Source organism: Strongylocentrotus purpuratus, unplaced genomic scaffold, assembly GCF_000002235.5.
Source record: "Strongylocentrotus purpuratus isolate Spur 01 unplaced genomic scaffold, Spur_5.0 spur5_scaffold_1, whole genome shotgun sequence".
NCBI classification, from domain to species: domain Eukaryota; kingdom Metazoa; phylum Echinodermata; class Echinoidea; order Camarodonta; family Strongylocentrotidae; genus Strongylocentrotus; species Strongylocentrotus purpuratus.
This window is the reverse complement of record NW_022145594.1, coordinates 4,969,662-5,241,089: the sequence shown is the minus strand read 5'-3', so window position 1 is coordinate 5,241,089 and position 271,428 is coordinate 4,969,662. Positions and strand designations below refer to the sequence as shown.

At 38.5% G+C, this 271,428-nt stretch overlaps 5 protein-coding genes across 5 annotated transcripts; 2 read left to right on the top strand and 3 right to left on the bottom strand.

Annotated features, from left to right (window-relative positions):
* Window positions 1-31,374: 31,374 nt before the first annotated feature.
* LOC574563 (paired box protein Pax-6) lies at window positions 31,375-38,361 on the bottom strand. The gene is made up of 8 exons (XM_030978950.1): window positions 38,253-38,361; window positions 36,882-37,046; window positions 35,887-36,042; window positions 35,153-35,310; window positions 34,074-34,236; window positions 33,493-33,737; window positions 32,719-32,892; window positions 31,375-31,916 (listed from the first exon to the last, which is right to left on the bottom strand). The coding sequence occupies exons 1-8, from the start codon at window positions 38,263-38,265 to the stop codon at window positions 31,611-31,613; spliced, it is 1,380 nt and encodes a 459-aa protein (XP_030834810.1). The 5' UTR covers window positions 38,266-38,361; the 3' UTR covers window positions 31,375-31,610.
* Window positions 38,362-56,964: 18,603 nt separating this feature from the next.
* Window positions 56,965-64,334, top strand: LOC105445713. The gene is made up of 3 exons (XM_030978247.1): window positions 56,965-57,371; window positions 58,358-58,457; window positions 64,235-64,334. Exons 1-3 carry the CDS (start codon window positions 57,230-57,232, stop codon window positions 64,332-64,334), a joined length of 342 nt encoding a protein of 113 aa, XP_030834107.1. The 5' UTR covers window positions 56,965-57,229.
* Window positions 64,335-64,984: 650 nt separating this feature from the next.
* LOC585963 lies at window positions 64,985-205,178 on the top strand. The gene is given in 156 exon segments (XM_030978245.1): window positions 64,985-65,091; window positions 66,048-66,297; window positions 70,268-70,590; window positions 71,316-71,426; window positions 71,922-72,134; window positions 72,741-72,890; window positions 75,106-75,274; window positions 75,918-76,196; window positions 77,421-77,549; window positions 78,016-78,206; window positions 78,530-78,760; window positions 79,447-79,554; window positions 80,174-80,354; window positions 80,699-80,925; window positions 81,936-82,073; window positions 82,571-82,735; window positions 83,318-83,467; window positions 84,233-84,607; window positions 85,448-85,665; window positions 86,291-86,483; window positions 86,807-86,989; window positions 87,571-87,690; window positions 88,484-88,711; window positions 89,215-89,439; window positions 90,293-90,499; window positions 92,028-92,258; window positions 93,243-93,359; window positions 94,141-94,333; window positions 94,801-94,976; window positions 95,462-95,723; window positions 96,315-96,595; window positions 96,971-97,066; window positions 97,449-97,754; window positions 99,052-99,220; window positions 99,727-99,983; window positions 100,644-100,799; window positions 101,421-101,534; window positions 102,158-102,385; window positions 103,015-103,386; window positions 103,839-104,003; window positions 104,744-105,016; window positions 105,591-105,830; window positions 106,548-106,709; window positions 107,291-107,458; window positions 108,018-108,251; window positions 108,874-109,032; window positions 109,700-109,996; window positions 110,572-110,718; window positions 112,061-112,162; window positions 112,799-112,975; window positions 113,310-113,561; window positions 114,107-114,409; window positions 114,760-114,943; window positions 115,367-115,518; window positions 116,542-116,670; window positions 117,850-117,996; window positions 118,699-118,896; window positions 119,258-119,453; window positions 120,237-120,442; window positions 121,152-121,391; window positions 121,787-121,990; window positions 122,496-122,663; window positions 123,089-123,371; window positions 123,688-123,935; window positions 124,533-124,670; window positions 125,046-125,235; window positions 125,804-125,985; window positions 126,421-126,645; window positions 127,254-127,397; window positions 127,808-127,936; window positions 128,483-128,651; window positions 129,400-129,494; window positions 129,944-130,108; window positions 130,848-131,000; window positions 132,002-132,181; window positions 132,754-132,975; window positions 133,760-134,107; window positions 134,589-134,876; window positions 135,365-135,500; window positions 136,174-136,330; window positions 136,709-137,012; window positions 137,422-137,638; window positions 138,038-138,216; window positions 138,522-138,701; window positions 139,834-140,184; window positions 140,924-141,061; window positions 142,783-142,938; window positions 143,720-143,935; window positions 144,464-144,649; window positions 145,534-145,713; window positions 146,406-146,603; window positions 147,190-147,306; window positions 147,993-148,195; window positions 148,742-149,090; window positions 149,742-149,900; window positions 150,745-150,976; window positions 151,471-151,664; window positions 152,675-152,869; window positions 153,262-153,363; window positions 154,499-154,699; window positions 159,522-159,779; window positions 160,279-160,491; window positions 161,033-161,173; window positions 161,750-161,887; window positions 162,491-162,616; window positions 163,206-163,319; window positions 164,466-164,597; window positions 164,999-165,145; window positions 167,574-168,043; window positions 168,402-168,569; window positions 169,059-169,241; window positions 169,835-169,952; window positions 170,449-170,728; window positions 171,034-171,196; window positions 171,722-171,910; window positions 172,347-172,530; window positions 173,176-173,321; window positions 174,163-174,300; window positions 174,876-174,986; window positions 175,765-175,880; window positions 176,712-176,926; window positions 177,250-177,477; window positions 177,957-178,292; window positions 178,806-179,057; window positions 179,469-179,636; window positions 180,086-180,256; window positions 182,494-182,648; window positions 183,192-183,332; window positions 183,940-184,081; window positions 184,483-184,616; window positions 185,228-185,404; window positions 185,938-186,147; window positions 186,691-186,853; window positions 187,324-187,502; window positions 188,093-188,212; window positions 188,672-188,778; window positions 189,161-189,326; window positions 190,065-190,175; window positions 190,751-190,898; window positions 192,134-192,246; window positions 192,816-193,040; window positions 193,814-193,909; window positions 194,383-194,625; window positions 195,135-195,314; window positions 195,760-195,879; window positions 196,481-196,675; window positions 198,090-198,254; window positions 198,713-198,876; window positions 199,005-199,167; window positions 199,570-199,786; window positions 200,599-200,820; window positions 201,901-202,289; window positions 202,679-202,754; window positions 202,757-202,890; window positions 203,341-203,501; window positions 203,792-205,178. Coding segments are annotated over 156 exon segments (29,805 nt in total). The 5' UTR covers window positions 64,985-65,078; the 3' UTR covers window positions 204,129-205,178.
* Window positions 205,179-210,529: 5,351 nt separating this feature from the next.
* Window positions 210,530-218,619, bottom strand: LOC105445795 (adhesion G-protein coupled receptor G2-like). The gene is made up of 9 exons (XM_030978242.1): window positions 218,545-218,619; window positions 217,861-218,046; window positions 216,946-217,365; window positions 216,474-216,638; window positions 215,748-215,863; window positions 214,559-214,842; window positions 212,625-212,691; window positions 211,793-212,051; window positions 210,530-211,619 (listed from the first exon to the last, which is right to left on the bottom strand). Exons 2-9 carry the CDS (start codon window positions 217,894-217,896, stop codon window positions 211,296-211,298), a joined length of 1,671 nt encoding a protein of 556 aa, XP_030834102.1. The 5' UTR covers window positions 217,897-218,046; window positions 218,545-218,619; the 3' UTR covers window positions 210,530-211,295.
* Window positions 218,620-223,305: 4,686 nt separating this feature from the next.
* Window positions 223,306-238,699, bottom strand: LOC592324. Its single transcript, XM_030978239.1, has 9 exons — window positions 238,570-238,699; window positions 233,537-233,721; window positions 231,902-232,057; window positions 231,238-231,379; window positions 229,532-229,642; window positions 227,811-227,936; window positions 224,678-224,932; window positions 223,886-223,998; window positions 223,306-223,311 (listed from the first exon to the last, which is right to left on the bottom strand). The coding sequence occupies exons 1-9, from the start codon at window positions 238,697-238,699 to the stop codon at window positions 223,306-223,308; spliced, it is 1,224 nt and encodes a 407-aa protein (XP_030834099.1).
* Between the last annotated feature and the right edge of the window lie 32,729 nt (window positions 238,700-271,428).

Genomic DNA, 271,428 nt, shown 5'->3' with positions numbered 1-271,428 from the left:
AGTCTGCATTTATCATGTATTATTATTGAATGTATGAAACCGAAACATTTTTATGTTTTCTCTTTTTTGAAACTTCATGAAAAGAAAAGAAAAGGTGTCATTTATAAACGTTTATAATTTACACAAAATGAAGAACTTAAATTGTGAAACCGACCTACAAAAAGTTCGCATAATTAATGATAGCATAATTACATGTATATGTATTTTTGTTTGTGCTAAAGGTGATGATAATGGTATCAGGATATCACTAGAGGCTGTGATAGGGGGTGTGATAGTACCCCTCGTTATCATCGTAATAATAATAGTTATTGTGGTGATGTATAGAAGGTAAGTTAGCTCAACAACAGTAGACAATTCATAATGAATTCCATGCCACTGTCTGATAAAATTGTTAAAAATAAAGATTATTTATTGTACATTTGACGTTGAAAAAAGTTAGAATACTTGACTATCTATAGTGAGACAATACGCCAATGGATAAAACATTGCAACATTTTCGTATTCTAGATGCCATTAAATAAATATATATCTGCAATGAATTGTATATAATGTTTTAAAACTTTTTGTATGACAAGGGGCATCCATAATCACACTCACGCAGCTTTTATGCTCATACGGACCATTCCTACTTCAATTTTATCGAAACTTTGATTGTATGTGTGGGTGTAGAGGATGTGGGTGTGTGTATGTGAATTCAATGACGTTACAAAGGTGAAGGAAATAAATGTTGTTTTGAATTGAATTTCACTTCCAGGAACAAACAAAGGCGTTTAAACGCTGAATCAGCCACGTCGCCACCATCTACTGCACATGTGACGTCCTCGAAGTATGGAAACCCTGCATATGATGACTCGGACACAAATACATACCAAGATCTTCAAAGAGACACACCAAACTACCAGAATTGTACCGACCCCCGTAGCTATCAAGATCGCACCAACGTTACCTATCAAGAAATTATCACAAAATCAGATCCAGGAGACACTTACGAAGAAATATAGATTTAACCCAAGCGTGGCTGAGGGGTGTGATGCCAGCATTGATACATGCTGGATCAACAATTATGAACATGTTATGCAATACACAGAGTTTGCAAAACATGTATTTATCTGAATGCTCATGCTAATCCATTTTTATACGTGCTTTTTATTTGGTACTAATCTATTTCAATGGTTACAAGAATTATAACGAAACTTAAACATGCATTTTCGAAGTTTTATAGAAACAGCATATATGTTATGTGAATCTTAAATCATAACTCGCTAACCAATAAAGGGAGGAAAGGGTAAATGTATGTCTAAGTTCTTCAAATTTACTTTTATTTACAATGCACGGATGCCACTTATAAAATATTAACTACTGTTGTACAGGAAATGCTATTTTATATGCTTTTTGTTTTTTTAACTTAAGGATGTGTAACGTTCCTCATTGTCAAGCAATAGATCTCTTTTTAGATTCTTTTCACGCGTAGATTATAAATAATCTTGTGTTGTAAGAAAACACACTGCTGGTAGTAATGATGGAAATTTTTTGTTTACCCCAATTTATGGATTTATTTTGACAATGATTTATTCCTAATAGATTTAGATAATAGTATACATTCTCAGATTTTATTGGATAATAATTTGCGAGTGTTTGTTTTGCGTGTCTGCTAAAGCATGTGTGTGCTACTATGCTTATCATCTAGGGGACCTACGTCATTAAGTCATAACTGACAGTAATGAGGATTTAATGCCTCACAAAAGGGCACTAATATAGCACCTCGACACGGTTTTTAACCCTGGAGCATAACAGATACGAGGCCATTGCTTTGCCTCTGAATTATGACTGTACGCAGCGGGGGCTAGGGTAGGGGGCCGCCCCCACAAATACAAAAAAACGACGAAAATGCGATAAATTATTAAAAATTCATTGCATCTCCCCCCCCCCCTCCCCACGGTCCCGAACAGGAAAATTCCTCTGTGCGACCATGCCTTAAAACCATAATGCCTATAAATGACTATTTCAGGCATTAGAGTACAAGGGTTGGATTGCACTGTAAGTGAGTCTTCATTTACTCAACATAATATGCAATACTATAAAGTGTAGGCCTGAAAAAGCATATGCACTGTACTATAATTTTAGTAAATTTAGAGCTATTTGTAGTTTCGTATACATGCATTGCTAGTTAAGTGTAGGCCTGAATTATATGCACTGTAATATATGTCTTTTATCTATTATTGAAACTTTGAAAAGAAACAAGTTTTCGGCGTATGAATAATGTCAATAAAGTACATTATTTGTGAAGTTATTGGCGATTTATTATTAAGCAATTAAAGCAAATTTTGAGAACTAGAGTCTATTTAGATTTCTGTATCCCATTATGTTAACGGCATTTGTGCGTGGTCACCATTTGTATTGGATGGGGTAGTTCCTGGATTCTGTTTGCATCCTATAACATTAAACTATGTGACCTATGTATTTCAGGAGGTTTCCGGAGTTGAGGAAAAAAATTGCTTGGTTAGTGTATGTATGTGAGTGTGTGTGTGCGTGTGTGTGTATGTAAAAAATAATATTGATAATTAATAACATAACCTCCAGATTTGTTTTTAAAGATTGTTAAAGAGTGAATAACATGTACAATTGATTTATAAATGATGTTTATGTACTTTAAGTTCACTTTGTTGCTCAGTTATATAGGCCTATACTGCAAATGAGTTTTTGTTTAATAATGTTTATGTATAAGTAATTGATATTGAAAACGTTTACTTAAATTTATTCAATTGTATGTTGTTCTTGTTTGTATTACAAATAACAAAATTTACTAAAAATAAAAGTGCATGGGTGAGTGTCTGTGTGTGTGCGTGTGTGTGTGTGTGCGTGTGTGTGTGTGTGTGTGTTTGTGTGAGTGTAAGTTTCAATGTCACTCAATGTTTGCTTGGATGGGGTAATATGTTTTATGTTACAACTGATTTCATTTTTTTTCTTCATCAATCGTACAATCTATGTAATGGAAAATGTTTTGAATTCATGGCAAGATGAAAAACAACTGTATTTTATTTCTAAGATTGATTTGTATTGTTTGGAAAATATAAAACAAACTATTGAAAAAAAACACACTTTCAGCTTTTCCTTAAAGCAATACCTCATTAAATTAAGATAGGAAGAGAGAGAGAAAGAGAGAGAGATAGGGAGACAAAAAAGAGATAGGGAGAAGGAGAAGGGGAGAGAGAGGGGGATAAGGAGAGAGAAAGAGAGAAGGAGACGGGGAGGCATAGAGAGAAAGAGAGGGAGAGAGAGGGGAGAGAGAGAGAGAAGTCGAATGGGAGACATAGAAATAAGGATAAAGAGAGAAAGAGGGGGAGAGAGAAAGAGAGAAAGAAGAGGAGACAGAGAGGTAAGGAGAAAGAGAGGGGAGGGGTGTAAGCGAGTGAATGGACTACAATGAAAGAAGGGGTGAATGAAGGAAAGCGTCACCAAATCATCATGATAAGGTGTTAAACTATGCTGCTAATTATGGACCTAGTATGAAGGATGTTTTGTGCATTTCGTCAATTCCCTATACCCTCTCAATTTGTCTTACCAAATACTGGGGCCCGTTTCATAAAACGTGTTATCTATAACAACTGCTAAATTTCTATGACAAATTTGCTCTCAGCCAATCAGATGCCATGATTTCAGTAGTTTATAACTACAGTAGCTTGTAACTTGTTATTGATATCAAGTTTTATGAAACAGGGCCCAGCATGATAAAATGGGTGGGACTAAGTGCAGTGAACTGATAAAAAAAAAAACTTGTTATTGATATCAAGTTTTATGAAACAGGGCCCAGCATGATAAAATGGGTGGGACTAAGTGCAGTGAACTGATAAAAAAAAAAACACTTTAATATATTCTCCTGATGTACTGACCCACTTGGCACCATGTGTTTATTGAGAGCACTCAAGATTAATGTTGAACTGCGCGCACATTTTATATTAAACACTCGCCATACATTATCAACGCCATGTTCTAGATTGCGCTCGAAAACTCGGTAGGTCGAATCTCTTTTATATCTTCTCCTGATGTAATGACCCACTTGGCACCCTGTGTTTATTGAGAGCATTCCAAATTAATGTTGAACTGCGTCCACATTTTATATTAAACACTCGCCATGCATATCAACGCCATGTTCTAGATTGCGCTCGAAATCTCGGTAGGTCAAATCTCTTTAATATCTTTTCCTGATTTAATGACCCATATGGCACCATGTGTTTATTGAGAGCATTCCAAATTCATGTTGAACTGCGTCCACATTTTATACTAAACACTCGGTAGGTCAAATCTCCTCATTGTATACATGCTACTCTTCTTACTCATCATTGTAAACTAAAATGATTATGCACACGGGGTACTTGGTGATGGGGTGATGGAGGAGAGGGAGGGGGAAGCGATGGGGAAGGGGAGAAAAGCAAAGTGTAGAGACGTCAGAAAGAAAGACAAGGAGGGATCAAGAGGGAAATGCAACTCTTCCCTCTCTATTTCCATTTCTTATTTTCTCTGTCTCTCTGTCTCTGTCTCTGTCTCTCTGTCTCTGTCTCTCTCTCACTCTCTCTCTCTCTCTCTCTCTTTCATTTTTGTTGTTGCTTATGTTCAATCGCTTTTCTATTAGGAATTGTTTACATATTACGTATATATATTGTATAAACATGTCCATCGTCAGTTCAAGCTCTGCTTATGACGATCCTTGTACTACTATGTATGATTTTATCTGACCACGTTAGAAATTCATATATTTGTGATGATTTGGAAAATAAATGAATAATCAATCAATCACCATTATGTAAAATTCACCCTAAATTAATGTTAATGATGATAACGCTTCTAATTTTGCACTGATTTTAGTTTGTGTTAGCAGTGTTCTGGGGCTTTAATTGTGACTTACAAGTATGTAAACCCAGAGTGACGGGGTCATGTCAATTAGCTTCCGGGGTATCGCGGGGTTGGAAACTAATCTGCTCCCGCTGAATATTTCGAATGCTTCGCTGTCTGATGCCACAGGCACTTCATTCATGACAGACAGAGTAATATCGATTTCAGTGACACACGTATGCTTTAAGTGTACCGATCTACCCCCTCCCTTGAAATAAATAAATAGATAAATAATTAATTAAAAAGAATAATACAAAATTACTCTCCCCTAAACCTAGATATTTTAATGGTTAATGATTCCAAATTAATATTAAAGGGAGTTGGTAACATTGTTCAGATGAAAGTAAATGGTGCTAAGGTAGTATTAGATGTACAATTACAGATAATATGAAAGTTTGAGTGAAAAAGAACCATTATTATGATACCAATTGGGAAAAACTGATCGGATCGATTCCTTAATTCTCCTAACTATATTATTACAATTTCATTACATGTTAGGGTAATGTGAATCGTCAAAAAGCAATGAATTGGCTCTATATACCGTTTCAGACAATGAATTAGTGTTAAAGGATTTTTAAAAGCCTGTCTTATGTCTTATTTTCATGGAAAACGGTCGGGGAAATTCTAAAGTGGTTGGGAGAATTTACTGTTAGAGGGTGTAGCACAGTGACGCCTTCAAAGAAAACCATAAATATATTTGTGGTTTGGGAATTTTTTCATAATTATTAGCATGTTAGAGGGTTAGTACAGTAGAAAGAATATAATAAGTCAAATTGCATAAACAAATTCAAAGTTTTTTCATCAACCTTCAACAATGTTACCGAGTCACTTTAAAGACCATCACCACTACTGGGCAAGAAGGGATTAGTCCACACAGCGAGCCATCGAGGTCACTGTGACAGGTGGCTATCTCATTAACTCAGCTCTCATTTAACATAAGAAAAAGAGGATCATGGGGGACCAACAGGCACCGATTGGGGAAGTTTTCAATATATAGGGAGCAAGTAGCTACAAGTATGGCAGTGTGCCTTTAAGATTTGATTTGGTATCAACAATGAAGATGAAGACATGTAGTCTACTCACAAACTGCATTTACCTTTCTTTGGAGTTCGGCAATTTAAGTAATTAAATATCCTTTCGACTTTCTTGTTGATGAGAAGATGAGTGAATCTCATGTGGATGATGAGGGACTTTTAGATTTGCGTGGACTGATACGTGTGACGTCCATTCAAGGCAGTGCATTAAAAGGACGTCGATCGTAGCAATCACCATTGTCTTCGTACGAATCTAAAAGTCCCTATTAACTCATTCTAAGGACGTGAGTTGAAAGCGTACCTATTTTGTACTAGCATGATTGAGTTGATTTCTTAATGTCGTTATAAAGACAATAATAGTAACAAAAAGTGATGAATTAAGATAATCATCATTATCCTCAAAACGTCGATGTGACGATAAAAATGATTTGAGGATGACAGTGATAATGTTAATATCATGGTTAATGTTATGTGACATATGATCGGAATATGAAGACCAAAATAAAATCGACATTATATATGGTAGGCTTATAACCAGTCGCAGTTATCCTTCTTAGCAAGAGGTCGATCTCTATTCAAAAGGAGATCGACCCCATACTTTGGTTGTTGTTAAAAATAGATATGTTCTTGATTCAGTAAACTTTTTACAAGAAATATGTGACACATCATATGATTTATAGAGTTTCATACAAATTTATTATTCTAGAATATTATTTAACAGTCATTTATAAAATATATAGGCCTATACATCCATTTTATTTCATTGTTCGTTGCATTTGCATCATCATAATCATAATAATTACATTTACAGGGCGCTTTGTGCAGGTGTTTCTAAGCGCACAGGTAGTACTGTCTAACTCGGTATAATTATACAACATGTTCAATAGCATAAAAGCAACAAAATAAAGTAAAATATTACTAATACAACACAATCGTGTGCGCCTCTAGTATACTATAACTGATTAAAAAGGTTTGTTTTGAGAAGGGTCTTGAATGTTTCAACGGAAAGGACATTTTGAAAATGGGGTGGGAGTTTGTTCCAGAGGGTAGGGGCGATCGATGAAAAGGCATTATAATAGGATATGACTCATTTCGAAATAAATTTAAATAGAAATGATTATCTGGGGTAAAAAAAATATATTTAAAGGGAAATAATAGTAGTGACAATTCCAATAATCGTCTGATCATTGCGAAGCTAACATTACATGATCGCAGAGACTTTTAAAAAATCTACGTAAGGTGATTTCAATAGCTAGTGCATGCCTATAGGGCTAAGGCGATGAGCCATGCTTAACTAATGCAAACTTAAGCCAATGTGAATATACGTACTCCACATATAGAGATGATGTCATCAAGTGGAAAGCTAGTTTTTAGGTCGACGACTTCTGATTTTCAAAGCTTCAGATTTAGAATTTTCAGAGAGTTAGTTGTTACCCCTCTGACAGACACTTAAATAGCATACAATTGTATGGGTTCTAAGCTTTTCGTTGATATATAATTAATCTACTTCATTTCTTTTCTTCCGACAGATGAATAATTTTGCTTTTGATTTCTTACAGGAATGGAGAAGTTTTAGAGATTGCCCCATCTTCAGGGGAATTCGTGTTTTATCTGTCTACAGTAAGAGTGACTGTAGAGTCACGTAAGAATTGGGCTTCAACTTCAACAAGACCCTTTGGGAAATAAAGAAATGAAATAAATGAATTATATATCAACGGAAAGCTAAGAAGCACGGCTCATCGCCTTAACTATATAGGAAAGCTGATCAAGTCCACATGTTACGTCATCACTGACTGCAGGGAGTTTGACCCCTGTTGATCTGTAGTTTGGAGACGTGCAGAAAATGAGGTTTTGTATTTGCCTTTGTGCAACAATGAAAGGGAAAATGTTTCTTTATTCCTTAATATTTGTATTTTTATGTTCATTCAGCTTTCCATTGATATAAAGTTGTATTTTCATTAGATGGGGTCTTTTAAATAGACAGAATTTTTAAATGCAAAACATAAGAATGGACTTTAAATTGCATAACTTGCTTTAGTATAGATATCGAGAAGTATATTTGCACAAAATAGTAGTTCTCTTAATCCGCATTTCCACCAATAGTAACAAAAATAACAGTTTATGAAATACACCAAAGTACATGAACATGTAATTCACAAACCTAATAGTAACTGAACATAGCTACACATTATTTGTCTAAAAGCTTTGTGTAAAATGTTGTAGCACTTGCCTCTACTTGCACTAAGAATGGAAAGTGATTTATGCATGCTTCATTATATGACAGTGGCGTATAATGTCAAAGGGTGCCATGATAATGCATAGAGTAGCATTATATGATGTCACATTGTCACAGTAATGAGCGATTTTGGTATGACATGCATGTAAGTATTGCACCTAATTAGTTCATTCAACGATGAAAATTTCTTGAAATGACAATTATATATTTTTTTAAATTCTGGTTTCACCATTTTTTTTTTTGTTGTTGAAGTAAAGGGATAACAAAAAAATCCTGTCATGCATCCTCATGGGGCTTATGGTGCTAAAGAGAGACAAAGAGTTGTAGAACTTAAACGATTTCATGCAGCTTGCATAACAATGATCAGTGAATTGGCAGTAGTGAAAACTGAGGAATGTGAGGTTAATAAGTAGACAGTATGTATCCAAGTAAACTAAATTTCGTATTTTATGTCTCTTAAAGTAAGTGCGTTTTCAGGTCCAGTTTGCTATATTTCATACCCAACACATATCATATACTAATCTGTTAGAGGAAAAAATTGAGTCATTAGCAAACAGATCGGATGACAGTTTACAAGAACAGATGTAAACGTAATTTATCTAATGTATGACTGAATATGGGGCCAGGAATGACCCTTGTGGTACACCACCTGATGCTGTTTTCATAGTGAATAGTAAACCTGTAATATATTGGGTTCAAACAGGTACAGGGTACATGCAGTTTGTTGTTTATAATAACTCTGTATTCACATAATAAAGTTCTATGTTTCAGGGATAGGGGGTACTTTTATGAAGTAGAGCCTTTTGTCCAGATTAGCAAATGCTAGCAGCTTTGGAGTAATAGATACTATGTAGCACCAGGACTGTCTCGATGGGGACAAATAAAGCTCGCTGAGGAAATGCTGGTGTTTGATATGTAACCCTTTAAGCGTACAGGCAGACAGTGTCAGAGTGCCAAGGTTAGGAGAAAAATACCCGATGATCACTCTGTCCAGGGCGTCCACTGTGGCACACAGGACTTCACTGTCACCTCTTGCAGTAACGATGCCCCCCATGTTACCTTCGTTGTCAAAGAATGCCCACCTTGTTGTGGACAGCCTGATGACCAGTACTTCAGTTTGCGTTACGCAGATCTGCGTGCCCCCTGCTGTTCCAGTGGTGATCACTCGGGAATGATGTGTTATTCCCTTGCCATGAACTCTGACGTACTGGATTTTGTTGGTGCCGTTGACGATGTAGACATTGTCTTGACTGTCTTTGTACAGAGTACAGAAAGCAGCCCGGGTTTTCTTCTTTGCCAATTGATGAAATGGGATTACCCACGTTGTACCTTCTGAATCGTAAGCCTTTATTTCCTCTGAACCGTGTGATACAACAGCTCGTCCGTCATTCAGGATGACGATGTCTCGCACAGAGCCAATGTCACTCCTCAAGTACGGCTTTCTCTCTCCTGAGACCTTGATGGCTTCAGCTCCAGGAAAACTGCTTCCATACCCTACGACAACGGTGTCCTGCGCCATGCCTGTCATACCCCTTATCCCGCCAGGTAGGGCTACCTCCTTGATGATTGTAGGTGGCCGGACAGGTACCTTGACAGGCAGCTTATGCTTCACTACTTTGGGCTGTGCGGGGCTTGCTGTCTCAGGCTGCGCCAATCCTTTCTCCAGAAGCATATTAGCCTGGATATCATTCACTAGAGCATTCACAGTAACATTCAGCGGAAGCCCTTGCACACGATTTTCCCAAAGCAGGGTATTCTGTCGGCATAGCGGGCAGATCATGTGATTCATGTCTTGATGACCCATGTCATATCCCATGAGGCACTTCTGACAAAAGGTGTGTCCACAGGTCAAGAGGGTTGCTTTCTCAAAGATGGTAAAACAGAGAGGGCATTTCAGATTGGCATGTATAGGATCATTGACGGTTCGTTCAGCCATAGCTTTCATTCAGATAAATTTCTGGAAGAATGGAAGAATAATTCAAAGTCAAAGTTGAGAATCATTGTGATCTCATTTAGAAGAATCATTTTCAGTCAAGGTTGAGAACAATTTTATTGTGTCCTCGATAAATTAGAATAAAAAGGAGTGAAGGTTGCAAATCATTGTGATGTCCTCGATTGGTTTGAAGGAGAATTTGTATTTAAGGTAATGTAACTAAGACATTTAATTTGACATTTCTGAATCCCTGATTTCTGTTACAAGAATCTTTAATTAAGAAGTGTGTAATTTCACCCTATTCTATAAAACATATGAACAATTTTATACCATGACTTGACTGTAGATGTGCATACACATTTGTGAATATGTTATTGGGTTTATACATGTACATGTACATACTTTTGACAGTCACGTGAATTTGATTACCATAGTACATGCTTGACTGCTTGTCTACATCTATGTAGTACATTATTATAATGTTAATAATCTTTTAAAGTCCACTCCAAATTTAATTAAGTTAAACCGAAAATGGAAATTCTTTTTGCCCAATTGATCGTGAGCCCGGCAGCCACTGAGCAGCGCCAGATCGACGTTGCTCTATCCCTTATTGTTGAACGCCAAGCAAGGTAGCAGCAACTCCCGTCTTTTAACGTCTTTTGGTATGATGCGGCCGGGGTTCGAACCCATGACCTCCCGGTTGTGAGGCGGACGCTCTACTGACTGAGCCAACACACCGGTAGTACATTATGATGATGCATGCAATATCTGTTTTTCTGTTGTTAGATTCATGAAAATGGTCCAATGAATATGAAAACATTAAAAGAATTAGCGTTAGTTTAATGTTTAATTCATGACTTATTTAAAACATCACAATATATGATTATTATTATGCACTACACAATAAACCCATATCAATAGCTTCTAGTATTGTTCTCACAATACAATCATAATTATGGTAAGTATGAATATGATCAGCACTTAACTTTATGAGCAAACAAGATCTGTTACGTAGTATGGAGCCCTTCATTTTACAAATGCTAAATTAAAGGAACTGCAACTTACACTGTACCACTAGTGTTGAAAATGTATTGTAGTGTTCATATATTACACTCCGTTTCTGGAAGATCCACATGTACACCACTTTATTAGATCAGTGTTCGATGTAAAAAGACAAAAGAGAGCAATCCGTCCAAGATGGTACAAAATATTCACCACTATTCTTTGTCCGCCCAGCAATCACTAAATGTACAATGTATATGCGGAAATTGCCTGATAGGAATTATTACAAAATGGCATAAATTGTGTAAATGCCATTGTGTGTTTGTCACTAATTGTGGCTTTATAAGGCGATTGATACAGTTCTGGTTGGGTGGTTTCATTATTAATAATGGCGGAATAATGGAGACAAGGTAATTGAACAACATAAGTTGAACAATAGGATTCGTATCAGGATATGACCAAAGTATGTTTATGGTATGATTTAATGACATGTTGGAATGCAAGTAAGTGGACCGTAAAAAATGTTGATGACACTTTGCACAAAAAAGGCCATTTCAACTGCTATTTCCTACAACGCAGAGACTAAGACCATCTGTTAACATGCGTGTACCGCAATATGAAATTTTAAAGTAATATATTATAATCTCCATAAGAAAATCTTGTTTTAACCATTTTAGGTGCTCAAGAAAATCGCTTCACTTACATTGAAATCATTTTATTAAGAACTCAGTTAATTAACAGATTATTTATCATAGACAAAAATATAAGGAAATGCTAGAGAGGTTTCTTCAAAGATGTCAAACAATTCTGTCTGTTTCTTGATCTGATTCTTGACATTCTAAGCAAAAGAGCTTTTAGTAGTTCTCGTTCTGTTCTACATTCGGACACACTATATTGACATATTGTCATAAACAGGTTTCCTTCAGAATTTCAGACAAACTTGTCTGATTCTGAATATTATAACTTCTATAAGTAAATAATTTATAGTCATTTTCACTCATCTTAATATTTATTATATTTAATTGCTCTCTTCTGTTTACAATGTAGACCGTCTTATGAAATTCTGAGGGAATTTATTCAAAACAAAAATCGCATAAAAAAAATGAAAGAAGACACAAATTCATTTGTCCTTATTCAACAACAACAAAATCTGTTATTACTCATATTTATAGTCAATCCTTTTAGTTGTTCCTGCTTTGTGTCTATATTTAGACAGACTGTAATAAAGATTTTGTTTGAAAACTATATTGACATATTATCATAGACAAAAAATATAATGACATGCAATTAAGGTTTCCTACATAATTTCAAATAAGTTTGTGTGAATCTGAATGTTGTAAGTAAATAAATCATTGTAATTTAACTCATCTTAATATGCATTCTATTTAGTTCCTCTTTTATTTTAGCACTGTAGACCGCTTCAGAGATAGCCCCAAATATTAACAGATCTATCTTTTACACAGTCATGGAGTCGTCCCACTTTGTGCATTGTAGAATTATCACTGCCAACGTGATGGAGTTGCTTCATTAATACGTTTTGTTTTCCCTCTTGAAAAGAATACATTTATATCATAGAATGAATCCCCGGTGTATAAATGAATAATAATAACATTACTTTTACGTATTCAGCTATCGTCTTGATGGGTTTTAAAGTTTTGTACAAATGACCTTAATCTGTCCATGTCCAGATTGTACCTCCGAAGTGACTTACTGCCGCAGTTTACCTCCCTCTATATGAACGAAGAATAATATCGTATGGACAGTGTAAATGTTACAAAAAGATTCGATTTTTTTTTGGTATTTATTTAATACATGTATCCGTGATTTGAGGTACATTCAACCTCAGCATAGTGGCCACCTCTGTGTAAAGGTTAGCTAAATGTTTTAGGAAGACAGGTTTGATTATACATGTACAGTCATTGTAATTATCTCCATTCTTCTTCTAATTCTTCTCTGAAATTATCTCTGCGTGGTTTTTCTAATTTTTCTGCTTCTATTGAAAGTAATTTATTTTTGGAGTGGACTTGCCCTTTAAATTAAAGACAATGTAAAGAACACCACTGTTTTTAGATTTCAGATTAGAGATCTCGCACTCTTTTTCTCTTGACAGGCGTTCTGCCCAAATCTCGTGCTTTCTCTCTCTCTCTCTCTCTCTCTCTCTCTTAACCCGAATGGGCCCAACCCCTTTCTTTCTCTCTCGATCTATCTTTGTTTCTCTTACTAAATACCTATCAACATGTATTCATCTCTTATCCTCTCTCCTGATCACCACTAAATAGGTGCATTGTTTGCTTTGGATGTTGTTAAAAGTAGATATATTCTTGATTCAGTAAATTTTTCACAAGAAATATGTGACACATGATATCATTTATAGAGTTTCATACACATTTATTATTCTAGAATATCATTTAACAGTCATTTATAAAAATATATATACATCCATTTGATCTGAATGTTTGTTGCATTTGCATCATAATATAGGATATGACTCATTTCGGAATAACTTTAAATAGAATATTATTATCTAGGGTAAAAAGATATTTAAAGGGAAATAATAGTAGTGACAATTCCAATAATCGTCTGATTATTGTGATGCTAACATAACATGATCGCAGAGACTTACGAAAAATCTACGTAAGGTGATTTCAATAGCCTAGTGCATCACCCTCTAAGACACCTACCCCCGAGGACAACTACCCCCAGAAAACTACTCCCAGAAAACTACCCCCAGAAATATATTGTTTTCCTAGAGGGTGGTTATCCTAGGGGTGGTTATCCGGATTGTGGTTAGGGGGTGGGTGTCCTAGAACACGTACATGGACAGGCATAATGACATGCATTACGTAATCCGAAGATTTGTTTGTGTTATAAAAACGATAACGGTTTTGAAATGCCGCTAGGATGATTTTTTTTCAAAATCTTTGCGATCATGTTACAAGAACATCTTAAAAATTAAAAACAACGGATTCACGTCTAATGTTCACACGTCAACAAGTATTAGCTTGTACTTGTAATGGCGTAGCTACAGAGGGTACGTGGAACCTACGCCCCCCCCCCCCCTCCCCAATGGGGAAGAGAAAAAGGAAGCTAACATTGAGATGAAATGAAAGGAAGAGAAAAGGGCGAAACAAGAATACGTTTGGACTACCTCCAGCACCCTCCTTATAGTGCGCCCTCAATGGACGGATTCACGCTTACACCATGCACTCTACCATTGGACTGTAGTTTATCGATATGTTAACAAAAAGTTAAAGTTACTTGGTATACAGAGGCAGATAAATGAAGTATAATCCGTTCATAAAATGTTTGACCACATAACTGAAAATACTTTTAAAGAGTTTCCAAGTAGAAACAATGTTCACCAACGTCAGTGCAGCCCCTTTTCTCGAGTGCTTCCTTTTTCACTTTTAAGATTACATTTATATGAAGTTATCAAAGGTTCGAACTAGGTATAGTACATCTAGCAGAGTGTTCTACTGGCGGGGTGGTGAAGGAGGGGGTCGAAACGAAGTGACGGGACGGGAGCAATTATTAGGAGCCCTTTAAGATCCCCGGTATCGTAGAAGATTGATGTGGTTTAGTTGATACTTCACCAAAATGTATGAGGTATACCGGGTTCGAATCCCTGCCAGGCACTAACGTATGATTTAATCTTCATTTGCCACACTCAACCTTGGTGAGGTAAATGGGTATGGGAAAGAGTTCATTCCTCGAAGCTTCAGCGCCTTCAATCATTAGGGCAGAGGCTGAATAAGGGTGATGATCCAAAGCTCTTTGAAGCGCATAGAGACGTCGATAATAATAATAATAATAATAATATCGAATATTTAGGAGCGCTAAAAACAAAATGTACCATAGCGCTTACAAATACAAATTAAAAGTACAGTACAGGAAGTAATATGCGCTTTACAAGAACAGACCTTTATAACTATTCTTAATATTAAAGTCTTTATTTCCTTGCGACCAGCGGGCGATTTTACTTTCTATCCTGGCTTTGTTTTCGTCGCCCAGTTGGTGTCGTGGATTTGGCCCCTGTTCGACCGCGTTGTGAATCGCGCCCTCTATCGCTGTTTCTCTTCTTTTTGCCCGTCGTCTTGCCACTTGTCAAGTCCACATTCTCTTTCGTTGAAAGTCGAGCTGTAAAAGATAACAATGATAAACATAAATGATGATGAATAAATAAAGTTATTTGTTAAGTGAAAATCTTCGGAGTGGTACGTTCCTTTGAAAAATTGGTATGTCATAAAACTGAAATATACACTATAATAAAATATCACTATTCATAAAAGTGATACTGAAAATTATAGGATTTATTGCGCTGGCCCTTAGTCAAAGGACAAAATATGAAGTATCGTAAAGGAATTGAGTCCTTTCAAGTCTGAAGCCAAAAAGTAAGTAACGATTGACGTACTAAAATCAACGAGCAACCAGCTAAACGCTGTATGACATAAATACATTATAAATAATTTACATTTTTCACCTCTTCAAATATGCCTTCAATGTTAAAAAAATGCATTCTACTAGGAAATCTATAGTGCAACAATTTCAGACAGCAGAATCCAAGTGTTCAAATACCTTTAACGATCTCATCTCTCTGAATAAATCATACGCTCCCTAAAATATGGTCATCTGCAAGTTTTAAGTGTCGTGCACTAATGTTTCAATTACTGTCTTCATAAACGAACAAGATACCGCTATTGAATAATCATTGAGGCAATAGATAATGATAACTCGGTCTTTTTAGCAGTCATGATTATACTGAAGATTCAATCCAATCAAAATTCACTGATGGGGAAAGGAGAGGGTGATTTTTCTTACCTAAGAAAGCAGCGTTGATAGCCTCGATGTCATTCAGTAGAGGTATATAGTGAGGTTTGGAAGATTCGTCGTTTTCTAGGGAGAAAATCAAGAACACTTAAGTGTTAATGAATACCTCGTACCAGCGTACTTTGAGTGGTAAACAAATAAATGCAAGAAACAAACATCGCACGAAATGTAGGAATGTTTTACAACTTTGAAAATCAAGAACGCTAGTGATAAGTATAACCTCAGATTGGCTTGGCAATTCGGTCATGATGTAGGTTAGAAACCTTTACGTTGAGTTAATATGTTTAATTTATATGTATATTATATCATATTCAGAGTAGGATATGTCAACAAATAATTACATTAGGGAAAATAAGTGTATTTTATTATAAAAATGTAATGTATATGTAGGCCGTTATACCTAATTTATGTAGACTTCGAGATGTGAGGTAAACCATGTTAAACATCAAATTTCATGAATTATCACGATTTGCAATTTTTATCATTATTGACAACAATGTGGAAGCATCGATTGTATTAAATGAAACAAATTATTGTTTACCCTACTCGTTTTTCCTGTACATAATATATCCTTTCCCAAAATAAATCAATCAAATCTTCCTAGAAACGATTCATAAAAAAAAAAGATTGGTTAGAATCGAACTTACTTTCGACTTTTATTAGAACGAACGATTCCCTTTCTTTGAGTACCTCATTAGCATATCTCTGAGGTGATTCGATGAGATGTTTAATGTTCCCTTCTTGGTCTGATAAATCCACTTCAACTGTTGGTAAAAGAAATCAAAGACAAAAATACGACGAATCAAAATCAAAATGAAAATTAAATTGGATGTGAAATCATGAGAGGCAAGTGAGATGGAAATCTGGTGCAGGAATAAAGCACTCAAGTTTGATGACAGGAGGTAAAATGTGATGAACAAATTCTTAAGGCATTACGAAGTTGGAGGGGTATTTGTCCCTAGTCCCCCCCCCCCCTCCCACCCATTTAGCTACGCTGCATGATGCCCATCCAAGGGCAACGTTGCAAGGGGAAGGGGGGGGCATTACCTCCCCATGATTTGACAAAACCATAATCCTTACAGAGGGTGGCTGAATTAAACGGCGTATATACAAGTAGCCACCCCCCCCCCCCCCCACTCAGTGTTATTTAGGGTACGCATATGCTCGTTCCCTCTTTTTGAAATCACCCCCTATCTGAGGACTGCCAACATTTCCGAACCCCCCTATCGCGGGCTTTTCGCGGGCTTTTCCAGCATTAGAGGCCCCCTAAATACGGAAAAATGCTCAATGTACCCCCCTAAATTCGGAATAATTTCTCAGGAGTCCAAAGAGATGAGAGAAAAAAAAGAAAAACACCCCCTTTTTAAAGAAATCTCCGGGTGAAAAGTCAAATGCACCCCTTTTTCTACAATTCTCGGGCCGGACTTTGTCGCACGAAAAGTACCCCTTTACCGGACATTTTGGTAACACGCATGCGGTCATTTCGACCACGGAGTGGGGGGCCGGAAGTAGCCATCAACACGGTCAACTCAAATATTGGTTTCGCCTCCTTGCTAGGTACCCAGGTGCTGCCACACATAACATTTAATAAACATTCTTAATATTTATATCAGATAAGATATGACCATTTAAATTCTGACAGAGGCAGACGTGTGTTTGTGGTGCTCCGTAAATTCCCATATTTTGTGCGTTTATTGTGCACTTTCTTTTGACTGTTATACATCTACGTCTTGGAAATTTTCCTGTGATTGTGGACATTTCACTCTTTTCGACGGTATGTGAACATTTTCCGAGATATATTCGTTTTTCGTCAATTTTAATCCAGTTTTTTGGCGAATTTATATTTCAAATTTGAACATTCTGCGTAGCATCAAAACAATTGTGCGCAGAAATATTGCGCCATACTAGTTAAGTTACGCAAAGGACCAGCAGATACCAACCCAGCAACGCTTCATGTGACGTAACCATGGAAACTTTGCCAACAAATTTACGTGGACTCCGCGTGAAGCAACTACGTGCTGAGTTACAGAAAAGAGGTATGCATACAAACGGAGTAAAGGCGATCCTTCTTGCAAGACTAGAAAATGCAGTAGGCCTAGACGAAATAAGGAACACGAATGCCGCTGGTGATGTAGATGAAGATAAACATGAAAAGCCTGATGATGTCTTCAATGATGACGCAGACTGCCGACAACTACTGCATAATGTACTGAGTGAAATGAAAGGCTTGAATAGTAGGCTCGATACTATCGAGAAGAAGTTCAACAATCTATTCGAACAGCATACTTCTACTTCTACTTCTACGACGATACTCAGCAGGATCCATAAGTCAGGATGTATTGCAAGTGAGAAGGAGAAGGAGACAGAGAAGGAGAAGGAGAAGGAGCAAGGGAATCTGAAGGCACAACAACAAGTATCTAGGCCTACCACCAAATATTTCCCGACAATTGCTACGCATAACCGGTTTGAAATATTATCCGATAACACGAAATCAGACAACAGTGCCAAGAGTGTATCAATGCCAATGAAAGATCAACTTAATGAATACAAGGCCAAGCACCTGAAGTTTTTCTCCAAAACCAACATCACCCATCCTGAAGTTCTCTCTGATGACGCAACTGATGACAGCGACGCAACTGTTGACAGCGACGCAACTGATGACAGCTCAGGCCGATCTTTGTCAACACCTACTAGTATTACTTCTACTTCACCACCATACCATGAGCAGATAGAGGGATACCGCCACCGACATAGTGTGATCCGCAACAAACGAGATGTAATTGTGGTCGGTGATTCCATGATTAAACACATTGACGGAAGACATCTCTCCCGCAGCAAGAATGTGAAGTGCGTCTCTTTTCCCGGTGCAAAAGTGAGAGACATCTTCACCTCTTCACCTTGCGAGTTTCTCAAGCCAGGGGGAGAACTGATCATCCACGCTGGCACCAACAACATCACTGAGGGTGCTGGTGAAGTTTGCCACCAAATCACAGACCTCGGCAAGTCTGTTGCTGCCGAGGGGTTTAACGTCTCAGTCTCTACGATCATCCATCGTAGAGGGGAGAGTGAAGCGGACAAGAAGCGGGTTGATGAGATCAACTATCTGATGGAGTTGGCAGCCAGCGAGAACAGATGGGGCCTCATCATCAACAATGATATCAGCGAGCAGCATCTCGGGCGTGATGGCGTTCACCTCAACAGAGCCGGTCAACGAATCTTGGCAGGCAACCTGAAACACCTCATCAACAGTGCTGACCAATCGACAACACGAGGCCATGGCTGGACTCAACGGTCGTCCGATCAAGTTACAGGCAGTGAACCTGGAGCAAGGCGGCATCAAGCCATCTACCGAGAAAACCAGAGTCTTCATTCTGATGAGGAAAAAAGCAGCCCCGTAAAGTCCTACGCCGAAGCTGTTTCTGGGAGATCTTTGGATTTCAGTGCAGTCAAACAGAGGTCACGACTGAAACCAGCCTTCAGACCATCCAAGGTGGACATGAAAGACTGGGCGAATTATCTTCAATTTGTAAGAAGGGTATTGAATTAAGTGAAAGTTTGACAAAATCTAGTGATGATCCGAAAATTATAGTTGACGGTCGAAAATATAAGTTCCCTTGTGGGAACTGTGATAAGCCAGTCAAATGTAATCAACACGGCCTTCTGTGTTCTTATTGTAAAAAATGGTTTCACACTAATTGTCAAGCTATCAGTTTTTCAGAGTACCGCAGGTTATATTATGAATGCCCTGATGAGAAGTGGAATTGTTTAACATGTTGTCTGCCATCTTTTTGTGAATCAATATTTACTGACGATTGTTTAGAGAAAGAAAGCCAAAACGAGGATAGACTAAAAGAAAACTATTTTAAGGTAACGCGCGTTACACCTGAAAAGCAAGCGATAGCAAGAATAATTCAGCCAAACCTCAAAGATGAAAACACTTCTCTTTTTCAAGAATTTGAAGAAAAGTTTAAAATTAAAGGTCTTCATTTTTTACACCTCAATGTGAGGTCTATTCTAAACAAGATATCGGAACTTAGAATTCTTTTTAAAAGAAAAAGGCTGTCTATTATTGCTTTCACTGAAACATGGTTAAACAATTCCATAAATGATGAAGAAATTGAAATAGACGGATATAAAATCATACGCCATGATCGATCCTCTGGCTCTGGAGGTGGTGTATGTTTCTATATCAAAAATGATATTGCATTTAATATTATGGATGCTATAAGTACTGGAGATACGGAATCCCTGTGGATAAATTTGCTTATACCAAGATCAAAACCAATTGTTGTTGGCGTTCTGTATCGACCTCCGAAAAACAATTTGTTTATCGAGAAATTGTCCAATATTCTTGATACATTAAAAAAGGATGACGAAATAATTCTTTTAGGAGACATGAATATTTGTCTTCTTCGCAAATCGCCACTGGCTAAAAAATATATTGACTTGTTGAGTCTTCATGGGTTTAGTCAACTCATTAAAGAGGCAACACGCGTTACACCTACATGTTCTTCTCTATTGGATCATATTGGTTGTACCAAAGAAAATAAAATAAGTCAAAGTGGTGTCATTGATCTAGGTATTAGCGACCATTATTTTACTTTCTGTACACGGAAAAATGTTAGACTGGCTATAGGTCATCACAGGACTAATGATATCAGATCCATGAAAAAATATACAGAAGAGTCTTTCAATCTTCAACTATCTGTTGTTGATTGGTCACGAATAACTGACTGTACAGATGTAAATGAGGCATGGTCAATATTTCAACATGTTTTTATCTCAAATTTGAATATGATAGCGCCACTGAAACGGATAAGAATAAAACAAAGATCAGAAACTTGGGTGACTAAAGATATTCTTTCCCTAATTCAAGAGAGAAATATAGTATACAAAAAATGGAGGAAAAGAGCAAAAGATGAGAAGCTCTATAAAAGATACAGAGTATTAAGAAATATGGTCCAAAGAGAGGTGAAAAGGGCTAAACTCGTTTACTTACAAAACAAGATAGAAGAAAATAAACAAGATTCGAAAAAACTTTGGCAGAATCTAAAAAGCTTAGGATTGAAAAATAAGAAGCGAAAAGAACAAGAATCTGTCATTAAAATTGATGGGGAATTATGTCATGATAAGATGGCCATCGCTGATGAATTCAATTCTCATTTCACAAATGTGGCTGCCAAATTAGTAGACAAACTCCCCCCTTCCAAAGACTTTTTCAGCGCAGACAATGATTGTATTCGTGACTTTTACGAAAGAAAAGGTGTACGTGAAAACAGCTTCGAGTTATTACCAATCAGTGAACAATTTGTTTTCAAAGAGTTACGTAAGTTGAATGTATCAAAAAGTACTGGGTTAGACTTGATTCCAGCTAAATTTCTAAAAGATGGTGCGAAGGTTTTATTTAAGCCTCTAAGTTACTTAATGAACCTATCTATCTTGACGAGTACTTTTCCAGAGGATATGAAAATAGCAAAAGTGACTCCACTTTATAAAAAGAAAGATAAAACTGATGTTAGCAACTATAGACCTATTAGTGTTTTAAGCGTAGCATCAAAGATTCTAGAAAAATCGGTCTGTGTTCAAATTGAAAGATACTTCAAAGAAAATGATATAATTTATGAATTTCAATCTGGTTTTCGACATGATTATTCGACTGAAACATGTCTAATTCATTTGACTGATTATTTGAGGAGAGAAACTTCCCAAGGGCGCTTTGTTGGTATGGTGCTCCTTGATCTGCAAAAAGCTTTTGATACAGTTAATCATTGCGTCTTATTGAAGAAGTTACAACTAATGGGTTTTGATAAGGCAAGTTTAGATTGGTTTAGATCCTACTTATCTAATCGGCACCAAGTAGTGGCCATTCATGATATTCGTTCCAAACTAATGCCTATAACTTGCGGTGTTCCTCAGGGAAGCATTTTAGGCCCAATTCTATTTTCAAGTTATATAAATGATATGTGTATTTGTATAAAAGACTTCAAACTATTATTGTACGCAGATGACAGCGTACTACTCTATTCAAATCCTGATCCTAAATATATTGAGGAAAAGCTCAGTGAACAGCTGTCTACGTGTGTCGATTGGATGACTGATAATAAGCTTTCTTTACACTTGGGAAAAACAGAAAGCATTTTATTTTGTTCTAAAAGTAGTTCTAAAAAGTCATTTGAATTCAAAGTGACACACAATAATCAAGCAATCAAGAGAAAAGAGTCTGTGAAGTATTTAGGCATTGAGTTGGCTAGCGCAATTTCATTTTCATCTTTAGTAGAATCAGTTGTAAAAAAAGCAAATTCTCGTCTGAAATTTTTGTACAGATATCAAAGTTGTATGGATTTAAAAGCAAGACGTACACTCTGTTTTGCTCTTATTCAATGTTTATTTGACTATGCTAACCCTGCATGGTATAGTAACATAAACAAGTCAGATCAAAAGAAGTTGAAGATTATACAGAACAAAATGGTGAGATTTATCAACTGTTCTGGTCCAAGAACTCATGTTGGCTACAGCGAACTTTCTAAAGCTGGTTTTCTTGAAGTCGACCAAAGATCAAAACAACTCGTATTGCATCATGTGCATAAAATATACCATACTAGGTCGAATCATTATATTCGATCCAACTTCGATCTTGTTACTGACGTACATGATTATAATACAAGAAATAGACGATTCAACTTTAACTTACCTGAAAGAGTAGGTAGTATTGGAAATTCGTTTTATTACAATGCCATAAAACATTGGAATTCCCTTCCCAATGGTGTAAAAGAAATAGGAAACTATGATCATTTTAAGAGGAAATTAAAGGAATACCTAATACTTGACAGTCAGAGAAGAGAAGTGAATGACATGTTATATGATTGAAATTTTTATTCTTCTGTCGGTTCATACTTTTTCATGTTGTATATACTTATGTTTTCGTACGTTATAGAATTTCTACAAATTCATCATTATTTTCCTCTTCTTCCTTCTCCTCTTTTTCTTCTTCTCCTTCTTCTTTTTCTTCTTGTACTTAATATCATTTCTATCATCAGTTTAAATGTTGTTATTATTATCTTTAATAAGTAGTTCTTTTAATTTTCTTATCTGTCTGTAAATATTACTATTTTAACTTATTAATTTTATACATGTCTGTAAGGGACCCCACTGGAAATAAGCTCTCGAGCTTTCGTGGGTTATCCTGTTCAAGCTGACTTTTTTTGATCTGTTATTATTGTATATTGTTGTATGTTGGAAGCTTGTCGAATAAAAATCAATCAATCATATGACTGATAGCTTAATGAGCGGAGGGGGGGGGGGATTACGCTATAAGTTCAGGGGCCCGAGACCGATATTAAAGCACACAATTATGTAGTGAATGCACCTGCTATTCAGTCCATGAAATATCTGGATTTAACTTCATTTAAATACAGAGAAAGGTTATAGATTCGGGTCTCACAACTCTTTGGCACCCCGCCCTCAACTGCCATTTCACCATGGACAACCAACCGGAGAGGAATATATTGTGTTACCCTTTCAGCACATGACGGATCAATAGCAAGTTACATGTAAACAATCTTGTTTTAGGATCGCTCTTAAACTCTGCTAGCTGTACACAATAGCACAAATCAATAATATTGATAGGAAAAAGGTCCCGAAGGGATCATTCTAAGGTATCATGATCGTGTCGTGTGTAATTATGTCGAATGCCTTTGATTACGCGAGGCACTGACCTAACTCACCCCAATTAACTGAGCCAAAAATAGAGGATGCAATGTTTACCACATAACTGTTATTCCAATCCACCCTTTGAAGTAGGTCCTCTCTTCTAAAATTTAAACTATAGTGAACGAATGGGCCGAGTATTCTGCCTGTCTGTAATGTCATCCATTTAATGAAAGCATACATGGATATGATTATGCATGTATTTATATCTGAACTATACCCTTTTCTGTTCATCCCCGAATACGTCTTTCAATCAATCCTGGTTTTATTTTCTTCGTGTTTTTATCACAGGCGTACGAGAAAGAGAGATGGCGAGAGAGGGCGGGTTGTGACTGAGACTCCCTAGGTACTCCGAATTCGTGCAACTTTCTATATAATATTTAGGCAGCGAGGTGATCTAAAGTAATTTCGTATGTTTATGACAAAATTGTCACTATAAAAGGGGTTACAATTTGTGCTTGCTCGCATCGCTCGCTCGCAATATAATAATAATAATAATTGCTAGTTCTTACATAGCGCTTTTCAGGACCGGAGGCCTTCTTAAAGCGCTTTACGGATATATTATTACCCCGGTCATCGGATTCAGGCTTACCCGCACACAATGTATGCACAATCTCCACACCCTAGGGAGCATTCCAGCCAGGCGTCATTTTTACATGCGCACGTCCTATTGGGACAGTTAATATTCGGGCAGGAGGGGTCAGCCTCCTGTCAAAATCGTTACGCCTTGTCATGATCAGACTCTATTGACCAATCCCATTTGTGTTGTTGTTTTTATCTTTGTTTGATTTTGTTTGGGTTAAAAAAAAACTTAATCATTGTATTATGTTTTGCATGAGGAATATAATCATTTAAATAAAAAAAATCAAATGACTTACCGTCTGTACTGCATCTGCACCTTCTCTTGATGTCTTCGAGTAGAAGCATCGTCTTACAGTTAGGGTTAAAGAGAGCCTCTTCTTTTTCTGTCAGGTAAAAACAAGGAAAGAAGAAAGAAATTATCATTTATTCAGGCCCGAATTCACAAAGGATGTTTGTCGACAAACTGAGGTTCATGTGCGTCACATGACGCGTTTCAAACCAAGGTTTGTGTTCGGGCCAATATGTTTGGCATCTCCTGTGCCTGAGAGGGGAAAGCGAATCGTATTAATGTTACTGTTGGGTCTCTCCTCCTCGTATACTGACTTGGGGGTGTGCAGGTGGACCACTACACCAGGGATACCACCTACTCTTGTATACGAAAAGCGCAGTGAGTTCTCAACCTTCCGGAGGTGGTGACTCCACTCTACATGGGGTCTCCAATTAACGTCCTATCCAAGGGACGGAGTGTTTTCCACTATAACCTAGGCCTGCGTCTATGAAACAGGGGAGGGGCAATAACACACAGCCCAGACTTCAGTCATCCGCTTGGGTGGGATTCGAACCCACGATCTTTGGTTCGACAGTCAGACGCTATACCGACTGTGCCAACTCGCGTCCTAAATGAATATATTGATCTAATGCAGACAGATAAAATGTCTCTCTTACTTTGGACATTTACCAACGAAATGCCGGTAAGGAATTTCGTGCTACCTCCCCACCCCCCCCCCGTATTGCCTCTTATGATAATCAATGCATCAATGTATTGCCTCTTTTTTCAACCAGAATCCAGTAATTTCATGGACTCATCTCAAAGATTTTTTTTTCACATCGGCGATTATTGATATTTACCTCCTTTAGTTCAGCTAATCCCTCAAACGGTTTATCCCATTCGGAGAAGAAAAAAAATCAGAAAATTGATTTGGAATGCGATGTACAGGTTTCGATATCCTCGTATTCCTGACTACCAGAACAAGCACATTCACCCCTCTCTCTCCATCCCCTCTCTCTCTCTCTCTCTCTCTCTCTCTCTCTCTCTCTCTCTCAGAGTCCCGCCATTGGTTTACAAGCCATTAACAATAACGCACCTGTGGGTTATTTACTTGAACCAAACACCGCATCTTTGTTCTACTCTTCAATAGTAGGGAAGCTAGGAGGGGGTTAAATCACAATCGTCCCAACTAAAAATCAAGTATTCTTCATTTCTTTTCTTTTTCCTTCTCATGCTATCGCCTTTATGTGTTTTCATTCTTAAAGTCATTTCTACATATTTAAGTTTTACGACAACAGTCATTTCATTATTTGTTGGTCTTGTTTATTTCTACACACCATATCCATCTCCTATGTTTATTTCATGGAGCCTTTGAGACGTGTTTTTTCTTATATTTATATCATGAAATTTTCACTACCCTTTTAAGCGGCATACATATTCCTCTTCTCCTCCTATGCAATTTTTAAAATATTTTTAAATCAAGTACATTTTTTTCCTCGAGCTGGTATTAATCTTTCTATTCTCCTCCTTCTCCCCGTTTTTGTGCTATAAGCTATCATCATTTTCTACCCAGACCACTTGCTTCCTTTCCTGCTACTCCCCTTATTCTCATCAAGTTCCCCTTTATTTTATTTTCCTCCTCCTCCTCCTCCTCCTCCTCCTCCTCCTCCTCCTCCTCCTCACCCCTTTTTTTATGTCTTTCTTCCCTGAATTTCCACCTCCCCTCCCCTCCCCTCCCTCCCCTCCCTTCCTCCCCTCCACCATCGTTACCAAGCATCCTACACACCCCCTTTCATACTCACACTCCCACTTCTCTCACAACGAGGACTCTCTTTGTTCTTTCCACACGCTCTTCGGTCATTTCAAGAGTATTTACAACCGTCTGAATAGCTTTACCACAATGGAGTTAGCAAATATAACGATCTATATGGTGAATGTTCGTTATAATGTGAACAAACAGAACAACCTCTTAGAAGGTGATCCTTCGCCCAGCCCTCCTCATACAAAACTATTTAGTTTGAAATGAAAACCTACAAGTTTCACCTTGCAACCAGTGCTCTCTTTTCACAAATCGCCTTAAAGATCGGTTAAAAATAGCCTTCCGTTTGCTATAGTGTCCCCAGCTTGCATTCCAAGAAGACCAAGATTTAAAAGAAAGGGTGGGGGCATGTTTAAAAGCTGAAGGTTTTTGCCTCAACGCAAAGGACATAATTATGTGAATTGTCTTTATTGCTTTATTTTATCACTTTTTAATTTTTAGTCTTTCATTTGACCGACCGATGATGAGGAAGAAAACTGGAACATTGAGATAGAGCTATATAGGCAATAGATAGATAAAAAAAATTAAGGGAGAAAGAGAGAGAGAGAGAGAGAGAGAGAGAGAGGGGGGATATAAAAAATAATTTACCCACAAAAAGTGGAGACTAGTAGGAGAGCTGAAGCTTCGAAAAAAGTACAAGGTGATATCACAGAGTATATACAAAACAACAGATGGAGAGAGAGAGAGAGAGAGAGAGGAGGGATAAGAAAGACAGAAAGAGATAGAGAGAGAAATGCAGAGAGAGAGACACATACACACACACACACACACACACACACACAGACAGACGGATAGAGAGAGATGGATAATGAATACGAAAACAAATAATTCCAACTTAAAAAAGCTCTGGTGAATAATGACACAGAGATATATATACCAAACAACAGATGGAGAGAGAGAGAGAGAGAAAGAGGGGAGGAAAAAGAAAGAAATAAATAGAGAAAGAAAGAGACAGGCAGAGAGAGAGAGAGAGAGAGAGAGAGGGAGAGATAGAGGGAGAGGGAATGGGTAATGAATACGAAAACAAATAATTCCAACTTAAACAAGCTCTGGTGAATGACTAGTAAACACGGACTCCTAATACCTAGAGATTGCTAGCCAACGGCAAACCGTGTTGCTTCTATTTCTCATTAAGTTATATCCGTGTACATTAAGCTAGCATGCGATATGAAGTAAGTACGTCAATGTTTGTTTTCCTGCCCCTCTTCTTTAATTTGTCATGTTTGTTCGACTATTCTGAGCCACGGTATGGTGGACATTTAGCATTACCGTTGTATGTACATTAAGGTTTATCGAAAGGTCCGCTAATAATGAGACCAATGAAGAGAATAATGAATTTTTATCAAGATATAATTATCGAGAAATAACTCTGACTTGATGATAATGTTATGAATAAGAATCCTCGTTACTTTTTCATATATTACCAATGCCATGCATTTTACTAAATGAGCGCAAAATCATTAATAACGTTCAAATTTTGTATAAAACCATGAAGCCTACATTGAGATAAAAAAATCTCTGTGTAATCTTTTACTTTGAATATTTCCTTAATGATTGAGTTGTTTATTCATTTTCTTTATACAGTCCTTAGTTGATATGAAAAGCGAGGATAAAACGTGGATGAAAAGAACCTAAGATGAACAGAAACTTGAGAAAGACTTATAATTTTCAGTCGCATGTGCATGACAACAGGTAACAATCAACATACAAATGAATAGAAGTAGTAGAAGTAGTAGTAGTAGTAGTACATGCAGTAGTGGTAGTACTAGTAGTAGTAGTAGTAGTAGTAGTAGTAGTAGTAGTAGTAGTAGTAGTAGTAGTAGTAGTAGTAGAAGTAGTAGTAGTAGTAGTAGTAGTAGTAGTAGTAGTAGTAGTAGTAGTATACATTTAGTAGTGGTAGTAGTAGTAGTAAGAGTAGTAGTAGTAGTAGTAGAAGTAGTAGTAGTAGTAGCAGTAGTAGTAGACTAGTAGAAGTAGTAATAGTAGTAGTAGTAGTAGTAGTAGTAGACTAGTAGTAGTAGTAGTAGTAGTAGTAGTAGTAGTAGTAGTAGTAGTACATGTAGTAGGATATTAAGCATATGTGTACAAGAATACAGTTTTGTAAAATTCCTCCATAGACAAATTAATAGATTATCTTTTTTCTTTCATAATACAGCCGTGGATACAATAACAAATCAACCCTTTAATGCTTCAGGAAAGGCGCTTTGATTAGAATGATTTTATACTGACAACAACATCAATAATAATAAAAACAATAATAAGAATGATAATGACAAATAGATAAATTAATTTATTTATGAAATAATAAACAATAAATTAACTAATTAATTAATAAGTCTTAACATACTTACCCCCATATTTCACTGTGATAAACATAATGACAAATCAGTATGTCAATCTTCTAGTGTCGAATTGATGATCACTTCTTTGGAGAATTCACTCAGAATATGACCCGCATCATGTCATATCATCATATCATCAAAAAGAGACAAAATTCGTAGATGAAAAATAAGGTGAACGGTGAACTTTTTTATTCTTCTTCCTCAGATGTGTTTATGAACGGTCACTCATGGAAACCTTGATGGAAGCACAGCTATGAAATCATTTTGTCAGTCAGTGTTTCTAAAAACTTGCTGAAACCTGTTGAATTTGTTGTGACCACTATTTTCTCTCAAACTGCTCTCACGCTGACATCATAGCAGTCACAATCGTATAATTATGAAAACTACTTCTCGATTTGTATATAGTTCACGACTTGCAATAAAGAGAAAATATATACGTGCGTTGTCCGTGAGCATATATCGTATGTCCGAATAGTCCTACTAATAGTTTGAACCCTGAATAGAAATGTACATGTTTCTACCGCGCACTGTTGAACAAATTGAGTAGAGGTAGACACTACTTAAGTGTTCGATTACTTAGGGGTAAAAGCGACAAGAAAAGGGGTGCTTGTATGCGTTGTAGGAGGGATTTTCATGCAAATTCAATCGATTTGGGACTATTACAATAGGGCGTTTTTTCATTGATTGGTTTGTAATTCATTCGGTTGGTCTTTTATTCGTGATTCCTTTCACAGGCAAGATTCTGATAGGTAACCATTATAAAAGGTACTTTGAAATTAATTACCATGACGGGATCAAATGTCGTGAATTTTATTCAAAAGCTTTTATAGTTGGTATGGTTGTTTGTGAGTAAGAAATATGATGCAGGCTGCATTTTTGTGATGACGGCAGTGATCGTAGCCCTATAACGTTACCATGGATATGTTGTTGTCTACGTCTCCTTGCCAACTCTCTCCCCCCCCCCCCCCCTTCTTTCTCTCTCTCTCTCTGTTGATTTTTGCTTTAACGGTTACCCTTTCTTCACACACTGATGTGAATATCTTTTTCCCTCTGGTTTATATCACACTCTCGCGCCTCTTTCATTCGTTTTCTCTTTCCTAATATCCTCCCCTCATTCCATTATATTGTTATTTTCCCTTTCATTAAGAATTTGGGTATAATTTCTTTTTCACTTTTAACCCTTATTTCTCTCTTTCATCTCTGTCCATTTTCTCTATTGTTCGTTCAGTTGTTTCTAAAGAGAAAATAATATGATCAGTGAGATGATGAATGGTGAATCGTTTGATTGCGATTCAAGTTCCCCCATCTACCCTCTCTTTCTTTTCTGTTCTGCTCTCCTCCCCCTCTCTCTCTCTATATATATCTCTCTCTTTCTCTTTCTCTCTCTCTCTCTCTCTCTCTTCCAGTCTCACTCTCTCTCTCTTTCTCTCTCTCTTCCAGTCTCACTCTCTCTCTCTCTCTCTCTCTCTCTCTCCCTCTCTTTCTCTTTCTCCATCTCTCTGTAAAGGGAGATGAAATGATATTGTTCATTGTTATTATGCCAAAGAGAGGATTTTTTTCTATTTCCCCCATCTCCCCTCTCTTTCTTGTCCTGTTCTCCTCCCCCCCCCCTCTCTCTCTCTCTCTCTCTCTCTCCTCCTCTCCCTCCCTCTCTCTCTCTCTCTCTCTCTATCTCTCTCTCTCTCTCTCTCTCTCCCTTCTCCCTCTCCATCTCTCTCTGTAAATGGCTATGAAAAGATATTGTGCATTGTTATTATGCCAAGGAAAAGACATTTTGTTTCCTATTTCCCTCATCGCCCCTCTCTTTCTTGTCTTGTCCCCCCTCTCTCTCTCCTCCTCCTCTCTCTGTTACCCCTGCCCTCTTTATATTACAAGAATATTTCTTACTATGTTTATGTCTTTTGGAATCTCTTTCACAGTGTTCATTCTTTTCAATCATATGATTTGTTTTCATATTTTGATTTTTGTTCCAACCTTTCAATTACTTTTTTCTTTTATACTCTCTACGTTGCCTCTCCCATCTTTCTCTCCATTTTCCTTTTTTTTCTCTCTTTCTCTGATTCTTTGTCACTGTACATACCCGTCTAATTCCTACTTTAAGGTTTGTATATATATATATATATATATATATATATATATATATAATATACGAATGCTTTATTTCAAGTGTCAAAATGACAAAATAAACGTAGCTCATCAAATAATCTTACATTCCGCAATTTATTGAAATATTATTCTCAACAAGTGAAATAGAAGATATACGAGTTCATCAAATTAGCCTCATCGAGACTCAATATTTACATATTTATTATTTACACCCTTCTCGCCTGAAACAGACCCTTTTCTTTTCTTTTTTTTTAAAGCTCATTCGAGATATCTCTGTCAGGTAACTGAATTATTTACAACTTTTACATTTTTAAGTGGCTGCTATCGCTGTAGAAAAAAACTATTATACCACATTTATGCCACGATGCAAGTGACATTTAAAGCTTCTAGTCTTAGGAAATTCATACATAGACATGAATGATGTTCTATAAACAAGATCATTTGAGAACAGGACTTTGAGAACCTCAAATTCTTCGATTTCTTTAGTACAAATATTTTCTTTCTAACTTCGAATTTAGAACAATAATATAGAGGTAAAGTGCATACTATACATATATTTTACGAGGCCATATCTCTTCTACCTTCCTTTTGTAACTCCAAATCTTTGCACTTTCTATGTGAAAAGAACCCCTTGCTAAGAGCTGTATATAAAAATATATATAATCAAACGAGTGCAGTTTCTTTAAGATCAACATAAATTAGCATGGCACTTCTTGGCATTTTATTTATTTCAATTATTTATAGATATAAAAAGAAATACGTCTAATTGCACTTTTTCCCGGTTTATGTACTCAGGTATAGTCGTTTTAAGACACCAAAAAGGAAGGCCACACAGAATTCCTTAAACTGGAAGATCTTTTAGAATTAGGAAGACGAATTCATGGAAGGCCTAACCATGTCTGACGTCACTGGTTGGAAAGCTGACGTCACTCGAGAGGACTTGAGCATTTTGGAGCCTCCCAGCTCGATAGGCTTGAAGGATTCTGGTCGTTGGAGGGCGCTGTAGAATTGGTAGTAGGGATGGGATAGCAATCCCACCGCTGCCATCGATGTGGAGGCGGAAGACAGAGGCATGCGAGGCAAGTGCGCGTGAGAGACCTGGTGAGGGATGGACGTAGAGGGCATCTTCTTGTGTCGACGCCATTTTGCACGACGGTTTGAGAACCAAACCTGCAAAGAACGAAAGATAAAAATGAAATCATGAATGAAATATTCGTGGCAGGGTATGCCAAAGATTCTGCTCTCCCTTCATTTGCATATTGTATACATTTTCCACAATTGGCTCTTGGTTAGATGGTTAAAGAAGAAGCAAGTGTCGAAACGATGTGGTTGCTCTTTTATATATTTGTATTGGCATGTACAGCATTTTCACTTAAATTGATCATGGTATTGAGTGTAATCTGTGCGAAATTGCAGCAAAAGCACAGTAAGGGTTAAAAACATTCCACTCTCTTAAGTGTTGCTACTAAATGAGTATATTGCTATATTCAGTTTTTCGTTAATGTGATTCAATTTCCGGCCATGTTTCATAATGGAGAAATGTAGAATATATAGAAGTAAATAAAAAGTTAATGCGTTCCATCTGTGCAAAAAGGATTATCTATTAATGTATTTAGGATGATTACCATATATATCTTAAGCTTATTCTTAAATGCAGAATCTCTTTATAATAATCTTTGAAGTCCACTCCAAATTGTATTAAGTTAAACCGAAAATGGAAATTCTTTTTGCCCAATTGATCGTGAGCCCGGCAGCCACTGAGCAGCGCCAGATCGACGTTGCTCTATCCCTTATTGTTTAACGCCAAACAAGGCAGCAGCAACTACCGTCTTTAATCTGTCTTTACAGAGGAAAATGATTTTGTCTTTAATAATTTCAGGCAATTTTATATCCCCCATCAAGGTCTACCGAGTAGTAAGTTTTCCGAGGGGTAAAAGAAAGAAAAGAGCCCCAAACAGGCTCTCACCTGTACCCTGGCTTCCGAGAGGCTAGTCTTGGTCGCCAGCTCCTCTCTCGTATTCACGCAGGGGTAGTGTGTCTTTTCGAAATCGCTCTCCAACACGGCCAGTTGATTTTGTGTAAACGTCGTGCGGCTGCGTCTAAGTTTCTTGCGTTCTGCAGAGGCCGCTGCTGCCGCCATTGACATCTGACAAGAATCGAAAAAGAATAAGTAATACAACTCCAAAAACAAAGAGATGAACAAATATCACTGTAGAAAATAACATACATCTAAAGTAACTGATATTCCCTCTCTACATATAGGCCCACTTCATATAGAAGAGTACTCTCGAAAAGAGTCATCTTTCACAACGTACAGTTACAAATCTCAAACCTTGATAACAACTGCAATTATGAATTGGGCGGGATCCCCTGATATTTTGTTTTAAAGTTATTTTTTCTCAAATGACAATAGAGCTATAGTTTTGTGATTGTTCATTACAATTCATCCCCAAGTAAATTATTGACTTATGGTCCGAATTATGAAATCAATGAAGCACTTGTGATTCAATATATGTGATGAATACTACCTGGTTGAAATGGACCATAATCTATACTGTTCAAAAGCTAACGAAAAAAGAGGTAGTCGTGAATTTGCTATACAGCATTATTTGCATCACTTTTAAAGCAATAAGTAAAATATGTTAATTTCAATGTCAATATGAAATCCCTAACGTAAACAGCAAAAAACAGATTTGTTGATTTCTCCCTATAAAAAAGAAAATCGCTCATCATCACAAATATTTACCTCTTTTGCTGCGGCTGCGGCTGCTGCATTATGGCAATCCAGAAGACTCATGTTGACGAAATCATCCATCGAGAACGACGACGACGAGGAAGGCGATGATGACGACATTAGAGATGACGATGAGGTCAGATGTGAGGAGGAAGATGGAGGAGCGAAGGCGACGTCGGATGAGGAATCTTCCACCTTGACATCATTGATCACGCGCTGACTTACATCCCTCGATTCGGTGTTCGACGATGATGATTCTGATGAATAGATTGAATGTAGAGTTTTTCAAAATGTCGAATTTGAAGTAGACTTTATATTTGTAACTGAATAATATTCATTTTATTGAACATTTCTTATTTGCTTAAAATCTGTACCATCTTCATTCCATTCGTATCATTATCATGTTCGTAGTTGTCATGAAGGAAATCATAGATAATTATATGATACGATAAGACAGTTAAGTGAAATGCAAACCCTCTACAGATACTTTATCAAACGTATTATATGACTTACTTAAGATCAAATAAATAATATGAACAAAATTTAAGTATAAACTTCTCTCTTTCTAATACTTGTCAAAGTTATATCCTAACCTGCATCTGTCGATCCGAAGTTTGTATCTATCGGAGGGGAAGCGGAGCAGCATCCCCTTTGGAGAGGTAATCCTGGAGATGAATGACTAGTTTCAAACGTAGATGTCGTTTTCTGAATCTTATCCAGTCTCAGAGCGTGTGCAACAGATAACGGGTTGAAAAGCTATGGCAGGAAAGACAAAAATTAAAGATAAACTTGAGTTCTGGTAATGCGATTGCATTGTGAAAGAAAAGGTGTGGAATGGATCAGAAAAGTTGATCATATAGCATGTAAGTAATGGTGTGTAATGCAAGGTTCTGGAGTCATCAAAATCATCATAAATTTGGCAGAGTCTTGGTAAAGTAACAATCACTTACATAGAAAGATGTATATGGGACAACACGCATGGTGTCGAGGCTAGTACTACCCTGATTTCCTTGTCTTTTTATGCTCATTACTCAGCCAGTATACATTTTCTTTCAAAATTGTTTGGCACATGACATTTATTTGTAATCTTAAACATTCAGTGTAAGTTTCGTTAAATTCTGTGAGAATTCATTTTCTTTTTTTTACCAGAACTCAAGTTTATCTTTAACAGTTTAGATAACTTCTTACGGTTTGAATATCTCAATTACATAACATCGATTTCAAGAAATAATTTCACTCTTCTTTTTTTCTTTTCAAATTTTTAAACAAAAGGGTTTAAAAGCGCCAAATATTACACCTTATTATTTTCCAGCAGTCATTATTTTTGCTCAATTTCGATATAACAATATCAATTTGATACAAATTTATATATATATATATATATATATATATATATATGCACTTTCTGAAAATTCGAAACGTTAAATGCGATCTTGTGATTGCTATCAGAAACGATAAAAGTATTCAACTCAATATAACTGTTTTAATTATTATAGGCCTCAAAATATGTGTATTAAAAAAAAAAACGAATTGGACTGGATCTTATTTTCATAAAATTGAAAAGACAATAAGATTTTTCAATTGGACACCAACATTCTCCCAGAAAATGGCGTTTTCAGAAAGGAAGCTGATATTTTTTTTAATTAAAGTTGAAAGGTGAAAGGTCACTAACCTGGGATCCGTGACAGCCAGACCATAGTTCGGGATACGCGCGAAGATACGCCTGTTCCGTTGCGCGTGCGTACTCGGCCGCCGCTCTTTCTGCTGCTCGATTACGTAATATGCGGTTGATTGAACTCACGCTTGGTACAGTCGATGTTGTACATACTCCTTTAAATGAAAAGAAGGATAACAATAAGACACAGTTATAACATGACAAAACAAATGTTTTTTTTCAAATATCCAAGTCTATTCACTATTCATGGGCCCTTTAACATAAACATCGACTTAAAATCAATTTGCAAATTTATTTTTTTAATCTCCATTCTTATTTATATTCACATTGAATAACTTATAGACGGTGTTAATACTATGCCGTTCTTGCATATAGTGCATCAACTAAGGTATGTAAATGATAAAATGACGTCCGCATAAGAAATGAGAATTTATAAGTTAACTAATTTGTATCAAACAAAACTTTAAAAGGCCACAAATTTCTTTTCATTTATTTCATTTTCCATTAAAAAACATTAAAATATACACACATGATAATACAGAAAAAAGATCGATTACAAGAAAACCACAAAGGGAAGGAGCAGACAAAATTTTATGGGAATGTGGGGTTAACATAAAAAGCAATTAGCCTTGTAATTTTGTATAATTATTGTTCATCATGAAAAATAATTTTGATGACACTAAATTGGGCAGTGAACAATCAAATAATAAAAGTAGGTAGACTCTTTTTACCATCTGCAACGAGTTTATCCCTGATCTCCCAAGCGAAGATGGTTGGATTCTCATGTTTATAGCTTTCAATCTTCTCCACCACGGCTGGCGTAGCTACCTTTGGTTTGCTACCACCGATGGCGCCGCTCCGAGTGGGCGTTGGTTCGTATAGGCGGCCTGGTATGTCGGAATGAAAGTGAGGAGATGATTATTTTACATTATATATTAAGACAAATTGACTCCCTGACTAAAGCCACTAGGCTAAAAGAAGACAGGAAGGCGTGGCAAGCCGTTATGAAACAGAAGCCATCATACATCCCAGTGATGGTGTGGACGGCTTAAGTCAGTATTAATTTACATTAAATTATATTATATCATATCACATATAGTTGATTTTTATTGAAGAGGGGCACATGTTTCCAATAATTGTGTACGGGGAATTGAGCATTTGTAATCATTGAATACAATCAGTTTATTGTTTAAGAGTCAACTCGGTGTAAGTTCTATAACGGGAGTAAATGTCAATGTAAAAAGGGAACAAAACTTGGTGTTTTTACTTCAGAATTTCTACATCAACTGGTGTGTTGCCAGAAATACCATTGACGCCGATTATGGGATGGTCTGTCAGAATTTCTCATAGTTTATGATAAATGTTCACAAGAATAATTCAAAAAGGTATACAGCAACCGAAAATATACAAAAAATGGAAAGTTATACATTTCTTTGACTTTTTAACACTAACAATTACCATAAATGTGATACATTTGTCTGTCCAAAGTGATGATGATAACATTTTTATAATATGCCCATTTTGAAATAATTGTTCCATATTCTGAACCTTATTGGCCAATTTTTTGCCCAAGTTGCCCATAATTGCTTGAATACACCATTAATCTCGATCTGGGCAAACTTTACCCAATATTTGTATGAGCGTTAGATCTAATTCCACGAGTTTGGGCATTTTCATATTGATTTTCATATTACTACCATAATTGTTATATTTTTGTCGAACTCACCAAATAGTTTACCGGAGTAACCTTGTGGTATTGAAAGTAGAGGGTGAGTGAGATCGCAGGCCCGTGAATTACATGGCAGCATGCTGACCATGCCACGCCGGAGATCCTCCGCGGTAAGACGGCCAGGTTCCGCTGGCAGGAAAGTGCCGTAAGGTGGAAGGGTACCTGTTTGAGTCACGATATTAAAAATATTATTTTCTGCATGCATTCTATTTAGCTTTCTTCATGAATGTTCCCTGAAGTATTTGATAATACACACATCTTGATATAGGCCTAAAGTTGTTCTCAAATGTCAGCCTATCAAGAATAATACAATACAGGGAAGATAATCTTTCAGCGATAATCAAAATCCTGTCATATACAATTTACTATCATAAATACACCTAGCGAATAACATAATATACACGAAAATTACAAAATGTGTTATCTTTCTTTTGAAAATTATCAAAAAAAGACAAAAACGAACAACAACAACAACAAAAAAATCAGAAAAGAGAAAGCGTAAAGCTTAATGGAAATTAATGTACATCAACTGTTAACGAAATACAAAAGAATAATTCGCTGTCCTATTAATTTCATCAACATAAATTGAGTATTTAAGTTTATTTTACAAGAAAATGGCATAATAACTTTGGGCAAAAGAATTTCAAATCAAAATTCATGAAAAATATATCAACATATTACAAGTAATGGTGGTATAAATGTCGATATTTCACTCTGAATATATAAAAGAGGAGCATGATTTCAAATTAGTTCGAGAAATATTTAAAGTGATAAAAATAAACATTTTATTCAAAATAGTGTACAGGTACTACACAAATGATGTGGATGACGAAATAATTTGAAAATTACCTAGAAAGAATTGAGTATAAGTGGAAATTAGCTTTCTATAGAACTGTAGAAATACAAAAGAATATTTTTGAACTATTATGGTTAAAACAAAAAATACAGTTTAAGAATAACTCCAATACTATATTAGGAAATTGATGAAACAATTAAAAACGAAATAAATGTAGAAATAACATTTATTGAGGAAAACCATATTTTGCATTTACGATAATACATAGAAATAATTCAGAAAAGACAGGTCATCACCTAGAACCATTTGATTGAGTCCTAAAACAAAAATTACAACAAAAGAAAATTTGAATAAAAAACGAATTGTTATTTAAACATGTAAGTCATTAAGCAATCTGAAGATCGACTTTCGTTGATATCGCAACAAAAAAAAACAAATTATAAGATACTAATTTGAAAGCAAAATTAAATGTAGTTCTTTGATGTATTGTAATCAGAAACGCCAGAAATGAAATCAAGTCAGAATAGTTTCGCATTAATTACGATGACTTTGTAAATGAGATCAGTACTTACCTTGCATCGCCATTTCTTGCTCAAATTCCTACAAAACTTCTTTGGAACAAATTTATGCCAATGTCTTGATGCGATAGAGCGCGAACTTGTAACTGATACCGCTCCGCAACCACGATGGCATTTTATATACCCTTATCTTATTATCATTTCAGATGCTTCTCAAAACAGATATAATTATGCATTCCGGAATTCTAATGTGAAAGTAGTACGTATTGATTGGCTGTTGATTTGTGAAAGTGACAATTGCAGACGAGAGTTATTGAAAAGCGAGGCGGCCGGACGAGGGGAAAAAGTGGTTACGTGGAGACGAGGTTGATAGTTTATTCAAAGGCTGGCTCGCACGTGCACTGATTGGAGCGATCTTTGGAATGACGTCATAAGACTCGCGGGCGCTCAATCTCGAGCGAGCGAGACACGGGAGAAGCATGCAAGCGATGGGTAATTACGACAAGCCGAACCAATGAAAGACTGGAGATCGGCTGGTAATCGGAAGTAGGCGGAGCTTATTGGCTTGAAAGGTATTGTTTCTGGCACGGCCAAGATGATGACAGAGCCTGAAAATTTATGAAAAAGAGCCGTACTGACATGTCGATAGGGGATGAGGGGAGCGGAGGGCAAAAACGCACAAGAAGAGAGAGAGAGAGAGAGAGAGAGAGAAATAGAGAGAGAGAGAGAGAGATAAAGAAGAGGGATATAATTATATTGCGAGTTGTATTGTTTAAAACAAAACATATGATTATACGAAGAATGTTATTTTTCAATGTGGTATCACTTATTAAATAATTCATTTTGTTTTGTATAGCATGTAAAAATTTATTTTAATCTGATAATTCAAACTCAAACATGTCAAATGAACAATAAAAAGAACCCCCTTATTTCAATGTATGGAAACTTGATGTCGTTCAAGCAAGTTTCTTTCTCAAGTTTCATTGTTTTCCCTGATCAAAACACTTTTTACATATTTTCTTTTACGTTACTGAAGACAATGAAAATATTTGTAATATGTTCCTTTTTTGACAATGCTTATGTTTATAGTTAAAACAAAGTTATAATAATGAATATTGAATATGTACAAATCTGGTTACACTTAAAATGTATTTACGATTATACTTTTCATGAAGTCTCATGAGCTTAAACATATCGCTAAAATGTACCTAGCCTTATAAGCCCCGCCCCTTTCTGCTAGTTTAAACAATGACTTAAAAAGCCTTGAAACTTATAGCTATTTCCATCTTCATTGACAGACAATTAAACAGAGCTTATAGGATAGTTTCCTTTGTAATTTTGTCATGATCGTTTAACTTTACAAGACGAGAGAGGAGGGAGTGAACGCCCGTCTGTGCAGAGACAGAAGGGCGTTAAGACCTTCTTTTTTTTTTTTTTTACAGTATCATGAATTAAAGATGAAGTTGAGTTCTGGTCATGCGATTGCACTGTGAAAGAAACGGTGTGGAGTCGACCAGAAAAGGTTGATCATCTAGCATATAAGAATTTGTGTGTATTGCAAGTGTATTGCAAGAAACTTGGTAAAGTTACAAACACAAACATAGAAAGATGTATATATGGGACTACACGAACACGTGGCGTAAAAATCCCACCCCCGAGTTTTACGATATTACATGACATATTTAGAATATGAAGGCATTTGAAGAGCCATGCTTTTCAGGGAACATGTCGTATCTGATGTTCTTCCACACTTGCATAATAAGAATGATAACGCTCACAAATTATTTTTCACCTCTTCCCAGAACTCAACCTTCTCTTTAAGACTTTTTTATAAAAGTATCATGAATAAACTCCCTTCTTGCTCCAAACAGACAACCGGTGTTTTTCAGCCATGCGGTTAATGAGCAAACAATGCTACAATGGCGGCTACAAGTTATTTGTTTTCATTGCACGAGCTTCAATTCTATGGATGAATTGAGACCAAGAGCGGGTGATAGATGAGAATTATTATCACTTTTTATTTGCTCTGCATGGTAGTTACAGATTGATGAATGGTACACATATCAATCTTTGGGATAAGCTTATATAAGAAACAAATATTACCAGGTATGGAATTAAGAAGCGAATCGGTTTGGCTTGTTGGCTTATTAGTATTCAGAAGATACATAATAAGCGTTGGTCTGATTTTAATCAAATTTGACAAAAATCAAATCAAATCTTTAAAAAAAAAAAGAACTTTTCGTTTCTTTGTAGCATTTCATCTTGGGTGTTTTGTCTTTTTTTTTCCTTTTTCTCCGTGATTTTATTTGTCTTGCTCTTCTTAAAATATATTTTTTGTTTTTCGATCCTGCTCTTCTTCCTCATTATCATCACCTATCATCCTCATCATTTGTTCATTCTCTTCTCCTTTTTGTTTCTTCTTCGTTTTTTCTTGTTTTCTTCTTCTTCTTTCTTTTATTCTAATTCTTATTCGTGTCGCCTCTCTTCTGGATAAAATATTTGTGTTGTCTTTCTCCTCCTTCCTCTCTTCTTTTTCATTATCATCAACATAATGACCCTCTATATATATATTTGGGTTTGATACATAGAGAAAGCGAGAGAAAAGGAGAGAGAGAGAGAAGAGAGAGAGAGAGAGAGAGAGAGAGAAAGAGGTTTCGTTGCCTTTTTAGCCTTGTTATTTTCCCGCCACGTTAAAATTATGTCCACTTTGGTATTGCAATCTTCTTCCAATAGATGGGATTTTGGGGTCTGCCTCTTTTTCAAATTTTTAGTTTTAATATTTTTTCTGTCCCTTTATTCCATTTAGCTGTTGAAAACTTAAGCAGCTCAACACAATGGGAGCAAATGAAAATACAATCACTGAATTAATCTTTAAAATGACTGTGTTAGTGTAAACAGTGTTCCTTCTGTTTTACACGTTTTCTTATGATTGCATTGGATGCTTGTGTCCTCCTTTTAAATTTCTTTCACCTTTTCATTTCAACTTACCATCTTTTCCATTAATTTTTGTTCTTGTCTGGCTCCACATTTTCATGTTTCTTTCCTATTTGTTGATTAATTTTCTCCACCTTTATGTACACATGTCTGGCTTTACGCTACATAATTGAAAAATCATTTTTATATTCGGGCGTCATTTTCTTCACATTGTCTACGTGTAAAACAACGTCGAGAATAGGTTGAGAAATCATTTACAAAGAATTTCATGAACGAACCGTGGACCCCTGGGACAGCATTAGGCTTTTTCACATCCCTGTTTTTCACTGCAAATGAGTTTGGGATGTTAATGTGTGAGGGAGACTATTAGACGAAGGACGGGTTTTTATTAACTCTGCAACCAGCACACTTTCTATTGTGTACCGTTATCGATTGGTGTCGGAGAGCGGAGCGCATCGCCTACGCTGAGAAAACGACCCGGTTCCCACAGATAGATTCCGCGCCAATGAATATTAATTTGTCTTGCTTTGTGCACAGGCAATTCCAGCTAACGCGCCATGCAAACGCAGTGTGCTTAAAAAATCCGACACTTTGTTGCTAAACGTTGTGGAATTGTATCAAATTGGCAATGCGAACAATCCATCTTCCACGCAGACAACTGGCTATTATTTTCCGATCGAGCGCGATTCAACAAGTTACAGTCATCCTTATTCTTTGCGATTTAATTAATAACTTGTTTGTTTTCCTAAGCTTCAATAAGCAAACAAACCCCTTCGTTCAACTGCAAGAGTAATATCTCAAATCCAGACATTGCTTGAAATAAGATATATATTTCGTGATATTAATCTAACTCCTAGTACAAAAACAATTCTGGTTTTCAGGATTATTTTCCCATGGAAAGTTACAAGCTTTGATTGTGTCCCAAACACCTGACTGCAGAATTTCCCATATTTTCATAGACTTAAAAAAAAGAAGCTTTCCCGTTTCAGATGTGCAATATATCTCATTCGATTGAATTTATTCAATTTCAAATGAAAATATGAAGAGATGTACGGTCTGTATTCCTTAAGGGAAATAGCTGCACAAAATGCATTATGAATGGTTGATCTCATTACCCATGAACCCGATCGGGATAAAATACTTTGAAATCTTTTGTTGACAATAAAGTAGGCAAGTTCAGCAATAAACTTGGTGAACAGATCTACAATATATTTTGTGGAATTCTACAACGATCAAGAAAATTAGTATGATTTAGGCCCGAATCACCCTTTTCTGTATAAGTTAATGTTTCTCCCCCCCCCCCCCCCCCCTCCTTAAAAAAAAGGATCGTTTAATCAAGTTTAATGTATCTTTCCACGGTTAAATGTGGTTTTAACAATGAAACAATGCTACTTAATTATGTCAACAAATAAATTAAAGTGCGAGGTCTTGCTCCAACTTACTCAAAGGTTTTCACTCGTGCGACGACTCCGTTTTGATGAAAATCTTAGATTTTACAGGGGGTTATGGTCTAAGTTCGAATAAAAAAAGTATACAAAAAGTGTTTTGTTGCCATTTGGTAATGCGTGGGGATGACGAAAACTATATCCAAAGTTTTTGAGATACCACCTAAGATGCAAGCCACTCTAGTAAAGAAAACTTGATGATTTTCACCCCTCCACCTTACACAGCGTTTACTAGGTCAAGAAGGCAAAGAAATACAAACTATAAGAGATTCTCCTTTTTAACGAATCGAATAATTAAACATTTTAGACTGTACGACTCCTTTTTTTAACTTACAGAGCAAAACATATTATACATCTCTTTCTGCCTTTCCCTATCCCTGCCTATCTGTCTGTCTGTTTATTGTACTCTCTCTTTCTTTCTCTCTCTCCCTCTCTCCCTCTCCATCTCTTTCCCTTGCCCCTCTCACTCGCTCTCACTTACTTTCTCTCTCCACCATTTCTATACATCTCCCTTTATCACTCATTGAAAAACCTAAACTGCCTTCTTTTGTTAACCTTGATGTACAAACGAATGCTATTTGAAGTACACTTAAAGCCCCACTACACTACTTATAGCCACTTGCGCCCTCTATGTAGCAAACAATGCCTTATTGGTGACCGTTTGTCCCCCTTGGTCCCCTTTTTCTTATGTTAATTGAGAGCTGATTTGATGAGATAATCACCTGCCAGTGACCATGCAGGGAGGTCTAATCCCTCCTGACCAAACTAGTGCAGATTGGCTTGAGACCTGTAATCAGTTAATTTGTATGGAAGCAGAAAAAGAAGATAAACATAATTGCGAAAGTTTAAAATAAATCGGACCAATATTAAGAAAGATATATATTAAATATATTAATGTTTAAAATGAATGTTTAAAATATGAGATCACTAAGTCTATGCGAATCTCAAATCGTCAGTGGATTTGACGTAGTCGCGGATAACTTTGTACAAAGATATCATTAACTTTAAAAAAAAAAATCCTAAGTGACTTCTCTCTTTAATAGGGCACGACTCAAACTAGTGCAGATTGGCTTGAGACCTGTAATCAGTTAATTTGTATGGAAGCAGAAAAAGAAGATAAACATAATTGCGAAAGTTTAAAATAAATCGGACCAATATTAAGAAAGATATATATTAAATATATTAATGTTTAAAATGAATGTTTAAAATATGAGATCACTAAGTCTATGCGAATCTCAAATCGTCAGTGGATTTGACGTAGTCGCGGATAACTTTGTACAAAGATATCATTAACTTTTTGTTTTAAATCCTAAGTGCCTTCTCTCTTTAATAGGGCACGACTCAAAATATGTAATGGATAACCTTATTACAGGTCCTTCAAAGAGAACAGACCCTCCTGAGTCAATTTTGTTTTCCCTTTTTTATAATTCAAGTCAGTTTGTGTGTTGCTCAAACGGGAAAGTTGTCCTCCACTACATCACAAAGACATCCCCGATTCAGTCAACTTGTTGTAATGAATCAAATTTTCAAAGACTCCATAACTTTTTATTTATTCATTTTTGGTCCAAATTCATTTTTGGTCCAAATTCGTTTAATGTTTTACGAGTAACTTCTTTGACTTTTCTTCTTTCATCTAGTGTATTTTTCTATCAAGGTTGGATTTTCCTTTAATGCAGAGGGGGAGATAGAGTGAGGCAGATACAAGAAGCAAAAAAGAAGAAAGGAAAAAAAAGGGAGAGAAGGGGATGGATTTCCTTTTAAATATCCGTTTTAATATCTCTGTGGTTTTAACCGTGGGAAAGACAAACATGACAACTTCCGAAATAAAAATTAAGCTAAAATCATATGATATTCTAATGATTGTTTGAGATTGATCTCGTTCCTGTCTTTATTTTCATTTCTCATATAATTGCCGCCATGTAATTAGTCCTATTTTGGCCATCTATTTAGGCCTCTGACAATAGGATGGGCTGACTTTCTATGCCAGTCAAACTTTTCCTAATATTATTACGACTATTTATGTTTACGAAAGCAGCATAAAAGAGCTGATTCCGGCGTTGTCTTTCTGTGAATTTACGTTTGACAATCTTCCCATGGGTTTCCCTGTCTCTCTCAATACATCCCCTATTGTTTAAAGCCTGGGAAGTCGAAATCTGCCAGATAGCTGACATTGTTTTGGGAGCGCACCACACCATACACTCTCGTGGCGTTGCATACCCCAAAGTACACCCGTCAAAAGTTCGGTCCATAAAAAGCTTTTCCACTGCTCCCAAAATGCACGCCATGCGTAGTGAAGTCTTCGGTCATCACGCACTATAACGTTAACCGCAATAATACGTCTTTTGGGGTGCAAAAGCGTGGCTTATCTTAAGCGGCATGTACCCAGCACATCACGTGTTATATTGTCCTTCGACTTCGTATTGGACGGCTTTCACAAGGTGTGACGTCATTTTGCTTTGAAAAGAGAAGGAACTTAGGTCAGGGGATGGCGAGAGGAAAGGTCAACTGATATGACTAAAGAGATATCAAAATGATGATTCAAACAACGAAATTGCTCATACCCTTACCAAGTTTTGTAATTTTTGAAGTATGTGAAAATTGATTTTTCCTGATTAATGTTTTTTGAGAATGTGACATATTGAGGGTAACATCTTAAAGTATTCAACCCTGGTCCTAGCTCTACTAGTCCACCTTTTATTATGGAGTTAAGAAAAGTACAAATAACATTACAAGGGATTTGAATAATTCAGGCATTAGCTGTAAACAGAAAAAAACGTTGACAAATTAATTCTGGTGTAACGGTCAATAAGCTGAACAGCGGTTCAATGTAAACAATATTAAAAGCAAATAATATAATAATCTAGAAACACAAAATAAGAACACGGCGTGTAATGTGAATCTTAAAAGTAAAATTATGTTAACAATTTTGAGGCCAAGTCCCCCATGGGCTTTCAACGAACAGTTCATTATTCAAATAATCAATGCCAGGGACAATATAGATCAAGGTAGAGAGTGTGCACACGAGGAAGACACAGAAGATAGAAATAAACGTATATACATACACTCTTGGTCAGAAAGTTGGAATTGTATTCATACCCTCTTTTCTTCGAATGATTGCATCAAAATCATTTATTTGTGATAGATAAAGTATATGAAGTTATAAGAAGAAAATAGGATCTGGATTATCAAGAATTAATTATATTTTTCCAAAGTTTTCTTGGTAGAGGTAGGAAAAAATTATTCGAATTTTCATTGGCAGCAGTGAATATATATATATCTCTCTCTCAATTTCTCTCTCTCTCTCTCTCTCTCTCTCTCTTAGATATACACACCGTGTGTGTGTGTGTGTGTGTACGATCTTTTCTTTCTTTTATATCGGCCTTTTATATTTCTTTTTGCGGCCTGGATAATTTATTTAGTATATTTTTCTTGAGTTGAGAATGTTGGCAGACATCCACTGAGTGAGTACTGTGTGTGTGTGTGTGTGGGGGGGGGGGGGTGGGTGGGGGGTGGGTGAGTATGTGTGTGAGTGGGTGAGTTTGTTTGTGTGATAGAGGGTGAGTATGTCTGTGTGATGGAGGGGGCAGGGAGGGGGCAGGATTGTTTCAGTAAAATTACCTCCAGATTTGTTTTTTTTTGGGTAATATATAAGTAAATAACATTTACAATTGACATATTATGTTTAGGTACTTATACGTTTACTTTGTTGCTAAGTTATATTATACTGCAAATAAGTTTGTGTTTAATTATGTTTATGTAAAAGCATCAATATTGAACACGTTTATTTTATTCAATTGTATGTCATGGTTTGTATTACACATCTGGAGAAATAAAACAAAATTGTTAAAAAAAAAAAAATATCTCCTCTCTCTCTCTCTCTCTCTCTCTCTCTTTAGATATATACACACACACACACACCCACACACACACACACACATATATATATATATATATATATAAATGTGTGTGTGTGTGTGTGTGTACGATCTTTTCTTTCTTTTATCTCTCTCTCTCTCTCTCTCTCCCTGTATCTCTCTCTTTCTCTCCCAGCAAACTTGATCCCTGTGTGTCATTTTGTCTGTCTCATCTTTTCTGTATGTGACTCTGTCTCTCCTACTTCTTTATTATCATGATTGAAACAAAAAGCAGTTTCAGTCAAATTAATCTTTAAAAATGCACATATAGCTTGCTAAGTATACGTTTACGTAAAACCTTTACATAAAGTCCGTGCTCAAGTAGGCGATTTCTCCCAATTATTTCCCCTCACATTACACTGTTCATGGCACGTGTCATACGATCGCGATTGCTCGTATTAATCGGGGAAGGGGAGGGGAAGGGGGAGGGGCAACGGGTCAGGCTATATTTCCTTGTATACAGAAGCATAAGGAAGCAGGTGACTTTTTGTATAAATTTCCGATTTGTTAAACATTATTTTCCATTGGCACCGACCAAAATTTAGTTATCAATCTCGCGAGTGCTTACAATGTGAAGAAACATAAATGTAATATATATTAAAGGGATTGTTGAGTTCTGTTGCAGAGGGCGCTACACAACATATATTTTTTTCATATAATGAAAAACTGAGTGTCAAATTTGAAAGAATATGTAATTTAAATGACAATTTCATCTTTGTTTGATCAAAATCGGTTCAGAGACGGCTGAAATATCCATAAATATCACTACTTCTAATTATTGTGTACCACCACAAAATTAATATTCGATAAATTGAAAAAGCCATTGAAAAAAACGAAATAGAACCTTTTACGTTGCATTTCAGCCAATGCCGATGTTGACATTTTTTGTTGGCTTTTTCGTGTTGGTTATATTACGCACAACCAGCCGGTCCATGTATTATTATTATTATTAATTAATTAATTAATTAACGGTCACCGTATTTTTGAAAAAGTGGAGCTGAATTGGTATGATCGTATTGGCTAAAATTCACACATTTTCGGGTCTTAAATTACCTCCATAGCAATACTAGGTCGTAAAAGGGCACTAGAAAATTAATGTCATAGATAAGAATAAGAGCAATAACCATGCATTTAAAGTCTGAAAACAGAACTCAACTATCCCTTTAATTATATCTCTATTACATTCTAAATAAAACATGGTACGTATCTATTTTTTCAAATCAACGTTTATAAAATCATCATGTCTTTTAGTGTAACCAAGAGATACAAATATGAAATTCTGCATGTCTGTTTTCTTGTGTAATCTATATACTATTTCCGTGTGTCTATCTTCTGTATATGTTTCGATGTGACAATAATGTACCCATGAAATCTCCTGACGAAAAGTTTAAAATATAAACAAGTGTCTTTTTGTGTTTAGGCGTTTCCTCACCACTTTCACGAAAGCAATTTAAACGATAGTTACTTCCCTTTTCAATTATAGGGTATCATTTAGTTATAGCGGATCATTTATTCATAAGATTCCGACTAAAATTTGACTTGAAAATCCATCCTTCTGAAGGCACTTTTTTGTCTCGTCTAGGTCGGCGGAAACCCCACCTGCACCGCGACTCGGGAGGCGAGGTTTGCCCGGAAAATGATTCGTGCGAAAGACTATGAAATGAGCACCAGAAATTACATTCATGAGGTATCGCTCAAATAGGAGGATGTGTGTATTAGCCTCTGTGGTTAACAAAGTATGAGAAAATGAGTAAATAATGCTTGATTGTTTTCAAATATAGCTGTAAATTAATAGCCGTGCTAAGTAAATTGACTCTATGCAAAGACGGTTTTAGTTGATTTATCATAGCATCCTAATCAAATCGTACTCGTGAGTAATGATTTAAAGTTGAAGTTTTCAATGTGGACACACTGCTTTATGAGCGAAATTAAGATTTGTAAATCTATCCCAACTTCATGTTAAATGTGGCTGTAGCCAACGAAACAAACACTCTTTCTAAAATGTTATCCGAGCGTTCATGTATTCGACAGCGAACGAGACTGAAAATGTTTGTCTCGAAGATCTGACTCACAAGATCGAACCCAGGCTGTCGGTCATGCGGGCCGTCTGTCTCGTGGGCTGGCTATCACATGGGCCGTCGATCACAGGGCCGTCGTTTTCGTGGACTATCGATCTCGTAGGCAGTCGGTCTCGTCGGCTGTCGGTCCCGTTGGCTGTTGGTCTCGTGGGATTGGTCTCTGGTGCTGTTGGTCTCTAGGGCTGTTGGTCTCGTGTGCTGTTGGTCTCGTGGGCTGTTGGTCTCGTGGTCTATCGTTCTCACGGGCTGTTGGTCTTGTGGGTCGTTGGTCTCGTGGGCTGTTGGGCTCGTGGTCTATCGTTCTTGCGGGCCGTTGGTCTCGTGGGCGGTCGGTCTCGTGGGCTGATATCCCGATGAGAGGGTTCAGGGCAGTGCACTCACAGCGCATGCTCAGATAGATATATCCCGTTGCCTCGATAGGTCCGCTTCAGTTAATTCTTTGGGAACCAAGGTCTGATCATAACTTCTATTACGCAAGAGGAAAGAGATGAGGACATTAATTTAGTGAAAGGTTTATTTCTGAAATTCTATTTTCGTTCCCGAACATAATTATATAATGGCGAGGTGAAACGGGGAAAGAACGATATGTGAAAGTCAGCAAAACAAGAGACTGAGATGAATATGAATTTCATGCAATCTGTGAAATAAACAGGGAGATATAGATTTAGGGGGAGAAGAGATGAATAGATAGATATAAGGTATAGATAGAGACAGAAAGAGGGACACAAATAATAATAATAATAATGGTGATGGTGATTATTTTACCTGACTGCTAAGAAAGCATAAATGCTTGTAAGTAAGCAACCATACGGTCGACGGCTTTAGGTCCTCTCCGAGGGACCTAAGGGCAGTAGCGCATCGACTTGGTTTCGAACCCGGGTCACCGGGTTACGAGACCACTGCTCTACCGACTGAGCTATCGCGCCTCCTAGGTGGACCATGGACCGACTAAAAACCATGGGTGGACAGACCGAGCGACATACAGAAAGATAAAAAGAGAAAGAGAGAGAGAGAGAGAGGGGGAGGGGGGAGGGAGAGAGAGAGAGGGGGAGGGGGAGAAAGAGAGAGAGAGAGGGGGGGGGGGTGAGAATAGATAAAACGAGAGATAAAAGGGTTTTGGGTATGAGGAGGGAGAGAGCGAAACGACATATTTGAAAGACAGTCAAGCAAACGGAGAGACGGAGATTAAAGGGGGAAAAGATAAAGCGAAGCGTTTACAGTTGACATCTTCTTCAAGAGCTAATGACCATCTCCATTCAATCAAACATGTCCCTGGTTGAATAAGAATTCAAAAACACGTCTCTAAAATAAACAAAACGAAGTCCCACCCAACAGCCTTCACGCACTGTTACCCGTCAATTAAATATCGCGAGTATTAATATTTGTTTGCATACCATTGTGTCAATACCATAGAAAGCTAGCTACGAGAGGGGTAATAGAAATTTCTTTATTGGTATTCCTTTGTTTCTTTGCTTTTCAACTGTGTTACAAGTAGGCCGCTTACGTCGCCTGAAGTGGATATCAATAAGCTGAAGAAGTGATAATTAGCAATTTAATATTGCTAATATGCAACCCTGCTGACGTAGGCATTTAGGGGAGAGTGGAGTAGCGTAGTTATAAGGGGCTAGGGGTACACCCTCCCTCCTCCGTCGAACGGTGGGGGTGGGGGGGGGTAAGAAAAGAGAGTAATAAGAGAAAGAAAGTGAATGAGGAACTTGTCTTGAACATAAATGATGTACTCCCCCCCCCCCCCCTCCTGCACACGTTCCACCTAATCATCTCCATCGTTTTATCCGTCCGTTAAGACCCCCCCCCCCATTACCAGTACCCTGTCAATGGCTGGATTCCCATTAATACTGCGACCACAGTTGAAGAGGACTGCAATGCTGGACACATAGAAGGGTATCCAACAATCCCTACTGGAGTAGACAACATATTTAAGTGGCAACCAACAATTTAGAGAACTGAAAATGTTTGATAAATATTAAATGATATTTGAAAGTAGACATCAGTTAGTGATAATTATGAATTTCAAATTAGGCCTGGCCATTTTCATTATGTAGTAGGTTGTGTAACATACGTTTTGACAAATTAAAATTACAATAACCTGGGTTTATAAAGCGCTTGATACATCGACGTTAATTCCTTGAAATACAAAACGGCTGCTAGGCTAAAGCCGGGGTAATGATAAATGTGCCTCGGAATAGAATTATCTAGATAGATGGCGCTATATAAATGCCTATTATTATTATTATTATTATTATTATTATCGGCGCTTTTACAGATATAGTGTATACATGCAATCATCCCGGTCATGGGATTCCGGCTTTCCGCACACAATGTATGCTCATCCTCCACTCCCTGTGGAGTAATCTAACCAGCCACCATATTATAGACTCTCAAAATGCTGAGCAAAGTACATAGACTTTCGCATCCTACCGGGTACCCATCTAAAACCTTGATGTTAGAGCGAATAAAATGTAGAAAGAGAAAAAGAAATTTAGATAAATGCTTTACTTTACGGCATTATTAAGCGCCGTGACGGAATCGAACCTGCGACCTTTGCACCTCCAATCAAGACTGTTTGAACCACTCGACCACAACTTACACCTCTGAATTCGATGACTATTCTCGAGACCTACTGCCCATGCGACTTTGGGCCGAAACGAGACCGACACTACGCTTTGGTTTTGTGTATCCTCTGAACATTGCAATGAAGGCCTAAAATCTCAAAACCATGTGACGTTAGATTTTGTGTATTTCTCTGTTTTCTGCATCTTTTATGGCCTAAAAAAAAAATTGCCCTTTAGTTGTCAAATCATGGGTCGGTTGCTAGGAATAAAAAAAAAAAAAAACTACCTCTTTGGGCCGAAACATGTTTTTATCTAAAAACCGGTGGGAAAAAAAAAATTTAAAAAAAAAATATATATAAAGCCGACCGTCGGTTTCAAAATGTTTGGGTCGGTCGCAAAAGGTAATACAACATTTTGTTTTGTTTTAGGCCTATTCTATTCTATTTTTTTAAATTTTTTAATAACATTACAAAATCTAATAGAAAAAATAATGATGATGTGCCTCATACAAACAATGAATATGTAAAGTGCAGTGTGTAATTTAAATCATACGTTTTAAATTATGGTCTTTAGCATTCAGTTAAACTATAGTATATTGAAATTGGGATATAATATTAATATACTGCACATAATAAGAGACGCGGAGAGAGGGAGGGAGAGAGAGAGAGAGAGAGAGAGAGAGAGTAAGAGAAGGGGCGTATTCATCCGACAAAATTGTTTGAATAGGTGGTTGTTCTAGATCCGTTTTATAAAAATAATTAAAGTGGAGATCTCCAGTAAAATGCTCTACCGCCATCTATCGACAAAAACCGCAGCAAGAGTCTTCATTCATAATCCTATAGCACGTTTCATACAATAGAGCCCTGGGTGCCGGTGAAGAAACGTATAGATATGACTCCCATAGGCCATATACCAACAATATTTTAATCACACAACTTATTTAGGTGACTTCTTTCTCAAAATAACCGACCCAAAAGACTACCTGTCCTCATCGGACAACTATAGCACGACTATGCTTGACGAAAATTGACAAACTCCCTGACTACTTGTTTTTAATGTTATCACTGTTTCGCGATCTGCAATTCACTTGAAAGCCCCCTTTTTCCTTGTAATATATTAAACAATTCTCTCATATATATTGGTCCAAAAGTTTGGAATTCCCTACCTTATTTGTTTAAAGGTTTGTTCGATTTAACAATTTATTGAAAAGACTTTACAAGAAACATCTTCTCTTTCTTTGTAATGCATAATTTATTTTACGATCTCATCTTTCATACTGAAATGCAATCAAATTGTCTTTAAGTACAGCCTATGCTATTCAGGCGCGGATCCAGGATATCTTAGGGGGGGGGGGGGGGGGGGGGGGCCCAAATTTGAAATTATGGGAGCCAATATTGGTACGTAATGGTGACCAGCAGTGACGTAATGCGGGGGGGGGAGGTGGGTGTAGGGAGGGGCGAGTTTCCCCTCCATCCTCCGCGAAACACGGAAACTTTGACGTTTCATTAAATCATTAGAGAAACAAGACGATTTGTTGTACAGTTCTCGACTCTTCAAATAATCCTCGTCTGAACTCAGTTTTTCCCATCTCGCGCGAAAGCTTTTACAATTCTTTATCTCATTAGAGAGAAAAGACGATTCGTTGTACCGTTCTAGAAAATAATTCTCGTCTGAATTTAGTCCTCACCCCCCGCCCCTCTCTCCCGCGCGAAGCTCGGAAGCTTTTACGTTTCATTAAATCATATAAGAGAAACAAGACGATTCGCTGTAAAGTTCTCGACTCTTAATCCTCGTCTGAATTTAGGTTCTCCCCTCCCGCGCAAAGCGCGGAAGCTTTTTAAGTTTCATTAAATCATTAGAGAAAGAAGACGTATTGAGTCCCCCCCCCCCCCCCCATTAAGCTTTTACGTTTCATTAAATCTTTAGAGAAACAATATGATTCGTTGAACAGTTCTCTACTCTAAATCCTCGTCTGAATTCAGGTTTCCCCCTCCCGCGCGAAGCGCGGAAGCTTTTAAGTTTTATTAAATGGTTAGAGAAAGAAGACGTATTTAGTTTCCCTCCCCCCCCCCCCCCTCCCGCGCGATGCGCGGAAGTTTTTAAGTTTTATTAAATCATTAAAGAAACATTTTGTTGAACAGTTCTCGACTCTTTAATATTCCTCGTCTGAATTAAGTTTTTTCCCTCTCGGGAAGGAAAGCTTTTACAATTCATTAAATCATTAGAGAAAGAAGACTATTCGTTGTACCGTTCTCGAAAATAATCCTCGTCTAAATTTAGTTCCCCCACCCCCTCCCGCGCGAAAGCTTTTACGTTTCATTAAATCATTAGAGAAACAAGACGATTCGCTGTACAGTTCTCGACTCTAATCCTCGTCTGAATTTAGGTTCTCCCCTCCCGCGCAAAGCGCGGAAGCTTTTTAAGTTTCATTAAATCATTAGAGAAAGAAGACGTATTGAGTCCCCCCCCCCCCCATTAAGCTTTTACGTTTCATTAAATCTTTAGAGAAACAATATGATTCGTTGAACAGTTCTCTACTCTAAATCCTCGTCTGAATTCAGGTTCCCCCCTCCCGCGCGAAGCGCGGAAGCTTTTAAGTTTTATTAAATGGTTAGAGAAAGAAGACGTTTTCAGTTCCCCCCCCCCCTCCCGCGCGATGCGCGGAAGTTTTTAAGTTTTATTAAATCATTAAAGAAACATTTTGTTGAACAGTTCTCGACTCTTTAATATTCCTCGTCTGAATTAAGTTTTTTCCCTCTCGGGAAGGAAAGCTTTTACAATTCATTAAATCATTAGAGAAAGAAGACTATTCGTTGTACCGTTCTCGAAAATAATCCTCGTCTAAATTTAGTTCCCCCACCCCCTCCCGCGCGAAAGCTTTTACGTTTCATTAAATCATTAGAGAAACAAGACGATTCGCTGTACAGTTCTCGACTCTAATCCTCGTCTGAAATCAGGTTCTCCCCTCCCGCGCAAAGCGCGGAAGCTTTTAAGTTGCATTAAATCATTAGAGAAAGAAGACGTATTTAGTTCCCTCCTTAAGCTTTTATGTTTCATTAAGTTATTAGAGAAACAAGACGATTCGATGTACAGTTCTTGACACTAAATCCTCGTCTGAATTCCGGTTCTCCCCTCCCGCGCGAAGCGCGGAAGCTTTTACGTTTCATTAAATCATTAGAGAAACAAGACGATTCGTTGTGCAGTTCTCGACTCTAATAATCCTCGTCTGAATTCAGTTTTTTCCCCTCCCGCGCGAAGCGTGGAAGCTTTTACGATTCATTAAATTATTAGAGAAAGAAGACCATGCGTTGTACCGTTTTCTACTCTTAATCTTCTCCTTTTTCTTCCTACGTCCTCTTCCTCTTCTCTCCTCTCTTTTTTTTCTCTTTTTGGCCGGCGATTTTGGGGGACCGCCCCCACCCCCCTCCCTTGGCTACTCGCCTGCGGTCAGATAAACACATTTTGATACCTTGTCCGACCCCGGAAGCTTAGGGGTTTAAGGTAATAAATTACGGTCATATAAGCATTCAGGGGCCCGCCTTAGGGCCCCTGGTGGGGTCGAGGCAGTGGAGCCACCGGAAGCTCAGGGGTTTTAGGCGTTTAATTACGGTTAGATGATCTTCTTTTTTTTTTGTAAACCTTATTATTTTTCTGACACTGGCAGGACACTATTTGGCGTTGGGCCCAGGGGGCGAAGCCTCAAGAAATCAGGGGTTTTGGGCAATAAATTACCGTCATATGAGCATCTAAGGGCCCGCCTTATGGCCTAGATGGAATCCAGGTGGTAGAGCCCCCGGAAGCTTAGGGGTTTTAGGCATTTAATCACGGTCAGATGAGCATATTTTGATGCCTCATTATTGTTTGACACTGGCAGTCAACTATTCTTTCTTTCTTGCTCTCTTTCTTTTTTTTTTATTTCTCTTTAAAATACTTTTTCCATTTTCCAACAAACACATAAAAAGTATGATTTACTAAAAAGTCAGGAAATTAAGTAATTTCAGCATTATTTGTAATCCACCGTTATGGAATTAGAAATAAACCACGTTTGAATTTGATTTTCCCCAAGACCCCCCCCCCCCCATATCAGTACGCCAGTATCTCCTCTTTTCCTTTTTTCGTTCCCCTTCCTTCTCTCTTATTTTTTTGATTGGGGGGGGGGGGCAACAACCTGGGAGGCAAGGCCCTTTCGGCCCACGAACTCCTTCTTCCCCCTTTTCTTTTCTTCTTCCTCTTCTTTCTTTCCCTTTCTCTCCTCTTTTCCTTTCTTCTCTGTCTTTTTTTTTGCGGGGGGGGGGGGGGGGGCAAGGCCCGCTCGCCCCCCTGGATCCGCGCCTGATGTTATTATTACTTGTGCGCCTGGTGCATTTAATTGTTAACCCTTATTGCCATTTACGAATGTATCACTTTTCATTTATGATATATGGTTTATACTTTCTCATTTTCTTCATATTTTAAATGTTCTTATATGTCAATGTATAGGCCTGTTATTTTTTGCTTTTTTTCGATTTTAATTTTCTCTTTGTAGGCTACATGATTGTGAAGATGGAAATAAGGTTCAATTAATTTTAATTCTGCTTAATTCAACACTGCATAATGTAGCCCTGATTATGCTTAATAGTATTTTTATATCGCATTGTGTAGGCTATGTTATCGAAAATAAACAGAAAGAGAAACGCAATGTATTTTGAAATAAAGGATTTTTAAGCCTTAAAACTTGACGTCATTTCGAAAACTGACCATGAAAGCGGCCTATAATCAGGCGCGTACACAGGGGGGGGGGGGGGGGGGGGGGGGGGGGGGGGGGTTAAACCCCCAGTTGGTATTTTTGTGTGTGTAAACCCCCCCCCCCTAAATTTCCCTAAACCCCCCCCCCCTTTTGGATTTATATATTCCCATGGCTGACCTCAAAAAGATGACCTTACCCCCCCCCCAACGGAGCAAAATGTCAATTTTTCAAATTTCGATACCAAAAAAAAGAAAGAAAAAGTGTCCTCTTACCCCCCCCCCCCCCCCCCCCCCCCCCGCTTATTCAGCGGCTGGCTGAGTCGTTGCGAAATTTTCGGCCCGATTTATAAATGTTAAGGCCCCCCCCCCCTTGATAAAAACCTGCGTACGCGCCTGCCTATAATATATAGGCCCTAATTATGTAGATGAATGTGTGATTGTGAAAGAAAATTGTACGATGGTAGGGTGAAAAGTAGAGAAATCGAGAAAGAAGATGCATGAAAATGAGCTGCAATGCTGTCTCTTGATCGTCACAAATAATTATACAGTTAACAGCTAAATTATTTATAGGCCTATACCCCTTGTAAATTAGTGTTTTTCGTAACGCAAGAATGGACTGGTTGAATAAGTGCCTCCGTTGAATGCTTTCAGATTTAAGCTTCAATACGTCATATTATCAAGACACATGAATCGGGACAAATTACATACTTAATTTTGTTTACAAACATTGGTAAGGGTATGAGTAATTTAGTTGTTAACTGTAAATCTTTGATGAATATCTAATAGAAGTTTTCCTATTTGAGAGACGGAGAGAACGGGGCAGATCTATCATCTATGTACCCAATTATTACTCAATTAAATTACGTTAATCAGTCCATTGAGTCTTACATCACTTGTCCCTGCAATAATAACCGCGCTGGTACAAAATAAAGGCACTCTCCAAACCTCCAATAGACGCAATCATTCAAGCGGACAACTATTACAAGAGCAACGCAAACGATATCCGGATTCTGAATAGAATAGTGTACACGGCACCTAGACAACAATGACGCTATCGGGGTACCGCCTAGGCCCGTGAAAATTAACACAACACTTATTGCGTGTAAAATGATTGATTGAATAATTTTGACGCAAAGGACTTTACGAACTTTTTGTAACACCATAAAACAACTCAAAATTCTGCATCGCTGGACGATGATAGTGGAAACAAATATGACGGAAATATAGGAAGACATATGATGACGGTGTTATTGATGTATTTTTCGTTACAATAGCTGTTATTTGGAGAGAAACTACGAAGAAAACTGAAGGAGTTTTCCGCTAACGAGTCGAGAGCGGGAACGGAGCAAACTCCGCGGAAGTATGAGGACCGCGCGAGGTGTGAAACCGCCCTGGACCAGCGGGGCAGCGCTCCCTGGAAAATTACGATGGAATCTAAATGGATGCTGGAAACTGATTTTGACTTTGATTTTGTGTAACGTCCTTATCATCGATAGCGTATCAGGTGAGCTCATGTTTGGCTATAGAGATGGGTGACATGAAATAAAGATTTAATGGCCTTTTTAAACTGCTGAGAGAAAGACAGTCGGCTTGAAGGACCGGCTTGAATTTAAATAATGTTGACAAAAAACTTGAATGATGTTGTGTACATGTATACGGTATGCTAAAATGGAATTTGCATCAAACAATTTCAAAACAAGAATTATGTACATCTAGCTCTAGGACAGTAATGTTAGATCTATATAGATCTCCAGAGTCATAGAAAGTAAAAAAGTAAATCAGAGTTATACCATCACAATTATCATTATCCTGGTCTTCTCAGCACCAAATGCTTCCAAAAAATTTATATGTGCGTTCACCCGCACATAGGTTCATTTTTGAACGAAGCACCTCTCAATGAAACGACCGGAAGTTTCAACAGGATCACCTCACACTTCCGTATACTGATGCTGATGCTGATTATATTTTCATTTCATTTTCCTGATTGGTGCTTTAACTTTCCAGAATCAAGATACGATATTGTAATAATTAAACTGATTCACCCAGATTATTTGATTTTGACTTGTAATGGTTCAATTGTTTATTACCTGAATTACCTATGATGACGCCCAGTAAGTTTAGAAGAGTTGTACCGGGCTATTCAACAGGTCTGTTCTTGATCATATAGATCTAAAGCTCATCAAATCAATCCTCACATACAGTGTAGGGTCAAAATTTAGTTCAACAATCATTTTCAAACTGAACTATTTCAACTTTCTAATGGTCATTGAGTCTGGACTTAAAAACATTGACGGGACGATGCCTCAACAATATTAGCAGAAAGATCGTTCAAAGAATTAACTACTATTTGAATGAAAGAAAGAATGTGACCATAATATGCTGGCGCACATCTCCTCTTTAGAACTTAAACCTGTATCCTTGAATGAATTGATTATTAAGAACAAAGAACACCTTTATAACCTGAATCTTGATTCTTTTTCTTTTTCTTAGGAGCTTGTGACTGTGAGACTGACTGTGCATCAAGCTGTACTGCTGGCCAGTATTGGGATAGTAATGCTACAGCATGCTTTGAATGCCCACCAGGATATTAGTAAGTACTAGTTTATCAATCGGGGTGTTGCCAAAGGGGTGGAGGGAGGGAGGGGGGGGGGGGGGTAGCGGGTTTAAAAGAGCTCAGGCACATGCCTTCCAGAATTATGTAACATGGCAAGTTAAAAAGAAATAGCGTCATTAAGGATAAGCAGTAACAATCATCTCTGCTGTTGTTTCAATCCGTTATTTTTACGATTAAACATTTTTCATCATCATTTCTTCGTTAATGAATTTATATTTATTTCTTGTTTGTTTATTTATTTATTTACTTACCTATTTTGATTATGCATTTATTGTAACATTTATCTATTAGATTAATACATACTGTACATATACATGTACATGTACAAACTGTATGTTGATTTATTCACATGGTCTTTGATATCTGTTTCTTACCTTTTATTTGTTTTTTAATCAATTTATTGGTTCATTTATGCATGTGGACCCTGTATTTGTTTATTTATTTCATTTATTGAGTTAGTTTTTATTTCATACTTATAATTATCTAGTTATTTATTTATTTGCTTACATGTATTTGTTTATTCATTTATTATCATTTTGTTGATCATTTACTTTTAAGTCAGTTTTGCAGGGGGAAGATTTCTCTGATAGTTTCAGTTCACATCAAATTCAATCTAGTTGTATACCGTTATATATACCATTCTGTTCTTACAACATACTATCGACAGGGTCCAAAGATCAGCTAAAGCTTTTTAAAAGTCAGAGTACTACTTGTTAATGGGGAACCATTCAATAATTACCACACAGATAAACATCTTCATTGAATTGGACAGCAAAGGTCAGATGTTTTTAATTTCTGAACAAACAAACAATACCAAGTCATAAAGTTCCTTTGAAAGCTGTCATTATAGAGCTTACATTGTGTGTTATTTCAGGGAAACTTCAAGAAATACAATCTGTAATTCCAAGTCAAGTGTTAAAGCCCCACTGTATTACTTGTAGCTACTTGCGCCCTCTATATAACAAACAATTCCTAATCGGTGACCATTGGTCCCCCATGATACTCTTTTTCTTATGTTAAAGGTAATACAAAGTTTTGGTATGGGGTCATGAATTTGGTTCAAATGAACATATTGGAAGCATATATGATCCTACAATATTTAGTGATCGTTGTCGCGGTCGAAATCGACTCTTAAGTTATGAAATTGTAAATAATAAACACTTTATGTTGAATAGCTCCCTCTCAAGGTCACGATATTAATTAAGCTATAAAACGATGTTTATTGACTAAAATCGACCGATTAGCTATTCCCGTTCGAAAATTATATACCACGACTACATACTCTAAGATTTTCATGGTCGCAGCTAACATTGTACGGCCGTAGGAGCTATTTGAAATTTATCAAAATTTACCGGGAGCACCGGTAAATCTTTATATTCAATTTTTCTCGAAAGCAGAAGTGTTTTAGGGGCTAAACTTTCTGGTGTTTTCAATACATCCACAGGGGCATCAAAATATATCAAAATTGTAAAGAATCACTATCCACCCATTTTTCAAAATTTCCCAAAACTTTGTAATACCTTTAATTGAGAGCTGAGTTGATGAGATAGCCACCTGCCAGTGACCACCCTGGGTGGTCTAATCCCTTCTAGCTAAACTAGTACAGACGGCCTTTAAAGCAATTGATGAAAAGATTAAATAGGATAAAAAGAAGCTTTAAAAGCTGAAGATCAGTTAATATACATGTCTGTTATTTGTAAAGTATTAATCTCTACCTACATGTACATGCACATAACTCAATATGGAGTCCTATAATGAAAACAAAGAAAAGAAACTCTTTGGATAAAATGAAGTCAATGTTGGATAAAAGCATGAAGAAATTGCATGTTATTTGATAGTTTATTCACAATCATCATTGATTAATAAAGGGCCTGAAGAATGAAACAATGGGCAGATGATCACATATTTGTAGATCAAATAAAAAAAATGAATATCCCAAACATACATGTACTATAGAATATAAAGAACATTTGCATTATGTTGTAATAATATTTCAATGTCAAAGCGGAAGAGTTACAACATTGATGTAAGGAGACTGGTCTGTACCAGTACAACTGACATTGCTTTTAATGTTTTCCTCGTCTCAATGTTCAATCTGATTTTATATCAATGTACTCATACATAGTGCATTTTGACAGGTCACTATACAACTGACCGTTGCTTTTAATTGTTGCCTCATCTCTGCCCGACTAATTGAGCCCCATTCAAAGTAGATTATTCGTCAGTTTGGCATCAATACCATGGCTACGGGACGCTATGGGGGAAACATGCCGATTGTTTCTCTATTTGCTGAGTCTTCATGGCCTTTATGGGGTCTCCGTTTGTTTACTCAGTTGAGCAATCGTGGAGTGCACTCTATTCAAGTAGGCATGCTCGCAATGTAAAGAAGAGCTTGGATTTTGAAGATGGAATAATGATGTTCCTTGCTGCTGAAATGACAAGTAATGTTTGAGAAGAACATTGATTTGTACCCCTTCCTTTTTATTCTGCTCATGTACAAAACATACAGTATGTACAAGATGTGAGAAGAAGCATGTTTGCACATGAAAGAGATATTTGTGTAAATACATGTACTGTACAATTTCTTTGGCAATTCTTTCATTGCATTGCTCCTTTCTACATCAGAGCGAATTTTAAAAATCTGTTCGAGCCAGATTGTTGTTAATAGTGCTTTTCAGTCAGAAAAGAAGCAAAAGTAGAAGAAAAGAATAGAAAAGAAGGAGAAAAAGGAGCCAAAAAGAAAGGGAGAAGAAAAAAAGAAGAAGGTTAAAAAAAAAGAGGAAAAGGATGAAGAAGAAGAAGAAAAGAGAATTGGATAACAAGAGGAAGAAGAGGAAAAAGAAAAGAAGAAGGAGAAGAATGTAAAGTAGAAGATGAAGAGGAAGTAGAAGAACAAGAAGAACATGAAAGGCAGCAACTACAGTACATGTACAATGTACAAGATAAATGAAGAAAAAGAGGAGAGAAGAAGTTCACAATAATTGGAAGAAAGAACAGGAGGAGGGATAATGCGAAGAAGAAATGGGTGGACAATACATGACGATGGAGAAATTGAACAATTTCTTTAGTTGATGATTATATGGTTTATTTAGGAATAAACAAACATACTGTACATGATATGTGTAACTACATGTATGTAGGCCTACATAATATGCAAGCAATCTCTTTCCTCCTCCTTCAGGTGCGCATAGTATGCTTTGATAATTTCCTAATTCAACAAATACAATACACGTACATGTATGTGAACCTACGTACATTATGTGCAGTTAACAAATACATTGTTCATACCCTTACCAAGGTTTCGTAATTTTTTAAGGATGTGAAAAAATTGACTTATCTAGAAGTATTTTTCTTGAGAATGTGACAAATTCAACCAGTCCACCTTTTCATTCTTGAGTTATGAAATACACTCAAAACATCAAATTTACAAGGGGTATGAAGAATTTAGTTGTTAACTGTACATTATCATCTACATGTAAATAATGAGACAGCTTGTGTGGACAATTCTATTCTCATTATGCAGAATACATGCATATGATAGTACAATGTACCATTAATCACTTTGCAGTGTTTAATTATCACTCAGTATCTGAGTCTAAGAACACACTCACACTCTGTACAAGTGAACTACCACCTTCAACAGATGAAATTTGATGAATAGCATTTCTCAAAATAGAGATTAATAAATGACACCCTCCTTACGAGATCCCCTTGGAAGTCCAAACAGTGAACTAATAAGTTACCCGGATACCGATACTGTCAGTGTCAAAGTCCTTTTATTTGTGTGCACAAAGCCATTTTGTTTCCATAGTAACGTATCAACAATCAATAATGCATGTTCATCAAGCGCGACCATAAAATAGAAATTGCTCTGGTGCCGGAGACGAATTAACCAGCTTATTATTGATGTTTTTTACACAGTGCTGCTGGCAGTATGGTGATAATGGAAAATATGACAACCTGGATTTATTGATTGATAAAAGTATAGGAGCGATTTTTATCTGCTGATGGTGGGAAAAGGGAGAGGACTTTAAAGGATATTGGCCTATTGTACATTGTTATATGGATGCTCCAGTTTTGTAGGAGTAGGGGAATTTATTTCAGAAAGTTACATTTAAAGCTCATATCCACACCAGTTCAGCTTTTCCTATTCTACTTCTCTCCCCTTTCTTTCTCCTCCTTTCTTCCCCCTCTCTCTCTCATCGAATGTTCTCTCTTCACTGTCTCTTTCTCTCTCTTTTCATTATCTTTCTTTTTGTTTCTCTCCTCAAAAAGTCAAAAGCTTGATTAATATCTTGATTTGAATTTGAAACATAGTAAACTGACTACATTATGTTTGACTGTTTATTTAACTGCACATGTTAACAAGAATAATCTTAATAGATTTTATCAGTCTTTTTACCAAGCTACATGTTCATCTCTCTACAAACATGTACAATGTACGTGTACAGTATGTACAGGTATGTTTGTTTTATCCAAAGAGTTCAAGTGACAGGAGTCTTGGTACAGTCAAACCTGTCTATAGCGACCACCAAGGGAAACACAAAAAGTGGCCTTTGTAGACAGGTGGTCTTTGTAGACAGGTTCCTTTAGTACATGATTCAATGAGAAACCATTTTCAAGGAAAACAACAAATGTGGCCTTTGTAGACAGGTGGTCACTAAAGCAGGTTTGACTGTAATAACTGATCAAATGAAATGAAATGGAATATCATAGAGGTAGAGAGAGAGATGAAGAGGGAAGAAAGAATAGGGTGGATAATAAAACAAGCCCCCCCCCCCAACAACAAAAAAACACACAAAAACAACAACAAAACAAAACAACAACAACAAATTAACACAACACAAACAACAAACAGGTACATGACATGTACAAGTAGCTCTACAGAGAAATCTGTGAAAAATGAATAATGTAAGGCAAATGTGTATGTACATACATTGCAGGTCACTCTATATACATGTACTGTACAAGTGTACATGCCTTTTAACTTGAAAAGAGTTGACTTTAGCAGTACATGCACGTCACTCATTGCACAGGTGTCTGGTACTTGATGGCTTTTCTTTAATTCCTTCTTGAATTATTGATTAATTGACTGTATCTGATCACCAGTCATAATGCACAGTCATGGTTGCATGAATAGAAAGAAACCGCGATCAGATTGGAAAATCCATAAATTTTGTAGATAATACCTGTATTACGTGGTAGCAACGATGCTAGTGTGAAATTGAGAATTATGGTCTTTTTTGAAGAAAATAAATCAATAGTTTGGGAGCCAGGAGTTAACATCTTTATGTAAAATTCTAGTTAGGGTTTCATTTAAGTTAATCTATATGTACAGTGTGTTAAAATGTACTTTCCCCAAGTTCTGTAAAATGTACAATGATTTTTCTTGTTGTTTGCTCATAATCTTGAAAATCAGAAAATTGTCCTTATAACATTTTCTCCTGTCGCCCCCACCTCCCACTCCCCACAAACACAATAGCTTTGGCCTTTACAAGGGATGATGATGTTGTTGATGATGATGCTGATGATAATAATAATTACAAAATAATTATATTAATACATTATGATGATTTTAAAAATAAAAAATTATAATAATAATAATAATACACCTGTAATTACAATGATTACACTGTATACAAAAAGAGGTATGATATTATTTTGTGTCCCAACGGAAGCCTCATCAGCATCAATGCTGAGGGTCCTGTTGATTTATAAATAAAGCTAATTTTGTTATTGTTTTCTCTATCTAGTTGTACAGGAGGAGGTGATCCTAGATTACCATGTTCAGGGGGCACCTACAACAGCCTGGCCAGCCAGACATCGGAATCAGCTTGCATGGTAAGTGGTTAACCATGAAACCTGTATTTAACCACCAATCAAAGAAGACAATAATGTCAGTTGTTAGAGTCAGGTGGTCTGGAAGTACAGTTCTTTTGAAAATACATTTCAATGTGAACCAACATTCATGGAAAACTAAAAATTGTGCTTTTTATAAATAGGCATTCTTTCTGTAATGGTGGTTCCAAAAACAGGTTTGACTTTATCTAAACTTGTAAGTTTTCAGTTTTTGTCTAACCTCACTTTTCTTTCTCTATCTGCACCTGTACTTGGACCTTCTGAGATTAACATTCATAAAGAGTGTCTGTTACTACATTGGACCTGAATTTATCCATTGTAAAGTTCAGGCACATGTGTATAATTCAGAATATACATGTAATTGATCCAGGTGTGAGTTTAAAAAAGAATGTATGTTATGAAGACATACATGTAATTTATGCACAGAAGTTGTAGGCCTTTAAATTTGCCAGTCAACCTGTATTATTTTATTTTGCCTGCAGAGCACAACATTGACAAATTGATATACAGTAGTTGAAAGTGGAACTTGTTTAAATGATGTTAAAACAAGTAAAATGTAGCTTGATCTTTCCCAACTTTGCTACTGTTGACATCATAAATAACGAACAAATAATAATTTGATTTTGTCTTGATTGACAGGACTGTTCGGGAGGGACTTACAGCCTTGATGCAGCCGAGTACTGTGAATGGTGTCCTGCTGGTTACTTCTGCCCTTCAACAAGACTGTCTGAACCTATCATGTGTGGAGAAGGTAAGATGATAGTGATGATGATGATGATGATGATGATGGTGATGATGGTGATGATGATGGTGATGATGATGGTGATGATGATGATGATGATGATGGTGATGATGATGATGATGATGATGGTGATGATGATGATGATGGTGATGATGGTGATGATGGTGATGATGATGGTGATGATGATGATGATGATGATGGTGATGATGATGATGATGGTGGTGATGATGGTAATGATGATGATGATGATGGTGATGATGGTGATGATGGTGATGATGATGGTGATGATGGTGATGATGGTGATGATGATGGTGATGATGATGATGATGATAATAATGTTGATGGTGATGATGATTGTGATGATGATGATGCCGATGATGATAATGATAATGTTGATGATGATTGATGATGATGGTGATGCTGTTGATGATAATGATGATGATGATGATGATGATGATGATGATGATGATGATGATGATTATGATGATAATGTTGATGGTGATGATGATGATGATAATGTTGATGGTGATGATGATCGTGATGATGATGATGTCGATGATGATGATGATGTTGATGATGATGGTGATGATGGTGATGATGATGGTGATGATAATGATGGTGGTGATAATGATGATAATAATGATGTGGATAATGTTGATGATGATAGTAATGATGATGGTGATGATGGTATTGAAGATGATGGTGATGATGGTAATGATGATGGCACTGATGGTGATTTTGATGATAATAATGACGATAATTGTGCCACCTAGATGGTGGTGGTGAATTTGATTGAGATGATGTTCATGATGACAATGATGATGGCAATGGCTGTGATGATGATTTAGAAGATTTGGTGAATGTGGTGGTGTTGGAGATATTGATTATGATCATGATGATACTGATGTTTACTTAAAAGATGATAATGATGATGATGTTCACTTAACCCTTTTTCCCAACCCCAGGTCAGTACTCCTTCAACGGCAGCTCCTCCTGTCTCCAATGTCCCGTGGGTCACAAGTGCCCATCCATCTACCAAGACCCTGTCCTGTGCGAGGAAGGGTACTACTCCAGCGGGGAGGGGCAGACAGAATGCCAGGAGTGCCCAGCGGGGTACGCCTGTCCGGATCGTAACAGCACCCAGGCCTGTACGCCTGGCTACATCAGCAAGCTAGGAGATGGCAGCTGTAGCGCTTGTGACCAGGGATATTACAGGTTAGTTTAATAATCATCAATGACTTACTTGCTTTTTCTGGTTTTCATATATATGTTCAATATGTACAGCTCTCTCTGTTTCGAGTATTCATCATTAGCTTCATTTCCCTTGTCTTACACTCCTCTCTCTCCTGTACACTATACTACTCTTCTTTCTCTACTCCTACCTGTACACATTTTCTAAATCTATCCTTACATTGTCAGCTTCTCCAAACCACCCTTTTGTATCAAGTTAAGATAAGACAAAATTCCAAGGAGGGCTTTCGGCCAAATCCCCATAGAAGCCAGTCAGTCAGTCAGTCAGTCAGTCACTCAATAGTGTCTGACAGTGAAGTCTAGCAAGTAAACGGGTTTCCTTGCATAATTTGAATATGAGGACACTGCTAACGTTTAAATTTCACAGATAGGACATACATGACATATTCATAATTCCTGCAAAGTTCTACAGCATTTGAGGTTGGCTGCAAAAGGGACATAGTACCTTTAAGTACAGGTGATCAGTGTGATGTAATGCATAAAACTGAAGTTTATTTATGCATTATGTTGTCATAGATACCCTTCCGTTTGGGTGCCATTTTGGTCGAGGTCGATGGAAGTCGATACACGCAACAAGTGATATGTCTGCCCTTTTGATCATATTGACTGGAACAAAGCTCAATCAACCGTCATAATACTGTGTATAATTAGTTATTGATGAGGCATTTTGTGTATACTTTGGGTGTTATGTTGGAACAGTATACCTGAGGTATATTGTCTATATATTTTTTTTATTACATATTCTTGAAAGCAATTTTAGCTCAAATAAGTATCTCTCTCTCTCTCTCTCTCTCTCTCTCTCTCTCTTTCTTGCCTAATACCAATACCCATGTGCACTAAGTCTACCTGCCATTATTCCCCCTCTCTATTTCTCCCTCATTCCTTCACCCTCACTATTTTGCCCCCCCCCCCTTTTCTCTGTCTCCTGTTCCCCTCTTTGCCTCTATCATATCCCCCTCTTTCTCTCTCCTCAGCTCTATCTCTCCCCTTCCCTTTCTTTCTTTTCCTGTCAAAATCATCCAGCAGTTTCTCCCTCTCTCTCTTTTGCCTTCAGTCAGTCATTCACCCGTGCATTTTCCCTCACACTTTCTCCCCCTCTTTTTAAAAAATCTTTTTCTACTCTTTCTTTGTCATCCTGTTATTCCCCCTCTTTCTCCCCCTCTCTCATTATCTTCTTTATCCTTCTCTCTCCTTCTCTCTCACACTTCGCCTTTACCTCTTCTCTCTCTCTTTCCCAGCCTATAATATCCTTTTGTTCCCCTATCTATCCCTCACTCAGTCTTTTTTACTCCTTTACCCTTCACTATTTTTTTTCATCTCCCTTTCTCTCCACTTTCTTTCTTTTTTAAGTTCTCTCTCGTTGTCCCTCTCTATATCTCTCAGTCTCCCACAGCCTCCTCTCTTCCACAGTACCCCTCACTCCTTTTCTCTCTCCCCCTTCTCCCCCTCTCTCCCCCTTCTCCCCCTCTCTCCCCCCTCTCTCTCTCTTACACTCACCCCTCACTCCCTTTAGAACTCTCTCTCCCCCCTCTCCGTTAAATCTTTTTTCCTATCTCTCTCTACATGTATGTACAGTATGCACACCTTTATGACTGCAACCTGTCTGACGATGCAATTATCAATAAGGAGGATGAGTGATAGTGTTTGCTAATAATAATGATACACATCGGTATCTTGATAGTCTCCCAGGGACGTTCTACTCACGATTGATTAGATCATAAAACTATAAGTACCATACAATTTGGTATTGTCCTTTCCCACAATATACTGCATATAGCCTACAGTAGTTTGGGTGCATTGTATACAGACCTTCATGTATGTGTGTGTGCGGCTGTGTTTGTGTATAATATGTACATGTATGTAGATGGATGTGTCGTGGTATGTTGCCAGAGTTTTGAATTAATGATGAATTCATGACCTTGCCAAGTTAATGAAGTATAATATGCTTTATACTCAAAGGTGCCTCCTTTCTCTATGTCTCTTTCTTTTTTGCTCTCTCTCTCTCTTTTTCTCTTTCTCTTTCTCTCTTTCTCTTTCTCTCTTTCTATTTCTCTTTCTCTCTCTCTCTCTCTTTTATTCTCATTCTCTTTCTCTTCCTATTTCTCGCTTTCTCTCCTTCTCTCTTTCTCTTTCTCTTTCTCTTTCTCTTTCTATTTCTCTTTCTATTTCTCTTTCTATTTCTCTTTCTATTTCTCTATCTCTTTCTCTTTCTCTCTCGTCTGTTTCCCCTGATTCTCCATCTGATTATCAGTTAGACCCTCCAAAGAAAAGATAACCAATTATACCAACAACCAAAATGAATAGAAATATTGTTCATGGAAATGAAGCGAGCAAAATAAATAAATTGATTATAAAAAGAAATGAAGAAAATAGGAGAAGAGAGTATCTAAAGGAAGAAAATGAAAGATATGATTCCGTGCTGAATTTTGTATACGTCTATTCCAGTTATTTTGTTTTATCATTTGGTGCATTTCTGATACATGTAATTCTGTATATTAATACACATGTACTGTAACTCTGATTGAGGATGTACTACTAATTTTACAATTTTTTATACATTTTGGTACTGTACATGTTCATCTGTTTCTATTGTGCTGTGGCTGTAGGCCAGTAGGTCTATAATTTTATGTGTCTATTATTCTTCAATTTAAATAGCTCTTATATTGTCCTTCAATTTAAATAGCTCTTATATTGTCCTTTTTTTCTTTTTGTGATTAAAGAAAGTAAACAAAAGAAAAAGAAAAAGAATAAGATCAATAATTGCTGTCGACGATAGTACACAAATCATTATGAAGCCAAATCCTTGAAAAGTTCCTCAGTGCCATTATTGTGCAGTCTGTGCAGCTCATATTTCAGTGAGCTAGGCGGGACTTGATTTGTTTGAAGGGAGCAACAGTGTGCCTGTAGTAATAGCAAAGGAAGACTGAGCCATTGTGCAAGCCCAGATTAGCACAGGTCTATTGATGTAATAGCGTGCACTCATGCGTAGGACAAGGACCTTACAAAATAGGCTACCAGTGTGCATGTGTGTGTTTCAAAAAGTGTTATGCAAGAATGATTATGTACGTACATGTACATGCTTTTGTACACATAAAATGTACTGTAGGGCAAGTCAAGCTATTTTGTCCCAGATATATTACCATGCACCACATTTAACATTTTAGTATCTGAACAAAGTGCAAAGAAAATCCATTTTTATCAAACAATATCATTGCTACATTATTGTTATTATTATTTAAATTTGTCACTGTTATTCTTAGTTTCTTACTATTATTATTATAATCATGATTATTATGATTATCATTTTAACTATTATTGTTATCATTACAATTTTTCATTTTATATTCATAATTGTTATTATTAAAAGTTCTCTGGTAGAAATACTCTTTTAATTAAATCAGTCGTTTCCATTTTAAAATGGTATTACAATCAACTCTATTTAACATTGATTTCATGAAATTCAAAGCAGTAAAGAAACATTTATATGAAAATGGTATTGATATGCATACTTAGCTAAGTTTGAAAATCCCTTATATCGTGATATACTGTACATGTAGCCCTATTTTACATATATTTTCAAACTAATATTTGGGTTGCAATACCAATCATTTATATGTGTAGATGTAATGGAAAAGAAGATCTTCATGCATTTTTTTTCTTTTCTTTTCTCCCCCTTCTCATTTCATTCTAATTCTATCCCTCTGCGCCTCAGAATAGTTTACTAGATCGATGGCGCATAATAAATGCTGTATTATTATTATTATTATCTTCGGGTTACAGTTATAGTTTATCTTTTTCTTTTCCCGGCATCCATGTGACTCTTTTCCAAATGTACTCTTGTTTTGTATTCAATGATTTTCTTTGTTTTTGCTGAATAAATATTAATCATGTTGCTTTCACTCATCATGCTCATTTCTCCCATTCACCCTACCAGTGAGGAGGCAGCATCCACCTGCCTGCCCTGCCCAGAGGGGTCCTCCTGCACCGACCCCTCCCAGGACCCCACCACCTGCTCCAAGGGCTACATCGCACCCCTAGGATCCGACAACTGCACCCGCTGCGCCTACAACGAGATCACCAACACCGCCCAGACGGACTGCGTGCCTTGCCCAGCCGGTCAGGAGTGCTCCGACCCCACCCTTGACCCGGTTGATTGCGCCGGAGGGGAGTACGCACTGTTGGGGGATGGGGTGTGCCAGGGTTGTCCGGCTGGTAGCAGGTGCCCGTCAGCTAGCACCATCGAGGACTGCCCAGCAGGTGAATAGAGTTTCTTATAATTGCCTTGTGAAGAAGGGCCGACTAGTGGCTGATCTTTTTCTTTTTCTTTTACATTCTGAGAAACATATACAAACATTAGTGGACACTGTCTTACTGTATATAATATTTTCAAATGAGCATTTGCATCTTGTAGAGTCAACAATGACAAAACTATTCAACATGAAAAAAAAAAAAAATCATGAGAAACACAAAAGGGAGGGGCATATTAACAGAGCTGCCAACCATTATTTTTCAAAGGAATTATTATGTTTTTCTAAATCAAAATTACAATTTTTTTTTCTTCATAAAATACATTTTTTAAATAAAAAGAAAAAGGCGTAAATATTCTCAAAAAGGAATAAACACTGATAATACCAATTTAAAAAAAACAACACCCAATTATAAATAAAATTTAGGTCCTAATATGGAAATAGGATGAAGAATGGACAGTTTTGCATTGGAAGTGTGTCACATGTGGTTTCAAATGAATTTTTTGTTGTTGTTTGAAATTCCCTTTTTTTGCCATCATGGTTCCTTTTTTTGGTTGCACAAGATTGGCAGCTCTGTATTAACCATGTGTTTGTCAGACCATTCAGACCAGTTGACATCCATAATTTACCCAGGTTACATGCATCAGTTTTAAAACTGCACTTTCTGCGGGCCCTTAAATTATAATGATGATGAGACTACAGGTAATTGTGAATCTATTCATGTTCCCTCGACAGGAACCTATTCGAGTGGGAGTGCAACCGATTGTTCGCCGTGCCCTGCAGGTCACAGCTGTACAAGCTCTTCTACATCTCAGTGCGGAAGTGGAGACTACAGCCCTATTGGAGGTAAGAGGAGGAAGAAATGATGATGGTTGCCATGGTGATAATTAATGGAAGGGATGGGTGCATAGCGAGGACAAAACACACCAATCAATGAATGAGTGAATGAATGGATTGATAGAGGGATGGATGAATGAATGGATGAATAAAGTAAGTGATTAAGTATTAAGTAAATGATTGAATGAATGAATGAATTATAAATGAATACATTGATAAATGAGAAATAAATAAATACGTAGCTAGCTTAGAAATGAATGAGTGAATGAATAAAAAAATAGTGAGTGATTGAGTGAATGAATGAATGAATGAATGAATGAATGAATTAATGAATGAATGAATGAATGAATGAATGAATGAATAAATAAATGATAAATGAGAAATAAATAAATAGGTAACTAACTAAGTGAATGAGTGAATGAATGAAAAAAAAGATTGAGTGAGTGAATGAATGAATTAATTAATAAATAGTAATGTTGCACTTCCATATCTCTCATTTTTCAGATGTCAACTGCTACAGCTGTTCAGCGGGTTTCTACTGCACTCCGCTTGCTGGCTCCCAGACGTCTTGCCCCGATGGCTACTACTCTGGGGTTAATGCAACCTCGTGCACGGAATGCCCGCCGGGCTACCAGTGCACTTCAACGGTCGCCCAGGAATGCGCAGCGGGATACTACTCTCTAGGACAGGCCAGCGCCTGTTCGCCTTGCCCTAAAGGTTAGTAAAGCGTCAAGTCTAAGGTATTTGGTCATGTCATGTCTCAAATGTTACCAGGGGTAGTAAACTTCTGGGGATAACTTACATCAAATGTGCCATTTCACTTAAAGATATGGTTGAGTTCTGATCATGCAATTGCCTTGTAAAAGATATTTGAAGAGATCGATCATGTAGCAGATACATATTTGTGTGTACTGTGAGGTTTTTTAATCATCAAAATGATAAGAAATTGGCCCAATGTTGCTAACAGTCACATGCACTGTACACAGAAATTATCTGGTTGCCACAATAACTTGAAAGTTTTTGAAGCAATTCAAACCGGACTTGGATGAAATATGAATGAGCAAGGATGAACTGATTGGATTTTGGGTGGAAAATGTCAAAGGTCACAGAGTCATAAAAGTCTCAAAATATGCCATAAAATATCTCATTACCGTTATTCTCATTAATTTGAAAAGCATTAAAACCATTCAAACCAATTAACAAACATACAGGTAGAGGAATATTAGAGACTCAGTTGCATTCATCTTGTATAAAAAAACAAAAGCTTCGCAAAAAATGGCATTTAGTTGTAATATTTTCCATGCTTGACTATCTTTTCTCCAGGATACCAATGCAATGTAACCAATGCAGCCCCTGTAGCCTGTACCAATGGATGGTACGCTGATGCCTCTCTTCAGACCTACTGTCTCCAGTGTGATGCAGGCTACTACTGTGCCAGTGATGGAACTCAAGCCCCTCAGCCATGCGCCAGCGGTAAGACCAGGGGCGGTATTCTGAACCCTGTGTTATCTCTAATATTGTTGTATCTTTGAAGATAAGATAAAGTTGGTATTCTGAACATTGTTGTAACTTTTGTGTTATCTTTTGTTGTATCTTTTCTCTCATCTTATTGGCCGCGCCTGCGCTCATACTTTGGTGCGCTTGTAATTGTGCGTATTATTAATAAAGTGGCATTTAATTCTCATTTGCATATGCGCACGGGAGATAATATGTCGAGATAATTGGTATTCTGAAAGTTGTTGTATCTTTTATCTTATCTTATCTTGCATGGTATTTACAACAATATTTACAACAGGTAGGGGGTTGTTGTATCTTTCGTGGTGATATAATGGCGGCAATATTTTTTGCCCAGAACCAACTTCGTGCCAATAGACGAGTTAGAAGAAGATTGTATGTTGACCGGAAACATCACAGATGAGAACTTTCTAAGATATTACATGCTAGGATAGGACTATTTTAATGCTCTCATCTTAACCAATATAGTGAAAGCGTGATTTGTCTTCATGATCCACATTCAACAGCGCATAATGATGACGCGCGTAATAAGTGCTCAAATAACTAATTACGCCCAAGATTAGTATGCGCTAGGCGCATCTTCAGATATGGCATAAAGTATTCCTATTGGTTGATCTACTTATCATGCTTATATAAAATAGATTTTGATTGGTAGGGTCCATAAAAATGGGCGTGTCATCAATGGTCAAAGATAAGATAGAGGCGGTCCTTCAAGAGATAACACAGGGATAAAACAATGTTCAGAATACCAACTTACAACAATATTAGCGCTGTGTTATCTCTGGAAGATACAACAAAAGATAACACAAAACTTACAACAATGTTCAGAATACCACCCCAGGCTTTTTATTTAATGTTATATGTTTAAATTTCTCTTCACAGTGTTTTTCCAAGGTAAAAAATGAATTACAACATAATTATGATAATAAACAAATTATATAATTAATACATCATCAACGTATAATAATTACATTGTAATACAGTAAAACCTGCTTTAGTGACCACGTGTCTAGAAAGACCACATTTTTGGTTTCCCTTGAAAATGGTTTCATATACTAAATGAACCTGTCTATAAAGACCACCTGCCTATAAAGACCACTTTTTTCTCCCTTGGGTGGTCTTTATAGACAGGTTTCACCAAACTAATATAACATAATCATGAAGAAGGATTGCTGCATAAACTAATCCTAAAGGTGTGGTAATCAGGTATAAAACTGCATAATATTTAAATTGCTTCTCTCCATCCATTACTGTTAAAGGGATAGTTGAGTTCTGTTTTCAGACTGCAAATGCCTTCAAAGTGCATGGTTATTGCTCTTATTCTTATCTATGACATTTCTAGTGCCCTTTTAGAACTAAAATTGCTATGAAGGTAATTTTAGACCCCAAAATGTGTGAAATTTAGCCAATACGATTGTACCAATTCAGCTCCACTTTCAAAAAAATATGGTGACCGTTAATTAATTATTTAATTAAAAATAACAATACATGGACCGGCTGGTTGTGCATATACAGTATAACCAACACGAAAATGCCAACAAAAAAGCCAACATCGGCATTGGCTGAAATACGACGTAAAAGGCACTATTTCGTTTTTTCAATGGCTTTTTCAATTTTTCTAATATTTGTGGTGGTACACAAGTATTAGAAATTGTTATATTTATGGATAACTCAGCCATTTCTGAACCGATTTTGATCAAACAAAGATGATTTTGTCATTTAAATTGTATGTTCTTTCAAATTTGACACTCAATTTTTCATTATCTCACAAAACAATTATTTTGTGTAGCACCCTCTGCAACAGAACTCAACTATCCCTTTAACTGAGGATGTATTTAAACTGCAATATGTCTTCATAGAATTAATATTCAGAGCTCATATTTTGAATTCATTATAGCCATGTGGAACCCCTTACATCTAGAGCAATATACTGTATATGTGATTGGTATGCTTTAAAGCCTCACTGCACTACTTAGCTATTTGCGCCCTCTATATAGCAAACAATGCCTAATCGGTGACCATTGGTCCCCCATGGTCCCTTTTCTCTTATGTTAATTGAGAGCTGATTATATGAGATAACCACCTGGCAGTGACCATGCTGGGAGGTCGAATCCCTCCTGGCCAAACTAGTGCAGATAGGCTTTAACATGTAGTACTTTGACTTTGTTAACAGGTCAGTACAGTCAGGCCGGGAGCACCAGATGTACAGACTGCCCTCCTGGGTACGCATGTCCTGACAAGGCCTTAGAGGACATGGAAGCCTGTGAGCCAGGATGGTATGCTACCGGGATGGCCACCGAGTGCACACCATGTACCGCAGGGAAATACTGCACTAATACTAGGTGAGTAGCTTTGATGGTGGTGATGAGGGTCCTTGTGACGATTGTGGTGGTGCTAGGTGATATTTGTGGTGATGTTGGTGATTATAAGTGCGGAGATGGTGGTTGTGATGGTCCTTATGATGATTGGTGGTGTTGGTGATTATGGTGATAGTTGTGGTGATGATGGTGGTGATGATGATGGTGGTGTTGGTGGTGGAGGTGTTAGTGTTGGTGGTGCTTTTGGTGGTGGTGATGGTCCTTATGATGATTGTGGTGGAGGTGGTGGTAGTGCTTGGTGGTGGTGGTGTTGGTGATTATAGTGGTGTGGAGCTTGGTCATCATTATGATGATGATAGTAGTGATGGTTATCTTGGTGCTTGCGCTGGTGGTGCTTGTGGTGACAATTGTTTTAATGCATGTCATTTTGGGAATTATTGATGTTGGAATATTGATTGTTTTACAGAGCAGGAATGAGTATGACAACCAACTCTTTGTGGTTTCTCTTCAAGCAGCAGGCTAAAAGTTTCATAATTAAGGGGAATAAAAATGTACCTTTCGGGAAAAAGTATATGCTAATTAACTACCCCTTTTAACCCTTACAGTCCTTTTGTAGGTATAAAAGACATACGATTTACACTTGCACGTCATTCTTTCATCAACTCAGAACCAACTCAGAGATTGACTGCGACCCAGGGACCTACTCCTACACCAACGCTAGTGTCTGCATCACCTGTGAGGCTGGGTACGAATGCCCCAACACTGATCACTCCGACACCAGAGAGTGTATGGAGGGGGAGTATAGTACCAGTGGCAGCGTGGCGTGTCTGATCTGCCCACCAGGATACGCTTGTCCAGATCCGACCCTAGACTACCAGGTTCCCTGCCAGCCTGGACTCTACTCCATCGGTCAGCAAGCTTCGTGTACAGAGTGTCCCGCAGGATCGTAAGTCAGCCATTTAAATGCCACATGCTCCATAGATAACTGCTCCTTAGTCTGTCGAAGTGTCGTATTCGAGTGGTTTAAGCACTTGACTTGAAATTCGAAGGTCGTGGTTCAATCCCGACACGGCACTAATGTCCTTTGGCAAGGCATTGATCTACATTTGCCACTCTCCATCCAGGTGTTAAATGGGTACCCGGTAGGATGCAAAAGCTAATGTGGTTTGATTAGCAATGGCTCTTGTAAAATGGCGACTGGCTGGAATGCTCCCCAGGGAGTGGAGAATGTGCATACCTTGTGTGCGGCTAAGCCTGAATCCGATGACCGGGTTAATAATATGTACTGCGTCTAGAAACAAATTATTAGGCCCATTATAAATGTGAGCTATTATTATTATTATAATTACCTATATGAATTAATGTCTTACCTTCAACCCTGGACCAAAACCCTAACATTGGCTCTAAAACATTCATGACACTCAATTGCAACCATCTGCCTCATCCCTGCCCTACATTATTTATAAATCAAATCCTGGACTGATTGTTGCTGGAGCAAATGTTGGATCACCAAGTTAACCACTTTTAGATATTTCTATTCATTCCTTCTTTTTTCATGAGCCTTCAACAAAAAGTGATCATGAATGAAATCTTTAAAAGACAAATTTGATGCTTTTAGTGTCTACCTTGTAACATTTGGCGTACATATTTTCCATGCTACTCTTACTCATTCCGCAAGATGCCAAAATATATTTCTAGTCCAATCTTTTAGTTGAATGGGTAAATTCTTTGGCTGAATATACAAGTGGAATAGAAGGGTTAATGTAGATTTCTGTGGGTTTCAATGTACAAGGCCCTGTTTCATTAAACTCGTAATCAATAACTGCTATAAGCTACTGAAATCGTGGCGTTTGATTGGTTGAGAGCAAGTTTGTCATAGAAATTTAACATTTGTTATTAATAACAGGTTTTATGAAACAGGGCCAAGGAGTTCAATGACTTCATAGTTAACATTTCACAAAACAGACAAAATTTGTATCCTGCTAGTTTCATTTAGCTTCTACCTTCATAAGACTGAACCTGTTTTTCATAAAGCGACTTGATTGGTGATGGTTTGAAAAGGGGTCAGGCTCTTAGCACTAGGGCTGAGTAAGCATTGATTTTATTGAAAATGCCTAAAATAACTGACTACAAACATGATTTTGTCCCCATTAATTTATTTCTTGATCAGGTTTTGTCCTGTGACCTTTGAAGCCTTGAAGGTTCCTTGCGACGCTGGTTACTACTCACTGGGCAACACCTCGGTCTGTACAGCCTGCCCTCTAGGTTATTATTGCCCTAGCAAAACAGAAGCACCAAGGTGAGTACTCTACATCCATGTGAAATAACTGGGTACTAAGTAGGAAGAGATTCCTTAAATGCTTGTGTGCCTTATAGTAGCCTAGCTTGAGCTGGGGTGATAATGTGATTGCAGGGTTCCCAGAGAAAAGTATTGATTACTAATTAATTAATTGATGAGGCTAGCCTGGAGAAAGGGCATTTCTTCTTCTTTTTTCCTTCTTCTCCTCAATCTCATCATTCCCCTTCTTCTTCTTCTTCTTCTTCTCCTTCTTTTCCTCTTCCTCCTTCTTCTCCTCATTCTCCCTCTTCTTCTCCTTCTCCTTCTTCTCTTGTTCCCTCTCCCTTTCCTTCTCCTCATCCTCCTCCCACTCCTCTTCCCTCTCTTCCTCCCTCTCCTCCTTCTCTCCCTCCTTCTCCTTCTGAAATTTAAATTTGAAATTAGCGGTGACCATTAACTTCTTAAACTTAAAATCTTAAAATTTCAGTGAAGACGAGAAGTGTGAGCCTGGAACCTATTCTGTCGGTGCCCAAGCCTCCTGCACCGACTGTACCCCTGGTTACTACTGCCCCTCAATATACAGCTCTGAGCAGCCTTGTCCTTCAGGGTTCTACAGCACCATCAGACAGGAGAACTGTACCATCTGTGAGGCAGGGTACCAGTGCTCAGATAAAACATGTAAGTTCACATCTATGTAGTAAGTCAGGGCATACATATTATTTGCTAATGAGCAGAGAGAGAGAGAGAGATAAAGAGAGAAAAGAAAGCAAAAAAAGGAAAGAGAGAAAACAAAGAAAGAGAGAGAGAGAGAGAGAGAGAGCGTGAGAGGGGGAAGGGAGGGGGGGGGGGGAGGGAAGTAGAGATAAAAGGGAGAGAGAGCGACAGACAGATGGATAGAAGAGTGGTTACCACAGTGATAAAAACTTTACAAAAAGTAAAGATATAAAGACACGTGTACATTCTAGATCAGATGCCATAACAACTTTCTCATTTCCTCCCAGCTCCCGTCATCTGTCCGCCCGGGAAGTGGTCACCAGAGGGCTCCCTCTACTGTCGGGACTGCCAGGCCGGATACACCTGCGATGAGGGAGCGACGAGCTCATCTCCAGAGGCTGATCTGTGCGAGCCTGGTGGTTGGTGTGACGGATTGGATCGCTTTGATTGTCCTCTAGGATCGTACAACCCTAACAATGGATCTAAGACAGTGTCAGAGTGCAGACCCTGTCCTCCAGGTCAGTATATCAATAATAATAATCATAATAATAGGCATTTCTATAGCGCCGTCTATCTAGAAATTTTATTCCGAGCCGCATTTATTATTACCCCGGCTTTAGTCTAGCTGCCATTACAGCGCTCCATCATTTCATGGAATTAATTCCTACCAGGTACCCACTTACATCACCTGGGTTGAGTGTGGCAAATGTAGATAAATGTCTTGCCAAAGGACATTAGTACCACAGCGGGACTCGAACTGCGGACTTTGTGATCGACAGTCCGGCGACGTATCCATTCGACCACGACACCTCTTTTGAGTTTGTTCTCTTGAAGGGATAGAGAGATTGAAGATTTTTAATATCAAGTGTAAAAACTTTCTTGATATCTAAACAATGTTGACAGTTTTTAGGATTAATACCTTGATATTGAGAATTCATATACAGTGAAACCTGTCTATAAAGACCACACAAGGGAGACAAGAAAAGTTGTCTTCAATTACAGTTTCTTTTAGTGCATGTTTCAATGAAAAACCATTTTCAAGGGAAACAAAAAACATTGTCTTTGTAGACAGGTGGTCTTTCTATACAGGTGGTCACTAATGCATGTTTGACTGTATAATTTTTATTTTAGTGAAATTCTTGTTGTATTATTAGTCTTTATGTTTGAACCGTTCTTAATATTGATATCCATTGCTTTCTTTCAGGGTTCTATTGTGACACCAAGGGCTTAGAAGACTACGTGGATAACAAATGTCCAACCGGTCACTACTGCCCTGAGGGCACTACGTACGACACACGGTTTCCTTGTCCTGGTAAGTTATGATGCACCATACTTGATATAATAATAAAACAAAGGAAATAATCATAAATTTGTGTTAATTTCCATCATGCCCATAGATGTTAAAGTGACTCGGTAACATTGTTGAAGGTTGATTAAAAAATTGTGTAATTCTGTATTTTTGTGTTTCTTGCCCTGGTAAGTTACTATGCACCGTACTCGAGGACGGTCCTCAAACAAAAAATTAAAACATGTCAAATTGCAAAGAGGAGTTTGAAGCACAAAATGTCCTGGCTAAGTTCATAACTGGGTTCTTAGATGCTATCTACTGCAATCAGAGCCATTCTTAAAAACATTTCAAACATATACTTTTTGTTTCGGCATATCCATCTCAAAAACATTTGTTCTCCATCGATATTAGGATAAAACCAAGGAAATAATAATTAGAAATTTGTGTTAATTTCCATCATGCCCTGGAGTACTTAAAGTGCTTCATAGATGTTAAGATTCAAAGGTGATCATTTTCAGTAAATTACAATAATTTCCATTTACATAGGATATATCTAAAACGACAGATTACTATAAATTGTTATACTTGGGTGTACCTGGAATTACTAAATCACTATGAATTCATGTAATTTCTCCTTGCCTAGGCGGTACGTACAATGACCTCTTGAACCAGACGTCGGAGCAGCTTGCCTGTAAGACCTGTCCAGCAGGTAACTACTGTCCCGAGGGAAGTTCGACCGCTGGGATCGACTGTCCGGCCGGATTCTACTGCCTGGCTGGACAGTACTCTGGCTTCCAGAACCCTTGTACATTGGGAACCTATGGGTGAGTGTGCAAAATTCCTATCTTTTATTGGGGGGGGGGGGGAGGGGTAAGCAGCTCTAAAGATAACGTTTCAACCATGAAGAGTACTTATACAAATATAACTGTGTAATGCTTGTTGAAATAATGCTACTCTTTGTAATTTAAGCGCAATTGCAACTGTGTTAACCAAGCAAGAAAATGCAAGATAAGCACATTTCTTTTTCAACACAGGAAACAAAGCTTTGCCCCATTTTCCCAAAATGTTTTGGAAGTAATTCTCAATATATTTCGCAAATTTTAACCACAGACTTGTATAAAAGTACCTTTCACAATTTGCCTAAATCTATGCATTTTGTTCTTGACAGCACGGACGTGGGCTACGAGAACTCATCCCAGTGTATCACCTGTCCCGCCGGTAACTACTGCCCCTACGGGAGCGCCAACTCGCCCACGACCTCGCCCGTCCCATGCGACCCCGGCTCCTACAACCCAGACGAGGGTTCCGGTCACGCTTACAACTGTCGTCTTTGCGACCAGGGGAGGTCTTGCCCGGTGCCGGGATTGACCAACAGCTCTCATCCTTGTGCAGAAGGTTTGTAGTTTGTAGACGTTGTACAGCAAGCGCCATGAGCGCCCAGCAGAGGCAGACATTGTAGAGCAAGCGCCATGAGCACCCTGCAGAGGCAGACATTGTAGAGCAAGCGCCATGAGCACCCAGCAGAGGCATACATTGTAGAGCAAGCGCCATGAGCACCCAGCAGAGGCATACATTGTAGAGCAAGCGCCATGAGCACCCAGCATAGGCAGACATTGTAGTGCAAGCGCCATGAGCGCCCAGCAGAGGCAGAAACCAGTCCTATACTAGAAGCCCTCTTTATCATTATCATGATTATTACTTAATTTTATATTGACCTGTTTGACATACTATTTGCATGTATTTTATATGTTGCATTTGTATTTGTAAAATTAAAGATGATTTAACTTTGAGCTGTGACTTCAATTTTTTAAATCAATAAACCTAATCATTGTATTTTGGCAAAAATTGAGCCATACGATTCAGTAAACTGCCCTAGAAACAACAACAAAAACGCCTTCAAAATGTATGAGTAGACATATGGTAGTGGGGTCACTGAAGTCCACTAAGGAAATTTTAATGTATATGTTATAAGATACAGAAATATGATGTGCTTTACATTACATTTTGCCTGTAGTTTTTGTAAAATATTTTACCATGCCATACGTAAAGGAGGATTTACTTTTTTTAATGAACACTTGACCTGGTTCAAAGTTATAATGGATTTCTTGTCATATTTGAACTGTGAGAGTATTCCTTGAATACCAAAGCACCTTATCCAGGTAGCTCGGCTGAGGGTGCTATAATAATAATAACACAGCGCTATGAAATATTTGTAGTAAGTGCTATATAAATGTTACTATTATAATAGTCGAAGCAGTCCTTTTTGTGTGACATCCAAACATGGAAGATTGAGAAAGTTCACAAGCTGTGTTTCACCATGTACCAAGGCTCAACTTTATATCTACTTTGGAAAATCATGACTGAACTAATCATCATAGTCTTTAAAAAATGCTTTTTATTTACAGGGTACTTCTGTCCAAACGGAACCATCACTAACGATCAGTACCCCTGCGCTCCTGGGTCATACACAGGGTCAACCAGTTTGACCTCACCAGATGAATGCTCTGCATGCTGGGAAGGCTACTACTGCAGCTGGGGCACAGGTCAGTGACCTCACTTGAACTTTTACCTTTTGAATTAGGAAGAGTGGGAATGTAAGAGTGTCATAGGTAAAGAAAGAGAATGAGAGAAAGAGAGAGAAAGAGAGAGAGAGAGTAAGTTAAGTGGGAGAGATGATATTTTGTTTTTGTTTTGTTGTTCACATTTAACCTAAATAGATCGTCTCATACGTAAGATTTAATGAGAGAATGCAAGACAAGGATAGCTATGTGACAGAGAAATGATAATGTGAGATATGGGGATCATATTAAGAAGCAAAATGTGTATTTTAAAGGTTCCTGAATAAAAATAAAAACATTGAAACTGAATTCTTAAATAAATACGTAAAGCGATGAAAAGAGAGAGAGAGAGAGAGAGAGCGCGCGTAACCAGCCATTAACAATACCCACAAGTAAAATCATAAAACAGAGATTTACAAGAAAAACATGAATATAGAAATTCAAACTCCAATCATCTTGCATCTGCTCCACCCGTTTTACAGGAGAGACGGTCAACCCACCGCAGCCCTGCAAGCCTGGCTACTACTGCCCACTCCAGACCCCGAGCCCTGACCGCTACCCTTGTCTGGCCGGAACGTTCTCCTCCTCGTCCAACCTATCAAGAGCTGACCAGTGCACCCCCTGTACTCCTGGCTACTACTGCCTTGGTAAGTAGGGCTTGAGATGCAGTAGATGTTGACCGGTATGATAATCAATATGTGACCTATGTCCATTTCAATTCAGCTCTTGTAACAAGAGACATGTATTCATGTTTGAAGGCCTCCGGTAACACCTCCGAAAGTCTTCGAGTTATGAATACTTACTAACTAGATTGAATGATTATTAGAAAAGATGATTTAGGAATGGAAATTTTGTCATTTATGATATCATTTTTATTACTTTGCTGGAGTTGTTGTTGTTTTTCTCCCTCTTTTTCTTCTTCTTTTTCTTCTTCTTTTCCTTCTTTTCCTTCATTTTTTCTTCTCCTTTTCCTTGTCTGGCTGGAACTTTCTCCTCCTCATCCATCCTTCTTTTTCTTCTCCCTCTTCTTTTTCTTCCTTCTCTTTCTTCCTTTTTTTTTTTCCTTTCTTCTTCTTCTTCTTCTCCTTCTTCTTCTTCTCCTTCTTCTCCTTCTTCTCCTTCTCCTTCTCCTTCTTCTTCTTCTTCTTCTTCTTCTCTTTCTTATCACAACCATTGTTATCATTGTGATTCTTATGATTCTGGCGTTTTGTCCTTACCCTGCTAAACAGGAGGAGGATCCACGGAAGACAATATTTGTCCACCAGGCTACTACTGTACTGAAGGGACAGAGTTTGCTGAGCAGCATGGCTGTCCAAACGGAACGTACAACACAGAGTACCAGAGAGTCAACGTGTCACAGTGCATGACCTGTCCACAAGGTATGTTCCACTTTCAAACAGTCCTGGGGGGTGTTTCACAAAGATCCTAAATTGAACTTACCTCTAAGTTGGACTTATCTTTAACTTGGACTTCGCAATTTATATGGAAAGCCGTTAGCATGTATGAAAATATTTTGTAAAAGTTATTTTAAAAGGCGTAAAATGTTGGCGTAAAATTCATATTTTCTATTATCAAGGAGATTTCATGTTCTTGATGTGGAATTCATGAAAAGTCTAAAATACTTGAACTTTTGCTTTTAATATATTTTTTTAAAGGCTACAAATGGTTTTCTGTAATTTTTAAGTCCAACTTGGTGTTAATTTTGACTTACATGTACATGTACATGTAGTAGCTTTGTGAAAAACCCCCCTGTTTGTTCAATAATGCAGGTAGGAAACAGGCACATGTGTGACCAGCAGAAGAGTGCAAGTACACATTTTGTTCTAGCATTTCAATTCTTCACTTTTGTGATGGAAAGATAAAGAAATGATGCAAAGAAGTATTAAGTAACCTCTGTTCTTTTTTCTCCACAATTTTTGAGGATGTTTGGACTGAATCTATTTTGTATTTGTAGAGGTAGTCAAAGAAGTGCAAGGATATTATGATGCGTACCGGGGTATTTGCAGAAATTAACATTTATGAGTGAGGATAATTGATATAAGTTACAGAAATTTCAGCAAGTTTGCGATATACTTGTGGCAGTTGTTATTAGCAGTAAGTGTTCTAAAACCAGAATCTGACCCACTTCCATCCTCTTCACGTAGGTTCTTACTGTGAGTACGGAGCAGTGAACCCGATAGAGTGCCCTGCAGGTTCCTACATGCCTTACGGCGTGGACGTCAACGATACCCTCTACGGATCACCGGCCAAATACCAAGACAACTGCATCGACTGCCCCGGTGGATCCCGCTGCACTGCCAACACCGTCTATCCGTATGATTGCGGTACCGGAGTCTTCTCCAAACCGGGGAAGAGCGTGTGTGAGACTTGCGAGGCGGGGTATTATTGCGACAACGTGACGACGTCGTACACGGATATGACGACGAACAAGAGATGTCCGGCAGGGTTGTACTGCACGACGGGTCTGAATGCGTTGGACGAAGCAGTGAACTGTAGCCTCAGTCACTACTGCCCTGAAGGTAACGGAAGTGTGTAGTGGAGTGACCCTGGGAAGAGGACATTGAGCAGTGTTTATACAAACTGTACTCTTATCCTCAAGTTCAAATGCTCCTCGCAACCAATTCCATGCAATTAGCGGCAAATCCCACCTGACAGTGGTGAACCACATATTCGGACTAGGAATAACTAGATTTCATGTCTGACAAAATAAAAACAGGCACCTCTATTGCGAAGTTTGTAGGCATGCAAGATAGTTTATGCTCAATTTGACAATGAAACGCTGAATTACAATTGAAAATTTTGATGAATGAAAGTTCATTTCTATTAACCGTTTGTAAACTTTGTAGCATAGCGGTTAACCACACCCTCAACTATCATTTTAGTACCCACACTCCGGCATCCGCACCGATTGGTACCTTGACAGGCAACTCTACTGCCATTCTTTATCTAAAGTGACGAAACAAAATTGTTCAACTCATCATTCTTATTGCTCACAGCCATGCCTCAGGTGCTAAACTACCCCATTAGTACCTACAACTCCACCTTCAGTATCGGTGCCGACACCGACTGCACCCCCTGTGGTGCTAGCGGGTTCTGCTTTGCTTTCCTCTTTACTACATGAAGTATCTATTTCTAATGCAAAATAACGACTTTACCCATCAATATCCCCCCCTCACAGCCACGTGTGAGAAGCTAAAATTCCTCATTAGTACCTGCAACTCCACCTTCAGTATCAGTGCCATCACCAACCGCACCCCCTGTAGAGCCAGCTGGTACTGCTTTGCTTCCCTCTTTACTACATGAAGTATCTATTTTTAATGCAAAAAAACGACTTTACCCCTTATTCTGACCCCTCACAGCCACACCCGAAGAGCTCAACTGCCCCGTTGGTACCTACAACCCCACTCTTGGTATCGGTGCCATCACCGACTGTACCCCTTGTGATGCCGGATCGTACTGCTTGGAGGGTATCTCTACGCCCACAGCAGAGTGTGATGAAGGTTTCTACTGCCCTACAAACATAGCCAATGTATATGCCGTGTCACCAGCACTTATCGGATCCTATGGTCCACAACAGGTGATCTTGTAGAACTTTGATTCAATTTTTATTTGAACTTGAATTTGAATTTGAATTTCAGTTTCAATTACAATTTTGTTTAGATTTGTGATTGGTATTTGGATTGGGATCAGGATTTGAATTTGATTCTGATTTTGCACTTGATTTGAAATTTGAATTTGAATCTGAATATTAATATGCTTAAGTGATAATTACTCCTTGAACAATTTCTTGCACTAATCAATTACACACCTTCAACATTGGACACAATGCTGTACTTATCCCTTATCCTAACCTTAACCCTTAATGTTAACCTTAAGCTAACCTGTAACCCAACCACAATCCTGACCTTAAATTTATATCCTTGGCCAAATAAATTAAGGACCTATTAGCACGGTAGCGATTTCGGATAACTAATTATTCTCCCTTTACAAAGGAAGCAAGCATACTTTTTGAAGAACCTTTGAACATCTGAAATAGCCTTTTCAGAATTGTAACTAGGCGTTGATTGAAAGCCTTTACAGGATTGTAACTAGACAGTTATTGACAGAGCCCAGACATTGACTAACCTTCTAAACTCTTTAAATATTGTCATTTTACAAACGTTTAACAATTGGCTGTTTCTATACAAATTCCTTCCCTTTAGCTTCCTTGTCCTTCAGGCACCTACCGAGACACGAAAGGAGCCGGCATCCTGGAGGACTGCATCCCATGCCCGGCAGGTGAATACTGCCCTCAAGGTATCGCTAATGGTATCATCTGCCCTCGGGGGTACTACTGCCCTGACAACTCAACAGTGCCTGTACCTTGTGCTGTTGGTCGCTATGGAAACGACACTGGTGAGCTTAGCTGGATTCATTTCAATTATTTGAGGATATTTTGGACGTTTCATTGTTACCTGACAGAAGCTACATGCTCTTGTATGTATTTGTTTAAAAAATATGTATTTCTTGGTATACAAGACTTTATTGGTCATTCTAATTTTGTATTCACCATAATTTAATTGCATTATTTTCATATTTCTTAAAAATGCTGAATAAATAATAATAAATAAATAAATAATTGGTAGTAATTTACTTCAATCCATACAGAGGGATTTTGAAGTGAATGTTTGAGGTGTTAAAACCATTAAATAGTAAGCTTAACTTGTTATGATTTACAGGTGGTAAAGCATTGACCGACTGTCCACTTTGTGACCCTGGTTGGTACTGCGATGCCCCTGGTCTTCAGACACCCAGGGCCCAGTGTGACCCAGGTTATCTGTGCTACGAAGGGGCGTATACTTCCACCCCTACGGATGGACTTACAGGAGAGCTGTGCCCAGCAGGAGGGTTCTGCGTGACAGGTAGGCAAGATCGTTTTAGGGTGTGGATGGTTGTGGTGGTGGTGGTGGTGGCAATGGTGATGGTGATGAAGATGATGATACTGATGGTGGTGGCAGTGATAGTGGTTGTGCGATAAAGGGCATGTACTTCCGCCCAAGGTAGAAAAGATTAGGGAAGGTTGTTTAGGATGGGAATAGTAGCAATGGTTGTGGTGGTGGTGGTGGTGGTGGTATTGGGGATAGTGATGATGGTGGTGATAATGCTGGTGTTGGTGGTAGTTGCGATTATAGTGGTGGTGGTGATGGTTAGGGTAGAGATAAGTGGTGCTATAAAGGGGCATATACTGTACTTCCACTCCAAGGAATGTAGTTACGGGAGAGTTGTTTTCAGCAGGAGTTTACTGTGTAACAGGTAACTCTGAAGCCATGGTTGTGGTGGTGGTTGTAGTATTGGTATTGAAGGTGATGATTATATTGGTGGCGACAGTGTGGCGGTGATGATGACTTTTGTGGGTCACATCATTTAATTTATATTTCGTTGATATGTGCATTTCGTAGAAACTGTTCTGATTATGGTTACCGTTCTGTTTCCTTCTTGGTAGGATCGTTCTTGAGTGCCCCCTGTCCTCCAGGAACCTACAGTAATGTATCAGGTGCTGTGGATGCACAGGGATGTGAGGATTGTGATCCAGGGTACTACTGCAGCAATGCTAGAACACCAGGTAAGTAAGGTCAAATGTCACTAAGAGATACACGAACCATGACCTCGACACATTAGCATCACACAGAAAGCACTCTTAATTGCCATTTATAAGTTGTGCATGCATCATTGGAATTGCATGGTAAATAGTAGAGATTTACTGTATTGGAATGTACACATTTTTTGGCATTGTATTAAATTGATAGCCTTAAACTAAAGGTAATGCAAAGTTTGGGGAAATTCTGAAAATCGGATGGATAGTAATTCTTTAAAATTTTGATATATTGGGATGCTCCTGTCGATGTATTTTTAGCACTTGAAAATTTAGACCCTAAACCACTTCTACTTTTGAAATGAAACAATCAAAAATTTACTCGTGCTCCCAGTAAATTTCAAATATTTCAAGTAGCGCCTAAGGCCATTCCATTGTACATTGAACTATCCATACAATCATGCCTTCCATAATCTTTTGAATTTATTTTTAAACCTTTCAAGTCGTTATAACCTTGAACAGTACCTATGATAGTTGGTCATCTTTTGCTCCCTTATTACCTACTCTACCATGCATTTCTGGCAACTACTCTACTGGTTAATACAGCCTACCAAACTATCTTAATACTATTGCTTAGCTTAACCTTGTGGACTCCTTTTCCATGGTGTGTTTGAAATGTGAAATGTTACCTTTAATATTTACCCTTGCTACTAAAGAACCCACTGGACCAACACACCAAACTATCCCTATAATCTTATTTCCTTTAACCTTCGCGATTTTCAAAGAACATTTCCTTAAATATTTATCATCCTTGCTACCATAGAACCCACTGGACCATGCAGTGCTGGTTACTACTGTACTGGAGGGTCAAGCACACCGAACCAAACGGTCACCCAGCCGGGCTACTACTCTCCGGTCGGCTCCACCCAGCCGTTCCCCTGCTCTCAAGGAACCTACATGCCCTTTGACCGGGCGGGAGAATGCTTGACCTGCGAGGCAGGGTATTACTGTGAAGAGGAAGCGATGACCAATATGACCACTTGTCCGGCAGGTAAGCAGTTACTGTAATAAATATATTGTTAGGCTGTTAGCCGAACATCATGTTCATTTCAATAAATCATTTGTAATGATGGGAACATGTTCATAAGCCGTGCAGTGTAATAATGCCATTTTCATTCTGTTGTAGCGTCATGCAGGAATTACTATATTTGAACTTGCAATGTCCATTTGTTGTCCATTTTCAATATAATGCAAGACATCAGAGTAGAACTCAAAACCTATCCGAGACTGATCCAAGCAAACTGACTCAATTTACATTGGAAATCATGCCAGACCAACTTTAACCCTTTTTGTTCATGTAGGACATACTCATAAGCTACTCATGAGGGACCTTAATTCCACAAGACTTGCTCTCAACCAAGGTCACCTCACCTTTCTATTGTAACGCCATATTCTGTCACATTTGTAATGTGTGTTATGAAAGAAAGATTAATAAAACTTGAACTTGAACTTGAACTTGAACCGTTCCCCTCCTTCTTTCCCTTTCCTCTCCAGGCTCCTACTGCCCAGAGGGGTCTATCATCTACTCCTTGTGCACCACTGGAACATACTCTAACCTGACCTACCAGGTACACATAGACAACTGCACCATATGCCCTGTGGGTTACTACTGCAGTGATAACGGTGACATCCAACCCACAGGGAAGTGTGCTGCGGGCCATATCTGTTACCTCGGAGGTCTCTACGCTACACCCGTCTTCAACAATGACTCTACAGATGGTAAGATTGAGATTTCTTTTTCTTTTCAGAAGATGATTTTCATACTCGGTGTTAAAGAGAAGGTTGAGTTCTGGGAAGAGATGAAAAACAATCTGTGAGCGTTATCATTGTATTATGCAAGTGTGGAAGAACATCAGATATGAAATGTTCTCTGAAAAACATGGCTCTTCAAATGCCTTAATATTCTAAATATGGCATGTAACATCATAAAAATCAGGAAAGATTTTTATGCCACATGTTTGTGTAGTCCCGTATACTTCTTTATGTGTACAGTGCTTGTAACTCTACCAAGACTGGGCCAAAGTTCTTATCTTTTTGATGACTCCACAACCTTGCAGTTCACACCAATACTTATATGCTACATGATCAACCTTTTCTGATCGATTCCACAACGTTTCTTTCACAATGCAATCGCATGACCAGAACTGGTCTATACATTTAAAGCTTATCTGCCGTAGTTTATAGGAGGGATTAGACTTCCCTGCAAGGTCACTGGACAGGTGGTTATCTCATCAACTCAGCTCTCAGTTAACATAAGAAAAAGAGGATCATGGGGTCACCGATTAGGCATTGTTTGTTATATAGAGGGCGCAAGTAGCTGCAAGTAGTGCAGTGGGCCTTTAAAGATTGTCTCCACTGGTAATTACAACCAAGTTCGTGAAAGAATACAGCATCTTTTTTTTAAAGGCCTAACGGAGGAATGTCCACCAGGATGTCTCTGAACGAACTTTTGTAGTATTGAAACTGGCAATGGATGTATTTGATGCTTGTCTTTCTATAAACAAGTCGCTTTCCACCCCTATTTCATGAATGAGCTGATCCTATCCCTCCATATTCTCCATGCTATTTTTAGGTCAAATCATTGTGACATGGGGGGACCAGTGTCAAACGGGCCACTTCTGTCCCCTTGGAACTACGCTCATGGAAGAATGTCCTCCAGGGACGTACCTGAACTACAGAGGGGCAGAGTCGGAGGATGAATGTGTGTCTTGTAATCCTGGGAAGTACTGCAAGACAGCCGGTCAATCAGCAGAAACAGGTAATGTGGCTTATCTTCTTTGATTGCTTGAAAAATTTAAGGTACAACCTTAATTTTGTTGTACAGGATATTGTCTACTTTATAGCAAACAACACTGGTGAACATCTGAAGGTTAGGCTCTATTTTCTAAAAATTATGTAATCTTACTGAAACGTTTGTTAATTGACATATATATATATTATAATGGATTGAAATTATTGTGCTCTAAGCAAATTTAATGTTATTATTATTGTTATCATATCAAATTGAAATTGCAAAGAATAGAGAATTGTTTTTAGTGAATGTGCAGATGTTAACTTTTGACTCTTCCCAATTTACAATTATCATGGTAATCAACATACAAAGACTGCCCAAGGGAGACAAAAAAGTGATCTTTATAGGCAGGTGGTCTTTATGGACAGGTTCCTATAGTACACGTGTCGATGAGAAACCCTTTTCAAGGGAAACAAAACAAATGTGGTCTTTGTAGACAGGTGCGGAGCTGCCAAGTAGTACGTTTTTAACGTATTAATACGTTTTTTTTTGGGAAAATACGTCTGTACGTTTTGCTGTGCCAAAATACGTTTTTTGAAAGTTTCGTGTATGGCTGTGCGAACGTGGCTAGCGGCTGGTTGTGAGATCCAGCGTATGCATAGTTTTGCTATTGCTTTGTGTCGGCGATTCCTGCAGCGCGCACGCATGTACATTGCACACAATACAGGGGATGTACACCGGCCACTCAAAGACGAGTGCATTTCCCCAGGCCATCCATACACACGCTAATGACACATATCATCAGTGCACTGCAATACACACACAGTGTCAGTACAAAAAAGTCCCGATCTTACTCCCAAAAATCCATCCCAAAAGCCAAATTTTGCTGTCAAAAATGCGGAATCGAAGCCATATTTCTAAGGCTCACGTGGGGCTTAGCCCAGTTTTAAGAAACAGCTTCACCAAAAAAGCGCTAAAATCAAGAAATCAGCGATTTTGTTACCAGTTTTTTTGCCTATTGCAAGCCCTTTGAATGTGATGGTATCTTCAAAAAGCCAAATGAAAAATAAACACGGACCTGCTGATGCATTGACTTTATGTACAAAGTTGATTGCAACTCTAGACTTGCCTTGTGCTGCAACTTAGGCATAGAACATCATCGTGTGTTGCGCTGCAACACACAATGATTCTTTTAGTTTTAAATAATGGACTTTTGTAATAAAATAGCTAAATATATTTAACAAATCTTTTTTTTTTTTAAATCATTTTTTTAATGATTTTTTTTTTTTTTTTTTTTTAAACTGACAGGTCGGCAGCTCTCAATGATTGAAAGCGTTTTTATTCATAGAAACATGATTGCAGTAGCATTTTATAGGGAAAATAACAAAAAACGTAAAACAGGCAAAATATGGTTTTTCACCTAAAAATATGTTTTTTCAAGCTGAATAATATGTTTTTTTAATGTGACAGGTTGGCAGCTCTGCAGGTGGTCAGTAAAGCAGGTTTGACTGTACTTCCTTTTCCAGAAGAAAAAAAATATATCATTCATATAAAATGCTATTTCTTCCTTTGACAGGCGATTGTTATCCTGGTCACTATTGCCTCGGTGGGGCTATACGAGGTAACCCTTTCGACAACGTAACCGGTCAGGTCTGTCCGGAGCGCTATTACTGTCCGGAAGGATCCTCTACTCCTATAGTTTGTGAGGAAGGGACGTACGCCAACACGACCGGTCTGGCGGTGTGCATCAACTGCCCTGCAGGAATGTACTGCGTGCCGGACAACGACCCTGTCCCGTGCCCTCAAGGTAACACTGTCATTACATGTACATCAATGTATCATGTTATCTTTTACGAACATAATATATAATGTACAGTGTATACTAACATTTTCGTTTATAAAGTGCCTTTTCATAGGAAACAAAGTGCATTAAAAGAAAATACTTACAAAGGAAAAGAATATCATACAAAGCTTGCATTGATGACAAACAGACGAATATGAATTTTGTTATAGAAAAGATATTTTTTCTTTTCTCCGTCTTTTACTCTCTGCTCTCATCTTTTCTTTGTTGTTTCCCTCACCTGAGCTTACACATCTTCTCTTAGTCGCCTTCCACTGAACAGTGTAACCTGTATATAAAGACTGCTCAAGAGAAACCTTTAGCATAGGCTTGAATGAAGAACAAAATATGCAATGGAAACCAAAAAAGTGGTATTTATAGACAGGTGGTCACTAAAGCAGGTTTGAATGACGTGTCTTTGTGCCCTTCAGTTTTCTCTTCTTCTTGCATTTGTTTCAACCTTATTTCTGTAATCTTGCAGTTCAATATCTGTACATGTGCAGGTATGGATGGATGGATGTAATTTACATGAACATTTACATGTTTATGTTATTCATAAATATAGGTTTGTGTTTGTAATGCATGCATGCTAATTATATGTTATTCATATTTCATTTGTTTCAAGCCAGTGGAGGCCAATTATTCTAGAATATTTCTTAACAATACAATATATGTGATTCCCTGGCCTGTTTCACAAAACTTGTTATCAATATAAAAAAATCAGAATACTTGTTATAAGCTACTGAAATCCTGCCATTTGATTTGCTGAGAGCAAATTTGTCATAGAGTTTTAGTATTTGTTATTGATAACAAGTTACATGCAACAGGGCCCTGACTCTTTTCTAAAACGGCCATGTGAATCCAATTAAAACGACTGCCGGAGAATTTATCATGTCTCCCTCGCAAAACACTCATTTGTCCTTTAACCCTTCCTTATTTGTTATTAATCAGGTTATTACTGTTTGGGTGAAGACGATTCTGGGAACGATCCAAGAGCCTGCCTGAAGGGCTACTTCGGCAACCGAGAGGGACTGATAGCGGAATCAGAATGCACGGAATGCTTGGCAGGTAAGTGTCGTAGTCGAGTGGTTTAAGCACTTGGCTTGAAATTCAAAGGTCGTGGTTCAATTCCCGATATGTCGCTAATGTCCTTTGGCAAGGCATTAATCTACATTTGCCACACTTTACCCAGGTGAGGTAAATGGGTAGGAATTAATTCCTTGAAATGCTAGAGCGCTGTAATGGCAGCTAGGCTAAAGCTGGGGTAATAATCAATGAGTCTCAGAATGGAATTTCTAGATAGACCGCGCTATAGAAATCCCTATAATTATTATTACTAATTGATGAGGAAATGATTATGATGGGACTGGTAGTCATGGCAATGGAGAACATTCTGACAAAAAGAGAAAGGCCGTCATTAGGCAAATTTCCATATATGTACAAGTTTATATTCATTACAAAGCGACAGCTGTATGTTATGAGTGCTTCGAAGAGACAAGAAAAGTGTTTTTCAAAGTGGTCCCTTATTTTCAGCTTACTTTGATGCAGGTTTCAGTGAGATTTTCTTTTGTTTGGTTCAAGACAATATTTCTATGCAGGTAATCACTGAAACAGGTTTGAGTGACTGTATGATGTATCAGCTTTAAACAAATTCTTGTGTAATGAGTTATTTCATTTCAATTTTTAAATTTCAATTCAAGTTTATTGCAAGTATATGTACAGAAATTGCACTTAAGATAAAGGTGGAATCAACTTGCATATATTTTTTCATGTCATCAAAGTCTTTGTCACTACAGCCAATCCATTTGGATGAATGCCCATTTTATTATTTCCACATTTTTCTCTCTAGGGCACTACTGTGAGGTTGATGGTCTAGCCAACGTGACTGGTCCCACCGCTGCTGGCTTCTACTCCAAGCAGCTTGCCTACCAAGCCGGTCCCTTTGATATCACCACCAGTACAGACTACAGTGTATGTCCGGTGGGCTACTACTGCCCTGAGGGAAGCGGCTTCGCTACACCTTGTCCTAAGGGAAGATTTGGGTGAGTTCCATGGCACATCTGGCTTTGGTGATCCAAAATTTGCTACTGCAACTTTTGCTCCTTGCTTTCCTCAGTCAAAACAAGACATATTTGTCTGTTTTCTTCTTAACTTGAACTTGAAACCAAAGCCTTTGTTTAAGCTCATTCAAAACTCAAGTTAAATAAAGGAACTTTGACCTACAGTAGGTCTAAGAGTGCCCTCGTTTATTTTTTAAAACAGGATTTTAATTTAGGGCCAAATCAGTCACATATTGTTCTTCAAATTAGCAACAATAAGGTTTTTGTTATCACTCCAGAATAAAATTCTGAAATTCTGAGAATTAAATGCAATGTTTCTGAAAACAATATACATGAAAAGGTGACAGTTTGCAGAGCAATTTATCAATGAGTATGCGTTGTACAGTGATTGCATCTGTGAATCCTTTCCAATCAAATCAAACCAAATCGAAACGATTCTTTGTTCACAGATCAACCACACAGCTAGAGGCAGAGACAGACTGTACTCTCTGTACAGCTGGTGAATACTGTCCTAACACCACGATGACGGTCACGGCAGGACAGTGTGCACCAGGGTGGTACTGCTACGAAGGATCTACTAAGAGTATGCCTACCGATCCATTGGAAGGAGGTGAATGCCCCACTGGTAAGGAATTATTTCATGCCCAAATCGGTCACCTTTTGTTCTTAATTGGCAACATTGGTATTTTTATTTTATAGTGCTATTTTTATCAAGAAAAGTTGTGAAAGTTTTTTTGTGAGAAAAATATACCAGTATAGCACGTATGTCAACAGATCAGAAAATGCCAATTTGTTTGGAAAAAACAGTGATTTTTAGCCTATCATGATGTTGCCAATTTAATGATTTAAAAAAAAATGCAATATGGTTAAAAAAAAAGAAGAAGATGGACACGATGTATGCAGACAATATGGTTTTACTATTTACTATTAAACAAACCTATGACTGTATGTACAGGTTTTTTTTGTTTTTTTTTTTGTATTGATTTGTTTCTAATGTGTTGTGAAGTACAAGAAGGTGTAGTTGTGTAATTGATTGTCACCTTGATGTGACAATACGTAAACATATGACATTCAGTCCACTCCACACCCATGATTCCCCTCTACTTCCAGGTCACTTCTGCGTCGCTGGATCGGATGCACCAGCACCCTGCATCGCTGGTCGGTACAACAACGAGACGGGCCGCTTCAACTGCCGAAGCTGTCCCATCGGGTTCTACTGTACCCAGAACACGACCGTACCGGAGGAGTGTAACCCTGGGTACTACTGCCCTCTAGAGACGGCGACGTGGGATGAGCATCCATGCGCTGAAGGGACGTTTAATAACCTGACCGGGAGATCGGAGGAGAGTGACTGCATCCTTTGTCTTCCAGGGTAAGCCGATTTTAAAATATGTTCTGCTCACAAATGAATGTTATTATTTTATTTATTTGGTGTATAAAGATTAACCTGCAACTCAAGCTGAGATGGTCACTCTACACAGTTATACCATGTTTTCAAAGTTATTTTATGTTACATAACAGATTGTCAATAACTTACATACTATGATTAAAAAATACAAAATAAATAATAGGATACAAACCTACTGATTATAATTATGGTTAAGGTACATATTGCACATTTTCACGCTGTTATTTCAAAGTTATAGATGAAACATGATACAATATTCCTCTTTGATCTATTTCCTGCACTAAATAAATTCCTATCTTTAATTCTGATTAAATACTTTAAATACATGTCCTTGTACTTGAAGTGTATCCCAAACATAACCCTTCACTTAATCCAAACCCCAATGGACACCCTAACCTAAAGCTTTAGATCTTTGATGAAAGAAGCCCAGAGCAATGGTCGCTTGGGGAATGTATGTATTTATAATCATTATTATGCCTCTGTCACCAAAGGTAGTACTGGAGGCATTATGTTTTCGGGTTGTTATTATGTTTTATATCTTTTCTCTTGTTTTAGCACGTACTGTGAGATCCCTGGCCTCTCTGCCCCCACTGCCGAATGCGACGAGGGGTGGTACTGTATCAACGGCTCCCAGTTCTCCCAACCGACCGACGTCTCCCAGGGAGGGCGCTGCCCGGTCGGTCACTACTGCCCTCAGGGTTCCGTCTACCCGACCTCCTGTCTCCCCGGCATGTACTGTGACGTGGTGGAGCTACCCTACCCAGCTGGGAACTGCAGCGCGGGGCATTACTGTACAGGAGGCGCAGAGACGGCAAGCCCAGAGGCAGTTTCCTCAGGTAAAGATGAAAGATCAAACTCTCTTGTGTTTATGAAAAGTGTGAAATAAATGTGAAACGGGAAAGTACACCAATTTTTGCAAGTCAGTATTTCAAAGTCTTGATATTATTTCTCGTTCACATGTTAATGTGAAGGGAACTGTTTCAAGATAGTGGGAAGAATATTGTATACTGTATATCAAGGCTATCATATTCTATACTGATATATAATTGTTAACTTGTTTAGGAGTAGATACTTATTTGTCACTTTAAAAGTGTGAATCCTCAAAAAGTGCAAGTTCATTTTGAAGCCTTTGTGTCTGTTTCTTGTACATGTATTGTGGAACGAATTACATTTTTTAATTTACTGTTTCTCTCTTGTCCTCTATTGTTCAGGTGATATTTGTCCGAGTGGTCATTATTGTCCCGAGGGAAGCTCAGAAGCGCAGGAATGTCCACCAGGAGCGTTCCTCAATACGACACAAAATGAAGGTAAGACCAGGCTCCTTAAGATCTGACATATGAATAATTTTGTTCAAAACATGATTCCTCTTCTTAGTCTCTTCTGTTAAACAGTTCTCATTTCTAATATGACTGGCTTAAATTATGTAAAACTTGTTGAACTGTGCAAAAAAAAAAATCAAAAAATTATTGCAAAAATTATAATTGTTTTGCAACCACTTAAAATTTCATTTAGGTATAATAACCAACTCGTCATGAAGAAGTTTGTTTATGACATTTGCCAACCCTTAACTCCTGACAAATACAAAATGTATATATATTTTAAAAGGAGAAACTTAGGCATTAATGAAACCTATAAGAATAAGTTCATCAATGAATGCTGACACAATGATTTGCTCCTTCTGTTTACCAGCCCTGTCAGACTGCCTGGACTGCCCTGCTGGCATGTACTGCTCTGGCTATGCAAACAGCCACCCAACGGCCGAGTGTGAGGCAGGCTACTTCTGCCCATCCGGTCAGAACATCTCCACGCCTTACGAGTACCGCTGCCCCCAGGGCCACTACTGTCCTGTCGGTAGCCCGGAGGCGATCCGTTGCGCCTCTGGAACGTACCAGGACGAGGAGGTGCAGGATGGGTGCAAGACATGCCCTGATGGCTTCTACTGTGATAACCGTCTGGAACCGGTGGTCCTCTACCAGAATTCTACTTGCCCTGAAGGTAGGTGGTGATGGTTATTTAGTAGGGCTGTGCACAACAGTGTAATGAGGTACCCGAGTACACTCCCAGGCTCACAGGCGAATACTCGAATATTCGGACGCCATGTTTTTTTATAATTTTTTGAATTTTTTTGATTTTTTTTGATTTTTTTTGATTTTTTTGATTTTTTTTGAATTTTTGGATTTTTGGATTTTTTTCCTTTTTTTTTCTTTTTTTGCCACTACCATACCACTCGGCAGTTTCTCAGGTCCCTCGCTGAAAACGCATGCAACTTTACTTTGAGTTGCAGTTGAAGGCGCCGATTTAATAAGAATAATAACAGTAAACAATGCTGTTTTAAAAACCAAAGATGGCAGAATAATCCATTTTCCTCCAAGTCCAAACAGAAATCTGGACATTTGGTCCCAGTTTCTGAAAGGTGAGTTTGACAGTGCTTGAGTTGGGAAACATTTTTACCGACGGTACCATGCCAGCGGACGCCGCTCTCCCTGGCACGGGTAAGCGTGGGCCTGGACATTTTTTTTTTTTGCGGCCGAATATTCGGGTACAAGAAATCGTACCTGAGTAGTTGTCAACCGTGCGGGTACTCGAGCATTCGACTACCCGTCGCAGCCTTATTATTTAGGGATGCAAGTTTTCCCCCCTTTTGGCTGAGGTTCAGACTCTTACACCTACAGTGTATCTATCTTTTGAAGAGTCTATTGATCAATGTTCAGTAATACACTGATGAAATAAATATGAGAAAGCTGTTTGAGTTATATGAATTTATAAAGGGTTTGGAACATTTTTAGGGTGATGGTTATTTAGGGATGCAAGTTTTCCCCCTTTTGGTCGAGTTCAGACTCTGACTCCTACCTGCTTCAGACTTTCTGATGAGCTATGGTGTGCTAAAAATCAACATGCATGGTACTCGGATTAGGCTAATCGAATAAAACAAAGTTGTTTTTATCTCTAGGCTGTATTGAAGGATGTACATGTTCTTGTTTAAATTGTCCATGTATTTTGTCCACCTTCCATTTTCATTCTTTCTTTGTAAGATGCTATCATAGCAATGTTGAGTTGTACACTGATGAAATAAATATGAGATAACGGTTTAAGTGGCATGAATGTTTGTACTCTTTTATTTCAAGGGTTATTAAGGGTTATGGTACATTTCTATGTTACTATTTTCTACACTACAAGTTAGTCTGGGTTTAATTCAGGACTTAAGTTCCATCCTGTATGCATTTATGGATACCAGCCTTTCATTTTGATTAAATGTTACTGTACTTTCCATACTGTCTCCTCCTCTATTTAGGATCGTACTGCCCGGCTGGTACGCGCTATCACAATGAGTTCAAGTGCCCTCTGGGTACCTTCAGCAACGTGACTGGTCTAAACATGAGTTCTCAGTGTAGTCCTTGTATGGGAGGGTTCTATTGTGGAGAGTTGGGTCTGACTGAAGCAACAACACCTTGTGCTGCGGGGTAAGTACAACAAACTTTACAGAGTCTGATCGATTTCCTGAAAAAACATTTTTGTGGGAAAGGTTCCCTTTACCCCGTACTTTGACTGGTCTTAACATGAGTTCTCAGTGCAGTCCATGTACGGGAGGGTTCTATCGTGGAGAGTTGGGTCTGATTGAAGCAATGACACCTTGTGCTGCAGGGTAAATACTGTATACTTTTTGCGTCTCCAATGAAGTTGTCATTTTCATAGTTGCTGTAATCAGTAAGTTTTGAGTCATGATTTAAATTGATCTAGAATGCTAACCTCACAAGCTGCCAGACTAGTCTTTTCCAAGGAAGTTAGGTGACTCCAAGGCCACTGAAGAATTGAGAATCTATAGCTCTGAAACAAAACTACAGTGACACCTGTATATAAAGACCACTCAAGGTTGACAAGAAAAGTTGTCTTTATGGCAGGTGGTCTTTATGTACTGATTCCTTTAGTACAGTTAAGAAAAGATTGTTGAGGGAAACAAAAAATACAGTCTGGTGGCTAAAGCACAGCTTCACTGTATAAAGGTTCAAAACAACATTTTGAATAATCCCTTCATTTCCCTTTGCAGCTACTTCTGTCGACAGTACGCAGAGATCAGTACGCCCAACCAGACCACCTACGCCAACGTGTGTCCCGCTGGTTCCTTCTGTCCCGAGGGAACCACTGAACCTGACCCCTGCCCTCCTGGCACCTACTCCGATATGCTGCAGATGGAGAGTGAAGATCAGTGTCAGAACTGCACCAAGGGTAAGAGTCCATCTTAGAATCCATCTTAGTTTAAACCTGTATAAAAGGTTCACTTAAGAGAGACATGATAAAGAAATGTCTTTATAGGCAGTGGTTTTTAAACTGTTCAAAGGGAACCAAAGAACCTAAAATGTGCCCCTGACACCTACTCCGATATGCTTCAGATGGAGAGCGAAGATCAGTGCCAGAACTGCACCAAGGGTAAGAGTCCATTGTAGTTTAAACCTGTTTATACTGTGTATACATTTAAGAGAGATATGGAAAAGTCTTTATAGGAAATAATTTCAGTTTCAGTTTGTTTATTCACGTCATTTTCCTAAAAAACACAGCAAAAGCAAGTAAACATACAAGTATATAGATATACATGTACTAAGGAAGAGAATAGTCAGTTAATACAATAGCTTCAAATGAAATAGGAGAACTAAGGAAAAGCCCATGGTGGCCTTGTTTAAAAAAGTTCCCCTGAATATTATAATTTATATTACTGAGAATAAATTAGTTAAAGATATCACAAAAATTGACCTCCTGGTAACAAAACCACTGCTCTACCACTGAGCCATTGCAACTCCTCCTTGGCAGAGGATATTATGAAAATAATGAATCACACATCCGATACTGTAAGTGATAATCCCATGTATGCTTATCCTTGTTACCCTGCAGGTTGGCATTGTCCGGTTAATGGTCTGACCGAGCCGTTCGGTGAATGCTACGAGAGTTACTACTGTCCTTCAGGATCATCTAGTCCAGACCAGGTGGCATGTCCAGCCGGCTATTACTGCATGAATGGAACCTTTGACCCCACACCATGTCCTAAAGGTAAGCTTTATATAAACTCTTTCAAGACAAGATTTTTTTTAGGGCAAGATTGATCACACATTGTTCTTTGAATTGGCAACAATAATGTTTTTGCTTTTATGACTACAGTGATAGAATGAAATGCAACGTCTCTGAAAACAATATACACCTTGTCCTAAAGGTATGGTTGTAACCCTTTCAGGGCAGGATTTTATTTTAGGGTTAGATTGATCACATATTGTTCTTCAAATTGGCAACAATAATGTTTTTGCTTTTATCATTACAGTGATAGAATGAAATGCAATGTCTTTGAGAACTATAAACAACAAGTTTTAATAATGCTCAGTTTGATAAAAAAACAAACAATGATTTCTAATCTCTCAACATGTTGCCAATTTAAGGATTTATGTCATCTTTTCTACTTGTTTATCTGGTATATTTAAAAGGGCAATCGAACCTTTGGAATAGTTCATTTGCATGAAAGCAGCAAAAGAAGATAAACAGAATGGCAACATTTTGAAATACATTGCACCAATAATAATTTAGTGATGAATGTTTGAAATATAAGATCAATTAGTCTATCTTTTAGTGGTTTTTTTATAGCCGGTGTGAATATGTTTCTGTGTTTTGTTTGTGTTTCAGGTCGGTACTCCAATGATACAATGAAGGCCTCGGCTACAGACTGTTATCTGTGTTCAGGAGGGTTCTACTGCGAGACGGAGGGACTCACCGAGCCAACAGGAGAGTGTGGAGAAGGTTAGTGTCTTTGAGGCAAAGTCCAACCAAAACTTGGACATTTCTTGTGATTAATAACCATTAAGCCTCGTTCAGTTATGATTTGTAGAGGTGTTGTGGTCTAGTGGATAAGTCACCAGACTGTAGATCACAAGGTACGGTGTTCAAATCCAAGCCCAGCACTAATGCCCTTTGCCAAAACATTAATCTTCATTTGACACTGTCCTCCCAGGTGTTTAATGGGTACCAGCAGTACAGAATTCCTTGATTCTGTGAGCACCGATATGGTAGCCTAGTGGTGCCAGGGTAATATTGGAGCGCCTTGAGCACCTTACGTGGTGGATATGTACACAATGTAAATGTCCAATATTGTAAAATTCCTATTATCATTATTATGATAGGCAGTACAGTCAAACCTGTCTACAGCAACGTCCCAAAGGAAACCCAAAAAGGGTCACTATAGACAGGTGGTCTTTGTAGACAGGTTCCTTTAGTACATGTTTCAATGAGAAACCATTTTCAAGGGAAACAAAAAATGTGGTCTTTGTAGATAGGTTGTCACTAAAGCAGGTTTGACTGTGTAAGATTGCAGTCGTCTGCTTTGAACAATTTTTCACATGGGGTCATATCTGTGATCATTGCAGGTTATTTCTGTCCACCTGGAACCATCCATCGAGAGCCCAACACCACCTACTGTCCGATCGGTCACTACTGTCCTGAGGGAGTGTCCGGCCCGATACCCTGCGCCAACAATACCTATGTGAACTACACCCATGCTGCGTCCTGCAACCCGTGTCCTGCTGGATACCACTGCCAGGATGTAGGTGTCCAAGAGATCTGCCCTCTAGGATACTACTGCCCCGAAGGAACAGGTAAATATATAGTCTCTTGAGTAAAATATAGGGTGTAGATCTTTTAAACTTGTAAATCTTGTGGTGCTGGCTTTCATTACCTATGTGAACTACACCCACGTGGCGTCCTGCTGGGTACCACTGCCAGGATGTAGGTGTCCAAGAGATCTGCTCTCTAGGATACTACTGCCCCGAAGGAACAGGTAAATCTATAGTCTCTGGAGAAAATATAGGATGTATATCTTTTAACCTTGTAGCTCTTGTGCTGCTGGCAACTTCTCCCCGTAAGGTCTCCAACTTCAGACGATTTCAAGACATATTTTCAATTGGTTCCATTTTAAGTTTCAGTAGTCAACAGGTGAACCAACAGAGGAATGAGATATAGTCACTTGGAACACATTATACCCTGTAATTACTGTTCTTTTAGCTTTTACTGGCTGTAGGGATCTAGGAAATTTGTCCTGCAGGGAACTACTGTCCAGAAGGCACAGGTAAAGTATGCAACTTGAGAGAATCTTTTTTTCTTTCAAGACATATGTTTGATGGTTCCATTTCAAGTTATAGTAGTCAACTTGGAATTAGACCTGGTCACTTGGAAGAGACCCTGTAATTGCTCTTACTGTTAAACTTTTCTCTGTTTCACTTTGTAGGTTATGACATCATGTCTTGCCCGCGTGGTACGTACAGTGATCAGGAAGGTCTCTATGAAGTCGCCCAGTGCTTGCCCTGTTCCGCCGGATACTACTGTGACCAGGAGCACCTTGATGCCCCCACCGCAGAGTGCGACCCAGGATACTTCTGCGTGTATGGCGTGGACCGTCTCCAGCCGGACGGGAACAACGACACGTGCCCCGCATCAAGCAACGCATCATGCATGTACTACGACGCCCATCAGACCGGATACGGGGGCGTGTGTCCTGTCGGACACTATTGCCCTCAAGGAACCACCTTGCCGATACCGTGTCTGAACGGGTCGTATGCGGCTAGCCAGGGACTTGCAGAGTGCGTCACTTGTGAAGCAGGTATTAATCCTTTTCATTTCATTTTGAGTTTGAAAAAAAAACCTTCTTATTACTAGTCTTGTTCACTTGCTTCTGAGTTTGACACAAGCTATCCGATATGGAGCATCAGGTGAATTGATCACTTGATAAATCTTCCAAGTAAAACTTCTTTTCTTCTGATTCAGTGTGTTCAGGCTATCAAGTTCTTGTCTTCTGTTTGGAGCCAGAAGGGGATCCACTCCTATCATTCTACACAGAGTTAATGCCCTTCTGGTTCCAAACAGACTATGTCAGGTTTTGAACTATACCATTTTAACTCTTTCCTTTAAATCATGTACATGTATCAACAATGCAACTTTATCTTCTGCTTACTTGATCCTGTTGCCTTTTGCCGCAATATAGTAATTCCTACATGAACATAATTTGTCAAGAAAACAGTTTAAAACGATTTATGTTGTGTTTATCTTTCCAAGGCTATTACTGTCCTGAGGGATCGTCCAGCTACGAGGTCAACCCATGTCCATCCGGTCACTACTGCCCACCGGGCACTCACTATGGAGAGCAGTATCAATGCCTGGCAGGAACGTTCAACAATCAAACCATAAGCAAGAATGAATCTGCTTGTATACCATGTACAGGTAAGCTATACACACATACACTCAAACCTTTAAACCTCTGTATAAAGACCACCTCTCTATAGTGGTCAATTGTCATGTACTATGGAGAGCAGTATCAATTCCTGGCTGGTACATTCAATAATCAAACCATGAGTAAGAATGAATCTGCTTGTATACCATGTACAGGTAAGCTATACACATACAGTCCTCTAAATCTTTGTATAAAGACCACCTGTTTATATTGGTCAGTGCTTTATATACATTGTCACCTATAAGGAAGATAAGATTTGTAGAACTTTTCTCTAAAGGTTACCTTTCCATGAAGACCAAATTCCTCCTGATAAAGAGTCAATCATAGACTTCTGTACCAAAGAAAAGTACCTTAATCCTAAAAATATGAGATTATTTTGATGTTCTCTCAGCCAGAAAAGGTTGATTTTTAAAGCCACTGTGTTTTTCAAACTTCTGCTTGAAATTACTTTATTACCAGCGTACACATACTTAACTGATCTCTGAAAGTGATAAACTTTTGTTTATAAGTGGCCCAAACATTGTGGAGCGGTGTGTGCAGAGCTTTGTAACCGCAAGGAAATGGGGCTATATCAAATGTCTTTTGGATTGGAAAATTGTATAAAATTTGGTATTGAAAGATGCGTAGGAGACAAGACAGTGTCACTATAAAGTCATGAAAGCTTGCAAAGAAACAAATCATCCTCAGCAATCTAAACTACGTTGTACCACTCTTTTTTTTGCCCTTCCAGCTGGCTACTACTGCCCCAGCCCTGCCATGACATGGCCCATGGGTGAATGTGAAGGGGGCTACTACTGCCCAGGGGGAGACGACGACCCCACGCCGTCCACCTACTGCACCATGGGGTACTACTGCCCCCAGGGGTCGGTCTTACCCCTCCCCTGCCCCGGTGGCGAGTACTGCGCTGAGGACATGATGAGTAACACCTCGGGTCTCTGCGCCGCCGGATACTACTGCTACTCTAAAGCAATCACACCGAGGCCTAACGATGGGAATGTGACAGGTAAATAGAAGCGATTTATAAAGGGGCACCTGTTTAGGAAATATATTGGTGTTGAAACCAAAGAAAACGAAGACGTCTTATTTCTGTGATGCCGTGTACTACTGCTAATCTGAAGCTATTAAAGTGCTTACTTATGGAATTTTACATGTAAATACATGTAGAAATGATTAAAAGAGTGGAACATTTTTAATTACTGGAAATATCGGGCCGTAGAGACCAAAGAAAATAACCGTATTGGGTCTCTGCTATGCTCGGTTCTACTGCTTTTCTAAGGTCAAAGCCAAATCAGTCAGAGATTTATGCATGCAAAGGTTTCCTAGTTATATCATATAAATATGTTTGTTTTGCACCAGCAAAACAAGCATAGTGATATGGAAGCTTGTTTATAAACATATTCACCGACAAGCAAAATGCATTTGAGGTCAGATTTAACACAGTGTGTATGAAGAAATACGGATGAGAGTGTATGAGGCTTAAGAACTGATTTATATATGTCATCACAATAACAGGAGTGATTCATTCAAAAGCAAATGATTTTCTAAACCTTCCGTTATCCATCCTCTCCTTACCCTAGGTGATGAGTGCCCTATGGGTGCATACTGTCCCATGGGCAGTGACTCCCCAATCCTCTGCGATGCCGGCACATTCCTTAACAGCACCCTCAATGACATGGAATCTGACTGCTTAGACTGTATACCCGGATCATACTGCGCGGGCAGTGGTAACGTGGTACCGACAGACGAGTGCTGGCCAGGGTACTACTGCCCAGCTGGACAGCGAGAGGCTACACCGGCCGAGTATAACTGCACGCTAGGTGGGTATAAGCAAATAATTATTGTTACAGTCAAACCTGTCTATAGCAACCGCCCCAGGGAAACACAAAAAGTGGTCTTTGTAGACAAGTTCTTTTAGTACATTTTTTTGATGAGAAACCATTTTCAAGGGAAACAAAAAATGTGGTCTTTGTAGACAGGTGGTCACTAAAGCAGGTTTGACTGGCTTATTATTATTATTATTCTTATTAGGAAATGATAGTGGCTGTTCCACTGATTCACCAAAAAGGCGCCATGAATGAATTTCTAAGGTCTAAATGAAGCAGTCAAATAGCGTGAAATGTATGTTGTTGTTAACATGGGGTTTATGCAAGTGCTTTTGTTAAACTAGGGGTACAAAAACTACATATTATGGGGCCGAAGTACTGAATTGTAAGTCTCTTCCTGCAGACGACAATAAATATTGTAATAGTGCTCATTTATTTCATTTTATCAAAGAGAAACATAGGCATTTTGTTGGCTGAATATTATTGAGTTGTTCAATTAACAAGCCGAGCCATCCTTGTAGACGATTATGCTATTACGAAACAATCAGTCAAAGGATTACATTACATGTATTTTTGATTTTGATCATCTGACTTTTTAAAAACAAGTCGTGTCATTTATTAGAAGCAATGCACTTGAAATATTTTGCAAGATTTGTCATTCCTTATTTCAAAATTATGAGCATAAAAACAACTTTGTGTTCCTCCTGACAGGTCATTATTGCCAACGAGGGAGCCCTTCACCCATCCGCTGCATTTCTGGTGAATACCAGGACGAGGTCGGCCAATCATCATGCAAGGATTGCCCTGCTGGTTTCTTCTGCGACAGCACCATGGAACCTGTCGTGCTCTACAATGACTCTTACTGTCCGCAAGGTAAAGCATGGGGGAGGGTGCCCTTTCTTGATATGAGCATTTATTAATCCTTATATTCTGAGTGCCTTGGTAAATTTAAAGGGGAAGTCCACCCTGATATTAAGTTGGTTTGATTAGAAGTGGAAAATGAGACAGGGATGCCAGTTTTCAGGCAATAGCATGAATTCAGGCTCTGGCGAGCTATTTTCAGACCATAGTTAAGGCTTTTTTTCCCTTTCTTTCTAGGTAATTTTCAGGCCCTCTAATCAATTTTAACTGGTATCCCTAATGAGAGGAACATGTCAGTCATAGTTTGAGCAAATTCCAATTAAAGTTAAGAATGATATGAATTTTTGAAGTTATTATCATTCAAACACAAATTGGCAACTCTGACGTTTCTCTCACATTTACTCTGTACTAAAAAAATAGAAAGTTCTTATTTTCCTGAAGAAAAGTTTCATTCATACATGGAATAATTCTTATATTATGATGATTGTAATACCTAGTTATGAGTTAAAGTTCTTTGGAAGTAGAATAATAATTAATTGGTAGTGGTCTTGCACCCTTGACTGTCTACACTATTTTCCCCCACTCTACTTTAGGTTTCTACTGCCCTCTGAACACGGAGTATGCTACACAGTATCCCTGCCTTCGAGGAACCTTCAACAACCTGACTCACAAGACAGAGATAGATGATTGCCAGCCATGCTCTGGAGGCTACTACTGTGATCAAGAAGGGCTCGAGGAACCGGTCGCTCCTTGTACAGCAGGTATGTTACGAGGGAGGGAGATAGTGATAGTGTGGAAGGCCGATAAGGATGTTTGTTGATGGGTAAGCTGGTGGTGGGTTGGTGGGCAGGGGTGATGAACACTAACAGGAGTGTTAGTTGGTGAGGGAAAGACAGATCTGTTGGATAGATGATTGCCAGGCATGCTCCAGAGGCTACTACTGTTCTAGGGAAAGTGAATGGCTTATATTTTTATGGGAGGATTTCTATGCTGCCTCCATGTTACAGAAAGGTTCTTGTCCTAGTTTTGAACTACAAGTAGAGACATTGATAAAAGATGTATGTTATGCATATGATATATATATATATATATATACATGTACATGTTGCTGTGTTTATTACACTTGAAGGAATGATAGAAAGACAGTAAGCGAGGAATAAAAAAGAAAAAGAATATGGATAATGCTGTAGATCGTCCAACATTGTGTTGAGTCTCATGAAGAGTTATAAATGTACATTTGATTAGCATGGTGGAATTGTATTACAAAAGAAGCCAATGTTAATACTTACTGTTAATATTATCGTTATCACCAAATTTCAGGATTTTACTGTGAGACAGGATCTAACTCCTCCACACCGACCTTCGATGATGACAACAACGAATGTCCAGTCGGTCACTACTGTGTCCAAGGCTCAGCCCAGCCTCAGGCTTGTCCTTCAGGCACCTACAATCCATCGGTCAGACGTGAGGCGGTCAGCGAATGTCTGAACTGCACTGGTGGACGCTACTGTCCGGACTACGGAATGAACGCCACTGGACCTTGGTGTGGTGCTGGTGAGTTAAAGAGCCAGTTTATTCCTTGTCCAGAAAAGGTACATGTACTGTGAACTACCACCCCTTGAAACTATCGCTTCTACAACAATTACTGCCCAAAGAACTTTGTTTTATCCTCAGGTAAATCAAGTTTAGTGTTTAATATATTTAAATGAAGAAAGAAAAAAATGTGGTCTATATAGATTGTGTTCTTTCTATAAAGCTGGTCACTAAAGCAGACTTGATCTTTTTTTTTGTGGTTTATATTGTGAGTCTGGAGTAAATGTGGCTAAGTTTGATCAGCTCTCTGCTGGAAGTTTATACTTTTAAATGCCCTCTTTTTTACAGGTTATGTGGTACAAGGCCCTGTTTCATAAAAAATTGTTATCAATAACAAGATACATGTACAATAATTGTTCGAAGCTACTAAAATCCTAGCAGTTGACTGGCTGTGAGCAGGTTTGTAATAGATCTGTAGCAGTTGTTATTGATAACCAGTCTTATGGAATAGGACCCAGGTTTCCACAATAAGAACTGCTCTTGGGAAGCCAAATCAGAAGTCCTAACATAAAAATGGGCTTTAGAGGCAGGTGGGCTTTTGATTCAGGTGGCCACCAAATAATGTTTTACCTGACTTCTTTAGGTTTCTACTGTGAGTCTGGCGCGGATGTGGCTACCTTTATGCAGTGCCCACCTGGAAGCTACTGCCCTGAGGGCTCTACTCTGCCTAGTCTTTGTGATCCAGGCTCTTGGTCAGATCAGCCAGGTCTCACTGCACAGGATGAATGCTTCAACTGCACAGGTAAGTCATATTTCCAATGTTTAACTCTGTTTACTGGAGACTAGTTTATTGAAAACTACACCTACAGGTGTGTGTATATATGATGTTAATGTTACTTTCTGCTTAAATAGCATTTCGGCATGACTGTAAAAGAGAATGGAATAAGATTAGTCCTGGCCATGAAGATAAGCCAGGAGAATAGTCCCTGAGCCACAATATTTCTTGGAGAAATAAACTCTCTTGGAAATGGAGAAGCGTTTTATGTAGCTTTTCCGTTCTCCTCCCAGTTAGTTCATGGTTGCCCTTTTGGTCTGTTACCTTTTAAATTTCCTTTCAACATATCTTTCAAGAGACTCTAAATGTCTTTTAATGTGGTCAAAGTATTTTGCCTCTCTTTCTTTAACCATTCCTATTAGGATGTTTTGGTTAGAGGTAAAGGCCGGTAGTGGTAAAATTGCGGTTCAAGGGTTTTGGGTGCAAAATATCCATTCAATATTGTTTAAATATTGCCTTCAGAGGTTTAGATGGCAATACTTCAACCTAAATTTGCAAAAAGGCAGAAATATATGCCTAAATGTTCAATGTTGAAGGTGCATTCGCGATATCTATCCAACATGATAATTTACCAAATATATCAACATCAAAATATCTATTAAACCTCTTTCTCTAATCCTTTCCTATCGCACAGCTGGTTTCTTCTGTCCCTCCAGCGGACAGACGGCAGCCACGGACGAATGTTGGGGCGGGTGGTACTGCCCCATCGGTCAGAGTCAGCCCAACCCTGCGGACTACCTGTGCCCCATTGGAGTCCACTGCCCCAACGGCAGTGATACCTACCTCTCGTGCCCCAGCGGGTCCTATGCCAACTATTCAGGAGCATCGGAATGCCATGTTTGCCCTGAGGGGTACTACTGCACCCCTGTTGGTCCTGCCAACGCCTCCCTGAATGCCCAGTCATGCCCTCCAGGTTACTACTGTCCTGAAGGTAAGGGGCAAATATGTGAATGATATCTTGGTTTATGGTCTAAACTTAACTAGGCAAATTGTTCTATTCATTTCAAGTAAAAATAAAGTACATATTAACAAATAGATACTGTACATACAATACATCACGATAACAAAAAAGGAAATTATTTGTATTTTAAATAAAGGTCTTAGACTTGGAAAGAATAATTTAAAAAAAAAGGAATATGGAAGAACTTCAAGAAAAGCCCTATGGCCTTTCAAATACCATTCAATTAGTTTAATATGCATGATTTTGTATAAATGCTTTAAATCCAGAAATGTCTGTAATGTGAAAGGTGGGAGAAGACTTCACAACTGCTGTGGCTCATAACATTAGGAACCAGAGCAAAATAACAATGAGTTCCTATAGGAAATCTAGTTATTCAGATGGTCATATCTCAGCTAATACTTAACATATTCAATTGGTTTTTGACATTTGGAGATTATTTTTTATGCTCTTTCAGAAAATGAAGAAAAACAATTGAGAAATTAAAAAAAAAAAGATTTTTGATGACGTCACACTTCACCACTCTATATCTCTTTGATTGTGTTTAGGTACCGGTCTGGACTGGCAGCCATGCCCTGCTGGTACCTACAGTGCAGCTGAGGGTCTGACAAGACAGGGAGAATGTCTGCCCTGTGATGGGGGTCAATACTGCATGGGATCTCATCTCACAGAACCTACAGGAAACTGCTCTGCAGGTAAGTGAAGAATAGCTAAGAACCATCTTCATGTCAGCGGCTTTAGTTTAAAGCCCCTCTAAAGTGTGGGGAGCCCCAAATTCCTTGCAGTAATGTGCTTAAATGACATCCTCCTTCACATTATGATACAATTCAAGTGACACTTTGCCATCAGATGTTGGGGGCTCTCGAAGCTTCAGAGGAGCTTTAACCCTTACTGTACTTGGGGGGGGGGGGGGGGACATTTTTGGAGATCGCGCCGCAACCGCTTGGAATTTTGAATTGTCGTGTCATGACTTTTTTCCCTCAAGTCTTACGCACATTTTGATACGATTTTCGTCGAAATCGGATATATACCTGTAAGGTGTTACATAACAATTAGTATGCGCATGTCATCAAAAAGTGCTATAATTGCATATATTCATGTACAAGCAGAAATGTGAAGATATGAATTGATATCAAATTGCTTTTATATGTTTCTCAGAGTAACTTGATGTATTCCAGAACAAAAGAATACATTAGAAATAAAACAATAGATATAATAAGCAATGAAAAACAATAAAATACATAAGAAAATAAATAGTTGAAAATCGCATCAAATTTGCATAAATTATCATTAGTAATTACATCAAATAACTATTTTGTGTTAGAAAAGAAGTTTCATATGAATAATGAGTTTCAACATTCAAAAAGTGGAGTCTGACAATTTTTGTAATGATTCTAGTTCCCTAAATATAGTTCCAGATTTGATACTCATGAATGCGTAATTTGCGTATTCATAATTTATGCAAATTAACCTATGCATTTTCAAATATCATAAAAAATAATGAAACCTCATGAATTTGAGATGAAGGAAACATTTATTCAATACATTTTCAAGATTCTTTACAAGTCTACGTACAAATATGTAGAGTTTTCTGTAAAATGCTTAAAATTAGCATTTTGCATAGTTAATTAGGCTATAACGACAAAAATTTGCATATTAGGAAAAAACTAATTATACCATCTTGTTCTTTACGTAAATATCTACAAATATGCAAATTTTCGTGTTCATCGGACATTCGACGGCCGAGATCATAGGGGGGGGGGGCCTCCGAGGCCCCCCCCCCCCCCCCCAGTCAGAGGGTGCTCAAAATAGCCCAGTACAGTAAGGGTTAACCTGACTTTGACTAATGTACTATAGCCTAATGATCTCTATGTTACGTTGAAATCTGTACATAAAGATGATAAATGATTCACAGCATTTACATGGCACCATATTTCCATTTAAAAAACAATAAACTTATCATTCAATTTGCTTCTATCTCTCTCCCTCTCTCCCTCTCTCCCTCTCTCTTTCTCTCTCTCTCTCTCTCTCTCTCAGGTTACTACTGTACGTCCAGCATTGATAGACCAGACCCAGGGGCAGACAACGAGACTTTAGTCAACTCAACATGCGCTTGCCCTGAACAGACCTATTACACTGGTAAGTCCTTTCTCTCCAGGGGAGTGTTTCACCAAGATCCTAAGTTGAACTTATCTCTAAGTTGGACTTATCAATTATGGAAACCTGTTAGCATCTATGCAAATATTTTGTAAAACTTATTTTAAAAGGCATTAAATGTTGATTCAAATCATTCATATTTTCTATTATCAGTGAGATTTCATGTTCTTGATGTGGAATTTATAAAAAGTCTAACATACTTGAATTTTCGCTTTTGAATATACATTATTTTAAGGCTACAAATGGCTCTCCATAGTTTTTAAGTCCAACTTAGAGTTAGGTTCGACTTAGGATCTTTTTGGAACACCCCCCCTGGGCGGGTATTCAATTCATTATGTCAGGGAAATGAATATTTTACTCATTGTTTCGGCTTAGATAAAAAACTTGTATTAAGCCTTGGCTAAATATTTTACCCTAAATTTAAGGCAGCTCCCTAGCAGACTTCAGCAAATTATTTAGAGGCCTTGATTGACAGGTATATGTTTTTCTAACACAGTATCAAAACCTTGGCAAAATTCAATGAGTGAGCATTTAATGCAATGCGTTAATTGCACATAATTTTAAATAGCCTAACATGATAATAAAGCTGATTGACCTGTCCATTTCCCTCTTGACCAGGCGAAGGAGGAATCTGTCCCATCGGTCACTACTGTCCTGAGGGGTCATCTCTGCCGATCTCCTGTGAGGCCGGAACCTACAACAGCCTCACACAGCAGGCTGAGTGTATGGTGTGTCCAGAGGGTTACTACTGCATGGCCAATGCTACAGAGTTCTTTAGTACAGATTGTCTGCTAGGTAAGTCAGTCTAGACCTTGAGCAATCCTCAGACAAACCTTGTGATGATAACTAATCATATTATACATTGAGAACAGTAATGTCTCACACAGCAGGCTGGGGGTATGGTGTTATCAGAAGGTCACTACTGCATGGCCAATAAATAAATAAATAAATATCTGAGTTTTATCAATGTCACTGTTTTCATCCGCATGGCTAACCAAAATCAAAAACTTGTTCATGAATTTGGGTCACTGTGTAGACATCTGACAAAAGTTACAAAAACAGAGGAAAACAAAAATTTTGAAGATGTCCACAACATCTGCATTATTCTACTCTCATTATTTTCCTTCAGGTCAATACTGTCCGAACGGAACCACCCATGCCTATGAATTCCGCTGCCCTCCTGGCACCTACCAGCCCCAGTACAATGCAAAGTCTATGGACGAGTGTCTGTCCTGCCCTGGTGGTCGCTACTGCGCCGGGTACGGTAACAGTAACTGGACGGGAGAGTGTGATGAAGGATGGTACTGCACCGAGAGCGCCTACACCCCGAATGGGACTGATAATGGAGGAGAGTGTCAACCAGGATTCTACTGTCCAATGGGTAAGTCTCCTGCATTTTGGATTTCAGGTTCCTTTGTCTTCCTGGATTGCACTTGTACGACTTACTTAAAGCCCCACTGTCCTACTTGTAGCTACTTGCTCCCTCTATATAGAAAACAATGCCTAATTGGTGACCATTGGTCCCCCATGATCCTCTTTATCATATGTTAATTGAGAGATGAGTTGAGAAAGCCACCTGTCATTGACCAAGCTGTGTGGTCTAATCCATCCCGGCCAAACTAATACAACTGGCCTTTAATGGCTCAGGACAAGGTGCCCCCTTATGCTCTTCTGAGTAGTCCGCCTCTATTCTTTTCTATTCTGAGCCTGGTCTTCAGCAGCTTTACCCTGGCATAATAGCGGTCTTGATCCTTCTAACGTTAAACAAATATAAGACATTATGTCCAGTAATCCATTAAGTCCATTAAAGCTTTCATAGGAGAGGGTCTTCGATAATTGTCAGCAATAAGAGATCACTCAGTACAATGCCTATATTGCCTTTCTTAAACTGAACTGCCTCTTACATTGTTAAATCCATGCCTCTAGGATCTGATGCCCCTGTCCCATGCACGCCTGGCTACTACTGTGACATCGCCAGCCTCCCCACGCCCACCGACATGTGCGCCCCTGGATTCTACTGCACCCTGGGTGCAACCACGCCCGAGCCCCTGGACGGATCGACGGGTGACGAGTGCCCTGAAGGCTTCTATTGCGGGGAGGGGTCGCCCTATCCTCTGGCATGCCCTCTAGGGACATACAGCCCGTCCCTGAGGAACGAGAATGTCACTGACTGTCTGGATTGCACCCATGGACAGTACTGCGGAGACCACAATCTGACAGCGCCCTCAGGTGAGCAGAAAGAGATAGGATTTAAAGTGGAATGTTATTCCTTCATTGTTGCTATTTTGTCCTTATTTTCTTGTATCATGAAAATACTAACAAGTCATGTACATTTACATGTATCTCTGTATAACGTTCTAAAAACACTGATCATGAAATTAATTTATGATGTTTAAAAACAGGAGGAAGTAAACCAGCAATTACAAACGAGAGAGAGAGAGAGAGGAAGAAAGTTACCTAGCAGTCAGAGGGAAAGAAAAGGGGATAGATGTACATGTATAGTATATTTCTTGTACATATTTCTGCCAAATGTGAACATTAAATGAGAAAATGTCTATTTCTGAATGTGTTTTCCTCAGGTAACTGCAGTCAAGGCTTCTACTGTACACCCGGTCAGAATGTTGCAGATGCAGCCCCTTGCCCTGTCGGCTTCTACTGCCCTGAGATGACCTTTGACCCTATCCTGTGTCCCAGCGGAACATACCAGACCGAGGAAGGACAGTGGACGTGTGATACATGCCCAGCTGGATACTACTGTGACAAGTAAGGAATGATTGCAATTATAATGAGAGAAACAGAGAGAGAGAGAGAGAAAGAGAGAGACAGACAGAGGCGAGGGAGAGAGAGAGAGAGAGAGATAAAGATAGAGAGACAGAGCGAGAGAGAGAGAGATACACAGAAACAGAGGAAGACGGAGAGAGAAAGACAGATGTAAAGAAGGAGAGAGAGAGAGAGAGATAGTTGAGTTCAGGGGCAGAGACAGATAAATAGAGATAAAGAGATTGATACAGGCAGAGTAAGAGGGAGAGACAGACTGACAGCTAGAAGGGAGAGAGGGACACTATGAGGATGGAAATAAAAAAGGAATGAAAGAAATGTAATTTTTGTGCACATGTTCACTTACACCTGAACATATGGAGAACCAATAGGAAAACTGTAATCATCTACTGGCCTTGTCTCCCTCAGTTCTAATGGTGTTGTCACTGCAAACATCACTTGCCCAGCCGGTTATTACTGTCCGGCAGGTACCACCAGGGATGATGAGTTCCCTTGCCCCACGGGTACCTACGGCAATGAGACAGGATATGCCTATGAATCACAGTGTACCGCTTGCACAGGTGAGTTCTTCTTTCACCCAGAGTAAAGTAAAACCTTCTGAAGGCTTGTTATCATGCAATAATAGACCTTTTTTGTATCACCTTGATGAAAATTATTTCATTCACCTGTTGCGAATGAATGTATCTCAGTAGTCAAAATTCAAATTTCATACATTAGTTTTTGCCAGGTAGGACAAACCTTAACACCACCTAACACCTACCTAACAACTCGTAACATATGCAATTTGCACACATTTTGTTACATTATGAAAATGGCCTTTTCAAATGAAAGCAATAAAAGTGATGCGCTGATGTCCTTTGGCAAGACATAAATCTACATTCGCTTCTCTCAGATGTTAAATGGGTACTGGTACTAGGGAGAAATTCTGTGAATGCTGTGAGCAACAAAATGGTATTCAAACATTCACCAGCTGCAGTCGTAACATTGGAACACCTTGAGCAACTCGCATCATGGCCTATGAGGGTTATAAAGATATCCAATTTTAGTGTTGTCAATATTGTACAATACAATAATTGTTATTGATTTTCAATATGTTTATACAGAATAATACAACAATCCTTAAGATCATTACAATTTGCAATGCTAACACCACTTTATGCTCAACAGAACAGTCTCACTACAACCTACCATTGTTATTCTTTTCTAGGTGGCTATTATTGTAAAGAGGTAGGAATCACCTATCCCAATGGTTTATACAATGCTGAATATTACTCTCACTATGAACATGACAGACAATGAAAGCGGACAAAATATACAGTTCCTCAGGTAAACAAAGGGACATCCCTTCACTGCTATTATGTAAAAATGTGTAGAACAGGTGTCACATGCATATTCACCTGTTCTACACATTTTTACATAATAGCAGTGAAGGATGTTCCTTTGTCTACCTGAGGAACTGTATATTTTGTCCGCTTTCATTGTCTGTCATGTTCATAGTGTCTAGACAGTATTCAAATACCTCTTTATGATCTACATGTACATTACAGCACCATTACAATGCATTATTTTCCATTCTTTACTAGGTGGCTATTACTGTGAGGAGGTAGGACTCACCTCACCTAGTGGTCCTTGCAATGCTGGGTTTTACTGCAGGCAGTATTCTAATACCTCTACACCACAACTTGGATACGATGCTGATGTCTGCCCAGCAGGTGAGTCAATACACATATGAAGAGTTTAATTCCAAGAGGAGCAAAAATCCATTTTTGTAACTTCAGAGAAAAAAGGAAATGATTACCAGATTTTGTTCAGTCGTCTATGGAAGAGTGATATCATAGGGTGCAGCAAACCTGTAGGCCAATCAAGAAACACCCCTTAGTCTCTTGGAGAGTCTTGGGGTGATGGAAAAGTAAGATAATGGCTTTACCAATTGGGTGAATTGGTGGGAAAAGCAGAGCATTATATAAAGCCTGTTGGTCATAAAACTGAAGGCTAATCCTGGTGATTGAAATATAATTCCACATGATAGCCTACTTCCATGCATCTTTAATAATAATAATAATAATAGCTAGTTCTTACATGTATATAGCGCTTTTCAGGACCGAAGGCCCTCTCAAAGCGCTTTACAGGTCATAGGATTCAGGCTGTCCCGCACACGAAGTATGCACATTCTCCACTCCCTGGGGAGCATTCCAGCCAGGCGTCTTTTTTACAAGCGCACACTTGCTAATCTAACCACATAAGCTTTCGCATCCTACCGGGTACCCATTTAACACCTGGGTGGAGAGTGGCAGAAGGGCATTAAATGTGTTAACAACCTCCTGGCTCTCAATAGAAGAGGTGATACAGTCAAAACAGTTTTATCAACCACCTGTATAGAAAGATCACATTTTTCATTTCCCAAGAGAAAATTGTTTCTCATTGGCCTAAACCTGTAGTAAAGGCACCTGTACATAAAGTCGCTGTTTTCACGAAGTGACGGTAGTGAAAAAAAATTGCATTCACTTTACGATTTTCTTCACTACCGTCACTTCGTGAAAATAGGGACGATAAATACCACCTGCCTACAATGGTAATTTTTCTTGTCTCTCTTTAGTGGTCTTTCTTTAGTTGTCTTTCTATACATGCGTCACTGTATTATACAGGAGAAATCTTGGCCAACTGCTATAAGCAGGGAGGTAAAGTAAGCCGAGTTTGGAGTCTGGTCGTTGATGAATGGTCATGAAATACCAGTTTTGAAGAAAAAAATATAATATTCGGTAGAAATTTGTTTGTGTAATAATGAATTAAGAGAATATAGATGGAGGCATATTAGAGACACCATCGCATTTTCTTTGTTCGTACTTATTTATTCTTTTCCTTTACTAATATCTTTTGATTATATCTTGCAGGTTTCTACTGCCCTGAAGGCACAGCCGAGCCATACCAATGCCCTGCAGGGACGTTCAGTAATCAGATGGGACTGCACAATACTACTCAGTGTACGCAGTGTCTAGCTGGATTCTACTGTGAGAGCGTCAACCTCACCGACACCGAAGGTACGTGTGGTTTATTGAAACTTGCACAGCTGCCAACCCTTCTTATTTTGGTGGAATTATTTTTGGCCTTCTTACAGTACTAATGTCATGAGCCCAAGATTCCTCTCTATTCTGAAAAATTCTGTGTATTAAGTATTCAAAGTAGACTGTATTAACAATTTTGCCTTGAGAGATTTTTAATGTATGCTTTGAAATGTTTGCAGGTATGTATTTGGTATTATTGTTGGTCTTGTCTGTCTATCTTTCTATCTATTTATCTGCAAGTACACATGTATCTATATATGTTCCATAACTGATGGGTGACATTGTAGTGGATCTTAAGACATGAGTTATCCAGAACTTGGTATTTGTTATGCAAAACATAATACAACTAAACACAAACAAGTTTGGACAACGATACACTGAGTACAGTTGTTGAAATTGCTCCTTGATCAGATCCCAACTGTTACTTAATTTGTAACTTGGACCTACACTGTAATACTATACTTCAAACCTACTAAAAACCCAAACCATACACATATGAACAGGTACCTTGATAATATAAATCTCAGAGAAAATGACATGGAGCAAAGGTGGAGTCACTGATAATACAACTGTAATATGGTACTGTGTATATTATGTTTTCTTCACTCACTCTTTTCTGCATATGTATACATTTTCTAAGTTCTTCCTCATTCATTTTTTCTGCCTTTCTTCGTCTAGGACTATGTCAAGAGGGCTACTACTGCCCCCTAGGGTCATCATCACGCACCGAGATGTCCTGCACCGAGGGTCACTATTGCCCTGAGGGGTCAGCCACGCCCACTGGTTGCCCAGAGGGGACCTTTAACCCTTACCAAGTTCAGATTGAGGAAGATGACTGTACGCCTTGTACGCCAGGCAGCTACTGTGAGACACAAGGTTAGTGTGGAGAAGATAAGGTGGCTCAGTGGTCTCGTAACTGGGAGGTCCTGGGTTCAAAACCAAGTCAATTCATTTGTGCCCTTTGGTGAGGCATCAATCATCATCACCAAGTCCCTCAGAGAGGGTCCCCTGGGTACTTGCTTACAAACGTATACATGCTTTTTTAATAGTCATGTGAAGCATTCTTCAACATCATCACATATATTACTGGTTTCATAACCTTGAGCCTTAGACCTGATTTGTATTGTTTCCATTGCTTGTCTTGTTTGTGTACATACTGTATCCTTTCAATCTCTTCTACCAAGCACATGAAAAATGTAATCTTGTACCGTAAATGGCTATTTATTCTCTTCTGTAGGTCTTGTGGAACCAACTGGACCATGTGAGCCAGGCTACTACTGCCCAGCCGGTCAGAACTCGTCCAGACCATACGAGTACCCGTGTACGGTCAGTCACTACTGCCCTCTCAACTCCACCGAGCCGCTGCTGTGTGAGAACGGGACGTATATGAACCAGACCCATGCTTCAGAATGCTTCACTTGCCCGGCAGGATCGTGAGTATTGTCTTGAAATTCAATTGGATGATGTGTGGTGATGATTTAGTGATGAATTATTTATGATGGTTTTGTCGCTGATGATGATGATGATGATACTTTGTGTACCCTAAAATGCTCATGGTAAAATTGATTGAGCTGCTATGCTGATTGTCTTAAATCTTAGAAAAAGGGTGTAACTGTGTAATTGTGGCAACTTTGACGGTGGTGATGAGGATGATCATGATGATTAAGACAATGATGACAATTATGATGATAGCTAAAATTGCCACCCCCTGTTTTTTTGTGATTCCCAGCAGCTATTTACAGCTTGTTAGTTTTTGTTAGCTTTGTTCCTTTAGCTTTCGTTCATATTGTCCGATTTCAGCTGAGTGTTTATGCGTGTGATTTTTATTCTGATGAGTGCAAGATGAAGAGTTTTAGTTTGTCTGTATCCATAGCTATTTTCTGATTTGATAGTATTAGTCACCTCTTGATGATAAGAATGATGATGTCTGTGATGAGGATGATGATGATGGAGGTGATGACGATGGTGACGGTGACAATCATAACGATCTCCCAATAACCTGCACCTCTGACCTTGCCGATTACAGGTACTGCGTGTTAGGAGACCTCATTGCCATGTGTCCAGAGGGGTACTACTGCCCCTCTGGGACCGGTATCGACTGGCAGCCGTGCCCCTGTGGGACCTATAATAATGACACCGGTCTCTCTTCATTGTATTATGTTTTGCATGAGAAATAAAATCATTTGAACATACTTCCTTAACCTTGTCCATTACAGGTACTGCGTCCTAGGAGACCTCATTGCCATGTGTCCAGAGGGGTACTACTGCCCCTCTGGGACCGGTATCAACTGGCAGCCGTGCCCCCGTGGGACCTATAACAATGATACCGGTCTCTCTGAGGAGCTTGAGTGTAGGCAGTGCCCTGGTGGTTATTACTGCGGGGAGATCGCTCAGACTGATTACCTTACACAGTGTGATCCAGGTTAGTCAGTGCATCTTGGAGATGTCATCTCTCAAGAGCCAAAAGGATAATACCTCATATTGTTTTACAATTTTGAAGTTAATTTCATGTGTACATGTAGGTTCTAGGATTTTTAAGTTTGTCCCAAATTGCAAGGATAATGTTAACAATTACCACAATTCCTGCATTGCTTTTGTAATTGTTCCAATTTTTACAGTTATTTTGAGACGGATCATTGGCATGAAACCTTGATTTGATTGGCTATTGAGTGACGTTGCCATGGTATTTATTATTTTACCCTCAATGGTAGGTTTTATGCAACTGTCCCCCAGATACTATGTGTATATAGCAAATACTCTAAAGACGATAGGAATCCCAATGCCGAGTACATTACACTACCAGTAATTATCAGTATTCATGTACACTGTACAGTCAATTCTGTCTCAGTGGCCACATTCCTATAGAGACAATCTGTAATGGTTACCTAAAATTATCTTCCCTCTAGTAAGAAATTCATGTATGTGATGGAGAATCTGCCTTGAAAGGCCACCTGTCTATCTCTGCCACTTGTTCCTCTTTCCCTCTGATGGCCTTAGTCTCTTGAAATAAAATACCTGTACCAGTACAAATATAATGAAACCAAATTCATTGTAAAATGCTCATGTACAAAAGTACCAATACAGTGCAAAAACCAATTATGTCTTTAATGTTGCCAATGCTTTGTTTCCAGGGTTTTACTGTGAATATGGCGTAGACAGAGCCGATCCTAATGGCAATAACAACTCTACCGTGGTGAATGCAAGTTGTGCCGTCCTTGGTGAGCATACCGGTATCGGTGGCATCTGCCCTGAAGGATCATACTGCCCTCTAGGTTCAAATCAACCAATCGAATGCGAGGCTGGGTCGTACGCCAATACTACGGGACTCGAAGCGTGTTGGGATTGCCCTGCTGGCTACTACTGTCTTGAAGGTAATATCATGAACTGCTAATCATGAAATAGTAATAACGCTATTGATTATTTTGGTAATTTCATCATTTACATGTCATTTGCTCTAGCTCGTTGCATAAACGTTATAAGATGGGGATGTACTGAATATATACTTTCATGGAATCTGAAATTTACAGAGCAAATATTTGGAGTGATTGGTCTACTTGTAGCTACTTGCTCTCTCTATATAGAAAACCATGCCTAAGTGGTGCCCGTTGGTCCCCAATGATCCTCTTATTCTTATGTTAATTGAGAGCTGAGTTGTTGAGATAGCCACCTGTCAATGACCACGCTGGGTAGTCTGATCCGTCCTGGCCAAACTAGTACAGACGGGCTTTAAAGTATGACTTGTATTTTTCGTTTTTGTGTCTTGCAGGTGCGGTCACCTACGAGGACACACCCTGTCCAGAGGGTCACTACTGCCCGATCGGGACAGCTTCCATTTATGAGAACCCCTGCCCTGATGGGACATACTACAACACCACACATGCCACGGAGATGAGTGACTGCATCGCCTGCCCGGGAGGGGACTACTGTGAGATCGATGGACTTGGGTACCCGACAGGACCGTGCTCTCCCGGTAAGAGAGGAGGTGTTTCATGGTGGTGATGGTGGTGATGGTAGTGATAGTGATGATGGTAATGATGATGATGATTGTGATAGTGATGGTGGTGATGTCAGTGCTGATTGCTGGTAATGGCGATTGTAATAAGGAAAGTAACAATTGTGGTGTTGATAATGGTGATGATGATGGTGGTGATGATGATGATGATTACGATGGTAGATAGGGGGGATGATGGCTGTGGTGATGGGAATAATCTTGATTTCGATAATGGTCTTTGTGATGGTGGTGATGATGATGATGATTATCATTGCAGAGATGATAGTGATGATGATGATGGACTTTGCTATGGTTTATGGTGAAAATACTCCACAAAAACTGTTATTCCTCCCTTTTTCTTCTTTCCTTTGATACTTGTATGCTACCTTTTTCATGCATTTCATTTGAATCACCATGATTGAAATGTTTTACTATCATCATCATTTTTTTTCTCTCTCAAATAAATATTTCTGACAATTCCCAGGATGGTACTGCTCTGGCAACTCTTCATCCTCCATGACGATGACCCACGGAGGAGAATGCCAACCCGGTACCTTCTGTCCTGAGGCATCCTACGCCCCCACACCCTGCACCCCCGGGACGTACTGCCAGACTCCTGGGCTTGATGCACCTACAGGGAACTGCTCAGAAGGTCAGTGGTTTACAGTTTGGTGGTTTGGGTCCAACAGTAGGGAGAAGAAGAAGTAGAAGAAGAAGTAGAAGAGGAAGAGGAAGAGGAAGAGGAAGTGTAAGAGGAAGAGGAAGAGGAAGAGGAAGAGGAGGAGGAGGAGGAGGAGGATGATGATGAGGAAGAGGAAGAGGAAGAGGATGAGGATGAGGATGAAGAAGAAGATGGAGAAGAAGAGAAAGAATTGTTTGAATTTGTGAATGATGTTGGTCTCTGATGACTGCAAGATGCCTTGTGCTTTTATAAAGAAATCTTCAAAATTTTGAGATAGAGAGAAAGTAAGAATAAAACCATGTGGGTCAAACAGACTAAATTTGATTGTCTTTGTGTGTGTGTTGAGATGAAGTTATATTCCTTGCAAATAATCCTACTCGATCTCCATCCTGTAGGGTACTACTGTTCCCTCGGAGCTTCGGACCCCGCCCCTACGGACAACACCACCGGTGCCATCTGCCCAGTGGGTCACTACTGCCCCGAGGGTAGCCCTGCCCCTATCTCCTGCCCCACCGGCTACTACCTGAACTCTGAGGAGAACAATGCCCTTGAGGACTGCTTGCCCTGTCCTCTGGGTGAGTTCTGTCCTGGTATTGGAAGGGAGACCTCAGCAGGGGATTGCGATGCTGGCTTCTACTGCCCAGGTGGACAGAATGTTTCTGCACCTGCAGAATACGTGTAAGTACATTTTTTACTTGTGTGAAAATTAGAAGTTTGGTGCTTTTTTTGGTGATAGCTTATCTTTCTTAGGACTCCTGTTTTTGAATATAGAACATTTCTAGAACACAGATGTGTATGCATAACACTTGTTTGTGCCCAACTTTGTACAATTTACTGCTACTTGCTTTCCTAGTGCTTTATATAGTTAATTTTTTGTACTATACAGTATATAACCTCTAAAGTAATTTTGGATGGGGTCTTAGTGAATTACAGACAAAGGCACTCAAGTAGAACAAACACCAATTAGTTATTTCATGTTTCTTTGAACCTGCAGCTGCCCTGAAGGCTACTTCTGTGAGGTAGGAAGCTTTGAGCCTCAGATATGCGAGAACGGAACCTTCCAGAACGAGATTGGCCAGAGCTCCTGCAAGCAATGTCCAGCTGGCTACTACTGCGACAACACCCTGGACCCAGTGGTCCTCAACATCACCGGTCTTTGTCCATCTGGTCACTACTGTCCAGCAGGAACGAGATACGCGGTCGAGTTCCCTTGCCTGATCGGAACGTTCAACAATGAGACAGGTGAGTGCTTTACAGATTCTGTACATCTGTGCAAGAGTCTCTTACAAATTCATTGCCTAATTTGGTGTCATGGACCAAGGACCAGGGACCCGTTTCACAAAGCCTTTTTTCAATGACAAATGACAAAAATCAGTGACAAATTCGCTGATAACCAATCAGAAGCAAGGATTTCAATAGCTTATAACAAAGATTGTCATTTGTCATTGATGACAAGTTTTGTGCAACGGGTCCCTGAATGTTGCCAGCAGCAGTCATTGAGGGCTTCTTTTTATTCAGAGCTGTACGCTAACGGTTAAGGCTGCAGTTCGGTTCCAAGTTCAGTTTAGGGCAGACTATGACATCTTTCCTCACTTTGAAGCATTATTGGTAACATATTCTAGTTATTGACCTTATATTTCTTTTTTCATCTCACAATTACATACTTTTCTTTGAGAGCCTAATAACATTTATTTGTCTCCTTTTAGTAAACCATTTTATCAAAGTATCTAGCTGATGAAAGTTGCATAAACAAGCAGATTTTATACTGGGGGCATCAAGCTCGTAGGATAGCACAAAGTACAACTAATTTTCATTTGATTTTCATTTTCTCACTGCTAGGTTTGACAGAGGAGAGTCTTTGTAGCCCGTGTCTGGGCGGGTACTACTGCCCCACCCCAGGAATGGTCTACCCAGAGGACGAGTGTGATGCAGGGTTCTTCTGCAAGCAGTATGCCAACATCTCAGCACCTGATCAAGGTATAGGATGACGACAATGACCAGTGTGATAGTCACCGTGGTAATGGGATGATGACAATGATGGTGGTGGTGATGAGGATGATGAGGATAATGAGAATGATAATGATGATAATGATGATGATGATGATGGTGATAGTGGTGATAATGATGATGATGATGATGGTGGTGGTGGTGGTGATGATGATGGTTGAGATGATGGTTATGATGATGGTTAGAATATGATGGTATAATACACAGTGATCACCATTGAAATGATAATGGTGAAGATGCTAGTGATTGTTGTTACACTGGTTATGATAATGATGTTCAAGATCAGCTCTAAACACCTAATGCTCCTCTCACCTTCTTACCCCTAACCCCATCCACCCACAACAGGTGACGATGCCAACGAGTGCACCCCCGGCCACTACTGCCCCCAGGGAACCACAGACCCTGTTCCCTGCCCCAAGGGCTCCTTCAGCAATGAGTACGGCTTACAGGCAGAGGGAGACTGTGAACTGTGCACACCAGGGCACTACTGCTCAGAGATAGGACAGACCAACACGTCAGGATTGTGCAATGAAGGGTAGGTTTGGGGAATTATCCTGTTGAATACCAAACCAAAGATAACTCTGACCGAAGTCAATGGAAATACATGTTATACAAAGATTGATAGAGAGTAAAATATAAACTGTTATGTGCACAGTAGAAGGGGACACCCACATTTTAAAAGTCCTGACCAGTCTTTAACTATATCTACACACTACTTTCCAGTCCTTATATTAAATTCCTTTTTGATACATGCGTGTACCATTTCATTTATCATAAACATACATGTATACAGTGATGTTTCAAAGGTTACAAAATAAATAAAATCATGCATTCATGTATATACATTATCTTTAAAAATCATAACATCTGCGATACTCTGAAAATTTGAAAATGTTAGTTTTCTAGTTTGCAGCCTTTAAGTTTTTGATGAAATTTCTTGCGACATATAGATATTCTTTTCAGATTCATTTATTTTAGTAGCAAAATACAGCTAACAGAAAAATCCCAGTGTTGCCAATTTGAAGAAGAAACCTGATAATTTTAGCCTGTAAACATTCCCATTGTAATTCATTCTCAACTCCTTGCATCCATTCTATGTTTAGATTCTACTGTGAGCTTGGGTCTTGGGATGCCACCAATGTCTCGTGCCCAGTGGGTCACTACTGCCCTCTAGGTTCACCATCACCGGAGCCGTGCCCCCAGGGAACCTACACCAACACCATGGAGAGATGGAATGTTAGCCAGTGCCAGGACTGTAATGAGGGATGGTACTGTAATGATACAGGTGAGCAGGAACTTAATTACGGTTTATTGTCGTCTGGTCTACAACCATTTTGTCTACTACCCAACTGGTCTATTCTCATTTAGTTTAATTTCCAGTCGGCGTGAACCTGAAATTGACAATGTGTTGACAAGGACATACATGTTATTCCTGTTTTTCTATACAAATTAGCAATTTGTTCAGGCAACAGTTTGGTAGGAAGCATGTGTATGCTTTTAAGTAATAAGCCAGGGGACCTATGGCTTTAAGTCCTCTCCAAGGGACTTTGTTATGAGGATTAATGCCTTACCAAATGGCACTTACACATAGACTTGGTCTTGAACCCAAGACCTTACGGTTACAAGACCACTGCTCTAACACTGAGCCATCCTGCCTCCATTATGGGTGGAAAATGCATGGTACAGACCATTAATATCTAGCATTCTCTCTCTGTAACAGGTCTCTCTGCTCCGGTAGGCGAGTGTGACGCAGGTTTCTACTGCCCACCGGGTCAGAGCGTACCAAACCCCACCGACTACCCCTGTAGCATTGGGCTTCACTGCCCCGTTGGTAGTGCTCTACCGGTACCTTGCGCCCCTGGTACATATACCAACCTCACCCAGGCTCCTGAGTGCCTGGAGTGTCCTGCTGGGTTCTATTGTGTACCGGAGGAGGTCATTGAAGGTGAGTGGGAGCCACCTGTCTTTTGTTTTATTTTATGGTTACTTGATAGAGTGTTTAACTTGTTTAATAGTAAGCCCAAGATAACTTTGGCTGGGGTCCTTGGAGAAAAGCCTTCTCTCAAAATCACTCGACTGAATATTTTATGATAATGTTATTTGAATTTTCACTGTGTAATGCTCTTGACAACGATCAGAGGACATCAGGAAGATTGGTTAGAGCACATAATGAAAACACAATAGATCAATTTCATTACCAGAGTCACTAATGGAGTTCAGAAGGCAAGAGGGACATCTTTTACAGATTTTATCATGTGTTTGCAAAATGGGAAGAAGTAGGGTACAGAGAAAGGAAACAGTTGACCCCATATTGATTATTTGGAGTGAAACTCTTTTGGAGTAAATGATATTAGCAACTAAACCTCATTTTGCTAATGAAAACGTTTGAAGAACTATAAAAGTTTGTTGGTTAAATAAATACAAGGCCAGCATGAGCATGCTTAAAAAGAAGGTTGATTTCTTGTAAAGACAGGAGAATTAACAGAATTAATGAGCTGTACAATTCTTCAGTAATTTAATTTTCAACCCTTATAATGTCTCTTCATCTTGTAGGAAATTCCTCAGCTGGGTACAGCGATTGCCCCCAGGGGTATTACTGCCCCCCTGGAACCGGAGCTAACTGGACTGCTTGCCCACCAGGAACTTATGGGGCAAGCAAAGGACTGGAATATGAGGAGGACTGCTCTGACTGCCCAGGTGAGTGGTGTGGTGGTGGTGATGATCATGGATGTGATAGTTATGGTGATGGTGTTATTGGTGATGAATATGACAATGATGATGATGGTGGTTGTCATGATGTTGATGTTGTGGGTGAGGACGACGACGAGGAAGAGAAGGAGGACAAGGATGAGGAGGAAGAGGAAGAGGGGGAGGTGGAGGGAGGAGGGAGAGGAGGAAGAGGAGGAAGATGAGGAGGAGGAGGAGGAGACGGGGGAGGAGGAGGAGGATGAAGAAGAAGAAGAAGAGGAAGAGGAGGAGGAGGAGGACAAGGAGGCGATGACGGAAGTGTCATCATGTTACTGGTGGTGGAGATAATACTACTGACAAGAGGAGCAGAGTTATTACAATTAAAAACAATTACCATTTTAAACTCTGTTTCCTACCAGGTGGTCAATACTGCGATGGTGTCAACCTCACCCTCCCATCTGGTCCATGTGAGGAAGGATATTTCTGCACATATAAAGTGGATAGGCCAACCCCAACAGCATTCCCCAATGACGGATGTTCCTACGCAGGTAAAGCAGTACTCTCATTCTTACACACCTATGCAGCAGTTACACATGTATTTTAGAATTGATTTTCTGCTCTCAGATACTCAGTTGCAATTTTCTTGTTTTTGTTGATATCGGGTACAGTGTGCTGTGTATGCTGCAGCATAATATGCCTTTTACCTCAATGAGATCAGTTGCGAAAATTGATAGATTCTCCAAGATATTATGCATATGTTTGTGTGCTTGTATTTGATATCAATAAGAAAGATTTACTTTTACTTCTAACAAATCATCTGTTGAAAGCCAGAAAGGTGGTAAGTTAACAACTTTTTGGTGCTAAGAACTCATTATTTGTGTTAATTAAGGATATGTGCTGATGTGTTTGTTTATCTTTAATCTTGGAGTTGACTTTAACATTAAGATAGAAAATAAACATGACATACAAACTGCAAATGTCATGTCATCATGTTATTTAAAAACAACTGTTTTAGGAGTGAAAAGTTCATTTATTCCTCTGTAAAAAATTGAACCTGAATATATCTAATTTTCTGTTTACATTTTCTCATCAAGGTAACCATACAGGTTACGGGGGCGTCTGTCCGCTAGGTCACTACTGTCCCGAGGGGTCACCACGCCCTCTAGGGTGCGCAGAGGGAATGTATCAGGACGAGGAGGGCAAGGAGTCGTGCAAGGAGTGCCTTGCTGGGTACTACTGCCTCGCCAATGCTACAACATACGAGTGAGTCAATACAAAAATATATAAAGTGAGATAAAATTAACCTATGATTGTGGTCACTTTTATGTAAAGGCTATTTACAATGTACACACAAGTTTGTAGCTGTCACAACTATATTTTCTCTGGTGAAAGAGAAATTTGTGTTGTGGAAAGTATCTAGAAAGGCATTTTGTCTAGAGTTTTAATTTGCACATACAAAATGTGTGTTGTAGAATCTGTGTAGAAGGGTCACTTGTCTACTGTTTCTATTTTCAATTGTGGCTTTTATAAGCCAGGTTTGACTCTATGGCCCGAATTCACGAAGGAGGTTTAAATTTAACCCATGGTTTAAACCGTCATTTACATAACCCATGGTTTAGAATTAGCACAAAATCAACACAAAACAGTCAAGAGGTCCAATATTAGACGCCCGCAAGGCAAGGCACGCTTATTTTGCGGTAATTTCTAAACAATGGGTTACATGTATGTAAATGAAGGTTTAAACCATTGGTTAAATGTAAACCTCCTTTGTAAATTCGGGCCTATAAGATTGAGAAAGAATCTTAAATAAGACAAAATATGATACAGTCAACAGTTGGATAAGAAACTCCATAGTGTTGATTTATAATTGACTGGAGGACCTGCATGTACACGTACATGTAAGTAATATTAATTGAGATTAATCAAATCCCTTGATTAGATATTGATATGAATATGAATATTCATCCCATCTCATGGACTGACATATTTGGTTACCCACTTTGATTTTCAGGGATACCATATGTCCGTCTGGCTACTACTGCCCACCCGGTACAACGTATGACATCATGGAACCCTGCGTTGAAGGAACCTTCAACAATCTCACCGGTATGTTTGTCAACCTTTTCAAAATCACTTTGACTCACTTGTAACTCTCTTGATGTAAATAGTGTTTAGCATAAAGTGAAAGGACTAAATCAAGTTTGTCTTATGGAGCATTCACTTGAGAAGAAATCCATATAAAATGAGACATGCCATTTTAAGAATGACTTAATCGCCACGGGGGCATACACATTGATAAGATTGTTGTGTAAGTATTATGATTTCAAACCCCACAGTATACACCAATACTTCCAAAGTATATGCTACATGATCTTCCTTTTTCAATGGCTTCCACAGAATTTCTTTCACAATGTAATCACATTACCAGGGCACTGTCATTATAACAGCTGCGATTAATTTCAACTTAGGAGACTATAAACTTGAATTTTGATTGGAGGACTTAAAACTATCCTATCCTTATGACCTTGTTCAACAATTGATTTACTACTATTCAGGTGCCCACAATGATTCCTGGTGTACTGCGTGCCTACCTGGTATGTACTGCGCTGGCCTTGGTAACCCTGAACCCACCGACCTCTGTGATGAAGGCTGGTATTGCATCAGTGGTTCCTATGAACCTCAGCCATCTGACTCAGTTCTAGGAGGAGAGTGCCAGGCTGGTAAGTCTGTCATGATGATGATGGTGGTGGCGGTGATGATGAGGATAGTGGTTGTGATGAAGATGATTGTAGTGAGGATGATGGTGATAAAGAAGAAGAAGAAGATGATAAAAATGATGATGATGGTGGTGCTGATGATGATGTTCCTGGCTGGTATTGCATTAGTGGTTCCTATGAATTTTGGACCCTGCCCTAGGAGGAGAGTGCCAGGCTGGTAAGTCTAATATGGTGAGGATGATAGTGGAGGTGGTGATGATGATGGAAGGAGTGGTAGTGGTGGTGATTATAATGATTATGATCATGTTGATAACGATAAAGATTCAAATGATGATGAGGAGGAGGATAACTGCTAATGATTGCAATGATGAGAAGGATAATATATTAAACTATCAGGATGAGCAGCAGACAACTTTTACAGCATCAGCACATTAAAGATGCTATCGAGCCAATTTTACAAGTTTACTCTTTGAACATGATGTTTCTTTGCGATTATACTCATCCTGTGCCTATATAATAATCTATCTGTTTAACAAATTATATACAGTCAAACCTGCTGTAGTGACCACCTGTCTACAAAGGCCACATTTGTTGTTTACCTTGAAAATGGTTTTTCATTGAATCATGTACTGAAGGAACCTGTCTACAACAAGCACATTTTTGTTTCCCTTGGGCGGTCGTTGTAGACAGGTTTGACTGTTTTACATTCACATCATTTAATCTGACATTATTATTTTTTTAGGTGAATACTGCCCTCAAGGTGGATCATCTCCCATGACCTGTGACCCTGGATGGTACTGCCACACCTCTGGTCTGCCAGCACCCTACGCTATGTGTTCAGCTGGTTACTACTGCACCAATGGCTCTATCACAGCTACTCCTACAGGAAGTGGAGGTAAGATGATGATGATGGTGGTGGTAGTGGTGGTGGTGATGATGAGGATGATGATGATGATGATGGTGGTAGTGGTGGTGGTGATGATAGGGATGATATGGATTGATTAGGGGTGTCGTAGTTTAGTGGATACCTCACCGGACTGTGAATCACATGGTGTGCGGTTCGAGTCCCGTCAGGGCACTTCTGTCCTTTGGCAAGACATTAATCTATATTTGCCACTCTCCACCCATGTGAAGTAATTGGGTACCTGGTAGGAAGAAATTCCTTGAATGCCGGGGTAATAGTATGATCCTTAAGCGCAGTGGAATATATTCATGTAGTAACTGAGCTATATAAATGTACTTATTATTATTATGATGATGATGATGATCATGATGATGATCGTAATGGTGAGGATTGATGATGATGATGGTGATGCTGATGATGACAACCATGACGATGGTGGTGATGATGATGTTTATGAAAATGATAATGTTGGTTATAATTTTGACGATGATTGTGAAGATGACTGTGATTTTTGGTGGATGTGAAAACATTATTAATATGTATAAACTGTACAGTACATGTATATCTATGTATTTTACTCTATTTGATTAGTTTAATTGCTTAACAATGTTAAATCTGAGATGCATGACCCTACATGTTATCAGTGTCTGTGATATGGTGTAATATTGAAGCCCTAAAGTATTTGCGCTTCAAAATGATCATGAAGTGCCTCAAAAAAGTAAAAATCTTTGAGTAACCGGTTTTACCATTTCCCCCAATAGACTGTAGTGTTATAACAACTTTTATGAAAACAAAAAATGAAATATCAATTTTCAATTATAAATATCTTGATAATCAGACAGGGGATCGGCTTTTAAAAGTCACAGGCTTCCTGACTGAACTAAAGGTTTATAATCATGATTGCAGCATGAGCTAAATACAGGATTTTGTTTAGAATCTGAGGCAAAGATACCCAATCCTTTTAACAACTCTCTATCCATTGTCCACCCCAGGTGACCGATGCAGTCCTGGCTACCACTGTGTTGAGGGTAGCTCAGTAGAGGAAGCATGTCCCCCAGGCACCTACCAGCCGAGCCTCATGGCACAGAACATCACCTACTGTCTAGACTGTCTGGCTGGAAAGTACTGCAACGAGAGCGGTCTGTCTCAGCCTGAAGGAAACTGCACCAGAGGTAAGGATAATGACAATAGCAAACATCTGTAGAAATTAATTGTGATGAGAGGAGGAGGATCTTGCTGGAAGGAATGGTAGAGGGTAAACGAGAAAGGGGTAGACAGCGAATCACTTGGTTTGATGATGTCAAGAAATGGATTGATCTTAACTACGGAGAGGTTAGAACAAGGGTTCATGACAGAAAGCTATGGAAGTGCATAGCCGCCAACCCCTTCCGAAGGGACGGCACTAGATGATGTTGATGATATTAATTATGATTATAATAATGACAGTAATGATAATTATGATAATGAAAATTAAAGATGATGGTAATGATGATGAAGTGCATGAATGTAAAATGGCAACAGAGACTTGAGTGTTCCACAGCGAAGCACTGTAAAGTGCAATAATTGATTTCATTGGCTAGTGTACGCCATTTGTTCTCTTACTTTTAATTTATAAGGTGTAAGCATTATCTTATTAAAGAGAAACGTTTTTAAAGATGTCTTTAACTTATCCATGGTATCCGTATATCTAATATGGAAAGCAACAATTTTTTATTCATGATTATCATCATTGTTTATTTTTCAGGATTCTACTGTCCCGGCGGTCAGACCATCCCGACACCCAACGAGTATCGCTGTCGCCGTGGTTACTACTGCGAGGAGAACTCCGCAGAGGAGCAGTCGTGTCAGGCCGGTACGTACCAGGATGAACCCGAGCAGTGGGGATGTAATGACTGTCCTGCTGGCTTCTACTGTGATGATACCGATGGACCTATTGTTAACTACACGGCATATGTCTGCCCTGAAGGTAATTATGCTTCCTCTGATCACTTCTTCTTTAGTGTCCATCATCTGTGCTCCAATGTTCAGCCAGGCTTTTGTACACTGAAAAGCCTTCTAATTTGCTGACACTAGGTCTTCCGGGCAGCATTGATCATCTGGGAGTGGGCATCTGGATAAGTGTGACATAGATTGCATGGATGTTCCACACTTGCATTTGATCACTGAAGAGGCTGGAATTTGCGTGCAGGATTCTTGAGATTATGTTCTGAAAAATTATTGGGAAATGGTTTACGCCCCTCTCCCCTCCCACTTTCATGCTACTTGTATAAAGTGGAACAGAGAAAGGAGTCAGATGCAAGGTGAAATGAGAATTTTATAAGTGAATGAGAAAGAAAATAGTCTAAAAGGAGGGAGAGGGAAAATAGAATTGTAAATGACTGATGAGCACAAAGTAAGAGTAGGGGGTAAAGAGAGAAAAAAAAAGCAAATCTTATTGACTTCAAACAGGTACATTACTGTCTACTGACTGATAGCCGATTCGGGCTTCTCTGCTTGGGTTTAAAATATTCTGTAATTTCAAAAGTGATATTGATTATGACTATTTTGGACTTTGACCAGTAGAATTTTCAAATCTTCATGTTTTGGTACATCTAATCCCATCACAATACTGTCATGACCAGGACTTAAAAGTATGCGGTGGTCTTAAATAAGGCAGGGAGAATTAATTGTGGTTGCAATTTTATCCCCGGGAACATGAATCAAATCAAATTCTGTCAACCTTATTCCAAATTTTCTTCCTTCCTCCTAAGGCCACTACTGCCCTGTAGCTACCAGAGCAGCCACGTACTACAAGTGTGCCATCGGTACCTTCAACAACATCACAGCTATCTCCAACCAATCAGAATGCTCCGACTGCCTCGGAGGCTACTACTGCGGGGAGCCTGGGCTCACGTACCCTCGGACGCTCTGCGCGGCGGGATACTACTGTCGTCGGGCGGCCCGCATCGCGACACCGAACCAGGGTGACGATGCGGACGAGTGTCCCGTCGGGCATTACTGTCCTGAGGGAACCGAAGAACCGATTGGATGTCCACTGGGTACCTTCAGTAATAACACAGGGTTGATGAATGTCACAGAATGTGAATACTGCACACCAGGTAAGCATTACACGGCTAGTGCCCTGTCTATTACTCTAGAGCTGCATGTTGTTTTACACCAGGAGCAGTATTTCGAAATTATATCATGTTTAATTTTTGTAAGAGTTATATGAAAATGTTGATTGTCACAGCAGATTGGAATTAGAAACTTAGTGGTACTCATACAGGTGTCTCTGTAAACTCTACGTGTATACTGCCAATCAGTTACTTGTAATTTGAATTAACATCTTTTCATCTTTTAAACTTAAGGATAATTTACATTCCAGACTACCATCGCAGGAATTTTGGCACAAAAAAATAGAAAAAACAAAATTATGGAGACTAAACTCTTTAACTAGGAAGTAATATTGAAAATATAAATGTACGGAAGGTGGTCACCTGCTTTTGTAATGAAGGCAGTATTATCATTTACTTACTACCCGATTTATCATGAAAACAATATTATTCTGTACCAATTGTACCACACCTTTCCCCCGACCAGGCTCATACTGTGACGTCACAGCATTGACCGCCCCTGTTGACCTCTGCACGGCTGGCTTCTACTGTGTCCAAGGCTCAGACAACCAGGAACAGTTTATCTGCCCTGCTGGACGCTACTGCCCCGAGGGCACTTCGGCCGCCTTCAAGTGCCCCTCCGGGACGTTCTCCAACGACACAAGGCTTGTGGAAGAGGCAGAGTGTCGTAACTGCACTGCAGGGTATTACTGCCAACAGATGGGACTGTCAGAGGAAGAAGCACTGTGCACTGCAGGATACTACTGCCCAGAAGGTATGTGAAGTTTGAGAATATCTCACTTTTTATGTGCAGTAAATCATGTTGAAAAGGGTATCTTAAATCCCCACTGCACTACTTATACCTACTTGCGCCCTCAATATAGCAAACAATGCCTTATCAGTGCCTGTTGGTCCCTCATGATCCCCATTTTCTTATGTTAATTGAGAGCTGATTTGATGAGATAACCACCTGTCAGTGACCTTGCAGGGAGGTTTAATCCCCCTGGCCAAGGGAAACAGACAAATGACTGTGTATACATGGCAAGAGGCATTTAACCCCCCTTCCCAAACAAACAATTCTTCTTAATAGCGGGAAACAATATAGGTAATTACTATAAACACAAGTGCTCCTTGAGCATTTAATTTTGAGTGGACTTGACGCCTTACAAATCTCATAAAATAGTATTACTAATTTCTTCTTTGACATCCTTTAGATCTTATTACTGTATGATTTACATTGTATTATCCTTCTTCCTTATATAGGGTCTTCCATCCCTGCCCCCATCGAGTGCCCCATCGGTCTTCATTGTCCTACCGGGTCAGCTGAACCTAAAGCCTGCGCATCTGGCTCTTACACCAACCGAACCACTCAACGATCATGCCTGACCTGTCCTCAAGGGTGAGTCAGGGACTTTTAGATTTGCACGTCGACAGAGTGGACTGCTTTTAAGGCATTGGCAGTACCTTAAAAGGATGTGACACTTAGCAGTCCACTATGTCGATGTGCAAATCTAAAAGTCCCTATTACATGGATCTTGACTAAGAAGGTGGTTTAGGAAGAGGCTGAAGGATTGCCAACCATTCTTCAAATTGGCAATGCTAACTGATTTCTGCTGCTGTTGGTGTGTCTTTTACAAGATGTCACATACTCCCTGAATCTTCACTAGTGTACTTGTGTCATCAGTCTTTTGTAAACTAAAGATATGCATGCATCAACATTTTCTGATATTGTAGGGCAGAAAATGTCCAATTTGAGAGAAAGTATTTAAATTACCCTTAACTGCATTTACAGTATAGAAATTGCTTACTCAAAGATTTAATGCATATTTTCACCAAATGTTGTCATTCAAAAATAGCTATTGTGTGACTATAAACTTTAAGATAACTTTAAAACTAGAAACTTTAGCTTTTGAGGAGTTAAACCTGTGTGTCTTGTTAGCAAGTACTGCAACTGGAACTCAAACTGCAAACCATGCGGTTTACAGTCTAGTGACTTATGCACCAGACAATGAAACCTACTTGAATATTGAATCAATAATGATTTTTAAACTATGTAATATTATTTTTTTTAGATTCTACTGTCTACCTGAGAATGAGACAATTGGTCATCCTGATCTAGAAGCCGGTTATGCAGACTGCCCAGCTGGCTACTACTGTCCGGCTGGAACCGGTTTGGACTGGATGGCCTGCCCAGCTGGAACCTACAGTGATCAGACCAACCTCTACATGGTGAGGAGAACAAGAGAGAGAGAGAGAGATCGAGAAAAAGAGCGATGTAATTCTACATATTGAGAGAGATGTGGAGAAATTGATATAGAGCAAGTTGTAAAGAGGGGAAAACAGCGAGATAGGGTGCGATCAAAAACGATAAAGCGATGGCATTATCTTGAGGGGAAAAACATGGAAGAAGAGAGAAAGAGATACAGAGAGACGAAGAGAGAGAGAGAAAGTGCATGTACATGTAGTAGAGAGAAATGTTAAAGGGAGAATAGGGGAGTACAGGTATACATACCATTTTTCGAACATGGACGGAAATGAGTAAAGCATGCTTCAAAATTGTTATGACACCATTTGGTAACCCTCTAACCTCTATGGCTTATCCTCCAGATCGAGCAGTGCGAAGACTGCCCCTCAGGGTACTACTGTCCTGACCAACACGCCACTAACGTCACCGACCTCTGCCACGAGGGCTACTGGTGCAGCTCCGGAGTGGACAGGGGTAACCCTCACACCCTCGGGACCAACGAGACCTACAACGAGACCTGCCCCCTGCTAGGAGGGTACACCGGGGTAGGAGGGGTGTGTCCCAGGGGGCACAGGTGTCCGGAGGGGGTGGGTGCACCCATTGGATGTGAGGAGGGGATGTACCAGGATAACGAGGGAGAGGGGGTATGCAAGTATTGCCCAGAAGGTGAGACCGTTTGCTGTTAACCAATCAATTCACTGATGACTGAATGTACTGTATCCTCATGTGATTATTATACTTTACCATGTACGTTGCATCCAAGGAAAACGTTCTGTACTGCCTAGCATTTCAAAATATTGTTTTTCATTTTTGTGGTACCTCGTTGGAATCGCATGTTTGCATTGTATCATTTATTTGATCTTAAAATCAATTAAAAATGAATTTTATTTGGAGATGAACTTTTTGAAAATAAATATTCCTGCTAGACAGCTGCATCACAATTAAAATATCATACAAATTTTCACTGCAATTAGCACTGCAATTAGCATGCTTCTACAAATTCCTGATCAAATGTAACAGTTGCTTTTTTCAACCAATTTTAATGAACTTTTTATTCTTTACTTGTTTCACCCAGGCTTCTTCTGCCCCGCCAATTCCACCGACTACGAGTCCAACATCTGTCCGGCAGGCTACTACTGTCCTGACAGCACTGAGCACGGTCAGCAGTTCCCCTGCTGGCCCGGAACGTTCAACAATGCTACCGGTCAAACATCCAACTCCTCGTGCTTGTCCTGCCTGGGAGGCATGTACTGTATGGGATACCATAATGAGTGGCCTACTAGCAACTGCAGGTGAGGATAAGACTTACAATTGTGGCTTCTCATTGGGACACCTTTGATAAGTTGCCAGTTTTCAGAGAGACAAAGAGAGATGAATAGTACTAGAAATTCAGAGAGAGCAGTAAATAGAGTCCTACCTAAAGCTGCTCATCAGAATAAACTACAAGAATGAACAGAAAGCTGAAATTAGACATTATAAACAATACTAATTTAAAGTAGGGACTGTAAGTGTTTGGTTATCTGGATGAATTTAATTTCTCACTTGATCCTGGAGATGAACTGGGACTGATTCTTTATTTTCCTGCTTTACTTTTTACCTCAGGAATATATTCAAAATGCTCCCTGCAAGCTCGATCGAATAACATGATCCAAGATAATTACATACAAACTTTCCCTTCTCTTTTCTTACAGTGATGGCTGGTACTGTACTTCTGGAGCTTTCGGTCCGATGCCCAGTGACCCGTCCATTGGTGGTCAGTGCCAGGCCGGTCAGTACTGTCCGGCTGGCTCTGAGCTACCTATCGATTGCGACCCAGGAATGTACTGCCAACGGGCTGGACTTGCCCTGCCGCAGATGGAATGTCATCCAGGTATGTAAAAAATGATTGATGATGGTGATGGTGAGAGTGATTGGGGGGGAGGGGGGGGGGGGGGGGGGGGTGATGAGGATCATAAAGATATTGATTATGATAGTGATAATGGTAGCAATATGTTATGTTTGTTATGATGATTGTGGTGGTGATGATGATCTAGATGTAACAGGGGGAAGAGGAGGAGGAGGAAGAAGAGGAGGAGGAAAAAATGGTGGTTGTGGAGAAAGTGGTGCTAGTGATAATGATGATGATGACATTAATGACTGTACATGTATCATCATTATTCCATTCCAACCACACAGGCTCTTACTGCATCAACGCAGCATCTCGAGGTGACCCTACTGATAACATCACAGGCAATGTCTGCCCTATGGGTCACTTCTGCCCACAAGGCAGCTATACTCCCACACCATGTGACATGGGATACTATCTAGACGCTGAAGGGCAGTCTCAACTGTCCAACTGCAAGAACTGCACTCCAGGTAAAACTCACCAGAATTTAATGTAACTGAAATGCTTGTTTCGATATGACGCAGCAAAACTGTGGCCACTTGTATATGATGACGTACAGTGTAATACTTTCACATTTCCTATCAGACACACGGATAAGAAGAAAAAAAGGCACAGTAACTGTGTAGTGTGCAGTTGCCTTCCATTTTAAAATACTTGTTAAAAGAATGCAATGGTTTAGTAGTGGTTTAGCATATCATATCTGAGCGAGTGTAAATTGTATTACATTTGAAAGAATAATTCCCTCTGTATTTCTGTATTTTCCCACAACAGAAAAAAAAAATTAATGTGGTCAAGATGCTTGGAATGGCTCGGAAAGTGAAAAAAATTGAGATTGATGAAAGTTTCAAAATACATATCTATTGTAGATAATGAGATTGTAAAATATTGACTCACTATCTATTAGTGGAAAGCATGTATCAAAGGGATGTTGTTTTTATGAGAACATATTTTTAACAGTTGTTACAAGTTATCTACTATCCCATACTAAATTTGTCACTATGTAGACAAAACTACAAATTACATCCATACAAGTGCTAGGTTTGAGAACCGTAAAATTAATCTTTAATGTCTCATGTGGTTTAGGAGAAGATGATGTTTTTATATCATCTAACAATGAACAAAATTAATATTTTGTATAAAGAGAGGTCCCTTTTAATTTCATGTACATGCATGATAATAGAGTTTGACTAAAATAATGCATGTATATTTTGCATCATGTATGAACAATGAACAAATTATCATTTTGTAAGAGTGTTCCATTATTTCACATGTACTTGTATGAGGTGCCGTGGTCGAGTGGTAACGTCGCCGGACTGTCGATCACAAGGTCCGCGGTTCGAAGTCCCGCTGCGGCACTAATGTCCTTTGGCAAGACATTGATCTACATTTGCCACACTCAACCCAGGTGATGTAAATGGGTACCTGGCAGGAATTAATTCTTTGAAATGCTAGAGCGCCGTAATGGCAGCACAGCTTAAGCCGGGGTAATAGTCTCCAAGTTTGGAAGCGCTTAGTGATTGTAATAAGCGCTATATAAAAACTGAGTATTATTAATATTATTATGATAATATAAATCAAATGCCCTTGTATATTTTCTCTAAGGTATGTTCTGTGGTGAGCAAGGCCTGCCGTCTCCCAGTGGCGAGTGTGAACAGGGTTACTACTGTCCAGAAGGCCAGTCAGTGGCCAATGCATCCTCATTCGCTTGCCCGGAAGGCTACTTCTGCGAGACCGGTAGTCCTGCCCCCGAGCCTTGCCCCTCCGGCACCTACCAAGACACCCCGGCCCAATGGACCTGCAAGACGTGTCCAGAAGGATTCTATTGTAACGCCACGATCGGGCCGGTGGTCTGGCACGGGTCCTACGTGTGTCCAAGTGGGTATTACTGCCCGGAAGGCACAGAGTACGCAGAGCAGTATCCTTGTCCCTTTGGCACCTTCAATAACCTGACAAGTATGTGGTAGTGATGTATGTCTAGTATTGTACAGAGTAGATATTACTGTCTTTGGAACTTATTGAAATTTTAGTTTCATTTTGCCTGTCCAAATGTTGTGTTCAAATCAAGGAATTTCTCATATCCAAAAACTTCAGTGATTATGATAATAGTTGTTTTTGTTCTACTGCATACTGTCAGTTATTCAGTCTCCATGGACTTAAAAACTATCAAAATGCTTTAATTGACTGGCCAGTGAATTACATTCATACAGTAAATGTACATAATTAACAACTAAATTATTCAGACCCTTATCAAGTTTGTAATTTTTTTTAAATATGAAAAATGAATTTGTTCCATTTTATTTTTCTTGAGAATGTGCCTTGTTAAAGCTTACATTTAAAGGTATTTCAAACAAAACCTAATTCAACCAGTCCACCTTTTATTCCTGAGTTATAGAGAAGACACAAAACATCAAATATACAAGGGGTATGAATATGTCAGTGGTTAACTATACATGTAAGGTTATATTTACCATGTAAGGGAACTTGTTACCAACATCAGTGCATTCATTTGTATACATGTATGTGTACATGTACATTTCTTGTGCCTTTTCCTTTATACTTTTTATAGTCATCAGTCATATCAAAATATTAGAAACCTGCTTGTCTGTTAAAAACCTCAAAAGCCCATTGATGACTTTCGAGATTGAAAGTAGCACTAAACAAAAAACAAATTGTATAATTGTTGTTCATGCAGGCATTGTAGCAGAAGACGAGTGTACACCTTGTACAGGAGGCTATGCATGCAACCAGATCGGCCTGGCCTACCCACCCGTCATGTGTGCTGCAGGCTACTACTGCAGGAAGGGATCCAACATCACTACTCCGACGTATGGTGAGTATCTTGGTCAAATTGGCAGCTCCGATATCATCATTTGTTCTCTACTTTCTTTCAATCCAGTTTCAGTTGCAACATTTGTCAAGCACCAATATGTATAGTTTGCTAATGAAATGCTCTGATGAGAATGAAGAATACCATACATGCAGTTCAAGATTCAGTACCTACACTGTAAGACTGAAGGAGCGGCTAGTTGTATGCAACTTTCAAAATATCTCATGCATTTGTATCTAAAAGGCAAATACATGACAGAATTATTCCTAATCACAACAAAATAATGAGGAATATGAAATTAAATGCAATATCTTTTTAACAAGGGAAACGTTGACTGGACAAATAAGGAGATTTTCCTCCTTTTGAAAAAAAATTAGGAAGATGGATGAATTGATTTACATACATGAAAGCACAACAGAATATATGTGTAAAGGTAATCTGTAACAACAATAGAATTTAAAAAAAGGAAAAAAAGAAATTTTAAAATGATGTGAAGCCAATGCTTTATTCCTATGATATAAAATTCAATTCAATTCAAGGTATTTTATTCACTCATTGTAGCCAAAGGCTAAATTACAAATGAATTTACAAAATTCAAAACGTTAAAAACATCATACAAATTAAAAGGAATCATACACAATATTGTAAAAATAAATATTAAAGCAAATGAAAGTAACTATACATGTATAATGCTAACATTATAAAAATATTGCTTACAAACAAAGACAATTTTGGAATTTAAAATTTAAATATAAATATTATTATCCACTTTCCATCAAAATTTAAAGCTTTGTGTAAAGTGACTTGAGTGGTATCTGATGGTAAAAAAGATAAAAAATGATTATTTTTCATTAAGTTTAATTAAAGGAGTTATGAGTTTTCTATTATACAAGTAAAGGTATAATCAAAAGGAACAAACATGAAAAATCAATACAAATTCACAAGTGATTAAATAGCTATAAGTTCCGAATTATAAGAAGTAGACTGGCAAGTGGTCAATAAAGTATGCATGGGTTGTATCAAATAATTAATTGATTAAAAAGGGTATTATTAAACTTAAAAAACACTAAATTAAATGAGTGTAAACAAATGTTCGGCGTTTCTATTGAAAATATAATAAATGTTTAATATACAGTCATAGCTAGTGAAATTTAATATGTACGAATGTAAATTATACTATTAATCTAATCTAAGCCAGATTCATAAATAGGTAAAAACAAGTTTGTGATAATCAAGGATCATTTCTGGTTTAAAAGTCTCACAAGAAATGGGAGAGCACTTTTCCGATAGCGCTCTGTTCTACATTTCACAGGCCTGTACTGGTCACTGAAACGTAGTGCACGGAGTTCAGATTGCTTAGGGGGCAACCATTGGGGAAAGTTTTTCTCAAGTGATTTGGCAAACTTGACACACAGTTTGACACGTCTTTCCGACAAAGTGGTAAGTTTTGTAGTTATTAGTGCATTCTCATACGTTTGGTACTCTCTGCCTAGAATGATGCGAAGGGCCCTTTTCTGTATACTTTCTATCTGGTTGGAGTCCGCTAAGGTCAGGGAAGAATGCCAAACTGGGGCGCAATATTCGGTAATGGGTCTGATGTACGACTGGAATACGGTAAGTAAATCTTCTGCGGGAAGTCCAAACTTTTTGAGGGTTCTGAGCATGTACATTCTTTAAGCATGATATATTATATGACTTATGCATTATTTTTTTTTCTTTAACAGATGAGTTCAATAACGAGTGTCCAGCAGGATCCTACTGTCTGGAGGGAACGGATAGCCCCATAGCTTGCCCCGAAGGCTACTTCAGTCCTAACATCAAACTCCAGTCTGAAGCAGAGTGCTTAAACTGCACTGAGGGATACTACTGTAATGAGACAGGTAGGTTTGACGGAGGAGGAGGAGGAGGAGGGGAGGGAGGGAGGGAACCGATAGTCCCATTGCTTGCCCTGAGGGCTACTTCAGTCCTAACATCAAACTCCAGTCTGAAGCAGAGTGCTTAAACTGTACTGAGGGGTACTACTGTAATGAAACAGGTAGGTTTGACAGGAGGAGGAGGAGGAGGAGGAGGAAGAGGAAGAGGAAGAAGAAGAAGAAGAAGAGGAGGAAGAAGAGATAGAGGGGGGGGGGGGGAGAGAGAGAGAGGCAGAGATTGTGGTATAATAATGATATTGTATGTATAGAGAGCAACGAAAGAATTATCTATGGAGATGAGAGAAGGGGATTCAGAAAGTGAGAGAGAGAGAAGAGATTGAGATAAAGACAGGTAAGTTCAATTGTCTTATCTTCAGTTACAGTTGCCCTGGGAGTATGAACAATCAGAGAGAATTAAGAAAGATAATAAAGAGAAAAAGAGTTACAAAAAATGTATCTCATAAAGACAGATTTCTAGAGAGACATACTTGTACACTGTATGTAGAGATTCATACAAATGTTCCAAGAGAGATATTGCGAGATAGAGATTTGGAAATGAAGAGAAATGGAGAGACAGAGAGAGAGAAGTCTTGGGAGAAAGGGAGAGAAAAATGGGGAGATAAAGAGAGAGAGAGACGAAAAGTGGGGATAGTGAGAGAATGGGAGAGGGAGAAAGAGACACTGAAATAGGTAATTTTCCAAACGGCTACTACAGTGTAGTTCATTTATTAGTGACATCTCTTTACAGGCATCATAGAGGTCAGTGGTCCTTGCTCTCCGGGCTATTACTGCGAGGAGGGCTCTACTACGCCCCACAGCCTCATCTGCATAGAGGGTCACTACTGTGGCCTTGCGACCTTCGACCCCACGCCGTGCCCCAACGGGACATTCTTCAACGCCACCGGTATATCGACGGAAGAAGAATGTTTCCACTGTTCGCCTGGCTACTACTGCAATGGACTTGGTAAGGATGTCAACGATCTTTCATCTATTCATTTTCATTTCATTCAATAGATTTTATTAATTCGCTTAACTTTTTAGATTTTAAAAAGACATAATAAACAGAGACAACTCGAGTGAACAGCGAATTGCCTGAGAGTTATTGCCCCTTTTCATTATCCTTTAATTGTGAATCAAATACTTCTTCATATTTCTATGTACATGTAGCAATTTAAAAATCTTGGCTCTAACCTATAAAGTCTAAGAATAATTAGACATTTCATAAACTTTAAAAATATGATATCCTACATTGCAGTTACAATTGACATCATACTCAAGTTCACTTGTGAACAACTCAGATCAGTTGCACCTATTTATAAGAAAGGGTCGTCACTCCTGTAGTGCTTCAAGAAAAATACAAAGTAGTTACTTCAGGAAATACATCACCAAGATGAGAACATTACAAAGAATAGTACTTATATGCATTAAACACATCCAAGAGAGGATTGTGAGTACTGTGTCTTACCGTTACTGCAACTCTTCCTTTACATAGGTCTTACGGAGCCTACAGATTCCTGTGCCCCAGGGTACTACTGCCCTCAAGGGTCGTCTTACGCCAAGGCCGTCATCTGTCCCATTGGAATGCAATGTCCTCTTGGTAGTGCTGAACCGCAGGACTGTGTTGCTGGAACTTACACCGATAGCGAGGGACAGGCTGCATGCCAAGTTTGTCCAGAAGGTTGGTATAGTAATAGAACGGCTAGATGTTTAGATCTTCCCTCTTCCCTCTTGCACAGACGCTGACTAGGTAATAGTGGGAAGCTCTCCATTCCTTGGATATGACTGTAAAACCTATCTATTGAAAAGTCACCAACTACATACATGTACATGTAAATACACTGCTCTCTTTGTAAAAGAGTTAGCAGATATATCCCCTAGTGTAGTGGTACTTTTGCACTTTCTGATCAATTTTAAGCCGGTGGTGAGAGGCCCAAGGCACAGATGATGCCCAACTGGTAATCATTATAAAATAAACGTTTTAAGCTATTTGTCTCCTCACAGTTACACTATCTCACGGATGAGGGGAAAAACAAATGGTTTCCTCATAGACCATGTTGCCTGTCATTCTGCTTTATTTTAATTACTGCCTTCCAAGGCGAACAAATCCAAATATTATTAGGAAGTTTATAGCATAGTAGATACAGTCAAACCTGCTAAACGAACCTGCTTTTAAAGACTACCTGTCTACACAGACCACTTTTTGTGTTTCCCTTGGCCAGTCGCTATAGACAGGTTTGACTGTAGTAATCTCTTTATTGTATTTAGCACACTATGATTCAAGGTTTTGTTGTATATCCAATTTGTTTGCAATTTGGAAATGTAGTAGTATCCCCTTTCAAGTTGTTCAATCTTTCATGCCACTCTGTCACAAGTTACTACTGTATTCTTAAGCTGGGGGTTGTAGCTTATGCTGGAAGCACCACTTGGGCTTGCCGTCAGGTTCACTATTTTCCCAATGGTCCTGGAGTCGACTTCCAGAAAGCCATGTCTTGAAAATTTGTTATAATGAACAGTAGAATCATTCTTTAACATTGTTCAATCTTTCATGCCACTCTGTCACAGGTTACTACTGTATCCCAGAGCTTGTAGTAGAAGGTGATGCTGGAAGCACCAGTTGGTCTTGTCCTCAGGGTTACTACTGTCCGAACGGCACTGGTCATGACTGGCAGCCATGTCCTGCAGGAACCTATGGCAAGACAGCAGGACTCACCAACATCCTGGAATGCACACCTTGTGATGCAGGTGAATAAGAATAGTTCTATGGTTCCATCTTTGGTGTTGCAAAGCTTTAATTGCAATATATATATTGACACATGAAAACCCCATGTGAGTATAAAGGGGAAGATTTTGGAGAACCATTGTTTCATTTCATTTTTCTTGAGGCAGGTCCATGAGGATAGGAGGTAGAGTTAATTTGCATGTCATATGAAAGGATTTTTTCCTTTCTGTGGGATGAATTTGTATTCAACATTAAGAACTGGATTTTGGCTCGATTTTGACTCGCTAATGACTCGATTACCCTGAATGACAACAAAAATCATATAATAATAATTATATTTATAATGATAATCGCATTTGTGTATTGCTTAATACTATGTTAATAAGTGCTTTAAATTGTAATTATTAGTTCCCTTGTCATATTAAATTGCTTATCCACACATGAGAGTGCACTCCGCTCCTTGGAGAGTATTCAGGCAAGGGCAATTATACAAGCGTACATTCCAATTCAACCACATAAACATTGGCACCTGGGTGGAGAGTGACAAATGTAGAGATGATGCTACACTAGTGCTGTGCCAGGGTTCAAACTCACAACCTTTACGTTTCTAGTCGAGTGTTTAAACCACTCAACTACAACACCTCTATTCATTGATAAAATCTTTATCATCTTCATAAATACAATGCTTTAATTTCTTCTTCCTCTTGTCTATCAGGTTCATACTGCCAGGGGGTGAATCTGACCTCTCCAACTGACCTCTGTAGCCAAGGTTACTACTGTGTCTCTGGAGCGGACAGACCCAATCCTCTGTACCTCAATGACAGCCAGTGTCCTACAGATACTGTGCATCCAATCATTGGCCATGTCTGTCCAGAGGGGCACTTCTGTGTGGAAGGATCAGACTATCCTGAAGGTAGGTCTTCTTTACAGTTTCGAAAATATTCCAGACTCTGTCCTCCCAAGTACAGTGAATATGACAGTAGATCTTGACTTTGGCCTTGTACGTCCAAAGGCCTAAGGTCACTTCTGTATCAAGGGATTGCAGCACCCTGAAAGTATGTAGGGTTCTTGAGAGCTTTAAGATGTTCAATTATTTGCTCTACCAAGCAACACCGTAGATCATGCCGCCAATTACCCTAGCACTTACAAAATCAACATTTAGAATGAAGAAACAGTACAACAACTGACACTGTGTAAATTCATACTGATGCAGTTAAAGATAATAAACTAATTGTAGTGAAAAGGAATTTGGAATGGGGGTTCACCAAAACTGTTCTTGTGCGTTTAACTGCCTGTGCTTCCTCAAGTGCTCAGCAAAAGTTTGACTCCTCATTGATATGCTTATTGAATAATGCATTGTTCCTTTATTTTTCTGTACTCTCTCTCACTCTCTCTCTATCTCTCTGTCTCCGTTTGTCTCTCTTTCTGTCTCTCTGTCCCCTCTGCCTCCATCTCTCTCTCTCTCTCTGTCTCTCTCTCCTTTGTTTACAAACTCCCAGGTTGTCCTGCTGGTACATACAATGACGAGCCTGGAGCATGGGACTGTATAGACTGTCCCGTAGGATACTACTGCTATGGCAATACCACTGACTACCAAGCTAATGAATGCCCATCTGGTTAGTACAGACTGTTTCTCTCAAGAAACAATTGTCTGCAATTTTTTCTTTGCGAGTGGTATTTGGTTTGTATTGATTCACCAGTAGACTCGTTAAACAATATTTGCTTTGATTGTAATTCATTTATTTATGTACCACTCATTTCGTTTACACTATATAATCTCATTGTGTAAATTATGTCGACCATTGTCTGATTGTTATTTATCACTTTGTGTTTTTAAGTTGTATTTGAAATCCAACCTTCTTGATTGAAATGAATAAATAAATGAATGTCAAATGCAATATTGCTTGATTGTGTAAAACCTTGATCCCATAGCCTTTACCTTTGACTTGAAAAATAATCCTTATGTTGCACCACATTACATGTACAGTGTATGTACAAGGAATAAAATGTTATTATACCCTGTACATTATATTCATCTATGGGAAACCCGTTGATTACTGAATTTTCTCATCTCATAGGCTTATTACAAGAACCACATGGTTCCAGTAGGGATTAGGTTGATATTGAAATTTACATTTACAGTGATATAAGACTCCACTGCAGAGTAGAGTAACAAAAGCTTGTAGGGACAAAAGAACAATTCTTCTTCTGCTTCCCTATGAGTGACCACAACCAACACTTAAAAAGCTCTGGGTTCCATGAATTAATAATGGACTTTTCTTTTTCTGTTTGTCTCTTCAAGGATACTATTGTGAGCTGAACACTCCTGATCCCTACGCCCATCCTTGTCCACCCGGCACCTTCAACAACCTGACTGTACAGCACAGCCAAGCAGCATGCGTGGACTGCTTGCCTGGATGGTACTGCGCTGGCTATGGAAACTCACATCCTACAGACGAGTGTGATGAAGGATGGTACTGTAGTGGTGGAGCTAACGAGACTCAGGTTGGTAGATCAAGAGAAATTGGTGGGGGATTAAAGGGTATTAAGGACCCTATCGGAAGTGAAAAATAGAATTACATCAAAGGAAAGCTTATAAGCTATAGATTACAATAACATCAATTATATGCTATTTTAGTATCTTTCAGAGGGGTACCAGCTCTCTGAAAACTCAACATCTAAAGCTTTGAAAATCAGAATGGATAGGGTATTAAGGGTTAAGGATTGAAGAGAGGGCTAAGGAGGGGGAACAAGTGGAGGGAAATAAAAAGGAGGAGTTTGAAGGAAAGGGATTGAGAGAAGGCGAATTGAAGGGAAGGTAGATTAAGTGGAGAAGGGATTTTAGGGGGAAGGAGTGACTTTATAACCTGACAGACTGGATGACTGTTATTGTACTTGCTATGGGAACTCGTCTCAACCGATGACAAGGGATGGTATTGCAGTGTTGGAAGAGGAGTAAAGGGTATTTAATAACCTCACTGGTTTCTTGGCTGGTTATAGATATCCTTGTGACAAGATATCTTAAGTCATATCTTTTCTCTATCTTTTCAGCCATCTACCAATGGTGGAGAGTGTCAACCAGGCTATTTCTGCCCTCTTGGCTCAGGAGCCCCAGTGCCCTGCACAGCCAGTCAATACTGCGACCTCGCTGGTCTAGCCCTTCCTACCAACTCCTGTGACCCCGGCTACTACTGTCCTTCCGGGTCATCTGACCCTCGCCAGCTGGACTGCACTGTCGGTCATTACTGTCCAGAGGGCAGTAGTCTCCCGACACCGTGCTCCAACGGGACGTATAATCCGTCGTTGAACCAGGATGAGGTCTCAGACTGCCTGCCATGCCAAGGAGGGTATTACTGTAACGAGACTGGTGCTAGTACGACTAGTGGCGAATGTGCTGCAAGTGAGTTCAGTAGAGATAAACTTTTCAGCATGTTTCTGTGGAGGGTTCATGGTCTAGAGGATAGGTCACCGGTCTGTCTTTTGGCCAGATAATATCTCCATTTTTTCCACTCTCCATCCAAGTGAACTAAATGGGTTCCTAGTACGAAGAAATTTACTGAACATTTCAGTGCTTTATTATGGCAGCTTAGCTACATTGGGGGTAATAAATATAATACATGCATGAAGCGCAGTCAAGTGTTTTTGTATAGTAGCTGCGCTATATAAATGGACATACCAGTATTATTACCATTATTTATTTAGCAGTACAAGACAAAATTGTAAGTTTTGTCTTTTCCTCCTAGCCAAGGTAGATTACCAACTTACTGAAAGAAAAAATAATGCATTACCCTGTCTTTACATTTGATTATATTGTTAAGGTTTTTATAAGTTTTGTGTTTGCTTGTGCATGTGTGTGTTTGTGTCAGGATTTTCACAGATGTCTAGCAGTCAGATACATGTATGTAACCCAGTTTGAAAGATGGGTCGGTTTGTACGAAAAGACAGAAAGCTGATCATACCACGGACATCACAGCTACCAACTCACGTCTTACATGGATGAAAGAATTCATCTCATTTCGAGTATTCTTTTATTTCTTCTTCCATGACATAGGATACTATTGTCCACCTGGTCAGGTCACTCCTACTCCAGGAGATTACCTCTGTCCTACCGGTCACTACTGTGTGGCAAACCTAGCCACACCCACCCGCTGCCAGGACGGCACTTATCAGAATGGGATGGGCAAAGATTCCTGCCTCACTTGTGAAGAAGGTTAGTAGACACCGTAAGGAGTTAGTAGAAGTGTGTCATTAGACACAATAATCAATAAATACTATGGCACCATCTTTAAGACAGTTATTTGTGATTGATATCAATAGCAACGATGTACATAAAGAGATAGATAAGATAGATAAGATATTTATTTGTCTTTCTTTCAAATGACACGTAAAGCATAACATTAGATCATTACATATTTACAATGCAAAAAAACAAATTATGGCAATGATAAAAACAAATTAAACTAAAAGAAAAACGAGGAGATAGGAGACTGCAAACTTGCGATTGATTGAAGGAGTTGCGATTCATTCTGATCAATCGCAACTTTTTATAGGACGGGTCCATATGTTACTTTACTTATACTATAGCATAGTTACTTTAAAATTGAATACTACATGTATATAGCAGGTATTTTCATGGCCTGTATTTGAGTCTCTGGTTGAAACCAAAGGGGGACTATTTTGTGGAGGGGCGAAGCCTAAAAAGAAAGTGGTGTATCACCAAGAAAATGGTATTGCTCTGAAGATTTGTAAAGCCATGTTTCATTGATTCCAGCACTCATCAGATCTTATTTCAGCACTGTCATCATTATTGTACACTTAAATTTGTCACTCTCAATTGAGGTGTTGTAACTGGTTAATTGGTAGAAAATAGTTCCTTGAATGCATCCACTGCTTTATAGTAGCTGAGTTAAAGCCAGTAAATACAATTACAATCATATGTGGGTACCTTTAACCTGTGTTATGATAAATATATGTGCAATATAGATATACATGTAGAGCTTTTACGTTATCATAATGATTGATTTTAATAAATTTATTATTCCCATCTTCCAAAGGCTACTTCTGTGATAACACCCTGTACGCTGTGAGTGACCTTTCCAATGCTTCGTGTCCAGCTGGCTACTACTGTCCGGCAGGGACCAAGAGAGCCAATGAGTTCCCCTGCCCGCCCGGGACCTACAACAACCTGACCAATTCGATCAACGAGTCTTCTTGCACCCAGTGTCTGGCTGGGTTCTTCTGTCAGACCCCAGGCTTGAGTGCCCCGGAGGGAGAGTGCTACCCAGGGTAAGTTACACTAGCTCAGTCAATGGCTTGAATTCATGAAGGAGGGTTAAATGGAAATCATGGAACCATATAAGTACGACTCAGAGCGGATAAAATTCATGTATTTCTGTGACATTGATTAGGCTACTCAGTATCAAAATTATCAGTCTGATATATCATATTACAACTTCATTTCATTGATTTACAAACAACTTACATGTTAACATGTACAGTTTTACACAGAGTTACTGCCCTTTTGGCTCCAAACAGACGATGTAATTCTTTTGCATGATTCCAGATGCCTCATTTCATGCTGCTACATTTCACTATGCTAGTTTATGTATTGTCTGTGTCAGGAAACTTTCCCATCATTAATGTTTGTTGCAATGTGGTGATGATTTTTATTTTAAACTAAAAAAAAGTTGCACAGTGATATTCATGTACAGATTGCCTAGCTCCACCAACTGCAATCACTGCACCTCAAAGCTCTCTCTCTCACCAATGTTCTTCTGCAGCTATTACTGCTTAGCAGGGGAGGATAACCCAACACCCAACCCTTGTCCCGAGGGTAACTACTGCCCCTCTGGTAGCTACAAGCCGACCCCCTGCCCAGCAGGGACCATCTCCAGTGGCATAGAGAACATGAACGTGACGGACTGTGCGCCATGTGACCCGGGCAGGTACTGCACAGCCAACAGCTCTAGCAATGGTAAGTTCTAAGTTCTTCATCCAGGGGGGTGTTTCACACAGATCCTAAGTTGAACTTATCTCTAAGTTGGAATTAACATTTATGGAAAGCCAAGAAAATATTTTGTAACTTTTTTTTTTTTGGGGGGGGGGGAGATTTCATGTTCTTGATGGGGATTTTATAAAAAGTCTAAAATACTTTAATTTTCGCTTTTGAATATATCTTATTTTAAGACTACAAATAGCTCTCCATAAGTTTTAAGTCCAACTTAGAGTTAAGTTCGACTTCAAATCTTTGTTAAACCCCAGCCTGATCTATGGCTAGAAGACATTGGGTTCGGAGTTGAAAATATTCATGTAGAAACATGCACATGTACCTGGAAAAAATGACCTACTCATCATACATGTACCTACTAATCTTTGTATTATAAGATACAAATATGTGAAGTGCCCTCCAATGATCTCATGTTACTTTGCTGCAGCATTATTTCTTGTCTTGGCTCACTTTTCTTTGAAGAACAATATGAAGGTTTCTTCTCCCCTTATAAAACGATATACCTTGTTTGATAACCTTTTACTGAAGCCTAATCATGTTTAAACTCTTCTTTAAAAATTACCATGTTCCTCACGTTTTACAATATCTTTTTACCCATCTAATCTGTGTTTCCCATGAAACTTCTTTACTTAATAACTGCTCATTATTTAAAGTGGGACTGCACTTCTTGTAGCTACTTGCGCCCTAAGCGGGGCCCGTTGATTGATCCCCCATGGTCCCCTGTGTGTTATATTAATTGAGAGTTGATTTGATGAGATAACCACCTGCAAGCAGGGAGGTCTAATCCCTCCTGGCCAAACTAGTAATAGTGCAGATAGGCTTTAAGATTGATTTCAGTTATCTCCCAACATTTTTGTAACCAACTCTTCACCTTGTATGAATCTGAATTGCTTTTAGTGTAATCATGGAAGAACTATTATAAAACTTTAAACTTCAAACATGCTGTATACTGTCTTCATTCTTTCCTGTCTTATCAGGTCAGACGCTGCCCTGTGATCCTGGATACATCTGCACCGGGGGCTCCGACACACCAACCCCAGGGGACATCTCCATCGGTTACACCTGTCCTCAGGGCCATTACTGCGAGACGGGCGCAACGAAAGAAAAGAGATGTGACCAGGGAACCTACGCTCCATCGGTCAACCTCGGAGCTTGCGATGTCTGCCCAGAAGGTTAGCAAAAGTCTGGGTTTTGGATTTGTCGAAAATCAGAGAATTTAGACTGCTGTTCTTTCAATATATATTTTTTGTGCACACCTTCACCTCCGTTCTGGATAAAAGTGCAATTTCTAGAATAGGTGTGAAGAGTCTTACAAATTGGCAACTGTGTACTTGCATGGTCTTTACTCTTGAAGATTGTTTTGGAGCTGACTTCTTCGTTTTGTTTCACTTGGAAGTTATGCAAGTGTGATTTAGTTTTAACACCCCCAAAACAGCTAATATTCAATCATTGGCATTTTCATGAGTATTCATTTTGGAAATTACATGTGTAGTATGTGGACTTTTTGTCCTTATGATGTTGTCTCAATTCATGAAATATATTTTGTTTTCCTCCTGCCTCCTAGGATCGAGCTGCCCTGAGACTGGTATGAACTTCACCTTGTCCTGTCCTGAAGGGTATTACTGTTTACCAGAGACCAGAGATAATGGAATGCCATGTCCTCTAGGTAGGTCTGGATGATGGTAGTGATGATGGTGATGGTAATGGTGATGATTATTGATAGTTGCAATAGTGGCGGTAATGATGATTGTAATGATGATGGTGATGATAATGGTGACAGCAATGGTGGTGGTGACAGTGAGGGTGAGGATGTTGATGTTAGTGATGGTGTTGATTGTGATGCTGGTGGTGGTAGTAGTGGGGATGGTGATATTGATGATGATATAGACAACAGTGGTAGTAACACTGGTAGTAGTAATGGTGATGATGGTTTGTAACAGTTGTAGTGATGATAGTGATGCTGATAATGATAATAATAACAATGAATTTATATAGCACTTAATATTAGACATTTCTAAGCACACAAGAAATATATTTAAAATCTAATATTAGTAGAACAAATACAATCATACAATGCAATAGAATGCACATTACGACAAATGCAGTAGGTTTAGACAATTTTGAACTGGTAATTATAATGGTAGTGATGCTAGATGATAGTGATAACAAACATTCACAAGGTTTCTCCATCACTTCATTGTCCAGGTACCTTCAACAATGTCACCGTGATTGTGATGAGGTGGTGGTGATGATAGTGATAATGATGATGAAGACATTAGTGGTAGTAACACTGGTAGTAGTGATGATATTGGTGGTGGTGATAATAATGTTAATGTTATTATATTGCACTTAATATTAGACATCTCTAAGCACTTCACAAAGCACACGAGAAATAGATTTAACTCAAATAAAAGTGGAACAAATACAATCATACAATGTAATAGAATGTAAAATCAGACAAAATAAGTAGGTTTTAGACAATTTTGAACTGATAATTATGATGGTGGTGATGCTAGATAAGGCCTTAAAAAAAGATGTTGTATTGCCCTTTGCGGCCGACCCCAAAATCTTGAAATCTACGGTCGGCTTAAAAAAAAAAAATTGTTTACCATATGAAAAAAAATATATATTCCTGGTACCCTGTATTAAAGCATTCAAAACTGAGAAATATCATCCCAAAGAGGAAGAATATTTCTGACCGACCCATGTTTTTGGCACCTAAAGGGCTATACAACATCTTTTTTTAGGTCTAATAGTGATGACACACATTGACAAGGTTCCTCCATTACTTCATCCTCCAGGTACCTTCAGCAAGGTCACGGGTCTCTTCAATGAAAGCCAATGCCAGGCCTGCTTGGCCGGGATGCACTGCAACGAGACCGGTCTCTCCTGGCCCACTGGGTTCTGTGAAGCTGGTTTCCTCTGCATCTCAGGAGCGATGGAGTCAGCGCCGGACGATGGAACCAATGGACCTTGCCCTACAGGAGCGTACTGTGAAGAAGGTGAGACTAATGGTTTCCTTTTGAAAGAATTAAAGCCCCACTGTCCTACTTGTAGCTACTTGCTCCCTCTATATAGAAAACTTCCCCAATCGGTGCCTGTTGTTCCCCCATGATCCTCTTTTTCTTAAGTAAGTTGAGAGCTGAGTTAATGAGATGGCCACCTTGTCAGTGACCTCGCTGTGTGGTCTAATCCCTTCTGGCCCAGTAGTATTGATGGTATTTAACCTGACTTTTAGCACCAAAATAATCCCCCCATCCTCCTTCCCCTAGATGTTAGCAGAGGTTTCATCATATTTTTCATATTCATCTTCCAACATAAATTTATGCTTGATTTTGGAGGTATGATTTAGAAAATCAAGAATGAACAGGAAGAAATTAATTAAAAACATATTAGATGCATGCAGCAATTAATGCATACTCACCATCTGTGTGTTACAAAAATACTAAGCATTCTACACGTAATAATCTTTTTTCTTGTTGTCTTTGTGTCTAAACAGTCCTTAAAGCCCCACTGCAGTACTTATAGCTACTTGCGCCCTCTATATAGCAAACTATGCCTAATCGATGACCATTGGTCCCCATGATTTTTTTTTTCTTATGTTAATTGAGAGCTGATTTGATGAAATAACCACCTGTCATCGACCTTGCAGGGAGGTCTTATCCCCCCAAACCAAACTAGTGCAGACAGGCTTTAATTAGGTGATACGTAACGAAGTCTACGTATCACCTTTTGATTTCGTCAAGATTTTTCTTTATTAGGTGATACGTACGTAGACGTATCACCTTTTGATTTCGTCAAGATTTTTATTATTTATTTATTTATTATTATTCTTCCTCGAATTTGTTCGCAGGATATCTCAAGACTGAATAAAGCCATTATCATGAAACTTGCCATGATGATAGATCTTAGTCTAACTTAGAACTGCGTGACTTTTTAAAGAGTCAAAATTATCGTGACGTCATCCAGGCGCCATTTTGTGAAAATCAACTAATGATCATATCTTCATAACGGAAAAGTATTTCTCATTCATAATTATCACGATTAAGATAAATATCCGTCCGGTCAAGTTGAGGTCAATAAAAGTGCGCAAATGCGCGCGTGCGCGTTCGTCCGCGCGTTTACGAGCGCGCAAAAATTTAAAATGCTCCAAATCATCCCAAATTTTTTTTGCATACGTTTCAGGCCATATGGAGCATTTGATAAAAAAATTACGCACACGCGCATGCGCGCGCGTTTTCGCGCGTACTGGCATTTTGCAACATAGAAACGCCGATTTTTTTCTGTCATCATATTCGGTACATTTTTCCAAGCATTTTGATAATTTGTTCACCTTTTATTAACGCAATGAGCGTCCGTCAAAGTTGACAGCACGCGCGGATTTGCGTTATCTTTATCCACAATACATGGGCAAAAACATGCCTATATACAATTCATTGTAACTCTTTAGAATAGATAGAAACTCCTAATATTTTTTCATATTTGGATAGATTATGAGTCGGAGATATGATTTCATGTCTCATGTTATCCTCAATTAACTCATGACGTCATCATAATGGCCTCCAAACTCAAAATTTCAATTTGCATATTATGACGTCAGCATATTTTTAGGAAATTGATTGTATCTCTGTAAATATGGATCAATTTTCTTTTTAATTTTGATATGTTCTAGCTGAGACAATTTTCTACAAATGTAGTATTCACAATTTTTATTTTTGACAAAAGTATCATGGTGTATTTTTGCGATTAAAGGAGGCATGTCAATTTTTCGCATTTAGCGTGTATTCTCTATGGGACATGACTTTTTCTCAAAACTGGATTCTACACTCCTGTCTTTCGCGAGCAAAATCTCCGTTGTTTTAGCTTTGTTTTCGCTTAGCTTTGGATATGTTGTAGCTGAGACAATGAGCTATCAAAAGTGTGCCCTTTTATTTTTCTATTAGATGCCGGGATCATGCTCATATTTCACTTGCAAAGTAGGATTTCTGAATTCCATTTCCCGTTTACGTGTAATCGCTATGGGAGATGTTTTGGTATATCGGTAACGCACTTGACTTCCAACCTCGAGATCCCTGGTTCGAGTCCGGGTGTCTCCAACACTTTTTTTTCCACTTTTTTTTTCCCTTTGACCTTCACTGTACCATCTCCTTTGATTATTTAAACACGTAGATTCGCAAATAATGTCATAAATAACCCTTTTTACTTTATTATTACCCTATTTTCACTTAATCCATTACTTTTTGCGTGTAATCCCTATGGGAGATGACTTTTTCTAAAATCTGGAGTCTACATTCCTGTCTTTTGCGAGCAATATCGCCGTTATTTCGGCTTGGATTTTGTTGATTTTTGAGTATGTTGTTGCTGAGACTATATGCTATCAAAACCAACCCTCATTTTTTCAATAAGATGTCATGATCGCGCTCATGATCATGATCATCATTATCATAATGATGATAATCATTTTTCAATTACATTTTTATTTCTTTGAATAAGATAAAATCGTCAAAATGTGTTCTTCATGATGTAAATTAGAGTCAAAGGTGTAACTGGTTACTGCGCAGGGTCAATGGTCATATTTTTTCAATCTATCTTCCCTAGATCCATAATGATCAAGGGGACACAATTTAAACTTGACATATGGATAGATCTTAATGGATGAAGCATTCCATAAAATAATCGTGTAATGCATTCTTTATTATGTAAACCATTAGCATACGTATCACCTAATTCGTCAAAGTGACGAATTAAAGTCTAGTTATTATTTATTTTTATTATTCTTCCTCGAATTTGTTCGCAAGATATCTCAAGAATGAATAAAGCCATTATCATGAAACTTGCCATGATGATAGATCTTAGTCTAACTTAGAACTGCCTGACTTTTCAATGACTCAAGGTTATCGTGACGTCATCTAGGCGCCATTTTGTGAAAATCAACTTATGATCATATCTTCATAACGGAAAGGAAATTCTCATTTATAATTATCAGGATTAAGATCAGTATCCGTCCGGTCAATTTCATGTCAATAAATGCACGCAAAAATGCGCGAACGCGTTTGTGCGCGCGTTAACGCGCGCATACAATTTTAAAATGCTCCAAATCATCCCAAATTTTTTTTACATACGTTTCAGGCCATATGAAGCATTTGATAACAAAATTACGCACACGCGCATGCGCGCGCGTTTTCGCGCGTACTGGCATTTTGCAACATAGAATCGCCGATTGTTTTCTGTCATCATATTTGGTACATTTTTCCAATTATTTTGATAATTTGTTCACCTTTTATTAACGCAATGAGCGTCCGTCAAAGTTGACAGCACGCGCGGATTTGCGTTATCTTTATCCACAATACATGGGCAAAAACATGCCTATATAAAATTAGTTGTAACTCTTTAGAATAGATAGAAACTCCTAATATTTTTTCATATTTAGATAGATTATGAGTCGGAGATATGATTTCATGTCTCATTTGATCCTAAATTAACTCATGACGTCATCATAATGGCCTCCAAACTCAAAATTTCAATTTGCATATTATGACGTCAGCATATTTTTGGAAAATTGATTGTATCTCTGTAAATATCGATTAATTTTCTTTCAAATTTTCATATGTTCTAGCTGAGTCAATTTTCTACAAATACAGTATTTACAATTTTTATTTTTGACAAAATTATCATGGGGTATTTTTGCGATTAAAGGAGGCATGTCAATTTTTCACATTTTGCGTGTATTCTCTATGGGACATGACTTTTTCTCAAAACTGGATTCTACACTCCTGTCTTTCGCGAGCAAAATCTCCGTTGTTTTAGCTTCATTTTCGCTGAGCTTCGGATATGTTGTAGCTGAGACAATGAGCTATCATAATATGTCCTTTATTTTTCGATTAGATGCCGGGATCATGCTCATATTTCACTTGCAAAGTAGGATTTTAGAATTCCATTTCCCGTTTACGTGTAATCGCTATGGGAGATGTTTTGGTATATCGGTAACGCACTTGACTTCCAACCTCGAGATCCCTGGTTCGAGTCCGGGTGTCTCCAACAATTTTTTTCTTCACTTTTTTTTCCTTTTGACCTTCACTGTACCATCTCCTTTGATTATTTAAACACGTAGAATAGCAAATAATGTCATAAACAACCCTTTTTACTTTATTATTACCCTATTTTCAGGTAATCCATTACTTTTTGCGTGTAATCCCTATGGGAGATGACTTTTTCTCAAATCTGGAGTCTACATTCCTGTCTTTTGCGAGCAATATCGCCGTTATTTCTGCTTGGATTTTGTTGATTTTTGAGTATGTTGTCGCTGAGACTTTATGCTATATAAATCAACCCTCATTTTTGTAATAAGATGTCAGGATCGCGCTCATGATCATGATCATGATCATTATCATCATGATCATCATTATCATGATGATAATCATTTATCAATTACATTTTCATTTCTTTGAATAAGATAAAATCGTCAAAATGTGTTCTTCATGATGTAAATTAGAGTCAAAGGTGTAACTGGTTACTGTACAGGGTCAAAGGTCATATATTGTTTCAATCTATCTACCCTAGATCCCTGATCAAGGGGACGCAATTTAAACTTGACATATGGATAGATCATAATAGGAAAAGCATTTTATAAAATAATATATCGTGTAATGCATTATTCGTTATGTAAACCATTATCATACGTATCACCTAATTCGTCGAAGTGACGAATTAAAGTCTAGTTCATTTTGTCTTTGTGTCTAAACAGTCCTTAATACTGTGATTTGTATGTACTACATGTACATGTCCCATCTCATTTAACTCTGTTCCTATCTTTCCTTTCTTCAGGTGTGACATCTGAGGCTTTCTGCCCTCCTGGAACCTTCAACCCGACCCAAGGCGGTAAGAACATCACCGACTGCCTGCCTTGCACCTCAGGCAAGTTCTGCGGAACCAGCGGCTTATCGTCCCCCACGGGCTGGTGTCTCGAGAGGTACTACTGCCCTAGCGACGCTGAGGTGCAGGACGATCGTCCAAGCGAGTTTGAGTGTCCGGCGGGACATTACTGCCTGAATGACACAGCGACACCATATGCCTGTGACCCTGGTATGTGCCTTATTCACATTGTTTCAAATATTGTTTGCCCTTTTTAGGATGGAGCAAGACAATACAATGATCATATGTGTTATCTATTTTGTATTTGTTTTATTTTTTATATTGTTTATAGCTACTATACAAGGGGTTAAACACATATTCCTCCATAGTAAAACCTTAGATTCGTTCATTATCAAGATATATGAAGAAAACATATACTTAAATGTAGTTTATAGAACCGACTGTTTCTTGATTTCTTGAATAAGAATTTAATTGACATTTAAAAAAGCCTTGATACAAAACACCTAAAGATGTGATTAAGATACAATTATATCAGTACCATACAATCTCAGCTCGTCTATTTTTCACTCAATATCAAACATCTCGCACCTTACTTCTAATCTTTAATATGCATTTTTCATTTTGACCTTTAAAAATTATTAAGCATTGATTTCATTGACCTTTGATATTTGACCTTTGACATCTATCATTTGATGTTCTCCACTTTTAGGTACTTACCAACCCAACACAGCGTCCATTGACTGCCTGGTCTGCCCCGAGAAATTCTTCTGTCTTGTGAACTCCAGCCAACCTGAACCCTGCAGCCCCTATTCATACTGCCCTGAGGGTTCAACCGCACCTGTCAACTGCCCCAATGGCACGTACACCATGGATAACGTGACTGGTCTGGCGTCAGCAGATGAATGCCAGCTCTGCCCTACAGGTGAGTTGTCCATTCTACTGTAGTATCATTTCCTTGGCTGAAGGGAGCAGACCCTTTTTTTTTTGAGGGGGGGGGGGGGGAGGGGGAGGGGTATCAAATTTCCAAACTCTCTAGTTTTGATTGCTGAAATGCGTGGTTGATATCCTAGATAACTGTTCATTGTTATTCTCCAGCGACATCTCTTTGGAATGCTCTTCCACTGAGGATCTGATCAGCAGAATTCCTATCAACATTTAAAATAATCTAAAGTCATACAAGTTTGCATGTTATTTTAGTTAATTATATGTTGAATGTACATCTATGCATATTTGTTCTCATTTCTCTATGCAACTCATTCTAATTGTATCCCTCTGCGCCTCAGAGTAGTTTACTAAATCGATTGCGCGTATTACAAATGCTGTATTTATTATTATTATCATGTACATGTATCACTAATTGATTTGGATGATATATGGACAGAAATATGTTGCACATCTAGCTTCTCTTTTGAGCTTGCAGCCAGAAAATTAATTGCTTTCTGAATATCTTTCCTCTTACTCAGGCTCCTACTGTCTTGGCGGTCGTATAGCCGGCCCATGTTCAGCAGGGTATCTGTGTTACAGTGGATCAGACACACCCACACCTGATGGAAGCGATCCCACCGTAGGAGAAATCTGCCCCTTTGGCTTCTACTGTGAAGAAGGTAAACATTCTATCAATCTCTTTATTTGAATCGAGTCTTTATACAATTTTCATCAATCAACATTCAGTATCAAAATGAGCCAGTTTTGATATTTGATTATGTGTTTAATTAGGAATAAAACACTTTTTAGGGTACAAAGTACACGATGGAGGTTACCTATGCTGCTTTGTTTGTCAAGAAGAAGAAAAAAGTAATAGCTTTGTGAATTCTTGAATGGGACTTGCCACCCATGACATAGAGTGGGGTATTGTATCATATTGAAAAACAAAACTATTACCACATTCAAGTTTTTATTCCAAATTGCTAACAGGCCATTGTAGTCAGGAAAATTATGATTGACTACCTTTAGATAGGAATTATTATTGCAAGGAGTATTACTGCATCTTATATTTATTTCATTTGTCAGTTTCATTTGGCATTATGTGGAATGTTTATGACACTATGTATGTATGTGCAGGATCTGAGGGGTTTCTATCATAAGGGTAAAGTGCCCCTACAGTTACAATTAGTCTCAGTCATATTTTTGTCATTGGTTAGTTCCATTTGCCTATCTCTGAAATGTTAATGTCACCACAGGTGCAGCAAACGTGTCCGCGTGTGAGCCTGGTAAGGTCATAGCTAAGGAAGGAGCAATGAGCGTCCTTGAGTGTCAGCAGTGTCCTGCTGGGTATATCTGCTCAGTAGATAACGTCCTGCCACAACCTTGTACACCAGGTAAGTCTGATTTTATTTCCCTTTTAATTTGAAACGGAATGAACATAAAATTTGATATTATTAAGTTTAATTAGTTGAGATGTCTTGCTTGAGTTGATTAGACACTTCACTAGGTAGTGAATATTCATGTACTTGAGCAAGTGTGATAGATATTCTCCTCCAATCCCCCTGAAAGCCCAGAAAAATGAAGCTACAGGTTATTCAAATTCTTGCAGCTGTGGTTTTACATCACACTGCGCTGAACTTTACTGAACAATTTCATGTTTTATTCTTTGTGTCATTAATATCATATTTTAGTTTTTTTGTATATATCTTGTAAGGAAAGAGGTTTTAAGTTTCGTACTAGGAAGAAAAGAAAATAACTGTTCTTAATCCAAACTTATATATATATATATATACAAAGCATTGCCATGTTTGGGTGGAATTCTGCACTTCAGGGAGATAAAATCAATATTGATGTACATGTACATGTACAGTGTGAGTACCACACACAGTCTACTGAAATGAATATTTGTTGTTGCTTGTGAATATTCTCAAAATTCAATGATACTCATTACATCTTAAAATGATAGTTACTCAAACGAAATTGTTGTATATTTTCAGGATATTACTGTGAGTTTGATGAGGACAGAACGCCTTGTCCAAACACCACCTATTCATCAGAGTCTGGAGCCACTAACAGCAGTACATGCAAGCCATGCGTAGCTGGCTACTGGTGCAATGAACCAGGTAAGACAGAGGGACTAACTTGGGCTTCGATTCCGAGGGAATTCAACACCATTTGGGTTTTTACCCAATAACAGGTGTTGCCAATCACTAGGATTAGCTTTCAGTTTTCTGAACAACAGGCCTTTTGTAAAAGCTCTGTATTTTTAAACTATAAACCCATATGGCAAAGTCATTATCTTACATTTCCCTCTCCTGAAGACTCTCCAAGAGAGTAAGGGGTATTTCATACATTTTGGAAAAAAAATTAACATTTTAGTCATTTTGTGTGTTGGAACAACACTTTGTCGCAGTGAACACGCCGATTCAGGCACTTTGAAATTCCAATACGTGTAGTGGTTACATCTCTTTTTGTAATTCTTATTTTTTTTCCGTGTTTATTTTCATCAGACTGCTCCTCTGTTGTTTCTGCTTTCTGTTATACCCCTGAGGTTGAACTTCCTTATGAGTACTTCTGAAACTTTTGTGATTTTTTGGGCAATCATGTTATGATATTTCTTTCTTGTTGGTATGAATCACATGTATGCTTTACACTCCACATGTACATCAATATTGTTATGAATTTTCTTCCTTTTTTCTTCTTCAAATTTAGCTTTGACCAACTACACCAAAGTGCCTTGTCCGCTTGGTCACTACTGTCCGATAGCAACATATGAGCCCATCTCCTGCCCAGCAGGGACATACAGGAGTGAAGTCAGTGCTGCAGGTGGGTTTTTGCAATCATTCCTTGAAAATCTTTGGTATTAGTCCGGTTCAATCATACATTTACATGAATGTCTGAATGCATTCGCTTACATGAATGTCTGAATGCATTCGCTTACATGAATGCCTGAATGCTTTCACTTACATGAATGTCTAAATACATTCGCTTGCATGATGTCTGAATGCATTCATTTACATGAATGCCTGAATGCATTCGCTTACACGAATGTCTGAATGCATTTGCTTACATGAATGTCTGAATGCATTCGCTTACATGAATGTCTGAATGCATTCATTTACACGATTGCCTGAATTCATTCATTTACATGATGTCTGAATGCATTCATTTACATTAATGTCTGAATGCATTCATGATGTCAATGGGAATTTCATCTACACTGTTGTTGTAAAGAAATATTTGGCTTGCACCCAGGAGATAAACATTGCATGCTCGATATTGTAATTTCCTAAAGAAACAAGTCAGGAAAAAATCTTCAAACCAGCAGGATTTGAACCTGCCATCTACTGCTTGCCAAGCAGTGACTCTACCACTAGGCCATTAACTGGTCCATGCCACAGTCACGACGAACTGGAAACAAATAACTCATTCTGACTTATTAATATTAATCAATCTACCATAAGGACAATAGCTTTGTTTTTAACTTCTAGATTTAGCGCGCAATGTTTGTCTACTAGATGCAAGCCAAACATTTCTGTACCACAATTGAACTTCTCCCAGGAAGCCTTACAGTACATTCAAATTCCATCTATCTTTTCTTCTAAAATACTGTTTGCAGTACTAGCACCATTCTGGCTATCAGCACAATAAACTATGTATTGTTTACATCTATCCAGTAAAAAATAGTAAAAAGTAATTCAGTAGTACACACTCATTGTTCTTCTAATTTGAATACTTACCTGATGCCACTCTCAGGCTAAAGCTTGGTTGCTGTCTAGGTAGACTCAATGGTAGACTGACTTCAAAGTTTTCCCAAAGAATAATGTTAAGATCACTATAGCTCGCTCGTTTGGTTTAAATACAGAAATAAGGTCATGATTTGTTGTAACTGAGCTATCACGTTAAGATCCACAATAATTACACGACTCTCCATTTATAACATCATTCTTGGCTTTGTTTTCTCCTTTGCAGATGAGATGGACTGTACCATTTGCCCTCCAGGGTACTACTGCCCCAATGACACGGCTAATATCTTTGAGATTGAGTGTGATGAGGGACAATTCTGCCCCGAAGGCTCCTGGACACAAAGAGATTGCCAACCAGGTACATGTCCTTTCGTAAAGATTGATCACAACTTGAGTTTGGTCTGCTTAAGATGGGTACATGTGCATTTACTTGAACTTCATTGCAAGTTGAGATACATGACGGTCACAAGTTTCAGGAGTTAAAAGGAATTTCAAGTGCAAGCTTCATAACACCAGGAACCTACGTTATTATTTTCTCCTGATTCGTGGTTCATTTATTAGTATACTTTTACCAATCAAATTTTCTTCCTCTTGCATCTACTTCCCATGAGTGTATCCACAAGCAAGTTGGATAGGTGCAAGTGACTTGTTGTTATTTTAAAATATATTCTATAATGCCTTATACATGTTTATAAACTGGAGATGTGGAAATACATACAACTCAATTAAATTTAATTCATCTTTGTCTTTACCTCCCAGGTTATTACTGCAACCGTTCTAAGACCCAGGAGAAGTGTCCAGCTGGCTACTACTGTCCAGTGCAGTCACCGTACCCCATCCAATGTCCAGACGGTCACTACTGCGGAGAAGAGTGTGGCTACTTGAACGATACATCACCCTGCCCTGGTGAGTCAGTATTCCTTACTCAAATTGGCAACACTTGGAAAGTTTAACCTGTCAAACAGAGTTTGAAGACATATCTATTCTGAAACCATATGAATTCAGTAAACAGTCACTTGTATATAATCTAACATTAATGCTGACCCAGGGGTGGCATCTGATAGTGCTGTGGAAAAGGCAGAAATGTAGTAATAACTTTCTACCCACACATTTATGTCGGTATTCCTTACTCAAATTGGCAACACTTGGAATGTTTAACCTGTCAAACAGAGTTTGAAGACATGTTTATTCTGAAACCATATGAATCAATGAACTGTCACTGCCTGGTAACTTTAATGTAATCTAACTTGAATGCTCTCCCAGGGATGGCATCTGAAAGTACTGTTTATCCTGTGGAAAAGGCACCATATAAATTGCAAAAACTGTTCATTGTCATTCCAAGACAATTTTATGCAATCCTAATCTGACTGCAGAAGAAAACTCTGCCTTAAATTAACTACCCAAATACGAAACCTTGGTCATAAGCTGAATTGTAATCTACCTGCTAGAATAGAAACTAGATACTCTCTGAGAAGCAGAAAAGATCTCTGCCCACCTAAGTGTAAGACTAAAAGATACAGAAATAGCTTCATCTCTTGGTTGTTTCTTTTTTATACAATTACACTTGTTTTAGTTTACAGAAGTAAAATATAGTACTAATGTTTTACCCACACATTTTTGTATTTTATCTAAAACTGTCTGTGGGTTACGCAACTGCATGAAACTTGGTGACATTTATATTTAAAATCTTGAATCATGTAGATGTTTTTTGAAGTTATTCACCTTTAGTGATGGTAATTGAAGAAAAATTATTAATCTGATTAGTAATGTCCGTTGTCCGTTGTCCTGTAAAATCCTGATAATTATCTGATAATAGGCTGTTCATAGATTATTCAGTTTGTACAGTCTTTCAGTATGGTTTCTGATATTTTTCTTCCTTTTTAAGTATATACAACGTTATGTAAGTATTCCCTAAATGAAGAGGGAAAGCTCATAAGTGATCATTCACCAATTATTTGAAATATTTATGTATCGTTTTTAATGATTAATTTTTCTGCACAATACAATTTGATTCAGTTACAATTACAATTATTTAAAAGACTTTGATACAATATTTTACTCAACATTAAAAATAAATGTGTCACATTCGGTTATGCACTGTTGGCAAGTTGACCACAAGATGGAACTGTGCAATAAACAGTACGCTAGGTACAAATTTCATCATTCTGTATCGCTTCCTTGAAGAAGGCTTTTGTTAGATAATCTCTGCATGATTTCCCTTTTCTATGATGTGCATATTCTTTTATTTTTTTGATGTTCTTTATGTTTGTTTTTTGTCCAACATGTCTTTTCTAAGCCCTGCATCTACCAATGATTTGGTTTTGTCCTTGGCTATTATGTCTTCTTTGTTGCGTAAGGTTGCTCAATAAAGTGTTTTTAAAAAAATGGGAAAAAATACCTGACATGATGAAACACATTCTTCTACCCCTTTCTACTACTCTTTCCTTTGGTTTATTTTTTACCAAAATTACTTTTGAAACCCTTCCCAATTTCAAGTGCAGTTTCCAGGTGTATTTTGATCTGATTTTGTTTTCCTTCTATATTTGATATTTTTTCTTGGATGAAACTCACAGGATGAACCACAGTCTGCTCCTACATTTTCCTTTAAATGATAAACACAAAGTATTGTTTGCCAAAATAAGTTTTGGAAACAAAATGATTATATTTTCAATTGGAGTTTTCAGCTGTATTTCAATTTGAACATTTTTTGTAAGGTAATAAGTATATTGCACTGCATTCTTCACATATGTTCTAGTTCTCCAAAATAGAATTTCTCACCGTTTCTCACAATTCCTCTCCCTCTATTGTTTTTCTATCAAATACTTAAACAAAAAATTTCTTTAGAATCTTCCTTTCTTTCATCTCACCTGTGTTTTTAATTTAAATTTTTCAGATCATTCTATATTTGTTCTCCAAATCTTCTGTAAATATTTAGAATGTTATTAGATGCAGTTAATAATAAGAATATAAATTGTCAGTTGTTATCATTCTTTTCATAGTGAATCCAAGCTATGAGTGAAATAAATAAATGAAGAACTATATGATATTTAAAGGGCAATTTAAGTTAATTTGTTTGAGAGTGCAAAAACAAGATACACAGAACACCATTTTTTAACATAACAGGGATTTCTCTTGATGTATGGATGGTAACTACGTAATTTGAGTAGTTTTGTATCAAATAGTTACAGGCATTAATTGCCAATGACCTGCTGCTTGATGCAGTAGTGTGTGTCTGGATTAAGCAGAAGGGCGCAAAGCGGTTACGCCCTTTTACGAGCTGCAAATATAAATCTATCAGTAGATACTAAACAAAATATTTTTTCTCTTTCATCAGGTTCGATCACACCCGTCATCTGCCCTCTGGGTTACCGTGAGAAGGAAGGCTCAAGGCGCAGCACCTTCGAGAACACCTGCGAGATCTGCCCGGCCGGTTACTACGGCAACATGCCAGACCGTGCCAACTGCACCATCTGCGCGGCGGGCGTGGTGTGCTTAGAGGGCGCAACCACCGACTACCCTCTGGACAACACCACCATGCACGGCGTTAACTACACCAACTCCTTCCCGTGCCCCGTGGGGTACTACTGCCCGGAGGGTTCCTCGGCGGCGACAGCATGTCCTGTAGGGACGTTCAGGAGCACGGAGTATGCCGTTGCAATGTCGGATTGTCTGACCTGCGGTGTTGATCACTTTAATCATTTGACTGGTCAGCAGGGATGCTTCCATTGTGGGAGTCAAGCAACGACGGAAGGAGCGGTTGGGTCGTCGGAGTGTACTTGCAACGGCGCTAATCAGGAATTCCAGGTATTTATTTTAGTGGGTTAATGTGTAAAAGTCTTTAACCCCTAAGGTACCACCATGTTTCCAAACATTCATCTAAATGAAACGATCTAAAGGAAGTTTGCATCTTGCAACTGTCGCTTTGAAATATTAGCCAAGCTAATTGTTGTATAAATATTGATGAAATACATGTACAAGACATAATTGTACTTAAGATTGGCACTTTTTTCAAATGTAAAACTAAAGTTTGATAGGTTACTCTTCTCTATTTTTATCCCTTACAAAAGATTCTATTTGATAATTACTTGTTCACTGTATGCCACTGAAATGTACTAAATTACTTGAAAGTATCCCTGTAAAACGTTATATTTGTCCATTTCAGTTCACTGACCGTAAGTGTATCTGCCAGCACGGTTACACCCTGAAAGCCGACGGGAACACAGAGGCGTGCACCAAGAGTGTCTATGAGCAGTGCGATGAGGGCACCTACAGGAACCAACAGGGACAGTGCTGGACAGAAGAGCAGTGGCAAGATTACTGCAGAAATGAGGTAAGGTTGGATGTTTGTTGATTGTGGTCTTTGCCATGAAGACGGGTCAGGAAATGCTCGGAAAGAAAATTTCACTTTAGGCAACTTTACTTACTGGATATGGCACAGTCGCCACTTACAGTTTAGTACTCATGAGTCCCAACATGAGTCCCAACATGCACACCAGAAGTTTAAAAATGCTAACACAAGTAACAGGGCATGCATACAGACCTTCATGTTCGTTTCTTCAGTTAAACCTTACCCTGGGTCTAACATGTTTAACAAAGGGAAACCTAGACCTTAAGACTAGCTCCTTTTGTTAACTCAATTTCGAATAAAAGTTCAAGCCGAGCATCTGGTTCAGATTTTAGTAGAATACAGACCCAAGAGTTTAATCTGGATAGTGTTTAGCCCTGGATAAGAGATTAGAAGAGGGATGGATGTCGGAAACAAGGAACACAGCAGTTTTCCATCATTATGACAATCTCTTTGAATATTTTGTTCCTACAGCAATGCCAGACACCTGATGATTACATTGATTTCATCAAGGGGAACCCTAACGACTGCCAGTGCATAACAGAAGACTTAGAGGAGGTTTGTAACCGAGAATGCCAAGTTGCCCAGGAGAATCGCATCACTCTCGTCTGCTCCGACCCAGCATACATCAAAATCACAGATGCTAACGGAAACGAGGTATTAACGTCTCTGTTATGTTAGGTCTTGTAGAGCAATAAAGAATACATTTTCATTCTTGTGTACTTATTTTAGATAAAAACTGACTTGTGTGTACAATTCATCATGTTCCATTTTGATATGCAAACCTGTACGTGTAGGATCTGGTAGTACTGAATAATCAAGGTGGAATTTATCAGTTATCTCTACATGAACATTTGTTCCCCAGCTTAATTACATGAATTTTATCATTACTGGATTTTGTGGTGCTGTTAATTTTCTGCTTTGTTACTCCTTTAATGAACATTAAAATATCATAACTCCAAACTTTTGCATGTAGTTTTTTTCCTCAAAATTATTCAGTTAGAACATTGACTTTTCTTTTTTAGTTAGTGATGTTTCTTCAAGCATAAACAGTTAGTAGTTAACTCTTCATGACAGATTTGGATTTTGCAGAATTTTGCTTACTTGGCAATGTAATTGTTTTCACTTCAAATGAAGAAATATAAAAGCAGCAAGAGAAAAGTAGATGTTGTGCATTCCTGGAATATTACTATTTAGTACATGTATTTCATTCTTTCTTTGTTTAATTTCTTGATTTACTTTCTCCCCAGACCATGTTTGCAGCCGATTCCCTGTCCAAGATCATCAACTCACGTAATGCGCTGACCACTGACCAATGTACCTCTCTGGACGGTCACACCCAGAAGATCAACCTCATCATTTCTTACGGTCAGTAGAAAGTGAAGATAATATTAATATGCCGTTCTTGTAAAGCGCACATCACATTATAATATGACGTCTCTATGCGCTTCCAAAGGCCTTTAGGTATTATTACTCAGGTTTTAGCTCCGGCAACTGTAGCGCTCACTGCATTTGAGGAATAAATCCTACCAGGTACCCTATTTACTACACCTGGGTGGAGTGTGGCAAATGTCTTGCCAAAGAATGTTATTGCTGCGGTAGGGATTCAAACAGAAGTAACATCACATTACAAAGGAGTAGATGGAGATGGAAGTCCTTGATCGCCAATGTCTGGAACAGACAAGGCATCTGGCAAGCAGGTACATACATGTCCAGGGTTGGTTGGTCCAGGGTTAAAGCAAGGTACTGATTATATATACAGTATGTAAGACAGTGACCACATCGGAGCAATCGTCAGTGGAGGATGCGGCCTTCAACCATGAATAAGACCTCTGACCGTTGATTTATCATGGAATGTTTCTAGAATCTGGATTCAACGGAGCATACGATCCTAATCCCGACGACCTCACTGCTCTCCTCATGGACAACTCCAAAGACGGACCCGTTGCTCGTCGACGACGAAGACGATCGGTCGACTGGGGGGTCAACGGAACAAGGTTTGATGGGCGTCGCCGCCTGATGGCAACTGTGGAGGATCCATCGGGTGGGACGTATACCGGTATCACTAACCCAACGGTGTGCCTGAAATACGGAGAGACCATGCTGTTTACAGTGGATAATAACAATTATCCAGTTTATGACAGGTATGTTTTGTGCTCCATGCTTTTGACTACTGTCTTGGATTGTACTTGATAAAATGCCTGAGCAAGAAATTTGAGATATATATGCTGTCTTTAGAAATGTCTAAAGATCGAGCAGCGAATTTGTATTCGCTTTTTTGTACAGATTTTACCATGTATTGCCAGTTACACTGCCGCTGCAAATATGGCCATGGAAAGGCCTTGCAAATCGCCTGTTAAGGGTACAGATTTCTTACTTCCAAATATTGGCAGGTATGGGTGATGGCTAAAGCATTGTTTAACTGTATTTGCGTCTTTTCTTGTCGCAGGGAAAACCTGTACAACACCAATGAGAAGTTTGACTATGGTGGCTTCAGAGAGCTGGCTGAGCAGCAGAGTCAGGTCCAGACGACCACGACCCTCTTCGCCTACCAGTTTGTGGATCCAGGAGTCTATGTCTTCACACTCAGTAACAACACAGCCAAGAAGATGGTAAGATAAGCTACCATAAAGTCACAGATAATACAAGTCATGCCTTTAAGTTTACTCTTAAAACTATAATCAGAAACTTTCACTCGTTTGAATGTATTAGTAATTTTACAGATTGCATAGATTTGCAAAAGTTCTGCAAAAGTGTTTGAATGATAACATCAGGTTTGAGCAAACAAGGCAATTTGGTTCCACACATGTAAGATAAATTATTTTACAAATATAGAGTTAATTAGTGCAATGGCTATTAGAAGACTGTTCAGGTAAATGGTATACCCCCTTTATATTGCATCTAATAATTATCTCTTCCTTCTGTCTAAACTCAGTTCAAGCGTGTGATGGTCGAGAAAGCCCAGTTTTCTGAAGGACTGTTCTTCCCCTCCAACTCTCGAAAAATTATCTAGAAACTGTGAATCCTTTCATATAAACACTGTATTCCATGTTGAATCTACATCCTTTGACATCTATTCATATAATGATCACCCCTTTCATATTGCATGTAACATTTTTTCTCTCTCTTTAACACAGTACATCCGTGTGATGGCTGAGAATGCCCAATGTTCTGAAGAAGGACCGTTCTTCCCCTCCACCCCTCGATACATCATCCAGAATGGTATTGCCCTGGAGTCTGGCATCCTTCTCGCTCCAGACTGGATCACAATTGGTCTCGTCCTGGGCCTCTCCGTAGTTCTATCCATCCTGCTTATTATCGCACTGGTAAGCCCAAGACCCCTTTCATACTTGTATTTAATCCCTCCTAGGCGTGATTAGACCACACTATGCATTGAATTGTAGATAACATTATCAAAAATGGCAAATAGTGCAAGTTATTTCTTGACTAGTCCTACATTTTCTTAGATTTTCTTGATTTTATTCATACCTATGTGTAGTCAGTAAGCAGCCCACCAAATATGTACTAGTTAATATTAGAAATGGTGTATGTCAATTTCACAATCTGTGAGATTTCTGGACTTGAGACCCTTTTATACTCACAATTTCTTTGGTCTATTTTGTAAGCCTAAGTAGGTCAGGGATCTGAAAACTCATGGCTCTGGTAACTCCAAGTCTGTTTTACCCGTTTCATAATTAGGTTCACACAGAAATTTATTTTCATTCTCTGTTTTTCCTGTCCTTCTTCGATTTGTCTCTCTAGATGCTGTTCCGCAAGTACGGCTGGAACAAGCAGCGTTACGTCCGGCCCAAGTTCCGCAACCTGACGGCCCAGAATAACCTGGATGATCTTGCATCCAAGGGCTCTACTGTCCACCATACCAAGAAGTACCATCGGGCCTTGGAGGGGCAGAACATGGAGGCAGAGGAGGGAGACGTTGTACCGGGTAAGAGGAGGGGGAAGAGAAGATAGATAGTCAAATTTATTTCATTCAAAAACATTTAAAAAAAATAAAAATACAATATCGCATAGATATGAAGTCAAAATAACATACATTGCAAAGATAATCATACAATATAATATACATCATAAAGGTAATCTGGACAAAATATAGGGAAAAGTGAGTATTTACGAGAATGAGGAGACAGCTAGAAAGGAAATGTAAGAGAATGTAAGAGGGAGGAGGGATGGACTGAGAAAAAGATGAGAAAGAGGAAGTAGGGTAGAGTTTTGAAAATTAAGGAGAAGGAGGAATAGATAATGAATAGAAAAATCACCAAAATAAAATAGAAGCTGAAGTGAAATTTATTGAATAATTATAACTTGTGTTTGTGTTTATCAGCTTGATTCATGACAAAACGACTTCCCAATAGTAATACCCACGTCATTGGCCTCTGCCCTGGTCCCTCCTAGGGCACTTTTCAAATGCAGTATGTCACAACTTAGTAGATGGTCTTCAGTCTGAGGGCCCTTCCCGGCTACACCCACAATCTGCTGAGTAGTGTCAATGTATCCCCATGTCAACATATCTGTCTTGCCTTGTGCTCATGTCGAATACCTTGATAAATTTCTTCCTTTTTTGTTTTTTTAGTTGAGGCCATTGAGGTCAAGAGGGATGACTTCTGGGACTACGACAAGCAGGTCGACCTTGAAGGATTCACGACCACCGACTTCTACGACCACCTCTCACGACAATCCCGCCATGTGACCAGTGAGCTTGGACGACAGAAAGATGAGGTAATTCAAAGAATGCATTACAGCAAGGTTAATGTAGCATATTAAGAAGGAGTCAACTGGATTATCAAACACACAATGTGAGAAATCATATTGATTAACTCTAAGCCAGGGCCTTTATGGTTTCCTTTCAAACTGGACCCAAGTGCCTATAACAGGTCGGGTTCCATTACCTTGACATATACTTCTACTTGGGGAACATAAGTATAGATTTTGTATTTACTTTGAACTTACCTGAAATTTGCCTCGTAGAGGTCATCACACAGTTCCTTCTGCAATATGTTGGCATTATTGTTGGAATCCTTTTTTTGAACATCTGTTGAGCTTTTTAAAACAAAGTGAATTTCCCAGAGTGTTTTCCTTTTCAAACATAAATGTTACGTGTGATCATGTTCGCATGTCCATACACTGTACACGTTTGGGAAGAAATACTCATCAATAGAGAGTCTTAAAGGAAAGAATAATAATATCGATTCAAGCCTAATCAACACCTGTGTTGAGGATGGCAAATCTAGACTAATGTCTTACCAAAAGACATTAGTGCCGTGTCAGGAATCATACCCACAAACTTTGCATTTCCAGTCAAGTGTTTAATAAAGCGAGACTGCACTACTTGTAGCTACGTGCGCCCTCTATACAGCCAACAATGCCTAAGTGGTACCCGTTGATATCCCATGGTCTCCTTTTTCTTATATTAATTGAGAGCTGATTTGATGAGATAACCACCTGCCAGTGACCACGCAGGGAGGTCTAATCCCTCCTGGCCAAATTAGTGCAGATAGGCTTTAAAACTTCTTAACTACCAATATAACTAATTTGTTTTGTTTTGTTTTGTCTTTGACAGGCCAAGGGTCTCTATCAGCAGCTAGCAAACCAGGCTCAGTCACTCAAGGGATTATGGGTAGCGAAGCTGAACCTGAAGGGCAAGGCTGCCCTTGCTACAGAGGCTGATCTGGCTGCTTATGACTCCAAGAAAGAAGAGGTAAACAGACACACAGACAAACAAACAAAGAGATACACAGACAAACAAACAGAGATAAGACAGAAAAACATACATAAGAATAAACAAAAAGACAGATAAAAAAAATAGAAGAACAAACAGACAAATACACTGCAGATTAACACACAAGTACGCTGACAAATCAACAGACTTGACAAATTACAAAACAGTTACATTCTGTATGCTCTATATGTATTTTCTATTATATGAATCATTCTTTATTTCTGTAATTGTCTCTGCAAGTTTCATTTTCTTATACAAAGTACCATAAAGAGCGATTCTGTTTGTATTGGATGGATATGTCACACATATTTTATTATTTTATTTGTCCAACTAAGGATTGTTGTATGATTATGATATTTTGAAACCACACAGAAACAAAAGCCTCTTTCTTGTTTTTCTCCAGTTTGGGATGAATAACAGATGAAGTAGATATGCTGTTTTAGAGCCTTCATGAAATCTCTGTATAGCAGATTTAAGTACTTGTAAGCTTGTGCAGTCTTATCTGAGTCCTGGCTTATTTTCTATATTTCTGTTTTGTTATTTTACTTCTGTAGCTTGAGTTAGAGCTGGAACGTCGCCGTGAGCTTGGAATGAGGATGGAAACCTATCTGAAGAGGCAAGCAGACATCCTGACTGATGATGAAAGATACAGAGAAGAACACCAGGTAATAGATGGATAGAAGAACAGAGAGTGAGAGAAAAGGGAGGTGTGTGGGTGTGGGTGGGAGGGAGAGAGAGAGGATGAGGATGGAAACCTATCTGAAGAGACAGGCAGACATCTTGACGGATGATGAAAGATACAGAGAAGAACACCAGGTAATGGATGGATAGAAGAACAGAGAGTGAGAGAAAAGGGAGGTGTGTGGGTGTGGGTGGGTGGGAGGAAGAGAGAGAGAGGATGGAAACTTATCTGAAGAGGCAGACAGACATCTTGACGGATGATGAAAGATACAGAGAAGAACACCAGGTAATAGATGGATAGAAGAACAGAGTGAGAGAAAAGGGAGGTGTGTGGGTGTGGGTGGGTGGGAGGGAGGGAGAGAGGAATGAGGATGGAAATCTATCTGAAGGGACAGGCAGACATCTTGACGGATGATGAAAGATACAGAGAAGAACACTAGGTAATATATAGACAGAAGATTGGGGAAGGAGAGCTAATAATAGAGATACATTGTACAGTGGTAGAGGAAGTTACAGAGAGAGAGAAAGGAAGGGTGGAAAGGAAAAGATAGAGAGGCCGAGTGGAATCAAGATGAAGAACTTCATTTATCTAAAGAGAAAAAGTTAACAGAGGAAAAAAAATGAGGACAACTGGAAAAATACAAAATAATGCACCAAATGGGAGGGGATAAAGATTGCAACCTATACTCTTTATAATTCAAATCATATTTGTTTTGAATTCTCCATTTCGTTTATTGTGATTATCATTTCTTTGTTATCTAGGTGTCTTTCTTGTCTGGTCTGAGTGAAGCAACCCGTCTGATGAATGAATATTCTGAGAAGCTCTCTGCAGGTGATGAATCCCTGGAGAGAGAGTTTGATACCTCTATGCAAAACTAGTAAGTACCCTAGCAAAGTCACAACACATTACATGACCTGTGTACTGGAGCGTTGTTGGATGGCTGTCATGTCTTTCAGCGCCTTTGATTAGGCAGCTAGATATGGGCGCTTTATAAATACCTGGATTGGATTGGATTGGATTGGATGTGTTTCACGGCTGTTTCTAGAAGATTTTGCTCATGGTAACAGTTGGCGCCATCAGGTCATTACATTAATCATATTGCATTACATTAAATTTGATGTTGAGGCATTGAATTTGTCAGTTGTGATGTCGTGGTCTATTTGATACGTTGTTCGATTATGGGTCACTTGGTTCCCTGTTCAGTATTTCTGCGGCACTAATGTCCTTTGGCAAGACATTTATATTTAGGCGCCACTCTCCACCCAGGTGTTAAATATGAACTGGTAAGACACAATTCTTTCTATGCTGTACGCACCAAAATCAGTAGCCTAGTAGAGCCAGGAAAATATTGGAGCACCTTTAACACCTTGCATTGTGGATATGTGTGCTATAAAAATATCCAATACTCTTGTTTTTAATCATTTTTATTATCATAACATTCAAATTCATATTTATTCAAATTCAAAATTCCAATATTGATCCACGTTTCTGTTTCAATTGTCAGACTTTAAAACCCGATATAACAATAACAAACAGCAAACCCAACATCAAGCAATACATACATATATATTGATTTTTATATAGCGCCTTTACAAAAACATGCTCAAAGCACTTTAAATCAGTAAATAAAACAGAATAATTATTTTGCTTTCCAGGTGCATACACTGTAAATTTGTTGTGTAAAGCTGTGTAAGGTAATTAAAAAAAGTTGTGCACACATGAACCAAGCGATTCATTTCTTTTCATGTTTTTCTTTTCACAGCACAATCCGCCGTGTTGGTGCCCTCCTTAGTCGCATGTCACAGGAGGTATCAGGGGAGTGCCAGAGGATAGGAGCCTGGGGGGTGCTTGGTCAAGGTTCAGGGGGGCTGTTAGTCGCCCCTGGGACTCAAAATACCCCTCTACCTAGAGAGGAGCTCTTTGGTAAGCTGTGATAACTTTCATAACTTTTTAATTGAAATGATACTAAACCTCAAGGTATATTGAATTCAAGTGGCTTAAAAATGGTTATTTTGTATGAAGTATATGATTCCTTGTTGTGTTTTATTTAAATTTCTGGAGATGATTTGAAATTACAGAAGACAAAATAATTTTCAATACTGAATGCATAACAATATACATTGATCCTAAATATTAAAGGATTGTGACCATTTTCTTGAATTTGTTCAGTATGATTATTTTAAATTGACTTCAGAGATGTTTTGTATAGAATCAGAGAACATAATCCATTCCTCCTATCCCCCTAGGGGCCGATGGTAAGCTGCAGCAGACGGAGGTAACCAAACGAGACCCGACCACCGGTCTAGTCGTCCCAGTTCAAGGATCTATGACAGTGACCGCCAGCGGAGAGGTCATCAATGTCCAAGCCAACATGTTTGTCCATCCTCAAACTGGCCGCGTCTTGCCGATGAACGGTAACGTGTCCTACGACACGATGACCTCCAGGTTGATCGTCGTAACAGACACGTCATCAAGTGAGTTGATGTTTGAATTGTGCTGTTTTTTATTCTCTCTCTTTCTTGGCAAAGTTTTAATTATTGCTTGAATTAAAGAATAAAAATGGAATTTATATTTAAAGTCATTGCATTTTTTGTACGTTTACAAATGGAATAAACTGATTTATTATATTCGCCTAGCTTCAAAATATTAGCTTCAAGTGATATACTGATTCTGTTATGTATATCACTCAAAATTTCTTTTGTTATTCATATACTGTGTTGTACTGGCAAGTTAGAATTGCACAAACTCATATGTGTTTGATTAATACCTTTATTAGCAGATCTAAAATGAGTATCAAGCTAGTTGTATGCCAAGGATTTAGCCAGTGACATTCATGGGGCTCTTGTTAGGTTATTGAGGCATTGACAGACAAGCCTAGCAGAAGAGGTGTAGAAGAAGAAGGGTTGGGATACAAAGTAAATAAAATACATGGACCTTTTTCTTCTCTTTTCAGCTGAGCTACCACGATCAGACGATGGTGTCCTACCCTACGTGCCCTACCCCGTCGACCTCAACTCAGGCCTCCCCGTCCAATCGCTCATCACTGAAGCAGAACACGCCGGTGACATCAAGCTGGGCGGGGCCATGTCCGACCCCGCCACCGGTCTCCAGTGCCCAATTCTGGCAATCACCATACACCCCGAGACGGGCGTGGCCTACCCTCTCTGCGGCACCCACATTGACCCTGTTACTGGACTACCACTCCCCATCGAGATCGGGTCACTCATGGTTGATCCAACCAGTGATCAGCCGGTGCCAATCTTGGATGTTGTTATTGATACAGAGACAGGTAATCTTCCATTGTTTTTTTTGTATCGTTCTTAGATACGCTGCATTTCTGTAGATTGCTTGTTAGAGAGAGGGTCCACACGCTATTTGAATTGATTACAATTCAATGCAGTGGTATGGATCTACATTGTAAATGATAATGACAATAGTGTGTCCCTGTCAAGGTTAGAATTATTTTTGCGATCCCTTGTGGAAGAAAATGTTTGCGATGTTACATCAGAAGGTTTGCTCTCACAATGAATTCATATTGTCCGCTGAGAGTTGGATCGTATTTACTCTATGTAAAATGATATGAGTTAACACGCTTCTTGCTCTCAGCAGAGGTGTTAGACATGAATGTAACAATGCAGGGGCCAAGTGAATCTCTGTCATCTGTGTAGTCCTATCAATATGTATATATTTTGATGATTCTAAAACCATGTACCCTCCACTTTCTTGTAACCAATTGTTGAAAACATTTGACGATGACACCTCAAAACCTCTCTTAACCCCAAATTCACTCTTCCCCCCTCAGGCGATGTGATACCCATCGGGGGCGTCCGGCAGTCACAGACCGACGCCCATGATGCCTACAGCCCCATGGTCATGTCAGACAAGTTTGTGGAGCCCTTGAGCATGCTGACGGCCCGTATAGGGGGCGCTAGACTGGAGGGTGGGGAGGTGGTGCCTACCGGTGGAAGCTACCAGTCCCTCCTGGATGCCAGCCTGATGCTGTGTGAGATCCGCGTCATGGAGAGGATGAAGATATACCTTGATAACCTGATGGGTAGGTGGAATGATAATAGTAGTAATAATAATTCCGCTTTTATATAGCGCTTAATACATCTATGATGTCTCTAAGGTAGCGGGTGGTGTGGTGGAAGGTGGAAAGATTGGCAAATGATGGGAGGATGCAAGTGTTCTGAATCACAATTCCTTACAACACTGAATTTTTGCAATTCATGAAAGTTTCTTGCCATGAAAATGGTTGCTCTTAACATTATCACAACAATGTCCCACAAGTTTGTAGTTTTACATTATCTCATGATAATGTAAGTGCACCATATTGTTAGGGAAATGCTGCTTATTCCATGCAAAGTTCACTTGTCACAATGAGCATAACAGTGTCTGCAAAAGATATCCAAAAAGGATAAAAATAAAATAAAAACTCATCATCCTTGTTTTCTTGTGCTGATAGGACCTGATGGTGCCAACTGCCGCCACGAGCAGAATCTTCTGGAGACAGCTGTGAAGGACATGACAGCCATCAGACAGCGCTCCAGGACACAGGTCATCAGGGATACACTGGACGTAGAGAGGAGGGCTGAGAGGGCTAACATCCTGGCTGTTAGTGGTGGTACTCCTGGTAGGTAGCGGTAGTGATGATGTTGGTGATGATGATGGTAGTGATGATAGTGATGATGAGAAGGGATGATTGCAATGTCTGATGATGGTAGTGGTGCTGGTGATGTTAATGGACGATAGCGATGATGATGCTAATGATGGTGATGGCGGTGATAATGGTGATGATGATGGTGATGGTGGTGGTGATAATGGTGACGATAGTCATTGTAATGATGATGGTAATGAGGATGGTACTCCTTGTAGGTATCTCTTCATTTCAATTTTAATTCAATAAGATTATTCCCCTTTTAAAATATGTTGGGATATGGATCCATAATCTCAATCTGAATCTGTATTCCCATAATTCTTCCTTAAACAGAAAGTGGCTGTTGATGCACATTGTTCATATTTCCTTTGAACTTTTAGTACACACATAGATCCTCTAACAACCATACCTCCTCTCCCCCTCAGGAATGTATGAGTTTGCTGAGACCGGTCAGCTCCTGCCAATCCTGGTCGGCACCCTCATGTCTGACCTAGCAGGGTCCGGTCAGAAGGTGCCCATATTAGGAGTAGGAAAGAACCCAGAGACAGGTCGTCTCATGCCTCTCGGAGGAACCATGGAAGACCACGAAGGAGATGGTAAGCTTTTACTTTTATTATAATACTGTGGACTGTGCCATGTTTACCTGCTTTTCTTCAATAGGTTAGCATGGGAATATATCAAAGATCTTCGATAACAGTTTTGGACACATTTTATTACAATTGCTTTGGTGCTTAAGTGTTTAAGTGTTTAAGTACTTCACTTCTCGTCTTCACAATCATCTAAAGTATACCTTTGCATATTTCCTAATATGTTGATTGACTAATGAGCAACGCCTTGTATCCTCTGAAAAAGGTGCTATAAAAATCCAATTATTATTGTTATTATTGATTAAAGGTAATACAAAGTTTTGGTATGGGGTCATGAATTTGGTTCAAATGAACATTATTGTAAGCATATGCGATGCTTCAATATTCAGTGATCGTTGTCGCGGTTGAAATCGAGTCTAAAGTTATGCAATTGTAAATAATAAACTCTTTATGTTGTATAGCTCCCTCTTCAGGTCAAGATAATAATGGAGCTATAAAACAATGTTTCTTCACTAAAATCGACCGATGAGCTATTCCCGTTTTGAAATTATATATCACAACTACATATTCTGAGAATTTCATGGTCGCAGCTATCATTGTACGGACGTAGGCGCTATTTGAAATTCATCAAAATTTACCGGGAGCACCGGTAAATCTTTATATTCAATTTTTCTCGAAAACAGAAGTGTTTAAGGGGCTAAAATTTTCAGTGCTTATATTACATTCACAGGGGCATCCAAATATATCAAAATTGTAAAGAATCACTATCCACCCAATTTTCGAAATTTCCCAAAACTTTGTATTACCTTTAATATAACCAAGCGGAGTAGAAATATTCAGGATAAATTTGGTGTCCATGACAGTACTCCTGATCATTGTGGTATCAAAGAATTACCTCTAACTAATTGTTTGTTGTAAGATTGCACCAATATAATACTTGTCCACAGGTTTTTACGAAGTTGTCGTACAAAAATATTTGTATAAACCATCATGATACATGTACCCTATACATATATCTTATGTTTTAAATGACATGTATTTGTATGTTTGTGATAACCATTCTTACATATTCATCCTAACACATCCATTATTGCATTGTTCCATAATCGCTTGTCCAATGCAAATAGATTACCTGGATTCTTATGCATACAAATATGGAGGTATGTGAAGTATATGGTCAAAATTTATATCTCACTCTTTTTCTCTTGCACTTTTATGGCTCAGTGAACTTCAGTTTTCAAGCATTCTGCAAGTACTGCATGTTGTTGTATAGTCTGTTGTCCTTACTTGCCACTGATCCTTTTGAATAGATGTATAGTTATACCTGCTTTAGCGTCCACCTGTCTATAAGACCCCTTGATCCCTTGAGCAGAGTTTCCCATTGAAACCTATATGAAAGGAACCTGTACGTAAAGACCATTTTTCTTATCTGCCTTGAGCAGTCACTATGTACAGGTTTCACTACCTATACAAGAAATTGTTTGTAACGTTGTAATCATGAGAACAAATATTTATGGTCCCCTCTGCCAAATCCACCTGCTCACATTTCTTTCCTTGTCATTTTTTTTTTACCTGCCTCTTTTTTTTTTTCATCTTTGATTTCATATAATTTTGAGGGCTTGACTTCCTTCTTAATGTTATGTAATCAGTTAAAGTTACTTTATCCCATTTGCAGGTTTAAAAAAATGGTTAAAAAATGGTGGAAAAGGTTAAATTCCAATGGCCTTTGAAAGACAATACTTATTTAGAACTTCCCTCAAAACACAAGGGTTTAAAAATGCCTTTTTGTGGGAAAATAACGACCATTAGTTGTTGAATCAACATAAGTGATTGCAATCACCTAAGTAATAGTCTGATATATTCTGATTTTCAGACCCTTGTACCAAATGGTCATACGTTTTGTGCTGCACAAACAATCAATCACTTTATTTTGGGCCATTACAAGTAGTGGGTTATTGATGTAGACAAATGCTCATTTTATGTATGTAATTACCAAAGAAAAAAAGATGTCAGTCAGTCACTCAATAGTGTCTGACAGGGAAGTCTAGAAAGTAAGCAGGTTTCCTTGCATAATTTGAACACTAGGACACTGCTTACTTTTTATTTCAAAAACTTTGTTGCTGCTTTTCTGCTTAGATTTGTCAGTTCAGATACTTGTACACTCCTTTTACTTCTGTGTTTACATGTATACGTATACTTAGTATAAACAGGTTGATAAGTCAATTTTTATCTCATCTTCCTGACAGGTCTGGTACCAATCATGGTAGGTCATAAGGCTGTTGACTCTGTGAGCGGGGACCTGAGCCCAGTGACAGGTGTACGCATCAATGCTGAGAACGGAACAGTGGTTCCTGTCACCCTCTCGAGCGGAGCTAAGAAGGCCAAGCCCCCTCTTGGAGCCGTAAGTTATCTACTTGTTTAAGATTTCTTCCTGTATCAACAATTGATAAGATTTCAAGAGTTGAATTTGGGATATCATGCTTTGTTTTGTTGCTCCATTAAGTTGGGAATGATATATTATGCTTGTGAATAAACTTCTTTGATAATAAAGATACCTGTTTCTGATTGAAGACCAAAATTGCAACCATTTTTAGTCAAAATATAAAAAAGGATCACTTTCTTTCTTCATCCTATTCTAAGCTAACCAATTTTTTTCTTTCTTTTCAGATACACTCCCATCTACACACTCATGTTTTAAAAGGAGTACACAAATGTCAAAGAAATATAATAAAAATCAAAGATACTTTGGGAATGCATTGTAATACAAGGATGTTCCAATAAAAAAGACTGTTGCACAGTAAGAGTTAATGATATACTACATGTACATGTATGCATGTACATACATGTAAGGTGTACCCATATTACAAATATTTTAACAGCAATTCTTCATAAAGTACATACACATACATTTGTTTTATCTATATTTTTGTATTGCCCGTCCCAGGTTTCCATGATTGAAGATGAGCTGGTTGCTAGGCGTGGCTTCTGGCGTCGTCAACGTCAACGTGAGGAAGAGATGGTCACGGTAGAGTCTCATCTCACCCATCAACTCATCCTAGAGATTGAGAATCTTGCACCAAACAAGGTATGTTCAATTTGAATCTTTCTTTGAGATGTGAATCACGTGTACTGATAAGATAAGGGATAATGAAAAGAATGTTTATGCATTTTAGAATTGTGTGAGGTTAATTAGGGTTACTGTATTCTGTTTCCAAACTTTTTATTTAGGGTTGTCTGGTCAATGTTTTATATGTATCATTCTCTCTTTTATTATATCTCTTAAAATATTTTTGTTTTGATTATTCAATGTAAAAAATTTCCTTTCCTCTTGCATTTGAGCACTTTCTATTTTAATACCTAAGGGGACTGTTGTGACAAGGCCACCTTGGTCTTTTATATTGATTTTAATTTTCTCTGTAGATCTGTTTATCGGATCGTAAAGGAATGACTTGCATGTGTATATGTTTTTGGAATTAAATAGATTGAACTTGAAACTTAAAGAAAAAAAGATATATCTAAAAGGGGGTTGTTGTCCTAGGGGTTATTGTGGGGGAGAGGAGGGTGGGGGTCTTGGATAGTAGTCCTGTTAAATTTCACTGAAGTAAATTTAACCATTAATTACAAGTAGTCAGAGTTTGAGGTACATGTAATGTCATTTCATATTTCTGTGATATTTTCTACCTCTGCCCCAGGTTGAAGAGGCTCTAGAGACCCTTGCAGAGCAAGCCAAGACCATAGAGGACTACCAACGTAGGGAGGTTGAGAGGAGGACTGAGGCTACAGAGGAGCTTGGTAACATCCTACCATCTTTCATCATGGCTATCCTCTCACTGGGTAAGGTTACCATGGAAACAGGGTGTGGTCATGAGTATTTTCAATTTTCAATCACTGGTGTTCAGTTCAGTTTAGTTCACTATATTCAACTACAGGTAAACAGGAAGAAGAAAAAGAGAAAGAAGGAATGGAGAAAGAGAGGGAGAGAAGAGAGTTGGCCTCAAGAGAAATTCCTGGACTGTTCATTTTGTTTGCATTAATATTATTTTACGGCTTTCATTAAGTCAGATTAGTTTTGTGACTTGCAAATTGCAAGCAATAAAACTAATTTGTATGCATTAAAACTATTCTAAATTCTTGTACTTGTATACATAATGAACATGAAGACTCTGCATATACATATCATATTATTTCATGTGTTCTTGAAATTGTAATTTTACAGTCATGATTTTTTTGTCTAGGTGATGAGCCGGAGAGAATAGCTGCAGAGAAGCACAACGTTGCACACACCAAGTACAATGACACTGTGCGTAAGTTCCATAACAGACTTCAGGCTGAGGAGGCTAAATACAAAGAGAGGATGGAAGAATTACAGGTAAGATGAGATCAAGATCAAAGTTAGTCTTCTTTCTCTCCAATATCATAATGTTACATGGCTACCTACCATTCCTATTTTGCAGGAAAGATGTCTAATTTTTAGCCTTTATACTAATGTAATGAACCATATATTGCCTGTCTTTTTCTGAAAACTTGTGTGAAAATTATACAAAATACACAATATTTGTACATTTGCTTTGGGATATTCCTAATTTTTCATAGAAAGGTACAGGAAGATTGATGTGGTGCTTTGAGATGAATATTGTCAATAACACGTCATACATAAACATGCATTTGTATCCTTACAATGTGATTTGCTATTCATGGAAATTACCAGAAATTGCCTTTAAAAATTCGAATTTCTTTCACATTTGATAGAACACTTTTTAAAAAGGCACACAAATATGACAAAAGTTGGATACATTTTGTGTTAAAAAATTAGGTAAGTGATACTAAATATATGTATCCATGTACTTCTTTAATACATACAGTAGATGTTTGTACTGTACATCTAAACCTACGTGGACCTTCAGTAAAATTATTATAGGATGTTTATTTGATAATGAAATAAGATTACAAAAAATATATGTTATGTTGTGGTCATTTTAGGACGCCTTGAACCCTGATGCCGAGGCCGGTGCTCTCCATCGTTACCGCCAGGCCAAGGCTAGGCTCTTATCGGACCTGAAGGACCAGCTTATGAGCAGGACTGAGAACATTGATGAGGACCGGGCCTCAATGGAGTATGCAAGAGAGAGGAGTGAGCTGCTAACACTGGAGGCAAAGGTAGGCAGGGATGGTGGTGGTGGTGATGATGGCAATGGTAGGTGGTGGTAATGATGATGATGGTGATATTGATTATTAAAATGACGTATGATGTTGGTGGTGGTAACAGGCTTGATAAATACCTGATTTAAATCGGTTTCCCAATTTTTTCCCAATGTTATATTGATTTTTCCCTTATTTTCTCTATTCTTCCCTATTTTTTCCTATTATTTCCCAATTTTTCTTACTCAAAAGGGGGAATGTTGTTAGATGTCATTTTTTTCCCCTGAATCCTCTCCTTTTTTTTTTCGCTCAAGGGGGCGTGGTTGAGGGGGAAAAAAAGAGTGATGATGATAACAAGGTGGTGATGATGATGATGTTTATGATGATGAAAATAACTGATGATGATGATGTTCGTGGTGGTTATGATGGTGGTAATGATGATGATGATGGTGATGACATTTCTACGAGTAGACCAAGTTCAAACACCATAAATTGCTCTCATATATATATATATATATACATTTCCTTCCGTTGATCTCATCATTCTTCAGGCTCTCTTGACGAACACCATCTACATCGCCGGTACCTTTGATGCAACCATCACCGGTGTTTACGGCGATACCACGGCAACGGAACAGTCCAGCCGAGAGGTGATCCCGCTCCTCAAGCAGCTGATTGCGATGTTAGAACGAGGCTCAACATTCAGCCTCTCTGCTGAGCTCATACAAGGCTTGCAGGGCGGAGGATCAACGTCGGTCACTGTGAGTAATATTTCTACTACAATAATCTGATGTTTGATATTGAATGAAAAATGTATGAAAATAAACTCATCAAATAGAAAACTAGGGCTCTTTTCTGCACAGATTACATGTTGAAATTTTCCAATCTTCAAAATTATGTCGGCAAAATGCTATGATTTTTTAGTAATCATTCGCCTTCTCAGTACTCTTTCTTTGTTTAGGGAACTCAGAGAAGATGCATAGTAGAGTGTAAATAGAATGATGCATCCATTATTTTGCCTTTGTTGGCAAGAAACTATTTCGAGAATCTTTGTGATAAGTTTGATAGTCTTTTGAGAATTTTTGTATTACATTTTACATTCTTAATCATTCTTATTGTTTATATGGGCTTAGAGAACATAAACAAAAAACAACATAAACTGCCACAGACAAACCTTGCGAATATGGTTCCAGCTCCTTGTGTAGACATTAACATTAATGAAGGATTAGACATTGATGGCTTTAAAAAACAAGTCCCAAATTCCAAATTTATTATGCCATTCAATGATTGTTTTCTCTCTCTAGGTGGGAGGTGCCAACAGCATCATCAACCGCAGCATCACGCAGGGAGCTAGCTATGGCGTCAACGTCACCCAGCAGCAAGGATACGTACCACCAGGTCAACCTGGGGGCAGGATGAATGTCACTCTACTCCAAGCCGCTCCTGACTCCAGGCCTCATACAGCAGGTTAGACTCAACCACCTTCTAATCTTTTCACTCAGAGGATTTTAAAGCCACACTGCACTACTTATAGCTATGTACTTGCACCCTCAATATAGCAAACAATGCCCAAGCAGTGACCGTTGGTCCCCCATGATCCTCTTTTTTTAATGTTAATCGAGAGCTGATTTGATGAGATAACCATCTGTCAGTGACCACGCAGGGAGGTCTAGTCCCTCCTGTAAACTACGGCAGATAATCTTTAAGTTTGTTTTGACAGAAGCAAACAAATGAGAGGAACAGTGAAAGTTTGAGCAAAATCTGATCAGAAAAATAGGGAATTTATGAATGTTTGAAGTTAATTGTCATCATTGAAACACAAATTGGCAACACCGTGACAACTCTGTTTATATTTTTTGGTTAAAAGGGCTATCATTTTGAAATACGATGGCTTGTAATCAATGTCTTTTTTTTTCTTTTTTTTTTGTTAATGGCAGCTGTGAGCTCTCATGACATCCGAAGCAAGCTGGTCGTTCAGGATACCTTACAGTCGCTGACGGAGGAGAGCAAGACAGAGATGGCTAAGACTCTGGTTGAGAGACAGACTCTGGAGTGTGTGAAGCTGGAAGAAGAGTTGAGAGGAGAAGAGATGAAATCTATTAATGCCATCATTAAGGTAAGATAAGAGAGATAGATTCAGACAGAGAGAGGGTGAAAAAAAGAGACAGACACAGAGAAGAGAAATATAAAGAGAGAGAGAGAGGGGGGAGGAGGGAAGAGGGAGGTGGCAGAGACAATGGTTGAAAGACAGATGCTGGAGAGTGTGAAGCTGAAAGAACACTTGAGTAGGAAAGAGATCAAGTCTATTAATGCCATCATTAAGGTAAGATAGAAAGAGAAATTCAGACAGAGAGAGAGAGAAAAAAAAAAAGAGACAGACACAGAGAAGAGAAATATAAAGAGAGAGAGAGAGGGGGGAGGAGGGAAGAGGGAGGTGGCAGAGACAATGGTTGAGATACAGATGCTGTAGTGTGTGAAGCAAGAAAAACTGAGAGAAGTGAATTTTTTTTTTCTTTCTTTCCATTTGGGGTGGGGGGGGGGGGGTAGGATAGTAACCATATCACATCCGAGATACCAGTATGCACCCTTTGAAGACAAAACAAGTACAACATAGAAGTGTAAAGAGGAAAGAACTTCATTGAATACATGTTAGCATTATTTCTCTTTCTGATGGCCTTTTCATTATCTTCCAATCTATGTTTGCAGACTCACGAGGAGCAGAAAGAGGAGAAGATAAAGATCACGAAGGAGGAGCTCAGAGCTAAGCTCAAAGGCGCCAAGACGGAACAGGAGAAGGAGAAACTTCTGGAAGACTTCATCTTGCAAGTAAGTTCCGTCATCAGAATTAAGTAATCACAGTTTTGTTGTGTGGCCTGCAAAAAGAGTTTGAATACAATATATGTGCAATTTTTTGTTAGTTATGTACTGAAAGGAAAAAGTAAAAAAAATGATATACATGTTTATAAAGGTCCAATACCTGCTCACAGTAAACAGTTTAGATGATATTCGGATGGATGACAACAGGACAACACACCAAAATTACAATGTGACATAGTACATGATAGAAAATACTGTATATGAACTACAAGATAAAAGCATTGATTTTTTTTAAAAGTGAATTGCTTAGAGGGATTTGAATATGTGGGTTTTTAGCATGGTTTGAAGATGTGTAGGGATGGAGCATTTTGGATATGGAGAGGGAGACTGTTCTAAAGTTTTCGAGTGGCGACATAGAGGGCTCTGCTATAGGTACAATTCATCTTATTTGTGTGTTTTTGTTTATAGTCGACCAAGGTGTCATCTGGAATTGAAGCTGATAAACAGAAGCAGTTGGAGAGTCTGAGGAAGAAACTTGATGAGAAGAGATCTCGCAAGAAGAAGGACCTACACAGGTAAATACCTTACTCATCATTTCTCCATGTGTCTTTCTGTTTGTTGATCTTTCCTTCTGTTGCACTTGCTTCTCTGTCATCATTTCTCTGTCTTTCCATTTGTTGATCTGTTTTTCTGTTGCACTTACTCCTCTCTCTCTCTTCATCTTATTCCTTGGTTGTCTGTCTGCTGCTCTTCTTGTCTTTCCTGATTCATGTCTCAGTCTGTCCATCCACCACTCTCTGTCTCTCCCTCTCTCTCTTAATCTTGATCTTCATCTCTCGTTATAGACTGTTTTTGTTTACACATTGTTTTAATTGTTGTTGGAATTTGGAAATAAATGATTTGAATTGATTTAAATTGAATACTATTTCAATGTTCTTCTCGTCTTATCTTGTCCAGTAAACACCTCTTGGAAGCCAAGCAGGAGGGTTTGAGTGAGGACATTGTTCCTGAGATGACTCAAGAGGATGAGGATCACCAAGCCAAGCTTCAGAGACTTCTTATGCTTCAACAGAACAAACTCATTGCTGAACTTCAACAGTCTTATCTTGAAGATGATCTCGAGGTAGGTTTAAAAGGATTGGGTATCTTTGTCTCAGATTCTAAACAAAATCCTGGATCGACCCCAATTGAGGGAAGGATTGCTTGGTGCAACACAGTGGCTTTGCAGAATTATCCATTTCCGGGTTTTCATTAGCTCCGTGACAACCCTGTTAACACCTTATAGCTTAATCTTGCACTGGAAACCGTTAAATAATCTTGTAATGCTAAGACTACATATAAACATCGCCATGGCAGAAGTACATGTAGAAGAACAAAAATTGACAGCCAGACGAGGTGTGATGCATATGCAATGTATTTACAAAGCATAGATGCATAAATATTTGTTTGGAAGCAGTTTAATGATGATGATGACGATGATTGTTGAACATGACTGGTGATGGTTGGGGATGAATTATTGATAATTGTTTTTTCAACTGATGATGGTGAAGATGCAAATTGTGATGATCTAGCTATAATGATTGTTTTACCTGACTGCTAAGAAAGTATGTACATGTATATGCTTGTTCGTAACCAACCAGGGGACCGATGGCTTAAGTCATCTCTGAGGGGCTTGGTAATGAGTATTAACGCCTTACAAAAGGGCACATGTGCATCGACTTGCGTTTAAACCGGGGACCTCACGGTTACAAGAGCACTGCTCTATCACTGAGCCATCGCGCCTCCCCACAAATGTACTTGAAGTTCTCAAAATATTTTCAACACTAAGCAAATTTTCTCTGCATATTATTTTGTCTCATAGAATGAGGAGAAGAGGAACAATGGATTTGATGAAGACATGGAGGAAAGGATGAGGAGGTTTAACCTGAGCAACAGACCAAAGATGGCTGCCATTGTAGATAACATGCAGTCGGTAAGGACAAGGATCCTCAAGAATCTTAAATGTTCTCTTCATAATAATAAGAATAATTGGATTTATATAGCGCCTTTTTCAAAGAATTCAAGGAGCTGTCTCTTAGTCTATCAACAATTTAAGAAGAGTTGTACAGGTATGTTTTTAGTTGTTTTTTTAAGAGATCTAGTAAAGTTCTATTTCTAAAGAAGAAAGGGAGTTTGTTCCAGAGATGGACTGAAAGGGCCACTTTATATTAACAATAATAATAATACAAATAATAATAATAATATGTTTTGTTTACCCAAGGTAGCCTCATTTTAGTAGTAGTTTAGCCTAGTAGTAGCTTAATTTTTTTTCTTCTACCACTTTAACAAAATATATCGTTAGATGATAAGGTGTGGCAATTCTCTCAAGCATTAAGCTTATATTGTCATAACTCTGTATAATGCATCTGTATTATTTACAATTGCAAATGTATAATGATCGTAATCTAGTGTTTACTACCGTGATGGTCATGATCATACTGAGTATGTATACTGTTGAACCATGCAGAAATAAATAAATAAATAAACATTTTTGTTGTTGTGATGTAGAATGCTTCGACGAACACGAAGACCAACTCCAACATGAAAGACAAGATGAGGAATAGAATGAAAGGAAGACGAGCGACCAGGAGTGCCAAAGACCTCCTACCAGCTGGTCTGGACCCAGAAAGTACCATTGCATTGGAGTACCTTGCAGGTGAGTTAGAGATGATGAGGAGGAGGAGGAGGAGGATGAGGGTGATGATTTCGATGACGATGATGATGGTGGTGTTGATGATGTTGGTGATGTGATAATGATAGTATTGATGATGATAAAGATGAGGAGGAGGAGGAGGTGGATGAGGATGATGATGATGATGATGATGGTGTTAATGATGATCTTGATGATGATGGTGGTGTTGATGATAAAGATGAGGAGGAGGAGGAGGATGATGTTGATGATGATGGTGTTAATGATGATGGTGATGATGATGGCAGTGATGATGATGGCGGTGATGATGATGATGGTGATGATGATGGCGGTGATGATGATGGTGGTGGTGATGATGATAAAGATAATAGTAATGATGGTGATGATGGTGTTGATGAAGTTGGTGGTGTGATAATGATGATGAAGATGATGGTAATTATGTTAAAGCTTATCTGCACTAGTTTGGCCCGGAGGGATTAGACCACACAGCAAGGTCACTGACAGGTGGCTATCTCATCAATTCAGCTCTCAAATAACATAAGAAATAGAGGATCATGGGGGACCAACAGGCACTGATTTGGGGAAGTTTTCTATATAGAGGGAGCAATTATAAGTTGCTACAAGTAGGACAGTGAGGCTTTAATGATGGTGATGATGATGAATGTAATGATGGTTATGATCGTTATGATGATGATGATGATGGTGATGATGATGTAAATGTGCATAACAAGGAATGATTTCAGAAGAGAATCCCAATAAGAGTGATGGCAGAACCAATGGTGACCCATCGCTGGCTAATATATTTTTTGTATTACATTTATTCAGAATCAAATTAAGTAAATAAAGCGGGACTGCACTACTTTTAACTACTTGCTCCCTCTATATAGCAAACATTCCTCAAGCGTTACCAGTTTGTCACCCATGATCCCCTTTTTCTTATGTTAATTGAGAGCCGATTTGATGAGATAACCACCTGTCAGTGACCACACAGGGAGGTCTAATTCCTCCTGGCCAAACTAGTACAGACAGGCTTTAACGTTGATGATGATAAAGATGATAATAAGGAGGAGGAGCAGGATGGTGATGATGATGGTCATAGAGATGATGGTAACAATGTGAATGGTGATGAGGATGATGTTAATGGTAACACCTCACTGGCTAATATCCTTTTTGGATTACCATTATTGAGAATCAAATTAGATAAATTAAAACAAATATTCTGTTATGATATTGTATTTCAGCTGATGCAGCTCAAGAGGACACTGATGGTACCCGTGGAATCAGCGCAGCTATGGAGGTCCTCACAGATATGGACAAGCAGAAACAACTCAAGGATGTGGAGGAAGCCATCCAGGTCAGTACTGAAATAAATACAGTGAAACCTGTCTATAAAGGCCTTCCAAGGCAGACAAGAAAAGTGGTCTTTATAGACAGGTGCCTGTAGTACATGATTTAATGAGAAACTGTACTAGTAAATGGCCTTGACTGGGATACAAGGTCAGTATTGAAATAATCATATACAGACAAACCTGCTTTAGTGGCCACCTGTCTACCAAGACCACATTTTTTTTCCCCTTAATAATGGTATCTCATTGAACCATGTATTATAGGTATCTGTACATAAAGACCACCTGCCTATAAAGACCACCTTTATAGGCAGGTTTCACTGTATTAGTGAATGGTCTTCACTGGGATACAAGGGTTATATCTCACTAGTCAGCACCATTAGTGAAATAGCAAGTGTGATACACCATTGTGTCCTACAAAAGAAAAGCCATCTAATATTATCTACATTTTCACCTTGACATAATGTCTGTAAGTTAACCAAGTTGCATGTTTTGCTTCAAAAATGATGGTAAAAAATGCCTACCTCAAACAGAATGGAGGGTTGATGTTGCATGTTTTTGTTCTTTGCTCCTGCAGCAAATTCTTGCTGATGAGGCTGATGATCTGACCCAAGAGGAGAAAGAGAAGCTCCTAGAGGCGTACAGGGAGATCAAGGAGAGCAGCCAGGAGAAGCTGGATGAATCCAGACAGGATCAGAGAGATCATCTCATGGCTAAGCTTGCTGCCAGGAAGAGACTGAAGGAAGAGGTTCTTAAGGAGGAAACGGTCGCAAAGGAACTGGAGCATCTCAGCAAACAACAGGTGAGGATAATGGTGGGAGCATAAAGAGAGAGAGAGAGAGAGACAGATGGAGAGGTAGAGAGAGGGAGATAATGAGATAGAAAAAGAGAGAGAGAAATAAAGAGAGAGAAAGAGAAAGAAAGAGAGGGAGAACGAGGAAGAGAGAGAGAGACAGATGGAGAGGTAGAGAGAGAGGGAGATAGGGAGATAGAGAAAGAGGGAGAGAGAGAGAGAGATAAAGAGAGAAAGAGGGGGGAAGAGAGAGAGGGAGAACGAGGAAGAGAGAAAGAATAGAAAGTGATTGAGAGAGTGACAGAGCAAGCATACATGACTGGGAGAGTAGAAAGAATAAGTAAATAAAGGAACTACCCAGATACCATATGTAGGAGGAGTACAGGACAGAGAGAGAAAAGTATAGACAAAGTGAAGTAGAAAGTGGGATAGTAAAAGTTTAACAAAAGAAAGAATAAGAGATAGACAGAAGACTGAAAGAAAGATGGAAGTGGGGATGTAAACAAAAGACAGTTTTTAGAGTGAGAAACAGAGAAACAGAAGGGGGGGGGGGGATCTTCAGAGAGAAACCAAAAAACGTGTACCTGCAATACATGTAATTGACAATAATATAAACTCATATAGAGTATTACATTATTTTTTATGGAGAGTTCCAGAGACAGAGGGGGAGAGGTAGAAATAGAAAGACCGACTGAGAAGTTATTTATTTGTGTAAATTCATTTAGCTTTTGTAGCATTCATCTCCTCATATCTTAATTGTAATCTTTTCCTTTTTATTGTAGGTCCTAAGGGGCAATGATGAAGGGCAAGACACTCTTACTGATGTCCATGACCGTGCCAACGATGAGGAGGCAGCCTTCAAGAAAAACAAACTTCTGGCAAGTCTTTCCATTTTTGTGGTTGTTCTACAGAATACTTCTTTTGAATTACATGTGTGACATTTATGATTTAATGGTAATTTCCAGTTTGTCTACTATATTTACATGGTATAATAATAATGTTGTCTAGTTATCATGTTGTCCAATGGCCATTTATGCTATAAGTTATTTGGTTTAATTTCCATTTGGTCTAATCTCCAATAATTCTACTACCCATTTTAGTCTATTGCTCAGGTAATCTAATTTCCAGTTGGCCCAATTCCCAGTTTGTCTAATGCCTTTAGAAAAAGAAGATTGCATTATCTATGACAGGGGAAGTACATGTACATGTAAGTTTGTCCATACATTCTTCTTGAGTGCTGCCAGGCCATGTAATTTCCTGCTGATAAACCTCTTTAAGCTTCAAGGAAGTCAAAGAGCTAATTGATTGATTGATTTAACAATGTCCCCACCCCCTTCCTGGATCCCTACAGGAGAACCAGCAGCACCGGCAGGAGGCCCTTGAAATCAGCCAGCAGATGGAGCTTAAGCGCTCTACCAAGGAGCTGGCGGAGGAGAAGGCCCGTCTGGAGGGGGCCGTAGCGGGCCAGCTGGAGGAACAGAAGGGCGAGGTGCTGTCAAGGAAACAGCAGGCATTTGAGAAGGAGATGCTGCTGAAGGGAAAGCAACTCAACAAGGATCAGTCCAAGGAGATGATTGAAAAACATCAGAAAGAAGTATGACAATTTGATACAAAAATTAGAAGATGTCTATTGTTGATTTGCATACCATCAAACCAGACATTTGTGCAAACTTTGCAACTGACCTAAGTAATAGGTTTATGCTGCAAAAGGATTGAATTACAAAAAATATTGCATTTGTGGCATTTTCAAAGAAAAAGCTGTCTTTGTCAATTTTGCAAAACTTTAAGTTCACAAAAGAAGTAAAACAAGAATTGGCAGAGGGCAACTTTCTAATCTAATCCTATGTCACCTAATCTACTTTACTCAAACTTAATCTGATATAAACTAATCTAATCTAATGTTAACTTGTAGAACCATATGTTATCTTGTATAATTTCTTTGAAAAATCAGAAGGGTATCCACACTCAAAGCATGGCTTAAGACAAGAACAGCAACAGGCATCCTTCCAATTCCAGATTAGTCTCATAATCTAATCTAATCTGAGCTGATTTAATATTATGTTAAATCTAACCTAATCTCTCTATTCTAATCCAATCTTCCAGATGGAGCACCTTTCCCAGAGCATGGACGAGGAGAAGAATCGTCAGAGGGCGGCCATCGCCGAGCGCATCGCTAAGAGGAAAGAACAGAAGGGAGAGAGCTTGAAACAGATGCACTCTGCTGAGATGAAACAAGAACTACTCAAGCAGAGAGCTGAGAGGGATGAGCTCGCTGACAATCAGGTACAGTCAAACTTTCTTTAGTATGGAAAGACTACCTCTCTACTCTATAAAGACCAAAAATTTTGTTTTCCTTGTTTCTCAATGAGACTTGTACCTAATGAACCTTTAAATACAATTTACCTGTTTGTTAGATATGTTTTTATCAGAAAACTTTTTCTCAGATTGATGGATAGAAAAATGGATTTGGATAGATTTTAGATGGATGTATGGAGGGGACCAAAAAAATAAATGTCATCTGGTTAGGGTTCCCTAGATAGATAGATAGATGGATATATTGTAGATTGATAGATAGATGGTGAATACGTTTTGATGGAGAAATGGTGTAAAAGTACTTGTCATGTGTAAATAAAGGGGTAGAATGTGTATTTTTGTTTACATTTACAAATTACGTGCCTCTGCTGATGTTTTTTCTCTTGATTTATTATTGTTTTCTGTCTATCTCTAGCACAAGAATGTTGAGCGTGGTGCCCTGGTGGATGCTCTCAACACTGATAAGACTTCTAAGGCTGAGAATGTCATCTACAGAGTGCTCAGACAACGACATATCAAAGAACAGGTTCACCAGGTAAGTGTCACATGACAGTCACATGGCAGTCAAAGGACAGTCACACTTTAGTCACATGATAGTCACGTGATGGTCACAAGATTGTAAAATACTAAACATCTCATCATGTAATGGTCACATGACAGTGAAAAAAAAGTATTGGTCACATGATAGTCATGATTGTTTCATGATAATCACATGTCAGTCACATGGGTTTCAAAGGGTTTCACATGAGTCTCTCTTCTCTAACACATGACTGAAACGTCAGTGTACAGGACAAAGAATAACTTTAAAACAAAAAATTCTTCTCGGAGACAGTATGATTGTGAGCATATTTCAATATCATGTATATTTAAACCATTGTAGAAAATTTAGTTTCATATGACAAGGTAAAACCCAAGTGTTCTCAAGCAAAAGCTACAAGGTGTTCAGAAAACAGATTTTTGCCAGAAGGGTCTGAAAGAGTGTGAATGCAGTCATCAAAATTATCTACCCGGTACCTAAGATGCATAATCCTTGAAAGTAACGGAACCAGGTCCAATAGTAAAGAAGTGTAATGAAGCTACATGTATATATAGTTGTAAGCTTTTCCATAATTTGGAATTCTTATTTTTTTTACTAGGAGGAGCAAATGGAGCAGGAGAAGGAGGTTGAGATGGCCCGCATCAAGGCCAAGGCAACGGAGCATCTCCAGAAGGATCGGGATGCCCTGGTAGAGGCCCAGCAGAAGGAGTTCCTGGAGCTGGTGGCCAACTCTGGCTCCATGTCTCCTGGTGAGCTGGAGGACAAGAAGGAGGCTCTGCAGAGACAACATAAGGTAAGAGCAAGGATTGTAGAAGAATGAGGGGAAATAGAATGGGGCATGGCTGGTAGAGTTTGTAGAGAAAGGGGTGATAGGGGGTAAGAGCTGGTGTCCAACTCTGGCTCCATGTCTCCTGGTGAGCTGGAGGACAAGAAGGAGGCCCTGCAGAGACAACATAAGGTAAGAACAAGGATTGTAGAAGAATGAGGGGTAATAGACAGGGGTAATATAATGGGGCGTGGCTGGTAGAGATTGTAGAGAAAGGGGTGATAGGGGGTAAGAGCTGGTGGGTAGCTCTGGCTCCATGTCTCCTGGTGAGCTGGAGGACAAGAAGGAGGCTCTGCAGAGACAACATAAGGTAAGAACAAGGATTGTAGACGAATGAGGGGTAATAAAATGGGCCAGGGCTGGAAGAGATTGTAGAGAAAGGGGTGATAGGGGGTAAGAGCTGGTGTCCAACTCTGGCTCCATGTCTCCGGGTGAGCTGGAGGACAAGAAGGCGGCCCTGTAGAGACAACATACGATAAAACAATGATTGCAAAAGAATGAGGGGTAATAGAATGGGGCGTGGTTGGTAGAGTTTGTAGAGAAAGGGGTGATAGGGGGTAGGAGCTGGTGGGTGGTTCTTGCTCCATGTCTCCTGGTGAGCTGGAGGACAAGAAGGAGGCCCAGCAGAGAAAACATAAGGTAAGAACAAAGATTGCAGAAGAATGAGGGGTAATAGAATGGGGGGGGGGCGGCTGGTAGAGATTGTAGAGAAAGGGGTGATAGGGGGTAAGAGCTGGTGGCCAATTCTGGTTCCATGTCTCCGGGTGAGCTAGAAGGTAAGAAGGATGATTGCAGATACAACTGAAGGTGAGACTAAAATATACTAATAGGAAGGGGTGTGTGGCTGGTAGAAATGGTATAAGTAGAGTTGGTAAGGGGTGTGAGCTAGCTCTTGGTGAGCTTACTTTGTGAGCTACCTATATGGGGCTAACCTTGGCTTCATGTCTACCGGTAAGCTGAACGATAACAAGGGAACTCTACATAAACAGCATAAGATGAGACCAAAGGGAGTGGCTGGTAGAATTGGTAGAGGGGTATGGGTTGAAGTTGGTGTTGGTCTGTGGCTCCCAAGAAAGGACTAAAGGCTTGTTCAGATGCAGCGTGGTAAACCACTGCTAAAATAAACTTGCCTTTTCTTTTCTTCTTCTTGTAAATGAATAGCAACCACGTACAACAATGGACTTGCATAATTCACTGAGCTCTGTGTCATAAGATAAAAAAAAGTGAGGCATATTGCACTTTACTTCATCATTTAAAAAAAAAATTGTTGCGTTGTATCTGAACGGGCCTTGAGTAACATGAAATCCTCTGTTGACAGTGGATCTCAATTAATTTTGAATTATGTTAGTCACCTTTACACACAAATTTCCATCATCCACAGAAACAACTAGCCGAGTTTGACCGTGGGTCAGCCCAGAAGATAGATCAGGCCGTGAAGGACTGTCTCCCGGCCCTGGAGGTCAAGCAGGCCCAGGCTCGTCTGTCTCTCAGGGAGAAGCAGCTCCAGGAACTCGCTGAAGCCATGAGGGATCTCTCTCCAGAAGAGGTATAGTTATATAGTCAAAGAAGCCAACAAGGCCATCAAACAAGCCAACATAGGCCATCAAACAAGCCAACAAAGGCCATCAAACAAGCTAAACAAAGGCCCTCAAACAAGCCAACAAAGGCCATCAAACAAGCCAACAAAGGCCATCAAACAAGCTAAACAAATGCCATCAAACAAACCAACAAAGGCCATCAAATTGACCACAATGGTTCATGGAGATGGTGCCTCCAACATATTCTCCTTCAACAATTGCTTCAAGCCTTATTTTATCAAAGGAATGAGGTTAGGTTTTCAATTGGGTCTTAGGTTAGGTTTTAAGTAAGGGGTTAAAGCAAGGTACCGTTTTTAAGGTCTGAGTAGAAGTTTAGAATTCAGTTAATGTATGATAAATTCAATTCAGATTCAAATACTTGTATATTCCATTTTAATTGAAACCCAATTCTGATTCCTACCCTCAGGCACTTGTCCAGCAGTATACGGAGCTTGCCGAGAAGGCAGCAGCCGACGCCCAGAAGTTCCGAGAGACCAAGGTTGCTCAGATGCAGGGAGAACTGGACAGCATCAAGGCTGAGAAGAAGAGAAGGGATGATGCTCGTAAGGCAAAGATGGAGCAGGAAGTTGCGTAAGTAACTTGATTTTCCCCATTGATCATGTATTTTCCCCTACCCCTAACCCGACCCCTTACTGTTTCAGAATCTGAGACAATGACAATGTTATCAAGTCACTTTAATTATTTCTCTTTGCTGACAGTGCCCTGGAGGCTGAGCTGGAGAACGACAGGATCCGTGAGGAGGAGAGGGAGAGGAAGAGACAGCTGGAGAAGCAGAGAGCCAAGGAGCAGCAGAAGGAGGAGGCCGAGAGACGTCTCCAGCAGGAGCTCCAACACAGTGAGGGCAACGAGGCTGCCAAGGAGGTGAGAACAGATGATGATTGTGATGGTGATGGTAGTGGGATAAGGAAGAAAGGGGGAGAAAGGGAAGATCATGAGGATGAAGATGAAAGATGATAATCATGTTTTTGATGGTAGTGGGGGTAAGGAAGAGAAGGGGAAAAGGGGGAGATCATGAAGATGAAGAAGATGAGAGGAATGATGACTGAAGATGAAGATAAATGATTTTATTGATTGTGATGACAAACTATCAGACAATTATGATGAAGAAGGGGATTGCATGGTGGAGGTGATGATGATGATGATGATGATGATGATGATGATGACGACGACGACGACGACAAAGACCATGAGTATCTTTAACAGTAATATCATTCATTGTACTTAACATCTTAATTCCAAAACCTAAATTTCCCTTATCAACAGAAACTCCTCCAGGAGCACAACGAGAACATGAAGCGGTTCGAGGGGAACTTCCAGAAGGACCAGCAGAGGAACGCTGAGAGGATCAAGGCCAGACTGGAGGCTAGGAAGCAGAAGAAGCAGGAACAGGAGATGGCAAGGATCCAGGGAGACATCAGGAACCAGACTGATATTGATGAGAGGAGAACACAAGACCAGATGAATCTCATTAAACAGAAAGGTATGAAGGACCCCCATAGGTCAGGTCAAGGGTCAAATAGGCCATTTAGAGCCAGATTCCGATGTTGCAAAAATCACTGTAAATGACATGAGTGTATTATGCTTCACAATCAGGTAGAATGTATAGGGGCTTTTTGTTGTGCTGTCTTTCCTTTCATCCCTCGCGTCTTCCCACTCATTTAATACAGGTTTTTAAAAAACGGTATGGCTGTTTTTTAGGTGGTTAAGGTGGTTGTTGTGTGAACAAGGCTCAAGACAGTAGTCAGTGAGACCACAGGAAACACTATGTCAAGGGATGTCAGTTTTCAGGCTCTATATTGTACTGTTTGAACATATTGTACATGTAATTTTGGTAAAATCATATGGTATCCTTGTATGTCATAAGCATTTGTAAACAAGGAGCTGTTACTGTTTATCTGTCAATGTCATTATTTGTACCAGGTCCTTCTGAGCTCAATCAGAACAGTGCAAATGCCTGGCATCCCAAGACCTTAAGAAGATCTGGTTAAGAGCAATATATTGTAGTACAGTGTAGTAGTAGAGTGGTGGTTATTTTACCTGACTGCTAAGAAAGCATAAACGCTTGTTAGTAAGCAACCAGAGGACCGACGGCTCTAGGTCCTCTCCAAGGGACCTGGTAATGAGGATTAATGCCTTACCAAAGGGCACTAGCGCATCCTCTTTGTTTCGAACTCGGGTCACCAGATTACGAGACCACTACTCTACCAACTGAGCCAACGCGCCTATCGGAATTGAGTGTAGCTTTGACAGAAAGCCCCTCATGTTTTCTTGTTCTTGTTTTGTTATAACCAGGTGCTTCTGAGCTGAACCAGAACAGCGTGAACTCCTGGCGTCCTGAGAACCCCGGAGACTGGGCCCAGAGAAAAGAAGACGGTCTGGACGACAAGCCTGACCTCCCCGAGGGGGTCAACCAGGCCATGTACTCCGCTCTCATGGCGTCACCCTTCTTCACCGATCTGAAAGAGATTGAAGAGATGCTCAAGGATACGCTTGGATTCAAGGATGGCGTCAAAGGTCAGTAGCCATCTCTTGAATCCACTTTCTCTCTCAATTTTAGAAACATCTTCTGCAAAAGGATCCAAATGCTGCATTATTTTCCAAAGAGTGGATGCCTTTCCAGCTCTCAGCAGATTAAATATCCCTTTAAGATTTAATTAAATCAATTTACTGTTGAGAGCTGAAAGAGTTCAAGAAACAAAAGAAGGCAGATTTGCTTGACTGTCAAAAGGGGTGTGGAGGAGTTCGCAAAAACTGTTTGATACTCATTTGTGAAGTAGTAGTTACGTATCTTAAACCAAGTTTATGGCTCATCTTTTTTAACTGCCTGGGATCACAATGTGTATGGCGAGTTGCAATACAGCAATTGGCATCATTTTCTCATCCTGCAAACTTTTACAGATGTATCTCTACTGGTATTTTGTTGTTAACTCATGCCACAGGACTAATCCCCATTGTGCGAAGTGTATTTTGAGATAAACTGATTAACACAATAGTTCTATGAACAGCGCGTGAAAAAAACACAGCACAGTACGATGAGCATAAACAATAACTGCCATTACGAATGCGTAAAAGCATGCACAAAGCAGTGAAGCAATGGCTCGCTCGCATAATAATAATAATAATAATCCGGTTTTTTATATAGCGCTCATCACACCGATCCAACGATGTACCTAAGCGCTTTACAGATATATTATTACCCCGGTCATCGGATTCAGGCTTACCCGCACACAATGTGTGCACATTTTCCACTCCCTGGGGAGCATTCCAGCCAGTCGCCATTTTACAGGCGCACACTTGCTCGTTCAACCACATGAACGTTCGCATCCTACCGGGTACCCATTTAACACCTGGGTGTAGAGTAGCAAGTGCAGGTAAATATCTTGCCAAAGGATATTAGTGCCGTGTCGGGATTCGAACCCTCGACCTTCGCATCTACAGTCAAGCGCCTTAAACCACTCGACCACGACACTCCCACCATGTACAAAGCACTATGACGGTAGCGTGCATGGCAGGATATTAGTTAAATGTACAATAGGGTTGCTCTTTCAAAATAAAATGAGGATCTAACCATGTATATGTCTCTGTCTTCAACAGGTGCTGTAAACGACCCATTCATCGACTTGAAGGATGCACAATGGATTCTGGGAAGCGAGATCACCCCGCTCGACATCGACAGCATCTCACCGAGCCAGTTCATCGTCTACCGCTTCGGCGTCTTCGTCACTCGTCTCTTGCGCCTGACCCTGCGCATGCCCGACGTCACGCTCCTCCTGGCATCCTCACTCCCACAGAATGACTACAAACGTAACATGTTCAGGCATTCGTTCTTCTACCAGCATGCGAAGAAGATCTTGTTTGTGCGCCACGAGAGGCTGGACTCGGTCGGCGAGTTCGTGATGGTCATCGTCCATTGTCTGGCGCACATCAAGGTCAACGACCTCACTGATGATACCAACCCGTACTTCCTACGAGAATTCTTCAAGGTAAGTGTGGGGTTCTAAAAACCAATGCTCAGGAGATGATGGTCCCATTATCAATATTCCATAGCAACCAAACTCAACCCTGCACAAAACACTATACATTTACCCTAACCCTAAAATCACCCAAATCCTTTTGCTCGATGAAATAAAGCCCAGAGGAAATGTCTTGCATTATGTGTAGATATAAGTGACAGATAAACTAAGGCCGTAGAAGAGAGACAAAATGAATTATTGAAGATTTTGAAACTTCATTATTTTTCAAGGTTTTGTTAAAAACTCACTCCTTTGCTTTATCAATGCTAAAAATGTCAATTCTGTTTTTTTAAAGAATCCTACGTTCTTTCATCTCCTGTTATCTAATTCCCATTTTTACACTTTTTTATTTCTTGTAGGGAATGAAGATGATCTGCCAAGATATGTTCTTCTCAAGAGCAAAGGTCACACAGGGCTCTAGGGCTCTCGTCGGGGCATGATGTCGAAAGGAAAGCGCCCTCTGGAGGCCATCTTCAAGCAGGGCAAGGGAGGTAACGAGAAGGCCGCTGTCGTCACGGAGCTCATTGATACACGAGTCAAGCATACCGACAAGGAGGACTTTACTAAGGAGGTAACGTTTTCAGTAGATGCATGTATGAAATTATGAATGTGTTTTTGGATATGTACTCTTCCATCTTACAATCCATTTTATTTCATACAGTATTTCATGTGCCATTTTAAAGGCTTGTTGACATAAACCAGAGTAATCAGAGCTGGTTTAATTACCACAGAATGTTTACGTACATGTATTTGTACACACTCCTGTAGGTACATGTATGAAATCACAATTATATTTTTTCTAGGGGATCCACATAAGCACTGCTTTTTAGTGGATCCCCCCCCCCCCCCATTTCCTCAGAAATTAAGAATTTCTTTTGTGATAATTTTTTATGTGAAAAGTGTATTTGTATAGTAACCAGAAAAAAATTATTATGTATGAAAAAAATGTAATATCTTTATTTACCTTTCTGTTGGAAATGAAATAAATATAAATTATAAATCTGTTATTGCTATGATACAGAACATCAAGGAACGCATCACTGATGAACAGGCTGCATCCTCCAAGGCAAGGCTGAGGGAATACATGGTGTCTCATGGAGGATTCAAGTCAACCTCAGACTTTGTGGAGACGAGACTCAAGGAACTCAGAGGCACCAAGACACCGGGAGATGAAGGCAGAAGGTAAGAATTTCAAAACTGTTTGCATTTGAAAATTTTATTTTCTGAAGTTTGATTTACTATATAAATTAAACTGACTTTTCAGTTATCACTTATCATCTGAGCTACAGTGTATACAGGATATTAAGTTGTGTACCCTGAAAATATTGTGATTTTTACACAATTCTAAGATTTGGATCCTGAGTTGAACTTTAGTTAGTGTTGGAAATCATCATGGATCAATTGTCGCAGGATTTAGTGTCTACTACCAGAAAAAACTTGCAATCGACATTGGTATTTTTTAATCTTGCCAGGCCTACCATCCATATCACGGCGACATCGAGTCTCCGCAGCCAACGAGAGCTCTTCGAACTCCAGATCACCCAGACCAACACCCAGCTAGACCAACTCAACAGCCAACTCGCCAAGTCGATGCAGGATCTTCAGGACGCTAGAGAAGGCATCAAGCGAGCGGAGGAGGAGCCTTCAGCAGCCGGCACAGCCCAGCACGGAGAAGGGGAGAAGTCGGCCGAGGTGCTTCGTATGCAGGCATCAGCACTGGATATGAAGATTACCAACCTGACGAAGAAGGTCGATCAGGTGGAGGCGGAGCTTGTGAAGAAACGCAAGGAGAGGGATGCAGCTTCGTAGATCATCTAAAACATCCATCTCTAAAGCCCACACGTTGTTTATTTATGTATGTATGTATGTATGTAAAAGCCCATGCTCAAAAGGCAAAATATATACGCACATGACTGAGCTTTGTTTTTATAATTCCTTCACATACATCTTTGATCAGTTGTGGAATGGCAAAATTGAACTTTTGTATGTTTCTCGATCAAAATTGCTTGGTGCCTTTTTGTTGTAAATATGAATAATTTGTGTGAATCTCCCGTCCTTTTTATAAATTATCACTCAATGTGAGAAACATGACGTCCAGAAAGTTTTCCTGTACTACAGATTTTATTGCGAACGAACAAAGATTTTAATGATTATTTTCATGAACGAAGAATATAATGATCACAGATTTGTACATATTTCTAATTTTATATCGTATTGTGTGTGTGTTTGTTGTGAAGTGCAGTTTCTAAATAGACTATTCTATTTATATCTATTTCAATCAGTGTGAAAATCAATTATGAAATGTATTTAGTCAAGTAAAATTTATACTTCAGAGCTTAAGGTGTTATTAAATATAATACGCAAAGCGTAGATGGGAATTGTGAGTAAGGAAAATAATGCTTCAAAAGATTAGATTTTCAGTTGTAGTCTGTAAAAGTGCATAAGTTTGGTCGAACACAAAGATTATGGCGCACTTCACATGATGGAATATCTACCTGTATATTTATATTTGAAGAATTCAATCTCTCAATTTTAGCAATAGATGAACAGATTTTTGTGTGTGTGTTTAGTAATTAGTGTTTATTTGCAAATATCTTGGAAATGTATGATCTTTTCAGTGTCAGAAGGATGCTTAAGTATGCAAGTTAATACTCTTATGGCAGACAATATGTAGATTTAACCTTATTTGGTTTGGTTAGATTTTGTATTTTATTAAATGCTATTCACCAAATGCCCTCATATTCCGTCCGAATAGTGTTTTCAGTTTTAGTTCAGAAAAAAAGGGAGAAAAATCATTTTTGATATGATTATAATGTCAAATCATGAGATCAAATAATTGAGAGAGATGTGTAACAAAATTAAATTCAAAATCATTGTTCAAATATTCATACAGAGTCTGAAATCTTGTGTTAAAAAAGAGTTGCTCAATAGAATCACAGAATCAAATCATATTATTGAATCATTGAGATAACAAAATTCTTTGTACAAAAGCATTGTGCAAATTTTCACCTGGAGTTTGTGATCTGTAAAATCAGTCTGGAATTGAATACATAGGGCAATACCTGACAAAATTGAATGTCATTACTTTAGTGTAACATAAATCATGCCAAATTGCAACCTGTTGTTGATATCAGTTGCTGATTTATTAATCTATAAAAACATTGTCTTTAAAATGGAAATCACCTTGAACTATGTTTTGATTACCAGTATTTGTTTGACCAAATATTATTGAATGAGGAGCACCTTGATTGTATAATTGATTTTAAAAAATTGAACTACATTTACAATGATCTATACAGTGTCTTTCAAATTTTAGTATTCTGTTAGTATTTTTTATAAATTTTGATATTAATCGCATGCCTATGTTCTCTTTATTTGAAAACAGAACGAAAAATCCACCGTAATTGCGTACACATATGTCTATCCTCCTTTGGCGATGAACAAAAGCGATTACAAATAGGAAAGGAAAATCATGGAATAAACTTGATCTTTGTAATCTGAAGTTTCATAATTTTGTATGATAGTTTTCACAAAAATTAATCTTTTTCTTGGAAGAACTTGTATCTTTAAATATTTTGTGTGCTGAACATTGCAGCAAATGTTGTTATATGTATAGTAGTATTGAACTTTTTAAATTCTTCCAATTTGTGTTTGATTTTGTACACTCTAATGCCTTGATCAAATTCAATAATATTACTTTCTTCTATGCATTCCAATGTTACTTGTAGAGTTATATGACAGAATAATTAATGCTTGTATATTTTGTGATTGATATTGACTACTCAGAAATGTATTATGTTTGAGAATTGAAGAAACAAATCTATACAGAATTTACCTATCAAGAATGCTTTCATGAATAGTTATGTGCTTATTTACATATTTTTGGAAAACTTGTATGATATGAGTGCCTTTTCCGTCCTATATTGTGTACCTTTTTTGTTTGTTTTCTTAGAAATACAATAAAAGCACCTGTAACATAGATTATTTGTCTTTATTGTTACTAAATTGTTTTATTTTACTAAATTGAAAGAGAGAATGAGATAGAAAAAACGAGTGTGAGATATAGCAAGAAAGAAACAGATATATATATATATATATATATATAGAAATGGTGTCACAGAGAAAGATAGGGAGACAGAGTGGGCAAAAAAAAGAGACAGTGAGAGAGAGAGAGAGAAATAGATGGACAAAGAAAGATGAAGAGGGGAGATGCATCGTTTTTAAATCATCACTTGTTCAATATTAAAATCAAACAAAGGAACATAACATAATTGGAATGTGCATGTCACACCAAAAATATTGCCCAGGTCATGCAAGCGTTAATTACATGCATGACAGCCCCCCCCCCCCCCCCTCCCCATCCCCCTCCACAAAAATGTGTAATATAATACGACATAAAATAAAAGTAAGTACATATATAAACTATTTTCGATGGTGTTCAAGCTTCAGAAATAAATAATGATCAGGATTCAGGGTAGTTCAGCTGTTGAGAGCCAGAAGGGCGACTTTACTCAAATTGATATTATAAATCACGCCCAATGGCGCCGCTCCCAGCTCCTCCAAGCACACGGTTTGTGATAATGCCATACAGTTCATTGTTTCCACCTTGTTTAAGTTCGTGTGTTCGGATGAAGCATGTGTCCCGATCCCAATTATTTTAGATTGGCATTTCAAGTCTCTAGCATGATTTTATTTTGTCGACTCCTCCCCTCCCATCTTTTTTTCTCTCTCTGTCTCTCTCCCTTTTGTTCTCACTCTCTCTCTCTCTCTCTCTCTCTCTCTCCTCCCACTAACCCTTCCTCTTCCTATCTCTCTGTTTCTTGCTTTCTCTGAGATTCTTCCTCTTTTACTCCCCTCTCTCGAGCATGGTTTCTTCCTCTTGTATTAGTATTTCTTTACCCCCTCATTCCTCACCTATTTCTCTCTTTTTTTGTTCCACATACATCCAAAATCATTTAAAGATTGAAAAACTAGATCATTTGAGAAATTTAAAAATATATTTAGTGACAAGTGTTTTCTCCTAAATATATTTTTCTGCTTTATTGTAATCCCGAGAAAAAAATGCTTTTGTTTTTTGAAATTTACGTGACCATCTTTCATTTGTGCCTGTTTTCTTTGCTAGGGGGTGGGGGGGGTGTAATTATCTACTGGTTTCCAACTGGTAAATCAACTGGTAATCATCAATTCGAGGCCCAACTTGGGTGACTTTTGCTCAATTAATAAAACGATGGTGGGGATTGACAAATGCTTGCAATTACCTCTATCGTGTTGGGCAAATTATACCCAAAAGTGTATACAGTACTGTAATAAGGAATGTTTATTTGAAAACTCTTCATGTAAGCCCAACCTAGCATTTAGGAGTAAAAATGAACAAGAAACAAATTCCATTGAGGGCGCTCATCCAAGCTCATGTGTAATGCGATGGAGCAAAGCGACTGAGCGTTCAAAAAATGTTCTACATTCACATCCTATTTCGCTGGGCGAGTGACATTTTTATTTTTCTGAAAACCAGCGGCCACGAGCAAAAGAACCATGCAGGTCAGTGTGAAAGAAAAAAGATCGCTGTTTGCAGAAGAAGATTACAATGTATATAGGGTGTTTTTATGTTTCGTTTAAGGACACATTCACTCTGAACACGCCCGAACAGATTCCCCCCCCCCCCCATAAAAAAGGAACAAAAACAGATAACATTTAAAATTTTAAAAATTCTAAGGCAATTTCTATAGCTCTTTCCATTTCCTTTTTAATATTCGAGCATTACAATGGCGGAGAAAGGGAATCCCAATATGACTTTCTATAGATAATAGAATGGGGTAATAAATTGCCTTTGACTTGATTTCTTGAAAGTCTTAGCGACGGTGTTTCTGGACAATGGGGGTATTTAGCTCTCTGTAAACGAATAGAGACCCTTTTTTATGGGGGAGGGGGAGCATTTAAGCCATAGTTCTTTAATTTTGTTGTTGTTGAGGCATTCTTGCTGGCTATTGGGAGCACACCATTATTGACTAAAAACCTAATGTATTTGATTTGAAGAAAACCGATCGAGCGTTATAAAGTTCGACATTCTTCTACTTCTGCGTTCTTCACGCAGTGTACAAATTCATTTACCTTCTTTCTGTAGTATGCAGGACTGAAATGATCATGTCACGTATGTGTCGGTATTCCTCTACTCTACAATAAAGGTTATCATATTTATAATTCATTAAAACGATAAATAAAAACTATGTAAATACCAACTTTCCACTCCACCATTTACTTTATTACTAAGCTTGCTTTTGTACATTTTTTGTTGCGCACGATATTAAATACAAATGATAGTTACAGTACTCTGCTTTATATCAGCAGTATCAGAAAGTAACTAAGCAATCAAACATTGAAACGAGCTACAGTATAGGATGTCCCTGAAAATAGAACCCCAAGCTTATACTCGTAAATTACTCAATTATCCTTGATTATTTTCATTAATGTATACATCACTGCATAGCTAATTTTCCTTTATATCATATGACAACAAGAATATGACTGAATTAAGATGATGATAGATGTTTTGAAAAGACAAATTATTTGGGAATATTAATTATCGAAACTCATCATGTAGAGACTGACATTCTCATCTTCCGTGTGAATGCTTGTAAGGCTAGCCTAAACACTTATCTTTCACACAGTTAATGAAATACATTTCATGTGATTATTAAGTTCGTCATATGTACATTTTTCTGCGTACCTTAGTTTGCACCTATATAAATTATTATCTCACATTTGCACTGATATACGTACATTCCTGTCATATTCCTTCATTAATTCGTGTAAGTTAATCATGTATATGGTTTAGAGGCACTTAACCTTGATCTCTGTATGAAGGTGAATTATATATTTATTTATTAACGTTGCGGCTATGTGCACATTAACCAAAAATAATTCAGGATTATTGAGTAATTTAACGATAAACTTCAATCTCCTCTTTTCAAGGACACCCTGAACAACAAAGATTATACTTTAACAAAATCGGTAACGAAAAAACTTAAAATAATCTAGATTAAATTACAATTTTCTGAGTAAAAAAATAAGAAGCACAAGAACCTGTATTTAAAGTATAATCATGGAACAACTGAGTAACTTCAAGAACTGCATGTATTTGCCATTACTTTGACAAAGGTTTAAAGCCAAAAATCAGTACATTTTGTTTATCCTACGATTTCTTTCTCATTATTTCTTCCTCACTTGTCTATTTTTCGTCAACCACCGCAGGAGTATATATATGTAGATATATACATATATTTTTCCACGAGATTTAACAAATATGTCGGTCAATTAAATTTGGTGTCGCCGAAGCTACTGGCCCGTCGTTGTGGTCTAATCATTGGCATTCTCTGCCAGTGACACGGTTCGATTCCCGGTAGAGACAGTTTTATCAACCTTTGCAAAGAAATTTGTAAAAAGGGACAGCAACGGGGAACTTTGCTTTTAGTTACATAACCATCATTGTCTAATTTCCTTTCGCATTATATTTATATATATCATGTCATGACTAAAAATGACTAGAATGAATTGAATACAAAAAACTATCGTACCACGATCGTCATCATGAGCGTGTGTGGTGTGTCTGTCTGTCTGTCTGTAACTCTTTGATTTATAATATTCGTTCAGTATAATTAATTTGAAAACATTATGTACTGTGTATTTGTTGAGAGATGTACAATTTTCTTTATATTTTCATATGTTATGTAAATCAATGAAGCTGTATGTTTGTTTGTTATATATTTTGTACTGAATGAATACAATCAAACAATGCTACAAAACAAAAAAATAATTGTACTTTTTGTTCAAAAATGGACAAAACTCTTTTCATCATGAATACTTCGACAAGGTACATATACATTGTACAGATATAATTCGTCATTGTATAATTTCGTTTAAAAAAGATGATATGATATTTAAACGATCACCTGATTGCCCGAATATGTGGTGACGGGTTAATATTGGTAATTGCAAAAAGCCTGGGGAAAAGGGGGATGGGGGTTCTGTATAGCCTTGTGGTTAAGGCAATGACGTTCTCAGCCAGTGACCCGATTCAATTCCAGACGGAGACAATTTGGTTCAACCTTTGCACAAAAAATATTGGAAAAGAGGACAGCAATTGGAACCTTGGATTTACCATTATTATCTAATTTCCATTCGCAATATACATATATATATATATATATATATGTTATTTCATGAGTAAAATTTATTAAAATGAAGAGAATAAGTAACCCATCGTAACATCACCATCATCATCATACTTCTTTCATCAATGAAAAGATCTGTTCTCTGAGTAATACACCGCAAAGTATTATTAATTAAAAAAATCATATAACCATGAATGCTCCGATAAGGTACATATAAATGTACATACATAATTTCGTCATTAAAATATATTAAAGATGATAACAAATAACAATCACTTGGTTGCCCGAATATGTGGTGACGGGTTATTGGTAAATGCGAAAAGATCGGGGAAGGGGGAAGGAGGGTTCTGTATGGCCTAGTAGTTTAGGCAGTGGCGTTGTCAGCCAGTTACCCGGTTCGATTCCAGACGGAGACAACATTTTGTTTAAACCTTTGCAACAACAACAAATCGGTAAAGAGGACAGCGATGGCGACATTGAATTACCTTTAGAATCTAATTTCTATTCGCAATATACATATTTATCTATTATTTCATGACTAAAAATGGATTGAAAAAAGCACCATCGTACCACCATCATCATCATCATCATACTTGTTAAACAATGAAGAGACCCCTCCTCTAATTAATACCCCACAAAGTATATTTATTATTGCTTGGAAGTTTATTGCTATCAGGGCTTCGGGGGTAGTTTTGCAAAAGGGGCTATTTTCCGCGGATGGTTATGTTTAAACTAGACCGTCACGACATTAGTGCTTGTTGCAACACGATCCGTGTCCTTCTCTTCTTCGATGGAACTTTGGAGCTTATTAGTTCATAGGTGGTGTGACCCCTTCCTCAACCTGGCTAACATCAAAGGTCGGATTGAACATACACATAGGATCGGGATTGTCGTCTTTGATAGGCATCAAGGAATTACCCGAGGCTCCTGACCGCAAATTGATAATCACGCCAGCTGAGGATTGGGCAGTCGAGTTCATCACACCGCTGGAAGTGCTTGCTTCTTTCTTTAGGAACTTGTCGAAACAAGTTAGCCCCCATTTCTTACGGATGACAGGGTTCCGGACGCAGTAGAGTAGAAAGATGAACAACCCTTGGAAGGAATTAAGGACGATGAAGATTGGCTGAGCCACCTAGTAAACACAAATGTTTCAGAAATAATAATTAGGTTATTGGCATTCTATCTCATGTTCTTCAGATACTTAACATCTAAAGAGGTATTGCTGGTGTATGTAATTATCATAACTGAGTACTCAAGATATTTTTTAGAAGAGATATAGACCACACTGGAGTTAATTGGCTTTACCTGACTGAATGACGGGATCAAAAGAAGATATCCGGTGACCCAGGTCAGACCGAGCAGGAGCAAGATGCAGATCGCGTTCTGGACGCGTTTGATAGTCTCTCGACGTTCTGCCTTAGCCTCTCTTTTCACCCGACCAGCGATGTTGGCTGACCGGAGCAATTGTCGAACCACCAGGATGAAGATGACAATGTTGATGAGGAGGATGATGGACATGGGAATCAGGAGACCACCGATTTGAGCCCAGAATTGTAGGAAGCATCTGTGGATAGTAAATATACAATTTGTAAAGAGACTGAATTAAATCAATCAATACTATCTTAGCGATAGTTATGCGAAATAGCTATCGTCCTTAGAACATTTTAACTGAAGAATTTTCATTGTAAATAATTTCCCTTTATTTATTTTGGCAATTCCAAGCTTTCTTGTCCCATGCTTTACCAACAACATCTGAGATTTTTAGTATGTGGTGATTGTATTCAGTTGGTGCACCTTTCTAGAGCTTGGAATACACCACATACCCATGAAAGTGATAATTAGATACCAATAATATGATTGCAGGGCCCTAAGGGAGAACAGTATGAATACTGATGAGGCTACCCTGGGTAAACAAGACATATTATTATTATTATTATTATTATTATTATTATTATTATTAATTACAGATCATGATTGCATACTTGCTAACTCATGAGATACCAAAATACCAAAGCTGTTAAACAAGATTAGAGTACAGAAACGTGATTTAGCTGAATCCGAAATTTGCAGATCGTTAAGTATACGTCATGCTATGCAATCTAATATTCAAGCTTAACTTCCAAGCATTACCACTTACAGATCATCTTGAGCATAAGAGTCTCTAGCAATAGCTCCGGTAAGAATCACGATAAGTGCAGGAATTCCTGAAATGACATACGTGTATACGGAAATACAATTTGATTAATCATTCATATTACGCCTATATTAGCTATTCCTTTCCCCGTTTCTTCAAGAGGCCTATTCATGTTATCGTTGTGCTGTCCAGCTCACAATTTGTTTCCCACGGTTATGGCGACACTATGATTACTTTTTTAAATGAATGAGATATCTTGATTATTATACTCTCTGGGATTTAGAGTCTTCTTTGTACAAATCACTTGCAATTGAATTGAATTGAATTTATTTTATTCTGCAAAATACAATATAATAATAATAAATGATGACAATAAAACAAATGTTAACTGATAACACAATACAAATAATTATTAATTAAGAAAGTTGCAGAAGAAGAAGGGCTATTATGATAATAAGCGATTGCTTGATAGCGTGATAGCCCGGGGAAAAGGGAAGGGGGGGGGGTATAATGATAACAAATTCAAACAAAAACTGATAATGGTGATGATGTTGATGATAATGAATGATGGTGAAAATGAAAATGAAAATATGCTGATGTAAACATGTCTGACACAGAAAACTTTTATAAGTATACGAGAGTTATAAAATATATTGATGAATGTTTATAGGAATCTGACAACGATATTGAATATTAATTCAGCACTGGGAAAAGATCAAACAATGTACTCTGATAGAAACGCATTCTTCGTAATGAATTTAGATGAATTTAAAGTTTTACATAGCATTCGAAGGGTCTTTTTTAGGAAGATAAATTTTTGTCTCATGAAGTATTCCAGTATTCCTAGGAATGCATGTAATTATATGTCGTATGTGTTCACTCCAGCTCATAATTTCATCAATAACGATACTTACAAATGTTGTACATTTCTTGCGTTCTAAGACTATATCATCAATTACAATATTATAAGGAAAAGCTGGGGTTTGTGCATTGACAGGTTTAAAGTGCATTAAGCTTGTTTGATTAAATTAAAGAGATTTATTACTTTTAAACCAGTTTGATACTTTTCGTAATTCTAAATTGAGTGTACAAATAAAAGCATCCAAATTCTCATGAGAAAGAAAAAAGGGTGGTGCCGTCAGAAAATAATATGTAAACTAAACGAGAGATGATGCATTGGTTATATCATTATACAATAAGAAAAGAAGGGGATATAATATTGATCCTTGTGGGACTCCACATTTAAGTGCAAGATATTCCGATAAAAACCCATTCTGAACCACATACTGTTGCGGGAATGAAAAATAATATTTAAACCACGAGAGAGCAACTCCTCGAATTCCATAAACTGGAAGCTTTTCAAGCAAAGTATTGTGATTTAGCGTATCAAATGGTTTTGACCAATCCGTAACAATCCTCATTGCATGTTTTTTATTGGCCCTTGCATTTAATATTTTATCATACATATGAACCAAAGCTAGGTCAGTGGCAATGCCAAGTACAGTTTAATACAAAAAAACAGTGAAGAAATTGCTCACAAATGGCAGAAATTACGAATTCATGTTCATTTTAAGAAGATGTCTGTTGCAGTATAGTCCGTCCTAATGTGATTTATTTCATAGTTAGCATGACGAAATGAATATAATATCCTGCCAGAATTCAGGAATTTGTTGTATTTATTACAAATCAGAAAAGATAAACATATCCTTTGTTATATGAATATAATCGCAGCGAAGCAGGCCGCCGCATCTTGCCAAACTAATCGTTTTATGGATACTTTCAATACCTACATTTATATGTTTAAATAATTCGGTCGAATGTTTCTGATCTAGAGACATTCTATCTGTAAGTAAAAACATACAGGCATTTCATGTTAATCGTATATAATAGTTAAGCACTATTCCTAGAACAAGGATTTAAAGAAAGAAATATCTCACCCCATGCAGCTAAGAAAGCCTTGATCATGAAATTCGGGATGTAGGTGTTAAAGATCTTCACAAAGAAGAGGTACATATTGTACCCTTCCACACCCATCCATGCAATGGAGGACAAAACGAAGAAGTGAACTAGGGCCGTCAGGAACGCACAGGGTCCAGCTTGGACCTCACGATAATCTCTGGTAGAATCCAGAGAGATCATGATGACAAATGTCGTGTAGAGACACAGCAAGGTCAGGCACAGACAGATCAAGATCTGGTTAGTCTGTTTCGTTCTCGAATCCCTATCAAGATTGCAACATTGAAATAAGGTTAAGAAAGCGTCAAAGCAATATTGTATCATACATGTACAGGTTTACCGAGAATAAAAACGTCAAACAACAAGAAAAAACAAAGTGAAATTGAGGGGGAAACGTTTGTAAAATGAAGAAGATTACGTGATTGTGCTTTACTTATAAACATGTATCTCTTTTATTTAATTACTGGGCACGAACCCTCATAATTGGCACATCATTGTATCGATGTATTGGGCGCTATATAAAAGCGGAATATTATTATTACTATTATTAACATTAATTTAGGTGTAACTATTCAGGACGATGTCAAATGGGAATCATATGTACGCCAAAGGTGTTCGAAATACAGACTACACACCATGGGGCAGGGGATTGATCTACGACTTTGATCGCATATCAATATATAATATTAATATGATATAAACAAATTACTATTGTAATCTATCTATGACCCTTGTCACACCACCCCTACATCACCAAGCAACTAATCTATGGCAGTTTCCCTTCTTCTCCTTCCACTTCTTCTTCTTCTTCTCCTCCTCCTCCCCCCCCCCCCCCCCCCCCCTCTTCCCCTTTCTATCATGAACTCTACTTTGCTGATAGTAGTTCTCAACATCCCTGCTGGTTCAAACAGAAGTGATACAGAACTGTGCTACAAGATTATATGTATTTCACATATTATTTGTTTAAGAGATACTTTTATACAAAAGGGGAGGGGGCATATGAATTTGCATGTTTATTTAATGAATTCCAAAAATGCATCTCTTTCATAGTTTATGTAACGATTCTTCGTTCAAAAGCTCAAATCGAAGATAAAACGACCAGAGAATAATTACACATTCTGTCTCCTTTGTATTACATTAATGACTGCATTTTGTTTTCAATAGGCTCACTTGTTCCACAGGTAGGTTGTCAATGTGACAAGAAGACTGAATATAGAAATACAGCATCCAATGTAAGTCAGGATTTTTAATTCCTTGGCCAATGGATCCTCCTGTCTATGGATATCCTGTAACATGAAAGAAAATTGAGCCCAAACTGAAACGCCTTCTTCGATTGCTCAAATAACACTGATTATTTGACCATCAGCTCTCATAAAGTCTATGTGTCGTTAATTAAAAACTGAGAAATTGTGGGTTTAATATACATGCAATAGAAAGTGGTGGAACCTCATATTAAACAATTGAAAAAAAAAGAAAACAATATCAATTTACTACCTATTAAACAAGACACTACACCTTCAAACTTTATTTTATCTCAAGAGTGAGAATATTATTCGTACACAATTGAAGACCAGTTCTATACTTCGTCGTTCTTCGGAAGTAAAAGGGGAAGTGGTCGAACAATGACCGGTCGTCCACAAATACCTGATAGAATGTTGTCACCTATCTGGAAAGAAACTAGCTAGTAGCATAATATCCGTTCGTATTACAGCAGGCGTAAGATATATTATATAGTACATAGACCGTACTATTTAATCCGAAGGGCCAACTATACCCCTGGGTCATCAAGATGATTACCACACTGGTAACCTACTGCGTTTAGTTAGTCAGGTTGTAGTTGTCCGGGCAATAGTTGGCTGGTGATGGATATAATAATGCCTAACTGCTTTCACTGACCATTATAACAGCAAAGTTGGTAAGATGATCACACGCACAGCGCACGCCCTCCTCATCATAGCGCTCATCAGATGATGTGATTCCAGAAACAAGAACACACCCATCTTGGGACCAATCTTCCTCCTCCTCATCCCAGAATGAACACATCGGATTCACGTATCCAGACTGCACAATAACAACACAAAAACAGCAAGAAATGCATGGAACCATAATGTTTCAATAAAGCATGAAAGAAGAATGAATGATAATTTTGATTGGTTAAGTTTAAAAGCCCATTTATCTTGAGGGGAATCAAATACACGAGTTAAAAAAAGAAAAAACAATAGATTTAAAAACATATGTTTAAATTTTCCCCTATATAATATGTACGTCTACAAATTTAATTATCTATAAATACTGCTAAAGGCAGATTACAAATACGTATAATATATGAAAAAACGCTATTCTGCCATTTTATTGGTGTAGGTCTTACCATTATTGTAGTGAAGGTAAACTTGATGAATTCGGTCAAGGCTGCTACTTTCCCTTGACCAATACTGAGAGAAATCACGGGCGAGTTAGCCGATCGATTGAAGCCTTTATTATCTGCACTGATTGTGCGCAGTGATTTAGAAATGAACAGAACCGGAGTTGAAAATACATTGAAGTTGACCCGGACGTATATACCACTGCCAATCGACGGCGATCCTGAGAGTGGGGCCGTGGACGAAATGACGGATGAAACTGAAGGTGGAATGTTGACCTGAGCGATGATGTCTGGTCTGGTAGCAATGACGTCATCTTGGGTTGGAGCACTGATGGTAAGATTGGACTTTGTCAGGTCTGAAAAACTGGATCCAGCTAGCATAATCACAAGACCGCTCATTAAGTCGTCAGCAAGTACACTCTGAACCTGTTATGTGATTATTATTATTACAATTATTATTATCATTATTATTATCATTATGAGGCGATTGGCAGCATACACAGACCTCCAAGTAAGAGGCATCCCCTAATAAAATTCAAAATGTGATGTATCCCTCACACATAAATGCACAAATAATGATGTTGTTTGGTAGATCTTTTGTGAAACTATAACGAAAAATGGTGGGAGTGTCGCGCCTTGTTGGACACCAGATTGAATGAAACCACAATGCATGAATGGCAGTGTCAGGTTTTTCTAATTCTTTTATTTTGAAAATCCATGCGAACAATTCGTTCCTATTGTCACGAGTTGGCGGTAGTGAGGAAAATCCGCAAGCAAATTGTATGCGATTGCCATTCACTACCGTCACTTCGTGTAAATAGGGACGAATTATATACAACATGGACATGAAATTCTATATTTTAGTATACTGGTGGAAATCAAATTACTTTTTCACAGCCTATGATATAGATGTAAAATCACCTGAACAGCTACATTTGGCTGCTGAATGTTGAGCATCCCACCATCGGCAACCTCTACACGACTGATTTGTTCCTCAAAAGCCAGGACTAATTTACTTATTGCCCCACCTTCTTCCTCTGCAGCTTCAAGTTCCTCAGTTTCTACCTGAGCTATATTGCTCACAATACTCGTTATAGACTTTGTTACCTGTCAATTCAAACACAAAAGATGAAAATGATTTAATCTATAGTAGGAGAAAGGTGTCAAACGTTGGAAATCAATCTCAATGACGATTGGGTATTAAATAACATGCATGGCAGCCTTGGCACTGGTGTTATTTTAAAGCTGTTGCATAACTTCTGAAAGAACCAACTGCCAAGGGGTCAAACGAATATGAAAGGACAGTGACAGACCTAAATATGTCATAGAACCAGTGGAATATTAAACACAATTTCTAAACAGAGCCTGATACGGGGTTAGGCTCTAGTAAATTCTTCATTCAAAGTAGTTTAGCTCCAAGGCGTCCAATATTGTTAAAACCGGTTATGGGATATACCCCTTTCATATCTATGACAATTGTATTTATGTATCGGAGGGAAGACTTATTTTTTTCTCCATGAGATAATTATTATTGGAGCATAATAAAACTAATGAACCATCGCAACCTCATGTTCAATAAGATTTGTCTGGCATCGCGCAGAATACCTCTTCACTTGTAAGATTTTGCTGCACAATGTTTAAAATTATCTCTGCCACAAAGGTGATGTCATCTGATGTGATATCTTCAATGTTGGATGTAACAGATGATACTTGCTGGCTCACTTCAACTGCGTTTTCTTCACTTACGATTACCTAAAATTTGAGGGAAAATATCCTTATAGCATGTACACGTTGAGTAATACGACTTTCCCTCCTTAAAGGTGGTGTACGTGTCCCTTTTGCAGGCTGATAATATAAACTTGTGTGAATCCTATGGTAAACAAGAGATAATACCAACTAACAGCTCCCCTGAAAAGATTACAACTGGTAATTGCTTTTATGTGGAATAAATATATATCGACCGTTAAAATTATAAGTAGAAAATAGTCTGATTTTCAGACCCTTGTACCGTATGGTCGTACGTTTTGTACCGCGCAAAGACTCAACAACTTAATTTCGGCCATTACAAGAAGAGGGTTATTGATGTGTGCCCATGCTCATGTACCCTTTACAGCTCATTTTATGTATGTTATTACCAAAGAAAAAAAGAATTCAGTCAGTCACTCTTGGTAAAGTCTAGAAAGTAAACAGGTTTTGTTGCATGATTTGAATGCTAGGACACTGCTAACACTGCTGACGTTTAAATTTTACAGATAGGATATACGCGACATATTCCTAAGTTCTAGAGAATTTGATGTTGGCTGCAAAAGGGATACACTACCTTTAAGGTAACATAAAATTAGCGAACACGCTTCCCTCACAACATTACGATGACACATGAGATCCTTTTTCCATTTACTATATTTATTTTAAAAATTAAGGACAAATATGTTCAATAATATCAAATTTCACAACTCATGAACCAGAAGATATAACATATTTTAATTCTAATCGCCTACGGTTGTCAACTGATTTTAATTAGACCAACATCTAATAATTGCAATAATTTAGTAAAGTTCTACTATTTCAAAATATTTTATGGTTTTAACTGCCATATCAAGAGTTAACGAATGAAGATAAGAACGCCTGTTGCAAGTGCTCCTATTTTAGTATTATCAATGAATATGACAGAGAATATGTTGCCGCCTTGAATAAAAATCGTTCAATGCATTTATGAATGAAATGACATTAAAACAATCAGTATAATTGATTGACCATGTGATATTCGTTACCAGCTGCTAGGTATGATTTATGTAAATTAAGGATACACTCTTTAAAAAACGTGAGTAAAAAAGGAACATGATCAAATCGGGTGAAATCTACGGAATGATAGGTAATTTTATACTTATCTTCTTTTAAAAAAAAATCTATCAAACTTGTTCAGGTTTTGATGATCAGTGGTATCTACAGTATACTAAACTCAATTGCATTACATATAAAGGCTATTAAAAAGCCTCTTTTCAATGATCAAATTTGAAAAGAAAATTCCAAAACCTGTGCAATTTCGGTGAGAATATCTGTGACATTTCTAAATGGTCCGCAATTATCCACATGTTGCCACTGGCTCTGGGTAATACCATCGCCAACACACAGAGCCCGTCCAATGGGTTCATTGGCTGTTCGGTATTAAAAAAAATACACATGGCATTGTTATACATATCAAAAGAACACTGGCAAACAATTGTTACCACATACGGAGACACCAATAAAGTACCGTCTATGACTGCAATTTTCTCAAGCAATTCGTGTCTCTGGAACTATTCCATACATTCAACAGTATGCGCGGATCTAGAATATTAATTTAGGTCCGAGTGCTTGGTGCATTTTTTTTCTACGTGTGCCTCGCTTAAATTCATTTTTAATCATGAAAACAGTTTGGGAGGGGATTCAATAATGAAGTGAAAACAAAGTACATCGGTTGAATATCATGATATCAAGGCTATTCTGGAAAAGATGTTGGAAGTAAATGAGTCGTTCTTGGTCGTGCACTCGCCATATATCCCCCCCCCCCACTCCGGGAACGGAGGGATACCATGCGTGTTCCCAAAATCTCTGGCTCGTAACAAAAGAAAAAGGTCTACCCGTATTGATCTTAATACACACCGGACTTTTGCTGAAAAAAGGGGGGGTGCTGGGAACACGCATATGCTTACCCTAAATAACACTGAGTGTTAACATTGGCTTATTAACACGTTACCAAAAAAAAAACGTGGCGGGGGTTTTTTGAGGCGAAATACCGCGCCATATCTGAAAAAGCCTATATAGAGAAATTATCATATTGATCGTGATATTCAACTTTAATTTAATCCCCCGTCTAATTCCTCAAATTACAAATGAATGAAAGACCATTAAAACGAACCTTCAGAAGTGTTGAATGGACACATTCCTGTTGAATTTGCCCATGTTCCGTTTTCACCCACCGGAAATTCGACTTTTTCAAACCGAGGAGATATCCATGAGATGTTCTGGCAAATAGCTTCACAAAAAAAAGAGTGAATAAAAAGTATTGAGAAGAAAAAAATCCCTAACAAATTTCAATTCCATGTTTATTTATCTACTTTAAAGTGATTTGCTGCAAATTGTACAGAACCTGGTATTTTTCTTCTTCTGACAATGCTAGGGAAGCTTTAACGTGAAGAAAGGCGACTTGTTTAACTCGCCAATGCCCCATGATAAGGACGGGAAGGTGAGAAGGCGAACTCGTCAAGGCGCCATATCTTTAAATAGAGAAAGCGAGAAGGCGTGTATTAACAAGATGCTAAGGCGCCTTCTTGTCTTCTCGGGCTTAACAAAGCGCCTTGGTGAGTTTTATCTAGTCGCCTTCTAGCATTCTCGTCTTAAACATTGGGCCTTGGTGACTTTAACAACTCGTTTCCTCGCCTTCTAGGCCCTAAAAACGCGCCTCGGCGAGTTAAAAAAAGTCGCCTTCTCTCTACCCGTTAAAGCTTCCGTACAATGCAGAGAATTTGTATCACTATAAACAAGAATTAAAATTAATAAGTTCTGTATTAAATGAAGGGCCAAAATGCAACAGAAACATACAAGACCCGCGTACAAAGAAAGACACACAGGTATAAATGTAAATATAATGTTTAATATATAAGTGTGTGTCTGCTGTGTGTGCGTGTGTGTTTGTGTGTATAACACCTCCTGCGTTTCGAGTTACCTAAAGTACCAATACCACACATCCAGGTTAAAGGCATCGTTTAACAATGTTACATCTAAGATGCACGGCCCTACGTGTTATCAGTGTCTGTGATATGGTGTGATATTGAAGCCCTAAAAAATGATCAAGAAGTGCCTCGAAAAAGTAAAAATCTTTGAGTGACCGGTTTTACCATATTCGTTTCCCCCAATAGACTGTAGTGTTGTGAAAACAGTTCTGGCAAACGCAAAATTTGGTTTCGATTTCCAATCATAAATATCTTCATAATCAGACAGGCGATCGGCTTGTAAAAGTCATGGGGTTCCTGACTGACCTAAAGGTTTATAATGGTCATTGCAGCAGGCGCGGATCCAGTATTCCTTAGGGGAGGGGGCCCAACTTTTTTTTCAAATTTTTGCTCCCGAAAATGTGAAAATCGCGCCGGCCGAAAAGTCGCTCAGTGGGGAGAGGGGGGTGGGGGGGGGGGGGGGGGTGGTAGTGAGCACTATTTTTTTTTTTTTTTTTTTTTTTTTTGCTCCCGAAAATCACGTGTTTTTACATGATTTTTTTTTCTCAAGGGGGGGGGGGGGGGGGCCGGCCCCCCCCCCCCCCCCCCCCCCCCCCCCGCCCCTGGATCCGCCACTGCATTGCAGCATAAGCTAAATCCAGGATTTTGTTTCAGAATCTGAGACAAAGTTACCGGATTCCTTTAAGTGGCGTATTCGGCATAGCCCTACCCCCCCCCCTTCGGAAGACCATGTTAACAAAAAGAAATGCTTGCAATGAGTAATAACACAAACGCGGGATAAAGTATGTTATGACCCCTGGTTTTTCGCGTCACCTATCCACCATCTCTCCACGGATACCCAACATCCTTATACACAATGCTGGATAACATACATTGACTCTTAGAACTGCATGTATAAGAATGAACTCGGTACCAATATTTTGAACTGAAATGGTGCTGGAATCGAGAAAACCATTCGATTCATTGGCTAGACTCTCCAGAGATAGACCAATAAGATCTTGTGTATCCAATGCCGTCATATTGGTCCGCTCGATGTAGATATTCATATCAGCTATGACGCTTCCTGTTCTTAGGGCTCTGCATACAACTGACAGGCTCTGCAACCCGGTACTGGTTCGAAGGTCTTGCTCCACCTTTACACAGGTACAAAACAAACAGAAAAGATAAAATCGTTTAATATATATTTCCCGTTTGTAAATGTGTAAAGTATACGTCGATCATAACCGAAAACCCTCCGCATGAAATATTTCATCTATGCTATATTCTTAAGTGTGGTAGAACTGCATTTTGAATAACTTGAAGAACTGAATAAAAGTATCTGTTCTATAAGTATGAAGCGGTGCTGTGAAAGAACTGAGATGACCGTTTGAAAGTTTGGACAACTTTTGCTTGGATATAAGTATATAATAACGTTTTTTTCAATCATGAAAGGGAAATTGAGTACTAGTAAAGGTGAAAAAGTAATTCGTGAGCTCACTCATTCTGTTGTCTCAGTTTGGACATGTTGGAAGAATGTCATAGAAATAAGTGTCCCCTGAAAATAATGGTTCTAATGGTTCAAAAGCCCTCATATTTGAAATACAAGGCCAAAGTCAGATGTGTCTCGTGCATCTCTCACCAAATTACATGAATGTCGTTAAAGAGCATCACTGACTCAAGCCTGGTTGCACCAACAAACAATGTTTTTAAAGTAACTAGTCGTACATGAGTCTTGTGGGCTTACATCTTAACCCCAAAAATAATACGAAGCCAGTATTGTAATAATGTAATAAACAGTTGCAAAGTTATTTGTCACAATAAAGCTCACAAAATTAGCACTGACCTTGGAATGTAACACTCGACAGCACCACAATGTAAAAGTTCCCCAAGTGCATATTTTACTCAAGTTTGTTTACAATAGCATTAATGGTTGCCAAGATATTTGTCACAAGAGACTTCAATTTTGCAGGTAAACTTTAACATATGTGACAGGCGACGAAGGAAGGACGCCTTCCGGATCCCTTAGTCTTGTTTCCACCATCAGAAGAGCTCAAAACGTTCATGCTACATGTACGTGAAATCAGTCTTAAACATTTCCTGCAAGGAAACTTGTTGCACAATGTACTAGCATTCTAGAATTCAACTGTGTAATATCATTGAAACCCAAAACGATATTAGGTCTTGCCTTGCACAATATTTTTAATAATGGGATAGGCCTTTCAGATATGCACCAATTAATTTAAGGATATACTTACATAGGTGCTGATGTTAAACGCAGTTTCTCTAAAGAGTTTAGAAGTTTGGTAATAAAGCTCATCGCGGAATGGAATGGCAAATCTAGCGTTCGAAACTTTTATATTGGTCAGATCTGAAAATACAAACATATACAACAAGAATTAGTCACACGGATTAAGGGGAGGGTACAAGGGTAACGCCCCCACCCCTGCCGGCCCGAAGAAGAGGGGGAAATTCTCTTCATGATAATTCTATAGTGAAACTGGTGAGACGCCAGCCATTCTCAATACTATTTCTTGCAAAAGGGCTGATAGCAAACAAATTCAAGTAACTAAAACATAGCTCTCAGAAACTGTCTTTATAAAAGAGTTTTCATATCAAATCAGTACTTGTACGAGAACATTTTTCTTATACTTTTCACATAATGTACCCAGTACAATCATGCTCGATTAGTTTTACGTGATTGTATGTCTCAATTTCGATCGAAATATTTTTGTAATATGTGTCTTACTTTTAAGCGTAGCATTACAAAAAACATTAATATCTACAAAACGTAATTAAATGAAAGAAATTCCTTTTCTGTATATATATATTTTTTTCAACTGAAGTTTGATGAAGACAAGTCTTTGAAAACGTATGCCTACTAGCTCCATGCTCCCTTCGTGAAACTTCTTGCAATCACAAGGATATTCTACGTGTTTCGAGGGCAGAGATGAGAGCTTGCTAGAGTACACAGGTCGCCTTGATTAAAGGGTAGACACAGACCTAAATTTTGTTATTTTCTGTGGTTTTGCTCCAAGCAAGGTTTTTACCTTTGATATATACAGATGCTCGCATCGTGTCTAAAGTTTCTCCATTTCTCCCGGAGCCTCGGCAGAAGTAATATCCGATGTCATTGGGAGTGACAGACAGGATTGTCAAAGGATTCTCATTTTCACCGCCGGGCAAAAGGACATCATCCTTGTACCAGTGGTATCGCTTGGAATTGTTGAAACTACATGTCAGATACATATTGGCATTAATGTTGATTATCTGGCTTGACGGATGAACAGCAACCTCCAAAGGAACTGTATTAATAGGAAATATTACGGCGAATGATAAAGATGATAATTATAATGATGACGACAACAATAGTAATAGTTATAATAATGATAATGATAAGAGGAAGGAGAACAAGAAGAATACAAAATAACATTAACAACAACAAAGTACAAAAAGTTATGATAACAATAATACAACTACTACTACTTCTTCTAATAATGATAAAAGTAGAAATAATACTTATAACCTCCTACTACCACTATTCATGAAAAGAATAATAATAACAGTTACATTTATATTTACATACTTATCAAAGGCACCTTCAAAATACTATTATGTCCCCACACTTGCTAGCCAAGCTGCTCTAAGATTCTGACCATTATTGAAGGAATAAATTCTTAACATGTATCTATCGTCTACACCTGGGTAGACAGTGACAAATGTACATCTTGTCAGAAGACAGTGGTGATGTCCTGAATCGCGAACCAAGCAATCCCAAGGCGGTATGATAAGCTCCTTGGTGATTCCCAGTCCGGTGACGTATGCATCAGGCCATCTTCAACATGTTAAGGAGAACTGGACATCTTAGATTCAATGTATAGATTAAGCAGGTAATGGTGTACTTAACAAACCTTAATATTCATTCACTTATATGTATAGAACAACGCGAACAGCGACAACAGATGAATACTTATTATGAATTACTTATCCAACAATGACAAGGTGGTTCATCATTTCTTGAGGTAAAATCATTGTGTCAAAACACTTTCCAAATGTTGGTTCCTATTCACCCGTCTTTCGAAACGATGTGAATCATGGATTTGCAACACGTAGGCCTAATGGTAACCCGACACATGCTCCGCCGACGATTGCTCCGCCGACATTTACTCCGCAAAACGCGACAATTGCTCCGCGACATTTGCTCCGACGTCAAATGCTCCGCCGACAGGTGCTCCGCCGACAGTTGCTCCGCCGACAGTTGCTCCGCCGACAATTGCTCCGCCGACAATTGCTCCGCCTGAAGCGACAATTGCTCCGCCGACAATTGCTCCGCCTGAAGCGACAATTGCTCCTGTGACATTTGCTCCGCCCAAAAAGTGTCCCATAAACTACAAATGCTACTAGTACTACGACAAATGCTTCGCCGACAATATTTTTTTTACACGGGTTATTTTCGTTTCTTTTTTTCCTTCTTCATTTTCTGAATGCATTTCATGAAATAATGTAGATGAAATGAAATGAATGAATGTTGATGAAGTGGGAGGAAAAAAAGGAGTTACCTAAAAGTCATTTCGAATATACTGAAATAACTTTCCATCTATCACTGTACGTCCCATATAATGTACACTAAACACTCATTACATGTCGTGGGAAGTTTTAAAAAAAAAGTAGAGCAGCAAGCCACATTCCCCAATACGCGCATACCTCCTAGTTAATTTCAAACAGCTCATCAATATGTAAGACCTGAAATAACCTCAATGCAAGCAAGCACATGCATCTTACTACAATGTACTAGTTCATCATGGAAGTTCTAGAAAACAACAGGGGAGGGATCAAAATAAGCTTTGAAGGGCACTTATACGTAGATAAGAGAACCCATTCAGACGGGAAAATTAGATGGTAGCCTTTCTGCTTATTCCCATTTATACAAATCATTCTGTTGCAGTTTGATGTTAGTTCTTCATAATAAGCCAATTGCTCTTCTTCCGGTGGCTCCGTGAGTCCCTTAAAGTCAGTGAAAACAAAGTACTCGAATGAGACGGGGTGTTTTACACACTAATATATATATATATATATATATATATATATATATATATATATATATAATTATAGTAAAGCTACATACACTTAACTGAAGGAAAGAAACCTATAGAAAACGGACTGGATATTATTGAAAATACTATTCTAAACAAGAATGTACTACATTACGTTACAATTTCACGAGAGAAATAGAACTCGAGAGGGGGAGAAGAGAAGAAGTGATGAAATTGAAAAAAGACTAATAGCATGAGAGGAAAGAAAAGAGCCAAGAAGACAAGAAAAGGGTGTAAAAAGGAAAAGGAGGAGCAAGAGAGAAAGAGAGAGAGATAGCCTTGAGCTTTGGATCAGCTAATGAGTAATACATGAAACAGATTTTGAGCGGAGTAATTATCTTTCGCCGGAGAACTTGCATAAGGAGCTATAACTTGATTTTTTCTTTTTAATCAAACATGGGGAATAGCAAAAAACGGCTGAGCATTTATTGCACTAATTACCAGAGGAGCATTCAAATCTTTCAAGAGGCCGCACTTTTGGATCGGAGAGCAATTTTATTGTTGGCGGAGCATAGTCTTTTAAGGGGTACTTTTGGGGAGGAGCAACAATTGTCGTAGTAGCCTTTGTATTTTACGGGGCAATTTTTGAGCGGAGCAAATGTCGGCGGAGCAATAATCTCGGCGGAGCAATTATCGGCGGAGCAATTATCGGCGGAGCAAATGTCACCGGAGCCATTGTCGCTTCAGGCGGAGCAATTGTCGGCGGAGCAAATGTCGGCGGAGCAAATGTCGGCGGAGCAAGTGTCGCTTCAGGCGGAGCAAATGTCGGCGGAGCAAATGTCGGCGGAGCAATTGTCGCGTTTTGCGGAGCAATTGACGGCGGAGCAATTGTCGGCGGAGCAATTGTCGGTGGAGCATCTGTCGGCGGAGCAATTGTCGGCGGAGTAAATGTCGGCGGAGCAACTGTCGGCGGAGCACCTGTCGGCGGAGCATTTGACGTCGGAGCAAATGTCGCGGAGCAAATGTCGCGGAGCAATTGTCGCGTTTTGCGGAGTAAATGTCGGCGGAGCAATCGTCGGCGGAGCATGTGTCATGGAACCGGCCTAATACCTTTAAGATGCATGCAAGAAAATCCAAACATATGACTTACGAGTTGGTTCATCACAATGGATCCCCTCATAATGATCTTTGCATTCACACTCGTACTGTCCTTGTTCAATGGGATGACAGACACCATTGACGCACGGGTTTCGTTGGATGCAAGGATCGTAGTTACCTGTCAAAAGTAAGTATTATTAAAATTGTACAAAAGAATGTTTGCAGTTTTATCCTCAGTTTATAGGCACTAGTGACTAGGCATAATGTTATAATGAACTATATTTACTTTTAAGAGATGAAGGGTTAATCTCAAGGAAGGAAAAATGTAAAGATTCAACCACTGACAACAGCTTCAGAGCTCCCAATAAAAGTTGCGGGCGAGGAGAAAAGCCGAGGTAACTATATTTTTTCCCACGGTTAATTTGTTCGAAGGTTCATAATTCCAAAACACAAATTACCCATACCTATGGGTTCGTAATTATGATAATTAAATAGGATTTATTAAAACCGGAAGAAAATTAGTAATTCCGAAAATTACACAAGGTTCATAATTGTGAACTTGGCAACTCCCTTTCAACATTGAGAAATGCAAAGTCATCCACTATGGAAGAAGTAATCCCTTGTGTGACTACACTATAAATGATGTGAACGAGCTATTACCTGCAGTTCAACATGAAAAAAGATCTGGAAGTAATATGCGATGATAAAATGTCCTTTCCAAATCACATTGATACTGCTTGCAATGCTGCAAACCCGAAATTACGAATTATCAGCGTACTTTTTCAACTATGGACAATAAGGGACTCACACAGTTATATAAGTCAATTGTGAGACCAGCACTCAAATACTGCTCTCCCGTGTGGCACCGTTATAAGAAGAAACATATTCTCAAAGTGGAAAAAGTTCAACGTCGTGCAACTAAACTCCTTCAACCTCTCAGAAGTCTTCAGTACAAGTTACGGCTAGAGCAACTAAATTTGCTTTCATTATCATACAGACGTCATAGAAGCGACATGTTTCAGGTCTATAAGATAATGCATGGAATCGACGACCTCCAGTCAACTAATTTCTTTCATCGTACCACTGTCACAGTAACAAGAGGTCACCAGTTCAAACTACAAAAGAAACACGTAAAATCTAAATTGAGGCAGAGCTCTTTTTCACAGAAAGTAGTAAACGAATGGAATGGTCTCACATCATATGTAGCAGAAAGTCCATCACTCAATTCTTTCAAATCAAACCTTGACAAGTACTGGTCACTGAAGAAAGATAAGTTTAATCTTTATGAACTATTCAACTGTCCATGTTCATCCGTAACTGCACAACGCCAAATTAAAGAGTAATCCACTAGCGGACACCGAGGGGCAAAAAAGATTTGTACAACGTTATGTCTACTTCCAAGGTATGATATCCAAGGTATGTGAAAATGAAATGAGGTTCAATATTCAGAAGGTTTGTAATACCTTAAACGAGACAGGGTTTGATTAAGTTTCAGAATTATTTTATTATTATTATTATTATTATTTATAGTATTTTCTGAATAATTAACCCTTTTCCATCTCCAGAGGTGTTAACTGGGAAAATGCCATGTTACCAAAATAAAACACATTTCGCTGGAGTTTATATGTGTGTATGAGAATTACACCTGTATATTTACATACACCCATGTACACCCATATACATACATATATACATTTTACATATCAGCATATGTGTCTTTGTATTGTAAAAATAGCTTCCTAAATTCCCATTCTCGTTACCTGTACCGCTTACCTATTTCACAGTTGCGACCTATGAATAGATCCTGGCAAATACACTGGTAATCGTTTTCAGTTTGCTGACAAGTACCTACATTTAGACAGGGTGCTGAGAGACATGCGTTTTCTAAAAACAAAAAAGTTATAATGATAGTAATAACTAGACTTGAATTCGTCACTTTGACGAATTAGGCGATGTACTCAATGGCCAAATGAGACATGAAATAATTTTTCCGACTCATATTCTATTCAAATATGAAAAAATAAATTGCGGTCCCCAAGCATATCAAAGAGATATGATGGACTTGTTATAGATATGTTTTTGCCCATATATGCTATGTATTACAAGAGCTCGCGCGCACGGATATTTATCTTGAACGGACGCTTATTCCGTTATGAATAGTCATAAAGATATAAACATGGTATCAAATTGTTCGGAAAAGTATGGAAAATATCATGAAGATAGAAGAATGGCAATTTGCGTTTGCGCGATTTTTTATTGTTTTTAAATGCTCAAAATGGCCTGTAACGTATGTAAAATGAATTTGAGACCATTTCGAGCAATTTTAAATTTTGCGCGTGTATGCGCGCGTTTATTGACCTATCATTGACCGGACGGGTATTAACCTAATCATGATATAAAATAAATGAGAAATGACTTTCCGTTATGAAGATATGATCATGAGTTTATTTTTACAAAATTACGCCTGGATGACGTCACAATGATTTTGAGTCAATGAAAAGTCACACAGTTCTAAGTTAGACTATGATCTATCATCATGGCAAGTTTTATGAAAATGGCTTTATCAATTATTGAGATATCCTGCGAACAAATTCGAGGAAGAATAAATAATAATAAAGAAAAATCTGCACGAAATCAAAAGGTGATACGTATAACTTCGTAAGTATCACCTAATAAAGACAAAGCTTGACGAAATCTATACAGTGTGAGTCAAAAAAAGTTTACACCTAGAAAATGGCTAATTATTTAAAAAATCATCTATGTACAGTAAATTATTATACATCTTATAAAAGAGAGTTTTATCCCAAATCATTTGGTATCATTTTTGTGCGATATGTGTTCACGCTTGGATGAACAAAGTTGCTTATGTGATGTTTAAATAAAACAATTGGGACTTGGGTATTAAATCGGTTTTTGCAGATCCAAATAACATCCCTAAAAAAAAAAAAAAATCATGCCACACATATCACATATCGAATATCAAATATCAACAAACATTTGTGCGCGTGTGTGTGTGCGTGTGTGAATTTGCTCCGTCAAAAAGCATATGCAATGGATTTCATTTGATACATTCAATTCATTCTCTCACTACGCTACTCCCAACATAATACATGCTGTAGGCATCACTTTGGCTCAAGTCGATTTTGCACTCTCGCAAACAATGCATCCTGTTCATCCAAGCGTGAACACATACCACACAAAAATGATACCAAATGAATTGGGATAAAACACACTTTCATAAGATGTATAATAATTTACTGTTCATAGATGATTTTTAAAATAATTAGCAATTTTCTAGGTGTACACTTTTTTTGACTTACACGGTAGTTGATAGACTATGTATAACTACGTACGTATCATCTAATTATAACCGTAACACTATGCCTCCATTATTGGTGAAAAAAGCCCAGAGTAATTGTCGCAGGAGAAAATGAATATGGAGCAAAAAATGTTGGAGTATCACTAGTTTTAAAACTGACCTGTGAAAGGGCCGTAGATCTCCATACGAAGACTGATGTGGTCAAACCAGCTGACAGGCATCAAGCGGACATAGCGGCAACTCTGGGGTACAGGCAGAGTGTTGGTCACGATGGTGTTGCGGTCAACATTACCGGTGAAGATCTTCAATGAAAAAGGAAAATCAATCCACTTTTGAATGAATTATGACTCAAATGATTCTGCGGTCAATTGCAATCGAACTAAAGAGAATCGAATTGAAAAGCATGGTGAATAATACATATTTTTGCATGTTCAGTGCCTGTCCATTCGTTTTTATTTGAAGTTATATTCTGATGACATCAATTTCTAGTTTTTGAGACCTACTACTAAAATAGGGAAAAACATGATATGGATTGAATTTTGTTTTGCTTGAAGTACATTTCTTGCTCTGATATATTTACAAATATAGACAGTTCTTAATCCTACCTAATAGTTTTTTCCTTTTATACTTTGTGTAAGCAGAATAGTCAATAATACACCAAACATGTGTTCCTGAGGTAACGATTGCCTTTTCCTTTAAAAGAAAGTATCGTAATATGAACATATTTTAATTGTTATCAACAAGATTTAAAATGCCTTCAAGTTCCTACAATAATAGAGTCAATGTAATGTTTAAAAAAAGGAATAATCAGAGAACAAACTTACCTTGTCGGCTCCAGGGTTTGTAAATATGTCCTGCACGGTGTGAATAGTCGTGTCATTAGTACTACAAGCAACCTTGTAGCTTGTTACCCACTGGCTGTAACCTTGTCGCCCTTGAGTCGCAACTGAAATGATACGGTAAATGTCCGCAAGATCCACCTTGTAGATAGAAAATAATCGGAGGAAGCTTTCTTGATGTTCATCCTCTAATTCATCTATTTGTTCTATCTCCATGGCAAAACTTTTAACCAATGAGCATGTTCCAAAATGTGTCAAATCTATATGATTTAAATACAAATACTAAGAACGGTTCCTTTTTTGCACCTATCAATGACATTTCCTTGTTTGCATGCAGCTCTGCCCCTCCAAGGGCAATATTTAAATTATAATTTCCCCACATAGATGCTTTAATTGTCCATCTCATTTCTGAGTAATATTGAACAATTAGATTAATGCCCTTAAAAATTAAAGCAATTGTTGACTTGGATGTGAATAATAATTGGAAATATTATAGTAGCTTTACCTACAGAGTGGAGAGAAAATCTACGAACCCATATGTCACCTCAAAATGTGGGCAATAACTTTTTTTAACAGTGTAAGTGAATAGTGCAAAAGAAATGACTGGTGACTCTTTCAATAGGGACTTTTAGATTTGCACGTTTTCAGCTTTGACTGCAACGTGTTACGTCATTTTAAGGCACTGCGTATGCGTCACGTCGTCTCAGTCGGCGATCGAGAATGCGTCAACCTTGATTTTCCTAAATCTAGTACGATACTAGTATATGCCGCGTGCGCATAAAATATACAGTTCCTCAGGTAGACAAAGGAACATCCCTTCCCTGCTATTATGTAAAAATGTGTAGAACAAGTGTCACATGCATATTCACCTGTTCTACACATTTTTACATAAGAGCAGTGAAGGGATGTTCTACCACAGCAATAGGCCATTTTCGTAGTGTAACCAAATTTAATGCATAGGTCTTTGTGAAGTACCTCAATACAAACTATTTCATTCACCTGTTAAGAATAATAGTATTTCATTAGACAGAATCCTAACTGCATACATTAGTTGTTGCCACGTTGGACAAACATTATGGCTTGACCTACCTAGCAACACTTAATATATGCAGTTGCATTCTGACTATTGAAATACTACTATTCCTATCAGGTGATTGAAATAATTTGTATTGAGGCACTTCACAAAGACCTATGCATTAAATTTTGTTACATTAAAAAAATGGCCTATTGTTGAGGGTAGAATGAGGAACTGTATATTTTGTCCTCTTTCTTTGTCTGTCATGTAATTCATAGTGTTACTTCCTGCATACATGTATATCGTCGAGTGCAATCTAAAAGATTTCTAATTGTAGTCAAAATGGGCAGTTGAGTACGTTGACACGCATGATCAGTCGGCGTACGTCGTGTTCTCGTCCACTCATTCTAAAAGTCCCTATTGTTGACCAGGTGTCAGCGGTAGAATATGAACCCATATGCCATATAACTGACTGGTGACTCTTTCGTTACTGACATGGTGGTAGCGGTGGAATATGAATTCATGCCATGCATAGAGATTACGGGTGACTCTTATTACAAACTTTGTGGCAGTGTATGGATACAAATACAAAATTATGTTCTTACCTGGATCCACTGGTTGGCATTGTTTGTTAGTGCAGACCAGGCTCCACTCAGGCTCCCGACTCGGGCCAGGTTAAGACGACCTCTCTCTGCACCATAGCCAGTATTATACTCACTGGAAGCTGTCAGACTTGAATCTGGGATGACATAACTCTCTAGGCCCAGAGGGACAGGGTCATTCAAGATGGCTGTAAGTTAATGCGTGACAATGTATAGCAAAATGAAGGAAGTGGTGGTCAAATAGGCAAATAGGATCGAATGGACATACAATAGACAAGTGTGTAGTTATTATCTGGGCATGAGACTGTCAGTGAAGAAAAATCTCCAAGGTTTTCCTCACCAATGACTGCATGTTTCTTTCTTTCTTTTTCCTTGTTTGCTCTTTATTTAAAAAGACTTGATGAACAAGGAGCAATTGCTTTATTAAAAAAGTGTAGGTATGTAATCTGCTTTGACTCTTTATCTTACCTGTCCCGTCAGATGGTAAAACGGTCTAACTCGAAAATCGCTGTTCTGAGAAAAATGACTTTGAAGTTTAGAAGTTTCAGCTTTTTTAGGAGATGGGTATAATCCATTTTTAGCAAAGGGACAAGAAGAAGCATATTAAACACTGATAACTGAAGAATTTTGTGCTTATTTGGGGTTTTAATTATAAAATAAATGAGATTTTTGTGCAGATAGACTGTTTAACCACAGCACATGCATACACTCCCACTACACATCATAATATGGTAAAATGGTCTATCTTCTAGAAAGACCATAAACACTATTGCCATACTACTAACTCGAAGATAGACCATTTTACCATCTGACAGCGATGATTAAAAAATCTCAATTCAGAAGGTTAAAAGGTTTATGAAAAAGATAGCTTGTTTTACCCCCAAACGATATTACCGACAATGGGCTAACTCAGAGATAGACCGTTTTACCATCAAATCTGAAGGAAGAATACAAAAAAGTACCAAGATAGCGGAAATTATCTCTAAAAGAAGACATGATGGGATTTTCTCGATAGCACCATTGGAAATAGCACCCTCACATTACCAGGAAAGTGAATTTACCTCAAAAAGTCAAAATTTCGAGTTAGACCGTTTTACCATCTGACGGCCAACCTGTTCCGCACGTAGGCCCAGTATAGCCAGGATTGCAGGCACAAGTAAAGGTGTTTATTCCATCACTACAAGTTCCTCCATTATCACAAGGTTCGGAGGAACAATCGTTGATATCTGTGCAAATTTAGTTCCAAAGACAATAAGTGGGATAAAAGGGATGAGAAAATAATGTCCCTTTTGACGGTGAACAGGTAAAATGAAGTCAAAACTGGCATTCATAATACAAATAATGACAGTCAGGATTAAAGTTTTTAATTTGTGTAGAGTTCCTTGGATTCATTCGTAGAGTACTATAAAGGGCCTCCTAATTTTCGGAACGGGCACCTATCTGTGATTTGCTCATACAGGTGAGTTGATCAAACTTCAATCACTTTTGTTTATTGAATATTAATATTGTTATGCTAAATATTTGTTATGTACATATGTGTATTGTGTCAGAGCTTACCGTTATGATTTGTTATATGCATTTCCATTATAGTACATGGTCATGTACACTGAGTTTAATGCGGTATCAAAATTGGGTGTAGTGCGTGCGCACTAATGTTGGACCTGGTCCCAGGGCCAGGACCAGGGTAACGCGCTTAGGTCTTGGTTAAGGTTACGCTTTAATGTAATGTGTATAGGTCTTGGTTAATAGAAAAAAAGTGCCAATGATAGAAGTTTAGTGTTTAATTAAAAGCATTGCATGTTTGTATTCTGGTTGCTAAGGGGATAATAATTATGACACATCAAACAGTGATGATCAGACTTTGTCTGACTATTTAGCCATTAGAGGGTTTCTAGCGCCCTCTATGTTAAATTGATATGGAATAACAGGAGTAAGAGCAGTGTTTAGGGTTAGATCAGGAGATTATTGGAGTTTGTTTGGAAGTAAGAAAGTATGGAAGATAAATATTTGGATTGCAGTGGTTGATGAAAGTTGGAATTGATGCAGATATAAAGAGATTTATATAGTTTCCAGGATTTATCAATGTTTCTGGTCTTGGGATATTCTGATATTTAAATCTATAAAAGCAGAGATATTTGTCTTTATTCCATTGTTATGATATTGTGAGTTTCATTATTCATTATATAATATGTGCTTACTTTGAAAAGGGGGAACCAGGATAGCCCTATTTAAGTTCATGTTATTAGGATATTTGCATTGCATGTTTCAATATTACAATGTACAAGTTTAAGGTATCATAGTTTATTGAACAAGAACTAAGGATAAGATGGCTTAAATTATTTATTCAGTAGTGATATAGAGGTCACATGATGAGGTTGTTCAACCTAGCTTGGTGAGTTGGTTTATCAAAATTTGTGAATTTGTTGCTTTAGTTATAGGAGTTTTATATTGACTGTTACTTATTTGTTTAAGTATTTGGGTCCGGTATTGACTTGTGTTAATGTTGAGAGTTTCAGCTATATTGTACTGTGGCAATTGGTTTTTAAAGGGCAAATTTACTCGTTTTATGTTTGATAAAATAGCATGTTTTGGAGAATGCACGATCTCCTTAATATTCAGCATTATGTGATATGTAATGTGATTACTACTAATAAAGACCTCTCTGTGCTTTGCTCATACAGATACTGAGACCCGTTCCCCACTCGGCTGTTTTGTTCTTGACCTCTACATTTGTAAAACTATTATTACATAATTCAACTGAAATAAATGAACAAAATGTCTCTTTTAATGTGAGCATCTTTTTTCACAAACTTGGCAAAAGTTTTAAATGCTTAGAATGGCCTGTGTGCAAAATGAGTTTTAGATGATTCAGAGGATTTTTTTGGCGCGCGTTCTGACGCGCGGATGTACGCGTACGCATGCGTCTTACTAATTGAAAATGATTGGATTGATATTGAACTTGATCAAGATAAATATGATGGAAAAATGATTTTCCATTATGAAGATATGACCATGACTACAAGTTCCTTAATTTTCACAAGGATCGGGAGAACAATCGTTGATATCTGTGCAAATTGAGTTTCAAAGACAATAAGTGGGATAAAAGGGATGAGAAAATAATGTCCCTTTTTACATATTTTTCTTCATTTGGCGGTGAACAGGAAAATAAAGTAAATCAAGTAAATGAACTAAATATCTCTTTTAATGTTAGGATCTTTTTTTCAAAAACGTGGCCTTAGAAAGTAAATATATTTTCGAAAAAAAATCTCACCGTCTCACAAAACGTAATGTGCCCCTGCCAGACAAGAAAAATGTCACTAAAGCAAATTTCTTTCATTTAGGCGTGAAATGAATGTGAAAATGGACGCAGAAATGGCATGAGACATCTCAGCACCAAAAGTTGAATCGCTATAATCAGGATGAATCATACAAATCTTTATTATACCCTATAATCAAGGGCGTCAATCAGAGCTTGAACATGGGGGGGGGGGGACACAATAACATGTCACCTTTACAGTTACTTTAAAAGTTATACCACGTTATGCTGCTACACATACACTCTCTCTCTCTAGTTATTCTGTTTCACGGCGTGTACTTTCATTGGTGACCGGTTCATTTATTGTCTATTTTATCTTTGACGTTTCATACATTTTTAGAGAAAGAAGACGATTCGTCGTACCGTGCTCGACTTTTAATATTTGTCTGAATTTCAGTTTCCCCTCTTCTGCGCGAAGCGCGGAAGCTTTGACGTTTCGAGAAATTATTTAAAAAAAGGAGACGATTCGTCGTACCGTGCTCGACTTTTAATATTTGTCTGAATTTCAGTTTCCCCTCTTCTGCGCGAAGCGTGGAAGCTTTGACTTTTCATAACATTTTTAGAGAAAGAAGGCGATGTGTTGTACCGTTCTCGACTCTTAATCATCGACTGAATTTTCACAAATGTTTCTTTGTCTGCTCCTTTTTCTTCCTACGTCTTCTTACTTTTTTTTATCATCTCTCTCTCTCTTTTTGTATTTGGCCGGCGTTTTTTTGTTGGGGGCGACCGCCCCCCTTCCTGGCTACGCGCCTGAGTGTGATTATCGCCGACAAAGGGTTAATCATGGATGTCAGTTTTCAAGCAAAAGCCTGAATTCAGGCCCTGGTAATTTAATTACTCCGCATTCTTCCATATTTCTCTGAAGAGTTAATCCCTTCAAATGTTTCTTATACATATAGTCTATAAGATCTATAGAATGGTGATCAGCATCAATACTGCTCTAAGAAAAGCAGAGTTTAAAGAAAATATCCAAGGAACAATTGTCATTAGTTTCCCCTCGAAATTAACTCAGTGGGCAGAGAGTTTAAGAAAGATTATTTTGGAAATTTAAGCTTATTTGTTTCCAGGATGAATGGATGCCTAATTTTTCAACTTTGTGCACAATAGTTGAGTTAGGTAGCATTTGAAATATAAAATATTGAAATTTTAAGAATCAATAAAAGAAAATTGAAATCTTTACTATGTTGAGGTAATTACAGGGTTCAGACGGGTCAGGGAATTTATTGCCAAGACAGGGAATTCAAAAATACTTTTTCCAGAAGAAAAAAGTTAGGGTATGTCACAATGTGACTGGAATTTCTTTCATTCTAAACTCTCCTGACCCTTTCGAGTTGTTTAGGCAGATAATGTAATAGACAGGTGCTAGCTGAATGGATGTGTTTGGTGGCAATTTAGGCAGTAACTAGGCCTAGGTCAATTAACTGGGGTTTTCTAGTATAGCTGGTGTCTGTCTTTGTCTGTATGTGTTGAAAGGATGAGTAGAATGTTGATGGGACAGTTTTATATAGAGGATTCAGTAAAAGGAATTTTGATGGACAGTCTTGGCATTACAGGAATATGAAGAATGTTAAGGGGGTTACTATTGAGAGAGCCAAAGTTGATTGGAGATTTAGGGCAGTTTAGTCAGATTGCTTATGAGATCTCGAGAGGATCAGACCTTTCTGAACTTGGTCTGATCTTGGAGTGAATGAGAGGTGTTGGCCACGTAGGTGAATGTTACAGCCACAGGCTATATGCATGCTGCTGCTGGCATAGCAGACTTTCCCTATATTATGGGACCAGGCAAGGACCAGGCAGCACAGGCCGTACGTGGTAGAAGCCTCATCAGCCCTCGCCTCAACTTGACTCATTGTTTGGACATCTGAACTGTAAGTTACAGAAATAAATGTTTTACCTTATTTGTGGTTACCCGGAAGGAAGATTATTTCATATATTTCATAAAGAGAAAGCTATTTTCTATGTACTATGGGATAATGGATTTTTGTTTTATCTTGCATGTTGAATAAGGAAGAGTTAACCTTGATTAGTTTGTTTGCTTAGAATATATAAGGTTTAACAATTGCATTGTACTGAAAAGTTATATATATAACTATATGTTAAGACATATGTGTTATTTTATAATTTCCAGGTGAAAGATATAGTACCCAATCAATTATAAATGTCGCCTATTTAAGTGGTTTATGACCGTGAAGGAAAGCTCTAGAAATTGTAAATGATTGTTGTAAATTGTTAAAGATTTATATCGTTAAAGCTATCGTGTTTAGTTTGGTAGACGGTTTGCTATTTTGTTTCGATTTAATTCTTTTAGGGACGAGCTGGGCTCGTAGCCAAAATCTTAGGCACACATCAATGGACATGTGCTCTTAGTCGACACGCTCAGGCAACGCACTCGCGTCAAGTCGTCGAGTCAACGCCCGTTGCGGTCGTATACCGGTCAGGTTGGACAGGCTTAGCAGTTCATGCACCGCAGTACCGGGTTACTTCGTTTCATACTCAGAAACAGGAAGAGGTTGTATTACAGGGTAAGTCAGGGAATTTGTTAATTTCTTCTAGAAAGTCATGGAAAATCATGTTCCTAAATGTGCATGTCCCACGTTTTACTTTTTGAAGATAATATGTTCGAATTACTTACAGATGCTGCATTGAATTTGAGTGCAACTTTCAACAGTTCTGAGTTACCTTGGGACATGCCAATTCCAAAGCAAAGAGGTTGGGTCAGATTTATCTAATTAACACAATTCATAAATTACCTGTGGTAACGCAGGGGACAATTTGATAACGCGTGGGATGCTATATACATTTATGTAGTATAGATATTTTCATATAAATGTAAAACTTATACAGTAGGCTTGCGGATGCACCATGTGAGAGAGAGAGGGAGGATTGAGGAGTCCTGAAAAGGACTGTTTGGTATAGTCTTGAAAAAGACTGTTGGTTATCTTTCTTAGCTTATTGTTCTAAGGAGAACTATAGCGCTTGAAGAGGATGAGAGGCGAGAGTGGCTCGACGTTTCGAACAGGTTGACTATCCGTCGTCAGGAGTGGAGAATAGCTGCCGTGCGTGAGGGTTCCATGATACATGCTCCGGCGACGATTGCTCTGCCGACATTTACTCCGCAAAACGCGACAATTGCTCCGCGACATTTGCTCCGACGTCAAATTCTCCGCCGACACTTGCTCCGCCGACATTTGCTCCGCCGACAATTGCTCCGCCGACAATTGCTCCGCCGACATTTGATCCGCCGACAATTGCTCCGCATGAAGCGATAAATGCTCCGGTGACAAATGCTCCTCGAACGACAGTAGCTCCGCCGACATTTGCTCCGCCGACAATTGCTCCTCCGACATTTGCTCCGCATGAAGCGACACTTGTTCCGGTGACATTTGCTCCGACGACATTTGCTCCGACGACATTTTCTCCGCATGAAGCGACACTTGATCCGCCCCAAAAGTGTCCCATAAAATACAAATGCTACTAGTACTACGACAAATGCTTCGCCGACAATTTTTTTTTTCACGGGTTATTTTCGTTTTTTGCAATGACGAATATCGTCATTTGCGTTCGTTTTGCACATAGTATAGTATTAATGACTGCTTTGAGAGAAATAGTTGTTTTTATACGCTCAAGGGAAAGTTAGAATTGTGCTATTACCCGAGGCGTGCCGAGGGCAATAGCCCAATTGTAACCTTCCCGAGAGCGTATAAAAACAACTATTTCTCGAATATTAAAGCAGTCATTAATACTTTTATATGCCGAAAAAAATAGACTAAAAAAATAAAAAAATAAATAAAACAACTTTTGTCGAAGATGAGATTCGATCTCTTGCGTACAAAAGGGAGAGTAACCAAAGCAGCGCCTTAAACCTCTCGGCCAGCGCGCTCTGACGCTATTTATAGTAGTTTTCTCTAATATATACATTTAAATGGATTGAAAACGGGGGGGGGGGGGGGGGGGGGGGGGGGTTAAGCGGACACTTTTTGTTTTGTTTTTGGGAGTCCAAAAAAAATCGCAACGACTCAGCCAGCCGAAAGGTCGCTCAGTAGGGGGGGGGGGGGGGGGGGGGGGGGGGTAAGCAAACACTTTTTTTTTTCGAAATTTGAAAATTTGACATTTTTCTTCGTTGGGGTGGGGGGGGGGGGGGGGGGGTTAGCAAACACTTTTTTTTTTTCGAAATTTGAAAATTTGACATTTTTCTACGTTGGGGGGGGGGGGGGGGTAAGGTCAACTTTTTTAGGTTACCGTGGGCATAATTTTTTTCATTTTTTTTTCATTGTTTTTTATAAATAAAAAAAAAAAAAAAAAAAAAAAACCAAAGGGGGGGGGGGGGGGGGTTTAGGTTTTTTTAGGGGGGTTTACACACATAAAAAAATCAAAGGGGGGGGGGGTTTAACCCCCAAAACCCCCTCCCTGCGTACGCCCCTGAGGTCACCTATTTTTTCGTTTTCTGAAATCACTCATGCGTAACCGTCAAGGCGCCATAGATCCTACAAACTTCTAATAAATTCCTCTAGATAGTCTAAGAGATGTTTTTTCATCTGCGACGTGTAACCTAACCTTTAAAATGCCATTTTCGTACTCAAAATTCAAATCTGAAACCGACTCCGTCAAAAATCTCTCAAATTCTTGAAAAATTGACCCCTAAAATCCTAAACCTGCCATAACTTTCTCATATAAATTCCGTTTTGTTTTTAAATCGTACAGCATCTTTATCTCATAATTGCACATAGCCATTCAAAATCTCACGCTCTAATGGCTATGCAAAACATAAATAGCGCCCTCTAAAGTTCTGGAAATTGGCTTTCTTTCTGTGGCCGTATCTTTATTATGGCTTGGCAGACCCGTACCCCTTTTTTGGATTAAGATACTTGAACATATGCCCTTCCAGCCATATACAAAATTATATACCCTAACGCTGACCAAATTTGAGAAAATTGCCCTCCAAATTCGCCATTTTCAAGAAAATTCCGAAATAACTTCAACTTGCTCTAAAATTACGATCATTATACCTACAACAACGAAACTTGGCAGACACATGTATCAATATACGTGACAGCTGTCCGCCAAGTTTGGTAAACTTTAATGACATCAACGCAAAGTTATCGCTAAAAATGATGATTTTACTATGCATTGCGTAATAGCGTGTTTAATGCGTTCAATACATTGCGCGCCAATGACAAAAGTGTCAACCTGACCGCAATGAAGTGTCCTTTGAATGATACCAAGTACGGTATATGTTCACACACAAAATTGTGAGTAAATCGCATTTGAACAAGGGTCACTATACTACTTCCGCCGAGTTTCCGCCCGATTATAACACGTATCGGTTATGACGTCATTTTTTCAGACTGCTTTTCGCCCCCTAAACGTTCTCTTTTTTCCTTGAACATTTGCAGTGACATTCCGAGTTGCAATACGCAGGGCACCTTGAAGCCGGATTTGTAAAATTGGTCAAGGGGGTCATTTAAGACGCCATTTTGTCCTATAAATCTGTTTTGCATCACGTGTTTCGATAAGATTATCATAGCAAAATATAAAGTAGTTTACAATAACCATCATGAAATTTTCTTTCTAATAATACCAAATACGGCCCATAAAAGACCTAAAGAGTGAGAGAACACAGATCCTGTACGTTTTCCGCCCATGCATTACTCGCATTGTCTATGGGGCAAATCGGGTTCACGCTTTTGGCCCCAGAACGATCTATATTTTTCTTGAATTTTTGTTAATAATTTGTCAAGGGGGCATTTTAGACCCCATATTATACTGTTTATGATTATGTTAGTATAGACGACCGTTAGTGCCAATTCGCCCGTCATTGCACGCATATCGTTGTGCCACGATTGCAGGTCTAGTTTTTTCTTCATTTTCTGAATGCATTTCATGAAATAATGTAGATGAAATGAAATGAATGAATGTTGATGATGTGGAAGGAAAAAGGAGTTACCTATAATTCATTTCGAATAAATTGAAATAACTTTCTATCGATCACTCTACATCCCATATAATGTACACTAAACACTCATTACATGTCATGGGAAGTTTAACAAAAAAAAGTAGAGCAGCAAGCCACATTCCCCAATACGCGCATACTTCCTAGTTAATTTCAAACAGCTCATCAATATGTAAGACCTGAAATGACCTCAATGCAAGCAAGCACATGCATCTTACTAGGTAAGCCATCTGCAAGTAAAGCATTATACAATGTACTAGGTCATCATGGAAGTTCTAGAAAACAACAGGGGAGGGATAAAAAAAAAAGCTTTGAAGGGCACTTATACGTAAAGAAGAGAACCCATTCAGACGGGAAAATTAGATGGCAGCCTCTCTGCTTATTCCCATTTATACAAACCATTTTGTTGCACTTTGATGTTAGTTCTTCATGATACGCCAATTACTCTTCTTCCGGTGGTTCCGTGAGTCCCTTAAAGTCAGTGAAAACAAAGTACCCGAATGAGACGGGGTGTTTTACACACTAATATATATATATATATATATATATATACTTAGATTTGGTCTATTCCTCCGTACAGTGCTCAATGCTAATAGGCAGAGCAAAATATATATTGGATAAGGCAGACTAATGGAACATGGTTGCAACTCCGAGTTTCACGCCTTGCGAGCGATCATCAGGCAATTGGTAGCATTCTTAAAAGTACATGATTACTCTACAATCTACAATACGTTCAAAATAAGACTTAACTAATACAATACAATACAAAACAATAAGATTTACTCATGGGTGAAGGGGCTATTGTAATTGCTCAGGTACTGCGATGGAATTTTAAACATGGGAGGGGGTATCGCAAAATAGTCACCACCAAGGTGCTAGTACATAAATATATATATATTTAATTAAGTATAGTCTCTTTTGAAGTTGCAGAGGTAGAATTTGTTTTCATGGCGGCATTTGGAGATGAGTTCTGGTCTTTTGTTCAGGAGTGTCTGTTTCTCGACGTTGATGATGGCAAGCTTCTCAGTTAGGCACAGATTGCATTTCTTCGTTTCGCTGGAGTACGCCTAGCTGGGCCTTGCTGGAGATCGACCATAGGATGGTGAATGGGGTGTTTTGGTATTTGAGTTGCCAAATGTGTTTGGAGAGTTCTGTGCTGTTTTTGTGCTTCTCATGTCGGAAGAACTGTAGATGGTTGCCGTACCTCAGCTTGAACGTAGAATGTTACCCGCACCGATCGTCCGCCTATTAGAGATCGATCGAGAGCGGACGATCGGTGCGGATTTTATCCGCGCAGAATGTCCTTGTCGGACATTCCGTGCGCGCCTCAAATGTCCGACGGACAATCTGTGCGGAAGAGGTCTCGCACCAATAGTCCGCCTGCCGCACCGAATGTCCGTACTCTAGTCCACACGTATACATATTCAATGCAAGTATAAATATACTTAATGAATGAAACGACTGGATAACCCATATTCAGATTTGCCAGCTAGCTAGGGATGACACTACAGGTCTTCACGGCGCGGATCAAGGGGGGGGGGCCTTGACCCCCAACCGCCAACAAAAAATGAAGAGAGAGAGAGAGAGAGAGAGAGAGAGGTAAAGCGGAGAGTAAGGGAAAGGAAGAAGAGGAAGAAGAAAAGAAAAGGGAGGAACAAAGGAGATCGGGGGCAAAAGGCCTTCGCCATCCCCCCCCCCCTCAGCAAAAGAGAGAGAGAGAGAGAGAGAGAGAAGGAAGAAGAAGAAGAAAAAGGGGAAAGAAGAAGATCGGGGGGGGGGGCGAAAGGGCTTTGCCTCCCAGGCTGTTGCCCCCCCCCCCAGCAAAAAGAAAGAGAGAAGGAAGAGAAGGGAAAGAAAAAAGGGAAAAGAGGAGATAAAGGGAAGAAAAGAAAAGAAGGGGGATATCAGTTGCAGTTTTCCCGCCAACAAGTTGGGGATCGGGGGGGGGGGCAAATGGCCCTTGTCCCCCCCCCTTCTACAGCAAACTCAAAAGAGAGAGAAAAGAAGAGAAGGGGAAGGGAAAGAAAGGTACGGAGATCAATTGTGATTTTTCCCACCAACGCGGTGTGGATCGGGGGCGAAAGGCCTTCGCCTGCCCTCCCCTGGCCCCTCAGCAAACAAAAAGAGAGAGAGAGAGAAGGAAGGAAAAGAAGGGAAAGGGAAAGAAGAGAGAAGAGGAAAGGAAGAAGAAAAGAAAAAGGGGTCCGACAGGGCCTTGCCGCCCATGCTGTTGCCCCCCCCCCGCAAGACAAGAGGGAAGAAAGGAAAGAGAAAGAAACAAAAGAAGAAAAGAAAAGAAGGGTTATCAGTTGCAATTTTCCTGCAAACAAGATGTGAATCGCGGAGAAAGGCCTATGCCTCTGCCCCCCCCCCCCTCCCCGACCACCCCCATCCCCTCCCCGCCAAAAAAAAAGAGAGAAAGAATGGAAAGGGAAAGAGGAGAGCCAAAATGGAACACAAAAGAGGAAGAAGAAAATAAAAAGGGTGAAAAGAGGCAGAGATCAGTAAGTGTTGCGATTAATTCCACCAACATCGTGTAGATCGGGGGGAGGGGGCGCAAGGCCCATGCCTCCCTCAGCAAACTTAAATGAGAGAGATAGAGAACGAAGTAAGGGAAGGGAAAGGGGGAAAAAGAGGAAGAAGAAAGGTAGGGGAGATCAGTTGCAATTTGTCCCGATTTGTACCCCTACCCCCCCCCCCCCCCCTCAGCAAAGAGAGAGGGGGGGGGGAGAGAGAGAGAGAGAGAGAGAGAGAAGGGAAGTGAAAGGGAAAGAGGAGAGAAAGGGACAGAAAACAAAGAGGAAGAAAAGAAAAGGAATTAAGGAAGATCAGTTGCGATTTTCATTGGTATTCTATCATCGTACAACTATCATTGTACAAATGTATTTATGTATTCATTTATTTATTCCTGTTTGATAACAAAAATATGAATATAAACTCACAACAGCAACAAAATTAAATGTAGAAGGAAACTATCTTGCTGGGAGCATAAACGTACATGCTGGGAGCAAGAAGCGCAAAAATGATCATGCATTTGCATGTACATGTAAGTGTATCATTAATATCATTCATATTGTTTAATTACATCTTGTGAAATAGTATGCATTCAAGCTTTGGGGATTTTTTGTTTGGTGTATTTGTATGAAAGAAAGCATTTTGAGCTTATAATGCACATGTTGCAATTTCAGGTGCAACTTAGTGTTCAAATATGGGTTACGCACGGCCAGGCATTAGTGTAGGAAATCTTCAAATGTTAATCAGGTATATGACTAAATTACTTGTCTGTTGCCTTACGAAAAAAATTATATTTAGTCAGGCCTGAATTGAGTCGCAAAACAATCATTGTGTTAAAAGGAAAAAAAAACATATTTGATGACATTCGAAATTCCCAAATAACCAATACGATTGGAGAGCGAGTACTCGTTTTGTTTTTCTTCAAAAATTACTCAACTATAAATAGCTGGTCCGGATACTTGAGCCTCTCACAAAACGCAAGTATAGGCCTGATGTGTCGTCAGGAGCGTCGCTAGACCTTTTTCAGTGGGGGGGGGGGGGGTATAGAGGCCAACGATTACCGACAAAACAAGCCACCAATTACCGACAAAATTAAATGTCCCAATATCTACAAATGTAACCCTATAAACCCGGGGCCAAAGGCTAAATTGTTATGCGCAAATGGTCATTTTCGTCGACGACATAAATATACAAATTATTTCGTCAACTTAGTAAGCATCATAGCTATATATTTTATTGCGGTATTGAGCAAGCGAATCACTTAAAGAGAACGCAAAGCGCTCCCTAGGTGGGGTAGGGGGTGGGTGATAGGCCTCCCGCGCAAAGCGCGGTAGCTTAGACGTTTCATTAAATTATTATGAAAAGAAGACGATTTGTTGTACCGTTCTCGACTCTTAATCCTTGTCTGAATTCAGTTTCCCCGTCCCACGCAAAGCGCGGAAGCTTAGACGTTTCATTAAATTATTATGAAAAGAAGACGATTTGTTGTACCGTTCTCGACTCTTAATCCTTGTCTGAATTCAGTTTTCCCCCTCTCGCGCAAAGTGCGGGAGCTTCGACGTTTCATTAAATTATTAGAAAAAGAAGACTATTCATTGTAGCGACTCTAAATCATTGTCTGAATTTTCAAAAAAAAATCTTTGTCCGATAAAAAGTCACAGTTCGAAGGGGAAAAAATTGCTGGCCGAACGACATAAAAAAAAAATCCCACCGGCTTCAACCTCACACCCCCCCCCTTCTTTAGCGACGCCCCTGAATGTAGGGTGGCCTGAGCGGGTAGGCACAGGGCGTGGTTCTAAACTTACAGAGACACTTCGATAAAGACACCCTTATTTCATGATTGCGTGTGTTGAACTGCCCTGGGCTTTACAACTTTAAACCTCCAGGGTTTATTTTGCATATATAGGTATTTACATGTTCATTTATATAATAAAAGGAAATAATGAATATTCAAATATCATAGGTAGCAAATAAAGGATGACTGACAGAGGAATGACAACAAACAGATATATAGGAGAGGATGATCAAGCATAATGATGTGCACCAATCTATAAATGTGAATTACTAAGTAGCCTGTTCACACTACAGCTCTACAGTAACAAAGCATTTGTAGCCTTAATGTTAAGCAGTTGAAGAAATTAATAAAAGTAGGCCTACTTGAAGAAATCGTTGAATTGTAAGATATTCAGTTTATTTTTATTAAGTAAGACAAAGTATTAGGTGTTAAAATAACACACATTTAACACCTTTGGAAACAATAATACCCCAGGAACGTGAAAAACAAAACTTTTATTGTAATGCCTATAATCGGACATATTTAAAAACTGAAATGTGGCACCACCCAAAATATATAATTCTGAGATCCTCCTTTGTCTTTAATTTGCACCTGGAAATAAATTCTTTGTTCCTCGTCTATGTCATCGCAGCGAAAAATTTCAGACTTTTCTTCTTTTGAGGTGCACATGCAGCCTCAGACAAATATGCCAAAGAAGTTTTGTCTTCTTGTGTTCCTGGAAACAAAGTTTCGGGCAATATTTTTCAAGTCCAGTTTATCTGTACAAGATTAAATGAGTAATGTTAAGCTTTGGTTGAGCTTTCTTTGGGTCATTGTACTTATCAGATAAGTTTTGATCCCTTTCAAGACAGAGAATGTTCTCTCGCAAGTTGCCGTTGTAACCGGGATGGTAAGGTAAATGAGAAGAAGAATGTGTACCTCTGAGAATGATCTCTTATAGATTGGACTGTTGTTGAAAATCTCACAGATTGTTTTAATGTATTTGATAGGTTTCCTCTCATCGTCATACACGTCTTGGAGGTTTGTTAGCTGCCGAGTTAATGCTACAAAGTCAATATCTCCGGCATACACTTCCCTCAACTCATCAGCACGAACAAAATATTGGGGAGGGGGGGGGGGGGGCTCATGATAACCGAGCCCGGCCGAAATATTTGGGGGGGGGGCTCAATGATATCTGAGCCCCCCAATATATATATATATATATATCATTTTTTTTTGGGGGGGGGGGAGGGGGGGGGGGGCTGTGCCCCCCAAGCACCCCCGGTTCCTAAGCCTATGTACAGGTCAATGAAGTCTACTTTTTTAAACTTAAAGGGATTGGGTGACTTTGTCTCAGGGTCTGAAACGAAATCCTGGAATGATAGTTAGGGCTAGTTCTGATCGGAAAACGACCCAAATATCAATGATATCTGAGCCCCCCAATATATATATATATATATATATTTTTTTTTTTTTGGGGGGGGGGGGGGGCTGTGCCCCCCAAGCACCCCCGGTTCCTAAGCCTATGTACAGGTCAATGAAGTCTACTTTTTAAACTTAAAGGGATTGGGTGACTTTGTCTCAGGTTCTGAAACGAAATCCTGGAATGATAGGGCTAGTTCTGATCGGAAAACGACCCAAATATCAATGATATCTGAGCCCCCCAATATATATATATATATTTTTTTGGGGGGGGGGCTGTGCCCCCCAAGCACCCCCGGTTCCTAAGCCTATGGACAGGTCAATGAAGTCTACTTTTGGAAACTTAAAGGGATTGGGTGACTTTGTCTCAGGTTCTGAAACAAAATCCTGGAATGATAGTTAGGGCTAGTTCTGATCGGAAAACGACCCAAATATCGGAGTATGGCTAGCTGCCCCAGGGCCTATATACGGATCAGGGAAAAAAAATACTTTAAAAATTTCGGGGGCTACTTTTATGACTTTCGGGGGCTCTTTTTGGCATTTCGGGGGCTGATTCACCCTGAGCCCCCGTGTATTTTCCCCATGATACGGATAAGTGAGCGCCTTGATTGGTCCACTTCTAACTCGTGTTTTTAGCCTTATTTCTTTCCTTTTTCCTTTCCTTTCTTTTTCTTTTTTTTCAAAGAGGGGGGGGGGGCGGGTCCGTCGCCCCCCGTATGTCCGCGCCTGAGTGACACCCACATAAACTAACCTTATTTATTACCGAACAAAAATAAAGAAAGAGCCCCTCGACACCATAGGTCTACGTAATCAGCCAGTTGCTACCCCCACCCCCCCCCCCACCAAAATAAACTTTAAAAGTGATTTTTTTTGTTTTGTTCTAATTTGATACCAGTGATTTACAGATGCTGCTGAAACGGCCTAATTTTCCGGGATTTTTCCACACTTTTTAGTAAATTATACTTTTTATGCGTTTGTGGGAGAATGTAGAGGTGTTGTGGTCGAGTGGATACGTCGCCGGACTGTCGATCACAAGGTCCGCGGTTCGAGTCCCGCCGTTGCACTAATGTCCTTTGGCAAGACATTGATCTACATTTGCCACACTCCACCCAGGTGAAGTAAATGGGTACCTGGTTGGAATTTATTCCTTGAAACGCAGCGCGCGTAACAGCTGCACTGCTAAAGCCAGGGTAATTATGCTGCATTATTGTAGAGCGCTTAGAGACTTCTGATAAAGTAAGTGTTAGGCGCTATATAAGCACTGTAATTATTAATGACAAATATCAAAATTTACAGTCAGGCAAGAAATGTGCTTATTTACTATTTAGATGCCTACTACAGCGGGCTTGGGGGCTCAAGCCCCCCCCCCCCCACACTTTTGAAAAAGTATATTAAAGATAATTAAATAGAAAGAAATAGAAAAGAAAGTATGCTCATGTGACCGTAATTAAATGCCCATACCCCTGAGCTTCCGGGGGCTCTGCCCCCTGGACCCCACCTTGGGACCTAAAGCTGGCCCCTGGATGCTAGTCTGACCTTAATGTTAATGCCTAAAACCTCTGCGCTTCCGGGGACTCCGCCCCTTGGATCATACGCCAATTAGTGACCTGCCAGTGTCATGAATAAGGTATTAAAATATGCTCATCTGACCGTAATTTAATCCCCCCCTACCCCCTGAGCATCCGCCAATTTGTGCTACGCTCTACCTTATCTTAAATACTCTAGCCTCCCCCACTCACTTTCAATCCCATTTTTAATCACTTTCATTTCCAATTTAACTCCTTCATTAAACCTCGAAACGCCCCCAGATACTTGGAGCGGGGCCTAGTAGTGAGTTGGTTGATGTACGAAGCCACGTACAAAAGTATAATCGATTACAACAGTTGTGGGGCCGATATCACGAGTATGCCTTCATAAAATAAAGGTTTTAAAGAAAATATTCACTTCTACTTTCAAAAGGACTGGCCCATTTGCTTTAAAAAAATTGTAGAGTTATTATTATGTAATTTCTAGAAAAAATGTCAACCACATGATTTACAATGAGTCTAAATACATTGTTTCGCCGAGTTGCTTCCTTTTATCAAATATACACGTAAAAATGTGCGGATGGCAAACCGCACGGATCATCCCTCGGACGATCCGTGCGAGTCACGGACGATCCATGCGAGCAAAAAACCCGCATATTATGTCCGACGGACAAACGAAACTGGTAGGACAAACGGCGCGGTCACACCGGCCTGGCAGTTTCCTTGTAGGGGGCACACATTCTTTTTTCGGCAGTTGCAGGTTTTCGGCTTGGTTTGGTCGTCCGTGGATGAAATCTGCTTGTTGTGCGCCTTGATGATGCTGGCGACATTCGGCATGCAGCTGTAGCTGACTTTGAACGTGTTTCTGTTGAATATCTTGTTGAATTTTTATTTCTTTGGGAAGTGCTTATCAACAAGCCTCAGGAACGATCTGCCGATGTTGGTTGCGACGTTTTTGCTGAATGGAGGGTTGAACCAGATGATGTTTCGTTTCCGGTTTTGCTTTCTCCTTGTCGGGCGCTCCTTCGTGAAGGTGAGGGTTTCTGCAAATTCACTGGCTTTTAGGGCATCGTTGTAGGCAGGGGAAGCTTCGTTGAAAGTCTCTTCATCGCATGAGATGTCTGCTATTCGGCAGCTATGATGCTGGGAGGTTCTTGATGATGGATGGTGGGTGGTTGGATAGCTTGTGGATGCACATTGGGCAGTCATTTGGCTTCCTGTAAGGGTAGTACTTGTCATCACTCAGGTTGAAGGTGATGTCGAGGAAGTTGGTGATTTTTAGGTTGCAAACGATTGTGATGTTTAGGCTAAGAATGCTACCAGTTGCCTGATGATCGCTCGCAAGGCGTGAAACTCGGGCTTGCAACCATGTTCCATTAGTCTGCCTTATCCAATATATATATATATATACATATATATATATATATATGTATATATATAAAGCTACATACACTTAACTGAAGGAAAGAACCATATAGAAAACGGACTGGATATTATTGAAATTACTATTCTAAACAAGAATGAACTACATGTACTACATTACGTTGCAATTTCACGAGAGAAATAGAACTCGAGAGCGGGAGAAGAGAAGAAGTGATGCAAATGAAAGAAGAATAATAGCATGAGACGAAAGAAAAGAGATAAGAAGACAAGAAAAGGGTGTAAAAAGGAAAAGAAGGAGCAAGAGAGAGAGAGAGAGAGGGATAGCCTTGAGCTTTGGATTAGCTAATGAGTAATACGTGAAACAGATTTTGAGCGGAGTTATTATCTTTCGCCGGAGCAAATGTCGGCGGAGCAACTGTCGTTCGAGGAGCATTTGTCACCAGAGCATTTATCGCTTCATGCGGAGCAATATTGTCGGCGGAGCAAATGTCGGCGGAGCAATTGTCGGCAGAGCAAATGTCGGCGGAGCAAATGTCGGCGGAGCAAATGTCGGCGGAGCAATTGTCGGCGGAGAAAATGTCACGGAGCAATTGTCGCGTTTTGCGGAGTAAATGTCGGCGGAGCAATCATCGCCGGAGCATGTGTCGGGTTACCTGCGTGAGCTTAAGTCACCGGGGTGCGGACGTCGGGGAAAAAAAATCGGCGTTGTAGTCTGCTGTCGTCTGCAGTGCATTGTAGCTGAAACTGGTTCCACTCTTTGAAAACCTTCGTGAAAAAAAAAAATCGTCGGGGGGGGGGGGGGGGGGTAGTGTCCCCTCCCCCCGGATTGACGCCCTTGCCTATAACAAATCATTACTATACTTCAATTTGTCACTTGACAATTTAGGTAATACGTATTCTACGGTAGGCCTACATAATAAAGAACGCGTTTTCACGATTTTAATTTAAAAAAAAGAGTTTTAACCCATCGGGAATCGAATCTCGGTCGCCGGAATGGGAGGCAAGTGCTTTGACCACTATACCGAAAAAAAGACACATATACATTACACATAAACGGAAATTGAGATTCTCAAATCACATTGTGTACTTAAAATATCACCATGATCCCAACATCTGATTAAAAAATAAATTACACTTTTTGTGTAGAGAATATTCTTAGCTACAATATATCCGAAGCTGGCTGAAAATCGAGCGAGAATTCGAGATATTGCTCAAACAAGACTGGAATGTAGAATGAAGATTTCAGAAAAAGTCACCTCCCCTAGAGAATACATGCAACATTTGGAAAATTGACATGCCTCCTTTATTCGAAAGAGTGGACCACGACGCCATTGTTTAAATGACAAATAAATATCATGTGTCATGTAGACAATTGCCTCAGCTACAACATATCAACAATTATCAATATTTACAGATATACACTCAATTTTCTATAAATATGGTGACGTCATAATATCGTCGCTGTTTTCACGAAGTGACGGTAGTGAACAAAAATTGCATTCACTTTGCGTGACGATTTTCCTCACTACCGTCATTTCGTAAAAATAGGGACGATATGCAAATTTGTGTTTTGAGTTCGAAGGCCATTATGATGACGTCACGATGTACTCAATGGCCAAATGAGACATGAAATCATTTTCCCGACTCATATTCTATTCAAATATGAAAAATAAATTGCGGTCCCCAAGCATATCAAAGAGCTATAATGGACTTCATAGGTATGTTTTTGCCCATATATGCTATGTATTACAAGAGCTCGCGCGCACGGACATTTATCTTGAACGGACGCTTATTCCGTTATAAATAGTCATAAAGATATAAACATGGTATCAAATTGTTCGGAGAAGTATGGAAAATATCATGAAGAAAGAAGAATGGCAATTTGCGTTTGCGCGATTTTGTATTGTTCCTAAATTCTCAAAATGGCCTGTAACGTAAGTAAAATGAATTTGAGACGATTTGGAGCAATTTTAAATTTTGCGCGCGCGTTTATTGACCTGTAATTGACCGGACGGGTATTAACCTAATCATGATAAAAATAAATGAGAAATGACCTTCCGTTATGAAGATATGATCATGAGTTGATTTTTACAAAATTACGCCTGGATGACGTCAAAATGATTTTGAGTCAATGAAAAGTCACACAGTTCTAAGTTAGACTATGATCAATCATCATGGCAAGTTTTATGACAATGGCTTTATCAATTATTGAGATATCCTGCGAACAAATTCGAGGAAGAATAAATAGCTAGAAATTTAATTCGTTATGGGGACGAATTAGGTGGTCTGTCTTCAATTCTTATGATTATGCTCATCTTCAATTCAATTACCCAATAAAATGATGTTAATGTAAAATGATGTATTAAGATATGAATTGATGAATGAAGTACTGATGAACTGATGAACTGATAGATTGAACTGATGTTAAATGAACTGAATTGATGAGCTAAACGGATGAACTGATGAACTGAACTAAACTGATGAACGAAATATTGAGAAATTATCATGATGATGCATAATGCTCATGATCAAATTTAATGCAAACAAATATCAAAATAAGTAGGCCTAATGAATATGACACAAAGTATTGAGAAATGAACTACTCGATCATGATCATGATTGTCATGATGACGGTAATGATAATCATGATGATGATGATGATCATGTTGATAATGGTCATAATGATGATGATGATAATGGTGATGACGATTATAATGATGATTATGATGATCATGATGATGTTGATGAGGATGATTATCATCATTATGATAATGATGATCATCATGATCATGAGCGTGATTCTGACATCTTATCGAAAAAAATGCGGGATGATGTAGATAACATATAGTCTCAGCTACAACATACTTAAATTTGGAAGCAAACTGTTGAATAACAACCGAGATACTAGTCAAAACACTTTGTCAGGCAGATTCATGTTTTGAAAAAAGTAACCTCCCGTAGACATAACACGCAAATATGACAAATTATGCAATGTCGCCTTTAATCGAAAATTTCACTATGATGACGTCATCCAAATGAAAAATAAATGACATATTTCTCGTAGAGAATTTTCTCAGCTACAACATATCGAAATCTGGGATAAAATTGATCGCGGATAAGCAAGATAATTTTAATTAAACAAAGACAAAAATGACGTTATCAACAAAATACATTTTTGTTAGTTTAGATGCCAATATGAAGACTTTATTTCACTTTGTACGAGTCAGGGTGGTATGAAATCCTATCTCCAACTCATGTTTTTTCCAACCATGATATAACAATTGGGGGTCGACAGACTATCTGAAGAGCAATTCGATTTTTGAAATGGCATGTTTTTGATCAAATTTGCATTATATTGCACATAGCAGCACGCGCGGATTTTTAACTTTGACGCGCGCTCACGGCCTTATGAAAGATCAAGAGTGACTTAAATTCATGTAAATTGTCAATTACGGTAAGATGAATCCAAATCATGTCACAAATTTGAATTTGACCTTTTTCGCGCGCTGTGAGCACGCACAACGCGCGCGGGGACACGTACGGACGTACGTACGTACGGACAATTTTAAAATGCTTAGAATGACCTGATTCGTACTCTCGTTTAAGAGTTAAGTAATTTTGAGCATTTTAAAATTTTGACACGCGCGTACGCGCGTGTCATGACCTTTGTTTCACCTTTGATGACGCAACCTGTTGACCCTTGACCTGAAGTATATGTGATATGAATTTAATGACCTTTGATGACGCGTCATGAAGATATGATGGATAATGTGATTTCACAAAATGGCGCCTGGATGACGTCATAATGACCTGATGACCTTGAAAATGTTCCTCTCACGTCTTATGGCAGTGGCAAAATTGACCAAATTGATCTCGAGTTATCTTGTCCACAAAAAAGTGAAGAAATAAATAAAGAAAGAAAGAAAATTCTGACGAAATCAATAGGTAGTCTGTCTACGACAGACCACCTAATAATAAAGAAAAATCTTCACGAAATCAAAAGGTGATACGTATAACTACGTAAGTATCACCTAATAAAGACAAAGCTTGACGAAATCTATACAATGTGAGTCAAAACAAGTTTACACCTACAAAATTGCTAATTATCTTAAAAATCATCTATGAACAGTACATTATTATACATCTTATGAAAGAGTGTTTTATCCCAAATCAATTGGTGTCATTTTTGTGCGATATGTGTTCACGCTTAGATGAACAAGAGGCATTGTTTGCGAGAGTGCAAAAATGCTTTTTTCGTGCTCGGATAGCTCTACTGAAGACGAAACCATTTTAACCAGCAACATCGACCAAGGAAATCGTGAGTTGGAGCGAATGTAAGGTTTTCATCATCATGATTTTCTCATCTAATTATTGACATTTCCTTGGTCGATTTTGCTGGTTGAAATGGTTTCGTCTTCAGTAGAGCTATCCGAGCACGAAAAAAGCATTTGATAACCAAAATAAAGTTTCATTGGTCATATGTCGGGAATTCTGTATTTTATATGTTGAAGCTAAATAAATCTTCACTGAACATGACCTAAATTTTCGGTGCCACGCATGTCTTCAAAGCTCGATGCCTGCATATTTTTACGACCGAGTGAATAGAGAACTTCGGGAAGCAGACGGCGTTGCGTAACATTTCGTAATATTTGGAATACTAGAGGGGAACTGTGCATTGATAAGGGCAGCTGTAGATGGATTTGATGTCTGGAGAGGGTTACATTTCTTTCTGTTAAGCCAAGTTAATCTTGAATATCTTTTCCTCGGGAAATTATTTCGAGACGGAGTCTCCATTCATTACAGCTTCCTGGTATAACTACGTACGTATCACCTAATTATAACCGTAACACTATGCCTCTATTATTGGTGAAAAAAAGGCCCAGAGTAATTGTCTCAGGAGAAATTGAATATGGAGCAAAAATATTGGAGTATCACTAGTTTTAAAACTGACCTGTAAAAGGGCCTTCACCGTAGATCTCCATACGAAGACTGATGTGGCTAAACCAGCTGAAAGGCATCAAGCGGACATAGCGGCAAATCTGGGGTACAGGCAGAGTGTTGGTCACGATGGTTTCGCTGTCAAAATTACCGGTGAAGATCTTCAATGAAAAAGGAAAATCAATCCACTTTTTAATGAATTATGACTCAAATGATTCTGCGGTCAATTGCAATCGAACTAAAGAGCATCGAATTGATAAGCATGCTGATTAATACATATTTGTTCATGTTCAGTGCCTGTCTATTCGTTTTTATTTGAAGTTATATTCTGATGACATCAATTTCTAGGTATTGAGACCTAGTAATACAATAGGAAAAAACATGATATGGATTGAAGATTTTTTTTTGCTTGAAGTGCATTTCTTGCTCTGATATATTTACAAATATAGACAGTTCTTCAATCCAACATAATAGTTTTTTCCTTTTATACTTTGTGTAAGCACACTGTTAGAAAAAAAATAAACAAGTTGTTTAAAATTTTAAACAACCACAAGTTAACCGGTGAATCGCTCAACTGTTGTTTAAAAATTAAACAACTTAAGGTTGTTTACGTTTTGAACACTTAGTTGTTTAAACAACAGTTGTTTAGTAATAAAATTGCACAACTCGGTTGTTTAAAGCAAGTTGTGTAAATGTTAAGCAATAATGTTTAAATTACTAAGCAACTGTTGTTTATTCAATATTACTGCACAACTGGGTTGTTTAAAAGGAGTTGCTTCAATTTTAAACAGAGCTGTTTAATGGTTATTACACTGTTAGAAAAAAATTAAACAAGTTGTTTAAAATTTTAAGCAACCCCAAGTTAACCGGTGAATCGCTCAACTGTTGTTTAAAAATTAAACAAATTAAGGTTGTTTACATTTTGAACACTCAGTTGTTTAAAAATTAGGAAACCTTTTAAACAACAGTTGTTTAGTAATAAAATTGCACAAATCGGTTGTTTAAAGCAAGTTGTTTAAATGTTAAACAATAATGTTTAAATTACTAAGCAACTGTTGTTTATTCAGTATTACTGCACAACTGGGTTGTTTAAAAGGAGTTACTTAAATTTTAAACAGAACTGTTTAATGGTTATTATATGGTTGTTTGAATTTGTGAAATGAACTACTGGAACCACTCCTGCAATAATCACAACGATTTATACACTGTAACATGCAGAGCTTGTTGCCAATTTACTTCAACATTTGTTCATCATATTCATGGCAGTGACAGACAACATTATTATTTGTCTCTATAACTTCACCTTAACCCCATCGGCGAAGCCGAGAAGAACCAAGTCGTCGCCTTGCCCCGTGTTCCGCCATTTTCGTCTGCACTTGCACTGCACACTAGCACTGCATGCTTGCATGCATGTATTATGTACGTACTTTGTGCATATCGCATGTGTGTGCGCAAATTGCAATCGCGTATCGAGAAAATATCAACGACACCCCCGGGACTTTTTAAACAACTCTGTTTAATTAAATCTTTTTGTTTTTTAATAGATAGTTGTTTAAGCCAATCGAGCACTGATTTTCGATTTTGAACAACGTTGTTTACTTTTTTAAACAACATTCTTTTAAACAGTGATATTTTGAACACCGTTCTAACAGTGTACCTCATTTGTTTAAATTTGTGAAATGACCTACTGGAAACACTCCTGCAATAATCACAAAGGTTACACTGTAACATGTAGAGCTTGTTGCCAATTAACATTTGTTCATCATGTTCATTTAACAGTGACAGACAACATTATTATTTGTCTCTCTAACTTCACCTAAACCCCATCGGCAAAGCCGAGAAGAACCAAGTCGTCGCCTTGCCCTTGTTCCGCCATTTTCATCTGCACTGCACTGCACTAGCACTAGCATTGCATGCTGCATGCGCTATGCATGTACTATGTACGTACTTTGTGCATATCGCATGTGTGCGTGCGCGAAAATTGCAATCGCGTATCGAAAAAATGTCAACGCGAAGTCATGATTGGTTAAATCTATCACGTGATTTTTCCCCCGGGACTTTTTAAACAACTCTGTTTAATTAAATCTTTTTGTTTTTTAATAAATGGTTGTTTAAGCCAATCGAGCACTGATTTTTCGATTTTAAACAACGTTGTTTACGTTTTTAAACAACATTATTTTAAACAGTGATATTTTACACACCGTTCTAACTGTGCAGAATACTAAATAATACACCTAACACGTATATGTGTTCCTGAGGTAACGATTGCCTTTTCCTTTAAAAGAAAGTATCGTAACATGAACATATTTTACTTCTTATCAAAAAGATTTCAAATGCCTTCGAATTCCTACAAGAATAGAGTCAATGTAATATTTAAAAAAAAACAATAATCAGAGAACAAACTTACCTTGTCAGCTCCAGGGTTTGTAGGGATGTCCTGCACGGTGTAAATAGTCATGCCATTAGTACTACAAGCAAGTTTGTAGCTTGTTACCCACTGGCTGTAAGCTTGTCGCCCTTGAGTCGCAACTGAAATGATACGGTAAATGTCCGCAAGATCCACCTTGTAGATAGAAAAGAATCGGAGGAAGCTTTCTTGATGTTCATCCTCTAAATCATCTATTTTTTCTATCTCCATGGCAAAACTTTTAACCAATGAGCATGTTCCAAAATGTGTCAAATCTATATGATTTAAATACAAATACTAAGAACGGTTCCTTTCTTTGCACCTTTCAATGAAATTTCCTTGTTTGCATGCAGCTCTGCCCCTCCAAGGGCAATATTTAAATTAGAAGTTCTCCACATATATGCTTTAATTGTCGATCTCATTTCTGAGTAATATCGAACAATTAGATTAATGCCCTTAAAAATGAAAGGAATTGTTGACTTGGATGTGAATAATAATTGGCAATCTTATAGTAGCTTTACCTACAGAGTGTAGAGAAAATGTACGAACCCATATGTCACCTCAAAAAGTGGCCAATAAATTGTTTTAACAGTGTAAGTGAATAGTGCCAAAGAAATGACTGGTGACTCTTTCATTGTTGACATGGTGGTAGCGGTGGAATATGAATTCATGCCATGCATAGAAATGACGGGTGACTCTTAATACAGACTTTGTGGCAGTGTATGGATACAAATCAAAAATCATTTTCTTACCTGGATCCACTGGTTGGCATTGCTTGTTCGTGCAGACCAGGCTCCACTCATGCCACTCCTGTCATCGACTATATTAAGACGACCTCTATTTGCACCATGGCCACCATTATACTCACTGGAAGCTGTCAGACTTGAATCTGGGATTTCATAACTCTCAAGGCCAAGAGGGACAGGCACTATGAACATGACGGACAAAGAAAGCGGACAAAATATACAGTTCCTCATTCTACCCTCGACAATTGCTGTGGTAGACAAAGGAACATCCCTTCACTGCTATTATGTAAACATAAGTAGAACTGGTGAATATGCATGTGACACCTGTTCTACACATTTTTACATAATAGCAGTGAAGGGATGTTCCTTTATCTACCACAGCAATTGTTGAGGGTAGAATGAGGAACTGTATATTTTGTCCTCTTTCTTTGTCCGTCATGTTCATAGTGAGGGTCATTCAAGTTGGCTGTAAGTTTATGCGTGACAATGTATAGCGAAATGAAGGAAGTGGTGGTCAAATAGGCAAATAGGATCGAATGCTCCTATCAGATGGACATACAATTATCTGGGCATGAGACTGTCAGTCAAGAAAAATCTCCAAGGTTTTCCTCACCAATGACTGCATGTTTCTTTCTTTCTATTTCCTTGTTTGCTCTTTATCTATAATGTCTTGATGAACCAGGAGCAAATTGCTTTATAAAAACGTGTAGGTATGTAATCTGCTTTGACTCTATCTATCCTGTTCCGCACTTAGGCCCAGTATAGCCAGGATTGCAGGTACAAGTAAAGGTGTTTACTACATCACTACAAGTTCCTCCATTATTACAAGGATCGGGAGAACAATTGTTGATATCTGTGCAAATTGAGTTCAAAACACAATAAGTGGGATAAAAGGGATGAGAAAATAATGTCCTTTTTGACATATTTATCTTCATTTGGCGGTGAACAGGTAAAATGAAGTCAAAACTGGCATTCATAATACAAATAATGACAGTTCAGGAATAAAGTCTTTCATTTGTAAAACTATTAATACATAATTCAACTGAAATAAATGAACAAAATGTCTTTTTTAATGTGAGCATCTTTTTTCACAAACTTGGGCAAAAGTTTGAAATGCTTAGAATGGCCTAAAACGTGTGCAAAATGAATTTTAGATGATTCAGAGGATTTTTTGGCGCGCGTACTGACGCACGGATGTACGCGTACGCATGCGTCTTACTAATTGAAAATTATTGGATTGATATTGAACTTGATCAAAATAAATATATGAGGACAAATAATTTTCCATTATGAAGATGTGACCATGACTACAAGTTCCTTCATTTTCACAAGGATCGGGAGAACAATCGTTGATATATTCTGTGGAAATTGAGTTCCAAAGACAATAAATGGGATAAAAGGGATGAGAAAATAATGTCCCTTTTGACACATTTATCTTTATTTGGCGGTCAAAATGGCATTCTTAATACAAATTACACTTTAGGAATAAGTTTCTATTTATATCAAGTGTCGATACATACAGGCGTGGATCCAGGATTTCTTAGGGGTGGGGGCCCCATTTTTTTCTTTTTGCTCCCCAAAATTTGAAAATCGCGCCGGCCGAAAATGCGATCAGTGGGGGGGGGGGGGGGGGGGGGGGGGGGGGGCGAGGGGTAGTGAGCACTAATTTTTTTTTTTTGCCCCCGAAAATTTGAAAATCGCGCCGGCCGAGAATTTGCTCAGTAGGGGGGGGGGGGGGGGGGATTGAGCACATTTTTTGTTTGGCCCTCGGAAATTTGAAAATTTGCACCCCCCCCCCCCCTTGAGCGCCAGGGGTGGGGGCTCCCGGCCCCCCTGGATCCGCCACTGGATACATACACTCTTAACAAATAACTAGTCATATATGATGAGAAACGGATCATATTTGTCTGCATGAACTATTTAGCCGAGCACCTGCAACTTTCTAGTCAAAATGATCGAGACAATCTAGTCAAATATTTCGGATCAAAATTATTCAGAAAATGGATTGAGCACATTTTTTGTTTGGCCCTCGGAAATTTGAAAATTTGCACCCCCCCCCCCCCCTTGAGCGCCAGGGGTGGGGGCTCCCGGCCCCCCTGGATCCGCCACTGGATACATACACTCTTAACAAATAACTAGTCATATATGATGAGAAACTATTCAGCCGAGCACCTGCAACTTTCTAGTCAAAATGATCGAGACAATCTAGTCAAATATTTCGGATCAAAATTATTCAGAAAATGTTGCTTGGGGAATAACGATTTAAACAATTCGTCATACATCTGGTCAAGTATGTAAAGCATGCATTAATATATCAAGAACGTATAATAAATGACTGGTTCAGATCTGATATAAATATGCAAATGAATACTGTAGATAGAAAAATGACACCAATTCAATATCTTCCTCCCAAAGTTATTCAAATATACAAGAAAATTGCTTACATGAAATAAAACCTTGATGCTAACTTACACATCAAGTTTAAACGTTGATAAACAGATAAAATTGTAACCGGTATACGTTCATTCAATGTTACTTACCCCCAACTGCAATGTGGATGAGAGATGTCATCCAAAGAATGAGGAGAAGCTGGACAACTGAGTGAGTTTTTCCGAAACACGTCGTCATTTTCATTCCGTTCATGCCACTGGGATTAAAATTAAAAATCTGATGATGTAATACAATACAATTATTTGTAATAATAATTCTGACAGTATGAACTATAAGGTTAATAATAATGATTATATACAACAAGTGGGATTTATATAGCATATTTTTATTTATATAGGTCAAAATCTGTTTAAAAAAAATTAAACTCGTTAGAATTTAGTTAAATATATTTAATTACAACAACAGCAGCAAATATTAATTTCATATGGAAGAAGTATCTTACACTTCAAGGGGAAGTCCGCCTGATGTTGCTAGACTAATAGGGAGATTCGAGCAGAGATTGACGTGTTGTCATAGTGAAAGCACTGGGCCTAATGCAAAGTTTTGGGAAATTTTAAATTGGCTGAATAGTGATTCTTTAAAATTTCGATATATATGGATGACCCTGTGGATGTACTGTACTATAAGCACTAGAAAATTTAGCTCCTAAAACACTTCTGCTTTCAAGAAATTGAATCTCAGCGCCTATACGGCCATTCAATGGTAGCTGCGACCATAAAAATCTCAGAATACACAGTTCTGATATATAATTTACAAACGGGAACAGCAATTCGGTCGATTTTAGTCAAGAAACATTGTTTTCAAGCTAAAGTAATATCAATCTTGAGAGAGGGAGCTATACAACATAATGAGTTTATTCTTTACAATTTCATTACTGTAGACTCGATTTCAACCGCGACAACGATCATTGAATATTGTAATACCGCTCATGCTTCCTATATGTTCATTTGAATCAAATTCATGACCCCATACCATTTTTTTAAATTATACCTTTAATGGTATTTTGACGGTATATAAGTACCAGGTGGAACAATGGAATGAATACGAAAACAAAGTGGCAGTGGTAATCTGGAATTATGCTTTATCTTCCTCTCCACTTTATTTTCTACATTGTTTGGGATCCCCCTTTCTTTCTTATTTCCTTTTCTTCTCAATTTTTTTTTTTAAGGGGGCAGCAGCCCCTAAGACTCTTCCCTGGGCAGAACGCTAGTGACAAAAATTATCGATAAATAGAGAGCGCATATTGAAAATTGGACAAAAACGATCCCCCCTCCCCCCCCCCGAAAAAATATGCTCTAATAAAAACCAACTTAATATCAGGATAGACTCCCCCTTTAATAAACAGGGGGAGGGTGTCATTTTCGGGGGTTGTAATTGTTCTCGATGTGGTTGAATTTGGTTTTCCTGGGGTGGGAGATTATCTACGGGAGGTAAATGCCCTAGAGGGGATATTTCCGGGTGTAATTGTACGTGGGGTGTGGTTGTCTTTGGGGGGTATCTTTCCAGGGGGTATTTTTGCAGGGGTTATTGTCCTTGGGGTAGTTTTCTGGAGGATAATTTTTCGGAAGCTGAATGTCCAGAACGGGTGCAAAGCATTCTTAATTTCAAAAGAACATTAAATTGGACAAAAATAGATCACTAACATTTTTAATAAAATGATACATTAAAAAGTTTGTCATTACTCGCTCTCCCCTTTATAATGTGGCTTACATCCAGATAAACAAATCTTAAATCAAGATCCAGAAGCTGAAGAGCCTAGGGGGGGGGGGGGTTACTACCAGTTAAAAAATCCTACACTCTTGCAAGCACCAAAGATTCTTCAACCACATTGTAAAACGTGAAAGGAGGAAATTCATGAGAACATTTCAAATGAGATCTCCTTCACAAATGCCTGCGACGAGCGGCTAAATGACCAAATACCAAAATAAAGTGGAGGCAGAGGAGAGACATCGAAGACCAGGTAGCAGCAGAGAATAAAATCATGAAGTCTTATTGGAATCATCTTTTCCTACCCCTAGCTATCTCCCTTTTTAAAGTCTTTTTCGATAGAAAGTACATATAATTCTCCAATGTCGTTAATCCAAACAAATTAAGCTCCTTTTAATCAAATTGCATTTCACTCTGCATTCTAAGGTTATATTTTCTGATATGTCTGGGGGTTTTCCGTCACCTATTAAGCATGAAACATTTGACGAGAAATGCTGATGGAGACAATTGAGAACATAAACAAACAAGCAAACGCACACACACACACACCCTTTCGCCCTCACACACTTGAAGACTACATCCTCTAAGCTTTGTTCATCCTTTCCTGATATGAAACAAGCCTACCCACATCTTCTCCAATACACAAATGCACGACTCACTCGTGTATATGATGCACATAGAGACAATAAGAGCCTAGATGTTAATTCAGATGATCATACAAAAAAAAAACACCTGTGAGAACATCGCATTTCGAACTCGTTTTCCCTATGAGTCATTTATCAAGATCAATCAACGTTGACGTTTAATAGTTCCTCATCTATTCATCGCATTTGAGCTCGATCGTGGGAATTAACTGTGAAAACCTTACAAACCTCTTTTGCTATTCAAGCGCATTTGGGGAAGAGGAAGAGGGCAGCTTAAAAACAACGCTCATTTTCACATCTAGTACCTTTTTTTATCTATCATTAATTTCAAAAGAGCACGTACATTACATTTGACAAATAAATCACAAATACTCTATAAATATTCAAAATCCAATGATGCAGGGAAAAGTCTGCCATTATCTGCTCCCCCTTTAGAATATGACTTCAATCTAGATAAATAAATCTTAAATCAAGATTAAGATTATTAGGAAATCTAAGAAATATTAAGAGACTTAAAGGTACTATGTCCCGTTTGCAGGCCAAAAAAATGAAAAGGCTAAATTCCAACGGCATTTGAAAGATAATACTTATTTAGAACTCAGTTCCCTAAAAAAGTGGGGCTTGAAAATGTCATCAAGTGGGAAAATAACGACCACTAGTCAAATCGACTTAGGAGCTGTAGAGCCAATAAGTAATAGTCTTGATTTTCCAAACATTGTACTGAATGGTCATACGTTTTATGCTGCGCAAAGATTCAATCAGTTTAATTTTGGCCATCACAAGAAGTGGGTTATTAATGTAGACAAATGCTCATGTACCCTTTACAGCTCATTTTATGTATTTTATTATCAAAGGAAAACAAAGCCAGTCAGTCACTCAATAATGTCTGACAGTGAAGTCTAGCAAGTAAACAGGTTTCTTTGCATAATTTGAATATTAGGACACTGCTAACATTTAAATTTCACAGATAGGACATACATGACATATTCATAATTCCTGCAAAGTTTTACAGAATTTGAGGTTGGCTGCAAAAGGGACATAGTACCTTTAACTTAAAGTAATATTTTTTTTTAAAATAAATATTCAATTGGAACACTCGGAGCTGACGGACTATGTACCGCTAAACCAAAACACATCTCCTATGATGCTGACTTCTTTTCCCATTGCTCTCAACATTGAACAAAGTCTATTTCAATTTCAAATTTATTCATGTTTCCAACAAAACATTACAATTCAATTATAAGCATTTAAAACAAATGTAAGAAATACGTGTTGGAAACAGAGGGGTCAACTGAAAAGCAATGCTTGTACAAGTGTGAACACCTCAAATGATACTATGGATTAGCTTCTATTCTAAATCGGTTTGCCTTTCAAAATACCTTCTATTTGCTGCTCAAAAGCAATCAGCTATGGAGATCAACCAGTGCACATTAACAATGGATGCCAAATGTATGTCTTAACATAAATATCGGGAGACATGCAGTTGCATAAATCATTTCAAAATATGTATGTATAGACGTTTGGTCTACGCTAGGAATGTAAGCCTAGTAAAAAATATTGGTAATTTTCTACCATATCTTTAGGGATTTTATTTTCTGCATTTCTAACGAAGTAACATTCTAATATAGTTAAAAAACTTGCATTTTTACATTATACACATTACTCTATAGAGAAGAGAGTCACAAACATTTCCATGATATGGATAACTTAGGCAAGCTATCTTATCTGGCGATTGTAGTTATACCCCAGACAATAAATAACTTGATCTACATGAACTCCTGTTGAGGCAAAGAGCATTCATGTTTTAATACCAAGTACATGCATTTTCAAGTGGCGGATATGAATCTAACTTTGATCCGGGTTTACGCTTGGCGAGCGCACGTTTGAAGCACCAAATGTCAACTTTCTCGTTCTGTGACTAAATGTCACAATTCTGCAATTAACTAGATTCTTTTCATTAAAAAAAAATCATTTCCTTACTTTGACTTGAAGAAATTTTAAATTTCATTGAATAAATTTGTTAAAGAAGGACGATAATTCCTGAGGAACAAAGTAGTTCAAATTACGCGTCCAAATAATCAGTGGAGAAAGTTCAAGTAAATGAATACAGACTGACTAAAAATGTCTTTAAAGTTTCATTGCTGATTTGATTCATGTTTTGCAAGTCCTAGCCATCCCCTAAATAGCAGTCTAAGCCGAAAGAAAGTATATATTTTACCAGTGATCATCTTCTAACTCAATGAGTTACTTTGTAGAAATTGGACTCCTTTTGATCAGATTGTATTTTACCCTGCATTTTTTAAGGATGTATTTCCTGAGATGTTTGGGATTTTCCTACACCTACGCTGTATACATTATGGGAATTTAGATAGAGGCGGTTGAGAGCATTTCGGTTAAAGTTCAATGTTTTTAATGCAGCACACACATTAACAAACACACAAACATGCAAACGCACACGCACGCAAACCCTTTCTCCCTCACACGGTTGAAGAGTTCACCCTCTTAGTTTTTATTTTCCTTTCATGACATGAAACGGGCCTGTTTATGACGCACATACAGACAATCACAGCCTAGATTTCAAAACAGATAATCATACTAAAACACCTTTGAGAGCATCGTATCTGGAAATCGTTTTCTTTATGAGACATAAATCAAGATTAATCAGCTTTGGCATTTGATAGTTCCCCTTTTATTCACTGCATTGGTACTCGTTTGAAGGAATGATTTGTGAAAACCATGCAAACGTCTATTGCTTTTCAAGCACATTTGGAAAAGAGGAAGAGGACAATTTAAAAACACCCTAGTTCGTTTTAAGGACAGGAAACTGTTTTCCAGATAAAAGTTGGGATTTAATCAAAATTCTGCATTTAGTTTCGGTCCTCGATGTTTCACGGCTAGATTAAAGTTCCGAAAGACAAATCATGTTGATTATCATTTTTTTTTTTTTTTTTTTTTTGAGGGGGGGGGGGGGGGGCTTTTTTCTTACAGCATGTTACATTCATATCATAGGATCCGGTCACCAACAAGTTATTTTTTCAAAATGTGTGTTGTAGCGCATTAATGACTATATACACTTAAACAGCTCTTGAAATAATTAGCACTAGTAATTGAAGGTAGTATATAATAGAAAAGTTTATAGTCACAATAATTTAATATATCTAAATGTCACGATCCCTATTATGATAACTTTCATTTCATTTTTTGTTTGTTTTGTCTTCGCACAGTAGCGGGAAAAAATGAAAATTAATTTTGTTATGATTGTATGTAAACATGCACATTGTAAAGTTAACAGATGTCTCATTGTATGTAAAAGCAATTTTAAGTATTAAGTTTAATGCTTTTACTTATACTATTCAATTTAAATCCTTTGAGTTCTAAATTTGGTTTTCACTTTCATGAAACAAGAATATAAGATCTGTGTATAACAATACAAATTCATTCAGGACACACAAACGTTGTAGATCACAGCTAATTTTCCAGATCAGTGATTTTCTTTCTTTAAACCTAGATCGAAGTTTTGAATATGAATGGAGTTTCTGTAACCTAGAGTAACGAGTAATAATCAAACACTGCAAAAGACGGAAAAGAAACGTGTGAATAGGCCCCAATGTTACACCTGTGTCCTGAAAGAACAGCAAAAAGAATTTGTATGAAGGATCTCACTCTATGGAAACCGCGCTCTTAATCGGGTTAGACAAAAGATATCTAATGTTCCTACCCCTCCATCTTTATCGTGTATTTTTAAGTATCAGCTACACATACCATATAATGTAAAAACAGACCATGTGATTTTGATAGATCAAATGCTACTGCTCCGTCCGAGATTAGTATAAATCAATTGCACGTCCAGGCATAGTAGTCCAGTAGACGGTACCATACCATGTACATGACCTGGAAAAGTTGATAAGTACAAGGTTTTTGTTGTTGATTTGTGTTCTAGATGGGTATTGAAGTAAATTCAGCTTGGTTGCCAGCTTGGCAACCTTGGGCAACTTTTTGTATAGCCATATAAGCATAATCATCTAATTAGCATATGTGCAATATGGAATAATGTTGCTAATCTCAATCCAGGAAGCCTGAAAACATGGATAATACGACTTCTCAAGGGTTTTCTATGAAGAGGAATTCATTTATGACACCAGTTTTTGATTAAAAGTAATGCAATTGTCTTAAAAAGCATAATTAGCATAATGAGCTGATAAGCATGTGTACAATATATGGACTTCATTGTCATTGTTTATCTATAAAGCCTGAAAATGATGCAATGCAACATTGTAAATCATCATTTGAAAGACTACACAATAATTCATGAGAAGATATTCCATGTAGATGTAGTATAATTACCCTAATTAGCATAATAATCTAATAAGCATACATGTGCAATATGTAATAATGTTGCTAATCTCAATCCAAGAAGCCTGAAAACATGGATAATACGACTTTTCAAAGGTTTTCTATGACGAGGAATTTATCTATGACACCATTTCTTCAATTCAGGTAATGCAATTGTCTTAAGTAGCATAACTAGCATAAATGAGCTAATAAGCATGTGTACAATATATGGACTTCATTGTCATTGTTTATCTATAAAGCCTAAAAATGATGCAATGCAACATTGTAAATCATCATTTGAAAGACTACACATTAATTCATGAGAAGATATTCCATGTAGATGTAGTATAATTAGCCTAATTAGCATATAAACTGTATGTGCAATATGTAATAATGCTGCTAATCTTAATCCAGGAAGACTGAAAACATGGATAATATGACTTTTCCGGGGTTTTCCATGATAAGGGATTCATTTGTGACACCAGTTTTTATTTTTTAAGTAATGCAATTGGATTAATTTATATGTAATTATTGTACTAATAAGCCTTATTAGCATATTTGTAGAATATCAATTATTTTGGACTATACTGAGTTTCACAAATTGTATGTCCAATGTGGTGGTTATCTTGGTCGCAAGGCAATATTGTCAAACCTCATGAAATGTCGAGGAAATGACGGGGTCATCATACGCATTGATGGTTGGGCTCCAGTCATTGGATTTAGAGAGACTATCGGAAACACACTGAAGATGGTTAAAGCAGATGATAATGATGACATTGATGATGTGTTGAGACAGGTACGTACATAGGCCAGGGATGTTGAATACAATAATGCAAACTATGATCGTCTATGTTTACCAAAGCCAGAACCATTGAGAGTACAAGCCCGACGTTGCTCAAGCTTGTGGCAAAATTCCGGAAAAGTCATATTATCCATGTTTTCAGGCTTCCTGGATTAAGATTAGCAACTTTATTACATATTGCACATGTATGCTTAATAGTTTATTATGCTACTTAGGCTGATTATACTACATCTACATGGAATATCTTCTCATGAATTAATGATTAGTCTTTCAAAAGTGATTTACAGTGTTGCATTGCACCATTTTAGGCTTTATAGATAAACAATGACAATGAAGTCCATTTATTGTACACATGCTTATTAGCTCATTATGATAATTATGCTATTTAAGACAAATGCATTACTTGGAATAAAAAACTGGTGTCATAAATGAATTCCTCACCATAGAAAACCCTTGAAAAGTCGTATTATCCATGTTTTCAGGCTTCTTGGATTAAGATTAGCAAATTTATTACATATTGCACATGTATGCTTAATAGTTTATTATGCTAATTAGGGTAATTATACTACATCTACATGAAATTTCTTCTCATGAATTAATGATTAGTCATTCAAAAGTAATTTGCAATGTTGTATTGCACCATGCTGGGCTTTATAGATAAACAATGACAATGAAGTCCATGTATTGTACACATTGTTATTAGCTCATTATGCTAATTATGCTATGTAAGACAATTGCATTACTTGGAATAAAAAAAACAGGTGTCAAAAATGAATTCCTCACCATAGAAAACCCTTGAAAAGTCGTATTATCCATGTTTTCAGGCTTTCTGGATTGAGATTAGCAACATTATTACGTATTGCACATATGCTAATTAGATGATTATGCTAACATGGCTATAAAAAAAGTTGCCCAAGGTTGCCAAGCTGGCAACCAAGCTGAATTTGCTTTAATACCCATCTAGAATACAAATCAACAAAAAAACCTTGTACTTAACAACTTTTCCAGGTCTGAAAAAACTTCTACAGGACTATAGGAAAATCTGATCATCTAAATGTTCATTTACTGCCGAAATACAAACACTTAATGAAACGAGAGAAGGTGCAGGTTAAGAAAGTGAAAATATGGGTGGAGATTGCAATGGAGAATCTTCAAACCTGTTTCGATTTAACTGTTAATTTCGATGAAGCGGTGGAAGTTGTGAATGGTTACATATTATTGTGTCAATATTTATACAAATGTCAAAATATTTCCGAATAAAACACCCTGGGTTACGAAACAGGTAAAATATTTGTTGGAGAAAAAGAGAATTTCTCTTTTGAGAAACGACGAGAATGATATTAAACATTTGAACAACGAAATTAAGACAGAAACAGAAGAATCGAAAAGTGTTTACAAGGAAAAACTTTAAGATGCATTCCGAACAAAATAATGATACTAAAAATGCATGGAAATGTATGCAAACAATGACAGGGTGCAAACAAAAAATACTACCCCAGATTTTGTAGGAAGTAATTTGGATGACACTCCAAACGAGTGGAACAGATTCTATGCCGTTTTCATACTCGCCCCCAATTAGTTGTCAGCTAACAAATGTTGTGAAATATTTCTAGAGAACCGACCCTAGAAAAGCAATGGGACCCGATTATATTTGTGGAAAATCGTTAAAGTTTGTGCAAATGACTGCGTTGTGAAATATGCCGATGATACGGCGATAGTGGGTCTCATAAGTAAAGATGAGGTAAATTATCGATACGAGGTAAACAAGTTTAAAGAGTGGTGCAACCAAAACTTTCTTCAACTTGATACTTCCAAAGCAAAAGAAATGGTTTTTGATTTCAGAACTTCCACACGTTCAGTTTTATTACCTATCACGATAAAAGAAGAAAATATAGAATTTGTCGAGTCATACAAGTGTCTAGGCACCGTAATTGACAACAAATTTTCATGGGCTGATCATTGTAAGTCCGTTCTTTCAAAGGC

Excerpts from the sequence above, each read along its gene's own strand:
- LOC105445713 (XM_030978247.1), top strand. The coding sequence starts at position 57,230 with ATGAGGACCGCGCGAGGTGTGAAACCGCCCTGGACCAGCGGGGCAGCG. Across the intron at positions 57,372-58,357 it reads TATCATCGATAGCGTATCAG|GAGCTTGTGACTGTGAGACT; the intron begins GTGAGCTCATGT and ends TCTTTTTCTTAG. Across the intron at positions 58,458-64,234 it reads GAATGCCCACCAGGATATTA|TTGTACAGGAGGAGGTGATC; the intron begins GTAAGTACTAGT and ends TTCTCTATCTAG.
- LOC105445795 (XM_030978242.1), bottom strand. The coding sequence starts at position 217,896 with ATGCTCAACATTCAGCAGCCAAATGTAGCTGTTCAG. Across the intron at positions 217,366-217,860 it reads AGCCAAATGTAGCTGTTCAG|GTTCAGAGTGTACTTGCTGA; the intron begins GTGATTTTACAT and ends ATCACATAACAG. Across the intron at positions 215,864-216,473 it reads CCAACTTTGCTGTTATAATG|GATATCCATAGACAGGAGGA; the intron begins GTCAGTGAAAGC and ends TTCATGTTACAG.
- LOC592324 (XM_030978239.1), bottom strand. The coding sequence starts at position 238,699 with ATGAGTCAAGTTGAGGCGAGGGCTGATGAGGCTTCTACCACGTACGGC. Across the intron at positions 232,058-233,536 it reads ATGCCAACCAGTGGATCCAG|GTGGATCTTGCGGACATTTA; the intron begins GTAAGAACATAA and ends TCTATCTACAAG. Across the intron at positions 224,933-227,810 it reads CCATTGTGATGAACCAACTC|TTCCTTTGGAGGTTGCTGTT; the intron begins GTAAGTCATATG and ends CTATTAATACAG.
- LOC574563 (XM_030978950.1), bottom strand. Across the intron at positions 36,043-36,881 it reads TTACTCCGGTAAACTATTTG|GCCGCCTATACGAACCAACG; the intron begins GTGAGTTCGACA and ends CCGACATACCAG. Across the intron at positions 33,738-34,073 it reads CTTCGGATCGACAGATGCAG|AATCATCATCGTCGAACACC; the intron begins GTTAGGATATAA and ends TCTATTCATCAG.